This window comes from Choloepus didactylus, chromosome 15 (genome assembly GCF_015220235.1).
Source record: "Choloepus didactylus isolate mChoDid1 chromosome 15, mChoDid1.pri, whole genome shotgun sequence".
Taxonomy (NCBI): domain Eukaryota; kingdom Metazoa; phylum Chordata; class Mammalia; order Pilosa; family Megalonychidae; genus Choloepus; species Choloepus didactylus.
In genome coordinates this window covers 82,897,318-83,185,675 of record NC_051321.1, presented here as the reverse complement: position 1 = coordinate 83,185,675, position 288,358 = coordinate 82,897,318, and the positions used below count along the sequence as shown (strand labels likewise).

Sequence of the window (288,358 nt, the reverse complement as noted above, 5' to 3'; positions counted from 1 at the left end):
AACTGAAGATGGCAGCTAGGTGAGACGGGGCAAAAAAACACCTCTGTGAAAAATACTAGATAAAAACCAGAAAGTGACCCAGAACACCAGTTCCAGAGTAGCACCAGCCAGACAAGGTCTGCTAAATCTACAGGGACCATGCATTTGGTGAAACCAGGAGTCTGCATTCTGAAACGAGTGAGTGAGTCAGCTGAAAGTCCCACAGCCATGCTGCAGTGTGGGGAAATGGTGGACTGGCATTTGGAGATGAACTAATTCTTAACAACAACAACAACAAAAGCTCAGGAACAGCTGCAGATATGATGGGGAGAGCCACGCAGTAAAGCACGGCGGGAGTGGGCTGGGCTAATGCCTCAGTGTCTGGCATGGAGGATACCCCTTCCCACACTCGCTACTGACTGTCTCAGGCCCAGAGGAGCAAAGGGGAGCCAAAGGGAGAAAGGACCATACGACTTACAGCCATCTCCCCAGCAGGTGGGGGACACTCCTACCCAGGGCCAGGCCCACAGCCCAGACTCATGCCGGGAAGGCCAATATGATGGGGAGTCTTTCCCACAGCACCATGCACACGCCACAATATCAGCCGTGGACAGTGGCCTTTAATACACCTATGGCTGATTGTCCCAGAGCTGGGAGGGTGGTGCTGTGCGGAAAGGGGGAAGTTAACGCTTCCTATTCAACCATCTTTGAAGCGGGCTGGGAGCACCGGCTTCCCTGGCAGGCCGGTGCACACTTGTGACGGCATGGCCCTCCCTCAGCAGAGGTCCTGGAAGAGCACAGCAAGGAAGGGGGAACCGCTCGGAAATCCCAGGTAACCTATGCCAATACCAAGGACTTGTGGGTCAGCAGCAGAGAACAGCCTTAAATCTCTGGGAACACCTGGGAGTTTTGATTATTAAAGCTGCCCTTCCTCCCTAACCGCCCAGACACACGCCCCTCATTCAGGGTGGACAGCACTGACAACACACCCAAATTAAGCGCACTGAGTGGACCCCACAGGCGTCAGATCCCACATACCACAAAGACAAAGTGGGGGAGAACTGACTTGAGGGGAATAGGTGACTTACGGACATCATCTGCTGGTTAAATAGAGAAAGTGTACACCACCAAGCTGCAGTTCTGACATACTAGAGATCAAGTAAAGCAAATGCCAAGAGGCCAAAAACAACAGAAAATCTTAAAGCATATGATAAAACCAGACCATATGGAGAACCCAAACCAAAATAGAAGACACACAGTACTTGGCACAATTAATCAAAAAACTACAGACAGGCAACAAGAGCATGGCACAGGATATAAAGGACATGAAGAAGACCCTAGAAGGGCATAAAAAAGAAATTGCAAGAGTAAATAAAAAAACAGAAGATCTTATGGAAATTAAAGAAACTGTAGGCCAAATTAAAAAGACTCTGGATACTCATAATACAAGATTAGAGGAAGCTGAACAACAACTCAGCCTTCTCGAGGACCACAGAACAGAAAATGAAAGAACAAAAGAAAGAATGGGGAAAAAAATGAAAAAATCAAAATGGATCTCAGGGATATGATAGATAAAATAAAACATCCAAATTTAAGACTCATTGGTATCCCAGAAGGGGAAGAAAAGGGTAAAGGTCTAGAAAGAGTATTCAAAGAAATTGTTGGGAAAAACTTCCCAAACCTTCTACACAATATAAATACACAAAGCATAAATGCCCAGCAAACTACAAATAGAATAAATCCAAATAAACCCACTCCAAGACATATTCTGATCAGACTGTCAAATACTGAAGAGAAGGAGCAAGTTCTGAAAGCAGCAAGAGAAAAGCAATTCACCACATACAAAGGAAACAACATAAGACTAAGTAGTGACTACTCAGCGGCCACATTGGAGGTGAGAAGGCAGCGGCATGACATATTTAAAATTCTGAGAGAGAAAAATTTCCAACCAAGAATATTTTATCCAGCAAAACTCTCCTTCAAATTTGAGGGAGAGCTTAAATTTTTCACAAACAAACAAATGCTGAGAGATTTTACTAATAAAAGACCTGCCCTACTTCAGATACTAAAGGAGACCTACCGACAGAGAAACAAAGAAAGAAGAGAGAGATATAGAAAATTTTAACAGACATATATAGAATATTACATCCCAGATCACTGGGACACACAGTCTTTTCTAGTGATCACAGATCTTTCTCCAGAATGGACCGTATGCTGGGACATAAAAACAAGCCTCAATAAATTTTAAAAAAATGAATTTGTTCAAAGCACATTCTCTGACCACAAGGGAATACAAATAGAAGTCAATAACCATCAGAGACTTGGAGAATTCACAAACACCTGGAGGATAAAAATGAGGGGGAGATAAAAACACTCCCGGATAATCGAAAGCTGAGGGACTTCATCAATAGTAATCAGTCCTATAAGAAATGCTAAAGGGAGTTGAGCAGGCTGAAAGGAAGGGACACTAAACAATTGACTGAAACTACATGAAGAAATAAAGATTTCCAGTAAAGATCACATGGTAAATATAAATTCACATGTAAATATAAATACCAATACTACTGTATTTTCTATTTATAACTCCATTTTTTACTTCCTACAGGATCTAAAATACAGAAACTGTAATGATAAATCAGTGGTTTTTGGACTCAATGTAAAATATGTAACTTTTGACAAGAAATACATAAAGGTGGGGGAATATTGGAGTATAGGAACATAGTTTATGTGTCATATTGAAGTTAAGTTGGTATCAAAGAAAAACAAGATAGTTACAGATTTAAGATGTTAAACTTAAGCCCCACAGTAAACACAAAGAAAGTATCAGAGAATATGACCATAGAGATGAAAAGTAGAGTAGGGGTTCCGAGAAGTGGGGGAAGGGACAATGGGGAGTTAAGAAATGAGAGTAAGGTTTCTGTTTGGGGTGAAGGAAAACTTCTAGAAATGGATGGTGGGAAGGTGATAGCATTGCAACATTCTAAATGTGATTAATCCCACTAATGGAATGCTAGGGAGGGGGTGGAATGGGAAGATTTAGGCTGTATATGTTTCCACAATTGAAAAAAAAAAAAAAAAAAAGACATTCTAAACAGATGACAATTAAATGCCAAGGATGATCCTGGATGGGATCTGAGGATGGAGGAGAGGAGGCTCAAAGGGACACAGATGGGACACACACACACACAAAAAGGAAATGTAGAATATAAGCTTTGTATCAATGCTGAATTTCTTGAACTTCTTAGCTGCACTTAATGAGATTGCATAAAAGAATGTTCTTGTCCATGGGAAAGGTATATGTGAATTATATTGTTTGTTCAAAGATATGTGCAGCTTGCTTTCATATGTTCAGAGGACAGAGCAATAGATGATGGATGATAGATAGGGAGGGAGGGAGAGAGGGAGGGAAAGAAAGAAATGGTGGTGTGACAGGATGTTAAAGGTGGTGGACTGGGGTATCGGGGAGGGGGTCAGGGTATGATGGCTTTCTATGTATGGGTTTGTACTGTTTTTGCAACTCTTCCTGTAAGATTGAATTTATTTCAAAATAAAATTTATTAAATTAAAAAAAAAAGAAAAAAAAGTTAATCTTTCTGCAGAGATGTTGGACTTCCTCACCTGGATTTTTGCTGATGTTCTCACAAATTTTGGGGACTGACGGCTTGATGTGCTGAGCCCTCTTTCTTGGGGTTGGCCCCTATGAAGCTTGTTGCTGCAAGGAGAGGCTAAACCTGCTTATAAGTGTGCCTAAGAATCTCCCATTGAGTACCTCTTTGTTGCTCAGATGTGGCCCTCTCTTTCTCTAAATAACCTTGCTGCCCTCCCCTCTACATGGGACCTGACTCCTGGGGGTGTAAATCCCCCTGGCAATGCAGGATATAACTCTTGGGGATGAATCTGGACCCAGCATTGTGAGATTGAGAACATCTTTTTGACCAAAAGGGGGATACAAAATGAAACGAAATAAAGCTTCAGTGGCTGAGAGATTTCAAATGGAGTCGAGAGATCACTCTGGTGGACATTCTTACACACTATATTGCTAACACATTTTAGGTTTTAATATATTGAAATAGCTAGAAGTAAATACCTGAAACTACCAAACTCCAACCCAGTAGCCTTGACTCTTGAAGACGATTGTATAACAATGTAGCTTACAATGGGTGACAGTGTGATTGTGAAAACCCTGTAGATGGCACTCCCTTTATTCAGTGTATGGATGGATGAGTAGAATAGTGGGGACAAAACCTAAATAAAAAATAGGGTGGGATGGGGGAGGGGATCCTTTTTTTCTTTTTTAATTTTTATTTTTGATTCTGATTCTGATTCTTTCTGGTGTAAGGAAAATGTTCAAAAATACATTGGGGTGATGAATGCACCACTATAAGATGGTACTGTGAACAGCTGATTGTACACCATGGATGATTATATGCTATGTGAATATTTCTCAATAAAACTGAATTAAAGAAAAAAAAAGTTAATCTTTCATCACTGTTTCACATTGGTCTTGGGGATTAGTTTCCTATTGAACAGAGAGAATTCAAGTTTTAGACATTGACATAATCTTTCCTGAATTTTAGGAATAAAATGTACACAGGCAGCTGATAATTACATCAACACCCAGGACTTTCTTCTGCCAAATATTACTTTATCTCAAAACTTAAATTAACTGCATATCTACTGATATTTCAAAAGGAAAAATATGAAATATCTTGAGATGAACAAAAAGAAAAACATAACATAGCAAAAGTTTTGGGATGTAATGAAGGCAGTTCTGAGAGGGAAATTTAAAACTCTAAATATGTACTAAAGTAATTTCACAGCTAAAGAATCTAGAACAAGTACAGCCAACTAAACCAATTGTTTGTAGAAAAAAAGAAATAGTAAAGATTAGAGCAGAGATAAATGAAATAGAGAATAGAAAAACAATAGAGAGAATCAGCAAAACCAATTGTTGTTTTTTTGAAAGATCAATAAAATTGACAAACCTTTACCCAGACTGACAAAGAATAAGTAAGAAAGGACACAACTAACTAAAATCAGGAATGAAAGTGGGGACATTACTGCTGACCTTACAGAAATATAAACAATAATAAAACAGTACATAAATAATTATATGCCAACAAATTAGAAAACCTAGATGAAATGAACAAATTCCTAGAAATATACATTACCTAATCTGGCACAAGAAGAAACAGAAATTCTCAAAAGACCTATAAAAAGTAAAGTGATTGAATCAGTGTTTCAGGTTGCTAAGGCTGCAAGAATGCAATATACCAGAAATGGGTTGGCTTTTAACAATGAGGATTTACTAAGTTACAAGTTACAATTCTAAGGCCATGAAAATGTCCAAATTAAGGCAACAAGAAGAGGATACCTTCTTGGAGGAAGAGCTGCTGGCATCTGGGGTTTCTCTCTCACACTGGAAGGCATATGGCATGGCCTGCTTGTCCTTGTCTCCTGCATTTTGGTTTCAAAATGGCTCTCTCTGTGCAAATGTCTCTGGGCATTTCTCTCTTAGCTTCTCTGAGCTCTCTCAAAAATATCTCTGCCTTTCATCTTCTCATGGAGGACTCCAGCAAGGCAAGTAAGACCCACCTTGAATGGGTGGGGTCACATCTCCATGGAAACAACCTAATCAAAAGGTCCCACCCACAATGAGTCTGCCCCACAAGACTGGATGAAAATAACATAGGCTTTTCTGGGGTACATAACAGCTTCCAACCAGCACAATAAGTAATCAAAAACCTCCCAACAAAGAAAAGTCCAGGACCAGATGGTTTCAATGCTGAACTCTACCATTTAAAGAAGATTTAACAATAATCCTTCTCAAACTTTTCCAAAAAATACCAAAGGAGGAATTACTTTCTAACTCATTCTATGACGCCAGAATTACCCTAATATCAAAGCCAGATAAAGACTAGCACAAGAAAAGAAAATTTCAGACCAACATCCCTTATGAATATAGATGCACAAATCTTAATAAAATCCTGGCAAGCTGAATCCATATTCATATTTTAAAAGAATTATACAGATTCCCCACCCTCAAGGGCGGCAGCTTCTGGTCAGCCCAGTTCTCACCCAGCTGTCTGCTGCAGACTGGGAGAGTCAGAGAGGCCTTCCCCCAAGGAACAGAGGGGACATGGCACAGTTTTGAGCCAACTGTTGGCCAGTGAAATTGGTCCTCTGAGTCCCGCAACCTTTTTGGCCCTTTCCAAACAGGCACGTGCAGCACCTGTGGTGCCATTGTTTCCATCATCAGAAGCAGAGGGACAGAAGGCCCAAAGATAACTTACCTTTGTAGGGCCATGGGGGACAGACAGGCTGCCAAAGACTGCCATATTCTGGGCAGGCTGGGAAAGTGCAGTCCTGAGAAGCTACTTTCCTGAAACTCTCCCCAGGGCCCTTTGGAATGGGTCTGCACCCCCTGCATGGGACCCTGATCCTGTTTTTACTGGGAAATACTGACAAACCCAAGTGCCAAAGAAGAGCCCAAACAACAACAAAATCTTAGACAAGAGAGGGAAACTGACCTTCAGAATAATCTTATCAACATAATCAGATGCCTAGACACAAGCAAAAAAATTGCAACACAAATTACAAAAGAAGACAATATGGACAAGCCAAAGGAAAAAATTAAAAAGTCAGAGGAGATACAGAATTTGGAACAACATATCAAAGATGTTCAAATAAATCTCCTAAATCAATTCAAGGAGATGGCTACAGAGATAAAGTATATTAAAAAGACACCAGGAGAGGTATGTTTTAGTTACTCCTCCAGGAAAGTAGGTAAAAAGCCAGGAACTGCGTGGACTGGACACCACAGAGCAATCTGTCTTTGGGCATACTTCATACAACACTCATGAAAACGTGGAACTGCTGAGATCAGCGAAATCTGTAAGTTTTTGCGGCCAGGGGACCCGCGCCCCTCCCTGCCAGGCTCAGTCCCGGGGGAGGAGGGGCTGTCAGCTCCAGGAAGGAGAAGGGAGAATTGCAGTGGCTGCTCTCATCGGAAACTCATTCTACTGATTCAAACTCCAACCATAGATAGACTGAGGCCAGACACCAGAGACTCTGAGAGCAGCCAGCCCAGCAGAGAGGAGACGGGCATAGAAGGAAAACAACACGAGAAGCTCCAAAGTAAAAGCAGAGGATTTTTGGAGTTCTGGTGAACACAGAAAGGGGAAGGGCGGAGATCAGGCCTTGAGGCGCATATGCAAATCCCGAAGCAAGGCTGATCTCTCTGCCCAGGGCACCTTTCCTTAATGGCCCTGGTTGCTTTGTCTATTAGCATTTCAATAACCCATTAGATCTCTGAGGAGGGCCGTTTTTTTTTTTTTTTTTTTTTTTTTTTTTTTTTTTTTTAAATCCTTTTTGCTTTTTCTAAAACAATTACTCTAAGAAGCTCAATACAGAAAGCTTCAAAGAATTGAAATTTGGGCACGTCAAGTCAAGAGCAGAAATAAGAGAGCTCTGAGACAAAAGGCAATAATCCAGTGGCTGAGAAAATTCACTAAACAACACAACTTCCCAAGAAAAGGGGGGTGTCCGCTCACAGCCACCATCCTGGTGGACAGGAAACACTCCTGCCCATCGCCAGCCCCATAGCCCAGAGCTGCCCCAGACAACCCAGTGTGACGGAAGTGCTTCAAATAACAGGCACACACCACAAAACTGGGCGTGGACATTAGCCTTCCCTGCAACCTCAGCTGAATGTCCCAGAGCTGGGAAGGGGGAGCAGTGTGAATTAACAGAGCCCCATTCAGCCATCATTTGAGCAGACTGGGAGCCTCCCAACACAGCCCAGCAGCCCAGAACTGCCCTGGGGGGACGGCACTCACCTGTGACATAGCACAGTCATCCCTCAACAGAGGACCCGGGGTGCACAGCCTGGAAGAGGGGCCCACTTGCAAGTCTCAGGAGCCATACGCCAATACCAAAGACTTGTGGGTCAGTGGCAGAGACAAACTGTGGCAGGACTGAACTGAAGGATTAGACTATTGCAGTAGCTTTAAAACTCTAGGATCATCAGGGAGATTTGATTGTTAGGGCCACCCCCCCTCCCCGACTGCACAGAAACACGCCCCACATACAGGGCAGGCAACACCAACTACACACGCAAGCTTGGGACACCAATTGGGCCCCACAAGACTCACTCCCCCACTCACCAAAAAGGCTAAGCAGGGGAGATCTGGCTTGTGGAGAACAGGTGGCTCGTGGACGCCACCTGCTGGTTAGTTAGAGAAAGTGTACTCCACGAAGCTGTAGATCTGATAAATTAGAGATAAGGACTTCAACTGGTCTACAAACCCTAAAAGAACCCTATCAAGGACAGCAAATGCCACGAGGCCAAAAACAACAGAAAATTATAAAGCATATGAAAAAACCAGACGATATGGATAACCCAAGCCCAAGCACCCAAATCAAAAGACCAGAAGAGACACACCTAGAGCAGCTACTCAAAGAACTAAAGATGAACAATGAGACCCTAGTACGGGATATGAAGGAAATCAAGAAGACCCTAGAAGAGCATAAAGAAGACATTGCAAGACTAAATAAAAAAATGGATGATCTTATGGAAATTAAAGAAACTGTTGACCAAATTAAAAAGATTCTGGACACTCATAGTACAAGACTAGAGGAAGTTGAACAACGAATCAGTGACCTGGAAGATGACAGAATGGAAAATGAAAGCATAAAAGAAAGAATGGGGAAAAAAATTGAAAAACTCGAAATGGACCTCAGGGATATGATAGATAATATGAAGCGTCCGAATATAAGACTCATTGGTGTCCCAGAAGGGGAAGAAAAGGGTAAAGGTCTAGGAAGAGTATTCAAAGAAATTGTTGGGGAAAACTTCCCAAATCTTCTAAACAACATAAATACACAAATCATAAATGCTCAGCGAACTCCAAATAGAATAAATCCAAAAAAACCCACTCCGAGACATATACTGATCACACTGTCAAACATAGAAGAGAAGGAGCAAGTTCTGAAAGCAGCAAGAGAAAAGCAATTCACCACATACAAAGGAAACAGCATAAGACTAAGTAGTGACTACTCAGCAGCCACCATGGAGGCGAGAAGGCAATGGCACGATATATTTAAAATTCTGAGAGAGAGGAATTTCCAGCCAAGAATACTTTATCCAGCAAAGCTCTCCTTCAAATTTGAGGGAGAGCTTAAATTTTTCACAGACAAAGAAATGCTGAGAGAATTTGCTAACAAGAGACCTGCCCTACTGGAGATACTAAAGGGAGCCCTACAGACAGAGAAACAAAGACAGGACAGAGAGACTTGGAGAAAGGTTCAGTACTAAAGAGATTCGGTATGGGTACAATAAAGGATATTAATAGAGAGAGGGAAAAATATGGCAAACATAATCCAAAGGATAAGATGGCCGATTCAAGAAATGCCTTCACGGTTTTAACGTTGAATGTAAATGGATTAAACTCCCCAATTAAAAGATATAGATTCGCAGAATGGATCAAAAAAATGAACCATCAATATGTTGCATACAAGAGACTCATCTTAGACACAGGGACACAAAGAAATTGAAAGTGAAAGGATGGAAAAAAATATTTCATGCAAGCTACAGCCAAAAGAAAGCAGGTGTAGCAATATTAATCTCAGATAAAATAGACTTCAAATGCAGGGATGTTTTGAGAGACAAAGAAGGCCACTACATACTAATAAAAGGGGCAATTCAGCAAGAAGAAATAACAATCGTAAATGTCTATGCACCCAATCAAGGTGCCACAAAATACATGAGAGAAACATTGGCAAAACTAAAGGAAGCAATTGATCTTTCCACAATAATTGTGGGAGACTTCAACACATCACTCTCTCCTATAGATAGATCAACCAGACAGAAGACCAATAAGGAAACTGAAAACCTAAACAATCTGATAAATGAATTAGATTTAACAGACATCTACAGGACATTACATCCCAAATCACCAGGATACACATACTTTTCTAGTGCTCACGGAACTTTCTCCAGAATAGATCATATGCTGGGACATAAAACAAGCCTCAATAAATTTAAAAAGATTGAAATTATTCAAAGCACATTCTCTGACCACAATGGAATACAATTAGAAGTCAATAACCATCAGAGACTTAGAAAATTCACAAATACCTGGAGGTTAAACAACACACTCCTAAACAATCAGTGGGTTAAAGAAGAAATAGCAAGAGAAATTGCTAAATATATAGAGACGAATGAAAATGAGAACACAACATACCAAAACCTATGGGATGCAGCAAAAGCAGTGCTAAGGGGGAAATTTATAGCACTAAACGCATATATTAAAAAGGAAGAAAGAGCCAAAATCAAAGAACTAATGGATCAACTGAAGAAGCTAGAAAATGAACAGCAAACCAATCCTAAACCAAGTAGAAGAAAAGAAATAACAAGGATTAAAGCAGAAATAAATGACATAGAGAACAAAAAAACAATAGAAAGGATAAATATCACCAAAAGTTGGTTCTTTGAGAAGATCAACAAGATTGACAAGCCCCTAGCTAGACTGACAAAATCAAAAAGAGAGAAGACCCATATAAACAAAATAATGAATGAAAAAGGTGACATAACTGCAGATCCTGAAGAAATTAAAAAAATTATAAGAGGATATTATGAACAACTGTATGGCAACAAACTGGATAATGTAGAAGAAATGGACAATTTCCTGGAAACATATGAACAACCTAGACTGACCAGAGAAGAAATAGAAGACCTCAACCAACCCATCACAAGCAAAGAGATCCAATCAGTCATCAAAAATCTTCCCACAAATAAATGCCCAGGGCCAGATGGCTTCACAGGGGAATTCTACCAAACTTTCCAGAAAGAACTGACACCAATCTTACTCAAACTCTTTCAAAACATTGAAAAAAATGGAACACTACCTAACTCATTTTATGAAGCTAACATCAATCTAATACCAAAACCAGGCAAAGATGCTACAAAAAAGGAAAACTACCGGCCAATCTCCCTAATGAATATAGATGCAAAAATCCTCAACAAAATACTTGCAAATCGAATCCAAAGACACATTAAAAAAATCACACACCATGACCAAGTGGGGTTCATTCCAGGCATGCAAGGATGGTTCAACATCAGAAAAACAATCAATGTATTACAACACATTAAAAACTCGAAAGGGAAAAATCAATTGATCATCTCAATAGATGCTGAAAAAGCATTTGACAAAATCCAACATCCCTTTTTGATAAAAACACTTCAAAAGGTAGGAATTGAAGGAAACTTCCTCAACATGATAAAGAGCATATATGAAAAACCCACAGCCAGCATAGTACTCAATGGTGAGAGACTGAAAGCCTTCCCTCTAAGATCAGGAACAAGACAAGGATGCCCGCTGTCACCACTGTTATTCAACATTGTGCTGGAAGTGCTAGCCAGGGCAATCCGGCAAGACAAAGAAATAAAAGGCATCCAAATTGGAAAAGAAGAAGTAAAACTGTCATTGTTTGCAGATGATATGATCTTATATCTAGAAAACCCTGAGAAATCAACGATACACCTACTAGAGCTAATAAACAAATTTAGCAAAGTAGCGGGATACAAGATTAATGCACATAAGTCAGTAATGTTTCTATATGCTAGAAATGAACAAACTGAAGAGACACTCAAGAAAAAGATACCATTTTCAATAGCAACTAAAAAAATCAAGTACCTAGGAATCAACTTAACCAAAGATGTAAAAGACCTATACAAAGAAAACTACATAACTCTACTAAAAGAAATAGAAGGGGACCTTAAAAGATGGAAAAATATTCCATGTTCATGGATAGGAAGGCTAAATGTCATTAAGATGTCAATTCTACCCAAACTCATCTACAGATTCAATGCAATCCCAATCAAAATTCCAACAACCTACTTTGCAGACTTGGAAAAGCTAGTTATCAAATTTATTTGGAAAGGGAAGATGCCTCGAATTGCTAAAGACACTCTAAAAAAGAAAAACGAAGTGGGAGGACTTACACTCCCTGACTTTGAAGCTTATTATAAAGCCACAGTTGCCAAGACAGCATGGTACTGGCACAAAGACAGACATATAGATCAATGGAATCGAATTGAGAATTCAGAGATAGACCCTCAGATCTATGGCCGACTGATCTTTGATAAGGCCCCCAAAGTCACCGAACTGAGCCATAATGGTCTTTTCAACAAATGGGGCTGGGAGAGTTGGATATCCATATCCAAAAGAATGAAAGAGGACCCCTACCTCACCCCCTACACAAAAATTAACTCAAAATGGACCAAAGATCTCAATATAAAAGAAAGTACCATAAAACTCCTAGAAGATAATGTAGGAAAACATCTTCAAGACCTTGTATTAGGAGGCCACTTCCTAGACTTTACACCCAAAGCACAAGCAACAAAAGAGAAAATAGATAAATGGGAACTCCTCAAGCTTAGAAGTTTCTGCACCTCAAAGGAATTTCTCAAAAAGGTAAAGAGGCAGCCAACTCAATGGGAAAAAATTTTTGGAAACCATGTATCTGATAAAAGACTGATATCTTGCATATACAAAGAAATCCTACAACTCAATGACAATAGTACAGACAGCCCAATTATAAAATGGGCAAAAGATATGAAAAGACAGTTCTCTGAAGAGGAAATACAAATGACCAAGAAACACATGAAAAAATGTTCAGCTTCACTAGCTATTAGAGAGATGCAAATTAAGACCACAATGAGATACCATCTAACACCGGTTAGAATGGCTGCCATTAAACAAACAGGAAACTACAAATGCTGGAGGGGATGTGGAGAAATTGGAACTCTTATTCATTGTTGGTGGGACTGTATAATGGTTCAGCCACTCTGGAAGTCAGTCTGGCAGTTCCTTAGAAAACTAGATATAGAGCTACCATTCGATCCAGCGATTGCACTCCTCGGTATATACCCGGAAGATCGGAAAGCAGTGACACGAACAGATATCTGCACGCCAATGTTCATAGCAGCATTATTCACAATTGCCAAGAGATGGAAACAACCCAAATGTCCTTCAACAGATGAGTGGATAAATAAAATGTGGTATATACACACGATGGAATACTACGCGGCAGTAAGAAGGAACGATCTGGTGAAACATATGACAACATGGATGAACCTTGAAGACATAATGCTGAGCGAAATAAGCCAGGCACAAAAAGAGAAATATTATATGCTACCACTAATGTGAACTTTGAAAAATGTAAAACAAATGGTTTATAATGTAGAATGTAGGGGAACTAGCAGTAGAGAGCAATTAAGGAAGGGGGAACAATAATCCAGGAAGAACAGATAAGCTATTTAACGTTCTGGGGATGCCCAGAAATGACTATGGTCTGTTAATTTCTGATGGTTGTAGTAGGAACAAGTTCACTGAAATGTTGCTATATTATGTAACTTTCTTGGGGTAAAGTAGGAACATGTTGGAAGTTAAGCAGTTATCTTAGGTTAGTTGTCTTTTTCTTACTCCCTTGCTATGGTCTCTTTGAAATGCTCTTTTATTGTATGTTTGTTTTCTTTTTAACTTTTTTTTTCATACAGGTGATTTGAAAAAAGAAGGGAAAGTTAAAAAAAAAAAAAAAAAAAAAAAAAAAAAGAAAAAAGACAAACAAGGGAAAAAAAAAAAAAAAAAAAGATGTAGTGCCCCCTTGAGGAGCCTGTGGAGAATGCAGGGGTATTCGCCTACCCCACCTCCATGGTTGCTAACATGACCACAGACATAGGGGACTGGTGGTTTGATGGGTTGAGCCCTCTACCATAAGTTTTACCCTTGGGAAGACGGTTGCTGCAAAGGAGAGGCTAGGCCTCCCTGTATTTGTGCCTAAGAGTCTCCTCCTGAATGCCTCTTTGTTGCTCAGATGTGGCCCTCTCTCTCTGGCTAAGCCAACTTGAAAGGTGAAATCACTGCCCTCCCCCCTACGTGGGATCAGACACCCAGGGAAGTGAATCTCCCTGGCAACGTGGAATATGACTCCCAGGGAGGAATGTAGACCTGGCACCGTGGGACGGAGAACATCTTCTTGACCAAAAGGGGGATGTGAAAGGAAATGAAATAAGCTTCAGTGGCAGAGAGATTCCAAAAGGAGCCGAGAGGTCACTCTGGTGGGCACTCTTATGCACACTTTAGACAACCCTTTTTAGGTTCTAAAGAATTGGGGTAGCTGGTGGTGGATACCTGAAACTATCAAACTACAACCCAGAACCCATGAATCTCGAAGACAGTTGTATAAAAATGTACCTTATGAGGGGTGACAATGGGATTGGGAAAGCCATAAGGACCAAACACCACTTTGTCTAGTTTATGGATGGATGTGTAGAAAAGTAGGGGAAGGAAACAAACAGACAAAGGTACCCAGTGTTCTTTTTTACTTCAATTGCTCTTTTTCACTCTAATTATTATTCTTGTTATTTTTGTGTGTGTGCTAATGAAGGTGTCAGGGATTGATTTAGGTGATGAATGTACAACTATGTAATGGTACTGTAAACAATCGAAAGTACAATTTGTTTTGTATGAAAAAAAAAAAAAAAAAAACTAATGAATAAATTACAGTGGAAAAATAAATGAAAAAAAAAAAAAAAAAAAAAAAAAAAGACACCAGGAGAGCATAAAGAAGAATTTGAAAACATACAGAGATAAATGACAGATCTTATGGGAATGAAAGACACAATAGATGAAATTTAAAATGCACTAGAGATGCACAACAGCAGGTTTGAAGAGGCAGAAGAAAGCACCTGTGAGCTAGAAGACAGAGCATCCAAATTCAAACAGATAGAATATCTGAGGAAATAATGGCTGAAAATTTCCCAACCTTTATAAAAGACATGAATATGCAAATCCAAGAAGCCCAATGTAATCCTAATCAAATAAACCCTAATACACACACTCCAGGAAACATACTAATTAGAATATCTCTGCCAAAGATAGAAAATTCCAAAAGCAGCAAGAGAAAAGTGATTAATCATCTACAAGGGAACCTCAATAAGATTAAGTGTGGATTTCTCATCAGAAACCATGGAGGCAAGAAGGCAATGCTATGATATATTTAAGATATTGAAAGATGAAAACTGCCAGTCAGGAATTCTTTATCTGGTAAAACTGTCCTTCAAAATTGAAGGAGGGTTTAAAATATTCACAGATAAACAGAAGCTAAGAGAGTTCATTAACAAGAGTCCTGCCCTTCAAGAAATACAAAGGGGGTTCTGCAGGCTGAAAAGGCAAGACAGGGGAGAGAGGCTTGGAGGAGAGTGTAGAAATTAAGATTATCAGCAAGGGTAAATGAAAGGATAAGAAGAGAGACATAAATAAGATATGACATATAAAAGTCAAAGGATAAAATGATTGAAGTAAGTACTTCAAGAGATAACGTATATTAAGAAGACACCAGGAGAGCATAAAGAAGAATTTTGAAAACATACAGAGATAAATGACAGATAATTGCACGATAATGGACTAAATTCTCCAAAGACATGGATTGGATCACAGCACTGGTGGCACTCAGGCTGGGTGGCATGGGTCCACTCAGGTCTGCTGGACCCAAGGCCAGCAAAGCAGCAGCTATCATGTCAATCGTCCCCACCAACCAGATCCTCCTAACCAATGTGGCCATGGTTCAGAAAAAGCATGCTGGAAAGCACTTCAAAATCACCTGCTACAAAAACAAGGTAATAGGCTGGTGAAGTGGTGTGGAACAAGACCTTGATGAAGTTCTGCAGCCCCACTCAGTGTTTGTAAATGCTTCTAAAGGTCAAGTTGCAAAGTAGGAAGATCTCATCTGTGCATTTGGAACAGATGACCAAACTGAAATCTGTAAGCAGGTTTTGTCTAAAGGAGAGGTTCCAGTCTCAGATAAAGAGTGGCACACATAGCTGGAGCAGATGTTTAGAGACATTGCAAGAATCATAGGAGACAAATGTGTGAATCCTGAAACAAAGAGACTGTACATTGTTATCCTTATCAAGAGAGTCATGAAGGACATTAGTATTCAGTCAAAACCAAGAGAAGTATAAAACAGCAGGCTTTGGAAGTGATAAAATAGTTGAAATAGAAAATGAAGATATGTGGAAGAAGCTGAAAAAAAAAAAAAAAAAAGCTCAAGCCATTGATCAAGGTTATAGAAAGTGAAACCCACAGTCAACAGTTAGAAATTGTGTGCCTGATTGACCCAGGCTGTTTCAGAGAAATTGATGAGCTAATGAAAAAAGAGACAAAAAGCAAATGTTCATTGATAGCACTCAATCAGAAAGATGTGGAAGAAGTAGATGAGAAATTTGAATGACATTCATCAGTCTCTTCAGCTATAAAACTTAAAAGTGTTTTCATTTCCCATGGTACAGTTTTCTTTGGGTGGCCTGCCAAATACTTGTTCAAACTATTTGACATTTCCCATCTCTGGGTTAAACATGTACACAAGAAGAATTTCCTATGTGAGTATAATAATGTGTGATTCATTTTGTTTTAATTATAAATTGGAGTTTTAGGCTAAAATGAAAAATCCAAGATATGTAATCCAGACTGGCATTCTACTACTGTCTCATGCCTTTATTTGAGGCAACTCTTGTGTATACATAAAGTCAACAAGGTTTGCACATTACAATAAGTAATATTTGGGGGATGAGTCTGTGTCACAAGAAAGGAGCATTTGCTGGAAATAATGCATTATGTATTATTTATGCTTAATGAAATTTGTATAGAGTTAACTGTATCATGGCTAATATAAAGTTTGAGTGAAGATTTCCTGATTACCTGAAAACTAGGTATGTGGTGACTGTCCAGGACTTAAATAACTTTCATTGAATATGCTGCCATGGCTTAGATTATTCTTGGTAAAAATAAGGTCATTAATTCTAATTGTTATAATGTATAATATACATTAAAATAGCTAAAATTACATGTAAACAATAAAACCACTCATTTTTGTTCAACTATGGCTTGTGTTTCTAGACAGCTTCCTAATAACTCCCTTTCTTTTCTCTCTCTCTCTTTTTTTTTTTTTTTTTGTTTGTTTGTTTGTTTGTAGTAGGGTTTAGGAGTTGTTAGGAGGATTAAATAAATCAACAGGATGGAGGCTGCTTAGAATAGGGCCTGTACTGTGAAAAACACCTAATAAATCTTAGCTAATATTATTTGGGATGTAATTGAATATAACTATTTCTAGCATTTGAACACTCAAATGAACAAGATGCAAGTTTTTAAAAATCTACTTGGAGGACACCCAGGACTGCAGTTTGATGGTGTGAGCAACCATAGAGGGACTCCTGTGGTGCCTGGTGGGGATGTGGATGGAGAAGCAGAAATGTTGTGCCTCGAGGGACAGGGAGAGATTCTTCTGCAGGGACCACTTCCAGGGGCTGGCAGCAGTGAGATGGCCAACGGGCAAGGGAGTGAGAAGCATCTCTCTACTCCTGGGTACCCATCTTAATTAACTGGGGACATAATCCTCCATAGCCACACAGCTGGGAGCTCCCATGAGGGAACCCAGGAGGCAGAAGATAAGTATTGACTACATTTACTCTCCCCCCTTGGAAGTCCAGGGGGTGCATGAGCAAGAAGAGGGGAAAGGAGAGGGCACTGCATGGAAACATCAGGAGACTCCCATACCCCAGAGGCTTGTGGGCACACAGCAGGCAGGGAGCAGGGCACATTTGAGGTGGAGGGTGCCCTTGAGCAGATTCCCCACAGAACTGTAAAGGGCTCACACCACACCCCAGGGCAGACAGTCCCCAATGCACACAGAGAACTAGTGCACTGATTGGATCTCCACCCAGTTTGGACCCCACCCAGGGCACAGGTAAAGTTGGGGGAAGCTGAATTGAGAGTAGGAGGCTGCTCAAGAGCACCACTTGCTGGCAGGGCAAGGAAAGTGCACACCAGCAAGCTGTAGCTCTGCCAAATTAGACACATATACTCAAATAACCCTGCATTTCCCAAAATAATCTTACCAAGATAAGCAAGTGCCCCAAAGCCAATAGAAAATCATAAAGCATCTGAAGAAGCAAGAAGATATGGACAAGCCAAATGTACAAATTAAAAAGCCGGAAGAGACATAAAATGTGGAGAAATTAATTAAAGTACATGCAAATCTCCAAAACAATTTTAACAAAATGGCTAAAGACATAAAGGACATCAAGAAAACCCTAGAAGAGCATAAAGAAGAATTTGAAACACTAAATTTTAAAATAGCAGATCTATGGAAATAAAAAATACTGTTGATCAAATTAAAAATATACTAGAGACACACAACAGCAGCTTTGAAGAGTCAGAAGAAAGGCTAAGTGAACTAGAGGACAGACAACTAAATGCAAACACACAAAAGAACAAATGGTGAAAAATTTGAAATAGATCTCAGGGAAATGATAAACAGCATGAAGCACATGAATAAAAGAATCATCAGTGTCCCAGAAGGAGGTGAGAAGAGTCAAGGGCTAGGAAGAGTGTTTCAAGCTATAGGTGGGGAAAACGTCCCAAACCTTCTAAATGACATAAATATGCAAATCAAAGATGCTGAATGAACTCCAAATAGAATAAATCCAAATAAACCCAATCCAAGACATAGTCTGATCAGACTGCCAAATGCTGAAGAGAAGCAGAAAGTTCTGAAAACAGCAAGTGAGAAGCGATTCACCACATGCAAGGGAAACCACTTAAGACTAAGTTCTGACTACTCAGTGGGCATCATGGAGGTGAGAAGGCAGTGGTATGACATATTTAAGATTCTAAAAGAAAAATTGCCAGCCAAGAATACTTTATCCAGCAAAGCTCTCCTTCAAAATTGAGGGAGATGGGGATGAATCTGGACCCAGCATCATGGGACTGAGAACTTCTTGACCAAAAGGGGAATGTAAAATGAAAAGAAATAAAGCTCCAGTAGCTGCGAGATTTCAAATGAAGTCGAGAGGTCACTCTGGTGGACATTCTTACACACTATATTGATAACACTTTTTAGGTTTTAATGAATTGGAATAGCTAGAAGTAAATACCTGAAACTATCAAACTGCAACCCAGTAGCCTTGACTCTTGAAGATGATTGTATAACAATGTAGCTTAAAATGGGTCACAGTGTGATTGTGAAAATCCTGTGGATCACACTCCCTTTATCCAGTGTATGGATGGATGAGTAGAAAAATGGGGACAAAACCTAAATGAAAAACGGGGGGATGGGGGGGTGATTTGGGTGATCTTTTTTTATTTTTATTTTTTATTCTTATTCTTATTTTTTCTGGTGTAAGGAAAATGTTCAAAAATAGATTGGGATGATGAATGCACAACTATAAGATGGTACTGTGAACAGTTGATTGTACACCATGGATGACAGTATGGTACGTAAATATATCTCAATAAAACTGTACTTTAAAAAATTGAGGGAGAGTTTAAAATTTTTGCAGACAAACTAATGCTGACAGAATTTGTTAATAAGAGATCTGCTCCACTAGAAATAATATAGGGAGCTCTACCAGCTGATAAAAATAAAAGGAGAGAGAGGTCTGGAGAAGGGCACAGAATTGAAGAGTATTAGTAATGGTAACTTAAAGGTAAAAAAGAGAGAAAAGGGGGAATTGATCCAATAATTAAAAACCAAAGGATAAGATGGCTTGTTCAAGAACTCCCTTTACAGTAATAACTTTGAATGTGAATGGATTAAACTCCCCAATTAAAAGATAAAAACAGGTAGAATGGATTAAAAAGTATTACCCATTGATATGCTGTTTACAAGAGACTTATCTTAGATTGTGGGACACAAAGAGACTGAAACTGAAAGGATGGAAAAAAATATTCTATGCAAGCTGCAACCAAAAGAAAGCAGGGGTAGCTATACTAATATCAGACAAAATAGACTTTAAATGCAAAGATGTCATAAGAGACAAAGAAGGTTTCTACATATTAATAAAAGGGTTAATTCACCAAGAAGAAATAACAATCATAAATGTTTATGCACCCAATCAAGAAGCTCCAAAGTAGACATTTGTACATTGATGTTCATAGCAGCATTCTGCACAATTTCCAAGAGATGGAAACAATCCAAGTGCCCTTCAACAGGTAAGTGGATAAACAAAATGTGGTATATACATGTGATGGAATACTATGCAGCAGTAAGAAGGAATAAGGTCCTGAAACATATGGCAACATGGATGAACCTTGAAGACATAATGTTGAGTGAAATGAGCCAGACACAGAAGGAGAGATATTGTATGTTACCACTACTATGAACTCCCTGAACAATGTAAAATCAATGTCTTATTATGTAGAATACGGGGGACCTAGGGATAGGCAGAGGCTAGTGAAGGGGGAATGATAATCTATTATGATCACAATATGTTACTGAGGGTGAATTTAAAGGTATGGGAATGGATAAGGGTGATTATTGTTTTTAATGGGATTATAAGTATCAGAGGTCCCTTGAGTGTGAACAGGATTGAAAGGGATTGTTTAAAGGCATGTATCCCACAAATCACCACTACAAATACAGATAGGTGTTTGCATGATACACTTTTAAGGTATGACACTGGTACAGAGAGCTGACAACAGAGTGGTTTATAGGGAAAATCTACCTACTGCATCTAGGGACTATAATTAATAGAAATACCTTACGAGCACCTACACAAATACTAGGGACAAATAATTTACGGCTGAAAAGAGCTATGGGGTGTTTTGCGTCAAGAGAATTGTGTAAAATAGAGAGTGATAAGGATTGTTCAACGAAGTGATGAAAATGTAAGCTATTGATTGACTATTGATTGATTATCATGGGCAGAACATATGCCATGTGAAATTAGGAACCCCCTACTTTATAAGTCAAGACACCAATCTTGAGGCATGCTCTTATGAAACTTATGGTTGTAATAGGGAGGATAAGCCCACTGATAATTATGCCTAGGAGTCACCTCCAGAGAATATCTTTTGTTGCTCAAATGTGGACTCTCTCTCTAAGACCAATTCTGCAAATAAATTCATCGCCCGCCCCCCAATGTGAGACATGAACCACCCCCCCCAGGGTCAGAGAGTCTCCCTGGTGACATGGGACATGGATTCTGGAAATGAGCCTGACCCTGGCATTGAGGGGTTGAAAATGCCTTTTTGAACAAAAGGGGGGAAAGAAAGGCAACAAATTAAGGCTTCAGTGCCTAACAGATTTCAAATAGAGTCAAGAAGCTGTCCTGGAGGTTACTCCTATGCAAGCTTCAGTTAGATATCCCAAAATGGCCACAGTATGATAAGCCCAAGTCAACAGCAGTCCCCAACAGTAACCCTAAAGAATACCCAGGTTCCTATCTGAGACTCTATAAAAGGTTCACTCACTAAATTTATTCTTCAGAAATTTAAATCCTCCAGAGAGCTCCTTTGCCAGCTAAGTCCCCAAACCCAGAGGCATCAGCCTCTTCAGGAACATCAACCAATTATGTCCCCTTTTCCTGTAATGTTGACACCTCTTTTTAATATGAACAGGTTAGGCTGGTCACTGCTTAGACATCCCCAAAGATCAGGAAAGTGATTAAATTAGAGGAAGGGGTAGCAACAGACAAGATGGAATTTAACAAAGGATTATGAATACTGAATCACTATATGACTTTTTTTCTTAGTTGCTAGGGATTTAGAATAACTAGAAGGAAAGAACTGAAATGGTGGAATTATAACCCATAACATTCTTTGCAATTTGCTATATAGCTACTTGCTAAATTGTAATTTGAAAGTTATCACATTTTGTAAATATGTTATATTTCACAATAATGAAAGAACTGAAACCATGGTATTATAACACATAACATTCTTGGAAATTTCCTATACAACTTGTGTATTTATACTTTGAAAGTTATTACCTTTTTGCATATATGTTATTGTGCCGGTTCGAATGTATTGTGTCCCCCAAATGCCATTATCTTTGTGGTCTTGTGGGACAGACGTTTTGGTGCTGGTTAGATTTGCTTGGAATGTGCCCCACCCAGCTGTGGGTGGTGACTTTGGTGGGATACTCCCATGGAGGCGTGACCCCACCCATTCAGGGTGGGCCTTGATCAGCGGAGCCATATAAAACACGCTGACTCAAAGAGACTGAACAGAGTGCAGCTGTGAGTGACGTTCTGAAGAGGAGCGAGCTTGCTGGAGAGGAATGTCCTGGGAGAAAGCCATTTTGAAACCAGAACTTTGGAGCAGATGCCAGCCACATGCCTTCCCAGCTAACAGAGGTTTTCCGGACGCCATTTGCCATCCTCCAGTGAAGGTACCTGATTACTGATGTGTTACCTTGGACACTTTATGGCCTTAAGACTGTAACTGTATAGCCAAATAAACCCCCTTTTTATAAAAGCCAATCCATCTCTGGTGTTTTGCATTCTGCAGCATTAGCAAACTAGAACAGTTATATTTCACAATAAGGAAGTAACTGAAACTGTGGAACTATAACACATAGCATTCTTTGAAATTTGCTCTCTAACTACCTGTCAAATTGCACTTGGAAAGTTATCACTTCTATGTAAATATGTTATATTCCACAATAAAAAATAAATGAGTAAATTTCAAAATGAGGGGGAAAATCTACTTATCCTTGAAAGAGATATATTCTAGAAGATTAATTAAGGTTTCACTCAAAATAAACATACAGATATATTTTTTAAAAGATACAGATTGGCAGAGAGGATAACAAGTATGATCCATCTATATTCTTCTACAAGAGACTCACCTTAGACCTAAGGATACAAATAGGTTGAAAGTGAAAAGTTGGAAAAAGTTACCCTACATAAACAGTAACTAAAAAGGAGCTGGGATAGCTATGCTAATATTGGATAAAATAGACTTTAGATACAAAAATTTTGAGACAAGGAAGGACATTATACATTAATAAAAAGGGATCCACCAAGAAGCAAAAGGTGTCATAAATATTTATACACTGAAGCAGGATGCCCCAAAATACAAGAGGAAAACACTGGCAAAACTGAAGGGAGAAATAGATAGCTCTACAATAATAGTAGGAAACCAGTGCACCACTCTCATCAACAGAGAGAATATCTAGACAGAGGATCAATAAGGAAACAAAGAACTTGAATAAAATGATAAACGAACTAGGCCTAGAAGACATTTACTAAATGTTACACCCCAAAAGAGAAGGATACACATTCTTCTCAAGTGCTCATGGATCATGATCCAGGATAGACCACATATTGGGCCAAAAAATAAGTCTTAATAAATTTAAATATTGAAATTATAAAAGCACTTTCTCTGATCATAATGGAATGAAGATGGAAATCAATAACAGGTGGAGAACTGGGAATTCACAAAAATATGGAGGTTAAACAACATGCTCTTAAACAATCAGTGGGTCAAAGAACAAACCACAGGAGAAATTAGTAAATATCTTGAGATGAATGAAAATAAGAACACAGCATATTAAAACTTACAGAATACAGTGAAGACAGTGCTGAGATGGAAATTTACAGTCCTAAAAACCTATATTGAAAAGGAAGAAAGAGCTAAACTCAAAGATTCAACTACAAACCTGGAGGAACTTGAAAAAGAACAGCAAAAAAATCCCAAAGCAAGCAGAAAGAAAGAAATAAAGATTAGAGCAGAAAAAAATGAAACAGAGAAGAAAAAACAATAGAGCGAATCAATGAAACAAAAAGTTGGTTCTTTGAGAAGATCAATGAAATTGACAAACCCTTACCTAGACTAACAAAGAAAAAAAAGAGAGAAAATATAAATCAGAAATGAGAGGGGGGACATTACTACTGAACCACAGAAATAAAAAAGGTAATAAGAGGATATAATGAACATCTGTACACCAACAAATTAGAAAACTGAGATGAAATGGACAACTTCCTAGAAACACATGAACAACCTATACTGTCTATAGAAGAAATATAAGACCTCAATAAGCCAATCTCAAGTAAAGATATTGAATTAGTCATCAAAAGTCTGCCAACAAAGAAAAGTCCAGGACAAGATGGCTTCACAGGTGAATTCTACCAACCATTCCAGGAAGAATTAATACCAATCCTGTCCAAACTCTTCCAAAAAACTGAATAAGAGGGAACACTACCTAAATCATTCTAAGAAGCTAACATCACCCTAATACCAAAGCCAGATTAAGGTACTACAAGAATAACACATCACCGACTAATCTCTCAAATGAACACAGATGCAAAAAATTAACAAAAACACTTGCAAATTAAATCCAATAGCACATTAAAAGAATCATACACCTTGATCAAGTGGGTTTTATTCTAGGTATGCAAGGATGACTCAACACAAGCAAATCAATCACTTTAATAAATCAAAGAGGAAAAACCACACGATCATCTTGATTCTCAGCATTCTTTCTTGATAAAATCACTTCAAAAAATAGGGATAGAAGGAAACCTCTTTAACATGAGAAAGGACATATACGAGAAATCCACAGCCAACATCATGCTCAATGGTCAAAGACTGACAGCTTTCCCTCCAAGATCTGGAACAAGATGAGGATGTCCATTGTCACCACTGTTATTTAACATTGTACTGGAGGTTCTAGCTAGAGCAATTAGGCAAGGAAAAGAAATAAAATGCATCCAAATAGGAAAGGAGGAAGTAAAATTTCCACTATTTGCAGATGACATGATCCTATATTTAGAAAGTCCTGAAAAATCTATGACAAAGCTACCAGAGCTAATAAATGAGTTCAGCACAGTGGCAGTTTACATGATAAACATGCAAAAATCAGTAGTGTTTCTATACACTACTAAGAAATCAAGAAAAAAATTCCATTTACAATAGCAACTAAAAGAATCAAATATCTAGGAATAAATTTAATCAAGAAAGCAGGGCAAGATGGCTGCATAGGGAGGTGTGGAATTTAATTAGTCCTCTGGAACAACTAGCATATAGCCAGGAACAACTAGCAAATAGTCTGAAACAACTGTTGGGAGACACCTGTGACCAGACAAACATCATACACCAGCCTGGAATGGATGGACCAGCTGAGATCGCAGCATAAGAACTTAAGTAAAGTTCCCCAAACTGCAGAGCTGGTGCCCCTCCCCCAACAGCATGGAGGCTTAGCTGAAACACCTCCCTGTGGGCAAAAGAAGCAGTCTACTAGGAGGAAGGAAAGGTAGCTCAAGCTCCAACTGTGGTTTTAATTAATGAATCTGGACTACTGCATACAAGCTACAAGCATAGATAAACACAGAGCAATCAGGAAAGGAGCCCAGAGGTTTCTCCTGGCAGAGAGGAAGTAGGGCTTATGGAAAAAAAAAAATACATAAACAAATGAAAACAGAGGCTTTTGGAATCAGCTGAGCTCAGAACAGTGGAAAAGGGCTGTGTCCCAAGAAAAGGCGCACACAGAACTGGGCACCAACTCTGGTTCTTGACTGGTAACTGGGGGACTGGGGACTGGCTCTAAAAAAGGGGATTTCTTTCTTTTTTTCCTTTTTTTCCTCTCATTCCAAGTAGCTCATTAGAGAAAGCCTCAGGCATTTTTCAATTGTCAGTGCTGATGCAAGTAAGGGTGGAGTTAAGATAGCCAGAGAGTCAAAGGAAGAAATCAAGTGTAGGAGATAAATCCCTAAAGGGCTTATCTTCCCTAAGAAAAGGGGGAGGTGGGGACCAGTTCAAGCAGTTGCCTTACCTCAGAGAATTCAGACCCTATGGCCTCAGGGAAAAAAAAAAACAAACAGCTTAAGTTTGGCCTCTGACACTCTCGGCCTCTGGCTGGGACAGGTTCTACTGAGAATTAAAGGCAACACACCTCTTTACACTGGTGGGGAGCTGTGGGCTGACAAGTGCCACCTGCTGGGCAGGATAGGAAAATCACAGCTTCTAGAGGCCTCACAGGAAAGTCTGTCAACTTGCTGGGACTCATCCTCAGGGAAACCTGAGACTGATTACAACCTCTTCCTGACACCTGGGCCCCTCTGGTCTGGGAAAATCTGATTGGGGCAATCAAGGAAACAGGATACTTTGACAACAAAAAAATTAGGAATCACACTAGAAAAAAAAAAGAAGATATGGTGCAAAAGAACAAACTTACATTTCAAATGAGATACAGGAATTGAAACAACTAATTAAACATCTTCAAACAAATATGCTAAATCAATTCAAAATTCAAATCAACAAGTTGAGGGAAGATATAGCAACAGTGATAAAGGATATAAAGAAGACACTGGGTAAACATAAGGAAGAACTTTTCCTCTTTCTTGGCAGAAGAAATGAAAATGTCCTCATGTAGATAGATTGTGGTGGTGAATGCATCATTATGTGATTATACTGGGAATCACTGATTGTTTACTTAGAATGGATTGTATGGTGTGTGAATAAAACTTTAAAAAATAAACAGAGGGTTACAAGTGCTGGGAAAAAATGTGGAGAGAGGGATGTACCTATTTACCATTGGTGGGGAAGTAGAATGGGGTAGCCCATCTGGAGGGCAGTGTGGTGGTTCCACAGGAAGCTAAATATGGGGTTGCCAGACAGTCCTGCAACCATTATTGGGTATATTCTCAGAAGAACTGAGAGCAGAGACATGAATGGACATTGCACACTGGTGTTTATGGTGTCAGTATTCACGATTCACAATGGATGGAAGTGACTTAGGGGTACATCGACTGATAAACGGAATGGTGAACTGTGATGTATATATACAATGTAATATTGAATGGTGGCAAGAAGAAATGAAGTTGTGAGGTATGCATCTAGGTGAATGGACCTTAAGGACAGTATGTTGAGCGAAATAAGCCAGAATTGAAAAGACAAACATTATAACACCTGTGCCAGTTTGGATGTATTATGTCCTCCAAAACACCAGGCTCTATGATGCAATCTTGTGGGGACAGAAGTATTAGTGTTGATTAGGTTGGAATCCTTTGAGTGTTTTTATGGAGATGTGACTCAATCAACGTGAGTGAAACATTTGATTGTATTATTTCCATGGAGATATGGACCCTGCTCATTCAGGGTGGGTCTTGATTTAATCACTGGAGTCTTATAAAAGAATTCACAAACAGAAGGACCTTAGATCAGCTGAGAGTGACATTTTGGCTGCAGCTTAGAGAAACATTTTGAAGACGGCCATTGAAAGCTGACGCTGACATTCTGGAAAACACCACTTTGAAATGCAACCCAGGAGCAAGCAGACGCCAGCCACATGCCTTCCCAGCTAAGAGGTTTTCCAGATGCCAATGTCCTTTTTCCAGTGAAGGTATCCTATTGTTGATGACTTACCTTGGACACTTTATGGCCTTAAGACTGTAACTGTGTAACAGAATAAACCCCCTTTATAAAAATCAATCCATTGCTGATATTTTGCAAAATGGCAGCATTAGCAAACCAGAACAATGCCACACTAATATGGACTAACTATAATGTGCAAACTCTGATATAATTGATTCTGAGAGCATAGGTTATCAGGGGTAGGCTTCTGGTAAAGGTTCCTAGATAGTAAGCTCTTACAGCAGTCACATCTATTCATAAGTTGTAATGGTTATTTCTAAATTCTGAGATAATGAGCTCTTAGTGTATAATCTGGTCATCCCTGGAACTTTGGGTATATGTGTGACACCTGAGACTCAGGACCAAGTTTGGCAGCTATGAATGTCAGCATTACCCCATACAGCACATGTTAAAGAAGCTGTAAAAGAGATCAGACTTTAACTAGAGATATGAACAAAATGGACTTGATAAGGACTAAGGTAAACCAGCCTAAAGGGGAAAGGATGATACTGACTGTGTTTTAAAACTTCAACTTCTGTGTGAGAACAAAGGAAGAGAGGTTTATTTGGTGGAAAATCAATATTTTCCATAGCGTGCCATATAATGTAACTCGTATGGTCAGTTTACTCAAACACCATAATTACATGGAAACTTGAATGGGGGTGAGATCTGGTTGGTTTGTACAGGTTAGCATGAAACCCTGATACATCCCAGATAATTTGGACAGAGAATAAAAAGTATTTGCAAAGCCCCATTGAGAGACTGGGGAAAAAAATGGAAATACTAAACTTCCCCACCTGGGAAATTCCTGATATTCTTGCAAGCATTGGGGACTACCACTGTAGTAGATCAATCCCTTGATCCTGGGGCTTGCCCTTATGAAGCTTGTTACTGCAAAGAACAGGCTAAACCTACTTATAATTGTGCATAAGAGTACCCCCAGAAAACCTCTTTTGTTGTTCAGATGTGGCCTCTCTCTCTAAGCCACCACTGCAGGTAAACTCACTGCCCTCCCCCCTACATGGGACATGACTCCCTGGGATGAGTCTAGACCTGATCATGGAATTGAGAAAGCCTTCTTGACCAAAAGGGAGAAAAGAAATGAAATAAAGTTTCTGTGGCTGAGAGATTTCAAATGGAGTTGAGAGGTCATTCTGGAGGTTATTCTTATGCATTATCTAGATATCCCTTTTTAGTTTCTAGTGTATTAGAATAGCTAGAAGGAAATACCTGAAACTGTTGAACTGCAATCCAGTATCCTTGATTCCTGAAGATGATTGTATAGCTACATAGCTTATATGGTGTGACTGTGTGATTGTGAAAACCTTGTGGCCCACACTCCCTTTATCCAGTATATGGACAGAAGAGTAGAAAAAAGGGGGAAAGAAAGTAAATGAATAATAGGGGGTAAAAGAATATGAGATGTTTTGGGTGTTCTCTTTTACTTTTATTTTTATTCTTATTTTTATTTCTTGGAGTAATGAAAATGTTAAAAAAAAAATTGATTGTAGTGATGAATGCACAACTCTATCATCATACCAGAACAACTGATTGTACACTTTGGATGACTGTGTGGTATGTGAATATATCTCAATAAAATTGCATTAAAAAAAAAAACAAAAAAAATTAACCAAGGATATAAAGGACCTGTATTCAGAAAAGTACAAAGCATTGCCAAAAGAAATCAAAGAAGACCTAAATAAATGGGAGTACATTTCATGTTCATGGGTTAAAAGAGTAAATGTACTTAAGACATTTATTTTACCCAAACTAATTCACAGATTCAATGCAATACCAATCAAAATTGTAACAACTTACTTTGCAAAATTGGAAAAGCCAATCATCAAATTTATTTGGAAGGGCAGGGACACTGAATAGCCAAAAACATCTTGAGAAAGAAAAACAAAGTTATAGGACTCACACTTCCTGACGTTAAAGCATATTACAAAGCTACAGTGGCCAAAACAGCATGGTGGTGGTATCAGAAAAGATTTGCTGAGAGTTCAGAGATAGACCCTCACATCCATGGTCAATTCATGTTTGACAAGGTAGCCAAGTCACTCAACTGGGACAGAATGGTCTCTTCAACAAATGGTGCTAGGAGAATTGGTTATCCATATCCAAAAGAATGAAAGAGGACCTCTATCTCACACCTTATACACAAATTAACTCAAAATGGATCTAAGACTTAACTATAAGACACAGGACCATAAAATTCCTAGAAGAAAATGTAGGGAAGCATCTTCAAGACCTTGTCTCAGCAGGTGAACTCACTACCCTCCCCCCTACATGGGACATAACTTTCAGGGGTGTGAATTCCCCTGGCAATACAGGATATGACTCCTGGAGATGAGCCTGGACTCAGCACTGTGGGATTGAGAGGATTTTCTTGACCAAAATGGGGAAGAGAGATGAAAAAAAATAAAGTTCCAGTGGCTGAGAGATTTCAAATGGAGTCCAGAGGTCACGCTGGAAGGTATTCCTACGTGCTATACAGATATCACCTTTTAGTCTTTAGTGTATTGGAATAGCTAGAGGGAAATACCTGAAGCTGTCAATCTGCAACCCAGTAACCCTGATTCTTGTAGATTACATGGTGTGACTGTATGACTATGAAAACCTTGTGGCTCGCACTCCCTTTATGCAGTGTACAGTGAGTGGGAAAATGGGGATTAAAATTAGATGAAGAATAGGGTGGGATGGAGGGAATGGAAAGATTCAGTTGTTCTTTTTTGCTTTTATTTTTATTTTGGAGTAAGGAAAAGTTTCAAAAATTGACTCTGGAGATGAACACACAACTGCATGGTGCTGTGAATAATTGATTGTACACTGTGGATGACTGTAGGGTGTGTGAATATATCTCAAACTGTATTCAAAAATAAGTAAATGAACAATGGGGTGAGGAAGGGAATGGGATGTTTTGGATGTTCTTTTTTATTTTAATTTTTATTTTATTTTTTGGAGTAATGAAAATGTTCCAAGTTTGATTGTGGTGATAAAAGCACAACTATATGACGATACTATGAATAACTGATTGTACACCTTGAATGGCTGTATGTTATGTGATTATATCTCAATAAAATTGCATTAAAAAAAGATCTTGTGGTAGGTGGAGGCTTCTTAGACTTGACACCCAAAGTATAAGCAAGAAAATAAAAATAGATGAATGGGACACTCTCATAAAATTGAAGACTTCTGTACATCAAAGGACTTTGTTGAAAAGATGAAAAAGCAGCCTACACAATGGGAGAAAATATATAGAAACCACATACCTGATAAGATTTAATATCCAGAATAGATAAAGAAATCCTACAACTCAACATTAAAAGGTAAACAAGCCAATTAAAAATGGGCAAAAGATTTGAACAGACATTTCTTCAAAGAAGATAAACAAATGGCTAATACAATGAGGAACAGAATCACTGATTTTATGTAACCCTGAAGTTCAGAGTTTGAAGGCCATTTAAGAAGGCTACCCAATAATCTACCCTTCCATTTTCTCAGGAAGGAAGTTTCTAGGCTTTCCTCTGAGATAAATAGATAAATCAGAAAAACATCTGAAAAGACCTTCAACATCATTAGCCATTAAGGAAATACAAACAAAAAACACAGCAGGGTACCATTTCACACCCACTAGAATGGCTACCATTAAGAAAACAGAAAATAAGAAGTGTTGATGAGGATGTGGAGAAATAGGAACCCTCACAGATTGCTGGTGGAATGTAAAATGCTGAAGCCACTGTGGAAAACAGTTTGGCAATTGTTCAGAAAGTTACATATAGAATTACCATATGACTTGTCACTCCCACTTCTGGGTATATACCCAAAAGAATGAAAAGCAGGGACTCAAACGTATTTGCACACTGATATTCATATTCACAACTGTCAAAAGATGGAAGTAACCCAAGTGTCCATGAGCAAATGAATGGATTATAAAATGTGATATATATATATAATGGAATATTATTCAACCATAAAAAGAACGAAGTTCTGACACACGTGACAATATGGATGAAACTTGAAAATACATTGCTGACACAAAGGACAAATATTATATGATCTCACTGATAGGAAATAATATAATATGCAAATTCATAGTCAAAAATTAAAATACAGGTTTATCAGCGGTTGGGGTAAGGGTAGGAAATACAGAATTAATGCCTAATTGGTACAGAGTTTCTATAAATTTTTGTGTGTTTTTAAGTGAAAATTATTTAATCATTTTAGAGGAGTCAAAGTACAATATATGAATTGGTGTCCTGGTGTCTGAAAGCAATCATTTTACCATCTGGATTTTAATCTTAATATCGTTCATTGTAGGTTGATGGTTAATTTAAAATCTGAGTTTTAATCAAAGTTGTTTTCAAACACTGTCATAATATCACTTTGAAGAGTCAATTATACCAGGCTTCGCTTCTCTCCTCCTTGGCTCTTGTTCTCTCTCCCTTGCTAAATTACATTCTTTGAGAAGCCAGAATTTGCTTTTATCTTGAGCTTCAAAGACTGTTGATGTTCTTTCTGCTCTTTTTCACTTGAAAAAGATTCTCTCGAGCAAAGCCATTATCCAGGTCCCTCTGATTTTCTTGGGATACTTTCAGTTCCTTTGTATTTTGTTCCAGACGTTTTCAAATTAGCTCCTGTGTTCAAGCTTTTACTTCTTTTTCAATTGCTGCTTTTCTGAAGTGGTTGAAGAGCTCCCCTGTGGATTTCAGGATACCTGATGTTTTGACTGTTTTGCCTGAACCTTTCCAAGAGTGCATTCTTGATCTTTACATCCTTCTGCACAGACTTTGACCTTCAGATTCTAACACATTTGTGTCAGTATCACCAGACTGATGCATCACAGTCAGGCCATTCAGGTGTTGTCCAGAATCACCTGAGGGAGGCAGAATTTGTAAAGGTGAAATGTTTTTCATGCTCTGTCAATGTTCTAATTCTTGATGATTAAATGTCAGCTGGATTTGGTGTTCAACATGAATGTGTGGTTTGATGAATGAGTAGTTTTCATAGACATATACCTTGCACAGAAGATTGTATCTTTTCTTACTTTCTCTTTAGAAGGAGAATCATTCTGTTTTACTCTGGTAAATTTAGTAAACATTTCTGATTTAGAATCACTGCTGTCTGAAGAACTTGAATCACTGCTACTTTCAAACTCCAATGAGCTACTGCTTCTGCTGCTGCTACTGCTTTCAGTTAATCAGGAACCACCTCCAACTGCTTCAGTGGCTTCTGCTTTCTCAGATTTTGTTTGACATTTTCTAGAGTTTAACTGATTATTAACATCCAGTAACTACTTCTCCAATGGTTGTCTTTTCTGTGAGTGAAGCTCTTCTTTGAGACTTCATTATTTTCTTAGCATGAAGTTTTAGTGGTGCAACATATTTTTCTAGTTCTCTTGGTGTAGATGCTTTCAGTGTTTCAGTCTATCTGTATCTCATCAGAATTGGAATTTCTCAGTGAAGACTCTCTCGACCATGCTATATGAACAACTCACCCAAGTTTATCTCCAGGGAGTTTGTTTACATCCAAAATCAACTGCCTTTTCTTGTTATAGTTCATAGGTTTAGCATTATCTTCATCTTCAGATTTAAGAGCAAAGATCTGTTGTTTCCACTTCTTTGGTTGATTGTTCTTGGACATTTCCTTTAAGTTCATTTGTTAAAACTTTTTCCTTGGATTTTCATCTCTGTTATTAAACTTTTCATTTTTCTTTTGCCTTTTTAGACTTCTCATTCTTTTTCTTTAGCTTATGGAAAGGTACTTGGAACAGAACCTGTAGGCTGTTGATGAACAGCTTTAAGCTGCTCCTGAAGTTTTGCAAGATGCTGAACTTGCTCATCTTCAGAATCATCAGAAGAGCTATCTTCAGAAGCTTCACTACCACTTTCTCCATTACCAGTTTTTCACTTTTTTTTTTCTGTAAGTGTTGTGGAAGATTCACTACTTGTTTTAACTACTGAAGCTGTAGGAGTAGTTGTATCTGTTTGCCTCTTAATACCCCTTGTAACTTGGCCATTGTTTGTGAGGTAGAGATGAGTGGAGCGCTTTTTTTTTTAAACAGGTATTTTAATTTATTGGATGCATATTAGGTACACAGTTTAACAGGATTAAAATTCCTACTCTCCAGAACAAAAGACAATTTATGAAACAAAGCTAAGCTGCTATTATGCAATGGAATGAATGAACATAAATAAGATGAAATATGTGACCTATCACATTCCTTTGTTTTAAAACTAATCTTTTACAATGAAAAATCACTTATTTGAAACTGTGTAGAGTTGACTGATTATGTATGTCATTTAAGTATTCCTTCAGGGCTTTACAAAACAATTTTATTGGTGGCATTTATGTGTGAGGAGAAAAGAAATATTTACTGTATATAATGGCCATGTTTCGGGGGACATGATTTAACAGTAAAGTTTTTATATAGCAGAAGTAAAAAGTTTAACTGTTAGTTATTTTAGAAATGCCACCTAAACTAGAATGACGTTTATTAAATATTATATATATTCCATCCCTAACTCCATCCTAATAGTCTAGAAACTACATCAACTGAAGCTATGGAAGTTGAAATTTTAACTAAGAAAGGAATTCCATCTAGCTTTAAAGTTTCTAATATCCACTAAGTTTAGCACCTTTTCCTTCATACTGCAAAGAAACTTCTTTTATATAAATATAAATTTTACCTAAAAAATCTCATTTTCTGACGATGCAGCATTACTGTATTTATATTAAAACCCCATTCCTTATCAGAGCTTTATTTCTCTTCTGCTGTCTCAGCCTCTGAGTACATCTGAGTGCATCTGGCAGAGCACTGCATTAAGACAGCAGACAAAACATCAGTTTTGCTTCCCAATTCTGCTAACTGTTCCAATGAAGACACAAAAGGATAACGGTCTTGTAACATATCTGGCAATTTGGAATTGTTCTCTTGAAGATGTTGAGAATGTCTCACTGGTGTTAGAAACTTCAATTCTTTAAATGTAGAATTTGTTTCATCAAACTGCATCTTCTTTTTTAAACTTTGCAAGTATGGCACAGTAGAAACATTGTATTTAATTAAGGAACTTGCTCTAGTTTCTATATTGGGGGTTTCAGCACCACTGATGGGCTCTTTTGTTTTGTTGTCTTGTTCTTTTTCACAATCTTGAAATACCACATTTCAAGTTTATTTATTTTCCATTTCCAGTTTTCCTGGCTCTAGGTTAACATATATATTTTCAGTGTTGACTTCTTGGATTTGTTCCATGGCTGCACAAGCCTCAGTATTTTCTCCAAAATTAACTTCTTCTTGACTGCTCAGTGTTAGAATGTCTATAATTGTATGTTGCATTTCTTCATTAGGCTGAACTCCTGCCAGAATGGCTTTCTCATAGATTGTGATAATATTTTCTACAGGACTTGTAATTGGTTCAATATGTGCAAGGCATATCCAATATTTAACAAGTATTTTGGGCATTTATATATATATCAAACATTTTTACCATGTTGTCCCTACTTTTACTCAATCCTTCTCAATTTTACATTTTCTTTGCCCTAAAGATACCAATATAATCTTTCCTTTTATTCCACCACCACTACTCCAGTTCAGAGTAGATCACAGCCTGCCAGAGGATCCCTCCCCTCATCCTATAGAGGCAGGACAGAATAGGGCATCAGGGCTGTGGTCCCTAGTTTTCTATTCACCTTCAAAAGAGTTAACACAGACCTGCAAAACTTCAGCTGCAGACTTCATGGAGCCAAAATTTCCCCTGAAGCTCTGAAGCCTCCCTAAACCATAAACACTTGTATAATCATGGGCCCAAAGCAAATTCTCAGTTAATGACAAAAAGCATGGGGTCATAAAGGTTGTTAAACATCTGCCTGCAGACAAATTTTAGATATGCAAGGGCAGGTCACAAGTTCTGATCACCTGTGATAACCGTCTCCTCCTAGAACAAAGAAGTCCCCAGGTATTCAAAGGCAGAGATAAGAAGATCAAAGTAAAGCTTTCCTGTATAACAAGGCAACCCACTCAGCACATACTTCTCCCTAAACATGCCCACACTTTCTCTTTAATGTGTCTTCTTTCTCTTTTTCTTTAATAAACTTTACTACTTATTTCTACTGGCCCCTCTCAACTCTGAATTCTTTCTGCAGTGAGAGTCCTGAACCTGGAACAGGGTTCTGTCTGGCACTGCTGCCAGTGGGCATGTATATACTACTGAAGTCTTTTTTCATCATCCCATATTAATGTGACATAGGGGAGCCAATTAAATAGAAATCAATATATGTACACACACACATGCGTGCGCACCCCTATACATACCTTTATATGGTCCCCAAATCTTAAAGAACAACATTTGGATTGAAAAATATTTAATTGACACATCCCTCTTCTAAAGATAAACCAGCTGATGTATTTTAATCTGTTCCTGTTCCAGCTTGTGATTATTTTTTTTTTTTTTTTTTTTTTTTGCTTAAACAATGGGAATTTACTAGCTTACGATTTGAGGCCAAGAAAACGTCCAAATCAAGACATCATCAAAGTGATGCTTTCTTCCCAAAGACTGGCTGCTGGCGACCCTGGGCTCCTCTGTCACATGGGCAGGCACATGGTGGCATCTGCTGGTCTCTCCCTTCTCTTCAGGGTTTGTTTTGTGTTTTTTGTTTGTTTGTTTGTTTTGTTTTGTTTTTTGTTTTTTTTTTGCTGTCAACTTCTTGTTTCTGTGGCTTCCTCTCTTTGTGTGAATTTCATTTGCTTATAAAGGACTCTAGTAAGAGGATTAAAACCCATTCTAATTGAGGTAGGCTACTTAACTGAAGTAGCCTCATCAAATTTCCTACTTAAAATGGGCTTACAACCAAAGAGATAGATTAGATTTAGGAACATGTTTTTCTGGGGCACATACAGCTTCAAACCACCACACTCTACCCCCTAGACCCCCAAAAGACAGGTTCTTTCTATATGCAAAATACATCACAATATTCCAAAAGCCTTAAGTTATTTCAGTAATAAAATACTAAGTACAAAGTCTCATTAAAATTGATTACAGGTGTAGTCTCTCTTGGGGTACAATTTCCCTCCATCTGTAGATCTGTGAAAACTAGACAAGTCATCTGCTGCTAATATACAAAGGAGGGACAGGCAGAGGAAAAACATTCTCATTCCCATAGGAAGAAACTGGAAGGAAAACAGGAGTCATGGGCCTTAAACAATGCCAAATTGTTGGGCATACTCCATTAGATTTCAAGGTCTGAGAATCAACTATGGAAAGATGCTTTGTTTCGTCTGCCAGGCATGATGGAGTGGCAGTCCCATCCTTTCCAAGTGCTTGCATGGTGGCCATGCTCTCCTCAAACACTGAGGTGAAGGGTCTACCCTCTCAGAACAGTGGGGTGGCACCCAGACTTGCTGCAATCCCAGGGAATATGCTCCATGCTCTCTGAAGACTGGAGCTGAGCACTCTTCCTGAACAACCAGGTGGAAGGCCTACACTCTCCAAGTGCTGGGGCATACACACCCTTTCCACAAACGTGGGTGGGTCCACTCTCTTGGCCAGTGAAGATGTCTTTGGTCCAGACCTAGCTTCCATGGTCCTCCCCTTGAAGTGATTTTCCCTTCAATCTGTCCCTTTTCTGTCCCTTTGGGTCCAGATTGGCAGTAGTTCCATTCATACAGATCTCACAAAAAAAAGTCTGTTGGTTTTGCATGTAGTACACAGGAGTCCAAACCATCAGACAGTAGGACATTCCACAAATCCTCTCTGGATATCTCCATTTCCAATCCTGACTTGCACTGAAATTGCTCATTTGTTCCATATTCAGTTAAACCCTCACATGGAACACTATTCTGTGGGGATTTGCTTTCCAGAAATTCAGAATTTTCCAAACCATCAATTTCTAGTTTCTCTGTGCCCAGGAGTTCACTTCTCAGCTTATCCCTTTCTCTTGCATTTTATTATAAGCTGCAAGAAGAAACCAGGCTGCACTTTCCACACATAGCTTGGAAATTTCCTTAAACATCAAAGCTCATCACTCTCAAGTTCTGCCTTCCATTCAGAATCAGAACTTAATTTCACCAAGTTCTCTGTCACTTTAAACAAGGATCACCTTTTCTCCAGTTTCTAACAACTCTTTCATCATTTTCTTCTAAGGCCTCATTAGAAGTACCTTTAGCATCCGCATTTCTACCAACAATCTCCTTAACCTTTTCTATCAAACAGCTCACAATTCTTCCAGGTTCTAACCATTATCCAATTCCAATGCTGTTTATACACTTTTTTTTTTTGTATTTGCATTAGCAGTACCCCACTCTCCTGGTACCAAAATCTGTTTTAGTTTCCAAGGCTGTTTAAAGCAGGTACCATAAAATGGGTTGGCTTGAACAACAGTAACTTATTAGCTTAGTTTGAGGCCAAGAAAATGTCCAAATCAAGGCATGATCAAGGCGATGCTTTCTTCCCAAAGACCGGCTGCTGGCGATCCTTGGCTCTTCTGTCACATGGCAAGGCACACAGCAGCACCTGCTGGTCTCTCCCTTCTCTTCCAGGTCTCATTGCTTTCAGTTTCTTGCTTCTGTGGCTTTCTCTCTCTTTGTGTGAATTTCATTTTCTTATAAGGATGCCAGTATGAGGATTAAGACCCATTCTGATTGATGTGGGCCACACCTTGACTGAAGTAACCAAATCAGAAGGTCCTACTTACAATAGGTTTTTACCCACAGGAATGGATTAGATTTAAAAACATGTTTTTCTGGGGTACATACAACTTCAAATCACCACATCAAGGTACTGTATGACACAAATAATAAAACCTAAGGTAAACTGTGGACTAATTAAAAGTATAATTATAAGGAGGAGCTAAGATGGCGGCATAGAGAGGAGTGGAAGACTGTTAGCCCCTCCCTGGAACAATCCATAAGTGACCAAAAAACTAGTAAACAACCTGGAATAACTGCGGGGAGACAAAAATGACTGTCCACTCATCATCCACCAACCTGAATTGGGAGGAATGCCCAAGATGGCAGCATAAAATCTGTAAGTAAAACTGCGGACCCAAGCTGAGAGCTAAGAGCCGAGAGCCCCTCCCTCATGGAAGCCTCGCGTGCTAGAGAGCAGCACTCTCTCAGCCCAGCTCCAACTGGGGTTTTAATGTTAACTGTTCAATACAGACAGTGAATCCTCAACAAGCAGACAGAGGCTTTTGGTGACAACCGACCTTGGAAGAGTCGGGGGACATATCTGTCTCAGGATGGGGAGCCCAGAGGATCAGGTGCTCTCTCTGGCTGACGGGTGAACCTGGGAGCTTTTCTGTCCCTTTCTCTCTCTGTGGAGAAAACCTCAGCCATTTTCAGCCTGCCGCGCTTAGCAGTAAAGACAGCCTCAGCCATTTTAAAATCAAAACACTTTGATCAGCAGGGTCAGAGAAACAAAGAACTTACTGATATGCAGATGACCTATCTGGAGGGGGGACAGCTTCCCAAGAGGAAAGGGAGGGGCCCAGATCTACTGCCTGCCTTTCCAGAACCAGACCCCAAAGCCTGGAGGAGGAGAGCCACAGGCCACACCCTCTTACACAGGCAGTGACAGGCTGACAGGTGCATCTGCCAGGCAGAAAAGCACAGGGGTATCAATCCTGTAAGAAAAACCATCAGGGAAACCAGATACTGAATATTTCCTCCTTCTGTGACCTGAGCCTGTTCTCGTCTGGGAAAACCTGATTGGGGTGGCCTAGGAGGTCAGATGCCTAGACAACAGAAAACTACAACCTACACTAAGAAAAATGAAGCTATGGCCCAGTCAAAGGGAAAAATGTACACTTCAACTGAGATACAGGAATTTAAACAACTAATGCTAAATCAATTCACAAAGTTTAGAGAATATTTCTCAAAAGAGATACAGGCTGTAAAGAAAACACTGGGCATACATAAGGCAGAAATTGAAAGTTCAAAAAAAACAACTAGTAGAATCTATGGAAATGAAAGGCAAAATACAAGAGATGAAAGACACAATGGAAACATACAACAGCAGATCTCAAGAGGCAGAAGAAAACACTCAAGAACTGGAGAACAAAACACCTGAAAGCCTACACGCAAAGGAGCAGATGGAGAAAAGAATGAAAAAATATGAGCAATGTCTCCGGGAACTCAAAGATGAAACAAAGTACAAGAATGTATGTATCATTGGTGTCCCAGAAGGAGAAGAGAAGGGAAAAGGGGCAGAAGCAATAATAGAGGAAATAATTAATGAAAATTTCCCATCTCTTATGAAAGACATAAAATTATAGATCCAAGAAGCGCAGCGTACTCCAAACAGAATAGATCTGAATAGGCCTATGCCAAGACACTTAATAATCAGATTATCAAATGTCAAAGACAAAGAGAGAATCCTGAAAGCAGCAAGAGAAAAGCAATCCATCACATATAAAGGAAGCTTAGTAAAACTATGTGCGGATCTCTCAGCAGAAACCATGGAGGCAAGAAGGAAGTCGTGTAATATATTTAAGATACTGAAAGAGAAAAACTGCCAACCAAGAATCCTATATCCAGCAAAGCTGTCCTTCAAATATGAGGGAGAGCTCAAAATATTTTCTGACAAACAGACAATGAGAGACTTTGTGAACAAGACACCTGCCCTACAGGAAATACTAAAGGGAACACTAAAGAGTGATAGGAGAAGACAGGAGTGCGTGGTTTGGAACACAATTTTGGGAGATGGTAACACAGCAATGTAAGTACACGGAACAAAGATAACTCTGAATACGGTTGGGAAAGGAGGGTTGGGAGCATGTGAGACACCAGAAGAAAGGAGGAAAGATAAAGAATGGGACTGTGTAACTTGGTGAAATCTAGAGTGTTCAACAATTGTGATAAAATGTACAAATGTGTTCTTTTACGAGGGAGAATAAGCAAACGTCAACCTTGCAAGGAACTGAAAATGGGGATGCATTGGGGGAGGGATGCAATCAACATAAACTAGAGACTGTAACTAACAGAATCTTTGTATTATGCTTCCTTTAATGTAGCAAAGGCGATATACCAAGGTAAATGCAGGTAAGAGGGGGTGATAGGGGAGGCATGTTAGACACTTGACATTGGTGTGTTGTCTGACTCTTTACTCCACTTTGATATAAGGTTACTTTTCCTTTTGCTACTTCCTAGCTGTCATTTTTTTTTCCTCTTTCTTTTGCCTCTCTACCTTCTCTGACTCTCCTTCCTGCCTTGTGGAAGAAATGTAGATGACCTTATATAGATAGTGGTGAAGGTGGTGAACACATAAATATGTGACCATACAGAGAACCATTGATTGTTTACTTAGGATGGAATGTATGGTGTATGAACAAAACCATCTTAAAAAAAAAATGGATTGATGACAAAACCTCGAGGGCAATATACTGAGTGAAATAAGCCAGATACATAAGGACAAATATTGCAGGGTCTCACTGATAAGAACTAATTATAATATGTAAACTCATAGACATGAAATATAAGGTACCAAGGTACAGGACGAGGCTTAAGAATGGGGAGTGGTTGCTTAGTGTGAGCAGAATGTTCAACTAGGAGAACTTAAATGTTTGGAAATGAACAGAGGTGTCGGTAGCAAGATGTGAGAATAACTAACAGCGCCGAATGGTGTGTGAATGAGGTGGAAAGGGGAAGCTCAGAGTCATATATGTCACCAGAAGGAAAGTTGGAGGTCAAAAGATGGGAATGTATAAAACTGAATCCTATGGTGAGCAACACCCATGATTAACTGTACAAATACTAGAAATCGCTTCCATGAACCAGAACAAATGTATGACAATACAACTAGAAGTTAATAATAGAGGGGCATATAGGAAAGAAATATATACCTATTGCAAACTATAAACTACAGTTAGTAATATTTCAACATTCTTTCATAAACAGTAACAAATGTACTATACCAACACTACAAGTCAACAATTGAGGGGGATTGGTTAGGGATATGGGAGGATTTGAGTTTCTTTTTTTTTTCTTTTTACATCTTTCACTTTATTTCTTGTCTGGAGTAATGAAAAGGTTCTAAAAATTGAACAGAAATTAAGTGTGGTGATGGATGCACAGGGGCAACTGATTGTACACTTTGGATCTTTGGATAATTGTATGATATCTGAACAATCCCAATAAAAATTAAAAAAAAAAGTATAATTATAAAAATGTGTTTTCATCAATTGTTAGAAAAGGGACAGGGAATAGGGAGTCAAGGCTTAAAATGCAGGAAGTTCCTATTTGTAGCAATGGAAAAGTATTGGTAATGGATGGTGGTGATGGTAGCCCAACATTGTGAATATAATTAGCAGCATCTTGTAATTAATTTGATGGATTCTACTTGTTTTACTATAAATACAGGGTATGCATCATGTTTAAGAAAATCAGAACTCTTAATTGGCTGATGCCCCCAGCTGTAAACCAAGAAGTCCTTATTCTTGTCCCTACCTTTATCTCCTTTGTTTCTGTCTGTGCTGGTTTGTATATACTATATCCCCCAGAAAAAGCCATGTTCTCTGATGCAATCTTGTGGGGGAAGATTGATTAATCTTTTTGATTAGGGTGTGACCTTTTGATTGCATGTTTCCGTGGAGATACGACCCACTTAACTTTGGTGACAGCTCTGATTGAATGATTCCATGGAGGTGTGGCCCTGCCCATTCAGCAGGGACCTTGATTAGTTCACTGGAATCTGATAAAGGGGCTCACAAACAGAAGGACCTGGGAAGAGCAGAAGCTAAGACAGACATTTTGGAAGTTGGCTGTTGAAAGTTGACATTTTAGAGAATGCAATTTTGAAATGCAAGCAGACAGCAGCCATGTGCCTTCCCAGATAACAAGAGGTTTTTGGGACGCCAATGGCCTTTTTCCAGTGAAGGTAGCCTATTGTTGATGCCTTACCTTGGAAACTTTATGGCCTTAAGACTGCAGCTTTGTACCCAAATAAACCCCCTTTATAAAAGCCAATTCTTTTCTGGTGTTTTGCATTCCAGCAGCATTAGCAAACTGGAACACCATCCATCTCAGTGGAAACAGCATATGGTTAAGCCTTTTCTTCCCTGCTACAACTACAGTGTACTTGAGCCCATCCTCTCAAGAGCATGCAAGATTACCCAGCATGATCTTAACTTAGAGCTTGCTTCTGTAAAGTAGCTGTTTGCACATTCACCGTGTCTTCCTGAGACTACTTCAGTAAGCCATGCTTTTACTTCTCTCTTCCTCCTTTTCATTTGGTGTCATAGGTAGAAAGTTCCAAATGTAACCATGGAAACCAAATTTGGCCTGTTTTGCTCCCCCTTTCCTCCATACCATAAGCAGAATTGTTTGTTGTCCTTGCTACTCTGTCTCTCCCAAGCCCCATTCCCAGGTAGCCAGGGCCTGGGTTTGAACCCTAGCAGGGACAGCCCACCACGATCCTTTTTGTTTACCCCTCTGCCATTCACTAATAAGCCAAGATAAGGGGTTTTGATCCCTGGTGATCACAGCCTCAAAAAAATTAAATCTGAATTAATTTTACGTGACCATCCTGATTTACCTTCTGTTGTTCTCACCTTTTGGAATGTAGTGGGGAGGACAGGTTATGATATTTGAAGAGAATAAACATTTTGCACATACATGTATCGTACAACAGTAAAATCCTCCACCATAACCAGTGGTCTTTGCTTTCCATTCTCTCTCCATCTCCATTTCTTCCCACTCTATAGCCCCAGGCTCCACCAGCCTCCCCAGGGACATTACCACATAGCTTCCCTCTACCACTACCTAGTGCCTGTTTCCACTCTGCAGCTTTCCTAACTTCCCTTCACAACTAATCATGTGCATACTTGATTATTATTTCTTCCTTTCTGTGCTGTATGCTTTTTGGTTTGCTTCTAATTAATGAAAATAAAAATGTCTAAACTTACATTTTTATAGGGTATTGTAAATAAAAACAAATTGTATACTTTAAAAAAAGAAAGTTTCTGATTGGGGTGATGAAAAAGTTTTGATGGTAGTGATGGTAGCACAACACTGTCAATGTAATAACACCACTGAATTCTACATCAGAAATTGATTAAATGGAAAATTTTAGGTTGTACCTATGTTGCCAAAATAAAATTTAAAGAAAAACTTTTAAAAAAGTAGAAAGCAGAAAAATGAGAGTGCATAGGTTATGTGTAAAGATTATGTATACATGATGGCACAAAGACTATTTCTCTTAAATGCAATAAATATAATGATAACAACCACAAAAGATGAACAACCCAACTTAAAAATGGGCAAAAGACTCGAATTTTCCAAAGAGGAAATACAAATGGCTAAAAAGCACATGAAAAGATGCTCAACCTCACTAGCTATCAGGGAAATGCGATTCAAAATCACAATGAGATATTTCACACCTACTAGAATAGCCATTGTAGAAAAAAAAAAAAAAAAAATGAGATGGAGAAAGCCATGGAAGCAAGAAGCTGAAATCAACAAAAGCGAGAAGAGAAGGGAGAGAGCAGCAGATGCCACCATGTGCCTTGCCATGTTGTAGAGGAGCCAACAATTGCCAGCCACCGGTCTTCAGGAAGAAAGCATCATCTTAATGATGCCTTGATTTGGACATTTTCCCAACCATGATACCATTACCAGCCAGTCTTACCCGGTCAACAGGGATTCCAAGGCCTAAGGGGTCTGCAACAGCTGCTCAGAGTCAGATCGTAATGAGCAACCAACAAGGAACTCCAGGGCAAAGGTGATGGCCTCCTGCCTGACAGTGTCTTCTTATCAGATGCCAATGACCCAGGGCTCTCAAGGGCTGCCAGGCAGTCAGACCAACAGCCAATCATGCTACCTAACCACACAGGTCAAGGGCCTCTCCCAGCCACTGGAATGCCTGGTTACTGTAAGGTCACACCGCAGACCCCTCAGAGCAACCTTAGGCTGACTGGCCCACCCTGCCCCTCCAGCACTGTCTCTGTGGTGTCAGCCAGCTGCAGGACAAACTGTGCAAGTGTGATCAATGCCAGGTGGCAAGTCAAATTCTGAGAGCTCTGTCTGTGGTACATTTCTTCACATATTACTCATGGCCTCCAAGGGAAGAGGAACGAGGTGGGAAAATTGGCTGAGAATTTAAGTATTCACTCAACACTCAAATGGATGCTGCTGGGAATCTGTAAAAAACAAAGACTACTATACATTAGCTGGTTAATCGTACATATTTCTGTCATGTCTGCTAGGTAGACCTTTATAGCATAGCTAGAGATGTGAATTCATCAAGGTAAGATTTTTTCCTACCACTGAATACCACTGTGTAGATTATATTATCCCTAATTTAGATTAGTTTTGTACTTTGTGTTGAGTTTGTGATGCTAAAAAGTATTTAAAAATTATATACTGAGGAAGCAGGGCAAGATGGTGGCATAGAGAGTTGTAGAATTTAGTTAGTCCTCTATAGCAACTAGTAAGTGGCCAGAAACAACTAGAAAATAGTCTGGAACAACTGTTGGGGGACATCCGTGACTGTCCACACATCGTACATCAGCCTGGAATGGTTGGAATGGCTGAAATTGTAACATAAAAGCTGTAAGTAAAAACTGCGGAACCTCCCCATGGCAGGTTGAGCTGCAAAACCTTGCTGTGGAAAAAGCAGCAGTCCCTGCTGGGAGCAAGCAAATATAGCTCACCACGCTCCAGCTGGGGTTTTTTTTTTTTTTTTAATTACATTTTTTTTTTTAATTTTTATTGGGATTGTTCAGATACCATACAATTATCCAAAGATCCAAAGTGTACAATCAGTTGCCCCCAGTACCCTCATACAGCTGTGCATCCATAACCACACTTAATTTTTGTTCAATTTTTAGAAGCTTTTCATTACTCTAGACAAGAAATAAAGTAAAAGATGAAAAAAGAAAAAAAGAAAAGGAAACTTGAATCCTCCCATATCCCTAACCAACCCCCCGCAATTGTTGACTTGTAGTGTTGGTATAGCACATTTGTTACTGTTTATGAAAAAATGTGGAAATACTACTAACTGTACTATATAGTTTGCAATAGGTATATATTTCTTCCCTATATGCTCCTCTATTATTAACTTCTAGTTGTATTGTCATACATTTGTTCTGGTTCATGGAAGAGATTTCTAATATTTGTACAGTTAGTCATGGACATTGCCCACCATAGGATTCAGTTTTATACATTCCCATCTTTTGACCTCCAACTTTCCTTCTGGTGACATATATGACTCTGAGCTTCCCCTTTCCACCTCATTCATGCACCACTGGGCACTGTTAGTTATTCTCACATCTTGCTACCGACACCTCTGTTCATTTCCAAACATTTAAGTTCATCCTAGTTGAACATTCTGCTCATACTAAGCAATTGCTCCCCATTCTTAAGCCTCGTCCTGTATCTGATACCTTATATTTCATGTCTATGAGTTTACATATTATAATTAGTTCTTATCAGTGAGACCCTGCAATATTTGTCCTTATGTGTCTGGCTTATTTCACTCAGTATATTGCCCTCAAGGTTTTGTCATCAACCCATTCTTTTTAACATGGTTTTGTTCACACACCGTACATTCCATCCTAAGTAAATAATCGATGGTTCTCTGTATGGTCATATATTTATGTGTTCACCACCTTCATCACTATCTATATAAGGGCATCTACATTTCTTCTACAAGGCAGGAGGGAGAGTCAAAGAAGGTAGAGAGGCAAAAGAAAGATGAAGAAAAATGACAGCTAGGAAGAAGCAAAAGGAAAAATAACCTTAAATCAAAGCAGAGTAAAGAGTCAGACAACACCACCAATGTCAAGTGTCTAACATGCCTCCCCATCCCCCCCTCTTATCTGCATTTACCTTGGTATATCGCCTTTGTTACATTAAAGGAAGCATAATACAATGATTCTGTTAGTTACAGTCTCTAGTTTATGTTGATTGCATCCCTCCCCCAATGCCTCCCCATTTCTAACACCTTGAAAGGTTGAGATTTGCTTGTTCTCCCTCTTAGAAGAACATATTTGTACATTTTATCACAATTGTTGAACACTCTAGATTTCACCAAGTTACACAGTCCCATTCTTTATCTTTCCTCCTTTCTTGTGGTGTCTCACATGCTCCCCACCTTCCTCTCTCAACCATATTTATAGTTATTTTTGTTCCGTGTACTTACATTGCTGTGTTACCATCTCCCAAAATTGTGTTCCAAACCACGTACTTCTGTCTTCTCCTATCACTCTGTAGTGTTCCCTTTAGTATTTCCTGTAGGGCAGGTGTCTTGTTCACAAAGTCTCTCATTGTCTGTTTGTCGGAAAATATTTTGAGCTCTCCCTCATATTTGAAGGACAGCTTTGCTGGATATAGGATTCTTGGTTGGCGGTTTTCCTCCTTCAGTATCTTAAATATATCACACAACTTCTTTCTTGCCTCCATGGTTTCTGCTGAGAGATCCGCAAATAGTCTTATTAAGCTTCCTTTGTATGTGATGGATTGCTTTTCTCTTGCTGCTTTCAGGATTCTCTCTTTGTCTTTGACATTTGATAATCTGATTATTAAGTGTCTTGGCATAGGCCTCTTCATATCTCTTCTGTTTGGAGTACGTTGCGCTTCTTGGATCTGTAGTTTTATGTCTTTCATAAGAGATGGGAAATTTTCATTCATTATTTCCTCTGTTATTGCTTCTGCCCCCTTTCCCTTCTCTTCTTCTGGGACACCAATGATACGTACATTCATGTACTTTGTTTCATCTTTAAGTTCCCGGAGACGTTGCTCATATTTTTTCATTCTTTTCTCCAACTGCTCCTTTGCATGTAGGCTTTCAGGTGTTTTGTTCTCCAGTTCTTGAGTGTTTTCTTCTGCCTCTTGAGATCTGCTGTTGTATGTTTCCATTGTGTCTTTCATCTCTTGTGTTGTGCCTTTCATTTCCATCAATTCTACTAGTTGTGTTTTTGAACTTTCAATTTCTGCCTTATGTATGCCGTGTTTTCTTTACAGCCTCTATCTCTTTTGCGATATCTTCTCTAAACTTTGTGAATTGATTTAGCATTAGTTGTTTAAATTCCTGTATCTCAGTTGAAGTGTATGTTTGTTTCTTTGACTGGGCCATAACTTTGTTTTTCTTAGTGTAGATTGTAATTTTCTGTTGTCTAGGCATCTGGTTTCCTTGGTTACCCCAATCAGGTCTTCCCAGACCAGAACAGGCTCAGGTCCCAGAGGGAAGAAATACTCAGTATCTGGTTTCCCTGCAGGTGTCTCTTAGAAAATTGGTTCCTGTGGTGCCTCAGGTCACTGTGCTTTTCTGCCCAGCAAGTGATGCCTGTTAGGCTATAATTCTTGACTGGTGTGAGGAGGTATGGCCGTGTTCCCCCAGGCTCTAGGGTCTGGTTCTGAATGGAAAAGTCCCCACCCCTTTCCTCTTAGAGAAGATAGACCCCCTAGGGGAAGGTCATTAGCATTTCAATGGTCTCTCTCTCTGCTTGTGCTGTCTCCACCCTTCTTTGAGTCACAGCACTGGAAACTGTAATGGCTGGGGCTTTCTTCACTGAGCCAAAAAAAGAAACAGATAGTCCCCTTCAGACCCAGTCCAAGGTGACCCTCCAGCTCTCCAAGGTCAGTCATCACCCAAAGCCTCTGTCTGTTTTTTGGGGATTGGTACCTGTAGTGAGCAGTTCACACTCGCTACTTAAAACCCCAGTTGGAGCTCAGCTGAGCTATATTTGCTTGCTGGGAGAGAGCTTTTCTCTGGCACCACGAGGCTTTGCAGCTCGGGCTATGAGGGATGGGGCCTCATGACTTGGATCCGCAGGTTTTACTTACAGATTTTTATGCTGTGTTCTCAGGCATTCCTCCCAATTCAGGTTGGAGTATGATGTGTGGACGGTCTCGTTTGTCCCCCCGCAGTTATTCTGGATTATTTACTAGTTGTTTCTGGTTTTTTTAGTTGTTCTAGGGGGACTACTTAGCTTCCACTCCTCTCTATGCCACCTTCTTCCCCATCTTCCTCCAGCTGGGATTTTAAGTAACAAATGTGGACTGCTGAATACGAGCTACAAATGCAGACAAACCCCTAACAAGCAGCTAAGTACCCTGAGGTAACTCTCAGTGGAGAGGAGGTGGGGCTGACAGGGAAAAAAATACAAAGGCTTTTGGGAGATGGCTGAGCTTAGAATACTGGAAAAAAGCTGTGTCTCAAGAAATCAGCACAGAAGAATGGGTACTATCTCTGCTGACAGGCGAAACTAGGGGACCAGGGACTGGCTCTGAAAAGGGGCTTTCTCTCACTCTCCTTTTTTTCCCCTCTCAATCTGAGTGGCTCAGTGGAGAAAACCCCAGGCATTCTCAGTTCTCAGCACACTGACCCAGGCAGTGGTGGAGTTAACAGAGTCAGAGAGACAAAGGAGTTATTCAAATGCAGAAGATAACTCCCAAGGGGGTATATCTTCCCTTAGAGGAGGGGTGGGTCCCAGCTCCAGGGGCTGCCTGCCCTTCAGAACTCAGACCCCAGGGCCTGGGGGTAAACAATCAAACCAGAAATAATTTAAATTTAAATAATTTAAATTGGCTCCACTGTGAATTAAAGGGACCACACCTCTTTAAACCAGTAGGTAGCAATGCGCTGACAGGCACCAGCTGCTAGGCAAGTTAGGAAAAGCACAGCATCTAGAGGCCTCACAGGAAAGTCTGTTGATCTTCTAGGACACACCCTCAGGGAAACCTGATACTGAATATAGCCCCCCATCCTGAGACCTGAGCCCTTTCTGGTCTGGGAAAATCTGATTGGGGTAATCAAGGAAACCAGATGCCTAGACAACAGAAAACTACAAATCACACTAGAAAAAAATGAAGATATGGCCCAGTCAAAGGAACAAACTTACACTTCAACTGAGATACAGGAATTGAAACAACTAATTAAAGATTTTCAAATAAATATGCTAAATCAATTTAAAAACCAAATCAATGAGTTGAGGGAAGACATGGCAACAGAGATGAAGGCTATAAAGAAGATATTGGATGAACATAAGGAAGAACTCAAAAGTTTGAAAAAACAACTGGCAGAACCTATGGAAATGAAAGGCATAACACAAGATATGAAAAACACAATGGAGACATACAACAGCAGATTTCAAGAGGAAGAAGAAAACATTCAGGAACTGGAGAACAAGACACCTGAAATCCTACCCACAAAAGAACAGATAGGGAAAAGAATGGGAAAATATGAGCAATAATGTCTCAGGGAATTGAATGACAACATGAAGCAAATGAATGTACATATCATGGGTGTCCCAGAAGGAGAAGAGAAGGGAAAAGGGGCAGAAGGAATAATAGTGGAAATAATCAATGAAAATTTCCCATCTCTTATGAAAGACATAAAATTACAGATCCAAGAAGCATAGCATACAGAACAGAATAGATCTGAAATAGACCTATGCCAAAACACTTAATAATCAGGATATCAAATGTCAAAGACAAAGATAATCCTGAAAGCAGCAAGAGAAAAATGATCCATCACATACAAAGGAAGCTTGGTAAGACTATGGGCGGATTTCTCAGTAGAAACCATGGAGGCAAGAAGGCAGTGGGGTGATATATTTAAGATACTGAAAGAGAAAAACCACCAACCAAGAATTTTGTATCTGGCAAAACTGTCCTTTAAATATGAGAGAGAGTTTGAAATATTCTCTGACAAACAATGAGTGAATTTGTGAACAAGATGCCTGCTCTACAGGAAATACTAAAGGGAGTGCTACAGACAGATAGGAAAAAACAGGTGTGAAAGGTATAGAGCAGAATTTTAGGTGGTGGTAGTACAATAATGTAAATACACTGAACAAAGATGACTGTGAGTATGGTTGAAAGAGGAAGGTTAAGGGCATGTGGGACACCAGAAGGAAAGAGGGAAGATAAAGCTGGGACTGTATAACTTAATGAAACCTAGAGTGCTCAATAATTGTGATAAAAGGTATAAATATGTTTTTATATGAGGGAGAATAAATGAATGTCAACCTTGCAAGGTGTTAAAAATGGGGTGATATTGGGGAAAAAATACAATCAATGCAAACTAGAGTCTATAGTTAGCAGAAACATTGTATTATGCTTCCTTTAATGTAACAAAGGCAATAGTCCAAAGTTAAATGCCTATAAGAGAGGGATATAAGGGAGGGGTATAGGATTCTTGACATTGGTGATGTTGTCTGACTTTTTCATTGTACTTTATTTTAATTTTATCTTTTCTCTTGTTGCTTTTTAGCTGTCATTTTTTCTTTCTTTTTCTTTTTCTTTTGTCTACCTTTTTATTTTTGACTCCTCCTCTTTCTTAGTGGAAGAAATGGAAATGTCCTTATATAGATAGTGGTGGTGGTGGTGAATGCATAACTACATGATTATACAGGGAACCATTGACTGTTTACTTAGGATGGAATGTATGGTGTGTGAACAAAACCATCTTAAAAAAAACTGGTTGATGGATAAACCTTGAGGACATTATATTTAGTGAAATAAGTCAGATGCAAAAGGACAAATATTGTATGATTTCACTGATATGAATTATAATATGTAAACTCATAGACATGAAATATAGGTTACCAGGATATAGAATAAGGCTAAAGAATGGGGAGAGGTTGCTTAATATGTGCAGAATGTTTAACTAGGTTGAATTTAAGTGTTTGGAAATGGACAGAGGTGATGGTAGCACGTTATTGTGAGAATAACTAACAGTGCTGAATGGTGTGTGAATGTGGTGGAAAGGGGAAGTTTAGAGTTATGTACATCACCAGAAGGAAAGTTGGAAGTTAAATCATATGAATGTATAAAACTGTGAATCTTGTGGTGGACAATGCCCATGATTAACTGTACAAATATTAGAAATTTCTTTCATGAACTAGAACAAATGTATGACATTATAATGAGAAGTTAATAATAGAGGGGGATACAGGGAAAAACATACCTATTGTAAACTATGTACTACAGTAATATTTTAATATTCTTTTATTAACAGCAGTAAAAAATGTACTATACCAATACTATGAGTCAATAATGGAGGGGGGGTTTAGGAGTATACGAGGATTTGAGTTTTCATTTTTATTTCTTTTCTGGAGTAATGAAAATGCTCTAACATTGAAAAAAATTAATTGTGGTGATGAATGAACAACTATACAATGGCACTGTGAACAACTGATTGTACACTTTGGATGATTGTATGGTATGTGAATAATCTCAATAAAATTGAATTTTTAAAAAAATACATACTGAAAGCACATTGTACCAAAGCCGAAATGGGAAAAGAAAAGAAGAATTGATGAATGGAAGGAATAATTTATATACATTACGGAGTTTTCTTTTTTAATGGATATATATTGTATTGTAATGTTTAATCAAAATAAAACTGTTTTACCTTATGGAGGAAGGCCATGTTTTCTGTTTTTTTTTAAAAAAAGAAAAACAGAAACTACAAGTGTTAGAGAGGATGCAGAGAAATAGGCACACTTATTCACTGCTGGTGGGAATGTGGAATTGTGCATCTGCCCTGGAAGGCAGTTTAGCAGTTCCTCAGGAAGCTAAGTGTAGATCTGCCATATGATCTGACAATCCCTTTACTAGGTATATACTCAAAAGATCTGAAAGCAGGGATGCCGACAGATGTTGACACCCCAGTGTTCATGGTGCCATTGTTCACTACTGCCAGAAGGTGAAATAACCCAAGTGTCCATCAACCAATGAACAGATAAACAAAATGTGGTGTATACATACAATGGAATATTATTCAGCAGTAAGAAGGAATGAAGTCCTGAAGCATGCAACAATATGAATGCATCTTTAGGACTGTTCCGGTTTGCTAATGCTGCCATTATTCAAAATACCAGAAATGGATTGGCTTTTATAAAGGTGATTTCTTAGGTTACAAAGTTACAGTTCTAACGCCATAGAAATGTCCACACTAAGGCATCAACAAGATGATACCTTCACTGAAGAAGGGCCACTGGCATCTGGAACACCTCTGTCAGCTTGAAAGGTGAATGGTTGGCATCTGCTGGTCCTTTGGTCCTGGGTTACATTGCTTTCAGCTTCTGATTCCAGTGGCTTTCTCTCTGAGCTCCTGGGGGTCCTGTCTTAGCTTCTCCAGGGCAAACTCTGGGCTTCATCTCTTAGCTTTGCATCTCCAAGTATCTCTAAGCATTAGCTTTTAACGGCCTTCTCCAAAATGTCTTTCTCAGCTTCTCTTGGGTCATTTTGTCTGCTCTACTCTCTGTGTGATCTCCCTTTAAAGAACTCCAGTGATCTAATCAGGACCCACTTTGAATGGGTAGGGTACACACCTCCATGGAAATAATTTAATCAAAGTTTTTGCCCACAGTTATGTATGAGTCATATCTCCATCAAAACACTCAATTGAAAGCTTCCACTCAACAAGATTGGATTAAATGATCATAGCTTTTGTGGGGGACATAATATATCCAAACTGGCACAAGGATATATGTTGAGTGAAATAAGTCAGAAGCAAAAGGAGAAATATTGTATGATCCCACTAATATAAGCCAATTATAATAAGTAAACTCATAGAGTTAAAATATAGAATATAGGTTATCTGGAAATAGAATGAGGGTAGAGAATGGAGAGCAGATGCTTATTGTGTGCAGAATTTCTAACTAGGTTGACCTTAAATGTTTGGAAATGGATGGAAGTGATGGTAGCACAATATTGTGAGAATAATTAACAGTACTGAATGGTGTGTGAATGTGGTGGAAAGGGGAAGATTAGTCATGGATGTCACCAGAAGGAAAGTTGGAGGTTAAAACATGGGAATGCATAACCCAGCAAATCTTGTGATAGACAATGTCTGTGATTAATAGTACAAATACTAAAAAGTTCTTTCATGAACTAGAACAAATGTATGACACCATTACCAGGAATTAATAATAGAGGTGCATATGGGGAAAAAATGTACCTATTGCAAACTATGGACTATAGTGAACAGTAATATTTTAATATTCTTTCATCAACAGTAACAAATGTACCACACCTATATTATGGGTCAATAATGGGTGTGGGGGTAATGGGAGGCTTTGGGTTTGCTTTTTTATTTCCTTTCTGTGGCAATTAAAGTGTTCTGAAAATGGATCATGTGGATATATGCAAAACTATGTGATGATACTGTGAGCCAGTGTTTACTTCAGATGGTTTGTATGGTGTGTGAACGTATCTCCAAAAATTGCATTAAAAAGAAAGAATTTAAATGTTTGGAAATGGATAGAGGTGATGGTACACAAAATGGTGAGGTTAAATTATGTATGTGATTGTGGTTGAAAGGGTTAGAGTTGAGTATGTCACTAGAAGGAAAGCTGGAGGATAAAACATGGGACTGTATAACACAGTGAACCCTGTGGTAGATGATGATGGTGATTAATAGTACAAATATAAAAATGATCTTTCATGAACAGGAAAAAAAATACTACTACAAGGAGTTAGTAATAGAGTGGTATATGGGAAAAATTGCACCTATTGTACACTATGGACTATAGTTAACAGTAATATTTTAATTTTTTCATCAACAGTAACAAATGTACCACACCAAGGCTAAGGGGCACAATAGTGGGGAATAAAGGAATAAGGAGATATGGGGTATGAGATGTTTTGGTTTGTTTGTTTGTTTGTTTGTTTTGTATTTTTTGAGTAATGAGAATGGTCCAAATTGACTGTGGTGGTGAATGCATAACTATGTGATGATACTGTGAACCATTAACTGTACACTTTGGATGACTTGTATGATATGTGAATATATCTCAATAAAACTGCTTTTTAAAAAAGATTATGGGAGATCTAAGATGGTGGCATAGAGAGGAGTGGAAGCTAATTAGTCCTGCTGGAACAACTAATAAACAACCAGGAACAACTAGTAAATAATCCAGAATAACTGCGGGGGGACAAATGTGACTGTCCACTCATCATACACCAACCTGGATTTGGAGGAATGTCTGAGATCACAACATAAAATCTGTAAGTAAAAACTGCGAATCCAAACCAGGAGCCCCCTCCCCCCACAGCCTGAGGTGCAAAGCCTCATGGTGCTAGAGAGCAGCACTCACAGAGCAAGCGGATATAGCTAAGCTGAGCTCCAAATGGGGTTTTAATTAACGAGCATGGACTGCTCGCTATGAGCTACAAATCCCAACAAGCAGACAGAGGCTTTGGGTGATGACTGACCTTGGAGAGCCGGAGCATAGCCATGGACTGGCCCTGAAGGGGGCTTTCTGTCCCTTTTTTGGCTCAGTGGAGAAAGCCTCAGCCATTGTCAGTTCCCAGCACTCTGACCCTGACAAGGGTGGAGATAGCACAGGCAGAGTCTATTCAAATGCTAATGGCCTCTCCCTAGGGGTGTATCTTCCCTAAGAGGAAAGGGGTGGGCCAAGCCCTACTACCTGACTTCCATTCAGAACCAGACCCCAGAGCCTGGGGGAAAACAGCCATGGGCCACACCTCCTTACAGCGGAGTTACAGGCTGACAGGCACCACCTACTGGGCAGAAAAGCAGTGACCTGAGGCATCACAGGGTGTACCAATTTTCTAAGACACACCCTCAGGGAAACCGGATATTGAATATTTCTTCCTTCTAGGACCTGAGCCCATTCTGGTTGGGAAAACCTGATTGGGGTAAACAAGGAAACCATGCCTAGACAACAGAAAACTACAACCTACACTAAGAGAAATGAAGTTATGGCCCAGTCAAAGGAACAAACTTACACTTCAACTGAGATACAGGAATTGAAACAACTAATAATAACTGAATTCAAAAACTTTAGGGGAGACATGATGAAAGAGATGAACCATATAATGAAAACACTGAGTGTACATAAGGTAGAAATTGAAAGTTCAAAAAACCAACTGGCAGAATCTATGGAAATGAAAGGCACAACACAAGAGATGAAAGACACAATGGAAACATGAAACAGCAGATCTCAAAAGGCAGAAGAAAACACTCAGGAACTGGAGAACAAGACACCTGAAAGCCTACACACAAAGGAACAGATAGAGAAAAGAATGGAAAAATACGAGCAACAGCTCCAGGAACTTAAGGACAAAACGAAAAGCAAGAATGTACGTGTCATTGGTGTCCCTGAAGGAGAAGAGAAGGGAAAAGGGGCAGAAGCAATAATAGAGGAAATAATCAATGAAAATTTCCCATCTCTTTTGAAAGACATAAAATTACAGATCCAAGAAATGCAGCGTACCCCAAACAGAATAGATCTGAATAGGACTATGCCAAGACACTTAATAATCAGATTATCAAACATCAAAGATAAAGAGAGAATCCTGAAAGCAGCAAGAGAAAAGTGATCCATCACATACAAAGGAAGCTTGATAAGACTATGTGCGGATATCTCAACAGAAACCATGGAGGCAAGAAGGAAGTGGTGTGATATATTTAAGATACTGAAAGAGAAAAACCACCAACCAAGAATCCTATATCCAGCAAAACTATATTTCAAATATGAAGGAGACCTTAAAATATTCTCTGACAAACAGACAATGACAGAGTTTGTAAACAAGATACCTGCTCTACAGGAAACACTAAAGGAAGCACTGCAGTCAGAAAGGAAAAGACAGGAGTGAGAAGTTTGCAAAACAATTTTGGGAGACAGTAGCACAGCAATATAATTACACTGAACAAAGATGACTGTGAGTATGGTTGAAAGAGGAAGGTTGGGACCATGTGAGACACCAGAACAAAATACAAAGGATAAAGACTGGGACTGTGTAACTCAGGGGAACCTAGGATGCTCAACGATTGTTAATAAAAGGTACAAATACGTTTTTACATGAGGTAGAACAAATGAATGTCAACAATGCAAGGTGTTAAAAATAGGGTGGGATTGGGGGGAAATACAATCAATGCAAACTAGAGACTATAATTAACAGAAACATAGTATTATGCTTCCTTTAATATAACAAAGGCAATATACCAAAGCTAAATGCATCTGGAGGGGTGGGGAATAGGGGAAGGGTATGGGATTCCTGGCATTGGTCATGTTGTCTGACTCTTTATTCTACTTTAGGTTAATGCTTTCTTTCCTTTTGTTACTTTCTTGCTATCAAGTTTTGTTTTGTTTTTTTGTTGTTGTTTTCTCTCTCTCTTTTCTTTTTCTTCTGTCTTTCTGCCTTCTTTGACTCTTCCTTCTTCTTTGTGGAAGAAATGGAGATGTCCTTATAAAGATAGTGGCAATAGTGCTGAATACATAAATATGTGACTATACAGGGAACCAATGATCGTTTACTTAGGACAGAATGTATGGTGTGTGAACAAAACCATCTTAATAAAAACGGGTTGATGAAGAAACCTTGAGGGCACTATATTGAGTGAAATAAGACAGACACATAAAGGCAAATATTGCAGGGTCTCACTGATATGAACTAATTATAATATGTAAACTCATAGACATGAAATAAAAGTTACCAGATACAGAATGAGGCTAAAGAATGGGGAGCGGTTGCTTATTATGAGCAGAATGTTCAACTAGGGTGAACTTAAACATTTGGAAATAGACAGGGGTGATAGTAGCATGTTGAGAGAATAACTAACAGTGCTGAAAGGTGTGTGAAGGTGGTGGAAAGGGTCACCAGAAGGAAAGCTGGAGGTTAAAAGATGGGAATGTATAAAACAGTGAATCTTGTGCTGGACAATGTCTGTGATTAACTGTATAAATATTAGAAATCTTTTTCACGAACTAGAACAAACATATGACACTATAACTAGAAGTTAATAATAGAGAGGCATATAGGAAAAAAAATATACCTATTGCAAATTATATACTACAGTTAGTAGTATTTTAACATTCTTTCATCAACAGTAACAAATGTACTATACCAAAACGATGAATCAATAATGGATGGGGGTGTGGTTAGGGGTATGGGAAGATTTGAGTTTCCTTTTTTTGTCTTTATTTCTTTTCTGAAGTAATGAAAATATTCTAAAAATTGAAAAAAAAATTAATTGTGTTGATGGATGCACAGCTGTATGATGGTACCATGGGCAATTGATTATACACTTTGGATCTTTGGATAGTTGTATGCTATGTGAACAATCTCAATAAAATATATATATATATAATATATGAATAATACATACACACACATTTTATATATATATATATAAATAATATATACACACACATACATATATATAAAGAAAGAAAAAGATTATATACCATGACCAAGTGGGATTTATTCCAGGCATGCAAGGATGGTGTTCAACACAAGAAAATCAATCAGTGCAAAACACCACAATAATAGACTGAGGGGAAAAAATCTATGTGATCATCTCAGTTGATACAGAAAAGGCATTTGACAAAATCCAACATTTTTTTCATAATAAAAACACTCAAAAAACTAGGAATAGAACGGAGTGCTTTCAACATAATAAGTGGAATTTATGAAAAACCCACAGCAAATATCATACTCATTTGTGAAAGACTGAAAGCTTTTCCCCTAAGATCAAGAATAATTCCCCCTAGGATGAGGAAGAAGACAACGATGCCTGCTATCACCTCTGTTATTCCACACTGTACTTGAAATTCTAGCCAGAGCTATCAGGCAAGAGAAAGAATAAAAGGCATCCAAACTAGAAAGGAAGAATTCAAATTCTCCCTATTCAGAAATGACATGATCCTATACACAGAAAATCCCAAAGAATCCACAAGAAAGCTACTAGAACTAACAAATGAATTCAGCTAAATTACAGGACACAAGATAAAGACACCGAAGTCAGATGGGTTCCTATACACCAAGAATGAACAATCTGAAATGGAAATCAAGAAAACAATTCCATTTACAGTAGCATGTAAAAGAATAAGATAAATTTAACCAAGGAGGTGAAAGACATATAGTGAAAACTACAAAACATTGTTAAAGAAATTAAAGACCTAAATAAATGGAAAGCCATCTCGTGTTCATGGATTGGAAGACATTGTTACTAAGACGTCATTTCTACCTAAAGTAATCTACAAATTCAATGCAATCCCTATCAAAATTTCAGCAGCTTTTTTTGCAGAAATGGAAAAGCTGGTCATTAAATGTATATGGAATTGCAAGAGGTCTCAAATAGCCAAAACAATTATCAAAAGAACAAAGTTGGAGCATCATGCATCCTGATTTCAAAACTTTTTACAAAGCTATAGTAATGAAAACAGTGTGATGCTGGAGTAAGGACAGATATATAGACGGATGGAATAGAACTGAGAGTCCAGGGTTAAATCCACACATCCACACATCAATGCCAGGTGATTTTCAACCAAGTCCATTCATTGGGGAAAAAGCATCTCTTCAACAAATGATTTTAGAACAACTGGAAATTCCCATGCGAAAGAGTGAATGTGCACACACACACACACAAAGGTAAAAATTAATTAATTAATAAAAAAGAATGAATGTGGACCTCTATCTCTCATCATATACAAAACTGAATTAAAAAATGAATCAGAGACCTACATGTAAGAGCTAACTCTATAAAACTCTTACAGGAAAACCTAGGCAAATATCTTTAGGACCTTGTAGAAGGCAATGGATTTTTAGATTTTACACCAAAATCATTAGCAAGAAAAAATAGATAAATCGGACTTCATCAAAATTAAAAACGTTTGTGCACCAAAGAAATTAGGAAGAATTCAAATAGCCAAGAAGTATATGAAAAAGATGCTCAACTTCATTAATCATTGAAAAAACGCAAATTAAAAGTACAATGAGCTACAGCTTCACACCCACTAGGATGGCTATTATTTAAAAACCTGAAAATAACAAGGATGTGGAAAAATAGGGACCCTCATACTTTGTTCCTGGGGATGTAAAATGGTGCAGCCACCGTGGAAAACCGCTTGGCAGTTCCTCAGGAAATTAAACAGAGAATTACCATATGACCTGGCAATTCCACCCCTAGGGATATACACAAAAGAATTGAAAACAAGGTCTCAAACAGACATCTGTACACCAATATTCATCGCAGCATTATTCACAATAGTCAAAAGGTGGAAGCAACCCGAGTGTCCATCAACAGATGAATGGCTAAACAAAATGTGGTGTGTCCACATAATGAAAGATTATTGAAGTTCTGATACATGTTACGAAGTGGATGAACCTTGAAGACCATGTTGCGTGAAACAAGCCAGACACCAAAGGACAAATATTGTATAATTTCTCTTATATGACATACTTAGAAAAAGCAAAATTTGCAGAGTCAGAAAGCAGAATAATGGTTACAAGGGGTGCGGGGAACAGAAATGGGGAGTTATTGCTAATTGAGTTTCAGTTTTAGTTTAGGATGATGAAAGTAGTCTGGAAATGGTTACGGTTACACGGTATTGTCAATGTATTTAACCTCAAAGAACTGTCCACTTAAAATGGTTAAAATGAAAAAATAAATTAAAAGAAAAGGGCAATCCAGGGGCCAGGCTGCCAGTGGCTCTCCCTGCTCACTTCCTGCCTGCTGAAGGCCCAGCGGGTACCCTTCCTTGCTCCTGGCCCCTCTCCAACCCGGAACGTTCTGGACAAGATGTTTTACAAGATTCAGGAGCGTTTCCATCACCTCCCCTGGGCAGACTGGCTTGGCCAGACTGCAATGCTGCTTAGAATCCTTCCAGGCCCGAGCTCTCCTGGTGCAGCCTGGGGCCTGGGGCCTGAGATCGGGGACCTGGGACCGTGCGTCCCGGTACCTGCAAAGCAGAGCCCATAGGATAAACTCAGAAACTGGCACGCGGGGGATTTGGCCCTGGAAAGTCTGGGACGGGACATACATTAAACGGGACTAGATTTAATCTCATCCGCAGTGTGATTCGGCATAGAATCTGGTCGTTAGGTGTATCCCGAATGGTGTAACTTAGACGCCCTGAAAGTCCCCGCACACAACCCCTGGTGCGCTCACCAACTCCGAGGGCGTTCGGCGCGGGTCAGCGCCGGGGTTCAAGCCTCCCCCCCACCCCACATTCGCGTCCTCATCAGTGGTTCTCTTGCCTGCAGGCCAAACACCAAGGGAGAAAGTTAAGAAAGAAAATCAAATCTAAACTCAGAATAATCTAAAATAAGAGCTGGAGCGAGTGGCGGAGGCGGTTTCCGGCGGCGGGGGTCGGTGGGGCGGGGCGTCCATCGAGGCGCCGCCGCCACCGGTCGTTCCCCACCAGACGGAGCCAGAGTCTCCAAGTCGGGGAATCCCGCCCCCCCGCCGGCCGCCCCCGCCCCCACCGTGCTCCGGGTCGCCTCCTCCTGCCCCCTCCCGCCCACTTGCGCCCCGCGTCCCGTCGGCGTCCCCCTCTTCCCCTCCTCCGCCGGCCGCCGGGAGCCCTGTGGTCTGCGTCCCCGCGGGCAGCCGTGGACCCTGGGGAGTAGTCCTGGGTGTGGGTTCGCAGGGCAGGACAGCGGCCCTAGACCCTTTCTCCCTCAGAGCCTGTCCTCAGGCCTGGGCGAGGCAGGGCTGGCAGGTGGGCCTCACCTGTGCTAGGTGTCCTGGGGGTGGGAACACACACACAGACATGCCTGTGGGGTGCCCACATTCCCCGAGGCATTAGCCGGGGTCCTCCAGCCTGCCCTGAGGACTCAGCCATCCCATTCCCCCACCGGAACAGATTGACCTGCTGGGCCTGATAAAAGCGTTAACTGCCTTCTTTGAGGAAACCCCTGTTCCACCTGGTGAAACTGTAAGGGAAGGCCCTGAGGTAGTTGGTTTGCAACACAGGGCTGATTCCTCTCCTGTCCCACCCCCTCCCCTGTTTTCTCCAGACCTATAAATAGGCTGAAGTCCCAACAGGCCTCAAAAGGTGGGGTACAAAGTGTGACCCATGAGGAGGTGCACTACACTCCAAAACAACTGCATGAGTTTTCCAATTAATACAGGCAGAAATCAGGGTAGTGTCTGTGGGAATGGATATTAAGGGTGTGGGATAATGGTGGCAGGAACATGAAGTTGGATCAGGCTGAATTTATTGACAAGGGCTCACTGAGCAGAGATTCTGGATTCAGTGCTGTAGCTAGAGGAGTTAGAAAGGGCTCTAACAGTTTGGGTGGTTGGCTGTAGAATGGACCAAAAAGTGGCTGGCATTACCTGAGGTTGAAATGCCAGAACTGCTGTGATGTATTATAGAGGAGGGGATCCAAAGGCTTAGAGAGATTGGAATGTTAGAGTGGATTTATCATGGAAGACCTACTCACCCACCCCAGGAATGTCCACAGGACACATATTTCACCAGGACTGTGAGGAATAAATTTGTGAGACTAGCTCTATCATCCCTAAGAACTCTGTATTCGCCCTTCTCAGCAGGTCAGATATGACTGTGGGAACTCTGTCTCTGAGCTGGAATCCTTAATCAAATGGGGCTGATGGGATCCCGGGTTGGCAGAAGTCAAGTGGCAGCAGTTAATCACCAAAGACAAGGTGGGCATGGCTACCATGGTGGACAGCAGAGTCAAAGCAGAATAGTCCTACTCGTGGAGACCTATGGCATTGGCTGGTAGGTCATGGGGTACCCAGAAGTAAAATAGATGGGCAGTCTACTAAATTCTTACTTGAACATAAGCAGAAGAGTTCTAGGTCAAATGAACACAAATCTAACTTGAATCACAAAAACAGAGTCACGGCCCCTCAATCAATTCCCAGACTTGAGACAGTTTACAGACCAAGAGACCCTTGAAAGAGGGGAAGCCTGGGTACCCTTGGAGAAGGAACTTGTTACACCACCAAAAATTTATACTGTTAATTTTCCTCCCAGCCCTCCCCAAAGAGAACTATGGCTTTTTAACAGGGTGACTGTCACTGGGGAAAAGGAAATGACCAGACATTTTGGGGATTATTAGACACTGGCGCAGAATTGACTTTAATTCCTGGAGTTCCCAATTTGTAGTCTGCCCTGTGGAATTTGGACTTGCCAATCCTCGCAGTCACATGAACCAATTCCTATAACAAATCTCATATTTACATACATCTTGTCGGTTCTGTTTTTCTGGAGTGCCTTGACTAATAACAGAGTAATACTGGCCTCAGGGTGAGTTAGAGAGTGTTCCTTCCTTTACTATTTTTTTTGGAAGAGAGTTTGGGAAGCTATCTGGGACTGGCTTTTCTTTGTGGGAAGGATTTTATTGCTAATCCAATTTCCTTACATGTTACAGGACTATCCAGATTTTCTGTTTCTTCTTCACCAGTTTCGCTAATCAGTGTCTTTCTAGGAATTTTCCCATTTCATCTTGGCGATCTAATTTGTTGCCATGCAATTGTTCATTTATAATCCTTTTCACTTCTGGAAGGTCAGTAATAATGTCCCCTCTTTCATTCCTGGTTTAGTAATTTGAGTCATCTCTCTTTTTTCTTGGTCAGGCTAGCTAAAGGTGTGTCAATTTGTTGATATTTTCTAGTTAAGGGGTGACAAACTGAACCAGGGTGGGCCTTAATCTGTTTTACTGGGGGCCTTATAAAGAGAAGAAACAAGAAGTCAGAAGTTGTGGAGGGCTACACAGAAGAAGCCAGAAGTCAGCAGAAACCACAAGAGCTTGCTATGTTAGCTTGCCTTGTGATGGCAGAGATCCAAGCCAAGGAACCCCAAGGACTGCTGGCAGGCAGCCCTAGAATGCCACAGATGCCAGGAAAGAGCAGGCCTTACCTATATATTGATTTTGAACTTCCTTTAACCTCAAAATCTGTCAGCCAATAAATTCCTGTTGTTAAACCAAAAACCAGTTTGTGTTATGGTAGCAGTTCTGGCAAACTAAGACATCATCTTTGCTGAGGAGTACTGGGTGCTTATTGGGGCTCACACTTCCACATCAGCCAGGCAGTTTATAGCTCTGCCTTAGCCCTCCCTTCCTACTTGAGCCTCAAGGTCAGTCGGAGGTGAGAGCGTAGGGAGGGCCTGGTCAGAACTTTCCTGAGCATGTGGACAACCTTCACATATGTGTGGTTCCTAGATTCCCAGGAATACATCCAAGTGTTCAGAGCCCCTTTGGACATCTCATTTTCCAGGTTTCCCTTTTCAAGTTTTTGGTTAGCCTATTGTTTGCCCTCAGATTGCCATGAAGTTAAACAATTGCCTTTAAATTTTTCAATAGGAGATTGCCATGTGATGGGATGACCCCAGGGAAAAGGCTTTTTGCCCTAGGCTAGCTCCTAGTCATGTCAAATAAAGACAGCCAGCCTTATCAGTGGCTTCCAGGGAACCACCGGACAAGTCGAATAATGACAGGTCTCTGGGAATGAGACTTTGAAGGAGCTCAACCCCATTCTTCTCTCTCCAAGGGCTGTCAGTCTGTTGACTGTCGAGGCTGTGGTGGAGCTGGAGAGCAAGGCATGGGAATAGGGCAAGTTAAAGCACCACGAAGCTCACAGTTCTTACCAAGATTCAGCCTTGTTTTGGTTATTTGTTTTGAATAGCACCTGATTGCTACAAGCCTTTGATTAAGTTCCAGAGTTCTGAAAAAGTCGATTCTGACTATTTTTGCCAGTTTTCTCATAGTTTTTATGAGAAGAGAATTTTTGGAGTACCTTATTCTTCCATTTTCGCTGACATCTCTCTCCTGTTTTTCATAACATATTTGGAGTTTGAGGTTGATTTCACACTTATTGCACAACACATGCAGAAAAAAAAAGAGAAATGGAAGTACTTACTCTGGAACAGCAGACTGCAAGTTTAATTTAAGGGAGCTTGAGCAGTGCTTGTCTAACTCTCTGGGGTGAAGGGCCAGTTGTGGTTTTTTTTGTTGTTGTTTTTGTTTGTTCAATATTATCCATCATGGCATGTGGTCCTACTGTACAAAACTAGTTTACATGAAACCTGCCATGCAAGTTCAACAACCCAAGCAGGTCTATACCCTGTTCAACGAGAATTATCCACTGATCACATTGTTGGAGATCCAGGCAATGTCAAATTCCTACAAGAGTTTTTAAAATCTCTCTTTTTTACTTATCTGGTCTTTTACTTATAACATATTTTGGAGAAGAGCAGACTTTAAGTAGCACTTACCTAGGAAACAATCTTGAATAGGCTAGTATGTGGCCCCCAACACAACATTTTTTAAAAAGGTCTGTATTGGTTTTCTCTAAAATTCAAACATTATGGAAATATGTAATGTCAAAAACGAGAACTTCCCATATCCCAACATACACAGAGATGACCCGTTATTAATATGTTTGCTAGAAATGCTTCCAGGTTTTTTCTAGAACTGTACAACTATGTGTTTTCTTTATAAAAATGAACTTATTCTACATATATATTTTTTTCCAACTGACTAACTTATTTGGACACACTCCCCTGTGACATGAATACATTTGCCTCATTCTTCTTGACTACCACAGAATATTCCATTTTGCATATATGCAATATTTGTTACCAGTCCCTATTTGTGGCCATCTCGGCACAGATCCCCTCTTGCAAGATGAGGTATTTATTCAATGCTAGAAGTAATAGATGTCAACTCTTTATGTATTATGTGTCAAACCTAATAACCAGAACAAAACTTGCCATCCAGGTGATTTCTGGTGAACATCATAGGGTGTTGCCAGTCTCTTACTGTTACTAATGTGCTACAATGAATATATGTGTTTGTCCTTGGAGCATATGCGGGTATACCTGGGCACATCTAAAGAATAAAGTCCTGTAAGATAACTGCCTTCCAAAGAAGCTGTTCCGGTTTACACTGCCACCCACCACAATCGCACAATTGAGCTCGGGTTTGAATTTGGGAAATTCAAAAGTCATCAAGAACCAAACCAAAATATAAGGTTCAGATCTAACTGCACTGTGGAAGACAGGCCAAAGCCAGGATATTTGATATTTCCGGGCTCTAGAGAAACCTAGGAAGGCAACTCTAAAAGCAAGCTAGAAAAAATGGTAAGCAAAAATGGTTTCTTCTACCACATCCCACCAGCTTATTCCTTAATCAAAACACCTTTTCTTCTAATGTCAGCTGAGAACAAGTCACTTCTAGCTAGATACATAGGGGGTGACATATCTTTACAACTCATTTTTTAAATCCCCAAATTTTAAGCCAAAGGCTACTGAAATCTATGGTTAACCTGTATCATATCAACTTGGTCATGGCAGGAAGGAGAGAAAGCCAGCCCTTCTTGCCCTCTACCCACTACCAATGACTAGGCCCAATGCCAGGCTCCAAGTTGGGGTATGAGGGTGGCTTCACTGGCCAAGAAGCAGTGGACTCCATTCCTCCATGACCCAGTTCTGTAACTGATCTTGACCCAATTCTGAAGCTCATCTGAAGCCTCTTCCAGAGCGTGAAGCAACTCAAATGGTCTCAGCCTCCCCAGCAAAACCGTCAGGTTGATCTGTTATCTTGCCTGGCTTCTGCAAGAAGTTTCAAGGAAAACCCAAAGAATACAGAGGCCAACATGTGTCCTCCCTTGGGATGATCTTAAAGCATGGAGACATCTGAGCACTACATGGAGGACCTAGGGAAATGCTCTTTTAAGAAATGGAGCACAGATTTTCCCACAAGCGTTGAGGACTGCCAATTTAGTGGGCTGAGCTGTAAGGCTAGTTGCTGCAAGGGAGAGGCTAAGCTCACTTATAATTGTGCCTAGGAGTGTCCCCTCCACCCCACCCCCCACCTGAGAGCCTCTTTGTTGCTCAGATGTGGCCTTCTCTCTCTCTAAACCCACTGGGTGGGTGAACTCACTGCCCTCCCCACTATGTGGGACATGACTTCCAAGGGTGTGAATCCCCCTGGCAACGTGGGAAATGACTCCTGGAGATTAGCCTGGACCCAGTACTGTGGGTTTGAGAGAATCTTCTTGTCCAAAAGGGAAAGAGAGAGGGAGCAAAGTAAGGTTCCAGTGGCCGAGAGATTTCAAACGGAGTTGAGAAGTCACTCTGGAGGGTATTCCTATGTGCTAGATAGATAGCACCTTTTAATCTTTAGTGTGTGGGAATGGCTAGAGGGAAATACCTGAAGCTGTCAAACTGCAACCCAGTGACCTTGTTCTTGAAGATGACTGTATAACTATGTCGATTGCACAGTGTGACCATGAAAACCTTTGTTCAGTTTATGGACAGATGAGTGGAAAAATGGAGACAAAAATTAGATGAAGAATAGGGTGGGATGGAGGGGATAGAAAGATTTAGGTGTTCTTTTTGGCTTTTATTTTTATTTTAGAGTAAGGAAAAGGTTAAAAAATTGACTCTGGTGATGAAAGCACAACTGTAGGATGGTGCTATGAATAATTAATTGTACACTGTGGATGACTTTAGGGTGTGTGAATATATCTCAATTAAACTGTATTTTAAAAAAGTAAATGAACAATGGGGGGAGGAGGGGGATGGGATGTTTTGGTTGTTCTTTCTTAATTTTCATTTTATTTTTGGAAGTAATGAAAATGTTCAAAGTCTGAGTGTGGTGATGAAAGCACAACTATACAACAATACTGTGAACAACTGTACACTTTGGATGATTGTATGTTATGTGATTATATCTCAATAACACTGCATTAAAAAAAAAAGAAATGGAGCAGAGACACTAACAATTCCTCAGCAGCTCCTTGCTGCCATGGGAAACCTCAGTGTGACACAGCAGCAGCTGCTATGAGCTGGGAACCCTGCTGAGCTCACCCGCCAAGCCCGACACACTGGCCTCCAGGTTGTGCAATGGAGACATGTGGTACACGCACATTGATTCACCTGAAAAATACTTTGCCCAGTGTTTCCCTTCAAATAAGAATAAAGCCAGGACTTGTGCACACATTTCACAGATTTTTATGGGGGGTGGGCCGGGGCGGTGGGCGTGCTCACTGGCCCAGGTTGCCTAGGCTCTCCGCTGCGTGTGTGACCGTGTTTGTGATCGTGCTGGTCACCTTCTCGGTGACTTCCTTTGCCACTCTGCTCCCTGCCTCTTCGGCTTTCTGTAAGGCATCGGCAATGGCTGTCAAGAAGACAGAGGAAGAATGTGAGCATGGAGCAAAGTAAACATTCCAAGCCCCTTATTGGGCAGGTCTCTGCTGGAGGGGCCCGTGGGATGGGCAGCCCAATGGGACTGCAGCCAAGCTCCCCACAGAATGGTTCAAATTTGGTTTCCTTCCCCCAAGGACGTGCATTTCTTCAGTCATGAGTGGAGCTGAGCATCTGCTGGTGGGCAGACTGCCGGCTTCCACTTTGTATTCCTGTGGACTGCTTGTTCATATCTGCTGATTGTTTTTTATACTGGGTTGCTATATTTAAGTTAGCAATTTGTAAATTAAGCAATTAGCCCTTTGTCATTTCTACTACAAAATTTTTTTTTCTCAGTATGGTTTTTCTTTTGGCTTGGCTGATGGTTTGTTTTCTTACTACAGAAAATTTTGAAGTTTTATTCTGTTACATTGACCTGATACTCCTTTTATGGCTGCTGTGTTTTTCAACACAGTTAAAAAGGCCCTCCCTTCTCCAAGATTATGCTGAATTATTATCTTCTAACAATTTATTAATTTCATGTATTTATACTTAATCCATTTTTTAATCTATTTTGCTGTAAGGAATGAGGTATACATATGCTTTCTACATAGTTATATCCCAGTATATGTGTGTGTGTGTGAATATATATATGTTTATAAATTTGTATCTTAAATTTTTGTTCTAGCATGTTGTCACATAGCTTTCGTCAATTTCTTCCTCAACATTCCAAGAGAGGACTGCTTGGATGGATTCCTAAAGTCAAGTGTAGCCTGTGGCCTCAGAGGAAGGAAGATAATTGCATACCAACTGGAAATACGCAACACCCAAGTCAGAGTTTGAGCCAGCTGGGCGAAGAACAGGTTGTACCCAGTGCCCAGCGTCTGCCATCCTCCCCTCCACGCCCAGCTCCGACCCCAGTCCCAGGTCCCACCTTTCTCTCCAGCCTCCTTGGCGTGGCCCACCACCTCCTTCACCACCTCCTCCACCACATGAACTGCAAAGATGAGACAAGTCCAAAGTGAGAGCATAACCTGAGCCCAGGCCTCCTTGCAGCTGGGCCCGGATGGTTCTGGAAACCCAGCCTCCAGCTCATGAGAGAGCCCCCAGCTGACTCCCTTCCGAGGCTGAAGTGGGGCCTGGGCTGCTGGGGGGCAAGCTGAGGGAGCCCGAGGAGGGCACAGGTGCTCCCAGCTGGGCCTGGAACACCAGAAGGTATGTGCTCCCGCCAGCAGGTCGTGCAGCCACGCCTGGGCCTGCTTCCCAGCTCCCAGCACCTCCCAGGATGTACAGGCCACCATGGCTCAGGCTGGAGGGGTGCCGCCACGGGCCTGAAGCCTCCTCCAGCCAAACCAGTTCCCCCAAAGCCACTCCTCCAACACATGACAATTCTCTGCCCACTCTCTGAGCCATTGCAAGTTCAGATGGTAGCGAGCTAGAACTGGAAGATTCTGGAGTTGGAAGACGTGGTTCTAATTCTAACTCTACCCTTCACTGCTTGGTTCCCTCTTCTGTAAAATGGGAACTCGGAGGGTTCATGAAGGATTAAATAGGGAGGTTAACACCAGCTGCAGAGTTTACAAATGAGGACAAGAACATATTTGCAGCCGTTTATAAACAGAATAGCAAACTCGGGCATAAGGTCCTTTTTACGATAATTTCCAACAGGTGAGACTGCCTCAGCCTTTCCACATACAGCTGCTGCCTCCTGCATGCACAACAGGTATTTGGAATTTGGAATCAATTGAAAATGTCTTTGTATGCACCCAGGTGACTGACAACACAATTGGACCTGCTGATTTCTTAATGAAGAGATATACGGTAAAATTACAAGAAAAATAAAAATCCATCTTCATTTCTCTGTATGAGATACTCATAATCTAAGCAGCCAGCTCCTCACCTAGCAGCCTGGGCTCCCGTCTGCCTCAAAAGTCCTCCTCTGGGCTCACCCACTGGCCCTGAGACGGAAAGGCCTGCGGTGTCCTTACCGGCCTCCTCGGTGGCCTTCTCGGTGCGGTGTGCCAGGCCCTCGGCAGCGAGCTTCCCCAGGCCTCCCAGCATCGTAGCGCAGCAGGTGGCAGCCAGACAGTGTGCCAGGGCCTGGACCAATGGGTTTTTATAGATGCTCCTGTTCCTGGAGGCTGGGCAGGTGAGTCACCAAGCGGCAGTGGACAGGCTGGGCGGGGCCACCCCATGCTTTGGTGTCACCCTGCCCCTCTGGCACCACGGGACCCCACCCCCACCCCCACCAAGCCTGTGAGGCACAGGGCTGGGAGCAGAGCTGAGCTGGACCCCAGAGGGAAAGGGTCAGCCCAGGACACAGCCATCCCCCGAGTCAGGGCCCTGAGTGCTCTGGAGGATGACAGGCAGCCCCGTCCGTCCCCAGGTCCAAGCTCCCCACAGCTATGGGCACTGGTGGGTACCTGGTGACAAGGCTCAGGGAGGGCCCCCAGCCTGCTGCCCCTGGGGCCCCAATGCAGCCTAGTCAGGGCCTTGGTGGTTCAGTGGTCCAGGGGGCCCTGGATGACCCCTCAGGTCAGGAACCCAAGTGGAGCAGGTGCTGGCGAGCACTTGCTGGGCCGAAACCACCCGGACACCCCCATTCCTGAGAACCTTGGCTCTGCAGAGCGGCCTTGCGGCCTCCATGGCCCAGGTGGGGAGCTGAGGCCCGGGCGGGCCTTGCCCTGGGCGGAGGAGAACTCAACACTGACCAGAAGCAGAGTCACCCCTGGCTGCCAGTCAGCTGCCTCTCACTCACTGGAACACCTGAGTGCACCTGGGGCAGCCATCACCTGAGGGAACCCCAGCCCTCCCCACACCCCAGAGAGCAGCCTCTGGGGGAGGCCCAGCAAGGCCAGCAGCGTCTTTCCCGCAGGGGGTCCCAGGATTGGACAGGGGACCCCAGATCCCTCCCAGAGAGCAGCTCTACCTGCCCCTGGCACATCACCCGCTGAGGGGCAGCCAGGCTGCTCCCCAATTACTCAGGAGGGAGAGGCCTGCCTCAAGCCACATGCAGAGGCTGGTGCCCTTAGTCACCAACCTTGCCAGAACCTCAGTTTCCTCACCTATAAAACGGGGACAGCCGTGCCTTCCTGGCATGTCACCCCTAGTCAGAGCCCATGGCTCTCTTGATAAACAGCAGCTTCCTCCCCGCCTCACTGATGTGCTGGGTGGGGGGGGCCCTTGGCACTGAGCCCCCAGTCACCAGGGTGGGCAGGTGCCTTGGAGCCAGAGGGCTGGGGGATGCGGAGCTGTGGGGACATAACACCGCTGGCCTGGAGTCATAGAAGGAAGGTCCCTGTGTCCCTGTGTCCCAGGCAGGGGGCAGGCATCTAAGGCCACCTCCCCCCATCCCCATGCAGGTTTCCTCATCCTTCAGAGTTGCCCTCCCGGGTGCGTGGGGCCTAATTAGTGTTTACCTGACAACAGGCCCTCATGGTGAGGCCTTCTCTCCTTCCTGGGCCATGCCCAGGACGCCCTAGGGCTGTAGACAGCCCACCCCATGGGGCTGTGGGTGCGAGGGCAGCAGGACCTCCCCTGGCAGGGGTGGGTTGGGTATTGAACAATTTGGGAGGGGGCCCTTTAAGGACTAGAACACAGTAACCCTTCTCTTGCCGGGTTACCAAATGTCCTGCGTGACCCTGTATACCCTTTGCCAGGATCCCCGGAGGGCCTGGGGCTGCCACAGGTCCCAATGTCATCACCTTCCCCTTGTTATAGATTCCAGCTCACTCTGCTCAGGCTTCAGGCAATGCTGCAGAGGATAGGGGGGATCCTGGGACACGGCTGGTGGGAATTGGGCTGAAGGACCCACGGGGATGCTCCCAGGACCCCTCGAAGCCCCTTCCCTATTTGCTCAGTTATGTGTGTTCCCCTCCCCATCCCCCCTCACCAGCTCTGGGATGGCTCCTAGGCCCCAGGGACACCCTCCCCACCTGCTTCCACCCCAGAGCACCCCTCACCTCAGGAGTCCAGCAGCCACTGGAAAGGTTCTTGCAAGAGCTCACCCACAAAGCAGGACTTTGGCCTGAGTGCCCAGCCCAGAGCCTGCCCACCCCAGAGTCTGGGGACAGTTGCACTTCCCCATCCCCTCTACCCCCCTACCCCCTGTGAGACCTGCCACTGTGTGAACGCCCTGACCAGTGACATCCTCCCATGGCCCCAGATCTCCCCGGCAAGGCTGGGCCTAGACATGTATCCCAAATGCCACTGGAGGGGCCAAGCTGCCCAGGAGTAGACCATGCTCCCTGCCCTTGGCTCTCTGGCCAGGTCCAGCCTCTCTTGGGCTTCCAGCTCCAGCTGTGACCAGCAGCTGGTTCTCCAGGCCCAGCCCTGTGACCCCACAAAAGGGCTGGACCCCAACACCCTTCTAACCAGAGCTGGATTCCAGCCTGAGGGGCTGGGCCTGAGTGATGCCCAGGTGACTTTACCAGACTGAAGCATGATGCAGGCGGGAGGCGGCCCCCACCGCCCTGTCTTGGAAGAGGCCCGGCCACGCTGCCTGCCTCATTAGGTCCTAATCACAAGGGCAAATCCAGCCTCCCCTCCACCAGGGAGATCGGGGCCTCGCCAGGAGCAGACCAACCCACCCAGTGGAATTTGCTGAGCAACCCAGTTTGGCAAAGGACCAAAAGGCTGAATCATCACGTCAAGGAGAGCCAATTATTTGAATCTCAATTTGCTAACTTAGCAATAATTAATTCAGAGGGGATAAAAAGCTTAAGTAGCAAAATAGAGCTGTCTCGAGTTTGAAGAAGGACGAAGTCTTGTGTGCTATGACCTGCAGATGTCCTTCCTGAGTGTTGAGTTTGGTGACCGTGCCTCCTGTGTGCCCTGCTTCTCCTGCTCGAGGATTTGATCTTGAATGGTGTCCTGCACACGCCGACCCTCCCAGCCCCAGGAGCCAAGTCCAGACTCCCAGAGACTTGGTTTGTCAGCTGCAGGGCGAAGACTGGCCCAGCATGTCCACATGCTCGCTTCCACAGGGACCCATCAGGGTCCTGGGGGGCAACAGAGGTGAAGGGGTAACCGAGGACAGCGCAGGATGGGGCTACTCCCAAATTCATGGACAGAGTCAAGGGAACCAAGAGGGACGGTGGCAAGGTGTCCAGGGCCCAGTAGTGATAAAGCTGGTAGCACCCTGGGCTGGAGGGGCAGGCAGGTACAGGCACAGGACAGACGAGAGTGTGGCTGGAGAAGAGAGCCATCAGCCGGAGCTGCTGGCAGCCGTGCCCAGCAAGGGGGGAGCCCGGGGAAGGGTCTCCTCTCCTCTCCCTCTCCAGTCTCCTACCCTATCCCCCAGTGGCTGAGCCCACGGAGACCAGAGGGTAGGCGAGCCCGGGGGAAGCCTCCCAGAGGTCGGGTTCCCAGGGCGCGGGGCAAGGAGCAGCAGGGTGGAGAGTGGATGGGGAGAGATAAACCGAGTACCAGCTCACCCCGTCCCACTTCTGGATCTGGGAAGAACACAAGCAGCAGCTTAATTCTCAATCTCCCTGCTCTTCCTTCTTGAAAACTTAGGGAGTGACAAGGAGCACAAGAAGAAAAGCCCATCACCAACACACACATTAGACTTAACTTTAGAGAAACCAGGAGCGTGGGGAAACCTGCACGTCCATAAGGAAGTGAGACCAGCAGAACCAATGTGGGCAGCCAGGGCAGGGCAGAAGCAGCAGGAAAGGGGAGGAACCCCGTGGTGGCAGGTCTCAGATGCTGCCAGCAATACTTGCTGCCAGGAGGAGCAGGCCCAGTTTGAGTGAGAACTCCTTGGGACAGAACCAAGTTCTGGGGAGGTGGAGAAAGCAGCAGCAGAACTTCTGCCCAGGGAGGTCCAGAGGAGATGGCTCTCAGAAGGCACCGCCTTCCAAGAAGCAAGGCAGGGGCCAAGTGCCCTGGGGGACGCGTCTGGGGAAGGTGCCAAGACACAAAGGAGACTGGGAAGCTCCCCCTGGCTTCTATTTTCTTTTCTTTTTTTTTCTTTTTTGAGCACTTCCTTCCTTTACGACACTATGAGATGTCCCAGGGTCATCTCACATTTTCCCTGTCCCAGCCCTGCCATCAACCACTTTTCCTAGGAGCCCTGGTTCCTTTTATTGGAGAATGGTCTAATAGACACCAAGATCTGGGTGCTGGGTGTGTTCAATGAATTAGAGAGGATCTCTCACCAGACAGAGCTAGGAAATATATGTATATATTCACTAACCACTTGCAGACATACATAAGTATTTCTACATCTATCAGTATATAAATTAAAAACCATGAGTTTATACGGATACCTCAGATTTCAATACAACATTCCAGGGTTCATTTTAGCATCCCTCGTGCCTATCTGTAATTTCTTTCTCCAATGGTGAGAGACCCAGTTCTTATTTTCTACAACCTATTACTTATGTGTTTGATTCTAGTAGATACATAAAGCTGTTTCAGAATTTCTAACCCACAAGCCCATGAGAAACACATTTGCTTACTAAATTACAGCGTTAAAGTCATTAGCCTTATAGAATTCAGTCAGTTACTCGGGTTTGCTCTTTTCTCCCTCCTCCCCTTCAGTGTGGTTATTTTATTCATTAGTAATGGAGCTAGGTTCATTTGTTTGGGTTTCTATTCCATTTTGAGCCCCTCCCCCCCAATATTGGTTTTACTTGTAGATTTTTGGAGTCTGGGGAGGGCATGTGGAATGTATTAATGGTTCTAAGATATACTCAGGGAAGTGTCACTCTCTCTTATCTCTGCTACTCTGTTCCCACCCCCCTTCTTCCCAGCCCTTTTCCACCTGCCTCCCATAGGTAACTGTGGTGGTTTGGAGCTACCACCCAGGACAACATGTTCTCAAACTTAATCCATTCCTGTGGGTGTGAACCCTTATAAACAGGACCTTTTGAGGTTACTTCAGATAAGGTGTGGCCCAGGATGAGTCTTGATTCTATTACTGCAGGACTTATAGGGAAGGTCATAGACAGAAAAAAAAGTCACAGAGGGAGCAACCAGAAGCTGAAAGACAACAGAATCCAGAATAGAAGGGAGAGGCCAGGAGAGGCCACCATGTGCATTGTCATGTGACAGAGGAGCCCAGGACCAAGGGTCCCAGCCGCCAGCCCCGGAACGTGTCTTTGGGAAGAAAGCATCGCCTTGATGATGCCTTCATTTGAACTTATCCTACCCTCAAAACCAGGAGCCCATTATTTAAACCAACCCACTGCATGACATTTGCTTTAGCAATGAAGAAACTAAAACAATAACCAATCTCTTTAGTTCCTGACTTATCCTTCTTGTGTTTTCTTTCTGCAAACAAGCAGATGTATTTCCTTACATCTCTCTTCTTTCTCATAAAAAAGGTAGATGAACACAAGGTAGCATACCAAAGATAAAATTTTTAAAAATATTATTATGGCGGTAACATAAATGCAAAACAACATTTCCCATTTTAACCCCTCCCAAGCATACAATTCAGTGGTGTTAATCACATTCACAATGTTGTCCCAGCATCACCACCTTCCACTACCCAAACTTTTCCATCACTCCAAAAAGAAACCCTACACCCATTAAGCATTAGCTCCCATTCCCACTTCCCCCCACCTCTGGTAACCTGTACTCTACTTTCTGTCTCTATGAATTTGGAATCCAACTATTTTGTGTAAGCAGGATCATACAATATCTGTCCTTTTCTGTCTGGCTTATTTCACTAAACAGGGTCTTCAAGGCTTATTCATGTTGTAGCACATATCAGAACTTTATTTCTCTTCATGGCTGAATAATATTCCAATCAAGTGTATATACCACATCTTGTTCATCCATTCATCTGCTGATGGACATGTAGGTTGCTTCCATCTTCTGGCTCTTGTGAATAATGCTGCTATGAACATCGGTGTACACGTAACTGTTTGAGTCCCTGCTTTCAGGTCTTCCGGGTGTACAGACAGAAGTGGGATTGTTGGGTCATATGGCACTCATATGTTTAACTTTGAGGAACCACCAAACTTTTCCACATCCATGGCACCATTTTACATTCCTACCAACACGGGACAAGGGTTTCTACATAGACTCTTTTTATCACTTCAATTTTCTTACTTCACAGTAAAACATACTATTTTTTAAAAGATGGAAAAAGAACCCCCGAACTACTTGCATATTAAGAAATTACACCAAAAAATGTTACCTCAAATAAAGCACACGAAAAGTATTACTCAACATTCCACCATCAATTTTAAAAGAAAAAAAAAAAAAGGAAACTTAATAAAGCAATAGCAATTATGAAAGAAAACCATAAAACAGAAACATCAGAAATCTGGGATGAGACGGACAGGCAGGAGGAGGAGGCAAAACAGGGATGTATATAACTCAGGAGTGAAATAGAAGAAACAAGGTAAAACCATTGCGGAAATGAAGATGAACCTGTACGGAGCCCAAAGGAAATGGATGTCACAGTCAGTATCTAAGGAGTGGAGAAAAACAATCAAAAGAAGACTCTCATACGCAGAGTTGGAATTCCCAAAGCAATGGAACAGAGTAAATATTTAACAATACAATTAGGAAAATGTTCCTGGAATAGAAAAGTCTACACTCAATACTGAAAGGACAAACTGTATACCAGGGAAAGCCAGTCAAAAAGGCCAAGTAAGTACTAGAATTTCCAGTGGGTGTCCCTAGCATTGTTCAAACATCCATGTCAGATGGCAAGTGCAACAACCCCTAGAAGACAAGCGAAGGAAAAAAGTGTGGACCACAAATTTCAAACCCAACCCAGTATAAAGTGTAAAGGCTATAGACCAAAAAGACTGAATATTTAAGAACTCAGGATGCTGATCACATAAGCTCTTCTTTTATATTTTTAGCTTTTTCAAAAACCAGAAAATGTCATAGGATATAATGAAGGCTCCGGAACCCACTACCCAGCTATGCCAATTATCTACTCGGATCCCGGATGTCATCTCATCTCATCTGTACATCTCTCATTCTTGAGGAAACTTCTAGAGGACTAACTCCAACCAACCAAGAGACAGCAGAAAATATTTCCCAGAAGGGATGGCAGAGAGCTTTTAACACCTTTAATTGCAAATCTAAGACAAAACAAAGGTTTGGCTAAGGGTGGAAGAATGGCATGTAAATACTGTGTGTGTTTTCACAAAGTAGAAGTGAGACAACAACAAAAGGCGAAGGGAGAAGGGAAGAGAAGACGGAAAGTAGAAAAAGCTTCTCCTTGCCTCACCCCTGATTTGATGGGAGCCAAAGCTGAGAATTAAACAGTAGATGACCTGGCAGATTAAAGAGCACAAGACAGATACAAAGAAGGCTCATGCTACTGAGTAAAAATGGGGGGTGAAGAGCCAGAGAGGAGGAAGGAAGGGACACACATTAGTGAAATTTATTTAAGAGAAAAGCCCACCATCTGCAAATATAGTCCTTTGTAAGGGGAACTTAAACGCAATGCTGGTGACTTTGTATTTTGCTCAGCTGGTCGGGGAAACTGGGAATTGGAGGATTAGTCATTATTTGGCAACTTGCAATTAGAAGATTTGATTTTTGGAGACTTGCCTGAGACCCCTTCCTCCCCTGCAAGCCCGGCTCAACTTGCTCATGAGCATCAGTGGAGACTAACGTGGGCAGGAATGGGCTCAGCTGGTGCCAGTGTCCACCACGTGCCTGACCTACCTCTGCCTCCAGGGCTCCTAGTGCGCGTCGGCAAGGTGGGGTGGAGGAGATGCATAGAAATAGGCATTTGCAGGGTATCAGGATAACTCCAGCTCCGCAGGGGTGGGGGAGTGGGGAAGGGGCTGCACCTAAGCGGTAGCACCACGGTGACCCTGAAAACGTGAAGACTCGTTATCCGGAGGGACAACAAAAGGAGAGTGCATCCTTCATGCACTCATCTAGCAGATGTTTCTTGAACGGCATGCACCTATTAGTAAAACAGACTTGGCTGCAGTCGTGAACCCACCATCACAGATAAGCACCCAGGGAAGCCTTAAGGAAATGTAACTGGAAAACCCAAGTACCATGTGCACGCCTTGTGTGTCTGCGCGTGCTACAGGCGATTAGTGGTCAGGGCAGCAGAGCCGCAAGGAGGAAGAGCAGGAGGCTGCCAGGAGAGGGTGCTTTCGGCAGGAGAAGGGAGAGGATTTCAAGCTAGCAGGAGCGTGGTCAGTACTGGAAAGGAAAGAAGGCCCCCATGGCTGAGCGGAGCGGGAAGGGCCGTGTCAGTGGGAGGAGGCTGGGGAGGTGGGTGAACCGGACAGGCAGGACCTTGACATCCAGGTCATATCGGAAGGATTTAAGCTTTCATCTGCAACAGAAAAACTAACCCTCAGCAGCTCAAACGAGAAAACGCATCCTTTCACAGGGCAGGGTGGCGGCGGCAGGACTGGTTAATTTAGGGGCTCACAGTTGAATAAAGGACTGGGGTCTTTCTGTATTTCCGCCCTGCCCTCCTCGGCAAGTTGGCTTTGTCCTTAGGCTCGACCTCCCTGTGAGCGCAAGGGGTTGCCACGGTTCTAGGCATCGTTTCCACAGAAATGTGCAGCGGAAGACGACGGACTGCATCTTCCTTTCCTTTCTTTAAGCGTGAGAAGTCTCTTCTAGAAGTTCCCTCTCCCGCCCAGACCCGGCCTCTCGCCCCGCACCCACCCCTCAAGCATCAGTCCCCAGGAGCACGGGACGGACCGCCCCGAGTCACGAGGGGGATGGCTGCTCACCAGACGCCGTCAGGGCTCCGTCCGGGTTCCGCCAGGGCGGCCCCGCCCGCCTGTCCGAGGGGCGTCCGGGGACCCCCTCCCGCCCTGGCCCCCGCGCCGTGGATGGGGCAGCGCTCCCAGGCACCCCGGGGAGGCTGGAGGGGGCAGCCCTGGCTGGTTTGGCAGCCGCAGGGCGGGGGTGGGGACTTGCTTCTTTCGGGGACAGACCAACAGGGAACCGAGCTTGGACCTGTTCGTGCTCAGAAGATCCCTCGGGGACGGGAGGGTCACCATGGCTGCAGGAACAGAGGGCGCCAAGGGGTGGAGATCAGGACTGGGAAGGGATCACCAGCCGGAGGTGCGGCGAAGGGGACACGTGCAGGGGGTGGGCGGGACTTAGGTTTGCCGGAACCCAAGCCCACCCACCCGGGTCCGCCCGACGGAAATGCCGGGTTTTGTCCCGGGCCAGCGATGATTGGTGCGCCCGGCCTGTGGGTGGGGTCGCGCGCACGCGCACACACCGCCCAGCCCACGTGCGCCGTGGCCCCTCCTTTCCCGGGCGGGCCTCCGCCTGGCGGCCGCGCCCAACTCTCCTAACCCAGCGGATGGGACTGGCTCCCCCGGGGCGCGCTCCCGCCCTTCCCGCCCGCCCGCCCGGTGACTCATTGCCGCGTGGGGCCGCGCACGGGCACTCCGCGGGCGGGGCGGGGACACTGGGAGACCGAAGCCCGGGCCCTGCACCCCGGCACTTGCTCCCAGCACCTCCCGGCGCAGCTCACAGGGGAGATGTTTCCGAGGCCCCGGCCTTCCGAGCCCCCCCAGCCCCCCGCCCAGAGCTGACCCCGTTGAGAATCGGGGGACCGAGCGCCTCCTCCTAGGAAGGGCCGAGTACCTGGAACAGGAGAAGCGGCTTGGGAATGGGGCGGGGGAGGGGGCATATACCCAAATAGGGGGTAACTTCGGATAAAGAAGCTTCTGGATACGCTCTTGGGAGGACAGGAAAGGAGTACCTGAACCGTCAGTCTGGGTTTCCGAATTTGGGAGGCCAGGACCTTGGGTATGGGGGCTCTGCCCCTGGCGGTAGAAGGCTGGGACCAGCTTGGGGTGGGGGGGCGGTGGGATGGGGTAGGGGAGAGACATGAAGTGGGCCCAGGGTGGCAACATGTGCTTTAATGAGGGGGGGCAGGGCAGGCACCCCGTTCTGCTGGACAGACCCGGAGGGGGTCACCCCATGTCTTTCTTCCATCATTTCATGAGCCCGAGTTTTTTGGCGAAGTCGGAGACAGTCTCAGGGGCCTGGTTAGCAGTCTTGTCGATGGTTTCCTGGGTCCTCTTGACTACCTGGTCGATGGCTGGGGAGGGGAAGGGAAGGTGAGGGCAGATGAGGTGGGGGGAGAGGCTAGGGAACCAGCACAGTCAGTGTTTGCACCAGTGGCCTGGTCAGGGTCTCCCTCCCCAGGAAGTCTCTTCAGGCAGGGAGGGGGGACTGCAGAGAAGAGGGTGTGCAGGGAGACGGAGAGGGAAGGGGGTATGTGTGTGGTGACACCAGCAGACATGACAGAGTGTGCTGGGGCTGCCTGCCCACCCTCCCCTCCAGCACCCCCCAGACCCTCCGAACCTTTCTGCCCAGCCTCTGTGGCCTGATCCACCGCATCCTGAACAGCCGCTCCAGCCGCTGTCACTGGAACAGACAGTTGTGGCCTTTAGCCCCTCTTAGGGAACCACCCACCAGAGGGGCCCCGCCGTGGCCGTCCCGCATCTGTTCTCTGGAGTAGTCCATCCTACAGGCCCATGGGGCAGGTGCCCTAGAGGTGAGGCCCCTTGGCCAAGGCCACCCAGCCCTTTCTGTACCTCTGGTCAGCCTCGTTTATTTATAACTCTGGGCTTCTCCCCTCTGGCTCTCTGCCCTTCCCCTCTCCAGGGATGCTGAGAAAATATCCGCCAGAGGAAGGAAGACAGGGCAGGGGCAGGGCCAGACCAGAGCTGGCTTGTGGGGGCTGCGGCTGCAGCTGGACCTGGCTCAGGAAGACCCCTGCCCTCTTGAAGAACCTGCCCTGCTCACAAGCCTGGCCCAGACGCCTGAATTCCCACCGTTAGTGCCCTTGGCCCTGGGGGCCTCCTTCCTTCTATGGCAAGCCCCAGAGGGTACACATGCAATGATGCCCACACCCCAGTGGGCAGGCCTCTTAGGCATCAGGAGACAAAGTGTGGAAAGGGGGTGAGACTTCCCAAGGTCAGGGGCAGGTCCCAGGTGCTCAGTGGGTCTCGCCTGCTGGGTGGGCAGACTTGACTCATGAACAGGAAAAGGTCTACCTTAGCAAGACCCTGCCTTTGGGGAGTGGGGGTTGGGGTGGGGGCACAAGTGGGTCCTGGATCTGCTCACAGAGACCCCACAGAGGAAGCCACAGGGAAGGAGCCTTTGCAACCAGCTTGAGAGACAAGAGGCCCGGAAGGAAAGAGTCTGAAGACAAGGACCTTTTAGTCTCAGGGAGCCCACTGTGGTCTTTCCCTGAGGGCACTGGTGAAGGAGGGGGTCCACTGGGGTGTTGTCCCCTGACTGGAACATAGGCAGGAGACCTGGGGTGCTGGAGCCCCAGGGCAGCCTGGGTTGGAAGCTGGAGGGAGCAGGAGGTGGAAAGCTAAGGCCAGGGATCTGAAGTGTCTCTGCTCCAGCCCCTGGATGAGGACTTAAAAGGAAAAGGATTATTTGGGTTGAGGCATGGTCTAGAAACAAAGCCCAGTGGGGACTGGAACTGCCTCCCCCACCCCTGCCCCATCCAGTGCAGGGAGACCCAGGTGGACAGTCGCTAGTGGGGGAGCAAACTTTCACCCGCGTACAAAGACAGGGGTGTGGTGGCACCCCGCCGGCGACGCCTCCCCGGATTGGCTCTGACTCCCGCTAGAGCACGGCCCCGGGCTCCTTGAACTTCGCTGTGCCCCCACCTCCGTCGGAGCACCATCCCCCTCGCAGGACGGGGTGCGCGTCTCCCGGCAGAGCCCGTCCAAGCCTGAGCCGCCAGCGGACTCGCGAACTGCGCATATACGCGGCCTCGGCCCGCGCACGTTCAGTCGGGTGCCCCTGTGCGCCCCGAGGGGCGCGCTGTGCTCACCCGCCTCCTGGGCCGTCCCCTCCACCTGCTGCTTCAGGTTCTGCAAGCCCTTGTTGGCCATGGCGAGGTCGTCAAAGGCAGTCGCAGAGACGTTGGATGATGTTCGCAGCGGTGGCGACGACAGTGCCAGCTCGGGGTTTTTAAGGCGCCCCAGGGTCGGCCCTCCCCGCGGGGGACGGGAGGGAGGGGGCGCGGGGCGGTTCCCGGCTGGGGGAGTGACCGGGCCCTGCTCCAGGCTGCGCTGGCTCCCAGAGCACATCCTAGACGTGGGCGGGTCGCGGGGGATAGGGGGCGCCCCGAGGGAGGGTCCGGAAAGGGGCGAGGGTAGGGCTGCAGTGGGGCGGGATCTGCGCTTTGGAGAAGAGTTGGGATCAGGGGCCAAGAGAGGGGCTTGGGCAGGAAAGGGACACACACCCCGCCCAAGGCTTCTGCTTTGCACCTGTCGGCCAGACCCCACCCTTCCGAATCCTGAGAACTCCGCGGGGTCGGCGCCAGGTCAGGAGCTCAAGGCTAGAGTTGCAATTAATAATAGCAGCTGCCTTTTATTTAGCATTTACCATGCACCTGGCGCTGCCTTACCACGCGTTACAGCTTCTTGTTTAATCTTCACAACCACCTCAGGAAATAGCATCAGTTTATAGGGGAGGAAACTGAGGCACAGAAAAGGCGACTTAGTTCTCAGCCAAGCTCACATGGCCAGGACTTGTATCTGCATCTCTGGGTTGTAAACCCTGAAGTCCTGGCAACCAGCGAGGTGGAATTGTCCCCACACACCCGGCCAGGGCAGTGAAGACTGGACTTCTGCCCCATTGTCGCTGGGACAGGGGGGGCCTAAGGTGGGGGGTTGGTTAAATCAAGGCCAAGGTGCAGGTGTGCGCCCGCGGGGGAGACGCAGCCCCAGGGGAAGGGTAGCATGGAGGGGGGTCCACGTGTGCCCCACGAGGTTAGGCCTCGTTGTTGATCTTCACAGGCGGGTGAGGATGAGTTAGACAGGAAGCGTAAGGTCTCCACTTTGGCCACACAGCGAAATAGTGAGCATCCCAGGCGCAGCCACCGCCCAGGTCACCTTTCTTGGTGGTGACCCGGGGGCGCTGGGCCCGAGGTTGGGGAGTGGAGGGGCAGAATCCTCTCGGCACTGAGGGGCGCGGGTCAGTCCCCCACCCCGTGCTCTCCCACTCGGCGGTCCAGCTTCGGAGCCTGGAGGCCATCGCGGCTCGTCCCCTCTGCTCTCTGGGTCCAGCGAGGCTACCCTCTCTCCCGCCTCCTCTCTGGGGTGCTTTTATGCCTCAGCTGGAGTCTCCCCTATTCTGGAGCTCTGGGTAGCCTCCCTGCCGCCGCCATCAGCTCCACTTCCGCTTGCCCATGCCCAGCCCTTCCTGGCAGAAGGAGGGGCCTGGGGCAGAAGCCGTGGAGGGTCAGTGCCTGGGCTGGGGCGGCTGGGAGGGCACAGGTGTGCTGGGTAGGGATAAATGGAGTCAGGGTCAACCCTGAGCAAGAAAAGGGGCAGGCTGTGAGCTCAGGCGCGGGGAGGGGACACCCACACAGACAGAGCAGCCATCAGTGCCCACCTGGCCTCACCCCTCGGGCCCAGCTAGCCCTGCCCGGGAACCAAGGCCCTGCAGGAGCCACCTGACTGTTGCCACAGGGACTCTGGTGAGCCCCAGGCCTGCCGGCCCTCCTGATGTCCTACCAGTGGCAAGTCCCTTTAGCCAGAAGACCTTTGACCCTGGCTAGTTCACGGCACTGCTGCTGGTGCTCTTTGGCTCCAGGTCCCTGGGCAGGGAGCAGGACAGGGAGGTAGCATCTCTGCCCCCAGGGCCACCCGGGCCTGGATGGTAGACCCCGCTCAGAGGGGCTCTAGAGTAGCAGGTGCTGGACTCGGACCTCTTGGGGTGCAATATCCTGCAGGACAAGTCCCATCACCTCTCTGAGCCTCAACGTCCCCATCCTTGATGTGGGGATAATAACAGAATCTCCCAGTGCCGAGTGCTCAGCTGAGGGCCCTGCCCTGTGAGGGTGGGGGTGCTGGGGGGCCAGAGTGGGGGTCTCTGAAAAGGAGAGGCTGTGGTACTTCTCCAGGGAGTCAGGGGCAGCCTCACACAGCCCCGGAGAGGGGGGTGAAGGCAAAGAGCACTGCAGTGCCCATGGGGTTGGGGTGGACAGGCCCTGAGTGTGGGAGTCGGGGCCAGGCAGCAGCTGCCCTCCCAGGCTCTGTGGAGCCGCCCTGCTCCTCTCTCTCTCTCTGTCTCTCTGTCTGTCTCTCTGTCTCTCTCTCTCTGTCTCTCAGGCGTGCCTACTTCTGGGGCATGCACAGGCCTGCTGACCTGCACTTGGTGGAGCCATGCACAGGAACACCCAGCCTGCCCTGGGCCTCACCCAAACCCCCTCGCTGCTGCCCATGGTGGGCTTGGGGGGGCGGGAGCCGGGAGCCAGCAGCCCCCTGCTCCTTTCTGCCTCCGGGGCAGTGGGAGGCCTGTGGCCAGCAGCAACCCCAGCCCCCCTGACCCGGGAAGTCTCTGGGGTCAGGTGTGATCTCAGACACCCAAGTCACTTAGATGCTCTGAGCCCAAACTGGGTATCAGGGGGAAAGTTGGGGTCCCCAGTGAGCCCTGTTTCCTGCTCAGCCATCTCTGAATAAGACCCTGGGACATTATGCACACAGCTCCTTTGTGCAGGACACTCTCACCAGCCCGGGCCACCTTGGGGTGGGGCATTCTGCCATCGGTGGGCATGCTGCCAGCCCTGGAGCCAGGAGCCCGGGCCTGGTGCCCACTCCTCATTTCTGTGCTGTCCCTCTGTCCCCAGTTACCTTCTTGGAGACACTAGGACAGTGCCGTTTCCTACCTCTTAGGCTTGTTAAAAGGATTAAATGAGGTAACAGGCTGAGAACAGGGCTGGGCCCCTGGCTGGAACACAGTCCCTGCTACTTTTCCCCATTTCTCTCTGAAGATGGAGCCTTACTCTCCCCTGCAGGCACCTGCATCTCAGTGGTTGTTTTTCAGTGACACCCAGCGGGCTTGCTGATGAAGGAGGGGAAAAACCCGGCTCCAACTCTGGGTGGGCGCTCAAGGGCAGAGGTGCTGGGTGCCTGCCCCTGCCAACGAGGCTGCTTCTAGTCTTCTCTGTGGGTTTAGTCTTCACCATCTTTGCAACTTACTCAGTGTCCCTGGGTACTGCCGGGCTCTGGAGCCAAGGATGCAGAGGGGGAAAGGCCCAGGAGTCCTGTCTTCACCTCCTGCAGTTGGGGGGCTCCTTCGCCACGGGGGCCCCTTCCCGGAGGCTGAGCTAAAGCTCCCAGCATGGGGGGTTTGGGTCTCACTTCTGCACGTCGTCTGTGGGGAGCGGAAGGCAGGCCCAGGGCCTCCTCCATGTAAAAGGGCAGTGTTGGGTGGGTTTGGGCTTTGCCAGCTCTCAGCAGGTTCCAGAAACACCCTGTGTCCCTGTAGGCTACTTGGCCCCAAAACTGCTTCCCTGACCCAGTCAACAGGCTGGACCTGTTCCTGAGGAGGACGCAGGGGGCTTCTTTGTGAATGAGTCAGTGAGAGAGCGGGAGCACAGGCTGGAGAGGCCGGGGGTGTGGACTAGAGTTTTATTTGGAATCTTGAAAGCAAACAAACAAAAAATTCACAGCAGCATCTGTGGGGTCAGAAGGAGCAGGAGTGGGAGGGAGGAGGGGAGAGGTGAAGGCGGCGGCCACCGGGCAGAGGCGGGGAGCCCATGCAGCCCCCCGGGGTCACGCCCCTGAGTGGGTGCTCCTTGCGCCAGGAGGGGATGGGGTCCAAGGCAGAGAGGTGGTCCTCGGGCCTCCGCAGCGGACTTCCAGCTGTCTAGTGTCCCCCACTCTGGGCCTGGGAGAGGGTGTGAGCCTCAGACACAGCCCTAGGACCATCCTAGACCCCCCGCCCCAAGTGGGGCAGGGCAGGGAGTCATCTAGGCCCCCCTGCCCCGAGGGTCATCTATGAGGTGACCTCACCCTTGGGCTCAGGGTTGGCCCTGCCCACAGTCTCTGTTGGGGAGCTGCAGGTCAGGGGGTCCCCTGAGGGCTCTGGGAGGGAAGCTGCAAATCTGTGGGGGAGAGGGGTCCCTGCCTGTAAACCTCTGGAGGGAGGCTTGCTGAGGGACACCCACTCTGTGGGAGGGGGGTGTATCCCCAGGGGTGCAGCTCCTACCTCTACAGCCCCTTCCTCTTCCTCTTTGGCTGCCTCATCCTCCTTTTGGGGGGCTGGTTGCACCAGGTCCTCCTGTTGGGAGAGCAAAGGGAGGTGGGACCACATGGAGACCAGAGACCGCCCAGCTGTCTGCTCCCCAAAGAGGAGCAGAGACCCCTTATCCCTCCTTCTGTGCATGGTGGGGAGAGGGGGGGGAGGGAGGTACGAGGAGCAGACAAACCAGGAGGGTGGACAGAGCTTCATTTAAGGGTCTACAGCTGGGGTAGGTCTCTGGTGATGCCTTCTGTCTGATGATGCCTTCTGGGGGTACCCACTAACCTGGAGCCCAGCTTTACCCCCAAGCTGATCCCCAAGTTCCTGGGCAGGCCCTGGTCCAGCATACTTGATAAGGAAGCCCCATCCTGGGCAGGTGGTGGTAGGCAGAGGCCCCTGAAGCCTGACCCCACCCCCAGGGTCCCTAAACCATATGATCACATGCCTTTGCCCCACCGAGCCCCTAAACAGCCCTAGGAGGAGGGGTGTGTCATTACTGTTCACATTTGGGGACCCTGATACCAGGGAGGTTAGGTGTCCAACTCAAGGTCTCTGAGCTCAAAAGCAGAGAGGCAAATGGGGATCAGGTCTGGCTTGCTCCAGGCCCTCCCCAGATGCATGAACTTCTCTGCGTCCTGAGTTCAGACTGGTCAGGGCCAGCCTCAGGTTACCCAATGCTCTCCCTTGCCCCATCTCTCTCTACAACCTACACTCCAGTCCAAATGGATGCTCGCCTAAATTGGGGGCCTGCCTGGGGTGTGGGCGTGAGGCAACTGGGGTGGGCAGGGCCAGGTTGGGTGATCTGCCTGCAGCCCAGTCTTAGCACCTAAGTCTGGAGGGTCCTTTCACCTCTGGGCAACCATCACACTGCCCCATGGCGGTGTGGGACATAAAAGCCAGAGTTGGGGCTGACTCTCTGGAGAAGGGCAGGTGTGGGAGCAGATGGGGCTAGTGGCACTGAGGGGTCAATAGGCAGGTGTTGTTGCATCCTTCTACGGTTCACTGGGGGGATAAGTAGGGACTGGTTTCTGGGCGTCACCAGGAAATGAGTCTCCTTTGGGGTGCCACTCCTACCCCAGGGCCTGGGGTGGCTCTGAGAGCTCCCCAGGCCTCTCCCAGGGTCAGAGAAGAAATTCCAGGCACCCTTTCAGGGCCCCAGGGGCAGCCTGACCCCCAAACCAGGGCCTCCTTTGAAGGGGTGGGGCGAGGTGGGTGAGCAGGGGGTCTGGTGTGAGCTCCGGCTTTCCCAGCCCAGCTGTCTTCTGGGGCACATAGGAGTCCTGCTCAGGGGGGCACTGACGATGGTGGGGTGATGTGCTATAATCACCATTGTTTCTTGGGTGCCCCCCAAGAGCCAGGCATAACCTCTTTCTGGGTTATTTCCCTGCATCATCACAGCCCAGTGATGCAGACACTGTCACACCCATTTTGCCAATGAGAGGGTGAACACCCGGAGAGGTTAAGTAACTTTGCAAGATCCTACAGCTAGGAAGGGGCAGATCTGGGAGAGGGGAGCAGCTGCCTGCCCCAAGGACATGGACAGCCTATGCCGCCGACCCTTAGGGTCCCCTAGAAGCTCATGCCTAGGCCTGGCCCCAAGCCAGGAGCAGGAAGGCCCCCACTCTCCTGCCCCCCTCCCCCCTAGAGCAGAAGTTCCCGGGGCAGGGCTGCACTGGGTGCCTCCGACTCCACGGGCCCTGGGGGCCCTTCCGGGTGGGCAGCTCTGGCAGGGCTGGAGGTCATGAGTCCCTGGAATCAGACAGCCCCAGCCCCCCACCCCTCGTTGGAAATCCGCTCCCTGCACTAGCTGGCACACTCACACAGTCTTAGGAGCCAGATGCCCGATGGGAATTCCAAACTCATGTGGACTAGCTGTGTGGCCTTGAGCCCCTTTCTTAATCTCTCTGGGGGTGGAGAGTGAGGGAGGTGTGAGATGGGATTTTGACACGATTTAATGAGTTACTATGTGCGAGATGCTTAAGGTGAGCGCTGGTGCAGCGGGGACAGCCAGCTGGCATCTGCCTCCTGGGAGCGCCCCGCTGCTCCTGTGCTCTCTGCTGCCGGAACACACGCACACGCACCCACCCACACACACACACACACACACACACACACACACACACACACACTCCCTCACACTCGCACACTCCCCATACACCCCCCACCAGCGGGAGAGGGGAGGGCGGGGCTCAGAGCGCGCGCTGCTTTCCACCAGCAGGGGGCGCTGCTCCCCCGCGCCCCCGCGGCCACCCGCCCCGGTTCTCTCTTGTGAAATATGGTGTCCGCAGTGCCGAGCGGCAGGGGGAGGCGGCGGTTTTGAGGCTCACTTTCCTCCTCTATAAAATGGGTCCCAAGCTCCCGCCCTCAGGGGAGGCCTGGGGCGTGGGCGGGTGCGAGCCCCGAGGCCGTCGCGCTTCCCCGGGCGCTTCCCGGGGGCGGCTCTCACCTTGCGCACCACCCCCGCCGTGAGCGCGAGGTTCTCCGCCTCCTCCACGGTCTTGGCGGCCACGGTGTTGACGCTGGTGACCACGGCTTCGCTCACGGCGTTGGCCTGCTCCTTGGTCTTCTCAGCGACTGCGGGGAGGGCTCTGCTGGCCTCTGGCCTGACCCCTGCCCACCGGGGCCCACGCCAGGCGGGGGAGCCGTTTCCCAGGGGACTCCACACGCTGCCCCCCAACATCCGCCCCCACCCCCGCTTTCTGACTCGATGGACTCAGGGGAGCGCTGATGCTGATGGGGGAGGCGTGGTCCCCCTGAGGGTCCAGACTCAGGGTCTGGGTTCAGGAAGAACTCGGGGCCCCAGTTGGGGGGTAAGGGAGGCCCCTGGGGTGGGCCGTCAGTACTAGGGGACAGGAGTCCCAGGGGTCCCAGTCCCCAGGGCCTCTCCTAGGGACCCCTCACCTGAGGTCACACTCTGCACAACGCCCTCCTTGGTCTTGGCTCCTGGGGAGAGAAAGGAGGCATCAGCCCACGCCCAGCCCCCTGGTGTGGGGGAGCAGGGTAGGGGTCACCGCACACATCTCACAGAACAGCCAGACAAGCTGTGGGGTCTGGGGGGAGTGAGGGCTGGTGCCTGGGGGCCAGCAGCCCCTTCAAAAGGCCACTTCCTGCTGTGTCTGGAGGAAGGGGACAAGACAGGATGGGAAGGGGACAAGACAGGACTGGCAGATGAAAGAGACGGGGCCTGACGTGGTGGCTGAGCTGGCTGCACCTGGGGTCCCAGCCCCTGCCCAGGTGTGGCAGCCGCAGGACAGAGCAGACAAAGCTGAGTCATCCCAGCCTCCTCTTCCAAGGGGAGCCACGTGGGGGGAGGGGAGAGATGGGACGCTGTGCCTGGGTCTTGCACCCTTCCCTGGGTAGGGTGGGGACCGGGGCAGCAGCTCCATGTGGGGTGGGCAGGAGAGCCCCCCAGCACCTGCCTGCTCGTGGGCATGTCCAGGGTCCGGGTGTGTGTGGGGAGCTGTGTCTACAGCGGTCAAGGGGGTTTGAGTGGGGCTCCAGCCTCAGTGGGCCTCCCTGTCTGAGTCCTGGGGTCTGTGGGTGATGCTGGGGCTGGGGGTAGGGGCGTGGGGTGGGGGAGTTTGGGGGTGTGCATTTGTGTGTGCATTTGTGCATGCATTCGTGCGTGCACAAACAAGCTGTCAGTTGTGTCTGAGATCTGAGGGTCCTCCTTGTCCTGTCCCCAGGACCCCTGGGGGACCCTGAGGACACCACAGGAAACAGAAGCCGGTGTGCAAAGGGGAGTGGGGGGGCGATCTGGGCTCTGGAGATCAAGACTCAAAAGCCGGGTCCTCACCACCCCCCACCTCCATGTCTCCCTGGGGCTGGGGGGAAGGTCACCCCAAGGTGACTCAGTCCCCCGCCAGTGGCCGTGGCGCTCCGCCCGCCCGCCCCCCTGCGGCCCCCACTCACCCACATACATGACACCCTCCTTGGTCTTCTCGGCGGCTTCCGTCACCCCCTGCTTGGTCTTCTCGACGGCGCCCACCACGCCCTCCTTGGCGATGGAGAAGCCCTTCTTAAAGACGTCCATGGTGGCGGGCAGGGGCGGCGCTCGGCCTGCGGGCGGCAGGGACAGGGACCCGACTCTCGTGCGTGCTGTGCTGCCCGGGAGCTGCGGCAGCCGCTGTCTCGCCGCCTCTTATGGACGCGGATGAAATATTGATGCGGCGGCGGCCGCCTGGCGCCCGGCCAGCGGGGGCGGGAGGGAGCGCGGCTCCCGGGGCGCTGCCTCTGCACCCCCTCCTGCCCCCTCCCCTCCCCGGCGGGGATGCAGGGGGCCTGGCACCCCCTTATCCATCACCACCCAACATTCCGCCGCCCTGCCCACCGCGGGTGTTTGCAGTCCGTCTGGGGGAACAGGGAGGATGCCAGCGCCCCCTGTACCCCCAGTGCAGGGCAGGGGTCACAGCCACACAGGCCTCTCGGGCAAGGATGGCAACCTCCCCGACCCGCCTGGGCTGCCCGGGGTTGGGGGAGCGTACAGGCGCCCTGGGCACTTCTAGCCCAGGGCCTGCAAGGTCAAGTTGGGGCGGGGGGGACAACAAAAGGCGTCCCCTCCGCCCGGCCTCTGGGGCTTTGGGGCAGCTCCTTCCCCTCCCTCAGCTTCCACCCACGTGCTGGCTCCCACGGCCCAGCGTTGGAAGTTGGGAAGTCGCTGCGGCTGCGGTGCCCCCACCTCAGGGCCTGAGGCCCGGGTGGGCAGCGGGTCTCCTGAGACTGGCCTGAGCGCTTCCTGCAGCACCCGCCCCCCCCACGAGGCCTGTGGCGTCCTCCTGCCTCCCAGGAGCAGGCTCCCATGGGGACACGTTTAGTGGGGCCAGCTCCCTGTGCCTCGCCACACCCCAGAGGCCACTGGACCCAGTCCTTTGGGGGCCCAGGGACCTGCCACGTCATTGGCCACCTTGGGCAGGGCCAGGCGGGGGGTGGGGAGGTGTGTGTGTGTGGGGGCCGGACGAGACCCACCGGGGGGGCCGGCCCAGGCCACTTCCTCTCTTTGTTGTCCCTGTGTTGTCTTTTCCTTCTGAGACTTAGCTTGGAGACCGCGTCACTGGCAGTTCCTGGAGGCACTTGTCCGAGCCTGAGCCCCAGTGTGCCCGGGTGGCCGAGATGATCCTGACGCTGCTGCTTGGCCTCGGGGGGCCCCTGGGGTGGGGGCTGCTGGGGGTCTGGGCCCAGAGCCCGGGAGCCAGGCTCCCTGACCCACACATCCCCGGGGGGCCTGAGGAATGGAGGGCAGAAACCGAGGACCCCGGCAGGAACCCTGCCGGACGGTAAGGAGGGCCTGGGCCTGGGGGGCAGGCCACTGCAAGGGTGTCTCTGGACCTGAGTCAGGTATGCATCTGAGCAATGGGCTAACATCCTCCATCCACTGGGGCAGCCGTGAGGCGGAACGAGCCACTCGGTGCCGGCTCCCCCGGGAAGGACAGGGAGTTTCCTGGTTGACCCATGGTAGGGGACGAGACTTGGGGCCTGGACAGGGTGGGGGCAGCTCCTTGCCATCAAGTCCCAGCACGGGGTGCCAAGGGGCTGGGGTTCCTGACATCTCCAGCTGGTCGGGCAGTGGCTCCGGTTCTTCGAATGAAATCAATTCTGAAAGCTGAGCCCCAGTGCTGATGTGTGGGTTGGTCCAGACTCCCCTGGGGATGGGGATCTTGACTCGAGCACCCAGGGGGACTGGCGGGGATGGGGGGGAGGGCATCAGCATGGCCTTGAGAGCTGAGCAGTGAGCACAGAAGGGGACCTGCTCTCTAGATGCAAAAAGGAGGCAGAGGCTCCCAGGGAACTCCGTGGGCCTCCGTGCCTCTCTGGAAATGGATGGGATGGCCTTGATCCTGGACCCAGGACACAACCGACCAACCCTCTAGTTGTCCAAGGTCAGGGACCCTCCTGTTGACAAGTGCTGGGCCTGTGGGTCCCTCCCCGGGACCCAAGGGAGAGCCCTGAGCCCTCATCTGCAACCACCCCACAGTGGCAGGTGCCATTTCCTGGTCAATCTCTGGGCCAGGTGTCTTGCCAAGTATTATCTCAGCAGCCCATTTCCAGAGCAGGAGCCCGAGGCTCAGAGAGCTCAAGCAGCTTGCCCAAAGTCACACAGCTCAGGAGGGCTGGAACCAGGAGCTAAGTCTCTGACTCAAGTTCGTGCTGCCCCCTGGGGCACTCGGAGGCAGCTCTGCCCCCAGACGTTCCTGCTCCCTCCCCCCATTCCCATGCTCCGGACTTGTTTGAGGGCATCTGTATGGATTTGGAGGGTGTGGGATGGAGGGCAATTTACATTCTCCCAGAGTCTCCCCTATTGATGTCTGAAATTCATCACTACTCTGGCTTACAGGGAGAACCTGTGTGTGTGTGTGTGTGTGTGTGTGTGTGTGTGTGTGCGCGTGCGCGCGCGTGTGTGTGAGAGATTTAGTTTCTGTTCTCTTGAGGTGGATTTGCTTGTTGGACACTTTCCCAAAAGCAGATTTAGCCAAGGAGAAGGAGGAGGGCGAGGCTAGCAAGTACACACGGACCCTTAGAGAGAGGGGCTGGTGGTGTGGTTTGTGTGGCCTGGGGGTGGACACAGAGACCCCATCCCACCCCAATCCCGGTTCTGCTCAGGGCTGGGTGCAGCATGACTGGGAGGGGGGAGTCCAGCCACCCAACTCTGATTTCAGGATCAAAGACCAAGCCGATGGGAGGAAGGGGGACCAGAGGGTCCCAGAAGGATGCAGGGGAGGGACTGTGGGGGGGGGGCAACATTCCCTTAGCCCCAGGGAGAGGGCATCTCTGCACAGCCAGGCCTCCCTTGAAGGGTCACACAGCCATTCACCAGGGGTCCCAGTGTGTCTGCAAGTGTGCACAAGTGCACCCCGCTCCAGGCACGCCCAGACTCCCCAAGACCCTGGTCCCAGGGGGTCTCCTTCCCATACCCCAGACCCTGTGGGTCCCCACAGGCCAAGCCCGAGCTGCTACGGGGCTCTGAGGGGGCTGCTGAGAAAGGAAGGAAACGCTGTGGCTTCCTCCTGCCGATTGCTTCCTGAGCTCCCGTAAAGGGCGAAGCAGAAACGCTGCTCCCACCTCCCTCTGGCAGGCACTGGGGGTCGTGCCTGCTGGGTGGGGCAGCCTCTACTGTCCCACCAGGCCCCCAGCGCGGCCCGTGCCTCTCGCACCCGATTCCTGAGCCCTGGGAAGGGAAGACGGAACAGAACCAGTGCGGTGCATGATGCCCTGAGCCCCGGGGTGGGGCAGGCAATGTTCAGCCGTTTCCCGGGTCCCAGGACCCCGTGGGGGGCCTGGGGCAGGGCACAGTTGCCCAGGGGTGAGGCAGCAACATGGGCATTTGGACCCTATGGGGAGGGGGCTCTTTCTATTTAGAATTTGGGCTCCTCGCTGGCCCAGGGGTCCTGTGTCCGCGGTGGAGAACTTGTGACCTTGGGCAAGGTCAAGGTGTCTCATTTTTGTGGTTGCGGCAGCCCCACACAGTTGACTCTGCCTTCCCCACCAACGTGTGATCAGGGGCTCAGGGGAGCGACCACCCCCATCCCCAAGTCACAGAGGCCTCCATCCTGCTCCCCCCCAAGGAACATGAGTGGCCCCGGCCTCACCCAGCAGCTCCTGGGGCTCATGCAGTTGGAGCGTGGCACCCAGAGGAGCTGAGCACATGGCCTGAGGCCACCAGGGGTGGGCACGGGGCCTGGGCTGCTGTTGCCAGACCCACCAGGAGGAGCCCACGGGTGGAGCTGGGGATGCTGGCCCTGGGCTGGATGCCATGTGGGCCTCAGGCCGCTCTGCCCTGCTGGCTTCTCCTCTGGGGCACTCCTGTTCCTATTGGATTCTGGGCCCTAGAAAACCAGGATGCTGGGAACATGCCCTGCATCTCCAGGGAGCCTTGAGGCGGGTGTGGGGTGGGCTCACTGGCCGTTAAGAGGCACTTAAGCAGCACATCCATAATGCAGGAGGCTTGGGCAATCTCTGCCTCCCCCACGCCCACCTCTCTGGGCCCCCAGGGAGAGGACAGGGAGTGGGAAACTTCTCCAAGTTTCCAGGACTGGGGGTTGGCAGAAGTGGGAATGGCCTTGCTCAAGGTCACCCTGGGTCCAGGGAAGGCAGAGGGGAGGGGAGCCCGAGCCTCCCAGCTCCCACTTCAGAGGCTCTGAAGGGTCAGCAAGCCCTCCACCTGGGGCTGGGGGCTCAAGTCGGGACGCGGCGGAGCCAAGAGCAGGCCCCGACCCAGCCGGGCCTCCCCTTGTGCTCGCGCCAGGCTGGCTCTGTCCTTCTGAGTGACCCCTGGATTGGAGGCCACTGGGAGATGAGGGCACCCAGCGCTGTCCCCCAAGGGAGGGCACGGAGAGGGAACAGGCCAGAGACAGGCAGGGCCGTGAGAACAATGGGGTGCTGTGGCACACTGGGCTGGGGGCATGGGGCGGGGGCAGAGGGCTGCACAAAGCTGCCAAGAGCTGAAGGAAACCGAAGCAAAGGTCAGGAATGTTCCCAGGGACGCTGGGCCAGCAGGCTGTACTGTGCCAAGGGCGGGGAGCATGGGCACGGAGGATAGCCGCTCCGGGCAAGCGCCGGGCAGGTCAGGGGAGAAAGTCCCTGGGCAGGAAGGGTGGGCGGCACAGCGTCTGGTTCCAGGAGCTCGAGGCGGAAAGTCCCCATCGCTCTGCTGGCAGCCTGGTGTGGCCGGGCCCAGGCCCTCCGGGTCCTCCGCGGCCAGGGCCGAGGGCGCCGTCTTCTAGGCAGAGCAGGCCAGAGGGTGTTCGAGGAATGGAACTTTTAGAGCAGTGTCTCTCCCTTGGCGCTGTTGACATTGTGGACCGGACAATTCTTTATTGTGGGGGGCTGTCCTGTTTGGCAGCACCCCTGGCCTCCACCCACTCTGTGCCAGGAGCACCCTCTGGTTGTATAAATGTCTCCAGACGTTGCCAACTAGCCTCCAGGGGCAGGATCCTTTCTTGTCCCAGCTGAGAACCACTGGTTTAGGGAAATATTTTTCCTGGGGGCTGAGTGCACGTTCCAGGGCCAGGGTGGCATGCGGGGGAGCTGCAGCTTCTGGCACCCGTAGCTGGCTGTGCCTGCAAGCGTCCCCCTCACTGTTCCTGTGCTCTGTGCCCAGCATCGAGCCAGTCCTCCTCCTTCCCTCCCGATTTTGCTATGCGTCCTTTACCACACATTCATCCTTCCAGGGGACACGCAGGTCCTGCCTGGTCTCTGTTCCCTCTGGTTTGTCAAATCCTGGGCCCCACTGTTTTCATTTCTCGAGAAACTCCTCATGCATTATTCTCTTCCAAAATTTTCTTGGCTCTTCACCTGCATTTTATCTTCTGGATGGGAATTATTTATTTTTTGTTTCATTTTTATTACTTACACACACTCACAGCCAGGGGTCAGCAAACTACGGCCCTTCAGCCAAACCTGGCCCACCACCAGTTCTTGTAAATAAAGTTTTACTGGAACACAGCCATACTTCTTCATTTATGTATTGTTAGTGGCTGCTTTTGCACTACCCTGACTGAGTTGAGTAGTCGTGACAAAGTCCTTATGGCCGACAAAGCCTAAAACCTCTGCAGTCAAAAGGGCCCCATGCTTGGTTTAATGCTATGCTGCTGCCATCTTGAAATTCCTAAAAATCTTTGAACAAGGGCCCTGCATTTTCATTTTGCATTGGACCCCTCAAATTATTTATCTGTTCCTGGGTGAAAATATTTATTATCTGGCCGTTTACAGAAAAAGTTTGCTACCAGTTGTGTTGGACTCAACTAGTTCTACAAAGTTTGTTGAAACAGTGACTTTCAAGTCTTTAATTGATTCTTGGAATTTACCTCTGTATCTCTAAATAGCATGGTTATATTGCTACCTCTTGAGAAAGCATCGTATCAGTAGACATAGCATTATGTACTGATGGTGGATAATGGGTTGCTTCCATATCCCATCCTGGAAGATGATGACTTGGCTCTCATTCCTACCCCCATCCCAACCCCAGTGTGTTTGGGTGTACACACATGCCTCCCATCCTATCATCCTCCCAAAATTGTCATTCTGAGTATTTATATTTATATGCCTATGCATGCTACTTAGAGTTGAGCCTCGAAATAGACTATAGACCCTTGTTTGCCCTGCACACTTTTGGTTTTTCCTGAAATAAACATTCGGTTTGTGTGTGTGTGTGTGTGTGTGTGTGTGTGTGTGTGTGTGTGTGTGTGTTTGGGTGTTGGCGGGGGGGTCTTCTTTGATTTTACTTTTGCTTATTTTTCTGTCACGTTTTCACCAACTTGATTCCAAATTTTTAGCCAGTTGTCTAAATCTCCTGCCAGGGCTCTCATCACATCAGGTGTTTGACCACCTTTATCTTCTTGGCGAAGCCTCTCCTGTAGCCTCCGGATGTGCTGCCCTCTGGACTGGCTGCCCACTCCAAACCCAGTGTACACCGGTGCCCCTGGATCTCCCAGCACCATCCTCCTGGGGATTCCCTTCACTTTTGTCTCCTGGTCCTATGGCTTATTCTCTTGCTCTGGTGGAGCACTTCTCGGGCACAGTGGTACCCAACCCTGGGCTGTACCTTTGAATGACCCAGGGAGCTTTAAAAATGCTGATGCCCAGGCCCCAACCCCAAAGAATTTCACTTAACTGGTCTGTGCTGGGACCCAGAGAATCTTTTTTTATTTAAAGTGCCAGATGATGGTTTTAATGTGCAGGCAGGCTTGAGAGCCACTGCTCTAGTAGCTCCCAGATGAGGGGTACATGGGAGGTAAATGTTTTGAAACCTTGAAAATGCTTTTATTTTGCTCTCACATTGGTTGATATTTGAACTTGGTGTTGCAGTTTGCTAAAGCTGCCAAAATGCAATACACCAGAAATATACTAGCTTTTAACAATGGGGATTTGGTAGGTTGCAAATTTACAGTTCTAAGGCCATGAAAATGTCCAAATTAAGGCATCAAGAGGTAGATACCTTCTCTGAGGAAAGGCTGATGGCATCCGGGGATCCTCTGTCACATGGGAAGGCATGTGGCAATGTCAGCTTGTCCTTCTTCTCGTGGGTTCTGGTTTCAAAATGGCTTTCCCCAAAATGTCTCTGGACTTTTGTCTCAGCTCCTCTCAGCTCCTGTAGGTCCTCCCTGCTTCTCCTAGTGGCAAACTCTGGATTAACTATCTCAGCTTCTTTGAGCTCTCTCCAAAATGTCTCTGCCTTTTATTCTCTCATAAAGGACTACAGCAGGGGATTAAGACCCACCTTGAATGGATGGGGTCACACCTCCCTGGAAACAACCTAATCAAAAGATCCCACCCACAATAGGCCCCCACAAGAATGGCTTAAAAGAGCATGGCTTTTCTGGGGTATATAATAGAGCCAAACCAGCACACTTGGGAAAGGATTCTGGGTTGGAAACAATTTTCCTTCAATATTTTGAAGGCAATTCTGCACTGTGTTCTAGTTTTCAGTATTGCTGATGAGAGGTTCAATGCCATTCTAATTACCAATTTGTGTGTGCAGTGGAGGTGGGGGGGGAGGCTTGTTTTGTCTGTCTGGAAGCTTTGTTCCCAGAGTTCTGGAATTTCATAACAATGTGCCTTGATATGGGTTTATTTTCATCATATTGTGGTTTATTGGTAGTCCCTTTGAGTCCTTTACTTCTGGGATTTTTAATTTTTTATTTTTTCATCAACGATTTCCTCCTTCTGTTCTCTCTTTTCTGGAACTTCTATTGGACATTAGATTAGATCTCCAGTACTGGCACTCTTTTTTTTTTTTTTTTAGTCTTCTCATTCCTAGTTCCCATCTCCGCGTTTGCTCCTCTTTTAGAGAATTTTCTTTAATTTTACCTTCTACTATCTCTATTAATTTTTTTAAATTTCTACAATTATGTTTTTAATTTCCAAGGGTTCTTTTTTGTTCTCTGAATGTTTTTCCCTTTATTTTTTTTTAAAATAGCTTCCTTGTTCTTGTTTCTTGAATGCAGTAATTTCTCTTATAAATCTGGTAATAGTAATGCAAAATTTTTGGAAGTTCTTTTCTCCTTGCACAGCATTGGTTTTCTCCAAGTTGATATTTTCCTGATTGCTAGTTTTTTTATTTGTTTGTTTTTTTTCCAAACCAAAAGAGTTATTTCATTTATTATATGTGTTTATATAATTACATATTCCACCACACTACTTATGACAGAGGTAAATTTACATTGACTTGTATGATTATTTGATTAATGTCTGCCTCTCCCACTAGGTAGTAAGCTCTATGAAGACAGGAAATGTGTTTATCTTCTTTATCTCTATACCCGCAGTTCCTGATCTAATTCTTGGGAAATGGTAGATGCACAAAAATTGTCATCTGAATGAATGCAAGGTCATTTTCTCACTTCCTTTTAAAAAATCAGTTGTATTCTCATTATTATAAATGAAATACCTTGTGTAAAAATTAGAAAATACAGGAAAATAGGTATAAAAATAATTCACTATCCCTCTAACCAAAGACAACCCCTGATGAGGGGTACAACTTTGATGAAATATGTACGGGTGTATTGCTGGCTGGGTTTGACCTCCCTCTTTTGTAATAGAGATTTTCCTCCCAGGTAATCCTTAGTTGTCCACTCAAGAGTAGAGGGACTGAAAAGCTTATCAGGAGCTGTGAGTGTGTGGAGGGAGCTTTCCCATCCGTGTTGCCCCAGGATGCTCCACCTGTGCTATTTCATTGGGGAACTCCTGGTGTCAGCATCTCTAGGTCTTTCCTCTGGGGCTGGATCATTCTCCTGAGACATCTTTCCACCCTGCAGCCCTGAGGGTGAAGGATGGCTGTGGGCTCCTGGGAGCCACATGGGAACGCAGGCTGGGGGGTCCTCCTCCATCCCTTATCCCTGCTCTCTCTGGCACTGCCACACTGTGACTGCACCTGATAGCCCCAACACAGAGACCCACTCTGTAACCAAAGCCCATGGCTTTAGCCTTCTGCTATCTCCATATTCTCCGCCGTCACCTCTGCCCTAGACCCCTGCAACAGCTGTCCCCTCCCACCCCTTCTGCACCCAGGAGCCAGGATAACGCATGTTACTTCTCTGCTTTTTAAAACTTTCTGTGATGGTCCATGCCCTCAGGGCACCGTCCAAGCTCCTCAGCCGGCACTCAGCCCTCCACTGTCTGGGTTCTTTCCTGCACAGCTTCTCCTCTGCTGCCCCTTTCCCACCCCACCCTCTGCCCCTCAGCTCCCCCCCACCACCACCTCTGAGCCACAGCTCCTGTTGCTTCCTCTGGCTTTCTCCATTTTAGAATCAGCTCCTCCTACAAGCCCAGGTCCCTGAGCTTCTCTTGGTTGGTCCTAGCACTCATCACACCATTCTGAGAGGGTCTCCTCTCCCTGGGGAACCCTGAAAGAAGGCCCGTGTTTCCGTATCTGCATTCTGAGTCCTGAGCTTGCACTTGGCACTCAAGTGGTGCTGAGCTGAATTGAGCCAGGGAGGTCTTTACCACTTGGGACCCTGGGGAGCTTTGCTCTGGGAGCTGCCGTCTGGCTCCTTCTATGACCCCAACAAGCCTGCCATGTCAGTGACCTGCCGTGGCACACACCTACCACCTGGGAGATGGAGAGGGGCAGAGATGGAGGACCTGTGACCTGGGTTAAGGATGCCCAGTATGCTCTCCAAACCAGCCCGGCAGGGCCTCAGTGCAGGTTGCCCTTCCCAGAGAGGGGACCGTGCCACCCAGCTACCTTTCCCACCACAGTGTGGCACCATCGGGAGGTCCATTTCCATAACGGCACTCATGGGGCATGGCCAGGGAGCAGGTGAGTGTCCTCCCTGCAGCGGGGGCTCTGGTGAGCAAGGATGTGAGTGGGAATGGGGGGCAGGTCACCAGGGAAGCCAGAGTGGGGCAGTGGAGCAGCCCTCACCAAACACTTCTCAGCAGCCATCCACCAAGAGGAGGGCACTGCCAGCTGCACTGCACAGATGAGGAAACCGAGGCTCAGGGTCACACTGCTGTAAAGTAAAGTAGTTCCGTTAGGATGGACCTCCCCTCCCCGCCCCGCTCCAGGACCCTCCAGCTCTAGCACCGGGAGAGACACTGAGAGCTTCCAGGCTCCGCTGGGAGCCTTGCTGTGTGACTATGAGGAGGGGTGTTTCTCAGCCTCTCTGTGCCAGCCCAGGGTGACTTGCGGGAGTGGGTGGAGCAGGAGCTCCTCCAGGCACTGGCTGGGGTAGGCAGTCCTGGGGTGGGGCGCCCCACCCAGCACCCCAGCACCTCCAGGTAGGAGGCTTGGTGGGGGGTCTGGGCAGCAGCTCAGCAGCCTTCTCCTCTTGCTCATTTTCTGATTTCTTTCTAGTAACTGGTGCCCCTACCAGAAGTCCAGGTTGGTCACCTTCATAGCCACTTGCAAAACAGAGAGATTCCTGGTCCACTCACAGCAGCTGTGTCCGCAGGGGACCCTGGACTGCCAGAAGGTCAAAGTCCTGTGAGTGGGGGAGCAGCAGGCCTGGGGTCGGGGCTCCCGCCTGGTGTACCCCACATCGCTGAGCCAGCCCTCCCCTCCCAGGTACCGCCTGGCCCACCAGCCGCTGTACCAGGTCAAGCAGAAGGTGCTGGTCTCCGTGGCCTGGAGGTGCTGCCCCGGCTACACAGGCCCCAACTGCCAGCACTACGGTAGGGCTCCCCGCAGCCCACCCCCATCCCTCCCACCGTGACCTCTGACCCCAGATTCAGAGGGCATGCCTGCTCTTCTGACCCCTGGGGTCAACATCCTACAGACATCTCTCTCCCACCTCCTCTCTGCAGACCCCACGGTGACCCCCGAGCCTGCAGGTCCAGGGACCAGCCATGAGGAGCCTGGGGAAGGCCTGGCAGGCTTTGAATCAGGTGAGGTGCTTTCCCAGGGAGGCGGGCAGTTCTGTGTGGGTTCCTGGGCCTGCCCCCCTCTCCTCCAACAGGGCATTGCCATTTCAGGAAACTCTCTCCCTCGGGATCAGCAGAGGCGTCCTGCCCCCACCCGACCCCAGAGGGGGCCAGGCTCCCAGCTGAGAACAGACACCCTTTCCTTGCCCCAATTCCTGGGAGGACAGCTTCATCCAGCATCTTCCTTGCCTCCCGAACCACACAAGCTCCCAGAGCCTGGAAGAAGCCAGGCTTGTCCCTGGCCTTGGAGTCAGAGGAGCCCACAAGCAGACACCATCTGGTGGGAGGGTTTCAAGGCTGGGCCCAAAGTTGGGATGACAAATGAGTTTCATCATTTTGGCTAACTCCTACCTGGTGACCAGGGCTGCTGAGGACCTTGTTTTGTGACCACATCCCCGTGGCTGAGGAGAAGGGAGTGCCAGGATTGATTAGTCATGTCTGTTCTGGGCGTGGAAGGTAGGGTGAGGGTGCACCTGCCAGGCATGTGGCCTTCCTGGCCTCGAGGATTCTAAGTTCCTGCTCAGAGGATTTGGCATGCACCTGCCTTGCTCCCCACCCCCAAATCTCCTTCTCTGGATCTCAGGATCTGAGCAGGCCTGGGGAGTTCTCTCTGGCACTTAGCTCTGATGTGTGTTCAGGACCCCTGGCTGTGGAGATGAGCAGGGCCAAGGTGCAGCAAGAAGGACAGGTTAGAGACCTCCAGAACGACATCCACCAGGCAGCCGACAGCCTCCCTGGCCTGTGGAAGGCCCTGGCGAGTAACCTGACAGCTGCAGCAGCCGAGGCAAATCACACAGAACTGGGTGAGGGCTGGCTCTCAGGGCTGCGGAAGGGATGGGGGTGGGGGGTGGGGGGTGGGGGGTAGGTTCCAAACCTCAGCGGGCCACTCCAGCGGGCTGCCTGGGGAGGGGTGTCTGTTGTGCATGAAAACGTGGGTCTGTTGCCTGCAGGGCTTCCTGGCACCTCCCTGGAGCAGGTGCTGCTGCCCCACCTGGATGCCTTCCTGCAGGTGCATTTCAGCCCCATCTGGAGGAGCTTCAATGAGAGCCTGCACAGCCTTTCCCAGGCCGTAAGGAACCTGTCTCTGGACATGGAGGCCAATCGCCAGGCTGTCGAGAAGGTCCAGGAGAGCACGGTGGCCAGGGCTGACTTCCAGGAGCTTGGCGCCAAATTTGAAGGCAAGGCCCAGGAGAATGCACAGAGAGTGGGGCAGCTGCGGCAGGACATGGACGAGCGCCTGCACGCCCAGCACCTTTTGCTGCAGAGCTCCCTCTCTGAGATCCAGACCCACGTGGACACTAAGCTGAAGCGGCTGCACAAGGCCCTGGAGCTCCCTGGAGCCAATGACAGCCTGTTGGTGGCGGTGGCGGCGGCAGGGGCGGCGGCCAGGCCGGAGCCGGAGAGCCTGCAGGCCCGGCTGGGGCAGCTGCAGAGGAACCTCTCGGCGCTGCACGTGGCGGCGGGCCACAGGGAGGAGGAGCTGCAGGGCGCCCTCCAGGACATACGGGCCACCCTGGCGCAGCACGGGGAGGAGATCAAGGAGCTGTATTCGGAATCCGACGAGACCTTCGAACAGATCAGCAAGGTGGAGCGGCTGGTGGAGGAGCTGCAGGTGAACCACACGGCGCTGCGCGAGCTCCGGGTGATCCTGATGGAGAAGTCGCTGATCATGGAGGAGAACAAGGAGGAGGTGGAGCGGCAGCTCCTGGAGCTCAACGTCACCCTCCAGCACCTGCAGGCCGCGCACGCCGACCTCATCAAGTACGTCAAGGACTGCAACTGCCAGAAACTCTACTTTGACCTGGACGTCATCCGGGCGGGCCAGAAGAACACGACCCGCGTCCTGGAGGAGACCCAGGTGACTCTGGACGAGCGGCGGCAGCTGGACGGGCCCTCCTTGCAGGCCCTCCGGAGCGCCCTGGAGACCCTGGCCGAGAGCATGGAGGCGCTCAGGGCGGAGGGCGTGGAGGCGCGGGCCGACCTGTCCCGGCTCCGGAGCCAGCTCCAGGCGCTGCTGCGCGAGGTGACGGCGCTGAAGGCGGCCGAGGGGCTGGTGCGCCGCGACGTGGGCCAGCTCCACAGCTCCTTCTCGGCCCTGCTGGAGGACGCGCTGCGCCACGAGGCCGTGCTGGCCGCCCTCTTCGGGGAGGAGGCGCTGGAGGAGATGGCCGAGGAGGCGCCGGGTCCGCTGCCCCTGCGCTACGAGCAGATCCGGGAGGCCCTGCGCGACGCCGCCAGCGGGCTGCAGGAGCAGGCGCTCGCCTGGGACGCACTGGCGGCCCGGGTGGGCGCCCTGGAGCAGGCGGCGGGCAAGCCCGCGCGCAGCCCGGAGCACTGGGAGCCGGGCCGCGAGGCGCCGGGAAAGGAGGGCCACGCTCCCGACCTCGGCCTCCCGGACCTGGAGGGGCTCAAGGCCGAGCTGCAGCGCCTCGACGCCGAGGTCCAGAGGGTCGGGCCGTGCTGCGAGGTCCCCTGGGCAGCCGCCCTCAACAACTCGCTCCAAGGCCTCCGCGGCGCCGCCTCCACCACCGAGCGCGCCTTGGAGCGGCACGAGCGGCTCTTCCACAGCCTCTTTGGGAACTTCCAGGGCCTTGTGGCCGCCAACGTCAGCCTGGACCTGGGGAAGCTGCAGGCCATGCTGAGCAGGAGAGGGAAAAAGCAGCAGAACGCCCCGGAAACCACCCAGAAGAGGGACAGGAAGCAGATGGAGCCTTGGACAGACAGTGGGATCAAAGGTGAGTGAATACCTGGGCACTGGGGGACTGGGAGAGTGGGGGGTGATCAGTGCTTTCGAGGGGCTCTGGGATGAAAGAGAACAGGGTGGTCATCAGTCACTGTTGCTCAGGCTCCCACTGTCCCCTTGGCTGACCTTCCATTTGGGGCTGAGGTACTGGGAAGTGGGAGATGTCCCTTTGTCCTAGAACTACCTGTGGGTGCTAGAGCCCAGGAGCTGGCAGAGCCACTGGGCATGTCTACACCACTGGCCTCTGCCAGTCAAGCTCTTTTCTTTCCATGCCACACCCTCAAATCCCAGCGTCTTGGCGCTTCTCCCCACCCCCTCAGCTCCTGTGACTCTTCAACCAGCTCTCCCGTGTAGACAAGGGAGTGCAAGACGAGGGGCTGGGGTAACCTGCCATGGGCAGTGCCCCTCAGGAGGCAAGTACAGGCGAGGACCTCAGACCCTAAAAGGAGCTCATCAGGGAACCGTTGTTGCCACCCTCCACCAGATCTCATGCGGTGCCCTTTCTGGGCTTTGCCACATTGAGTCATCACAACCACTCAACAGCACATTGATTATTGCCACCGTGTTGCCTGAAACCAAGGCTCAAACGGGCAGCATCTTGCTTGCACAGCTAGCCAGCGGCACTGAGGAGACCATATCCAGCCTAGCTGTCTTCAGTGCTGGTTCTTCCCCCACATCCCGCTGCCCTTGGAAAGGCCCTCAGTGGGCCGGTCCCCACAGGGCTCTGAGGACCAGGCCCAAGGAGCTGGCTACCAGGAAGAAGTGATGTGCAGCCAACCTTCTCCCCGTCCCTTAGGGGGCCCCCGAGAAGGGGACCACTTAGGCCCTGACTTGGTGGGCTCTCCTGTGCCAGCCAGGGCCGGGCCACCACCCGGGCCATCCTTACGCTGGCCTGGCCTGGGATGTGGGCAGCCCAGGACCTCCCTGACGGCCCCTGCCCAGGGCCGCTGACCCTCCAAGTGGCATAGGGCACCTTGTCTCCCCCGGGGCAGTGTGGAGGTGGTGGAAAGTGCACAGGCCTGTGTCACTTACTTGTCTCAGTTTCTTCCTCTGTGAAATGGGAGAACCACCGCCTACATCTGAGGGTTGTTAGGAAGATGGACATTTAACACTTACCAAGTGCCCAGACCCCAAGCGTGGCGTGCGGTTCTCGCCTGCTTCCCAGCATTTTCAGGCTGAGGCTGCATCTGCCTAATGAGCTCTTCCACCTTTTCCCTCTCGGGAGTGGTGCAAGGCCTCCATAGGCCCACAGCTTCCAGGACCTGCCCAATGGTTTGGGTACCCGCAGTATTTCGTGATTTCAAAACTACTTTTTCCCTTTCAAAATTAAAAACAATTCCCCTTTATTTGTCTTGTGGGAAGGTCGAAGGAATTCGGATGTGCTCTTGCCCGTAGGGAAGCCCCTGCTCGGTTTGTCTGCTGCCTTCTGTGGGGCAGGTCCCGCTGCCTGGGTGGGGGCCTCCTACGAGGTGGGACTCCAAGGCGCGGAGGGGTGTCAGGTCTGGCCTGCCATCTGCTGGGCTGGAGCTCTGCCTCCAGGCTGCTGGGGGAAGCAAGGTGCCCTTTGGCTTGCCGCCCTCTTTCACAAATGGGAATGCTACTCCGAGCTCTCCAATTCCCAGAAAATCTTCCACAGCTAGAGCAGAACAAAGGTTTTTTTCTTGTTTTTCCTCACAAGGCAGTAGTTGGTCAGAAGTTTAAGGGCTGGGGCTCTCTCTAGTTCTGGGACCTGAGTCACTCACTGCTGGGCAAGTTGCTCCTCCCCCAGGGCTTGGGTTCACCCCTAGATGCGGGAGCTTAGGCTCAATAGTCCCTGGCGAGGAACATGACCGTGTTAGTGCCAAGGCCAATGCCGTCGCTGAGACCCAGGTGGGACTTTCACTGTCCCGTCGCCCTGCCCGGCAGTCCTCACCGAGCACCTGGCCCACACAGTGCACTATCTCTGCCTCCATGTGGGCCTGTGTCCCCCAGGCTGGGGGAGCAGGAAGAGAACCAGAAACCAGATCTCAGGACTGCTCCCAGCTTGGCAATTTACTGCAAGCAGCTTTCCTTCTCTGGGCCTCAAAGCTTCCCCATCCGTAAACCCAGGACTGCACATGTTTTGCAAACTTCAGAAGATGCAGCTTGGAAACCTGGGTCTCCATAAGGCTTTCTTCCATGGCCCCATCTGCGCTTTCCTTTCTGTCAATTCCTGTGCCGAACGTTCTGTAGGAACCATCCTTCATGGTTCCTTAATTATCTTATCGTTGTTGCCGTTACCTGGGGGAGAGCAGAATTTTCTTTTTCCCACCCACTGGATTCCTAGCAAGTAGCAGAAGTCTGGAGCCAGGGACCTGGGTTGCTGTCCCAGTCTACCATGGACACGCCAGGTGGCCTTGGGCATCCCCTGCAGCACTCTGAGCCTTGGTTTCCTCAGTCTGCAAAACAGGGATACTTGGCTCCCGAGGATGTTGGAAGGGACAGGGATCAAATGAGAAAGTGCTTTGTTAAAATGCACATCAGCCTAGACAGCAGACTGGTATTTTCCCTTCTATCAATTGATGCGATACAGATAATTGGCCATTTAGTTCCCCCCATACCATTGCTATTGGGAATATTGAAGTTACCCAGTCAGTGACCCATTTCCAATGCTAATAAGCTGGGGCTGGCAGGTCTCAGGGTTTAATTTCCCATCCTAGGGAGTGAGGGCCCAAGACTGAGTAATTTCCTCCTGTGTTCCAGGCTCCCCCGTGGCCTTCTATGCCAGCTTTGCAGCGGGGACGGCTGCCCTGCAGATGGTGAAGTTCAACACTACTTACACCAACGTTGGCAGCAGCTACTTCCCCCAGCACGGCTACTTCCGAGCCCCTGAGCGTGGGGTCTACTTTTTTGCAGTGAGCATTGAATTTGGCCCTGGGCCAGGCACCGGGCAGCTGGTGTTTGGAGGTCACCACCGGACCCCAGTCCATGCCTCCGAGGAGCAGAGGGGAGGGGGCACGGCCACGACATTTGCTGTGGTTGAGCTGCAGAAGGGTGAGAGGGTGTGGTTTGAGCTGACCCAGGGGTCAGTAAGAAAGAGAAGCACGCTGGGCACTGCCTTTGGGGGCTTCTTGATATTCAAGACCTGAACTCCGGGGCACAGCTCTGATCAGATAGCGTGACTCGCCTGGCTCTCCTTGGCCTGGGATGGTTGGAAACCATCCAGTTAGTCTTGGTCTTCTCTGGAAACTGCACAGGCAGTGTGGGACGTGTGTCCCTCCTCCAGATACATGGGCCTTCGATGTTTCTTAGGAAGAGGACTCATACGCTTCTCTTGGGACGGGGCCTGGTGTGAGAGGAGTGTGAACCTTGGGCTGACACGCCTCTCGAAACATGGAGGCTTGGAATGCAGTTTTGGCCACACCCTTGTATCAAACAGCTTCTTTGGTATTTTGCTCCTCCTGTGGTTGGAAACTTCTGTACAACACTTAAAACTTTTCTCCTGCTTCGTTTTTTCCTAATCTTATGCTAGAAAATCATTCTTTCCCAGAAGAAGTATGTTTAAGACTTAAATGGAGGTGACATTTGGGGCACTTTGTTCACGTTAACCCTGCGGGAGTGTCTCCAGCCCCCATGGAGCAGTAGTAGGACCAACCCATTGGGCCCCTATCAGCAATGGAGACAGAGGCCTGGCTGACTTAATTAAGGGGAGTGAAATCGGCATCTTTTTCTTAGTTTCAGGTCATTCTTTGAATTTATTTGTAATTTGAATTTCACTTCTTTTTCTCCTTGTATGACATATAAAAGGCCTTTAGGACAAGACAAGCGAAATCAGTAAAGTAAGTGTAGCCTCCTCCTTGATTTCCTCCAGTAGTTATGACCACCCTGATTATTCTCAGCACCTCTAACCAGGAAGGGAGCAGGGGGAAGTAGCGAATGAAGATTGTACAAATCTCCCTCAATACTTACCAACTTTGGAATAAAGTGATGCCCTTCAAATCTCTGCCTGGTTTACTTCTAGAGAGCAGAAATATTTGGTCAAGTAGTTAGAACTCTGTGATAAAATGAAACTATTTGGGGTAAATATGGCTTTCATTGTGACAGGCCGTACCTGCCCCCACCACCTCAGGAGATTCTACAGAAAACACCCTGAGGCCTTCACATGAGGCCTCAACAGGGGCAGCTCAGAGGGCAGTTCCTCCTGCAACCTCTGTACGGCTGCTGACAGATTACAGATCCCACAGCAAACAGGCTTGAAAAAGGAGCCAGTCACCTAGTCATCAGAAAATAAAGGTTTTTGTGGTAGTTATTCAATATTTGTTGAATATACTCTTTTCCACAAGAAAACCTGACGGCTGGGGAATGAAAAAGAGGTTCCCAGCCTTGCAGGAGATCAGATTTCTCATGTACAGTTGGTTTTATAACGGAATCCTCTTAAAAGAATCCCATCGGGCAGAGGGCCTGGGAGGAAGGGCGAGTCCAGTGTCTCCCCACCGGCGATGCCATGCATTCGAATGGTTTATTTTTTGTGGGTCAAGACCACCAAGGTAAACACATTGTTTTTCTAGGCTGTCATTAATTCAAGTAATTGTCCCTCAGAATTTATTTACCATTAAGCTGTGTGTGCTCAATGTACTAAAACAGCAGAATTAAAAGGAACAGTATGTCAGGCCACTTTGGCACCTGTGCTCTGACCTTGGGTAAATCTCAGGCTCCCCTGAACTTGTTCACCTGCAGCATGAAGAGCACGAGCCCACCTAATGGCTCTCGGACGTATTCTAGTTTACCGCATTGGCACCAAGGCTCATCCTGTGCTTTTCTTCCTTCCTGCGAGGGCCACCAGCTCTCAGGTGCCAAGACCAATCCTACCCAAGGCAGGACATATTTGGGCCATTCCAGCCCTTGCTGCCAACCAGACTGCCCAGTGACTTTTGTGCTCAATCGTCCTAGTACTGGACAGGCTTTGCTGATGACCAGGTTGCAACATGAGGATAATGCAGTCTAATCATTTGGGGTTTTCACGTGGAATTTTTTGCACAGAGTAAACAGAGTGAATTGATTCCTCCGTAATGTGTCCACGTACGCCACCCCTCTGGCCCTCGCTCATGTGGTCAGTGCTCTTCCATAGGACGGTTGTAAATAAAAGTAAATCTCAGCCAGGAGTTTCACAAGTCATTCCAGAAAAGTTTCTGGGATGATGCTAGAGAAATAGTGTGTTTTCCATGCAACAAAACATACATGAATAAGTTACACAAAACTGCACATCAAGTTTAAGTTTGAATTTTATGTTTAAGCAGTTCTATAATTAGGACTCCAGATCAGCAAAAATTCTGAAGTGCATTTGATAGATTTGTCTTCACTAAAGTTACCCAATAACTCTTGATGGAAACCCTTTTATAATGTCCTTCAAGTAACACTCCCCGCCAACCTCCCTGCCCTGAATCCAGCTTATCCAAGCCAATGTTAAAACACCCTCCATGTATAGCATCCAGAACTAGACAGTGGACTGAGCACACAGTGGTACTGTCCCCAAATCTGATTTTAAAAATACTGTAAAATTTCATTGGGAAACCAATGAATAGCATGAACAGATCAGAAAATTTTAGTAATTTCTGAAAAAATTGAAAGAAGGGCACAAGTATAAAATGAAATAGCAACAGGACATCACAACCCAGAATTCTGAGACCACTGAAGAGACGGGAGTGCTGCCAGTGGAGCTGTGGAGGAGCAGCAGTTAAAGCCGCTGCCCAGAGCTAGAGGGTGTGTTGATCTGGAGCCCCTGACCCTCTGGAGAGACAGGAAGCACCCTCACCCAGAAGACAAGTGTTCATCTTACTGGAGCCACAACCTGTGTAAGTGGAGTCATTCTGGAGCTGTGTCTCCATAAACTGTAACATATCAAAGGCTGAGATTACTTCCTATTTTTGCCCTAACAGCTATCATCCCATCATTCCTTGAGAAAGACAGGAATCAGAACTGAACAGAACAGACAGGTGAACGGGAATTCACTAACAGAAAGATGGGCGAATAATTTACTAACACAAAGATGGCTGCCCGCCCCCCCCCCCCGATTGCCAGATACTTGTGGAAAACTAGCATCATGAACAAGAAGATCCAAAGCTCAACATATGGGAGATTTTGGAATATGAACCTCTCTAGAAGCAATACCAGAAACTGGAAATTTAAACTGATCACTGCCACCCAGATCCTAGTTTCTAAATACTATCACTCCCTAAAAGGTACCAGAATGCCTCTGGGAAATGGCTGATCCCATGGCTTGGGAAAAAAGTGAGTGCCAAAAAGTAAAGAAATATTAAGAAATGATGATGACCTGTCTAAAGGACTCAGAGGCCAGCTTGATGAATGTCCATAAGCCAAATCTGGGTCAATATGAATATTAAAACAAACAATGACCTAAAAGATTATAACCTGCTAAAGAGAATAAGCACCTGGCTCCATACTGATAATAAAATAAGTGCTTGAGAGAAGGGAAATGCTCTTCCCTACAATAGAATGCCAATTAATAACTGCAGATGTAAAAATGGAATTTGAAAATCACTACTCTGTAACCATCGCAATAACTGATTCACTAAGAAACATCAATGAATACTAAAACATAGTCTCAAAGTATCTCCTCATAACTCAATTACAAAAGGAAAATGGTAACTTTACAGAAGAGAAAATAGGTACGTATCACCATAAACAAGTGATTGATGCTGACATCATCAATGGGACAACACGGCCGTCCCATCACGGCCTCCTGACCAGAAAGGACATAAAAATCACGCCCACAAAATAACTGGCCTGTGCTCTACAAAAATATCAGTACCACAAAAGACAAAAGCTGGGAAATGTCCTAGATTAAAGGAGAATAGAGACATGACACCAAATGCAATGCAAGATCCTAGACCAGATTCTGGACCAGGAAAAATGTCAAGGACATTAGAGCAATCAGTGACAACGAAATAATGTCTCTAGATTAAGGTATTCTTAATTATTATGGCATCAATGTTAAATTTACTGATTTCTGTGTATGTGTGTATAGATACATGTGAGTTCCTGTACATGCATACGATGACAAAGCAATTTGGCAACATGTAAATTTATGAAGGGTAAATCAGAGTTCTTTCTACTATTTTTGCAACTTTTCTAGAAGTTTGAAATTATATCAAAATGAAATAAAAAGTCAGAATAAAATTTGGTAGTCGAAATAGTAGATGGACTGAAAAGCCAGGGATGGAGGTCTACTCTCAGGATAGTACAAAAAGACAAAAGGATGTGTGCTGGTTTGAATGTATTATGTCCCCCAAAACGCCATTAACTTTGATGTAATCTTGTGTGGGCAGGCATATTAGTGTTGATTAGATTGTAATTCTTTGAGTGTTTCCATGGAGATGCGACCCACCCAACTGTGGGTGATGACTCTGACTGGATGGTTTCCATGGAGGTGTGGCCCTGCCCATTCAGCATGGGCCTTCATTAGTTTACAGGAGCACCATATAAGCTCAGACAGAAGGAGCGAGCTTGCTACAGCCAAGAGGGACACTTGGAAGAATGCACAGGAGCTGAAAGAAGAACTGCAGTTTACAGACACATTTTGGAGATGGCCTTTGAAAGCAGACTTTTGCTCCAGAGAAGCTAAAAGAGTAAAAATGCCCCAAGAGCAACTGAAAGTGACATTTTGGAGAGAAGCTGAAGCCTAGAGAGGAACGTCCTGGAAGAAAGCCATTTTGAAACCAGAACTTTGGAGCCACGTGTCCTCCCAGCCACGTGTCCTCCCAGCTAACAGAGGTTTTCTGGACACCATTAGCCATCCTCCAGTGAAGGTACCCGATTGCTGATGACTTACCTTGGACACTTTATGGCCTTAAGACTGTAACTGTGTAATCAAATTAACACACACCCCCAATCCATTTCTGGTGTTTTGCTTTCTGGCAACATTAGCAAACTGGGACAGGATGGAACACATGAGAAACAAGCTAAGAAATACAGAACATCCAGAAGATCTAATATTGGCTAATAGTAGTTCAAGAAAGAGAAAGGAAAGGAAAGAAAACAAAGAAGTAGCAGAAGAAACAAAATAATGGAAGACCTGAGGAAAGATGAAAATGTCCTGTGCGGTCGCAGTTGATTCGTCTGGGGGGGGGGGTGGCGGCCGGTAGCTAAATCCTAGGCTCCCAGGCTTGCTCTGAAGGTACCGGCGGCGGGGGCTCTTTCCCGGAGGCGAAGGCGAGGCGGGGGATTTGGCCAGGTCCCCGGCGGGGGGGCGTGCAAGGTGTGGAGGGCGGCGAGAAGGAACAGGCAGGACACGGTACTTTGAGGGATGATGAAACCAAGAGAGCTTTATTAGGCGAGAGCACAAGCTTATATTGGGCGATTAGAGGGCGGGGTAGCTGTAGAGGTCGAAGGCTTGGATTGGTTCAGAGAGGGCGCGGAGGTTGAATGACAAGGGGCGGGAGTAGTTTTGGTAACTGCGCATGCGCACTGACGGTGGGGGAGTTGCTCTGGCAATGGGGAGTGTCAGGGGCAAGATAAGGGGGTGGGGAAAAGGCGGTTCCCTCCGGCAAGCCTCCCCTACGGTGGTATTTTGGGTGAGGAAATGGGGCCTGCCTCCGGCTCCACTTTCCCAGGCCTGGGGGGCAGTGGAGGGCGCTGTCGCCCGTGCCCACCACCCTCCCCAGGGGCTGATCAGGTCCCCCAGCCCAGGCCCGCCAAGTCGAAGCACGTGATCAGTATCCCGCATTTCCCCCTTTTTTCTAATTAAAGGAAGAAGCTTACCGGAGAGGTCCGCCAAAGGATGAGGGAAGGGGAAGGTTGGGGAGGGGAAAAAGGGTTGACGGTAGCTCAGCAAGGCTGGAGCTCAGCGTTGGTGTGGCACCCGGGTGCTCGACAGGAGCCTTGTTGCTTGCGGGATGGACGAGGATGGGAGGTTTAAAGTTGGAGGTTCAGATAAACTGGAGCTCGAGGTTGGTGTGATGTCCAGGCGATCGAGAAGGGCCTCGCGGTCGGCGGGTTGACCGGTGGCGGTGAGGTTGCGGAGGGTTGGTTGTTATCTCGGAATAGGGAGCGTTAGAGGTGGTGAGTCGCGGGTACTGGATTTGCACGAACGAGGAAAAAATAGCATCTGTTTGTTTCCTTACAAGTTGAACAATTCTACGGATAATACAGGGTCCTAAAGTGAGAGCTAGAATGATCATTAGTAAGGGGCCGAGGAGAGGGAGGAGGTAAGGGAGGAGGGGGGTAAAGATGTGGGACCAATAACTGGTGGCTTCACGGTCTCTTCTACGTTGTTCCAGTCCCTCTCGGACCTTCTTTAGGCTGTCCTCGGCGAGACCTGTGGAATTGGCATATACATAGCACTCTTCTCCTAGGGCGGCGCAGAGGCCGCCTTCTTTGAGGAGGAGAAGGTCGAGACCTCGGCGGTTTTGGAGCACTACCTCAGAGAGGGAGTTGACAGAACTTTTAAGATGGGAAATAGCGTCTTGTAGGTGACGAATGTCCTCGTCAACAGCCGCCCGGAGGTGAGTTAGAGCGGAGCCTTGACTGGCTAATGCAGCGATTCCGGTGCCAGCGCCTGCAAGACCTAGGAGGGAGGCAATCGTGAGGACGGTGATGGGCTCTCGCTTTTGCAGTGGGGCAGGAGCTGCAGTTGTTTCCAGGCGGAGGAAGAAGTCTTCCTCGCTGTGGTATAGGACCCTAGGGATGAGGACAATCAAGAGGCAAGTTTCATGAGTTGTATTGAGGGTTAGTACGTTAAGGCAGGGGGTAAGTCCTGTAGAGGAGCACAGCCACTGTGAGGAGTTGTGGGGAATAAGAAACTTGGCAGAGCTGCTGGGAGAGGAGTAGTTGGCACAAGCTGTGAGGCTGAGAGAGTTACTTGAGCGAGGACGGATGCACTTTCCTGTAAAGGAGACTGAATGAAAGGTTAGGGGGACGGCAGAGGTATTCCAATTGCATTTCGAGGGGCTGTCCTCTGTGTTTTCTGAAAAGGAGAGGTTGGAGGCAACTGGCTCATACAGGGGGGAAGAAGTGGAGAGGCAAAGCCAACAAGAGGAGGTAAGATAGGGGTGGGAGGAATTCACTGAGGTGAAGGCTGCTTGGATAAGGTCGAGGAGGGGAGAGGAGTAACGAGAGGAGTAGCGAGAGGGGGGTAGAGGAGGTCGGGGTGGTGGGGTTGGCGATGCATTGTTTGCAGCTGAGGTGCGGCTGGTTGGAGCTGAGGTGCGGCTGGAGGGCTGTGGAAAAAGGGGGTTCACTCGGACTGGGGTCCAGGCCCAGGTGTACTGTTGTCATCTGGCGCACTAGGTTGCGGAGACGACGGCATTCTCGTCTCGTTAGACGCGTGGTCGCTGGTGGCGGGCCGGATTGCCCTTCCTGGGATCCAGATTGGTTGTGCTGCATCATCTGGGAAAACACAAGCAAACCCGCGCCCCTGGGCGAGGAGTGGGGAGGGACCCTTCCAGGCATTACTCTCTGGGTCCTTCCAGTAAACCATCGGGGCCTGAGTAGGCCTGTATGAGGGCCCCCAATGTTTATGTAAGGGCGAAAGCCCTTCCTTATTGAATGTGAGTAGATTAAGGTGAATAAGGGCTGCTATGATAAGGTCCCCTGGAGTTGCCTGGGGGAGCATTGCCCTTTCTTTTTCAATTTGTGTTTTTAAGCGGCGATGGACTGCTTCCACAATGGCTTGCCCCTGAGGATTATAGGGGATACCGAAGTGATGGGTGATGTTATATAACTGAAGAAAGGCTGCAAAGGAGGCACTGCGATAGGCAGGCCCATTGTCCGTTTTTAGGTCCCAGGGAACTCCCATGAACAGAATTCCTTGTCTTAGGGCCTTGATACAGTGTTTGGCCGTTTCCCCGGCAAGGGGGACTGCATAACACATGGCCGAGAAGGTGTTAATTATTATATTTGAGGCGTAAGACACAAGATGGCGGACTAGCTCCGCCCTGTGAGAGGGCGGGGTCTAAGGCATAAGATGGCGGACTAACTCCGCCCTGTGAAAGGGAGGGGCCTAAGGCATAAGATGGCGGACTAGCTCCGCCCTGTGAAAGGGCGGGGTAAAGCGCATGCGGTTTCCGGCCCGGCTTAGGGCTGACATCATCACTAGAGCACTTCCTCCCCTCAGTAGAAGAAGAAGGAGGAAGTTCGCCATTTTGGAGCAGTCTGGGGGGGGCAGTTGCAAAGAGGTACACGGCGCCAAACAAAGAAAGAAACATACAAAGGACTACAGCAAGGTAATGGAGGGGAAGAGGGAGAGCGTTAGGAGGAATGGGGGTTATAGAAGAAAAGGACGAGAGGCAGACGGAAGAATGGGTAGTGGGGAAGGGAGGAGCGGCTCCGGAGCGGCGAGGGAGAGGCGGCCCCTGACGCGGAGCGGCGAGGGAGAGGCGGCCCCTGACGCGGAGCGGCGAGGGAGAGGCGGCCCCTGACGCGGAGCGGCGAGGGAGAGGCGGCTCCGGGAGCGGCGAGGGAGAGGCGGCCCTTACCTTGCAGGCGAGGAGAAGGAGAGCTGGAGAGGCGTCCGGGCGAGCGAGTGGCGTCACTGGACCGCTGCGTGGAGAGGACGTCTAATTGCAGGGGCCCCACGTTGGGCGCCAGTTGCGGTCGCAGTTGATTCGTCTGGGGGGGGGGGTGGCGGCCGGTAGCTAAATCCTAGGCTCCCAGGCTTGCTCTGAAGGTACCGGCGGCGGGGGCTCTTTCCCGGAGGCGAAGGCGAGGCGGGGGATTTGGCCAGGTCCCCGGCGGGGGGGCGTGCAAGGTGTGGAGGGCGGCGAGAAGGAACAGGCAGGACACGGTACTTTGAGGGATGATGAAACCAAGAGAGCTTTATTAGGCGAGAGCACAAGCTTATATTGGGCGATTAGAGGGCGGGGTAGCTGTAGAGGTCGAAGGCTTGGATTGGTTCAGAGAGGGCGCGGAGGTTGAATGACAAGGGGCGGGAGTAGTTTTGGTAACTGCGCATGCGCACTGACGGTGGGGGAGTTGCTCTGGCAATGGGGAGTGTCAGGGGCAAGATAAGGGGGTGGGGAAAAGGCGGTTCCCTCCGGCAAGCCTCCCCTACGGTGGTATTTTGGGTGAGGAAATGGGGCCTGCCTCCGGCTCCACTTTCCCAGGCCTGGGGGGCAGTGGAGGGCACTGTCGCCCGTGCCCACCACCCTCCCCAGGGGCTGATCAGGTCCCCCAGCCCAGGCCCGCCAAGTCGAAGCACGTGATCAGTATCCCGCAGTCCTGATTAGTACTAAGCAATAAAATGAATATATCTAGACACAGCCTGTTTAAACTTCAAAACATCAACGATAGTAAGAAAATCCTACCTTTCTTGAATGAAAAAATGTTGAACTACAAAGGACTATGGCTCAAACTAATGTCAAACTTCTCCCTGGCAACATGGGATACTGTACTTTCATGGAGGAATATCTTCAGAGTTAGTCTATCTTTGGCCACACTACTAGCCAAGGACAAGGAAACAATCAAACAAAAAAATTGCTTTTTAAAATGTTTGAGTGAAATACCTCCCACATGGGTAAAGGTCTCTTTTGCAGTAATCTTTCAATTCTTTCTTTAAACATTTTCCCAACATTTACCTGTTTTTCAGTTGGGCAACTGATGTGCTTCATTGCCTTGGGTCATCTTGACTCTACATTTGCTTTGAAAAATGGCCCTACAAGCAGACAGCTAGGGCTTGAATTATTTGCCATATGAGCATTCCATTTTGACTTTTTAAAATACCAGTACTATTTCAGGTTCCTGAATAAAACTGAGGTTAAGAGTACTGGGGGGGGGGGGGTCCTGTAGGAGCTCTGCAACATCTGGAATCTCTTTGGATTTCATTATCTGAGCATTAAGGGGACACTCAGAGTGAAGGTGAGTGGACAAAAACCAGGAAGATGTTAAAATTCAGAGTAATAGGCAGAGCAGACATATTCCATCTATAAATGAAGTTAATTCCTACCTCCAAGGGTAATTATGGATTCGCCCTTCAGCCCTGGTTTCTGCTTCTGCCTGAAATTTTTTTTTGTTACGTTAGCTTGGCACTGGAACCAAGACTCCTCCTCAGCTTCAGGGGGACTTGCCCATTTCTGCTCTTAACCTTGAATTCCCCTGACAAGAGGCATGCTGCTGACATCAGGTGGCCTCTGTCCACACTACTAGCTGGCCACCTACAGTGGGCCATGCCCACCTAGTCAAGACTGCACTGCTCCAAGAGCTGAAGCAAGGCTTTTTAGAAATATGCATCTAACTCAATAACATATATAGTGCCAGAAATGGTCAATGCACAAAAAATAGGCAGATAAATATTTTCTCAAGTGAATGAAGACTTAATGACTGAATTAGCATCTGCTTGAAGTTACCTACTTCAAGTTAACTATGAGGACTAGATGATTTCAGAACAGTGTTCTTGTTTCTTAATGTCTGCTCTACTAATAATACTATTGTAAGATTAAAGAAACTTTGGAAGTAGTCACTCTTCCAGCTGACCAGTGAGAGTAACAGATTATGCTGGGGAAGGAAAAGTGAATAGATTTGGGTCAGTCTTTTAATAAGGGAAGCAAAGGAAAGTAAGCATTTGGTAGGTTCCAGAAATCTCCGATTCTCCTTCACTAGATCTGCATTAGAGCGCACACCATTATTTACAAGAAACTGTCTTACAATGAGACGAAATGGGAGCTCTATAAGCAATCTGTAACAGGCTATTGCCAAACATGCATTTCTTTGGGGAGATCTCAACCAATTCCAAATCTTTTATGAAGATTTAACATTTCAACTGCCAAAAAAAAAAGGAATCAAAAGGCACACTGATTGAATGAAAATCACTATTCATACCAATTTGCACACAACTGAAAGCAGCCCCGAAGGACGAGAGACTAAGCGCAGGAGAGAAAATGATGATACTGTTGACGAACAGAACAAAAGCAATCCTAAGGATTTATTTCCCTAAAGACTTCTCTTTTAAAAAAGCACTTGCTGCAGCAGAAACACCATAGGCCAGATAAGGCATTATATTAACCTAAGTAAGAGAAGCCAGTGAAGGACGAAGAAACCAAGCACTGAAATATACTAGCAGAAACAGGAAAAATTTGGAAGAAATGACCTGATGAGGTATGAGATGAGCACTGCTAGCATGAGGGTAAATGAAATAAAAACCTTTTGGACTGCAATATGGCAATATTTATGAAGAGTGCCATAGATTTTATTTTACCTTTAAATAAAGAGCCTTTTAAAAGTTCTTTTTTAACCATTGGTTCCATTTCTAAGAATGTAGTCTAAGAAAATAAATATACAAAGATTTATGCACAACAATGTTTAATACATTAGTTATATTTTTCAAAGCAATGGAAATAACTCAAATATTCAACAGGGAATGGTAGAAATAAATTATTCTATCTATTCAGTGGAATATTATGCAGACAGTTTCTGGAAGGAAAAAAAGCACACAGAAAAAAAGATTGAAAAGAAACATTCACATGTAAATAGTGGTTAATGTCTGGGTGATAGAATTGAGTGATTTTTATTTGCTTCTTTATTCTTTCCTATGTTTTCCAAAATTTCTGTGATGACTAGACATTTTTTTATGATTAACAAAATTTTTTTAAGGAAAATAAATCTCCACTATAATAGGTTTGTAACTTCTTTATCTACAACAAAAGAGTTTATGGTGACTTACCTGCCCTGTGACTCCATATTGGTTTCCTGGTAGCGGAATGGCACATCTCAGGAACACAAGTATGTACAGTAACTTATTTGTTATAAAAGCTCACCAGACATGGGACTTCTTATGTACAATACACAACCAGTGCAGTATCACAAAACACATCACTAAAGTATACTAAAATAAGGTTATTTACTTAAAAATGATACATTGGATATACTCTATATAGAAAAAGCAATTAATGGTAAACTTAATAAGGCACCTTTTAAACCAAGTGCCTTATAAAATACATTTAGTGTGTTACATATCAAACATGAATCTATATTTTGGGGGTTTTACAATTGCATAACAAAACTGCTTGTTTTTACCTTTCTTTCAATGTCTATGTACAGGTTTCCTAATTAAGCTAAAACGATATTTTCATTTTATACAATATACACTACATTTCAGTTTTTAAATTGGCAAGGACAAAGGTCACCAAAGGGGCTTAAGTAATTCCATTTAAAGCATATAGAGCACAAGCAAAAATTATAATATATTTAGTCCTTTACAGAAGCAGTTTTCACCATACTCTTCTTAGGAGGGGGTGTCATTACATGTGGCTCCATATTATGCTGGCCTAGATTTAATTCGGTTTTATGAACACATCACCTCTCTGTTGAGTCTCCACTGAGACTCTCAAAACAGCATTGAGGCAAGCAGATAAAACTACGACACTGTTATTTTAACATCTGACCCAAGTAAATAATAAAAATGACCGTTTTTAAACAGTACAAGGACTACAACAATCTCTTAAAAAAAACATCTGACAAATTCTAAGAAAACACGATTTTCAAAAAATATAGGTCACTTTTTTAGAAACACTTTTGGACACTGGAAAGGCAACATAAAATGTTGATTAAAATATCTTGTGAACATATTTCCAGAAGTCAGCTTCAAATTCTCAACGTAAGAAACTTGTTTATTAAGAAAGCAGAGTAAAAACTTAGAATAAACAAATTGAAGACAATCCTAATGTGCCTTTAATTCTGGAGATATTTGCCAGTATGAGGAGAATTTTCATTTGAGGATTTTGTTATTTACATTCAGCCAGTTTTGCTTTTCATGTTTTTATGCTTTAATTATTTAAAGGATGACTGACAGAGGACACACATTTAAAAAATGCTAATCTATAAGTGGCTCCAAATAATGGCTTTCAGGCTTTTAAAACTATTAACTATGGTAATACGTAAGTATATACTCCCCCTTCCTGGTCTCGCATATTCTTTAAATATTTCGCCTACTGGATGAACTTAAAATTATTATTCATATCACTTTTACTAGACCAAGTTAATTAGAAAAATTTTTATAGTGGTCTTTAGTTACATATTTATCTGTAATCTGTTGCTTTTACATGCCATTTAAAAATTTCTAAGAGGAAAGTTTACCTTTCCTTACATATCTGCTCTTTTATTAAAATACATGATTTTCAAGATTATAGCTTATCAAGTAAAAAATAAATCAAGGTCAACTTAGACTAAGTAAGAACTCATAGTATTCACAAATCACATGGGAATTTAGGTTATAATAACTGTATTTCTCAGTAGAGAGATGGGGTAAAATAGTCTGAAAGAGCAAGTTATTGGATACTACCAATATGCAAATTTAATTCTCCTGATGAATACTTCAAGCTTTAATGATGTTAAATGAAACTTATCAAACTTAGTCAAAACTGTTAAATCCTTCCAAGTCAGTCACAAATCTGATGTACACACAATATAAATGATCTGATATCCCCTCCTTTAACATAATGCTTTTTGACTATGTTGTGATATAATCACATTTATTTTGTATTCAGAGAAAATTGTCAACCTCAATGCACCCATAAGTTGTTTGTTAGAATAGGGCACTGACACTTAAAAGGCACTGCAGAAGTGTAATAGCTTTAAGTAAACCAGAAATATTCCTTGGGATAACAAGGCATCTATAAAATATGTTAGCATTTTATTGAATAACATCTATACAGTGTAGATACGATAATGAATAGATAACTGAATTTTGTTTTGCCTGACACTTCATTTTCTTTATAAGTTATGGAACAGAAATAAAACCAAAAATCTCAAATGATTTAGATGTCTAAAGCATATTTAACAATTGACAAATTTATATAAGCTCTGAAAGATGAATTTCCAATTAGAGGTTACTTTCATGAAGGAAAACTGAGATGATATCTTAATGAAAGTTTTGCCTTGAGTATATTTTAACAAAACAAAGTTCTGGATTCGATATACTACTTTGAATGCATTCATTCTGAAAATTCATGTATCATTCTACTTTATAATATTTTTTTCTGATGATCTTTTAATTTTCTTCCCTTAAGGATGGGATGTGAAGTGCTGAATAATATGAATGTTTGTCTATATACAAAATATGATTGTAAAGGACAGGAGTTTTGCAAATAAAGCACATTACACACAAAATATAAATAACTTCCCTTTTAAAAGTTACTGAAAATGAAGAATACAGAACATGGTTATAGGCACTTACATTGCTATCAAATGCAGGAATTCACTTCAATAAGAAGTGTCTGCTTCAGAAGGTTCATGGCATTGGTGTTCCAACTTTGGACAGGATGCTTTCCATGAGATAAAAATAATAATTACCACCCTCCACCCCTGCAAAAAAGATGGTGGAGGGAGGAAAACAAAGTCCAAATTTATGGACATTTTAAACTTCTTTTGGCCTTTCTTTCTATCAACTTTTATGTTAAAAAATAAGGTTGGTGGGGAAGCTGATCTCACCTGCAAGGTAAATGGCTTTTACATGATTGGCAAATCTTAGTCAGATATTGCATTTTTAAAGCACAAAACCACCAGCCACCACTATCTTCCTGTGCATTCATAAATTTTCTTCTAATTCAAATGGCAGCAGAGGAATTCTGCTGTGCACCTGTGTTTGTGCACACACACACCCACACCATTATCAAGGCATGACAAACTATCATAAACTAAGCAGTATCCCAAACAGATCATAATCTACAAGTTGTTTTACAAAGGTAGAATACAGATAGATTACATTTTCTCAGGTAGAAGGCAAAGTATATAATTCCTCCGTCTCTGCTGAACTCATTTATCTTCTTAAGGCTTTCACAGAAAGCACCATTTTATGAACAGGCAATTCAGTACCCAGAGTTTGAATGGAGACTTACTAATCAGGATGGAAGTCTTGATGCAGTTCATAAAAATCCAAATAAAAAAAAAAGGCATCGAAAACCACATTTAAAATAAAACCGTCCATATATAAAGAATGAAGCGTTCATAAGTTCCCAGCTTGTAGTCTACAGGGTATTGAAAGGTTTAGTATTAGCAGCCTGTGAAGGTGTAGTGAGGAAAGAGTCTGAGAACCAAGTTAACATCCTTATTCCACTTTAATTCCACCTGTTCCTTGGGTGAAACAGTTCTTGCAGTCTAGAATTTCTCCTCGTGATTTACTGTCAAATCTTTACATCTTGGGATTCAACCATCTTAGCAAGTGTCTTCTTGATTCTCAATGCTGTAAGTCTGGAGGCTGGATTGTGGGCCCAGCATTCTGACATTAGCCTCAAAACTGCTCGTAGACACTGAAGAGTAAAGAGAATTTAGTGAGCAGGTAAACATCTGTGGAGAGACTTAACCAATCAATCCCTCAGGTGATTGAGTTCCACTTACTTCATCACTGTTCCATCGGTTAGACACAATTGGCCGCAAACGTTTGACACACACAACCTCACGCATATCTTCATATGAAGGATCGCTGGGTACCATGTTGTAATATGGCAACTGGTACTCTTCCACTATCCCTGCAGGGAGTGAGAACAAATAATGGGTACAAAGATGGTAGCTGGACAAAATTCAATCTATTCAACATCTTTCCAGGAACTATGGAACTAAAACGGGTTCCTATACATATTAAAAACAAAACAAAACAATTATAGAATGATAGAATTCACTTTCAATAGTAATTGTTATGTTCTTCTCTTACTTATGCCCAATTATTTCCTCTACCTCCATCAGAGTTGCCATTACAGCTCTGAGATATTTCATCCACAAAAGGCATATCACCAATATCTTTTTAAAAGGTAAGGTATATTGCTTACTTTCCCAAAAGTTTTTTTTGGTTTTTTTTTTTTTAGCTAAAAGACATTTTTATTTAAAGTCTTCATCCTTCATTCTAGTTTCAGATCAACAAGAGGAAATCCATCTTTCTGGCTGCCACAGAAGCTATGGATTCACAAGTGTCCCCAGAATTCAGAGTTAAAGAATTTAAATTTGCAAATGCTTTTACGTAGGGGTTAGGAGGCAATTATAATACATACCGACACAGAAGACGTCTGTATGTTGCTAAATCTAAAGGTCAATTCTCAGATCTCATCTTGATCTTCCAACAGCATTTGACATGGTTGATTACTCTTTCCTTCTTGAATCACTTTGCTTCATTTAGCACCCACTCCCTTGTTTGTGCCTCCTACCTCTATAGCCACTCCTCACTCTCCTTTGGTAGTTCTTTTGTTTTTTAATTTTTTTTTTTATTGAGATTGTTCAGATACCATACAACTATCCAAAGATCCAAAGTGTACAATCAGTTGCCCACGGCACCACCATACAGCTGTGCATCCATCAATACAATTATTTTTTTCCCAATTTTTAGAACATTTTCACTACTCCAGAAAAGAAACAAAGCCAAAACATGGAAACTCACATCCTCCCATACTCCTAACCACACCCCACACCCCATTATTGATTCAGTTTTGGTACAGTACATTTGTTACTGTTGATGAAAGAATGTTAAAATACTAACTGTAGTATATAGTTTGCAATAGGTATATATTTTTTCCCTATATGCTCCTCTATTATTAACCTCTAGTTATAGTGACATACGTTTGTTCTAGTTCATGAGAGAGATTTCTAATATTTGTAGTTAATCACGGACACTGTCCACCACAAGATTTGCTGTTTTATACATTCCCATCTTTTAACCTCCAACTTTCCTCCTGGTGACATGTGTGACTCTGAGCTTTTGCTTTCCACCACCTTCACGCACCTTTTAGCACTGTTAAGTTATTCTCATTACATGCTACCATCACCCTTGTCCATTTCCAAATATTTAAGTTCACCCTGCTTGAACATTCTGCTCATAAGCAACCGCTCCCCATTCTTTAGCCTCATTCTATATCCTGATAGCTTATATTTCATGTCTATGAGTTTACATATTATAATTAGTTAATATCAGTGAGACCCCGCAATATTTGCCTTTATGTGTCTGTCTTATTTCACTCAATATAGTGCCCTCAAGGTTTCTTCATCAACCCATTTCTTTTAAGATGGTTTTGTTCAAACACTATACATTCCGTCCTAAGTAAACAATCGTTGGTTCCCCGTATAGTCACGTATCTATGTATTGAGCACCATCACCATTCTCTATATAAGGACATTTCTTCCACAAAGACAGAGGAAGAGTCAAAGAAGGCAGAGAGGCAAAAGAAAAAGGCAAGAGAGAAAAACAAACAAACAAACAAAAAAACTTGGTAGCTAGAAGGTGATAAAAGGACAGACAGCATTAACCTGAAGTAGAATAAAGAGTCAGAAAACATCACCAATGCCTGGAGTCCCATACCCTTCCCCTATTCCCCATCCCTCCATAAGCATTTAGCTTTGGTATATTGCTTTTGTTACATTAAAGGAAGCATAATACAATGTTTCTGTTAATTCTAGCCTCTAGTTTGCATTGATTGTATTTTCCCCCCAATCCCACCCTATTTTTAACACCTTGCAATGTTGACATTCATTTGTTCTACCTCATGTAAAAACATATTTGTACCTTTTATTACAATCGTTGAGCATCCTAGGTTTCCCTGAGTTACACAGTCCCAGTCTTTATCCTTCGCCTTTTGTTCTGGTGCCCGCATGGTCCTAGCCTTCCTCTTTCAACCATATTCACAGTCATCTTTGTTCAGTGTACTTACATTGCTGTGCTACTATCTCCCAAAATTGTTTTCCAAACCTCTCACTCCTGTCTTTTCCTTTCTGTCTGCAGTGCTTCCTTTAGTGTTTCCTGTAGAGCAGGTTTCTTGTTCACAAACTCGGGTCACTGTCTGTCAGAGAATATTTTAAGCTTTCCCTGATACTGAAGGATAGTTTTGCCGGATATAGGATTCTTGGTTGGTGGTTTTTCTCTTTCAGTATCTTAAATGTATCACCCCACTTCCTTCTTGCCTCCATGGTTTCTGTTGAGAAATCCACACATAGTCTTATCAAGCTTCCTTTGTATGTGATAGATCGTTTCTCTCTTGCTGCTTTCAGGATTCTCTCTTTATCTTTGATGTTTGATAATCTGATTATTAAGTGTCTTGGTGTAGGCCTATTCAGATCTATTCTGTTTGGGGTATGCTGTGCTTCTTGGATCCATAATTTTATGTCTTTCACAAGAGACGGGAAATTTTCATTGATTATTTCCTCTATTATTGCTTCTGCCCCTTTTCCCTTCTCTTCTCCTTCTGGGACACCAATGACACGTAAATTCTTGCTTTTTGTTGTCTTTAAGTTCCCGGAGACGATGCTTGTATTTTTCCATTCTTTTCTCTATCTGTTCTTTTGTGTGTAGGCTTTCAGGTGCCTTGTTCTCCAGTTCCTGAGTGTTTCCTTTTGCCTCTTGAGATCTGCTGTTGTATATTTCCAGTGTGTCTTTCATCTCTTGTGTTGTGCCTTTCATTTCCATAGATTCTGCCAGTTGGTTTTTTGAACTTTCAATTTCTACCTTATGTACGTCCTGTGGTTTCATTATACGGTTCATCTCTTTTGCCATATCTTCCCTCAACTTTTTGAATTCACTTATTATTAGTTGTTGCAATTACTGCATCACAGTTGAAATGCAAGTTTGTTCCGCTGACTGGGCCATAACCTCATTTTTCTTGGTGTAGGTTGTAGTTTTCTGTTGTCTAGGCATGGTTTCCTTGGTTACCCAATCAGGGCTCGCCAGACCAAAAGGGGCTAAGGTCCCAGAAGGAAGAAATATTTAGTATCCGGTTTCCCTGAGAGTGTGTCTTAGAAAATTGGTACACCCTGTGAGGCCTCAGGTCACTGTGCTTTTCTGCCCAGCAGGTGGCGCCTGTTAGCCTATAATTCTTGACTGGGGTAAGTTCTAAATGAAAGGCAGATAGTAGAGCTGGGCCCCACCCCTTTCCTCTTAGAGAAGATAGATGCCCTAGGGGGGAGGTCATTAGCATTTCAATGGTCTCTCTCTGCCTGTGCTATATACCCTTGTCTGGGTCACAGAACTGGGAACTGAAAATGGCTGAGGCTTTCTCCACTGAGTCAAAAAAGGAACAGAGCTAGTCCGAGGAGACCCTCTGGCTCTCCAAGGTCAGTCGTCACCCAAAGCCTCTTTCTACTTGTTGGAGATTTGTACCTCATAGTGAGCAGTTCACACTCACTAATTAAAACCCCAGTTGGAGTTCAGCTGAGCTATATTTGCTTGCTGGGAGAAAGCGTCTCTCTGGCACCACTAGGCTTTGTAGCTCGGGCTGTGGGGGAGGGGTCTCCTGATTCAGATCCGCAGGTTTTACTTACAGATTTTATGCTGTGATCTCGGGCATTCCTCCCAATTCAGGTTGGTGTATGATGAGTGGACGGTCACGTTTGTCCCCCTGCAGTTATTCCGGATTATTTACTAGTTGTTTCTGTTTTTTTTTTTTCAGTTGTTCTAGGGGGCTACTTAGCTTCTACTCCTCTCTATGCCACCATCTTAGATCCCTCCCTTCCCTAAAGTTTTAATCTGATTATCTCCTTACATAACTGTTCCTACTAATGAATCTGGTTTTATTTTCTTATTCTGTTTTGCAGTAAAGACTTAACATGATGTGCAGAAAAGAGTTAATGTAGCAGGCCTGAGAGTGCTATCCTTAGAAAGCCCTGCTAACAAAGTTGGCCCTTGGCTGGTAAACAGTTCCCTACGCTGATATAAAACTCCCAAAATGATAAGAGTGGCTCACTGTGCCTCGACTGCGCAAATGATATGCTCAACAATTGCTTTCTTGCTGGGAGTCTGGAATATAGGCATGTGCTAGGCAGAGGGTGCCAACATGACAAGCTTCAAATGACCACCTTGGAATGCTGAGTCTCTCAGGAGTTTCCCTGGATGACAGCATTTTATACATGCTGTCACAATTCATTTTGTTAGAGAGGACTCTTGGACACTTGCCCTGATTTCCTCTGGCCTTTGCCCCATGTGCCTTTTTCCTTTGCTGATTTTGCTTTGTATCCTTTCACTATAATCAATCTTAGCTGTGAGTACAACTATATGCTAAGTCCTGTGACTCCTTCTGGAGAATTACTGAACCTGGGAGTGGTCTTGGGGACTTCTGACTTGTATGACACTTAAATTATATAACTGGAGATGCTATTTTAAAAATGATGGGCATATAAACATAACCAGAAACATATTACTCCAAATTCCTACCTCCTGTGATACAACGACGGGCCATTTCCCAAATGATCAAGCCAAAGCTATAGATGTCAGCCATTATGTAGGGCTGGAAATGGTTTTTATTCAGGCTTTCATCTAGCACTTCTGGAGCCATGTAGCGTTTGGTACCAACCCTTGTATTCAAGGGTACATCAACTTCATTTGTATCACTGAAACAAAAGAAAGACAACATCTGTGTTGACGGCCAAGAACAAAAAGGTTTATCTTGTATTTTGTCACACTTTGTAAAAGCTATTCTCTCTCTCCAGCCATGTATATAATGGCTAACTGGTAAACTTCATGTTCTATTTGAGCTCTGCTATTAGTTGCAAATAATGGATATAAATTGCTTTGGTTGGCTAGCACCTTTTCCTTCTTTTGTTTTTGAGTCACCTATGCAGAGGCAGAAGAGATGCCATGGCACAGACAGTGTCGCCAAAAGAGATATTATGAGTTCTTCAGGAACTCCTGTATTTAGCTGCCAACTGAAGGAGGATGACCCTGTAAATGGAGAAGCACCTGAAGAACTACAAAGAAAAGAGGAAGCTAAAAGAAGTGATTATTTCAAGAAGGAGAAAGAATAAACACTATTGAATGCTGCTGAGGTTAAATAAAATAAGAACTAAAAATAGTCTTTACATTTATCAACATGAAGGTTGGTCACTGATGATCTTAGTAAGAGGTGTGTCAGTGGAATGACAGTGGAAGCCAGACTGGGGTGGGCTGAGGGGCAAATAAAAATTAGGGCAACATAGGAAGATTACCATCTGTTTACATGAAAAAAATGACTTGAAGAAAAAGGAAAGAGAAATCTAAGAAAGAGGACAACAGTCAATATAAGAAATAGTTGCAGTCCTGGGAAGAGTAAATGAGAAAATAAATTAAAAGTGGGTCATTTACTTTTACCACTACATGTGACAAGCTTGGCCTTCGGGACATAGGATTATATTTTCTTCTTTGTGAATCTATCACACTACTTAGCTGTATTGTAACATTTACATATTCATATCGACAATTAGTAATAAATGAATTTTATTGGTTTTTCAATTTTTGGACTAAATTTTAGAGTTGCAAGATAAGAATACCTTGTTACTTAGGCCCTTAGTTCTGGCAGATTCTGGAACTGTATTTTGAAGTAGAGATTAGTAACACATTATATTTTCTTATAAAGCATCTGATGAACATCTGAACCAACAAACACTACATAGATGAAAAACAACAGGTTTAGCACACAGTAACAACCAAGGGGAAGATTTAAATGTCTCGTTTTTATTTTACACTCTGGTACTTTTATTTCATGAATTGAAATGAATCCTTAAGTGTGAAATGGCTGCTGCATTCTCGAGTTACAGTACAGTAAAACAGTTTCAATGGTTTCCTAAAAGTTTTATAATTCTAATTGTTTAAAAATATTGACAATATCAAGTAGTGTTAGAGAAATGGCATATTTATACCCTGTTGGTGAGAATGTAAATTGATACCAGCTTTCTGAAGGGATGATTTGTAATATACCATAATTTAATATGCACATATCCTTTGTCTAAGTAACCTTTCCTAGGTTACCTGTATAAGTTTATATATAAATAGTTGTACATATATGTATATAATACAACAATATTCATTAAAGCATTTTTAAATAGAAATAAACAAGACGTAACCAAATGTCTATCGATTGGTTAACAGTTGGGATAAAGTACAGTACATCTACATTACAAAAAACTATGCATCTGTTAAAAAAGAATGACGGAATCTATAGACATTTAAGGAGAAGGATGTCTAAGACAATAAGCACAGTAGGATTATGAGAATTATGCACAGTAGGATGCAATTTTTGTAAAAAACAAACAAAAAACCCAACTCAATATTTATATAACTATAAAAGCACTGGCACAAATTTTAGGATGCCACTATTCTGAATACAAATATGCAAACATCTTTTAGAAATTAAAATAATTTCAAAACGATCTGGCAAAGAACCACTTACCTGTTGAATTTAACAGCAAGGCCCAGGTCAGCAATACAACAACTACCATTTTTCTTGATGAGGATGTTTTTGCTTTTTAGGTCTCGATGAGCAATTGCAGGCTTTCCTTGGGTGCCATAAATTTCTGTGTGGAGATGGCACAGACCGCAGGCAGCTGAATAAGCCAATTTGAGCAGGGCTCTGGTGTCTAGTGTAGCACATTTCAGGAAGTCATAGAGAGATCCATTTTCATGGTAATCAGTAATCAAATAGAGCTGAGTCCAGGAACCTGTGCCTTTAATGTCTGCTGCTATAAAACCTGTCCAACGAATGAGTTCAAGAGGTCAGCTATCACAGAGGTGGACAGGAAGAATAATGGAGCTCACTTAGGAGACTGAGAACCACTCAGGCAGTCACCTACAGATAATAAAAATCTAATCTTCCTGACAAAATCTGCATGTGTTACTTAAAAGTTGTGTTTTCACCACTTACACTCCTGCATTAAATTTAAAATAATCTTAACAATAATCATGAAAATGATGGTATGACTAAGAAAAAGAGTGAGACCACATAAATAACCTGGGAAATGTTACCTATCTACACGTTTCCCTAAGCATGGGAAATGAGAAAGAATGTGGAAAAGACTCACAATTTCAAAGTGAAAAATGGATACTTAAGAATAATAAAGTTAAACATGTTCAATTAACAATTAGCTCCTAATTAAATCAACTCCCATTTGCTCATCAATACCTCATCATTTCTGCCTTTTCAGTCTGGCTCGTTGACTAGCAGGTCAACAATAAAGTGCCCCCCTTTCTCTTCTCTTCTCTCCCATTGGAAAAAGGCCACGGAGTGCCTACGGTATGTTTGGCATTGTGCTCCATACATTCTCTAAATTAAAGGTTAGGGAAACAGTAGCTGAAAAGTCAAGAAAACTACATAAATTTATGTACTTACTGATCAGATCGTACCTAAGTTATAAGCTGTGTAAATGTGGGAGAAAAACCTACTAAGCACAGAACACACAATGAAATTGCACCTTACGGGGAGTGGGGTGGGGTGGGGAACGTAGCTTACGATAGGTAAAAGGCACATATGGTTAAAATTACCCTAGAAAATTGCTTGAATTATCTAGAAAGCATTGGGTTTTCCTTACTATATCAATAAGTCCAATAAACTAGCAGTTCTTCCAATGGTGAAACTCACTACTGTTTTTTTGTAGTAAATAATGTGGTTAGTTGGCATTCAGGACTGTGTTGAATTGAAACAGTGCAACCGAGTTTCCTTTAGCCAAATGCACCTAGATGAATTCACATACATTTTCCAAGCCCCAATGCCAGGCTTCCACCTGCATCCCTCTAACCTTATCAGGATATGTAACTGACTGAAATCAAACCTGTACTCACCAAGAATATTCTCATGACGCATAAGCACAGTTTGGTAGATTTCAGTTTCTCGAAACCAACTAGCTTCTTCCGTGGTGAAAAACACTTTGACAGCCACTTTTTCACCACGCCATTTACCCATCCACACTTCTCCATATCGGCCTTTACCAACTTGCCGAACCATCTGAATCTGTTTGGCAATAGTTCGCTGAACCTTCATAGAAAAAAGTAAAAGGTTTTGAGTTCTTGATGAAAAGAACTAATTAAGACTAAGAAATTGGTCTGACAGCTCAACTCATCAAAAAGCATGGTATATACAACCAACTATCTCTGATGTTATAATTTACAACATTTCAAAAGAAGAAACAATGTATAATATATTCTGAAATAATAAGCTAACAGGTTAGTTAATGTGGCAGAATGTTTGCCAAAATGGCCATACCTCCTTGTCGACACACCCCACTGACTCTCAGCTTGGTCACATGATTTGCATTGGCCAAAAAAGCAATAGCAAATGTGATGTAAGCAAAGACTTTGTCTTCGTGCACTGGGGCTTGTCCATTCTTGGGAACCCTGTGGCCAGTGAACAATACCATGTCACTTGTCAGCCATGCGCATGGACTAGGCCATCCAGCTCAAGATGAGCACGCCCAGAAGAACAACTGCCCAGTAGACAACAGAATCATGAGAAATAATAAATATTTGTTGCTTCAATTAACAAACTTTTGGGGTGGTTTGTTAATGCAGCAAGATCTAACAACAGCTAAAAAATGTTCAACTCATCCTATAAGACCTTACGTGATCTGGCCCCTGCCTAGCTCTTCGGCCTCATCATTCCCTGTAATCGCTGGCCCCATCCCCTTGATTCACCTTATTTCAATTCTTAGAATTCACTCAAGCTCATTCCTGCCTTCAAGTCTTTTGGCATATACAGTTCCCTTTACTTAGAAAACTGAGTTCCTGTATTTATCATAGTTATAATTTCATAATTACTTAGACACAACTGTTTGAATTCAATCTCCTCTCCTCACAGATAACAGGTATTTATTTAGAAAATTACCTAAAATACAAGTGCTATAATAAATATTTGTTGAACGGATGAAAGATATACATTAATTGCTTCCTTTCATTTTCCAACGCATTAGTTGTTGTTCTAATTAAAAAGAACACTATGTTCTGGGTTGGAAATGCAACTCAAATTGGCTAGATTTTGTGCATACCTAAACTGACTGACTTCAAAGATAATTTATAACAGAACCGTTTGTAATTTTTTGTTAGGATTATTAAGGTGTAATTTACATACAAGAAGTTACCCTTTTTGAGTAGAGTTCAATGAGTTTTACACTTACAAATGCATGCAGTCATATAGCCAACGACATCACAATTAAGACAGAATATTTCCATCACCTGAAAAGGTTCCCTTTTGCCTCTGCAGTTAATCTCCTCCTAACCCACTTCTACATCATGGCATCACTGATCTGTTTTCTCTCCTATAGTTTTGCCTTTTCTGGAAATGTAAAATATGTAGTCTTTTGTGCCTAGGTTCTTTCCCTTAACACAAAATGCTTCGGAAACTCATTCATATTGTTGGATCTATCAGTAGTTTGTTCCTTTTTTTTGCTGAGTAGTTTTTCACTATATGAATGTACCACAATATTTTTATCCATGTACCAATTGTTGGACTTTTGGGTTGTTTTAAATTTATCCCTATTATGAATAAAGCTGCTTGAACATTCACATTCAGGTCTTTGTGTGGACATGCTTTCATTTCTCTTATGTAAATACAGAGTAGAAGGATTATTTCTTTGTATGGAAAGCATTGCTTAACTTTTTAATAAGCAAGCTGTTTTCCAAAGTGGCTGTACCATTTTACATTCCCATCAGCAATGAATGATATTTCCAGTTGTTCTATATCCTTTTCTGTACTTGATATCATCAATCTTAGCCTTACCAGTGGGTGTGCACTGGTATCTCAATGTGTTTAATTTGCATGTCCATGACGACTAATGAAGTTGAGCATTTTTTCACGTTTATTTGCCAATTGTATATTTTCTTTGTGGAAGTGTCTGTTCAAATATTTTGTCCATTAAAAAAATTAAGTTGTCTTATTATTGAGTTACACTCTACACATAAATCCTTTATCAGAGATACGTTTTGCAAATATTTTCTCCAAGTCTATGATGTCTTTTTATTTCTCAACAGGGTCTTCTCAAGAGCAGAAGTTTTAAATTTTGACCAAGCCTAGTTTATCATTGAAAAAAAAAAAAATTTTCATGTTTTTTGTGTCATAAGAAATCTTCATTCAACCCAAGGTCATAATGATTTTCTCCAACACTTTCTTCTAGAGGTTTGATGGTTCCACATTGTGTTGATTACAATTACAGCTTTATAATAAGTCCAGAAATTAGACAGTGAGTCCTCCAATTTTGTTCTTTTTCAAAATAGTTTTGGCTCTTCTAGGTCCTTTGCATTTCCATATAAATGTCAGAATCAGCTCAACAATTTCTACCAGAGTTCTCCTCTGGTTTGGATTGAATTTAAACCATGTATCAATTTGAGGGTAACTAAACTCTTAATAGTCTGAGTCCTCTGATTCATAAACAGGATATGTATCTCCATTAATTTAGGTCTTTAATTTCTTTCAGCAATGTTTCATAGTTTTCAGTGTGCAGATCTTTTGTTAAATTTATTCCTAAGAATTTCATGTTTTTGATGCTATTTTAAATATTTTTAAAATTTCACTTCCCAAGTTGACTGACAGTGTATTTAAATTTGATGGATTTTGTACACTGGTCACGTAGTCCATAAGCATGATTGATCGTAGAAGGTTTTTTGTACCTTCCTTGGGCTTTTCTACATAGGCAATCATGTTGCCCACATATAAAGACAGTTTTACTTTAAAATTAGAAATTAGTGTATTTACTTTAACCATAAGCAAGTAAACAATTAAAAACCTATCTGGATACAAAGTGTTTATTATAAGGGCTCTCTCCATCCCTAAATCTGAGTATTTCCATATTTGTAATCCCCTTTAAAATTATTTTGATTAAACTGTGTTTTGGCAAGATAGTATTTCATTAAGCAAAGTGTCCTCTCTATGATGATCAGTGGGAGAAACTTCTCTTTGACTTCAGAAACTAAAACAGTTATACTTCTCCAAACAATTAGTTTAACCTAATAGATGCAAGGAATCTTACATCTGATTCCTCTAGTTGGCTACTAAAATGCTTAGAGCAAAATCTGTGCTCTCTCTCTGGCACTTTTGTAGGAGATCATGACCACATTTTCTTTACTATCCTCATTCTACCTTTCTTGCCTATTATGTTTTTCTCCTTTCCATTTTTCTTATTTTTAACTATTTTGTCTTGCATTATTATATGCATCTTTTTAAATAAGGAGAAAAATTAAAAACGTGTCGAGTAATATTTCCTAGTCTGCATTAACTATGCTGTCCATTATAATAGGAGGCCATGTTCTGTATCAGGATAGCCTGGATGTTTATATGAAATTTCATCTTACCAATAAAGGTAGTCCAGATCCACTACCAGAACTTTGTGACTGATCAATAAGGTCTTTTAACGATTCTCCAACTGGAATAAATGCTTCATCCTGTTCCAAATCACGATTGTAACGACGTCTACTTGAGATGCTCTTACAATAATGCCTTTCAAAAAAGCAGAAAACAATCTATATTAAAATCCTAAAACTATAAATTCTGAGATAAGAAAAAACTGTAATTTCGGTCATCTAAACCATCACTCTTCCTTTGACAGATTCATATGCAAATCGGTCTTATAGGATAATATATCACGTTATAAAATACATCTGGAAATGTAGTTTATGAGGTAGCATTCTATGCACCATGTTGAAATGGAAACATGTCCATAGTGGATTGGCAAGGGGAGAAAAAAGCACCCTTTAAGTGGCATGTAAAGTGTGATCTTACACATAAAAATTTTTAAAAATATGTATTAATAAATGTCTTAAGAGTTGAAAGGATATATAACAAACTGCAAATAATAGTTATTTCTGGAGGGTAGGAATATTTACTTTCTATTTTATATTTCCTGTATTTATACACACGTATTTTTATATCAAAACAAAATAATAGTTAACAACAAAGCTCTTAGAGCTAATAAGTGAATTTAGCAAAGTGGTGAGGCAGTAAGAGCAATACCACAAAATCTTTAGTGATTCTATACACAAGCAGTAAACAACCTGAAGAATAAATCAAGAAAAAAAATTCTACTTGCAATAGTGACTAAAAGAATTAAATATCTAGGAATCAATCTAACCATGGATGTAATGGACTTATACACAAAAACTACAAGACACTACTAAAAGAAATCAAAGAAGACCTAAATGGAAGGACATTCCGTGTTCATGGATTGGAAGACTAAATATCATTAAGCTGTCAATCCTACCCAAAGCAATTTATAATTCAATGTAGTTTCAATAAAAACTCCAACAACCTTCTTTGGAGACAGAATTTATCTGGAAGGGTAACGGGTCCTGAATAGCCTAAGCCATGTTGAAAAAGAATGAAGTTGGAGGACTCACACTTCACCACCTTAAAACTTATTACAAAGCCACAGTAATCAAAACAACATGGCACTGGGAACAAGACAGATATAAAGACCAATGGAATCAAACTGAAAGCTCAGAAACTGACCCTCACATTATAGCCAATTGATTTTGTTGTTGTTGTTGTTGCTGTTGAATTCAGTTTTATTGAAATACATTCACACACCATACAATCATCCATGATATACAATCCACTGTCCACAGTATGATAACATAGTTATGCGTTCATCACCACAATCTATCTCTGAACATTTTCCTCACATCAGAAAGAACCAGAACAATAAAAAATAAAAGTGAAAAAAAAAACACCCAAATCATCCCCCCATCCCACCCCATTTGTCCTTTAGTTTTTATCCCCATTCCTCCACTCATCCATACACTAGATAAAGGGGGTGTGATCCACAAAGTCTGCACAATCACACTGTCACCCCTTGTAATCTACATTATTATATAATTGTCTTCAGGAGTCCAGACTGCTGGGTTGGAGTTTGGTAGTTTCAGGTATTTACTTCTAGCTATTCCAGTACATTAAAGCCTAAGAGGTGTTATCTATATAGTGCATAAGAATGTCCACCAGAGTGACCTCTCGACTCCATTTGGAATCTCTCAGCCACTGAAACCATTTCATCTCATTTTGCATCCCCCTTTTGGTCAAGAAGATACTCTCAGTCGCACGACGCCGGGTCCACATTCATCCCTGGGAGATTCACAACCCTGGGAGTTGGGTCCCACGTAGGGGGGAGTAGCCAATTGATTTTTGACAAGGGGGCAAAGACCACTCAATACTGAAAGACTAGTATCTTCAACAAATGGTGCTGGGAAAATTAGGTCTCCATTTGCCAAAATAAGGAGGAGGACCTTTACCTCACACCATATTAAAAAATCAACTCAAAATGGATCAAAGCCCTCAATGTAAGAGCCAGAACTATCAAACTGCTATTACAAAATGTAGGTAAACATCTTCAGAACCTTGTGGTAGGCAAAGTTTTTTAGACTTTACACCCAAATCACAAGGAACAAAATGAAAAAATAGATAAATGGGACCTCATCAAAATTAAAACTTTTGTGCATCAAAGGACTTTATTATGAAAGTTAAATGACAAGCTACACAATGGGAGAAAGTATTTGTAAACCACATATCTGATAAAGGATTAATACACAGATTATATAAAGAAATCCTTCAACTTAACACCAAAAAGACTAACAATCCAATTAAAAGGAGCAAAACACCTGAATAGACATTTCTCCAAAGAAGATACACAAATGGCCAGAAAGCACGTGAAAGATGTTCAGCATCATTTGCCGTCAGGGAAATGCAAATCAAAACCACAATTGGTATACTATTTTACACTCATTAGAATGACCTCTATTTAAAAAACCAGAAAATTACAAGTGTTGAAGAGGATGCAGAGAAATAGGAACACCTGCTCATTGCTGGTGACAATGTAGAATGCTAACAGTTCGGCGGTTCCTCACCTCAGAAAGTTATATATAGAATTACTGTATGACTTGGCAATCCCACTAATAGGTATATAGTCAAAAGATTTGAAAGCAGGGACTCAAACAGATATTTGCACACCGATGTTCATAATGGCATTATTCACAACTGCCAAAAGATGGAAGCAACCCAAGCGCCCATCAACCAATGAATGGTATACATATAATGGGATATATTCAGCCGTAAAAAGGAATGAAGTTTTGATAAATGTGACAACATGGATGAACCTTGAAGACATCATGTTGAGTAAAATAAGCCAAACAGGACACATATTGCGTATCTCACTGACATGAAATAATTCAAATAAGCAAGCTCATACAGTCAGAATCTAGAATATAGACTACCAGGGGATGGGTGGGGATAGGGAATGGGAAGCTGGGCTTAAAATGTAAAGGTCCCTATTTGGAACGATGGAAATGTTTTGGTAATGGATGGTGGTGATGGTAGTACAACATTGTTAACATAATTAACAGCACTGAGATATATATCTGAATGGGGTTAAAAGGGGAAATATCAGGTTTTATATATGACAATACAATAAAAAATTGAAAAGAAAATCTATGGAACTGCACTACACAAAGAGTGAACCCTAAGTGAAACCATGTAATACAGTTAATAGTACAACCATAAACCTGTGCTATCAATTGCAAAAAATGTTCACACTGATACAATGTGTTAATAATAAGGTGGTATGTGGGAATCCTCCATTTTATCCATGGTTTGTTCTGTAAAACCGCAACTTCTCTAAAAAAAGGTAAAACAAAAAACAAACAAAAAAACTACCCACCACCAAAACAAAACAGAACAGAAAAGGTATTTCCAATTTGAAAAAAAGAGAAAAGGAGTTTATGAAAAAGAAATCAAATAGGGTCTCAGTAATTCATTGTATTTCTGAAGACCTCTCATTTTAAAACTTCAAATTATGAACTATTTCAAACATACATGAATTCGATTAATTCAATTTGTACCCATGTGGACATCATGTAAATTTAACAAATATAAAGATTATACTATATTTACTTTAAATATATTTTAAATGAATAAATGTCATAGAAATATTTGAAGCTCCAACCATTTCCCTCCTTAGAGACAATCACTGTCCTGAAGGTGGGTTTATTTATACTTTTATTATACATATGGTACTGGTTTTGATGTAGTATGCCCCTCAAAATGCCATTATCTTTGATGCAGCCTTGTGTGGGCAGGAAACGTATTGGTGTTGATTGGGTTGGAGACTTTTGATTGGATGTTTCCGTGGAGATATGATCACTCAACTGTGGGTGACATCTTTCACTGGATAATTTCTATGGATGTGTAGTCCTGCTCATTCAGCATGGGCCTTGATTAGTTTACCGGAGCACTATATAAACTTGGAGAGAAGGAGTGAGCTTGCTACAGCTAAGAGGGACATTTGAAGAACGCACAGGAGCTGAGAGAGGAAGTGCAGTTTACAGAGACATTTTGGAGACAGCCTTTGAAAGCAGACTTTTGCTCTGGAGAAGCTAAGAGAGGACAAACGCCCCAAGAGCAACTGAAAGTGACATTTTGGAGAGAAGCTGAAGCCTAGAGAGGAACGTCCTGGGAGAAAGCCATTTTGAAACTAGAGCTCCGGAGCAGACGCCAGCCATGTGCCTTCCCAGCTAAGAGACGTTTTCCGGATACCACTGGCCATCCTCTAGTGAAGGTGGATGCCTTACCAATTGCTGATGCCTTACCTTGGACACGTTATGGCCTTAAGACTGTTAACTGTGTAACCAAATAAACCCTCTTTATAAAAGCCAATCCATTTCTGGTGTTTTGCATTCTGGCAGCATTAGCAAACTAGAACACATACATATATTCATAACAACACAGTTTTTCTGTATAAACATTTACATAAATGGTATCTATTGTGTATTAATAACTTGCAACTTGCTTTTAAAAAACTCCTTATGTTTTACATAGTTATCTATGTTGATACATGTAAAAAAAACCCAAGAGCTCATTTTTAAGGATGCTGAGCATGCCAGGCAATGTTCATGCATTGACTTATTGCATCTTTACAAAATCTCTAAGAGATAAGGAGTATTGGTCCCATTTTACAAACATGGAAACGATGGTGAAGAGGTTTATCACTAGCCCTGGGTCACACAACTAGCCTACTGGTAAAACGGGAGGCCAAACCCAGAGGCCTGGATCTGGAGTTCTTGGTCTTGGCTGGCACCATTGTGTCAGGGGAACAACTGAAATGGTATCTAATGTTCCTGCTATGAATTTACCACAACTTGCCTAAGGACAACCAAGTTTTCAGTTATTTCCAAATGTCTGCCATATGTACAAGGCTGCAACAAACATTCGTGTGCCTGTCTCCTTGTGAAATGCATGAGAATGTCTTCAAGGAAATCACCAAATTGTTCTCCAAAGTGGAATGATTTATACACCTACCAAAAGCATAATATCAGAACGTTCATTTCTCCACATTCCAACCAAAACCTAGACTTGTCATATTTTTAGACTTTGGCAAACCTAAAGGGTATAAAATAGTACTTTGTTTCAATTTGCCTTCCCCTGACTACTAGTAAGGTTGAATGTATTTCTCAAATACTTACTGTCATTCAGTTGTTTCTCTTTTCTGTGAACTGCCTGTTCATATTCTTTGCACATTATGCTACTGGAGTATTTTATTCTTTTCTTATTATTGATTTGTAAGAGTTCTTTATATACTTTGGATACTAAATCTTTGATGGTAATCTCTCAGTCTGTGATTGCCAGTCACTCTGTTTATGGTGTCTTTCATGTCAGCTTCTAACTTTCATGTAGGCAAGTTTATCAGTCTTCTACTTTTTGATATGTGCTTCTGGGTCTTTAAGAAACCCTTCCCAACCCTAACGTCATGAACATATTCTCAAGGTTCTAAAGTTTTGATTTTCTCCTCTAGTCCTTTAATCAGTTTAGAACTTATAGACTAGGATCTAATTTGACTTGTTTTTCATATATACTTGACCATTTTATGATTACAATTTTAAATTTTTATATGGGAACTTGACTCATATGGCTTAAAATTCAAAAGGCACAAAAGGATATACATTAGAAAAATACTCCTCCCACTCCTATACACAAATCATCCACTTTTCTTCCCTAGAAGGAACTTGGAACCGGGTAATCTGCTGGATTCAAACAAAAACATAAATGCTCGTGTTCATCTCCCCCACTAGGTTTTATTTCCAGAAATGGTACATCCCATAGGTACTGTTCTTCATCCTGCTTTTTCACTTAGCAATACATCTGGGGAATCATTCCACAGCAGTACATAAAGAGCTTCCTTTTTCTTTCATAGCTAAATGATATTCCACTGTATGGCTGTACCATTATAAAGTTAACCATTCCTCTAACAATAACACTTAGATTGATTTTTTTTAATTTTATTGAGACATATTTACACACCACACAAACCAACCAAAGTATACTATTACTGGCTCACAGTATCATCACATAGTTGTGCATACATCCCCACGATCAATTGTAGAATGTTTTCATTACTCCAGAACAGAATAAGAATAAAAAATAAAACTCAAATCCTCTCATATCCCTTATCCCTGTTCCAGGTTTGCTAGAGCTGCTCTTATGCAAAAATATCAGCAATAGATTGGCTTTTATAAAAGGGATTTATTAGGTTACAAATTTAGAGTTCTAAGGCCATGAAAGTATCCAAACTAAGGCATCAACAAGAGGATACCTTCACTGACGAATGGCTGATGGCTTCCAGAACACCTCTCTCAGCTGGGAAGGCACATGGCTGGCAGCGTCTGCTGGTCCTTCGCTCCTGGGTGTATTTCAAAATGGCTTTCTCCAAAATATCTCTGGGCTTCTGTCTTCGCTCCTCTCTCTCATCTCCTGTGTGTCCTTGCTTCTTTCTCCCAGGGCGTTTCTCTCTAAGCATCTGGCGGTTCTCTATTAGCTCTGGGGCAAACTCTGGGCTTCATCTTTTAGCTCAGCATCTCCAAACGTCTTTCTGTCTGCATCTCCAAGCATCTCCAAGCAGCAGTAAGCATGTGGGTCGGCTTTTAAGTTCTCTTAAGTAATCCAGTGAACCAATCAAGACCCACCCATTCCATACCTCTCCAGAAATAATTCAAAGTTTTCACCCACAATTGAGTGGGTCACATCGCATGGAAACAACCTAATCCAAATAGCCCATAAAACTGGATTAAAAGAACATGTCTTTTGTGGGGGACATAATATATCCAAACTGGCACACTCCTCCTATTATTGTCCCATAGTATCGGTGTAGTACATTTGTTACTGTTGATGAAAGAATATTAAAATATTACTATTAACTATAGTCCACAGTTTGCAATAGCTATGTTTTTTCTCATATACCCCTCATTTACTTTTTTTTACATTTGTAAAATGTAAAAGTTTGTAATAGTTCATGCAAGAATTTTATTTACATTTTTAGTGTTAATCAGTGATATACATGACTTTAAACAACTATTTTCAATCAAATTCACCTAGAATACGGCACTATTACTTGTAATCCCAATAACAAACTACCATTACCATTATCGATTTCCAGTTAAGTTCAATCTTGTTAACAATTCTGAACGTAGTAGCTTACCATTCCCCCTTCTCTAGCTTGTCTATCTCTAGGTATCTTATAGTATACATTTTAAGACTCTGAATTTACATGTTCTAGGTAGTTCATATTAATGAAATCATACATGTCCTTTTGTGTCTGGCTTATTTCATTCAGTATTATGTCCTCAAGGTTCACCCATGTTGTCACATGCTTTAGGACCTCATTCCCTCTTACTGCTGCATAATATTACATCATATGTATACACTACATTTTATTTATCTTTTGATAATCTTTTGATTATCTTCTGATGGACCCTTGGATTGTTTCCATCTTTTGGCAATTGTGAATAATGCCGCTATGAACACTGTCTGGTCATGTCCCTACTTTTAGATCTTCTGGGTATAAACCAAGTAGCAGAATTGCTGGGTGGTAGGGCAACTACACATTTAGGTTTCTGAGGAACTGCCAAATGTCTTCCACGGTGGCTGTACCATTTTACACTTCCACCAGCAATGAATAAGTGTCCCTATTTCTCCACATCCTCTCCAACATTTGTAGTTTCCTGTTTGTTTAATAGCAGCCATTCTTATATGTATGAGATATCTCATTGTGATTTTGATTTGCATTACCCTAATAATTAACGAAGAACATTTTTTCGTCTGCTTTTTAGCCATTTGTATTATTTCCTCTTTGTAAAAATCTCTATTCATATCTTTTGCCCATTTTATAATTGGGTTGTTGTCCTTTCATTGTTGCGTTGTAGGATTTCTCTACATATACTGGATATCAAACCCTTACATTTATAGATTGAGAGCCATACTATCATGAATGTAAATCAGATTTCAGAGGAACCAATTTGCATATACATCTAAACTGGAGGATCAGAAAAAGTCATCAGAAAAAAGTGAAACAAAGTATTACTGAGGTTAGTAAAAGAGACTGAGCTTACTATTTTGAAAGATATACCCTTCTTTAACTTTATTCCTATCAGTTCATGGTTTGTTATGGACAGCAACTTGTGACTTGTTGAAGCTGAGCTAAATGTGAATGAAAAACTCAAATCACTAATTCTGAAAATCTGATCAATAATGGATCTTCATGTGGGCAAAGATAGCACATAAAATCCAAAAGCTAAATAAACAAGGCAGTCATGAAGATCCCTGTGATACTGGTTTAAAACTGTGAAAGAAGCCTAAAAGACCCATTCTTGGGTCTGTGTACGTAAATACATAATGGCTGTAGGTCAGTCACTGAAAGAACCTAAATTTCCATCAATAGAGTACTAAAATTAGAAAGTAAACCTAAAACAGAATCCTATGTAGTTAAATACTGCTATGGATAATTTCTAAGATAGTTTGGAGAGGGTGAGAGAAAAAAAGCAAGCTATAGAATAAAAGTCATGGAATTATCTCATTTTAAAAACAAATGTAATGCACTTTTATAGGTACATTTACAGATAGACATAAAAACATTGTAAAACTTAAAAATAAATTATACAAATGTAAAATACTTACATACAGACAAATTAAAATAGGAACCATTCCCAACAACTTTTCAGTCCCCTGTGGACATGATATTCAGGAGGGGTGAACCTCTCATGTTTACTGTTGTAACCTACTGGATTGCTGAACCTTTTCCACAATAGAACGCATTACTATTGTAATCTTAAAATCCAATACAAATCATTTAGAAACATTTAAAATGACAATGGTTGAGGGGAAGACAAAAATTAAGAAAATAGTTTTGAGATTCAATTGAAAAACAAAGAAACAAAAATATTAGAGTAGTAAGCTATACTAAAATTTTTACAACAAAGCAAAACTTAAAAACCAAATGGTGGTCAAACTTAGCAACTGTCTTCTAAAATTATGCTTAAATACAAATAACTATGAAGACTCAAATAACTGAAGAGCTATATTTTTGGTTTCTTGGGACAAGTTTTGAAAATTCAGATATAAGAAAATTCAATATTCCATAAATAAAAAAATCATAAGCACTCAGGAACATACAATAAGTAGAAACTGTGTTCAGTTAATTGCTTGGTAGTGATTTCCTCTTTTCCCTAATGAAAACTCTCATCTAGTCAAATAGAGGAGAAATAATCATAGAATACAAGTTAATAGCTTTTGAACTGCATACAGAGATCAGTGGTTTCTGTCCACTGGATTTAAGACGAACTGTCAGTATTCTAATATTCAACAAAATATTTTAAATATCTTTCATCTTTCAAGGATATTCTTAGGTATTTCCACTGAATTCCTAATACCTAATAATAGTTGTTAAATAAATAAACTGAATATTCAAATTCCCCACCAAAAATAAGTATCTTCTTACTTGTAACAAAAGCAGCTAGAGAAGATGATCATAGCAATTATGCAGACTGCCATAGAAATGAGCACAACCAGCCATCGAATGCTGCCATCAAAAAATGGACCTGAAAATGGAAATAAACATGTTATCTTTCTATTGCATCCTATTAAAGGGGAGGGAGGCTGCAGCGTTAAATTCTAGATAGTTTGCTTATTGTTAAAATCAGAGAAAACACTTTATTGAGAATCATTCTCAGACTTTTCTCTACTAACCTACCTATAACAACAGGGGGCAGTGTAGGTTGTAGATACTGGTTACATAAATTGGTCCGACAACATTCTATCGTCCTTCGTAGCTGAGCTTTTGGTGAATCCTAGAGAAGAGCAATGACAAAATTAGAGATGGCTTACTATATTTAATTAATGGCATAATAAATTAAATTGATGAATTTTTAAAATATTCATAATATACAATTTCTAATTCAGTGAGTGAAAAGGACCTGCAAATTTTGTATGTAAGTATCATTGAAAATTTACCATAATTTCTGCTGAGATATTGTTATAAAGACTGGAAAATACTTTTTCTAAAGGAAAACATTTATGTAGGTGGTGTGGTAGAATTACAGACAAAAGTTTGTTTTCCATCCCAAAATTTGGTATACCTTAATAAATTATTATTTAGTTGTTTTTAGTATGAAAATAATTGAAGTCATGAGATGTTTTCCTAAACAACACGGATTAGTAATAAAGTAATTTTATTACAATCATAAACTAGTATAAGTATGATCTCACAATAATACTGAGTTTTAGGACAGACGAGACTTATGAGTAGACTAAGGTGGTCCTGTAGGGTAGAACATAATTTAGATTCTACATAACAATGTGGAAATTAATGAACTTGAAGCAGAAGCAAGATGAAGCACATTTAGGTGAGGTAAAAAGCAAAATATGGAAACAGTATTCCTGAGAGTAAAATGACCACCAACTAGATGAGTGACGTGTCCCTGGCAGACAAGAAAACTGGCACACAGAAATCAACAACTATGTAGAAAGTTTTATTTGATTTAATCTGAAGGCTGACATTTCAGCACTACCTGGGAGAAATGCCATTCTGAACCAAAATATTAATGGAAAATAATTGTTACTGTCAAAGTGGCAAGAATATAAGCTGAAATTGACCATGTTAACCTTAAATATGAGATGGCCAGAAAGGAAAAGCCTTGGTATAATTTTAAAAAGGTGAATATGAGTGTATGATTTGAGATTCTGTCAGGGGAGATGGATCACGCACTTGGAAACCTTCAAAAGCATAGTTTTTCTTTTTTAACTGAATTTTATTAATTTTTAATAATTTAATTTTAAATGATCAGGAGGAGAAAAATAAAAATACATTAGGAGTTACACTGGCAACTCTGAAATAATCCCAGATCTAGAGACAATTTACATGGAGAATGGGATGAAGGGCACATGACTAAAGATGGATAAGACATGCAAGCATCCAAGAATAGTGTCAGGAAGGCTAAAGTTCAGAGCTTAGACTTCCAGAAAGGGCAAAGAAAGGGTTTTTTTTTTGGCAGTGCTTAGAGAACGACTACCACACAATGGATCTATTGCTTACATATTAGTGCTAATGGAGAACAAGGAGAACGTACAATTCTTCAACTCCTGTTTTGTTTCTGTGTTCTCTTTCAAAGATGATTATAGGAATGAAGACAACAGAACATTAGCCAGTGAGAATTAATGCCTCATATGTACGATGAGATCCAATGTTTGTGGCATTCTGTATGAGTTCATATATTCTAGCTTAAGTGAATCATCTATATATCCCAGGAAGATAAGGACATTTGTAAAGGCGATGGCTAAAAAACAGGTGTGATTCAGGGATTATAGAAACAAGGAGTGCTGGAAACTAGATAGCGGAATGTCATATTCCTTTTCTTTAAAGGGAAACGAAAGTAAACTTGGCCAGCAACAGATTGGAGGCAGCATGGCATGCTGAAAAACACAAGGGCTTTGGAATCAAATAGCTTAAATCCCAGCTCTGCCACTTATTAATTTTGTAACCTTGAACAACTAACTTACTTCTCTCTGGGGTTTTGTTTCCTCTGCTAAGAAATGAAAAATAAAATATCTGCCTTACAGAGTGACTGGAAGGAAACTGAGGCAGAAATATACCAAGTATCTAGCATATTACATATAAATAATTCATTACATTAATAACTCTTCCTCTGGTAAGCCTGACACTGATGTCAGAGAAGATTCTAGAATAAACCAATAAAGTTTGTAAATACCTAGAAGACTCAATGTGGCTTCACTAAGAATAAACAGTATTGGACTCCCCTCTCAGCTTTCTTTCACAGATAATTCTGTATCTGGCAAAAGTCAGGTTTGATTAGATTATGGAGCTTGGTGATACACACTTTCCCTTTTCTGCACTCCCCTCCACCTCCATGCCCCACCCAAGTCAATATTTATCTCCAGATTTATATGGGGAAAAAAATCCTTATAGGGGAAAAATTCACAAAATAGGAGATTCTGACTTAAACATATTTAGTGAGCTTGGGGGGAAAGAGGTGGTACACGAAATAGGAAAAAGGAAGGTCAAATCACAGGGAATGGATCTGAGGCATCTGAGAAATAATTTATCCTACTGGAAGAAACAGAGTAAACTGGATTTACCAATAGAGATTGGGAGTTGGGGAAAAAATCAAGGTTTGGGCAAAGCATGGTGATTATCACTGAATCTGTTCTGATCCAAACATGGAGGAAAATAGCTTAGGATAAAACCAAAATTGATTAGTGATAAAATCACTTAGGTAATGATCTCGAAATTTCTTTGCTTGTATAATCCCTAAAAGAACTCTGAAAAGCAGTGTACTCCCTCATATACTTTTAAGCTGACATCTAAAACTTTTCATCACAAATTTAAATACCTACAAATGACATACTAATAATTTTTGGCCAATTAATAAATAATGACTTTTTAAATTGGAACTGTTACATCGTTTTTAAATCTTTAAAGTAGGATCTAAATAACATAGCATACCCATTATCTTCCATTAAAAAAAATAAATGATTAGAGATTTCACACTGTTCCTTTCTCCTTGAACTCTTATTTTATTTCCTTTCTACATCTTCCACAATAATCATGTCCTGATGTAATATATTTTAATAATTATCCACATCAAAAATAAGTATATATAAAAATAAGTTAACTTATTTTATCCCCCATGACTATATGGACTTAAGTCTTCAAAAAATTATTTTGGTTTAATTTTTCATTCACAATTATTAACAGTATAGAATTGATCAAAGCAATATAAATATATTATAATTTTTATTAAAATACTAACATAAAAACTTATTGGAAATGTATGTCTTAGAATTTTTAAAAAATTAATTCATGAGCCCATAGATAAGTATTACTTATTGCCAGAATGAGAAGATGAGAAGGCTCAGCATTACTTTTATTCCTATTTTCCTTTTTTTTTTAATTCTAACTGCTAAGAAACTCTGCTCACATTAACAAAAAGATGATAATGGTGGATTTCAATAATGAGAGAATTTAAAGATCTAGCAATTTGATTGAAGCAAAAAACTGAAAACCACCTGACATGCAAACATATTTAATATCCACTTTTCCCTAAACTCATACTTTTATTTCAAATTACAACATTGTTTGTAAACTTGAGGTCTTATATCCCAGCCCCTTGTCTTATAAACTGGGAGAAGGGGGATAATGAAAAGAGAGGAAGAAAAAGAGAAACTGCTTGAGGAGTTCTGTTCTCAGGCAGCTTAATATTAAACAATAGGACCTATGGAAATTTAGGACCTGTTAATGTATTCCCCTAAAACTCTCCATGAGTCTATGTTACCCTTAGATAGAGTCTGTGTGTACCGAGAGATATAAGTAACCTAGTTTAAAGACTGCTCAGTTAGATAATCAACACGGTAAAAGTTAACATTTATCAAAAACCCTTACTATTTGCCAGCCGTGTTAAGCTTTTCACTTCTGTTATCTCATTTGATCCTTACGGCTATTCCCTTATGGATGAGAAAATTTAAGAACTCCTTGCCCAAAGTTTCACAGCTAGCAAAATGAAGCACATGGATTTGAACACAGACTCTCAAGCTTAACAACTAACCTTTACTGGTGAATTTGGTTTGGGATGCACCTCGTTTACGGGGCTGCAGGACACTGGTTACTGTTGTTGAGCTCAGAGCTCAAACCAGAGCTATTTCTTCAATGTTTTTATAAGTGATAAAATTCAACACAGACAAGTACGTAGCAATTATATAACAAAATTCCTTCCATTCCCCTCTACATATTTGTCTCAAGAAACCAACACACTGGAGATGTGGCTCAGTAGTAGAATGAGTCAAAGACATGGGGATTTTAGCTGACAGAAAGCTCAATGTGTTTTAAGAATATGATGTAACCACTGAATATCTAACATGAGATATGGTTGTATTTTACAAAGGGAAAGGGATTTTTTTTTTTTTTTTTCAGGTCGGACCACACTGAGAAACCAGAGTAAACAGAATGATGTAAAGAACTCTAAAGCTGATCTTAAAAGGAACAGGTGAAGTCATTATGAACTAGTATTTTCATAGGGCAAAGACTAAAGGATATAGGGAGGAAGGCAGGACAAAGAAAAACTTTCCTCACATAGTCAAGGGCTGTCATATTGAAGAGGGATTAGATTTGTCTTCTGCGGTCCACAGAGTTAGGTTTGAAATTCAGAACCATGAGGATGTTCATCAACTCTTATTACTGATGTTATGCTTCCTTTAATGTTGCCTTAAAATAACTCCACTGATACCCCTTTACAAGAATTAAAATTTCTCCCCACGTGGGACACTTCTCCCAGGGATGAGCCTCCCTGACACTGAGGGATTATTACCAAGTGTTAATCAGCGATGCATTTGGAGAAAGACCTGTATCAAAAGGGGGAAAATTAAATCAAATAGAGTTTCTATGTCTAAGAGAGTTCAAGCACAGTCAACTCATCCTGGAGACGACTCTTAACGCAGGTCTCAGCCAGATTTCACAAACTGCCATGTTATGCAAAGCCTCAAACAAACGTGCTCCTGAAGGTCCCAGGGACGTCCAGACAACGCAGGCAAAGCCACACGGCTACATGGAATCAACTCCCCCCTTAGTAGGCTCCATCTGTCTGGGAATTATAAAAAGCTATTTCTCCAGTATTAACACAGTTATATTCACTTATAAATACCATAATTCATGATTTTTCTACTTCTTTTCCCTGAATCTGTAATTTTCAATTTACTTGTTAAGCTTATTTCTCAGAGACTTAAAGCCTCTGGATTGTGTCTAGCTGGTTAAGCCCTAAAACCCAGGAGGTAGGCGGTCAATTCCCACTCTCCAGACCTCCTGGCCTGCCCTGGACAACTAACAGAAAGATAAATATGGATCAGCCCCATCCCAAAAGCAAGGAGTATCTTCAATGGCAAGCAAAATAATTCCATTCCTCTGTCCCATAATATATATGGCCCTCCTCAGCTTGAAGCGGCCAGTGGTCATTGTCCCAAATCCCTCAAGATTGAGGAATGAACAAAAATAAGGTGGGGGGAAGACGGGGCCCTGCAACCACTGACTACAGTGGAATTACTGTTATTATAATTGTCTTATGTTAACGGACTAATATGTAACACTGCAATTAAAAAAAGAAAAAAATGTGTTATCAATTGTAACAAACGTTCTACATCAATGCAAGCTGTAGTTGGTGGGGTGGGGTATGGGAGTTGGGTCTTTTATGCATGATTGTTCTGTAAACCCACGACTTCTCTAATAAAAAAAAAAAAAAAACTTCTAAGTTGTCTCAGAGAGATACAAGGATTATTTCCCACTTTCTTAAAGCTGTTTCAGCAAATTTTATCAATTGACAAACAAGTGAGATGGTATCATTTTCTGCAGTCATGACAACTTAGAAACAGGATAATTCAAAATTTCCTTCAAAGTAAAATAATCTGGAACTTCAATTTCTACAATCATATTACTTGAAGTAACAAGCAAACTTCCTCCAATACATTTCTCAAAGGAACATACCCCAGGTGTAGATCAGGCACATTTCTCCAAGGGGAAACTGATGCTTTTGGTGTTGAGCCTCCCTTCTTTATCTCATGGATTCCAAAATTAGATCTTACCTTGCACTGGAAGTCAGATCCTTCATATTTCATACACCCTGAAGCCAATGTGGTTTCTCCCTGGTCATCTTCTTCTATGATGGCAAAGCAATGCCCATTAGTTCTAAAAGAAAAACAACAACACTTTAACTTCACACCAGAAAGTACTACCTGGTTCAATTCCAGTCTGAAAGTGACCAGGAACTGATGGCCTTTAGTACTTTATGAATCAAAATTGCATTCACACGTGATTTGGCAAAACCAAGTAGGATTTAAGACAAATGAAACCTGTTCTGAGTTAAGACCTAAACGGCTAATAAGAACCCTATGTCAAATGCAAAAGGATCTTTAATAAAAAGGCTTCCAAATAGGAATTACCATATAACTTCTGTTAATCAGTCATGGGATCTAGAAAACTAAATTGTAAAATTTTATAAAGTAAATAATCTTAATGTTTTAAAAAGTATACTTAAAATTTTGTCTCTCACCCAAAGGATTTTCAGATTTATATACTGTACATAATAATAAATAAAAACAAACTTTTCTTTGAAACAGACAAACAAGATTAATCACAAAGAAAAGTGTATTTGGGAAAGACAGATGAACTGAGATCCTGAGAAGTGCTTTTTACTGAATGTGATAGGAAATAAAAGGGGAACTTTTGGATAAGGTAGTTTTCAAAAATTTGCATAAATATACTTATCCATTCATTAAGATTTTAATGCTTATAGAAGAAACTTCTAAAAGCATTTTTCTGGGTGTTCTGATTCATTGTTCATATCAGTAAGCATATTGCTTCTTCTTAAAAGAATTTTGCAGAATTATTCATTTTCTGTTAAGAGAAAATATTAAATGTAGGGTAAAATTTTGTTAAAATTGATGAGCCAGTTCTTCTCTGGGTTACTAAGCCAGTAACAAATACTCTATATTATTAGGCAGGATCTATGGATAAGAATTGTGCAAAAAATTACTTGTACCATAAGAGAGAGCATGCCCTTACAGAAAAAACCCCCAAGAAGGCAAAAATTGAAAACTGGCCCAGTTTTTCAAGGTGAAGTCAACCACCAACAGGGATGAAAGACAAATCTAAGACACGATTAATAATCAAACAATTTCAAGATTTTTACATGCAGAATTTTATGCCTTATACTGTCAAAGCCAACGAGCATACAATTATTAGGAAAGTACAAAACATGACAATAATTTTTATTACCTTTATAACAGTGGGACAATTAATGACAAGATTGAGTTGTTCACAAAATTTTTTTGGCTAGTAAGCCAGTTCTTCAAATGTTCTGAAACAGTGTGGAATAGAATTACACGATCACATATAAAAGTGTTGAAGAATTAATAGAAAATTTAGTAGGAAAACAAAAATGGTTTATATAAACCAGATTTGAATTGTAGATGCGCGGGAGTTTAATTATATATTGTAAGAAAATGGCATAAAATTACAAAATTAAATTATCACAATATCATTCTTATGTATCTGTATAATATTTGAACCAATTTTCAGTAGTTAGGAGGTTGTATGTTAAGTTTTATTTTTTGGTAATTTCTACAATAACTTATCATTTATGATAAGTTTATTAAATAAACTCAAAATGTTAGACAAATACTAGATTCTTTTATCACCTCTAAAAAGCTACAACCTTACTGCAAGACAGTACGTATCAATCACTTAATGGCAATATATATTACTATATACAAAATAAGAAGCTTTGGGGCTCTTTGGAAAGATACCATATAAAGCTAAAGGAAAAATAAAAACTTAAAAAATGCAAATAATTCCTAAAAAACACTAAATGAAACCCTATTCTTATAAATCACAGGAATGACTATTATAAAATACTTACATGCATGTGTTATTAACAGCATCATCTGGGCAATGTCCTGAGCAGTAGCACTTTAGAAAAGGCAAGGTATCCTCTGGTGCTAGGGTAACTCCATTTTCTGACTTTTTCTGATCGGAGTCTGACTTCATCCCCGTCCCATGAAGCATACCATCTAGATTCTGCCCTGTATTCAAATATGAAACATGTTAACAAACCATTTCTGAAAAGATAATTTTTTTTAATTCAGTTTTATTGAAATATATTCACATACCATACAATCATCCATGGTATACAGTCAACTGTTCACAGTATGATCATATAGTTATGCGTTCATCACCACAATCTATTTCTGAACATTTTCCTTACATCAGAAAGAATCAGAATAAGAATAAAAAATAAAAGTGAAAAAAGAACACCCAAACATCCCCCCATCCCACCTTATCTGTCATTTAGTTTTTATCCCCATTTGAAAAGACAATTTTTTATTTCAATTTTCAATAAGGAAAACTTTCTAAGCTTTCTTATTATATTAATTGAGGCTAATGTTTCTCGTATTTTAAAAAAATGAACTCCATTTATCCAGTCATCAGGCATTTATTAATAACCTATTAAGCACAGAATTACTGTACTGGGCATTATGGAGTTTATGGAGATGACTGCATCACAATTTTTGCATAAACAAAAGAGATGTATGATAAACAAGAAAGGCACAAGGTAGAATATGGTCATGGCAACTTATAACGAAAGTACAAAGTGAGGAGAGATTTCAGGGAAGGCTGAGTTGTTTTCAACCATTAAAAAAAGCAGACAAATTTTCTTAAACTCTGGTCCAAAACTTGTCCCTAGCTCTTAACAAAAAAAGAAAAAAAAAAGAAAAGAAAAGAAGAAAATAAAATAAAATAAAACAATAAAAAAATAAAATGAGAAAAGAAAAGAAGTCTTTTTTTGTGCCTCTACGTAGAAAAGGAGTTATAAGCATGTTGTTTTGGACATTAATTGCTTAAGTAAGGGAACTGTGAGAGCATGGAGGGTACTAATCATATTATCTGGTGCCTTTTATTTTCAAGGTCATTAGCTCAAATCCAGACCATGCTACCAGAAGGTACTGTAGGGCAGTAGTTAACTTGTGGAAATAGAACTGTGCTCCTGCATCAAATTACAGAAACCATCATATTTGGTACTGAATCTTTCCGATTGGAAGCAGAATAGAACTCAAATGACTGTTTAGTAATTCCTTCCTCCCTCTGACTCAGCTGAAATGTGCTAGTTCATTCTTTGTATAGTTGATCTCAAGGGAATGAAAATGGGAGCCAAACAGATATGAAATATTAAAAGAGCTGCTGTGTATATTTCATTATAAATATTAAACAAGCAATTCAAAGTATAATGGGGACTTGACTTTAAATTTAGCCATACTGCTGAGATGAATTATTGAAAAGAGAAAAAATAACACATTGATGACTAAAGAATGTGATGTTATATTAAGCGTTTGGTGATTCCATGCCTTGAATTTTAATAATCTTCACTTTCTTAGGCTGAATATTTAGTAAATGAATGAATATTTTAATAGGAACAAACAAACACCAAAAGACAAAATACTGAAACAAAGAGTTGGAGGTTTGTGTATGTATGTACATCACTCATCTTTATCACACCCCTTTCAGGAATGAATACTGTAATATAATGGCAAAACTATTAATTCTCTAAATTGCTACAAAACTTAAAGACCTCATTTAGGTTAAGAATCAGTAACTAGAAAATGTCAAACATAGTAAACAGGGGGTAAAAGTCAGGAGAAGAAATCCATGGCACTGGAAATGCGGAGACCTGGGTGTGATCTATTCTGGTTCTACCCCCAGTTTAGCTAGCTGGGTGATCTTAGGCAAGCGTGCAACCTTTCCAGATCTCATTTACTCAGTCAGACTGAGCTATATCTAAAGTTGTAAGATTTCACTAAGCAAAGGGGTGAATGCAAGGAAAAATAGCAACCCCACAGACAACAGCATCCATTCCCATGGCTTTAAATACCATCTCTCTGTTGTAAGTTCCTAGTTTTATCCTTCTAGCTTTGACTTGTTAGGGATCTCAAAATTACCTAAAATGGACTTTTCTCCTCAAAGCTGGTCCTCACCAAGTCTTCTCCAAACTAGTCAACAGTACTGCTTGAGTGCTGTCTGGGCTCAATCTATACCTCAACTTTTTCCATTTCTCTCCAACTCCAATGCTATTACTTGAGCCCATCATTTCATGCCTCCACCAAGGCAATAATCTGCTAACTGGTCTCAACTTCTGCTCTGGGCCCCTCCAATCCATTTCCCACACAGCAACCAGAGTTATCTCACAGACACAAATTTGATCCTGTTGCTCTCATGCTTAAAACCACTTAATGGCTTCACAGTGCACTCAGCAAAACCCACTCTCCTTTACCACGTCCTACCAAGGCCCTATACGATCTGGACCCCGTATATCTCTCCAACATCATTTCACAGCACCTCCCCTCCACTATGCTCAGGCATGATGGCCTACTCCTACTGTCAGTTCCTAGAACATGCCAATCTCTTCTACCACAAGTCCTGTGTGCTAATAAAGAGTAAGATTATGAGGAATGGACTGATCCAGATGGTGGAGTGAGACACTTCTGGGCTCCAACCCTGCAGAGAAGCTTTGAACAACCAGCAAGAACAGGCAGAAAACACCTTTCTTAAAGTTCCAAAAATGTTGAAGGACTACAGTTAACAGGGCCAGTGTTGAATCAAGAAAAAGGCCGCAGTAGGACCTCCAGCTGTGTGCCCTGGATGGCTCCTCCCCATTCCTCACAAACTCTGTGCCTATTCTAGTTTGCTAATGCTGCCGGAATGCAAAACACGAGAAATGGATAGGCTTTTATAAAACGGGGTTTATTTGGTTACACAGTTACGGTCTCAAGGCCATAAAGTGTCCAAGGTAACACATCAACAATTGGGTACCTTCACTGGAGGATGGCCAATGGCATCTGGAAAACCCATTAGCTGGGAAGGCATGCGGCTGGCATCCGCTCTGGAGCTCTGCTTTCAAAATGGCTTTCTGCCAGGACGTTCCTCCCTAGGCTTCAGCTCCTCAAAAATGTCACTCTTAATTGCTCTTGGGGTGTTTGTCCTCTCTTAACTTCTTTGGAGCAAAAGTCTGCTTTCAAAGGCCAACTCCAAACTGAATCTCAGCTCCTGTGCATTCTTCAAAGTGTCGCTCTTAGCTGTAGCAAGCCTGCTCCTTCTGTCTGAGATTATATAGTGCTCTAGTGAACAAATCAAGGCCCATGCTGAATGGGTGGGGCTACACCTCCATGGAAATTATCTAATAAGAGTCATCATCTACAGTTGGGTGGGTCGCATCTCCATGGAAACGCTCAACAAAGACTTACAATCTAATCAACACTAATAACGTCTGCCCCCACAAAATTACATCAAAGATAATGGTATTTTGGGGGGCATAATAACTTCAAACTGGCACGACTTTGGAGATTTCCTATATAACTACTTGTTAAATCATACTTTGAAAGATACTACCCTTTTGTAAATATGTTATATTTCACATTAAGAAAATAACTGAAATTGTTATTTTATATATATATATTATATAACCTATAATATTCCTTGAAATTTGGTCTCCAACTACTTGTTAAATTGCACTTGGAAAGTTATCACTTCTATGAATATATGTTATATTCTACAACAGTATTTTTTTAAATTAAGTGTGGATTTTTCATCATGAACTATGAAGTCAAAAAGGCAGTGGGATGACATATTTAAACTGATGAAATAAAAAAATTGCCAACCAAGAATTCTATATCTGGCAAAACTGCCTTTCAAAAATGAGGGAGCTATTAAGACATTCCCAGACAGAAAAAAGCTGAGGGCGTTTGTCATCACTAGACTGGCCCTACAAGAAATGCTAAAGCGAGTCCTGCAGATTGAAAGGAAAGGGCAATAAATCAAAGCTCCATGAAGAAATAAACATCTCCTGTGAGGGTAATAACATGGGTAAATATAAATGCCAGTACTATTATATTTTTGTTTTGTAACTCTACTTGTTATTTCCCACAAGATCTGAAAGGCGAACATATAACATGTAATGATACATCTGTGGTTTTGGACTTATAATGTATAAACGTGACTTGTGACAAGAACTACATAGAGGTGGAGGAATGGAGGAGTATAGGAACATAATTTGTGTATATTATTGAAGTTAAGTTGGTATCAAAGCAAACAAGATTGCTATAGGTGTATGATGTTAAATTTAAGTCCCATGGTAACTACAAAGTATCAGACAATATGCAAGTTCACGGAGACAGAAATCAGAGCGGGAGCAGGGCAGGGGGAATGGGAAGTTAATGCATAACGGGTAAAATGTTTCTGTTTCGGGAGATGGGAAAGTTATAGTAGTGGAAGGTGGTGAGACTACTGCAATATTGTGAATGTGATAAATCTCACTGAATGGTATGCTGGGGAGGGACTGAGATGGGAAGGCTTATGTTGCATATACATACCCACAATTAAAAAAAAAAAAAAGAGGAAAGAGTAAGCAACTAAATAGACAATGAAAATTAAATACACTACAGGATCCTGCATGGCATCTAGCAAGGGAGGAGAAAGGCAAAAGGGACATTATTGGGATATACGAAAAACTGGAATATAAATTGTAAGCTTTATATAAATGTTGAACTTCCTGAATTTGATAACTGTACTTAAGATGTTCACATAAGTGAATATTCTTAAGAAATGTACATGAAGTATTATGTACTCAGGAGGATAATGTATACAACTACACTCAAGTTTTCAGAAAACAGACAGATAGGTAAATGGATGCATAGATAGAGCAATACAGCAAGTGTAGAAAAATGTTAAAATTGGTGGATCTAAATATCTGGGGGAGGGGAGTAGAGCTATATAGGAGTTCTCTGCAGTGGATGTACATTATTTTTGTAACTGTTTTGTAAGAGTGGGCATTTAGGTTATATTTCCAAAATAAAACATACAAAAATGCTATTTGTTTAATAGCTTACACAATCAAGGGTAACATCTCAGGAAAACAAATATATACATACAGAGAGACAAATAAATGAAAGACACATGAATATATAAAGGCACACCTATAGCATGTCATATGGTCTCTCTCACAACTACTCAACTCTGCAGTTATACAGTAAAATCAGCCACAGACAATATATAAAAAAATGAGGCTGTGTGCCGGTTTGAATGTATTATGTCCCCAAAAAAAGCCATGTTCTTTGATGCAATCTTGTGGGGCAGACATATTAGTGGGGATTAAGTTGGAACGTTTGGACTAGGTTGTTTGCATGGACATGTGACCCACCCAATTGTAGGTGATAACTGATAAGATATTTCCATGGAGGTCTGGCCCCACCCATTTAGGGTGGGCCTTGATCAGTGGAGCCATATAAATGAGCTGACGGGCAGAGGGAACTCAGTGCGGCTGAGAGTGACATTTTGAAGAGGCACTACAGCCAAAACGGAAATGTTGAAGAAAGCACAGGAGCTGCAGATGAGAGACAGTTTGAAGACAGCATTGGAAGTGGACTCTTGCTCCAGAGAAGCTAAGAGAGGACAAATACCCCAAGTGCAACTAATAGTGACATTTTTGAGGAACTGCAGCCTAGAGAGGAACGTCCTGTGAGAAAGCCATTTAGGAACCAGAACTTTGGAGTAGACTCGCCACATGCCTTCTCAGCTAACACAGGTTTTCCGGACACCATTGACCATCCTCCAATGAAGGTACCCGATTGCTGATGTGTTACCTTGAGACACTTCATGGCGTTAAGACTGTAACTGTGTAACCAAATAAACCCCCTTTTATAAATGCCAATCCATCTTTGGTGTTTTGCATTCCGGCAGCCTTAGCAAACCAGAACAGGCTGTATTCTAATAAAACTTTATTTATTGACATTGAAATTTGAATTTCATTTAATTTCACATCATGAACATTCTTCTCTTGATTGTCTACAATCATTTAAAAATGTAAAAACCGTTCTGTGCTCACAGGCCAAATTTAGCCAGTGGCTGTAGTTTGCCAATCACTGACGCAGAACATTTCCATTACTGAAGAAAAGTTCTACTGAACAGTGCTGCAAAGAAACTATATTACATCAGGAAAAACATGAAAGGAACAAAAAGAGGGTTTTGTGGAGAAAGCACAACAATAGCTTTCAGTATCCAAAGGGACAGAAGATGAATGACCAGGCTTGGGCTATGCTGCTCTGGGAAGGCAGGGTGATGGCCACTAGAAGACGTGGTACGGAGATGTATTTCTTACGGTGATGTACATTTCAGTTGACTATAAGGCACACATTTAATAAATTAGCACTAATCAAATCTGAATAATTTTGAACTGGTTAACGAGAATGAAGTGGTTCTACATGTTCTGACATGGAATGTTATCTATAATATGTCAGAGTGATAAAACAGCTGCAGAAAACATGACTAGGGTTATCAGATTAAAACCTAAATACTTAAAAAAAAAAACTTTTATGTTGTTGAATTCCTGTTTTAATGCATTGCGACCAGAGAATATGGGCGATGAGGTAACATTTTTTTAAAATTTAATTTTATTGAAATTGTTCACATACCATAAAATCAATTGCCCACGGTACCATCATATAGCTGTGCATCCATCACCACAATTAATATTTTTTTTCAATTTTTAGAATATTTTCATTACTCCAGAAAAGAAATAAAGACAAAAAAAGGAAACTCAAATCCTCCCATACTCCTAACCATCCACCCTCGACTGACTCATAGTATTGGTATAGCACATTTGTTACTGCTGATGAAAGAATGTTGAAATACTAACTGCAGTATATAGTTGGCAATAGATATATTTTTTTCTATATGCCCCTCTATTATTAACTTCTAGTTATAGTGTCATACATTTGTTCTAGTTCATGAAAGAGTTTCTAATATTTGTACAGTTAATCACAGACATCGCCCACCACAAGGTTCACTGTTTTCACATTCCCATCTGTTAACCTCCAACTTTCCTTCTGGTGACATATGTGACTCTGAACTTCCCCTTTCTACCACATTCACACACCATTCAGCACTGTTAATTATTCTCATAACGTGCTACCATCACCTCTCTCCATTTCCAAACACTAAAGTTCAACCTAGTTGAACATTCTGCTCATAATAAGCAACTGCTCCCCATTCTTTAGCCTTGTTCTATATCCTGGTAACTTATATTTCATGTCTGTGAGTTTGCATATTATAATTAGTTACTATCAGTTAGACCCTGCAATATTTGTCCTTAAGTTTCTGACTTATTTCAGTGCCCTCAAGGTTCCTTTACCAACCTGTTTTTTTTTAAGATGGTTTTGTTCACACACCATTCATTCCGTCCTAAGTAAACAATTGTTGGTTCCCTGTACAGTCACGTATTTATGTATTTAGCACCATTGCCAATATCTAGAAAAGGACATCTCCATTTCTTCCAAAAAGAAGGAATAAGAGTCAAAGAAGGTAGAGAGACAAAAGAAAAAGAAAAAAGAGAGAGAGAGAGAAAAAACACGTGACAAGACAGCTAGGAAGCAACAAAAGGAAATACAGAATTAAACTGAAGTAGAATAAAGAATTAGAGAACATCACCAATGCCAAGAGTCCCATACCCCTCCCTTATATTCTCCTCTTATACGCATTTACCTTTAGTATATTGCTTTTGCTACATTAAAGGAAGCACAATACAATGTTTCTGTTAACTATACTGTCTAGTTTGCACCGATGGTATTTTTTCCCCAATACCACCCTATTTTTAACACCTTACAAGGTTGACATTCATTTGTTCTCCCTCATGTAAAAACATATTTGTACATTTTATCACAATTGTTGAGCACTCTAGGTTTCACTGTTATACAGTCCCAGTCTTTTCCTTCCCTCTTTCCTTCTGGTATCCCACATGCTCCTAAACTTTCTCTTTCAACCATACTCAGTCATCTTTGTTCAGTGTACTTACATTGTGGTGCTACCATCACCCAAAATAGTGTTTCAAACCTCTCATTCCTATCTTTCCCTATTTGTCTGTAGTGCTCCTTTAGTATTTCCTGTAGCGCAGGTATCTTGTTCACAAACTCTCTCATTGTCTGTTTGTCAGAGAATATTTTAAACTCTCCCTCATATTTGATGGACAGTTTTGCTGGATATAGGATTCTTGGTTGGCAGTTTTTCTCTTTCAGTACCTTAAATATATTACCCCATTTCCTTCTTGCCTCCATGGTTTCTATTGAGAAATCCACACCAAGTATAATCAAGCTTCCTTTGTATGTGATGGATCGCTTTTCTCTTGCAGCTTTCAGGACTCTCTCTTTGTCTTTTACGTTTGATAATCTGATTATTAAGTGTCTTGGTGTAGGCCTATTCATATCTATTCTGTTTGGGGTAGGCTGCGCTTCTTGGATCTGTAATTTTATGTCTTTCATAAGAAATGGGAAATTTTCATTGATTATTTCCTCTATTATTGCTTCTGCCCCCTTTCCCTTCTGGGATTCCCATGACACGTACATTCATGTGTTTCATGTTATCATTCAATTCCCTGAGACATTGCTCATATTTTTCCATTCTTTTCCCTATCTCTTCTTTTGTGTGTAGGATTTCTGGTGTCTCGTTCTTCAGTTCCTGAGTGTATTCTTCTGCTTCTTGAGATCTGCTGTTGTATGTTTCCACTGTGTCTTTCTTCTCTTGTGTTGTGCCGTTCATTTCCATAGATTGTGCCAGTTGTTTCTTCAAGCTTTCGATTTCTACCTTATGTTTGCCCAGTATTTTCATTATACTCTTCATCTCTTTTGCCATATCTTCCCTAAACTTGTAGAACTGATTTAGCCTTAGTTGCTTCACTTCCTGTATCCCAGTTAAGTGTAAGTATGTTCCTTTGACTTGGCCATATCTTCATTTATCTTAGTGTAGGTTGTAGTTCTCTGTTGTCTAGGTGTTCTAGTTTGCTAGTGCTGCTGGATGCAAAACACCAGAAATGGATTGGCTTTTATAAAAGGGGGTTTATTTGGTTACACAGTTAGTCTTAAGGCCATAAAGTGTCCAAGGTAACACATCAGCAATCGGGTACCTTCACTGGAGGATGGCCAATGGCATCCCAAAAACCTCTCTTAGCTCGGAAGGCACATGGCTGGCCTCTGCTACAAAGTTCTGGTTTCACAATGGCTTTCTCCCAGGACGTTCCTCTCTAGGCTGCAGTTCTTCAAAAATGTCACTCTCAGTTGCACTTGGGGTATTTGTCCTCTCTTAGCTTCTCCGGAGCAAGAGTCTGCTTTCAACAGCCATCTTCAAACTGTCTCTGTAAGCTGAAGCTCCTCTCTCAGTTCCAGTGCATTCTTCAAAGTGTCCCTCTTGGCTATAGCTCCTCTTCAAAATGTCACTCTCAGCTGCACCGAGTTCCTACTGTTTGTCAGCTCATTTATATGGCTCCAGTGATTTAATTTAGACCCACCCTGAATGGGCAGGCCAACAACTCCATGGAAATTATCCAATCAGAGTCATCACCCACAGTTGGGTGGGGCACATCTCCATGGAAACACTCAGAGAATTACCATCTAATTAACACTGATAGGTCTGCCCACACAAGATTACATCAAAGATAATGGCATTTGGGGGAACATAATACATTCAAACTGGCATATTCCACTACTTGGACCCCAAAATGGCATTATCTTTCCATATACAAAACACATTCATCCCATCACAATATCACAAAAACTTAAATCATTTCAGTAAGAAAAGGTAAGTACAAGATCCCATCAAAATCAGTCACAGGTGTGCTCTGTCCAAAAGCAAAATTCCCCTCTGACTGTGGACCTGTAAACTTAGAATATGTTATGTGCTTCCAATATACAAAGGAGGGACATTCATAGGATAAACATTCCCGATGCCATAAGGAGAAACAGTAAGGAAAACAGGGTTCACAGGACCAAAACAGTTTCTAAAATCTGCATGACAAACTCCATTAGATTTCAAAGTCTGAGAGTCATTTACAGAGCAATGTTGCATCCTTGGGGCTTGAGAGAGCAGGAGTCTATCCCTTCTGAAGGGCCTTTGTGGCAGCCATTTCCTCTCCAAATGCTGAGGTGAGTTCTCCAACATATCCAAACATTGGGGAGACCACCTTCTCGGCTCCACCCTCCTCAAACATCAGGGCAGCACCCAGGTTCCTTTCCATCTCTGGGGCACACACCCAACCCCTTCAGAACAGTGTGGTGGCAGCCAGGTTCTCCCCAGTTCCCTGGGAATGTGCTCCACTCTCTTTGAGGCTTGAAGTGGCAGAACATTCCCTGAGCATCAAGGCAAAACTCACTGTTTCCATGCGTGTGGGCCACTCCTCTCTCCCAGCCCGAGGCTTCTTGACTCCAGACCTCCACCTCCATGGCTCTGTCTTTGAAGAAATTTTTCCTTCAATTTGTTCCTTGTGTTTCTCCATCAGTCCCAACCGGCAATGACTCTGTCTATAAAGATCTTGCAAAAATTCTGTTGGCTTTGCATGAAGCACACAGGGGTCAAAGCCATCAGACAATAGGACTTTCCACAAATCCTTTCTGCTTAACTCCTTTTCCAATCTTGGCTTGTACTGAAATGGCACCTGGGTTCCATGATTGGTTACATCCTCATGTTGGGCTGTAGCTTCTGGGATTCTACCTCCTGGAAGCCCATAATTTTCCAAGCCATCAGCTTCTGGTTTTTTTTGAACCCAAGAGTTCAGCTCTAAGTTTATCTCTCTCTGCTTGCATTTTACCATAAGCTGCAAGGAGAAGCCAGGGTACATCCTCCACACATATTCTGAAGATCTCCTCAGCCAAGTATTCCAGGTTGTCGCTTTCAAATTCTTCCTTCCATCTGACACCGGTACTCAATTTTGCCAAATTCTCTGCCACCTTAAAACAAGGATAGCCTTTCTTCCAGTTTGCAACAACACATTCATCATTTCTGTTCAAGGCCTCGTCAGAAGTATCTTTAGAGTCCATATTTCCACAAACAGTCTCTTCAAAGCAGTTTAGGCCTTTTCTATCAAGCCCCTCACAATTCTTCCAGAATCTTCCCCTTATCCATTTAAAAAGCCATTCAACATGTTTCGTATTTGCAAACTCAGCAGCAAAAGCACCCCACTTCCCTGGTACCAAAATCTGTTCTAGTTTGCTAATGCTGCCAAAGGCAAAACACCAGAAATGGATTGGCTTTTATAAAAGGGGGGTTATTTGGTTACAAAGTTACAGTCTTAAGGCCATAAAGTGTCCAAGGTAACACATCAGCAATCAGGTACCTTCACTGGAGGATGGCCAATGGTGTCTGGAAAACCTCTATTAGCTGGGAAGGCACGTGGCTAGCGTCTGCTCCTAATTTCTGGTTTCAAAATGGCTTTCTCCCAGGATGTTCCTCTCCAGGCTGCAGTTACTCAAAAATGTCACTGTTAGTTGCTCTTGGGGTGTTTGACCTCTCTTAGCTTCTCTGGAGCAAGAGTCTACTTTCAATGGCTGTCTTCAAAATGTCTCTATATGCTGAAGCTCCTCTCTCAGTTCCAGGGCATTCTTCAAAGTGTCCCTCGTGGCTGTAGCTCCTCTTCAAAATGCTGCTCTCAGCTGCACTGAGTTCCTTCTGTTTGTCAGCTCATTTATATGGCTCCAGTGATTTAATTTAGACCCACCCTGAATGGGCGGGCCAACACCTCCATGGAAATTATCCAATCAGAGTCAACACCCATAGTTGGGTGGGGTGCATCTCCATGGAAACACTCAGAAAATTACAATTTAACACTGATAGGTCTGCCCACACAAGATTGCATCAAAGATAATGGCATTTGGGGGGACAAAATACATTCAAATTGGCACACTAAATATCTGGTTTCCTTGGTTACCCCAATCAGGTTTTCCCAGACCAGAACTGGCTCAGGTGTCAGAAGGGAGGAATATTCAGTATCAGGTTTCCCTGAGGGTGTCTTAGAAGATTGATACACCCTGTGAGGTCTCTAGCCACTGTGCTTTTCCTAACTTGTCCAGCAGGTGGCGCCTTTCAGCCTGTGTCTCTTGACTGGTATAAGGAGGTGTGGCCCCCTTAGTTTCTGCTTTGGTTGTTTTCCATCAGGACTCTGGGGTCTTGTTCTAAATAGAAGGCAGGTAGTAGAGCTGGGCACCACCTCTTTCCTCTTAGGGAAGATACACCCACCAGAGAATTATCATCTCCATTTAAATAGGTTGTTTGTCTCTCTGACTCTGCTGTCTCCACCCTTGTCTGGGTAAAAGTGCTGCGAAGTGAAAATGGCTGAGATTTTCTCCACTGAGCTACTCAGGTTGAGAAAGAGAAAAAAGGACAGAAAGCACTCTTTCAGAGCCAGTCCATGGACTTCCAATTTCACTCATTGGTCAGAGGTAACACCTGGACTTCTGGGCTCCCCTTCCGGGACAGTGGCATCTTCTGTTTCTTTAAGGTCAGTCGTCACTAAAAGCCTCTGTCTGCTTGTTGGGGATTTGTAGCTTGTACTGAGCATTCCACATTTGTTAATTAAAACCCCATTTGGAGCTGGAAGGAGGTATATTCGCTTGTTCAAAGAGTGCTGCTTTCTACCACAGTGAGGTTTTGCCATTTGGCCTGGCATGGGGGGAGAGGCCTCCCAGTGTGGTTCTGCAGCTTTTACTTTTACTGAGCTTTTACTTTTACTGAGATCACCAATTTTATGCTGCAAGCTCAGGCATTCCTCCCAATCCAGATTGGTGTATGATGTGTGGACAGTCACAGTTGTCCCCCAGCAGTTATTCCAGATTATTTACTAGTTACTCCTGTTTATTAGTTGTTCCAAGGGATTAACTAACTTCCACTTGTCTCTATGCCACCATCTTGCCACTCCCCTAATTAAAATTTTATTTCAAAATTACCCAAGACAGTCCAAAGTGGAGTGTGTACACACGGAGTATAAATGAAACAAGTCTGGTCATTGGTTGATAACGTTAAAGCCAATTGATGAACTCATGGAATTCCAGAATAGTATTCTCTCTACTTAGGTATATGTTTGAAGTAAGTATTTTTCCCATAATAAGTGGTATTTTAAGTACCCAAGTAAAACAAGAATATATGTTCACAGTTAAAAAAAAATTCTGATAATACAAATAAAGCCAAAGTCCCTTTTGGCCCATCTATACCCTCCCTATCCCTTTAAAGGCAACCACTATTACCTGTTTGGTATGTAACCTTCTAGCTCTACACTTACATTTATATTACACAACTTAAGTAGATTTTCAAAAAAATATATCAATTTATGGCCTATCCTGTTTCATTCTCTTCCCCTTTCATATATTTAGGAAGATAATACCAGATATGCTATTTCAGCTGCAAATATTTCAATATGCATCTAAAAGGTAAGGACTCCTTTTTAATATAACTATATTACCATTATCACATCTAAAAAATTAATAATTCCAAATATCATCAGATACCCAGGCAGTGTTCAAATTTCCAATTCTACCATAAATGTTATAAATTGTTTTAACAATTTGCTTGAATCAAAATCCAAACAGGATTCACAAATCACAAATTGTTGATTTTCTTCAAGCTCTTTTAATCTATATGTTTCTTCTTTCTCTTTCTCTCTTTCCTTCCAATTTACTTGTTCAAGAAACTGGTTAATTCGGCCTATAGTATTCACCACTGTTTGTATTTTCTGACTGCGTCTTCCTGGTATAATTTAACATGTTCCCCTATCTACTATAGTTTCTGTAAATTTCTACAGTTAGATTTAGAGCTGTGCTGTACAACATGGTAGCCTCATAACATCTATATGTGGCTACTGAGCACTTGAAATGTGGCTAGTCCAAACTGAGATGTGCTCTAAACATAATATACACATAAGATATTGAATATTTAATACCAAAAAGAATGTAAAATATCTCAATAATTTTTATATTGATTGTATGTTGATATAATGTCTTGGATATACTGGGTTAAATAAAATCTTACTAAAATTAGTATCACAGTTTCCTTTATTTTTTAAAAATGTGGCTACTAGTAAATTTACAATTACATATGTAGCTTGCATTGTATTTTTATTATACAGCACTGATACAGAGGCTCTGTCAGATTTGGGTTCGATTTTCTTGGAGACTACTCTAAAAGTTGTATTGAAGAGGTACATAAATGTCTGGTTATTTCACTTTCTGAAGGCTAGATTCATTAGTTTAATAGTAGTAGTATAAAATGGTACATTCTAATTCCACCATTTCTTCTTCTTTATTATTTGGATGACCTCTATAAATAGATACTTTCTCTCATCTACTAATTGGGTACTGTGGTATAGGTCATATAAGAAAGGCACGATGAATGCTTGATTTCCCCCTTTATTAGTAGTTTCAATATAAATAAGTTCATTAGTGTCCTTCAGTGGTGACCATTAGTTTTTTTTGTGTCATTATAAATCCTCTTAAGATTTCTTCATTGATGTCTGATAACTAATTACCAATTCATTCAATCTAATGAAAAGTCTAGTACAGAACAACTTGAATTTGGGTGGGGAATGAGAATTTTGTATCATATTGCCTCTGCTTGATTTATATAGATTAAAAAAAAATCATACCAAAATGGAGATTACCTGGGAGTAAAGTAACAAAGATAAATGTTTCTACTAATTTAATTCCTCATCTTCAAAACTATAACAGCTTTGGTTTATGCTAACCAACGAGGCATATTACAGCAGATGTTAAAATAAAGCTATTCTTTCTATTAAATGATCTGGTGTTTCGCAAACAAAAGTGGCTTTTGCAAGAGGACTCTGGATTCTGACAAAATTATGCTGTTAATCATCTTTTTTCTTGTGGGTGGATATTAATCCCTATCACAGTGGAAAAAAACATTATGAAAGAGCAACCTGTGAAGTCAGAAATTTAAGACAGAAACTTAAGAGAATGAAGATGTCCAATAAGCTCTATCTATAATCCTTATACAAACAGTACCATCTTTTCAATGTAAAACATTATTCTAATTAAACCATATAGGAAACAGCTCATGTGCAAATATAATTCATCTGATCGTAAGAGTCATTAAAGCAACTTCTTGTCTGGGAGTTCCGAGCTTTAAATGCACAATAATAAAATTACAATATTGACTATAAATAAAAATGTATTTATGAAGAAATTTTAGTATTCAGAATGCAGAAGTGCCATTTACCTTAATACAAATATTTTTATTATAATTTATACTTATTCTTTATTGTATTTTAAAGGAATTTAAAAACTCAGCATTACTGAGTACTTCAGGTACTTTGTATCTTTATTTCATTTTGATGTTGCATATCAAAATGCCTATGCTATGGATGAGAAAATAGGCTCAGAGAAGCTGAGATTTTTACCAATACCTGAAAATGTTTCTAATTACAGTCAAATTAAAAAAATATTTGGCATGTGTTTGCATTTTGCCTCTATACTTAAAAGCTATGCTGTATGCTGGGGCTAACTGTTCAAAGAGGGACATGAGCTGAAAGAGCAGTTAGAAGAGTGTGTTTTCTATATATCAAAATACATTATGAACAAAGACGATTAGATTACTTAAACAAACATTGATTTACCTTCAACGTGAGACATGATAAACAGATAGGCTCCCAATAATCTGGTGTAAATATATAGCTGAGTCATTGTTCAATTTTTAATGTTTCCTGTACACTGTAACTCTGATAACTGGTCTTGTTATTCCAGAAATTTAAGTGACTTTCATTCAATAAGATTTTCTTGGAAAAGGCCTCAATCACTTGACAAGGACTCCAAATTCTACTGCTTTCTCCTGACTCCTGAAAGATAAAAATATAGAAAAGGTAATGAACATAACTGAATTTTAGGAAGTTTTCAAAAATGAAGAAAACAAATGCCCAAACATACTTATATAAAATACTCTTTTAAAGCTATCCTTGTTTAAGGGGGGGAAAAAAAGAAACTATAATTCAAAAGCTGTTATAAAGTAGGCTATATTAGATTTTAAAGCACTGATAGACTATAAATAATTTAGTAATAGGTTGCAAACTCTTGCTCTCAGATGGTTATATAAAGCAAGAGAAGTCAACTGAATAATCTCAACTGGCTGTTCTGGCTGCTCTGAAGTAATTAAGTTATTTTATTTTTATCAAGAGAGCTTTTAAAAATACTAACAATGAAACAGGAAAAGTTGAGTTTAAAATACTACACTATTCATCACAAGTCTTTCATATCTTAGTAAATGTGATGAAAACACCTTGAATCTTTCCAGTAAATAGTCTCCTATAGATAGAAAAGAAAGCCTATCTAGAAAATTATACATATTTAAACACACAGGACACTTCATCCTTAAAGCAAAAACAAACAGAAATACACCCTAAATAAATGAAAATTAAATGGCCTAAATTATTTTCCTAAAACACTACAAATCTGACTTCATTAAAATAAGACTGAGCTTTTAATATAAGGATTATGTGAAATGTAACCTTTCAGATTAAGGTTTTGGCAATCAATTTAGACAATTAACACTTAAAGACCTCAAAGCAAAATAATTAAATTGGTAACTGAAAAAAAAAAAAGACTAGTGTGTTTTCAAGATGAATATAATTCTGATTTTCCCTCCATCCTATTAGTTCAAGCAGTTTGATTTTGTTGAATTCAGCCTGAACTATTTTTAAATGAAAAATATTTTGTTGACTTAGGACACAATTACTCCTGGTGTGATTCCTACCATAAATAACCTAAACTTCTATTTTATCTTCCTAAGAATTTTTCACTTTAATTAGTTTTCTAAAGGTATTTATTGGATTGAGGCATATAAACTCATAGTGAGGTATCATTTAAGTACATTATATATGGTTTAGTTCTAAAATCCCTGCAATTTTTTAATTGTAAATGAAATTGCTTCCTACCACATAATGCTGAGAGAGTAAGATGTAAAGTTTACAACAATTACAGAATAATGTTCATAATGTGACAATAGCATTTCTTGGGAAAACTTACTTCTTGAAATTATACAATTGTGATCCTAGGGACACTTGTTTTAGGTTTCACATTCAAGAGAAGTTTCCAATACATTTCCAACCCTGATCTCTCTCCTTACTTCTACCAACCTATTAAATATTTCTGCTAGGATTACACTCAATCTGTCTAAATCAAGCTCATTATCTTTTCTTAATTGTTTTGCTATCAATTAAATGTGGCATCCTCTCTCCAGTCACCCATGCCAAAAACCTAGCATCATTTCTGACTTACTAGCTCTCATCCCTCTCCATACTTTCATTTACTATTTATTCACTCATTTATTCATCAGTGACATACACATACATTAAGTACCTATTACACACCAGTGCCAGCTGCTAAAAATAAAAATATAAGTGAAACAGTTTCTACTTTAAGGAGCTCATAGCCTTAAGCAGGAAACTGATTGTTATGATTGCTTCCATCTTTCAGTGTCACTGTTTCTTCATCAATTCATCTGAAGCTAATACGCGGCCTTGTCTCATTAGAGCTTCAACCAAGGCCTTCTGGAGAGCAGTCAATGAGACTGTTAGCAGCTACCAAACCCACAGTCCGTTTCAGAGAAAAATGACCATAGGTGATTCCTTCCATATAAACACCCATGACCCTGCTACCCTTGGTACAAGTAAGTTCAAATTCTGGATCCACCTTAAATAACTAACCTAACCTCTCTGGGTTATAGTTTCCACATCTGTAAAAATCATTATTATATTATTAATCCACAATTATACTGAGGCCTAAATGAGATAACAGCTAACACAGTCATGTCTAACTACGTGCCAGCATCGTTATAAGTGCTTTGCGTATATTAACTTATTTAATCATCACTACCACCTTATAAAATAGGTAAAATTATTTTAATTTTACAGATGAGGAAACTGAGGCAAGTAGAGGTTAAGGGATTTATCAATGGTCATAGCCATGGCAGGGCCGTAATTTAAATCAAAGAGGTCTGACTCCAGAGGTCATGTTGTTAACTACCACCCTATACTCCCCTGCTGGATATTTATGTATGCATAACATTTGACGTACAAAGTACATATAAAGTATTTAGAAGTGGGGCCTAGTACAGAAGTTTCCCTCCTCATATGTTTATAACATATTTGCCAACCCGGCATAGGAAGCAACAGGTACTATCCATGACAGGCCCATCTGCAAGAAATTTTTACAGACTAAAAAAACCTGTGATGCAAAGCTAAGTAGGTTGGTGCCATAAGGTCCTGCAACCTCATGATGGACCATTTACTTGGAGGATCTGAGAGCAGGGACATGAATAGACATTTGCACACTGGTGTTTATGGAGAGTATGCATGATTTGCAATGGGTGGAGATCGCCTAAGATTACATCAACTGAAGAACAGAATGGCGAACTGTTGGAGAAGGAGCGAAGCTGTGAGACACAAAACAGAGGTGAATGAAACCTGTAGGCAGCATTTTGAGTGAACTATGCCAGAAACAATGGCAAACACTATAATGTCTCACCAATATGGCTAACTACAATGTGTAAACTCAGAACTGAACCTTCCAGCACAGCTTATCAGGGGAATGCTTATTGTAACGGTTCCTAGATTGTAAGCTCTGACATTCCTGAACTGTAATGGCTATCTCCAGATTTAGAGGCGTATAACCTCTAAATCCCTTTGTGTATAACCAGATCAATCCCTGGAACTTTGGGTATCAGTGTGACACCTGAAACTCAGAGCTAGAACTCGGCAGATATGAATGTCAGTATTAGCACACATAGCAACTGTTAAAAAAGCCGAAAAAGAGTCCAGACTTCAATTAGAGATATGGACGAAGCAGATGAGGTTAGGACTAGGGCAAATCGGGCCAAAGGGTAAAAAATGATACTAACTGCCTTTTAAAACTTCAAATTCCATGTGAGACCAAGGGAAGAAATGTTTAGTTGGTGCAAGATCTATATTTCCTAAACAATTTAACTCGTACACAGTTTGTTCAAGTACCATAATTACATGGAACTTTTAATAGGAAGTGAGACTTGGTAGGTTTGCATAGGTTAGTGTGAAACAGTGACACATCCCAAAGTAATCTGGACAGAGAATAAAAATATATATGCAGGGCCCCCCCTGAGGAGCTGGGGGAAAATGCAGAGGTGTTGGGCTTCCTCACCTTGATTGCTGCTGATGTTCTCACGAACATTGAGGACTGACGGTTTGATGTGCCCAGCCGTCTATTTTGGGGCTTGCCCTTAGGAAGAGCGTTACTGCAAAGGAGAAGCTAAACCTGCTTACAATTGTGCCTAAGAGGCTACCCCTGAGTACCTCTTTATTGCTCAGATGTGACCCTCTCTCTCTCTCTAGCTAAGCCAACTTGGCATGTGAACTCACTGCCTTCCCCACTACATGGGATCTAACTCCCAGGGGTGTAAATCTCCTTGGCAATGCAGAATATGACTCCTGGGGATGAATCTGGACCCGGCATCATGGGATTGAGAACATCTTCTTGTCCAAAAGGGGGATGCAAAATGAAATGAAATAAAGTTTCAGTGGCTGAAAGAATTCAAATGGAGTCGAGAGGTCACTCTCGTGGGCATTCTTATGCACTATACAGATAACCCTTTTTAGGTTTTAATGCATTGGAATAGCTAGGAGTAAATACCTGAAAGTATCAAACTGCAACCCAGTAGCCCTGACTCTTGAAGACGACTGCATAGCAATGTAGCTTACAAGGGGTGACAATGTGATTTTGTGAAAGCCTTGTGGATCACATTCCCTTTATCCAGTGTATGGATGGATGAGTAGAAAAAGGGGGACAAAAAACTAGGTGAAAAATAGGGTGGGTGGGGAGCGGCTTGGGTGGTTTTTTTTATTTTTATTTTCACTTTTTTCTGGTGCAAGGAAAATGTTCAAGAAATGGGTTAGGGAGATGAATGCACAACTATTATGATGGTACTGTGAACAACTGATTGTACACTTTGGATGACTGTATGGTATGTGAATATATCTCAATAAAATTGAATTAAAAAACAAACGAACAACAAAAACACCTGTGATGATTTGTATAGAGAATTGCCACCAGCCAAGGGAAGTCTAAAGATAAAAAGGCTTCAAATGCACATTTGTAATCTAATGATGGGAATCCCTACAGTATGGAATCTTTAAAATAAAAATTTGGTTTTAGCTTCTACAAAGCCCAATACACATCAGCACTTATGACAATTGCTAAGCCATTTACAGTCTTATCAAACATTAACAGAAACACACTGCTCTAATCAAAGAGGATAACCACCTTATTTTATTCTATCTGGCCAAGACTCTCAAACTCTTCAGAGAAGAATGTCAGGAATGCAAAGGACACAGAAACTACTACCAGGGGTCTTTACTCAGAGGGTTCAAGGAACAAAGTTTTAATTTGCCTCTGTGACATGACAGACATGACAGGGAGATGAAACTGATTAGACAATTTCTAAGATTACTTCCAACTCTAAAATCCTGTGTGAACAGTATACTTGCCATTGACTATTCATTCCCTAAATATTGCTAAGTGACTATTATGTGCCTGATTCTGTAATAGATACTAAGAATACAGTGATGAGAGCAAAACTGACCCAAGCCTTCATGGAGTTCAGTCATTAAATAAGATTTAAGATGTTCAGACATTGACAAAACAATCATAAATTGCGGTAAGTACAAAGAAGGAAAAGTCCCAGATCCTGGAGGGTGGTGATCTAATCTAAATTCATATGGAGGGAGGGAAAGCAATGCTGAGAAGTGAATTTGAGAGCTGAAGAAAAAGGAGTTAGCCAGGCAAAGAAAGGAGGAGAAAGTTCTAGACAGAGGGAACAGCATGTACAAAGACCTTGAGCAGAGGAAAAACAAGGAAGACCAGTGTTCTGAAATGCTGAGAATCAGGGATGGTGTGGTAGGAGATGAGGCTGAAGAGAAAAAGACAAGGACTAGGTCCAGCATGATCATATTAAGGATTTGGGCTTCAAACATAAGTGGGTTGGGAAGGAATCTGGTTGGTGTGTGATTGAACTGGAGGGGACAAAAGCAGAAGCAAACAGACCAGCAGATATTGTGGAAGTTTAGGAGGAATGATGGTGGTTAAGATTAGAGTGGTAGAGGAACAGTGGACGGATTAAGGATATACTCCAAAAGCAGACTCAACAGAAGTTGGCAATGGATTAGATGTGGGGACAAGGGAGAATGAAGGGTCAAACACGATTATGATTCTCCCATTTCTGACATAAGCAATTAATGAAATGGAGATAAACAGATTCTGAAAAGAATGAGGGGAAGAGATAAAGGGTTCAGATTTAAACATTTGAGATTCCCTAACGGGAATGTCTAATGGGCACTGGTTCTGAACCTTAAAAAATCTTTTAAGGGGCTGAAGATATAAATCTATTTTGTCAACCAAAAAGAGTTATTTAAAGCTCTCGCTCAGGATGAGACAGTGAAAAGAAATGGGTGCTACAGACACAAACATTAATTTTTAAATTGGTTGAATAAAAGCATTAATACCACATGCATTTATTCGGCATTCACCGATAAAATCAGTTCATATTCCAGGATCCACTGTGTACAAAATTAATGTAGTACGTGTTACAACAGGTGGAATATAAATTACTCCTCACAAATGATATTTTTTCATTGTTAAAAATCAGTCTACTTCAAGAACATCAACTAGATGTGTCCCCTTTGCACATAAAGTTGACACACGTTTCCAACATGAACAGGTTAGGGTGGTCACTGCCCAGACATCTCTGAAGATCAGTGATTAAACTAGAGGAAGGAGTAGCAACAGAAAAGATGGAATTTAACAAAGGATTATGAATGCTGAATATTTACATAATTTTCTTTTTTTTTAGTTGCTAGGGAACTAGAATAGCTAGAAGAACTGAAATGGTGGAACTATAACACAGCCTTTGAAATTTGTTCTATAGCTACTTGTTCAATTGTAATTCGAAAGCTTTACACCTTTTTGGACATGTTATGTTTCATGATAAGGAAATCACTGAAACTATGGTACTATAACTTGTAACAACTTTGGAAATTTCCTATATTATCTACTTGCTAAATTATACTTTGAAAGATATTACCTTTGTGTATATTTGTTATATTTCATAAAAAGGAAATAACTGAAACTGTGGAACTGTAACCTACAATTTTTTTGAAAGTTGCTAACTACTTGTTAAATTGCACTTGGAAAGTTATCACTTCTATGTATATATGTTATATTTGACAATAAAAAAAAATGATTAAAAAAATCAATCTACCAAAAGACCACTGTGATGATTTACAATATGCCCATAGATTCTCTGATGCTCTTTTAAAAAGGTGAACTAATTTCTCACTTGAATGTGGACTGGACTTAGTGACTCGCTTCTAACAAATAAAATAAGGTGGAAACAACAGTGTGTAACATCTGAGACTAGTCATAAAAGGCTTTTCAGCTTGTTTCTTGCTCTCTCTTGAATCACTCATTCTGGGGGAACCAGATGCCATGTCATGTTGTAAGGACACTCAAGCAGCCAAATAAGTGGGCCTCCTAGGAAGTGGTTCCTTCAGCCCCAGGGAAGCTTCAGGTGACTGCAGCCTCGCAGACATCTCAACTACAATTCATGAGAGACTGCTAAGCTGCTGGCAGATTCCTGACCTTCAGAAAATCAGAGCAATAATAAATGTTGATTGTTTTACAGCAATTTGTTGGGCAGCAAAAGATAACTAATACAATCATTATGAGAAATTTGCCCAAATAATAAAAGCCTAATCACCATAAAATTATTTCAGAGTCAACCAAAATATAGAAGTCTGAAAAAGCCAGAATACAATAAAAGATAAATAATCAAAATGCCAAAAGAATTGACTGGCTAATGTAACTGACATCTTTCTTTCAAAGGTAACAAAAAGTATGCTCTTTGTTTTTAAATTATCTCAACAAGTAAGGCTCACTTTAAGAAAAACAAAACAAAACAAAAACTGTGCCTACGTCTATACTATATATTGGCTACATCTGCCCTTTTAAACTATGGAGTCCATAAAGGTTACTTCAGTTTTGTGTTCAAGGTAAAAGTATTTTTCATATAATATCCTAGGCAGCAAATTTAAGGGAATGAACTCTGATGTCAGACTGTTTGATTTCAAATTTCAGCACCAGTATTTATTTGCTGTATAACCTTAGGCAAGTTATTTGAACAAGCCAGGTCTCAGTTTTCTTAGCCACAAAATGGGGATGATATTATTAACCCAACTGAATTAGACCCTTGCACCTTGGCACCAAACAGCCAATAAACAATGTCAGTTTCTATTGTGGTGACTGCTGTTAATAATACAAATACTGAGGCATTCCCCTTTATTTGGCCCATTATACCAACTGTTTCTATAATCATGATATGGTAAAATAGTAACCTTAGTTTGTAAACATTCTTGAAACTGAGTATTTTATAATTTTAAGGGCTGATAATAAAATATATATCTTAAAATTTCCAAGAATAGTTCATCGGAATTTACAATTCAAATTTAAAAAAATCTAATCCTGCAATGTCAAGAATATAAGGAAACAGATAATTAAAATGCTACATGGTCAAAATTTTAAAATGATGCGGGCATTTAAAAGCTACTAAATAGTTAAACCAATTAGGCATGTAAATAAATTTACTTTCCTTTGCTATATACACAGGTTGGTGCAGTTTATTTTTCTTTAGGAAAAGAACATTAAGGCAAAATTACTCAATAAAATATAATTTCTTTTTAAATAAAAATTCTCAAGTTTCACAAATAGCAGTAAGTATGAACCAATAGTTCAATCAGAATAAAAAACAGGAAAAGACTGAAGTCAGCTAAAAAAAAAAACAGACTAAAGTCATTCCTTTGCTCTTCCCGTTAAGCCCCCCGCCCTTAATTTTTACTTTCTAGTAGTGAGGTTTGGGAATTTTCAACAAGCTGGCCAGCTGCCAATTTCATAAAGCAGTGAGGAGAAAACTCCCCTTTCCCAGGGTCCCTCCCCCTAGCCAGCTCCAGGCGCCAGGTCTGACAAGCTTTCTGAGAAGGACTAGACTCTGCAGACTTTCTGGCTCCACAGTCATTGTTTGCATGGCTGCTTTGCTCTTTATCCAGAACCCGGATTAGCATAAGAATATTGTCTTTTCCGTTAGCAAGCAACTCATCCACTCCTTCCCAGATTTCTAACCACCCTTGTCAACCCTAAGGTAACATATACACACACAACTGGAGCAACACTATTCAAGGTTATTTTTACTCAGTGTAAAAAATAATCTCACCCAAATCTAAACATAAGCCCTTCAAAATAAAATGCTTAAATAAATAGTTGTATGAGTGTATCTGTGGTGATACACAGGAATCTCACCCAAAAAAAGCTGCCTTGGAATTCGTGCTTTAAGCACTTGCTACGGGTGCAGTATTCATAGTGAGGTCTAACACCCATCAGCCAGGAGAATTCTGACCCATGGGGATGGAGAAGTTCCACTTGATAACTTCACTTTTAACGGCTGTATTTGCATATCTTCATCACCTTGAGGTTACTAATTTCATTATCACCCCTGAAATTACTTTCTGAGTAGTTTCTACCCTTCCCTGATGCTCAAATATTTATTCAAAGCAAATCACAAATAGCTCTAACCTTTGTGTTTCTGCGATCGCCCCCTCCCCATTCACTTTCTTTTTGTGCCATGACACTACTCTCCCCAATACAGGTATAAATTCTTCCAGGAACAACTAGATAAGCATAAACTATATAGTTGATGCATTTGTGTGTTTCATGTCCTTCATTAGGGAACTCAATGTTAGATGCACAAAAAATACTTCTTGGTTTACGAAGTCTTTTAAAACACAGGAGATAATCTATTTTCAAAATATCATTCAACCTTGTACAGCAAATTCCCTAATCTAGTTTCTCCAAAACTTTTTCGTTTGCTTAACTGTAAAACAATTAAACAAAAAAAAAAACCTCACAAATAATTACAACCAGATTATGTCATACACCAATCTTTGGCACATTCTGTGCTCAGGAGGGATTGGTAATGCCAGCTACTAATGGAGGAGTCTGGGTGTTAAGTCTTCTGCCTCCTTTGGCATAAGCACAAATAACCAAAAAACAGGCGCTTGGAAGGAAACAGTTTGGTCGTCCCTGTAGTTGTATTATGGGGAATGGTACACAATACCATCTATTTTTCTGCACAATACTTTAATAGAGAGAAAGTCAAGATATGTTGTGGTAAAGAAGTCAGGCTCTGGCATAAGGCAGATCTAGGTCTTTTGTGCAGATTAAATGAGAGACAGATATATTCTGTTTAATGAAAACTGCTTAATTATGTTAGCACATTATCATTTTTGTCATCTCTATAATTAGCAAATTAGTTTTACATATATTATCCCATCTAATTATATTACCTTATCTTACATTTAGAAATAGATGAGAGGGTCAGGGAGATAAGTAACTTGCTGAATTTCATACAACTAGAGGGACAAACTAAAACCCAGGTCTTCTAACCCCCAAAGTGTGGCATTTTATCCACTATACCATAAGTAAATACATCAAATGGAAAGAGGAAATTATTTTTTGTTGAGCCATGTAAGATTTTATTTTAACCCTCACAGCTCTAAAAGGAAAAAGTGAAGCTCAGCAAAGCTAAGAAACTTGTCCAAGGTCACACAACCAATAAGTGACAAGTTGGCTGCTGACAAAGCTCAAACTCTACTCATGTCCACACAGTAAGGCAAAAGGGACTGATGGGAAAGAAAAGAGGGAAAAAAATAAGAAGGAAAGTGCCGTGCCCATTATGCGATTGCTTTTCAGCAAAAAAAGCTCACCTTCTATCTATGTTTCTACCTTGTAGTGCTAAAGCTGGGATACACTAACAACAGTGTCTTTTACCAGATGGTTTGCTAACAGGTTTTGCCAAGGGGGAACCAGATAAAGCTGAAGGAGGAGAGAAGGGTCTTCTTTCTTCCTGATTTTGTTTGCCATTCTTGAGTCACCTGAAAAACACCCCTCACTTTGCCCAGAGCAACTGGTTCCAGATTCCAGCTTCCTTTCACACTCCCACAGACAGTCTCATGGTACTCACCAAAAGATAACCCCAGCAGGCAGTGGTACCTACTCCTCAGGCTGTGGCCCTGGGTCCTCAAGACCCTTCCTCTGAGCTCCTGTCATCCCAATGGGAGCTGGGCTGCATGCTCCCTCCAGAGGTCTGGGCCACAGCTGAACCATCTCCAAGTTTCCAGTTTTTGAAACCTCAACTTCTTAAGTGGTAGCTGCTTCCCACAATTATTATCTCTGTTTAATCCCAGAGTTCCTTTAACTTTTGCAATCCTGTAATACCTTTATAACCAATTCCCTATATCAAATTCTCTCTGTTAAAATAACCAGTGTAGTTTCAGCTTTCTTAACTGAATGCTGACTGATACAAGTATTTTGAGGCAACAGATCTCAGAAAATGATACGCTGACAATACACTCCAACAAAAAGAAACCAGCAAATGTCTATTTCCTAAGTGTTTATAAAATGTTTTAATGAATATTCAAAGTGTATTCTAATATATTTTGATTTAAGGAATTCTTCTAGACTCAGTATATAATGTTAACTTTTCCTCAACAATTTTAACTTACCAAGTTTAAAAAGTTAGGTTGGCTGGACTTTATATTCTAATCTATGCGATCTAACTCCCATAGAAAGAGCACCCAAATTTGGTTATCAAAACAGATTTCTCTTTTCCTTAAGTAATAATACATTTAATTGAAGACTTTTCGGGGTAATTTAGTAAATCCCGATGGCTAAAAAACTAATTCAAATGTAAATCAATTGTTAAGGTGAATACAGCTAATTTCTAGAACTAGAAAAAGAAATCAAAGTAGAACTTCATAAATCATAGCATAAAAACACACATTTCACTAAAGAAACCAAATCAAAATATAATCGTATTTATGTACCCAGTATGAAAGAATGCCCTTTCAAAAACAGTCGTAAGTTCACGCAAGTTGTTACCAACCAAACTTCCACTCCAAGAGTATCTGTAAATATGTGGGTGACTTCTTGGTTGGAACAATAACTGGAATATGACAGGACATATAGTGCCCAGGGACCATAGATGGAAAATGCAGTGCAATGTTCAGGGACAATCCCTCAAATCAAAGAACTCTCTTCCAACCTAAGTACCAACAGTCCTCTCCTATTTAGAAATACTGGTTCGTGTCTACAATGACTTGACTATCATATTATATTATTATCTGGAGCTTCCTTTGTAGTTCCAGCTGTTGAAAAGGCAACAGAATTAGGCTTCTACGAATAAAAATTATCTCGATCAAACTAATTTCTTTTTTTGTCTTAACTGACCACTTTTAAAAGGAATCATATTCTTGTTACTCTCATTGCAAAAGCAATTTAAAAACCAGCCATTTCTTTCCACTTTTATTTAGATTTACAATTAAAAACAAAAACAAAGACTACAATACACGACTTTCCCTGAAGCTCAAGACCCTGTCCCAGGCTAAGCTAATCAACACATTCTATCCTCTATGCCACAATGAAAGGTTCAGAGTGAGCTAGTCTATAATATAATACAGTCTCAGGACTTCTGCTGGGCTCCCCAAAACAGTCACTTTTTTCAGACTGAATATGAATAAGGGAACAGCCCCAGAAGCTGCTGGCAGCTATGCTGGTACTAGGAGGGAAGCCAGAAGAATGAAGGAGGCCAGATTCTTGGAGACATCAATGCGCTGCTCTAGCAACCTTGCCTGAAGTCTGAACTCCTTACGGACTTTTCAGTTAAGAGCCAATAAATTTCCTTTATTTTTAGGCCAAAGAAATTCAGTTTTTCTGTTATAACCAAAACATTCTAACGGATACAAGTATTCTGGCTTAGATTACTAAGAAATTAATAATTTTGAAATAAAGGCAAATGTCTCATTAGCAACAATACTTGATAAAGCATGCAATAAAAACACTATAGGCTGCTACAAGAAAGAGCTTCTCATTTTGAAGACAGCTCAAATAGTTTAAAAATTAACTTAACAGTATTACCAGCAACTACGTAATTTATTGGTCCTGATCTTTCTTCTCTCACCCCTTAAATTTGCTCCACCCTCAGTCTTTCCTACTTCGGGTAACAGCCTCTCTATTCTAGTTTCCTGGGCCTAAAATCTTGGAATCATTCTTGACCACTGTCTCCCCCACCCTTGCTCTTTCCCTCTCCTCCCTCCCTCCATCTCATAATCCACATCCTATCTGTCAGCAAATCGTGGTGGTTCTACTTCCAAAATACATCCAGAATCCATGCACTTCTCACTACCTCCACTTCTATTTCTCTGGCCCAAGACATTACTGTCTTTTGTGGGGATTACTGAAATAGCCTCCTAACTGGCATTAAATAAAATAAAATGGTCATCTGCATCAGGTATTGCTGAGAGGGCCTTCTATTTGAAAAAGAATTATCCAGAAGACAGAAACAACTGACCTGCAGGGGCTTTCCAAGAAAATGGAACAGTGGGAATGCACCCTACAGAACTGCAGATAAGTCACACCTGGTGACAAACCAATTTCAGTCCAGTAAAAATAGCTTATCAGAATGGGCAAGCAGATCATATCAATCAATGTATATCTGCTCCCCACTTTGTAAGCACTCCCCATTTAAAATAGAAATTTAACGTCAGAGAATCAGAATATTTCCTTGCTTGTTTCCATGTTTGCTCTATAAAGCTCCCCTCACCCTCGCCACTGAAGCTCCTTTCCACGTGCAATTTGGATACTGTCCGATTCATGAATGATAAACTGCTCAAATATATTCCTATCATTAATATCTTGTCTTAATACAAATATATTTTAACACTGGTCTCCCTGCTTCTACCCTTGCCTACCTACAATATATTATCAACATAGCAGCCAGAGTGATCCTATTAAAAAAGCATGTTAGAGCCTATCACTCCTTTGTTCAAAACCATCCTATGGCTCTCTCACTCACTCAGGGTAAAAGCTAAAGTCTACGATGGCCCATAAGACCCTATCTGGTCCAATCCAGCCACACTGGTCTCCTTGTTGTTCCTTAAACACACGAGGCATGGTCCTACTGTGGGGCCTTTGTACTAGCAGGCTCCTTCACCTGTAACACTCCTCCCTAGGACACCGGTATGCCTTGTTCCTTACCTCTACCTTCACTCCAACAAATATTACCTTTGAATCTTTATTAAAACATCCCTTTCTTGCTTAAAGCATTTTCTGCCCACCCTATTTAAAAATTGTAATCCCATCCCCCATCTCTGGCACTCTTCTTCTTTCCCTATTTTTTTCTCTTTAGCACTTATCATTCTCTAATTTGATATATAATTTACTTTTAAATTAAATTAATAAAATCTGCCAATCTGCTCCAGAGTGTATGCTCAATAAGGGCAGGAGTTTTAGGCTGTTTTACTGACTTTGTAGTTCCAGCACCTAGAACAGTACTTTGGCACATAGTGCTAAATAAATCTTTGCTGAGGGAATGAACAAATATAACAGAAGCAATTAAAACGTTATGCCAATTCCTTTTACTTTTCTATACAAACCAGACTTTCCCAAAAAGAAAGCTGTGCTACGGATAAACTATTCTATTTCCTTATCTCAACCCAACTGAAATGATACAAAAAACACACCACTTCCTCTTACTTTGACTTGTGTTTAGATTCAGTGAGGGAAATTTTCCACTGTTTTCACTGCATATACTCATGGTTGAGATAGAAATTAAAAGGCCTTAAGAAAGGCTTGTCAATCAAGATAAATCTTATCAAGGTATGCCCCTTTTTACAAAATATTTACTACTTATTATGTGAATCATGTAAATGCAATAAAGGAAAACATGGTTATGTCGTTAAAAAAAAAGGGGGGGCTTGTATATATATGTATGCATATCACTTCCCAAGATAAAATATGGCTTAAGGTGAACAATGACTTAGATTAAACTCTTACAGTACCACGTAACTACACCCAGTGAAATAACCATGGAAATAATCACAGGCAAAAAGAAAATACAATCGTTCCTTTGGTACAAACACTGTGGTCTGACAGAGAACTTCAAAGCACTACCTAAACTCAACCGCAATCTTTCAATAAGCAGACACAAGTAAAGGTTCAAAGGTGATATTTACATGTATGGTGAAAGTCTCTTAATTGCCTTAAATAAAACCAGAAAGTGTTAAAATAAGGTTGTTAAAAATTCTTCCCTGACAAGCATGAGCCATAAACTATACGAAACTAAAACCTTAAAAACATACAGGCATAAAAAGAATAGCTTCAAGATTATAAATTCTTGCTGTTAATGTTAAGCTCAAGACCTGGAAACCCAGGGAAATTTTCCTTTTGTGGATGAAACACCAACATCTACATTTCATTTCTTTGCTCTGTGTCAGAACATCTCTTCAGGTTAAAATGGTTGGTTCATGATATTAAGAAACTCTGTGGCATGGAATGGATGTGACATTACTTCTTTATTTCCTCTTAGGATCTTTATTTAAGCTCAGACAAGTTTCTGATTTTTTTCTGAGGTAGCTAGTTTAAATACTTATCGACTCATCTTTTTATTTTAAATAAAGAATTTTAATTAAAAGGGTCTGAGAGTCTGGAGACACAGGATTTTGTTTAAATTCTGCTTAATTAGCCGGATGACACGGGCCAACTCACTTCCCTCTAAGGGCCTCAGTTTCCTCATCAGTAAAATAAATATCATGATACCTTCCACCTCTTACATTTTATAGGTCTATGAATTACATTCACTGAAAACAGTGCTCCAAAGACTTCATTTAAGCATTTGTGTTGTGCTGAATAAAGCAAGGCAAATACCATGAGGCTTCCTGTGCTCTCTTCCTTAATTACACTCCCCACCCCATCACATAACCACTACTCTGAATGTGGCAGGCAAAATCCATGTTTTCATATGCTTTTATTATATGTAGTATATATCCTCAAATGATATATAGCACTGCTTTGCATATTGTTAAACTTTCTACAGCTGTATAAAAATCGTGTCATTCTATATATGTATTTCTATAATTTTCTTTTTTTCACTCAATATTGTTTGTGAGATATATCCATGATGGATATATGTAGATCTTGTTCATTCATTTTTGCTGCTATATACTATTCCACCATTGGAACACTCTACAGCTGTATTTATCCATTTAACTACTGATGGACATTTTAGGTCTTTTCCAATATCTTAGAATCACAAGCAAAGCTGCAATTAATAAATTTAAATGCTTTGCTGTTGTTGGGCAGATAAATTTGTAGGATAGTGTCACAGAAGTTGAAATGCAGGTCTAATGATAGCTTTGATAGACATCTTGCTCACCTTCATATGAGTTTACCATTTTGCATTTCCACATGCATTAACAATGATGTAAGGAAAATTTAAAAACACTCCTTTAGGACACCAGCATAAACTGTAACAGACAGAAAAATACATCACACTTTCTATAGAAAGACTTAACATCATAAATGTCAACTCTTTCCAAGTTAATTCTAAATTTAATAACACTCTTTATTTGATTAAGGAAGTTCCCTTCTCTTGTTAGTTTGCCAAGAGTCTTCACAAATAGGGTTGAATTTTATGAAATTGATACGATCACAGGATTTTTCTCCTTTAATCTGATAATCAGTGAATTAATTAATTAACAATTAACAATTCATATTAATAGGGAAGCATCTTCCTGAAGCACCTTCAGGACCTTGTGCTATGGTTTCTTAGACTTTACACCCAAAGCACAAGCAACAAAAGAAAAAGGATAAATGGGATCTCATTAATATTAAAAACTTTTGTGCATCTAAGAACTTCATCACAGAAGTGAAAAGACAACCTATGGAATAGGAGAAAATATTTGGAAACCACATACCCAGTAAGGGTTTAATATCCAGAACTTATTTAAAAAGCCCACAACTCAGTAACAAAAAGACAAAGAACACAAATTAAAAATGGGCAAAAGAATAAACATTTCTCCAAAGAAGGTAAAAATGCCCAAAGAGCACATGAAAAGATGCTCAAAATCACAAGGATATCAAACCACAATGAGATACCATTTCATACCCGCGAGAATGGCTACTACTGAAAAAAAAAAGGAAGGCAACAAATGTTGGAGAGGATATGAAAAAATAGGAAGACTTGTTCTCTGTTTATGGTGCAGCCGCTGTGGAAATAGCCTGGCGGTTTCTCAGAAAGTTAACTGTAGAATTACCGTATGACACGGCAATCCCACTTCTAGGTATATACCCCAAATAACTGAAAGAACATGAGAACAAGGTCTGGAGGATGTTTCTGAGGTAACAAGTTCTAGACTTCTCTATGGGAGAGAGTAGACACGGATATAAATTTTCAAAGGGGTGCAAGGAGAGGCCAATAGTTAAAAGATACAGCTGATCTTTTTTCTAAGCCTGAGGCTGTGACTGCTATGACGCAAGGAGGCCCTCCTAAGGCCCCTAGATCCAACCGATTCTGCTGAAGGATCTTGCAGTTTGCAGTGGCCTGGAAGGCACAGAGGTTTCACCTCAGAGCTTCCAGAAATGGGTAATGGTTTGTTGGTTCCTTTATTTTCAGTTTACAAGGTTAAAAACAACCTTGCCTTCCAGGACCTACTGGTTTGCTGCTGAACAACAGATGCCTACAGCCAGAACTAAATGAGTGCTTACTGAAACCAAAACTCTCGGAAGAGTAAAAAATACAACTCATTTAAAGGGAACTCGGTAACCAGAGGAAGACTAAGCTTAAAACCAGAACAGCCGGCTTCCATTTAAGCAGAATTAAGAGAAGAGATTGGGTGACTCAAAAGGCTGCCAGTTTTGATTAGGACCTAGAGAAAAAGAGGGTTCTCAACAGCTAAGAATTCAGTAAAAGCTGTCCTGATGCTCAGGCAACAAGACCCAACAGACTCACAAGTACTCAAGGTATCTGTAGTAGACAGAGATGCTGTGTGGTTTCTCTGATAAGCCCCAACAGATGAGTTGTAGCAAAGATCCCTAGATTTTCACAAGCAAGGACAAGGACACAGCTTCTGTATTACTGATTGAAAAGTAAGTCCTGGCATCATATTGGGTCCAAGTAGAGAACACAACAGTGGAACATCAAGGATTATATGACCAATCTACCCATCATGATCCATCTAGTCCCATGGTCAGGCACAGCAGCAATACCCAATTAACAATGAAAATCAGTGGATAAATGTCCCAGGCTCCCTGTCCTGTGGTGAGACAATACTCAGGTACATTCAGGGGGTCTCCAAAGTGATCAAACCCCAGTCACCCACAGATGTAGCTAGCTCAGTAATACCTCCTTTATTAACCTACACCCTCCCTGCCTCACTTTTCTCATTCTCTCACTTCTGCTTCTTTGCATCATCTCCCAAATAAACTACCAGCCGTAAGTCCTTTTCTCAGGCTCTACTTTCAAGGGAACTCAAACTAAGAAGCTGCGAAGTCAAGATTCAAACGGAAACATTCTGGCTTCACTATCTGTGCTCTTAAACAGAGTATGATGCCTCTTTAAAGTAGTAATACGTGGTGACGTGTATTACAGGATGCTAAACACAAGTTAAAAGCAACAAACAAGTATATATACAGCACAATGGACAGATCTTAAAACTCCACTGTACAGAGAAACTAGTTAAAAAACCAGCAAAATATTTGTAGCAAACCTAATTATGTCAATTAAACAAACATACACACAAACACCAACACAATGTTTTAGAAAGATACATACATTCAGAGACATTTACAAACAAATTAGAGCTGTTTCCTTTGGCAAGAACGGAGGAAAATAAGAGTGAGGCTCAAGAAAAAAGGGGATAAAATAAATCAAGAAGCCTTATACAGAACAAAGACAGTAATTTTAGTGCTAGAAACTGACAGTATGGTTAACTCAACTTTCTGAACCATAGTCCAAAAAAGGGAGAAAATAAAGGCAAAAGCATTGCCACTACCTAAAATGTAAAAGTCAGTATCTTGTTACAGATAAGATGTTATGAAAACAAATAACTATTTTTTAAAAATCCATTTGTGTACCACCTAAAATCACTCTGAATACCACCAGTGGTTTCACCTTGGGAGACACTGTAGTGACTATTCTGAGATAAGAATGACAGAGGTGAAGATGGCGGAATAGGTGAGGCGAAGCAAACTTCTCCGTGAAAGAAACTAAAGAAATTAGAGAAGGGCTGGAGGAAATCCAGGACAGCAGTTTCGGAGTGCCAGTGGCCAGAGAGGGACTTCTACAATACATGGTGGGAACTTGGAAAGCAGAGAAACTGAGTCTTAAAGTATGGGGCGAGTTTATTCAGCCCCAATCGCCACCAGGGGCTGGCAATGACAACTGGCAGTGAGACAGTTGCTGGGAGGGGGAGTGAGCAGCTCTCCATTCTTATGCATCCATCTCAGCAATTAGCTGGGGAGATAATCCTCCACAGCCACAGGCCAGGAGGTTCCATGAGGGAAGGCAGCGGACCAGGGCTGACCACATTTACTCTCCCTCTATGGAAGTCCCTGATATGCATGGGCAAGACGTGGGGATAGGAAAGGGTGCCACATGGAAGCACCAGGAGTCCCTCCCACACCCCAGAGGCTCACGGGTACATGGTGGGCAGGGAGCAGGGCATGTTTGAGCTGGAGAGGGAGGAAAGCAGCCCCACAGCCCGAGAGTGATCCACTCAGAGGTCTGGGAGACACCAGACACAAGGTGCCCTTAAGTGGACTCCCTGCTGAACTGCACAGGGCCCACATCACATCCCCGGGGATGGCAGTCCCCAGTGCACACAGAGAACTGGTGCACTGATTGGATCTTCACCCCGTTGTGCACAGGCGAAGTTGGGGGAGTGCTGGCTTGAGGGTGAGAGGTGGCTCAAGGGTGCCATCTCTAGGAAGAAAGGGAAATTGCACTCCACAAGTCACGGCTCAATAGATACAAATATAAAAGTTCAAATAATCCTGCATTTCCCAAAATAACCTTATCGAGATAACTAAATGTCCTGAGACTAACAGAAAATTATAAAGCACATGAAAAAACAAGAAAATATGGACAATCCAAATGACCAAATTAAAAAGCTGGAGGAGACACAGAACTTGGAGCAATTAATCAAAGAAGTACACACATATCTCCAGAACAACTTCAGTGAGTTGGCAAAGGACATAAAGGACATCAAGAAGACTCTAGAAGAGTCTTGAGGCTTGCTCCAGTGAAATTTTTGGCTGTAAAGGGGAGGCTAAGCTTACCTATAATTACGCCTAAGACTCACCTCCAGAGAACCTCTTTTGTTGCTCAGATGCGGCCTTTCTCTCTAAGCCCACTTGGCAAATAAATTCATTACCCTCCCCCCCCACGTTGAACATGACTCACAAGGGAATGAATCTCCTGGCGACATGGGACATGACTCCCAGGAATGAGCCTGGCCCAGGCAACTGGAGGACTGAGAATGCCTTTTTTACCAAAATGGGGAAAAGAAAGGTAACAAAATAAGGTTTCAGTGGCTAATTGATTTCAAATAAGAGATGAGAGACTATCTTGGCGGTTACTTTTATGCTAGCTCCACCTAGATATTCCAAATGTCCACAGTATGCCAAGCGCTAACCAAGAGTAGTCCCCAAGATACTAAAGAATACCTAGGTCCCTATCTGAGACTCCATGAAAGTTTCACTAAGTTTACTTATCAGAAACTTATATTCCTCAGAGTGTTTCTATGCCAGGAAAGTCCCCCAAAACCTGAGGCAACAGCCTCTCCAAGAACATCAACCACATGCAGCCCCCTTCCTTATAGTGTCGACACCCTTTTTCAATATGAACAAGTTAGGCTGGTCACTGCCCAGATATCCCTGAAGTGACCAAATGAGAGCGAGGGGTAGCAAGTGACAAGATAGTATTTAACAAAGGATTACGAATACTGACTTTTTACATAGTTTTTTTTTAAGTCTCTAAGGTACTAGAATACCTAGAAGGAAATAACTGACATGGTGGAACTGTAACATACAACATGCTTCAAAATTTGCTCTATAGCTCCTTATTAAATTATACTTTGAAAGCTTTCTGTATTTCTGTATATATTTCACAATAAGGAAATAAGTGAAATGGCAGAACTGTAAACCATAACATTCTTTGAAACTTGCTCTATAACTACTTGTTAAATCGTACTTTGAAAGTTATCACCTTTTGGTATATATGTTACACTTCACAATCAGGAAATAACTGAAATGGTGGAACTGTAATCCATAACATTCTTTGAAATCTGTTAACTACTTGTTAAATTTACTTTGAATGTTAACATTTTTCTGTGTATATGTTATATTTTGCAATAAAAAAATGAAAAAAAAAAAATTCTATTGCCAGAACTTTCTAGCTTTAAACTACAAAAAACAAACAAACAAACAAAAAAACACAGAGGTGATTTTAAAAAAATATACAAAAACCTTGCAAATACTGATTAATTTGAGAGTGCAACTGGATTTATGCTAAAGAGAAAATAACTTGATAATAGTCCCATCACAAAACCTGAGTTTTTAAAATGTGAATGCTTTCCTTTCTAACATGTTTTACACAATTACTATTTTAATTATGAAACAATATTGACTACTTCATTTTCAATCTATAATTAGAGTATTTCTAAATACTACAAAGTCTTTCTAAATTGGTAATCAATTAAGAATTGAAAAGAATTTTATTAAATGCACTACAAGAAACAAGTTTTATATAGTAAGGTATTTCTCAAATGAACTTACAATACTAATACTTTTTTGTTAAGGTAGGAACAAACCAAATTCTGCTTAATGAACATATTTCTTCATAGGTGCCTGTCCATTTAGCAATAATTCTATTAAAACAAAATACCATCCTTCAGTGAGTGTCAGAATTATAGCTATAGAAAAACTTAAAACATTCTTAAATTTTACAAAATTTTATATAGCAATTAAAATTATAGCAAGAGAAATAAATATAAACAGAATAGTATTTACTTCCTTAAAATCTGCTCTTCTAAGCCCCAGTCATTTTCAGTTTCCAGGGCTGTGACTCTGGGAAGGGTGGAGATACCACAAGCAGAGAGAGAGACCATTGAAATGCTCATGACATCCACCTGGGGGGTCTGTCTTCTCTAGGAGGAAAGGGGTGGGGCCCTTTCCATTCAGAACCAGACCCCAGAGCCTGGGGGAACATGGCCACACCTCCTCACACCAGTCAAGAATTATAGGCTAACAGGCGTCACCTGCTGGGCAGAAAAGCACAGTGACCTGAGGCATCAAAGGGTGGAGCAATTTTCTAAGACACACCCGCAGGGAAACCAGATACTGAATATTTCTTCCCTCTGGGACCTGAGCCTGTTCTGGTCTGGGAAAACCTGATTTGGATAACCAAGAAAACCATGCCTAGACAACAGAAAATTACAACCTACTCTAAGAAAAACAAAGTTATGGCCCAGTCAAAGGAACAAACGTACACTTCAACTGAGATACAGGAATTTAAACAACTAATGCTAAATCAGTTCAAAAAGTTTAGAGAAGATATTGCAAAAGAGATAGAGGCTGTAAAGGAAACACTGGGCATATATACGGCAGAAATCAAAACTTCAAAAAAACAACTAGTAGAATCTATGGAAATGAAGGGCACAACACAGGAGATGAAAGACACAATGGAAACATACAACAGCAGATCTCAAGAGGCAGAAGAAAACACTCAAGAACTGGAGAACAAAACACCTGAAAGCCTACATGCAAAGGAGGAGATGGAGAAAAGAAAAAATATCAGCAATGTCTCCGGGAACTCAAGGATGAAACAAAGTACAATAATGTACGTATCACTGGTGTCCCAGAAGGAGAAGAGAAGGGAAAGGGGGCAGAAGCAATAATAGAGGAAATAATTAATGAAAATTTCCCATCTTTTATGAAAGACATAAAATTACAGATCCAAGAAGCACAGCATACTCCAAGCAGAAGAGATATGAATAGGCCTATGCCAAGACACTTAATAATCAGATTATCAAATGTCAAAGACAAAGAGAGAATCCTGAAAGCAGCAAGAGAAAAGCGATCCATTACATACAAAGGAAGCTTAATAAGACTATGTGCGGATCTCTCAGCAGAAACCATGGAGGCAAGAAGGAAGTGGTGTGATATATTTAAGATACTGAAAAAGAAAAACCGCCAACCAAGAATCCTATATCCAGCAAAGCTGTCCTTCAAATATGAGGAGAGCTCAAAATATTTTCTGACAAACAGACAATGAGAGACTTTGTGAACAAGACACCTGTCCTACAGGAAATACTAAAGGGAGCACTACAGGGTGATAGAAGACAGGAGTGTGTGGTTTGGAACACAATTTTGGGAGATGGTAGCACAACAATGTAAGTACACTGAACAAAGGTAACTATGAATACAGTTGAGAGAGGAAGGTGGGGAGCATGTGAGACACCACAAAAAAGGAGGAAAGATAAAGACTGGGACTGTGTAACTTGGTGAAATCTAGAGTATTCAACAATTGTGATAAAATGTACAAATATGTTCTTTTACGAGGGAGCACAAGCAAATGTCAACCTTGCAAGATGTTAAAAATGGGGAGGCATTGGGGAAGGGATGCAATCAGCATAAACTAGAGACTGTAACTAACAGAATCATTGTATTATGCTTCCTTTAATGTAACAAAGGTGATATACCAAGGTGAATGCAGATAAGAGGGGGGGATAGGGGAGGCATGTTAGACACTTGACATTGGTGACATTGTCTGATTCTTTATTCTACTTTGATTTAAGGTTATTTTTCCTTTTGCTGCTTCCTAGCTGTCATTTTTTTTTCCTCTTTCTTTTGCCTCTCTACCTTCTTTGACTCTCCCTCCTGCCTTGTGGAAGAAATGTATATGCCCTTATATAGATGGTGAAGGTGGTGAACACATAAATGTATGAGCATGCAGAGAACCATCGATTATTTACTTGGGATGGAATGTATGGTGAGTGAACAAAACCATATTAAAAAAAAAAATGGGTTGATGACAAAACCTCGAGGGCAATATACTGAGTGAAATAAGCCAGACACATTAGGACAATTATTGCAGGGTCTCACTGATAGGAACTAATTATAATATGTAAACTCATAGACATGAAATATAAGGTACCAAGGTACAGGACGAGGCTTAAGAATGGGGAGTGGTTGCTTAGTATGAGCAGAATGTTCAATTAGGATGAACTTAAATGTTTGGAAATGAACAGAGGTGTTGGTAGCAAGATGTGAGAATAACTAACAGCGCCGAATGGTGTGTGAATGAGGTGGAAAGGGGAAGCTCAGAGTCATATATGTCACCAGAAGGAAAGTTGGAGGTCAAAACATGAGAATGTATAAAACTGAATCCTATGGTGGGCAATGTCCATGATCAACTGTACAAATACTAGAAATCACTTCCATGAACCAGAACAAATGTATGACAATACAATTAGAAGTTAATAATAGAGAGGCATATAGGGAAGAACTATATACCTATTACAAACTATATACTACAGTTAGTAGTATTTCACCATTTTTTCATAAACAGTAACAAATGTACTATATCAATACTACGAGTCACCAATTGAGGGGGGTTGGTTAGGGATAGGGGAGGATTAGAGTTTCCTTTTCTTTTTTTCTTTTTTCATCTTTCACTTTATTTCTTGTCTGGAGTAATGAAAAGTTTCTAAAAATTGAACAAAAATTAAGTGTGATGGATGCACAGCTGTATGAGGGTACCCAGGGGCAAGTGATTGTACACTTTGGATCTTTGGATAATTGTATGTTATCTGAACAATCTCAATAAAAATGAAAAAAAAACCTGTTCTTCTAAAAGAGGTAGTACTTTGCTGTTTTCATAATAGCTCCCTTTCAATATGCTATGTCTGAAAAAATAATGTACAAAATTATTTGTTTGTAAACAAATTAAGAGACCAGCAATACAGCAGAACATTCATTTTAGTGTTTCTCTAAATTTAGAGAACTAGGATTCAACTGGACTTGAAGAATTATGTATGTTTGCTGTTAATGATGTCAACACTATCCCTACTATCAAGGTTCAGTCTGGGCTCTGTCCTCTCCTCAATATCTAGTTACAAATCAGTGTCCTTCCGCCCTCACAATTCAATTTAACCTTTCTTTTCTATTTCTACTTTTACCTCTCTAATCAAATTCTGATCACCTCATGTCTAACTACTGTTACAATCTGCCTCCTCATTCCATTTCTCTAATGACTATGCATCAACACTAGAATAATTTTCCTAAAATATAATTTTCTTCATGCCACACCTCTACTTTCTCCAAGTTCTCCATCATACTCCTACAAAAAAAGTCTTTCTCTCTCAATCAGTTTTTCTGGAAATATCCTTCAATTCTTTGTCTTTGTACCCAAATTCTACTCATTGTTCAAAGTCCAGCTCAAATAACCCCTTCCATGTTCCTGCTATCCTTTTCAGAATTATAGAACCCTAACCATAAGTAATAAGTTACTCCTTTGGCATTCAGCACTTTTACTTGGCAATGTTTGCTAACACTCCTTAAAATACACACACACATACATATAAATATATTATTAAAAAAACTAGGCTAGACTATAAACTGGATGGTGGGGACCACGTTCTTCATTTTCTGATCTCCTCTATGACTTGCTGTCAGAGTTTAACAGGGATAAAAAAATAATAATAGCATCCTGTAAGCATTCAGGCCTTAAACAAGGTAGAAAGATATTCTTAAAGTCAAAGGAATATAGATCAGGAAGGACTTTAGGGATGAACTGGCACTTGAGATGGATTCTGAAAAGTTGACAGGCCTTCCACAAGAGAGAAAATGGGGGAAAAGCTTACCAGGAGAAGAGTACCATGAACAGAGAGGTGAGAATATACAGGACAATTTCAAATGACGTTGGCTAAAGAGTATATTACATTTAGAGAAATAGAAAAGAAAATGAATCATCTGCTAAATAACCATGCTTAAAGGTTTTCATAATTCCAGGTAAACTGATTCCACCTTAATTGAGAACCCCATTTTTTCTTGTTTGAAATCACCATGAGGATCCTAACCTGGCTCTCTTCTTTTACTATTTCTCCCTTCTAAAATATCAATCATATTACTGCCAGAATAATCTTAACAAAACACAATTATATACAAAACACCTCTGCTAAATTTCTTCAATGACTGCTTACTACTCACAAAATAAAATCTAAACTCCTTACCATGACATTCAAAGTTCTTCACAATCAAGACCTTTTCCAGCCTTGTCCCTGCCCCACCCCTCAAGCCCTCTCTCATCCAAATTCAACAAACATAAAATTATTTATTTTGTCTTCTGTACATTCTACACATTTTCAAGCTTCCCTTGCTCATTCTGGGCTCTTGTGCAAGGAATTCCCTTACCTCCCAATTTCCACTCAGCAATCTTCCACTCATCCTTCAAGACTGCTCAAATATCACTTCTTATGTGACGCCTCCCTGACAAGTCTCTCCTCTGACAATGTTGGTAGAGCCTTCCTAGGTGATGCCAAGACATTTTTTCAATTATATGTAGCACTTTCCAAATTGCACTTGAATTGTTTGCATGTTCATCTGTCAACAGACTATTCTTCAAAAGCAAAGCCAAGGACCCCGTTTTATGGAACCCTTTGTATTCTGAGCATCTAACACAGTCCCTGGCATAGAGCAGGTGTTTATTAAATATTTACAGAAAGGAAGAAATGGATGGATGGAGGCAAAATTGTCACTCAATGAGATATTGTTGAGAGGCTTTAATATTAGAGGAGCTTGTCCTTACTTTGTTTGGCAGACTAACAAAGAGTCACTGCCCAATACATGCAGACTTATCCTTTAGGAAATGTGAGCTGTTAGTAGTATGTAGAGTAAAGTAGAGTAAGGAAAAGCACAAAATTATACAAGTCCTGCAATATTTCATGTGAAACATAACAAGCACCTCAACGTGGGTGGTTGCAGGGGGATCAGAAAGGAGTGATGAAAACATTCATAACTGATAGAACCTGGTCTCTGACTGAGTGGAGGAACAAAAGATGAGGAATCAAATATAGTACTGAGACTTTTAACCTAGGGAGGTATGTGGGAACACTGGATATGAAGTAGATGATAAATTAAGTGATAGATAATGTGAGGTCTAAGATGCTAATAAGAAGAACCTGCAAGCAGTTCAATATATGGGTCTGAGGCTTAGAGAAAATGTCACAACTAGATATAAAAGAGATCACTTTAGAGGTAATTGTCAAAATCATGAGATTAGAAAAGATATAAAGAAAAAAAATAGAAGAATTACAAAAATAAAAACCTTGAGGAAGGTATTATTTAAAAGTTGGAGAGTAATTAAAGAAGTAGAACTAAAAGAGCACAGGATCATAGAAAGCAGGAGAAATTCAAGAAAGGAAAAATAGCAAACACAGAGACTGCAGAATCTGAAACTCAATAAACGACAATTAGAAAGTCACAGGCAGGAAGAGGATGAGTGAACGGCACAAGCAAGAACCATGAACATTTCAAAAGGTAAAATACAGATGACTACATAAAACAGTATGTCTGTTCTCCTATCTTTTTTTTTTCTAATGCAGATTTCTGGAGAATTTAAGTCTTTCATCTGACAGTTTAAGCCTCAAAATGGATTTGAAAGTAATGAACTTGATTTCTCCATACATACTGTCTTAGAATTCCTTGTTTCTCTCTATTCCAGTATTACCGCAGCTATTTTTTTAAATAAATGGTACCTCCAAAGATCTGTTTTCTCCTAAGAAATAAAGAATTTTATCCTGAATTCTAAAACATGAGAAAATTTCAGAATATAAACATTTATTTTTAATATAATTTCAATTCTGAACTCTGTTCTGTAATCTTTAGAGGGAAGAAAGAACTACTGTATATAAAACATTTAAAGCTTATTTTCTACAGTTAAGATTAAAGAAAGGGGTAGTAATAAGAAACAAGAACTTTTTACTACTAAAGAGGTTCAATGTTTATAAGGAGAGGAAAATACTAGAATTGCTTATGAAATATTAAGGAATGTAATTAAAGAAACTAAAGAAGCTAAAATAAAGTTGCAGTTTTATAACATTTTATAATCAATGTATTCTGCAATTCTATTTCAACTGTTAAAAAATATGAAAATTTGCACATTTTTCTAAAAAGTCTTTTTCTTACCTCAGAGCTAGATAAAATTGTGTTTCCAAATTTCTCCAAACAGCTTTGACCTATGCTTCCACCTCATGAATTCCAAGACAGTATTAAACTGATGCATATTTTCATAAATCTGTTAAGGAAAAAAAAAATTTGTTTAAGACACAAACCATTTTTGTCAGAATATCACATGCAGAAGAAATACTAAAAATATATCATGTGCACAACTATACATTTTCAAAGTAAAGTCAATGAAAACTTCTACAATATTTTGGAAACCTACCACTCTACCAATTTCCCAACCTCTGACTGCGGAAATTTCCCATTTTGGACATTTTCAACTTTGTGCCGACCGGATGTATTACGTCCCCCAAAACAGCACGTTCTTTAATGCAATCTTGTGGGGGCAGAAGTATTAGTGTTCACTAGGTTGGAATCTTTGGATTAGGTTGTTTCCATGGAGATGTGACCCACCCAACTTTGGGTAATACTTTTGATTAGATTATTTCCATGGAGGTATGGCCCCGCACATTCAGCATTGTTCTTGATTAGTTTACTGAGCCCTGTAAGAGCTCAGACAGAAGGAGCTCTCAACTGCAGCTAAGAAAGACATTTTGAAGATGGCCTTGAAAGTAGACTTTTGCTACTCCAGAGTTTGCCTGGGAGACACTAAGAGAATACCCCCAGCTGCCTACAGAGAAACGTTCTGGGAAACGTTTGCTCCCATGTTGTGTTTTGAAACACAACATGGGAGCAAAGGAAGAAGACACCAGCTACATGCCTTCCCAAACAACAGAGGCGTTCCAGATGCCACTGGCTGTTCTTCTGTGAAGGTACCCTGTTGCTGGCTTAGCTTGGACACTTTTATGGACTTAAGACTGTGACCATGTAACCAAATAAACCCCCTTTACAAAGCCAATACATTTCTGGTATTTTGCATAACGGAAGCATTAGCAAACCAGAACAAACTTTATAAAGGTAACAGTAGTTTGGTGGGAAAAGCATTTACATGTAAAATTTCTATATTAGCTTAAACATTTTTTTCCACTTTTAATGATTTTTCTCTTGAATTTTGTCTTGATCAATATTTTCTACATTTGGTTTTTTTAAAATGCAGTTTTACTGAGATATATTCACAAACCCTACAATCATCTGCAGTGTACAACCAACTATTCACAGTACCATCATATAGTTGTGCATTCATCACCAGAGTTGACTTTTCAACATTTTCCTTACTCCAAAAAAAAGAATAAAAATACAAGTAAAAAGAACATTTCAAAAACATTCTATCCCCCAATCCCACCATAATTTTCATTTAGTTTTTGTCCCCATTTTCCTACTCATCTGTCCACACATTGGACAAAGGGAGTGTGAGCCCCGAGGTTTTCACAATCACACAGTCACACCACGTAAGCTACATAGTTATGCAATCATCTTCAAGAATCAAGGCTACTGGGTTGCAGTTTGACAATTTCAGGTATTTCCTTCTAGCGATCCAATATACTAAAAACTAAAAAGGGATATCCATATAGTGTATAAGAATGCCCTCCAGAGTACCTCTCGACTCCATTGGAAATCTCAGCCACTGAAGCTTTATTTTGTTTCATTTTGCTTCCCCCTTTTGGTCAAGAAGATTTTCTCAATCCCATGATGCTGGGTTCAGGCTCATCCCAGGGAGTCACATACCACTTTGCAAGGGAGATTTATACCATGGGGAGTCATGCCCCATGTGTGGGGGGGGGCGGGAGTGAGTTCACCTGCCAGGTGGCCTTAGAGAGAGAGAGAAGACCACATCTGAGCAACAAAGGGGATCTCTAGGAGAGACTCTTAGGCACAATTATAAGTAGGCTCAGCCTCTCCTTTGCAGCAACAAGCTTCACAAGGGCATGTTCCAAGATTAAGGGCTCATCCTACCAAACTGTCAGTCTTCAACGTTTGCGAAAACACCAGAAACAACCAAGGTAAGAAGTCCAACATTTCCTCATTTTCCCCCAGTTCCCTGGGGGCCCTGCAAATACATCTTCATTCTCTGCCCAAATTAGTTTGGGATATATTAGAATTTCACAATAACCTATACAAACCTACCAGATCTCACTTCCTAGTCAAAGTTCCATGTAATCATGGTATTTGAATAAACTGACCGTATGAGTTAAATTATTTAGTATGCTATAGAAAATATAGATCCTGGACCAAATAAATATCTCTTCCCTTGGTCTCACACAGATGTTGAAGTTTTAAAACACAGTCAATATCGTCCTTTACCCTTTGGCCTGATTTGCTTTAGTCCTAACCAGATCTGCTTCACTCATATCTCTAACTGAGGTCTGAACTCTTTTTCAGCTTTTTTAACAGTTGCTGTACGAGGTAAACTGACATTCATAGCTGCAGAGCTCTAGCTCTGAGTTTCAGGTGTCACACAAATACCCAAAGTTCCAGGGATCAATCAGATTATACACAAAGGGATCAGCATCTCGGAATATGGAGACGGCCATTACAATTCAGGAACAGATGTGACTGCTGTAGGAGCTTACAATCTAGGGAACATTACAATAGGCATTCCCCTGATAAGCTATGCTCTAAGATTCAATTCTCAGAGTTTATACAGTATAGTTAGTCCATACTAGTGAGGCATTATATTGTTTGTCTTTTTGTTTCCGGAGTACTTCACTCAAAATGCTGTCCTCAAGATCCATTCACCTAGTTGCGTGTCTCACAACTTCATTCCTTCTTGCAGCTGCTCAATATTCTATTGTATGCATACACCACAGTTCACCATTCTGTTCAAGGGTCGATGTACCCTTAGGTCACCTCCATCCACTGTAAATCATAAATACTACCGCCATGAACACCAGTGTGCTAATGTCCACTCATATCCCTGTTCTGAGATCTTCCAAGTATATACCCCATAATGAGGTTGCAGGACCTTATGTTACCCACATACGTAGCTTCTTGTGGAACCACCACACTGTCCTCCAGATAGGCTACACCATTCTACTTCCCCACCAACAGTAAATAGGTACATCCCTCTCTCCATGTTTTCTCCAGCACTTGTATCCGTTTATATTGTTTCCTGCAATTTTATGGAGATATATTCACATACTATATAATCATCCACAGTGTACAATCAAGTGTTCACAGTATCATCATACAGTTGTACATTCATCACCAATATCAGCACTTGAACATATTCATTACTTCAAAAAAAATTTTTTAAGAATAAAAAAGATAAAAAATTTAAATACCATACAATACAATAATAAGGTCAGACAATACCACCACTACCAAGAAATCCTATACCCCTCCCTTATATGCCCCTCTCATATACATTTAGCTTTGGTACATTGCCTTTGTTACATTTAATGGAAGCATATTACAGTGTTACTGTTAACCATAGACTCCAGTTTGTTTTAATTACATTTTCCCCCAATACCATCCCTTTTCCAACAAAGCTGACATGTATTTGTTCTCCTACATGTAACAAAATTTTTATATTTGTACATTTAGTCACCATAATTGACCACTCTAGGTTTCACTAAGTTATACAGTCCCCATCGTTATCGTCTATCTTTCCTTCTGGTGTCACACTTGCCCCTAGCACTCCTCTTTCAGCTTTACTCACAGATATCTTTGTTCACTGTACTTACAATATTGTGCTACCCAAGCTTAAACTTTTGAAAAGAAAATCTCATCCCAATTTTAAAAAGCAGGAACAGGTAGAAGAAGAAGCACTGAAATCCATAATTCGACTATATTCCGATTCCTACTTAGGAAAAATATGTTTCCCAACGGAGCTAGTATCCCTTTTTTTCACTTTTTTAATCACAAAGTCCCAGTAGTTCGTTTTAATTTCAAACTTCCTCCTAGAATATTAGGAATTTTGAGGGTCAAGAATCAACTGCCCTGGTCTAAGTCCACAGGACAGATTTCAACTATGTCAATACTGCCATTAGTACCCTACTGCTTTGAGGGGCAGATAGTCTTAAATTGGAAAAAAGAAAACTATTAAAATATTTTAATTTATTTAAAGATAGGTGTGCTGTCTCCTTAGAGATCCTGAAAATAATTTCACTGAGAGTATCTACTAACTGACGCTTCAAATAGCAAAATATTCTATTTTGTATTTAGAAAGGGAAATTTAAAAAGCTATATGAACATTAACCTATGTCCCATTGCAAGGTCAAAATGCCTTTGTCTTCAAATCCATTTAGAAGTCCATCATTTGTGTCATACTGAGGTTTAGTAGTCTTGGCAATGATGACTGAATTCATATAAACTGGGGCAACGTGAAACGGACTAGCATATCAGATAGCAGCCTTTCTTAAGACAAGAGTCTCCAACTCAACAGACAGGCTGCCACAGGACCATACTAAATCTTTCACAGTCCAAATAAAGACAGATTGACCCCGAAAGCAATGAGGAGCGCTTTGTCTGTTTTAGGAACCTTTAACAGTCTTAATGCACTTAACCAGGTCCCTAACATTTTTCAGAGTACTCAGATGACTATAACACTCTTAGACCATCACCCTGAGAAATTAGGGAGGGTAGGATTGGACACTTGGTATTTAGCTTTCTTTCTGCAACGTTCAGTCTTTTAAAATCTCCCTTATACTAATAAAAAATAAATGCATTGTTTCTGCTTTAGGAATGGCATAAAAATTCCTCCAAAGCCATCCTTCACCAACTATTTCATTCATCCTTAAGGGTGTACGGAAGGAGAGAGGGGAGGCTATCACTGAATTAAACAAAGCTCAGATTTACCTATTCCCATAAAAGTAAAATCAATCCATCAAAGTGTTTCAGTTTAAAGCTATGGCCAAGTATTTCCAATGGATCAAATAATAAATAAAATTAACATGTCAACTATTTACCAACCACTGCATATTATAGCACTAATTATTACAACATTGTTTCCTTGATCATTAAAACATTTTTCAAAGCTGTAGGCTAAATCTATAGGTAATAAAAATGGAAAATACAAAATCAAAAGAACCTTAAAATATACCATCTTCAAACTTCAAGACCCCAAATTGTTACTCTTCCCTCCATTCTTGCATATGTAAAAGCACTGGACAAAACATAAAATTTAGAAAAACTTTTCTAAAGATTGAGTAAGCTATGAAAGGAAAACCAATTAAGATCTGACTTCATTACTAAGAAGTAAACAAATGAGAAAGGATAAGATATATTTCACAGTACAGGGATACAAATATCTTTTATGTACTAGAATTGTGTGAAAAAAGTAGAGCTTTTCCTAACCTTTAAAATAGAGCGGTATAACACTATAAGCAGAGATCTATAAATATATACCTGCATAGACAGGATTTACATAGGCAATATGTTTCAAACAACTCTGATCACTTAACTTACAAGACAATTTACCAAAGGCTTTTAGCACTGTGAACTTGTATTTGATAACTACAAGGGATGCTGGTAGAAACTGAATACTAAATAAGTGTATTAATTTTCTTCACCAAAGATTTTGTTTCTGAAATTTTCTATAAAGGTAATAATCACTTGCATACAAATGTGAAAAATTCATTTTAATTTCACATTTCCTTTATAAAATCTCTTTGCCATCAAAATGTGTACATCCCTCTTGATTTTTAATTAATTAAACTACTTAACAATTCTTAAAGCACCAGGGTACTTTAAAGATTGCTACTCACATAGAAACCTTCAGTGACAAATATCAATTTCGGATGTTCTGGTTATTTTTGGCTCTGCAGAGTTCGAAAGCCACACATTAGCTCTTATATTAGTAAGACTTGCTTTATAGAAAATAGAATAATATGCTTTCGATGAATATATTTAGTCCAAGCTGAAATTTCAGATCAGTTTTTAATTTGTACCAGATGTCAAAAAGTAGTGAATTTCTCATTGCTCAGGAAATTCTCTTCTATATTCCCCTACTTCTCTCCATCCATAAAAGCAGGCTTCCAAAAGCAGATATGTACTTCAAAACCCTGCCCTGAAGCACAACGGAACCAGGGCTGGACTAATCAGATTCTACCCCCCAGGAATTTGGAATTGAAATTAAGATAGCAAATTGGTATCTCTGTGGCTGAGAATAAGATGGACTGATAGTGAGGTGAATAAATGGATAATTTGAAATAAAGCAAATACTGTAAGATGTTAATTGTAGAATTTAGGCTGTGATCATTGTAGAATATACAGGTAGTCACTGTACAATTCTTTCAAGTTTTCTCATGTTTAACTTTTCCAATATAAAATGTTTGGAGAAAAATGAGGGCGGAAAAAAAAGACTGGATTTCTTAGTATTCACAAAAATCCGCAATTGTACATTTTTTCTTCCATCATTCCAAATCCCCTTTTCCCTAACTTCATTTTTCCTCCCTTCTCAGCATCCATACAAAAAATTCCACATACTGTACAGACACTACTGTAAACATAGTTGCATTCATTTAAAATCAGAACCAAATTACAAAATAATCTATATTTTACAAGACATTTCAGCTGGGATCTTAAACTAAAGCCATTATTTTAAAAACCTTTGGTACTTTAACCGGAAAAATCAAACATGGTGGTCCAGGAAAACCAAAAGTCTTAGCTCTAAGTAACTCAAATGAACAGTATAATATAGGGCAGTTACCATGCTCTTCGATAATAAAGCATGCAACCACATAACACTAAAAGGGTGGGTGACCAGGGAGATAAATCACTCTGTCAATTTACGAATGGGTGGTGTTCCAAATGTTCATTTATAAATTGAATTTAAGCTTGATTCTCAAATTTGAAAAGCCTTTTTTCATCAAAGATATAATTAGTGGTATAAACCCATAATACAAATGAACTTCAGTGTACACTTCTATCACAGCACTCTTCTATTTAAGCCTATTTCCACAGCACATTGTAGATTTCTCATTCAGTTTTGTATCCTAGACTAGCCCAGTTAATGACACAGGGTAGGAGTTCAATGAATGTTAGATCATCTGAAGTAATGAACAGTAACAACTCAATGAACTGACTTTCAGTTTTGTAGAAAACCTTACCCATCTGAACTACAGCAGAAGTTCAGATAGGTAAAAGGCAAAAGGAAAGAGGGAAAGGCATCTTCCAGAAGTATCAAAAAATGATGCGTGACACATCTGGGTTAGAAAGTTCTGGTCTAAGCCAATCGTGGTAATTTCCATTTCCCTTTCCAGTGATTAGTTTAGAAACAAGCATCTGATGCAATTCCGGCCAATAAGACAAGAGAGTTAAGTTTGCTGGGGAGCTTCTGGGAAAGTTTTCCCAGGCTGATGAAGAAAGACACTGTGATGGTTAGGTTCCTGTGTCAACTTGGCCAGGTAATGGTGCCCAGTTGTCTGGTCAAACAAGCACTAACCTGGCTGCTACCGTGAGGACATTTTGTGGACTTAGATCATCAGCATAAGCTTATTGCGTCTATGGCTGATTACATCTACAGAGAGACATTTAATACAATCAGTTGGAAGCTTTAAGGAGAGAAGTGACGACTTCAGCAGTCAGAAGAGAGAATTTTCATCTCTACTTCAGCCAGTCAGCCTCTCCTGGGGAATTCATCAAAAACCTTCACTGGAGTGCCAGCATGCAGCCTGCCCTTCGGAATTCAGACTCATGCATCCTCACAGTTGCACGAAACACTTTTACAAAATCTCATCTTTACAGATCTCTCCTGTTGGTTCTATTACCCTAGAGAACTCTGACTAATACAGACACTTAAGCAAAAAACCCCAGTTTTATGCATGCAACTCTGGGTTTGATTATGTCAACCAGAGCTGTAGCAGCCATCTTAGGACCACGAGGGAGGAGACAGCCTAAGAGGATAATGCAATAAATAAAAGAATGGCAGTATATTAAAGGTGGAAAGAATCCGAGTCTTTGGTGATATTGTTATGTCTGAATAAATTAATTCTAGAACCATCTTTAACTGGGATCTTTTTATTTTATTAGAGTAAATCCTCTTATGGTTTAAGTAATTTCTGTTGCCAAAAAGTAACCCAAAAGATACAGTGATTCTGGAACAGAAACACCATTTCTATGAATTCAACTGTTATTTAAACAATGATATTCCCCTAAATATCACTATTCCCATATCCCTCTTTTGCTTATTATATTTTTAGGCAGTTATTAAATGCTGCCCATTCTAACTCGGATATAACTCTAACATCTGTCTTTCCCATCCCATCTCTACACCGTCCAGTACAGGCCTGCATGTAGCTTGCCTCCATTTTTTCCTCTATTCACTGTACCCGTTTTCCTAAATTACAACTGTGCTTCATAAAAAAGTTACAAATGTCATGTGTGATTAGGAAAATGCAAATTAAAACTAAAATGAGCTACCATATCACACCCACTAGAATTGCCATAGTGAAAAAACAGTACCAAATATTGGCAAGGAAGTGGAGAAACTAGATACCTCACACATTGCTGGTAGGAATGTAAAATGCTACAATCACTTTGGAGAATAGTTTTGACAGTTTCTTAAAAAGTTAAACATAAAAATAAACCTACCATAGCATCTAAAATGGTACAAGAATCTAACTAAGAGAAATGAAAACATGTGTCCACACAAAAACTTATATATCAGTGTTCCTTAGCAGCATTATTCATAATAGCCAAAAATTGGAAACAGCCGTCAACTGGTGAACAGATAAACAAAATGTAGTATAAGCGTACAGTGAAATATTATCAGGCAACAGAAAGGAACAAAATACTGGATGAATCTCAAAACTATGCTCAGAGAAGCTAGATGCAAAAGACAGCATGTTGTATTATTCCATGCTTAGGAAATGTTCAGAAAAGGCATATTTACAGAAAGGAAGCAAAGCAGGGGTTGCTCTGGTTAAAAGTGGAAAATTCTGGAAGATAATGGAAATGTAGTGATAAATACCAATGATATTTGCACAACTCTATAAATTTACTAAAAATAAAAAAAATACAACTTTGCTTAAAATAATTCCAAGGATTCTCAATTATGTACAAAATAAAATCCCTTTTTGATTTTGTCAGTCTAGCTAGGGGCTTGTCAATCTTGTTGATCTTCTCAAAGAACCAACTTTTGGTGATATTTATCCTCTCTATTGTTCTCTTGTTCTCTGTGTCATTTATTTCTGCTTTAATCCTTGTTATTTCTTTTCTTCTACTTGGTTTAGGATTGGTTTGCTGTTCATTTTCTAGCTGCTTCAGTTGATCCATTAGTTCTTTGATTTTGGCTCTTTCTTCCTTTTTAATATATGCGTTTAGTGCTATAAATTTCCCCCTCAGCGCTGCTTTTGCTGCATCCCATAGGTTTTGGTATGTTGTGCTCTCATTTTCATTCGTCTCTATATATTTAGCAATTTCTCTTGCTATTTCTTCTTTAACCCACTGATTGTTCAGGAGTGTGTTGTTTAACCTCCAGGTATTTGTGAATTTTCTAAGTCTCTGATGGTTATTTGACTTCTAATTGTATTCCATTGTGCTCAGAGAATGTGCTTTGAATAATTTCAATCTTTTTAAATTTATTGAGGCTTGTTTTATGTCCCAGCATATGATCTATTCTGGAGAAAGTTGCGTGAGCACTAGAAAAGTATGTGTATCCTGGTGATTTGGGATGTAACGTTCTGTATATGTCTGTTAAATCTAATTCATTAATCAGATTGTTTAGGTTTTCAATTTCCTTATTGGTCTTCTGTCTGGTTGATCTATCTATAGGAGAGAGTGATGTGTTGAAGTCTCCCACAATTATTGTGGAAACATCAATTGCTTCCTTTAGTTTTGCCAGTGTTTCTCTCATGTATTTTGTGGCACCTTGATTGGGTGCATGATTGTTATTTCTTCTTGTTGAATTGCCCCTTTTATTAGTATGTAGTGGCCTTCTTTGTCTCTCAAAACATCCCTGCATTTAAAGTCTATTTTATCTGAGATTAACATTGCTACACCTGCTTTCTTTTGGCTGTAGCTTGTACGAAATATTTTTTTCCATCCTTCCACTTTCAATTTCTTTGTGTCCCTGTGTCTAAGATGAGTCTCTTGTATGCAACATATTGATGGTTCATTTCTTTTTATCCATTCTGCGAATCTATATCTTTTAATTGGGGAGTTTAATCCATTTACATTCAACGTTATAACCGTGAAGGCATTTCTTGAATCAGCCATCTTATCCTTTGGTTTATGTTTGTTGTATATATTTTTCCCCTCTCTCTATTAATATCCTTTATTGTACCCATACTGAATCTCTTTAGTACTGAACTTTTCTCCAAGTCTCTCTGTCCTTTCTTTGTTTCTCTGTTTGTAGGGCTCCCTTTAGTATCTCCAGTAGGGCAGGTCTCTTGTTAGCAAATTCTCTCAGCATTTGTTTGTCTGTGAAAAATTTAAGCTCTCCCTCAAATTTGAAGGAGAGCTTTGCTGGATAAAGTATTCTTGGTTGGAAATACTTCTCACTCAGAATTTTAAATATATCATGCCACTGCCTTCTCGCCTCAATCCTAAACCAAGTAGAAGAAAAGAAATAACAAGGATTAAAGCAGAAATAAATGACATAGAGAACAAAAAAACAATAGAGAGGATAAATATCATCAAAAGTTGGTTCTTTGAGAAGATCAACAAGATTGACAAGCCCCTAGCTAGACTGACAAAATCAAAAAGAAAGAAGACCCATATAAACAAAATAATGAATGAAAAAGGTGACATAACTGCAGATCCTGAAGAAATTAAAAAAATTATAAGAGGATACTATGAACAACTGTATGGCAACAAACTGGATAATGTAGAGGAAATGGACAATTTCCTGGAAACATATGAACAACCTAGACTGACCAGAGAAGAAATAGAAGACCTCAATCAACTCATCACAAGCAAAGAGATCCAATTAGTCATCAAAAATCTTCCCACAAATAAATGCCCAGGGCCAGATGGCTTCACAGGGGAATTCTACCAAACTTTCCAGAAAGAACTGACACCAATCTTACTCAAACTCTTTCAAAACATTGAAGAAAATGGAACACTACCTAACTCATTTTATGAAGCTAACATCAATCTAATACCAAAACCAGGCAAAGATGCTACAAAAAAGGAAAACTACCGGCCAATCCCCCTAATGAATATAGATGCAAAAATCCTCAACAAAATACTTGCAAATCGAATCCAAAGACACATTAAAAAAATCATACACCATGACCAAGTGGGTTTCATTCCAGGCATGCAAGGATGGTTCAACATAAGAAAAACAATCAATGTATTACAACACATTAAAAACTCGAAAGGGAAAAATCAATTGATCATCTCAATAGATGCTGAAAAAGCATTTGACAAAATCCAACATCCGTTTTTGATAAAAACACTTCAAAAGGCAGGAATTGAAGAAAACTTCCTCAATATGATAAAGAGCATATATGAAAAACCCACAGCCAGCATAGCACTCAATGGTGAGAGACTGAAAGCCTTCCCTCTAAGATCAGGAACAAGACAAGGATGCCTGCTGTCACCACTGTTATTCAATATTGTGTTGGAAGTGCTAGCCAGGGCAATCCGGCAAGACAAAGAAATAAAAGGCATCCAAATTGGAAAAGAAGAAGTAAACCTGTCATTGTTTGCAGATGATATGATCTTATATCTGGAAAACTCTGAGAAATCAACGATACAGCTACTAGAGCAAATAAATTTAGCAAAGTAGCGGGATACACGATCAATGCACATAAGTCAGTAATGTTTCTATATGCTAGAAACGAACAAACTGAAGAGACACTCAAGAAAAAGATACCATTTTCAATAGCAACTGAAAAAATCAAGTACCTAGGAATAAACTTAACCAAAGATGTAAAAGACCTATACAAAGAAAACTACGTAACTCTACTAAAAGAAATAGAAGGGGACCTCAAAAGATGCAAAAATATTCCATCATCATGGATAGGAAGGCTAAATGTCATTAAGATGTCAGTTCTACCCAAACTCATCTACAGATTCAATGCAATCCCAATCAAAATTCCAACAACCTACTTTGCAGACTTGGAAAAGCTAGTTATCAAGTTTATTTGGAAAGGGAAGATGCCTCGAATTGCCAGACACTCTAAAAAAGAAAAACGAAGTGGGAGGACTTACACTCTCTGACTTTGAAGCTTATCATAAAGCCACAGTTGTCAAAACAGCATGGTACTGGCACAAAGACAGACATATAGATCAATGGAATCGAATTGAGAATTCAGAGATAGACCCTCAGATCTATGGCCGACTGATCTTTGATAAGGCCCCCAAAGTCACCGAACTGAGTCATAATGGTCTATTCAACAAATGGGGCTGGGAGAGTTGGATATCCATATCCAAAAGAATGAAAGAGGACCCCTACCTCACACCCTACACAAAAATTAACTCAAAATGGACCAAAGATCTCAATATAAAAGAAAGTACCATAAAACTCCTAGAAGATAATGTAGGAAAACATCTTCAAGACCTTGTATTAGGTGGCCACTTCCTAGACTTTACACCCAAAGCACAAGCAACAAAAGAAAAAATAGATAAATGGGAACTCCTCAAGCTTAGAAGTTTCTGCACCTCAAAGGAATTTCTCAAAAAGGTAAAAAGGCAGCCAACTCAATGGGAAAAAAATTTTGGAAACCATGTATCTGACAAAAGACTGATATCTTGCATATATAAAGAAATCCTACAACTCAATGACAATAGTACAGACAGCCCAATTATAAAATGGGCAAAAGATATGAAAAGACAGTTCTCTGAAGAGGAAATACAAATGGCCAAGAAACACAGGAAAAAATGTTCAGCTTCACTAGCTATTAGAGAGATGCAAATTAAGACCACAATGAAACACCATCTCACACCAATTAGAGTGGCTGCCATTAAACAAACGGGAAACTACAAATGCTGGAGGGGATGTGGAGAAATTGGAACTCTTATTCATTGTTGGTGGGACTGTATAATGGTTCAGCCACTCTGGAAGTCAGTCTGGCAGTTGCTTAGGAAACTAGATATAGAGTTACCGTTCGATCCAGCGACTGCACTTCTCGGTATATACCCGGAAGATCGGAAAGCAGTGACACGTACAGATATCTGCACGCCAATGTTCATAGCAGGATTATTCACAATTGCCAAGAGATGGAAACAACCCAAATGTCCTTCAACAGACGAGTGGATAAATAAAATGTGGTATATACACACGATGAAATACTACACGGCAGTAAGAAGGAACGATCTGGTGAAACATATGACAACATGGATGAACCTTGAAGACATAATGCTGAGCGAAATAAGCCAGGCACAAAAAGAGAAATATTATATGCTACCACTAATGTGAACTCTGAAAAATGTAAAACAAATGGTTTATAATGTAGAATGTAGGGGAACTAGCAATAGAGAGCAATTAAGAAAGGGGGAACAATAATCCAAGAAGAACAGATAAGCTATTTAACGTTCTGGGGATGCCCAGGAATGACTATGGTCTGTTAATTTCTGATGGCTATAGTAGGAACAAGTTTACAGAAATGTTGCTATATTAGGTAACTTTCTTGGGGTAAAGTAGGAACAGGTTGGAAGTTAAGCAGTTATTTTAGGTTAGTTGTCTTTTTCTTACTCCCTTGTTATGGTCTCTTTGAAATGTTCTTTTATTGTATTTTTTTTTTTTAATACAGTTGATTTAAAAAAGAAAAAAAAAGTTAAAAAAAAAAAAGGAAAAAAATATGTAGTGCCCCCTTGAGGAGCCTGTGGAGAATGCAGGGGTATTGGCCTACCCCACCTCGATGGTTGCTAACATGACCACAGACAAAGGGGACTGGTGGTTTGATGGGTTGAGCCCTCTACCACAGGATTTACCCTTGGGAAGACTGTTGCTGCAAAGGAGAGGCTAGGCCTCCCTACAATTGTGCCTAAGAGCCTCCTCCTGAATGCCTCTTTGTTGCTCAGATGTGGCCCTCTCTCTCTAGCTAAGCCAACTTGAAAGATGAAATCACTGCCCTCCCCCACTACGTGGGATCAGACACTCAGGGGAGTGAATCTCCCTGGCAACGTGGAACATGACTCCAGGGGAGGAATGTAGACCTGGCATCGTGGGATGGAGAACATCTTCTTGACCAAAAGGGGGATGTGAAAGGAAATGAAATAAGCTTCAGTGGCAGAGAGATTCCAAAAGGAGCCGAGAGGTCACTCTGGTGGGCACTCTTATGCACACTTTAGACAACCCTTTTTAGGTTCTAAAGAATTGGGGTAGCTGGTGGTGGATACCTGAAACTATCAAACTACAACCCAGAACCCATGAATCTCGAAGACAGTTGTATAAAAATGTAGCTTATGAGTGGTGACAATGGGATTGGGAAAGCCATGAGGACCACACTCCTAGTCTAGTTTATGGATGGATGAGTAGAAAAATAGGGGAAGGAAACAAACAAACAAACAGACAAAGGTACCCAGTGTTCTTTTTTACTTCAATTGCTCTTTTTCACTTTAATTATTATTCTTGTTATTTTTGTGTGTGTGCTAATGAAGGTGTCAGGGATTGATTTAGGTGATGAATGTACAACTACGTAATGGTACTGTGAACAATCGAATGTACGATTTGTTTTGTATGACTGCGTGGTATGTGAATATATCTCAATAAAATGAAGATTAAAAAAGGATGAAAAAAGATATTATACAAACATAAAACACCAAAAATCTATTAGTTCTAATGATTTGGCTGATGCTTTTATTGGGTGTCTCTACAGGTTATATAGTCTGAAAATAATTGTCTTATCAGTTCCCTTCCATTTCTTACAGCATTAGACAGGACCTCCAGGACTATTTTAATTGGAAGCAGTAAGGATGGATTGTATGGCCTTGTTCCTGATATTAAATGAAATGTGGATACATTTCTCCAATATACATATTTGCTAGAGGTTTTTAATATACAGACCCTACCAATTTAGTGAGTTTTTATTTCTGCTTTGCTAATATTTTCAGCATAAACAGACACTGAATAATATTAAGTCTTAAGGATCTATCGAGGTAAACATTTGATCGTTACTTTCAGACAATTCGTATGGTGAAGTACATTGACATGTTTTGTAATGTTCACACTTTTGTTCCTAGAGTAATATTTTCTTGATAATTTTGATGGATATAATAAGTTGGCCCTGCATATCAGTCCAAAAAAGAAAAAAAAATTGGATAAGGGGGTGGGATGGGGTAGAAAAGAGCTTCACAGAAACTGTTAGTTTTTTCTTTTTACTTGTACCCTCATTGTCTGTATTACCTTAATATGTAAATAGACTTACTGCTACCATTAGTATTCTCTTTGCTTAAGGAGTTTCTTTCCTGTTATAAGTTTTCAGCAAACATTTGGTGATCCTTTAGGTGCTGTTCATATTTAAGAGTGAAGCACTTAAAACCTGACTGGAAACTCTATGGACACAGGTGGGTGGTCACTGGGCTGTTACCACATGAAGGACAGTCAAATGGGCTCTACTGCTCTTTTCCCTAGAGCCATTCAGTTTCTCAGAAGAGTCTACAGTGGAAGGGTATACCAAGTGGAAGAGTATACCTGTAACTGCCAATGCTCTGCAAACAAATGGAAAAAAAGATCTGGGGCAAAAAAATAGGGATCAAACAAAAAAATGTTGTGATACAGTAAGCAGACTTCTATTTAATTCCCATTTACAATGTATCCCTCTTTTGAACTCTCTACAAATCTGGAGTCGCGCTGGTTGTTTCCCTAGATAATCAACCTCCTGTCTTCTACCAGGGTGGAGGAGGAGTCCTAAATTAGCCCAGGTTGGGGTCAGAGCTGTTCAAGAGAAATATAATGCTACAAATGTGAACCATATGGACTTTTAAATTTTCTAGTAGACTCATGAAAAAAAGTAAAAAGAAAAAGGTGAAATCAGTTTAAATACATTTTGAAACAGTACATCAAAAATGTTATCTCAATGTAATCAATATAAAAATTATTAATATTAATAACCCTTTTTTCCCATACTTTCAGACTTCTAAATTTGATGTGTACTTGAAACTTACAGCACATCTCAATTTGGATTAGCCACATTTCAAGTGCTCAGTGGGCACAACTGACCAGTGGCTACTATATTGGATTGCACAGAGTTATGTTATGTTAACAAATAACTCCCCAAATCTCAGTTAGCTTAACTCAGCAAAAGTTTCATGTCCAACATGGGCCAGAAAGGGTAGAATCTTTTTCAAAAAGTCATTCAGAGACCCAGGCAGGCCATCTGTTCCCTGTATCAAATCAAACACGTGGTTAGATACTTTGCAGGCAAAGAAAAAGATCAGAGAATCTTCACGGGCAATTTTCAGTATGTTAACTCAAAAGCAACATACCTTCCCTTTAGCCCACTGGCCGGAATCAGTCACATGATACCATTTAACTTCAAGGGGGCAAAGGAATTAAATGATCATGTAAGCCTGGAAGGAAAGTGCGGGACACTGATTACGTGCTTCAACTTGGCGGGCCTGGGCTGGGGGACCTGATCAGCCCCTGGGGAGGGTGGTGGGCACGGGCGACAGCGCCCTCCGCAGCCCCCCGGGCCTGGGAAAGTGAGGCCGGAGGCAGGCCCCATTTCCTCACCCAAAATACCACTGTTAGGGGAAGCTTGCTGGAGGGAACTGCCTTTTCCCCACCCCCTTATCTTGCCCGGACACTCCCCGTTGCCAGTGCAACTCCCATCACCACCAGTGCGCATACATTGTTGCCAGACACCGTTACCGGAGCAACTCTCGCCCCTTTTCAATCAACCTCCGCGCCCTCTCAGAACCAATCCAAGCCTTTAACCTCTACAGCTACCCCGCCCTCTAAACGCCCGATATAAGCTTGTACTCTCCCCTAATAAACTCTCTCTCTTGGTTTCTTCACCCTAAAAAGAAACGTGTCCCGCCTGTTCCTTTCTCGCCGCCCTCCATACTTTGCACGCCACCCCGCCGGGGACCTGGCCAAGTCCCCCGCCTCGCCCTCGCCTCCGGGAAAGAGCCCCCGCCGCCGGTACCCTCCAAGCAATCCTGAGAGCCTAGGATTTGGCAACCGGCCGCCACCCCCCCCCCCAGACGAATCAACTGCGACCGCAGGAAAGGAGAACTGAATGCGAACAAGCACTGTGTGTGAAGAAGCACTAAGAAGCTATCACCACAGGCAAGCACTTGCCTATATAGACTGGGGTGTGAGGTTAAGGATCAAAAGTCTGAGATTCTAGAGTATGCTGGTTTCTTATATTAGCTTTTAAACCAATTCTACAATTTTTTGCCTGAACTCTTTTATCTCTACTTTTAGACACAACTGCTTCCTGCAATTCTCAGGCCTTGACACAGGTAAAAACTAGTATGTTTCTTGTTGGCAGGGCCCTCTATAAGCCAAATAGCAAACAAGTATTCACTGGAAAGAACAGTGAGCAAATGTGAAAACATGGGTGAGAGTTGACTAATCCCCAATTGCAGATGAGGGCTAAGGGCCTACAGAGCCTAAAGCCTGCAATGGAAGCAACAGTCAAGCTCCCCTGACTTCAAAAGTGACCAACCAGGCCTCCCTTCCAGGACAGGACCTCATATTGAAACTGCTGGGAGTGAAAACAAAACTGAGTAGGAAAGGTACAAGAATGACAAACAAAAGGGAAAGTCCACAAGAAAGTGAAAGACAGTAACAAACAGACCAGGAGATCTCAAAAGATAATCAGCAATTCCAACAACTCTGTGGAATAAGAAATGCCATCCTGAATCTCCATGTTTCCTTCTAAAAATTGAGGAAAACTAATTTTAAATAAACACGAGCTACAGAAAAGTAGCCATATCCAAATCTCATACAAGTTATTATTGGGGGGGGGGGTTAGGAGCAAAATGACATCCCTATAGACAATTAAATTAAAGCACAACAGAAGGGCAGAAATAAAAAACAGATCAACTATAACCTACTATTCAAAACAAGCTGAAACATTAAGAAAATAACATAAGATGTAAAAATAAACAGAATTAGAGAAATGTGAGAATATGACTCAGAAAGAATCAAAATTAAAGAAAAAATATATTTTAGAAATGAAGACTAGTAACAGAGGAACACAGAATAAATACTCGAGATAATATCTTAAGTGAAATAGAAAGTAAAAAGGAGAACAATTTTAACAATCAAAAAGAAATGAAGAAATAAAAGGATTTGAGAGTGACAAAAATTGTTCCAACTTTTTATATAACAGGAATCTCTGCAGAAAATAAAGAGAATAGCCAAGACTAAAAACTGTAATTAAAGAAAATTTTCCTGAAATAAAAAGATTGGAAACTACATACTTAAGAAGTACATAGCATATATCTATTTGTTAAATCATACTTTGAAAGATATTACCTTTTTGTAAATATATTTCATAAGGAAATAACTGAAACTGTGAAATTGTAACCTACAGTATTCTTTGAAGTTTGTGCTCTATTTGTTAAACTGCACTTGGAAAGCTACCACTTTTATGTATACATGTTATAATCCACAATTTTAAAAATATGATAAAAAAGAAGTACAAAGCATACTTGAGAATATTAAACTAAAATGATCACAAAGACATATTTTAGTAAAATTTCATGATTTTTAAAGAAAAAAATATTATTCAGACATCTAGGGAAAAACATCAAGTAACTTATAAGGAAAAGAAAATTAGACCATCAACAGACTTTCCCAAAACGACACTTCATGCAAGAGAAAAACTAAGGTACTCACGGAAAGAATATGAGAGCCAAGAATTTTATGACCAGTACAACTAGTCTTCAGGTATAAAGGATCTAAATATTAACATCATGCAAAGACTCAGGCAATACTGTCTGCATGGGCCCTTCCAGAGAAATCTACTCGAGAATGGACTTCAGACAATCAACACGATTAGAGGGATACTGACATGAGGGCTGGAGGTAAGCTTTAAATAGTTACCTGTATGATGAATGCACAACTATAGAATGGTACTGTAAACAACTGAATGTACGCTTTGTTTTGTATGACTGCATGGTATGTGAATATATCTCAATAAAATGAATTTTAAAAAAAATAGTTACCTGTAGCTGCATGTAGATGAAAAGGCAGAGTGTATAGTACATAATGGCTACAGATCTAATGGCTTATATGACCTGATAATATAAAATAGAATCATAAAAACTATAATTGGGGGAAAATGGAAAGCATATTGCAAAAAAAAAAAAAAACCAAACATTTTTACCTGTTAATATTGGTGGTGGCTGTATAAGTATTATTATTCTGAAACTGTCAGATATGTAATGTGGAATGAAGAAATGAGTAATTATGGATTACCTTATCACCCCTATGTCCTTGAGAACCAGGATTCCCTATTTATATTTCCTAGCACTATCCCCTGAAAAGGTCTAGAAACAAAGACCAACTCAGTAGCAGAGTCCTGATTGTGGTTTTGAAACAGCATTTCCCACTAAAAGAAACCAAGAGTTAGTGGACATATTCCAGGTTTGAGGCAGAAATTGTACAAGATGTTCCTGGAATACCTTGTTTTATGATAATGAGGGAGCTATCAAATACTGAGTCATGTCAAAAGGACTCTGGGGCCAACTGAGGCTCCCACTGGCCAAAAATGGGATAGTCTAAGCTTCAATGAGAATTGCACTGGACTGAATTCCATCAAATGTGTTTAAAAACACACAAAAAAGGAAAAGAAAAGAAAATCAATTACCTATGGAGACAATAGGGAGCCAATTAATGATTTTACAAACTGTAAGTAAAGGGAAAGAATCGAGTGCTTATCCTACCTATCCTAATTTATGAAAAACCATATAACAGATTAAATGTCCAAAATAATAGGGAAAACTTCTCTCTGTAAAAGTATACCAGCAATCCTATTCCTAAATACTCCAGGTGAAATGAAAACTTATGTTCACACAAAAACTTGTAAAAAGTGTACATAGCGACTATATTCATAATAGCCCAAAACCAGAAAAAATCCAAGAGTCCTTCAACACACAGGTGAGTGGATAAACAAAGTGTGGCACAGCCACATAATGTGACACTACTCAGCCACAGAAAGGAATACAGTGGTACCTTGGTACTTGCCTACTTTGGCACTCGTGGAATTTGGTACTCAATGCATTTTGATGTGAAAATGTTGTCCTAGTTCTCGTCATTTGTTTGACACTCAAAGTGCAAGCAACGGCTGCCTCGAGACTCGCTACCCTTTCCAGCTGAAACAAAGGGTCATGCATTAGTCATGCAATAGCTCTTGCCCTGTGCACATCCCCCTGCGGTCTTATCTTAGCTTCTGTGGTCATTTTGTGCATTTTTGTGCCTTTTTTTCTCATCATGGGTCCTGAAAAAATGAGTAGTGGTAGTCCTGAACATAAAAGAAAATTACTTCACACCACATTGAGCAAAAAAAAGAAATAATAGACAAATATAAAAGCGGTGTTCGCATTACCGATCTTGCTAGAGAATACGGTATGCTTGAACAACAGTTTCCACCATCATTAAGAATAAAGAAGCGATAAAAAAGGCTGATGTTGAGGAGTTAGTCGAGGAACACTGTGAAGAGCTCAGCACTGAGGAGCTGCAGGGACTACAAGAAGGAGCAGCAAAAAGAGGTGGCTGAAGAATTCTGAAAAAAAAAGACAGTCTGTACTTAGTGAAGGTGACAAAGAGTGTGTCACAGCCTGTGGCGCAAGTTGAAAAAAGGCAGAAAAGAGAAAGAACACCTAAAGTGCAAGTGCCTGATGGTCTATTAGAGGGGACTCTCCTGCCAAGCAACACTCCATGTCCCCTCTCCTCCTCACCACTCTCCTCCCACCATCCCATTAGGCCATGGACTCTTCTCAATACAGGAAAAGTGAAGCTTTTATTTTATTTAATCCAAGTATTTATTAATTTTTAGGTTTATTTCTCATGTAAAGTAATGATATACAACAATATCTTTTTATATATTGCCGTAAAAATGTGCACTGTCTTTGGTTTGGGAATGCATTAAATTCATTTACATTATTCCTATGGGAAAAATTTGTTTGGTACTTGTCGTTTTTGATACTCATTGTGCCTCCCAGAACCAATTAACGACAAATTAAGGACGAGTACAGCAGTACCACTGTATTGATATGTAAAACAACTTAGATGAATCTGAAAAAAGTATGCTAAGTAAAAGAAGCCAGTTTCAAAATGTTACATGCCAAATGATTTCATTTATACAACAGTCTAGGAAAGACAAAACTAGAGTAACAAAGAACAAACAGTAGTTGCCAGGGCTTATGGTGGGGAGAGGGTGAGGGTAAAAAAGCAATGATAGGAGAGTTTTTTGGGGTGACAAAACCGTTCTGTATCGTGACTGTGATAGTGGCCACATGAATCTACAGATGTGTTAAAATTCAAGAATTAAACCCTCCCCAAACAGTTTTAACTGTGTGTTAGTCTTTGAATTAAATTAAATTTTAAAGTATACCAGCTAACAAATGAAAAAGAAGTAATAGAATTAGAATACCACAAGTTTGCAAGCCCCAATGAATTAAGTAATCTGGAAGTATCAATATCTGCTAATATCACACAAAAAACAGACAACCATACATTGTGTGTGCCTCCTGATAAAAGAACACCTCACGACCAATACAGGCTTGACAAAGCAAATGAATACAGTCTAATCAAGCATCATGATCAGCTGCCAATTTGCAGGAAATACAGAAAACAGAGAGACAAGTTGAACTGCACCATGAGAATGCAATCAGAAAAATTCAAACATAGGAAATTCTACAGGTCAAATGAGCCCAGTGCTTCAACAGACAAATTGTCAAAAAAGAGAAAGGGAAGGAGGGGGAACCAGTAGATTAAAAGACATATTAAATTAAGACATCAAAAGCATAAGCAACAAAATAAAAAACAGAGAAACTGGACGTGAAAATTAAAAACTGTTGTGCTTCAAAACGTACAACCAAGAAAGGGAAAGACAAGCCACAGATGGGAGAAAAATTTTGCAAATCATACATATCTAATAAGGGACTGGTATTTAGAATGTATAAAGAATCATTAGGAGAACCTAAGATGGCGGCTTGGTGAGACAGGGCAAAAAAACACCTCAGTGAAAAATACCAGATAAAAACCAGAAAGTGACCCAGAACACCACTGCCAGCAATGCACCAGCCGGACAAGGTCTGCTAAATCCACGGGGAACCTGCATTTGATGAAACCAGGAGCCTGCATTCTGAAACAAGTGAGTGAGTCGGCTGAAGTCCCACAGCCATGCTGCGGTGTGGGGTAACGGTGGACTGGCATTTGGAGACGGACTAGTTCTTTGAAAAAAAAAAAGCCCAGGAGTGGCTGCAGATACAACGGGGAGAGCCGCGCAGTGAAGCACGGCGGGAGCGGGCCTGGGCTAACGCCTCGGTGTCTGGCGTGGAGGATACCCCTTCCCACACCCGCTGCTGATTGTCTCGAGACCAGAAGAGCAGAGGGGAGCCAAAAGAAGAAACAAAAAAACGCATTCCTTGCAGCCATCTCCCCAGCAGGCGGGGGACGCTCCTGCCTGGGGCCAGACCCACAGCCCAGAACCACGCCAAGAAACCCAGTGTGACGGGGAATCCTTCCCGCAGCACTACACACAAGCCACAATATCGGCCGTGGACAGTGGCCTTTAATACACCCACAGCTGATTGTCCTGGAGCTGGGAGGGCGGAGCTGTGCGAAAAGGGGGAAGTTAACGCTTCCTATTCAACCATCTTTGAAGCAGGCTGGGAGCACCCCTGCACGGCCCAGTGACCCAGGGCTTCCCTGGTGGGCCAGCGTGCACTAGTGACATGGCACGGCCCTCCCTCAGCAGAGGTCCTGGAAGAGCACAGCTGGGAAGGGGGAACCGCTCGGAAATCCCAGGGAACCTACACCAATACCAAGGACTTGTGGGTCAGCAGCAGAGAACAGCCTTAAATCTCCAGGAACACCTGGGAGGTTTGATTATTAAAGCTGCCCTGCTTGCATAACCACCCAGACACATGCCCCACATTCAGGGCGGACAGCACCAGCAATACACCCAAACTTGGACCCCACAAGAATCAGACCCACATACACCACAAAGACAAAGGGGGGGAGAACTGACTTGAGGGGAATAGGTGACTCACGGACACCATCTGCTGGTTAGTTAAAGAAAGTGTACGCCACCAAGCTGCAGTTCTGTCAAATTAGGGATCAAATAAAGCAAATGCCAAGAGGCCAAAAACCACAGAAAATCTTAAAGCATATGATAAAACCAGACATTATGGAGAACCCAAACCAAAACACCCAAATCAAAAGATCAGAAGACACACAGTACTTGGCACAATTAATCAAAGAATTACAGACAGGCAACAAGAGTGTGACTCAGGATATAAAGGACATGAAGAAGACCCTAGAAGAGCATAAAGAAGAAATTGCAAGAGTAAATAAAAAATAGAAGATCTTATGGAAATTAAAGAAACTGTAGGCCAAATTAAAAAGACTCTGGATACTCATAATGACTCGGCCTCCTCAAGGACCACAGAACAGAAAATGAAAGAACAAAAGAAAGAATGGAGAAAAAAATCAAAAAAATCAAAAAGGATCTCAGGGATATGACAGATAAAATAAAACGTCCAAATTTAAGACTCATTGGTGTCCCAGAAGGGGAAGAGAAGGGTAAAGGTCTAGAAAGAGTATTCAAAGAAATTGTTGGGAAAAACTTCCCAAACCTTCTACACAATATAAATACACAAAGCATAAATGCCCAGCGAACTCCAAATAGAATAAATCCAAATAAACCCACTCCGAAACATATTCTGATCAGACTGTCAAATATGGAAGGGAAGGAACAAGTTCTGAAAGCAGCAAGAGAAAAGCAATTCACCACATACAAATGAAACAATGTAAGACTAAGTAGTGACTACTCAGCGGCCACCATGGAGGCGAGAAGGCAGTGGCATGACATACTTAAAATTCTGAGAGAGAAAAATTTCCAACCAAGAATACTTTATCCAGCAAAACTCTCCTTCAAATTTGAGGGAAACCTTACATTTTTCACACACAAACAAATGCTGAAAGATTTTGCTAATAAAAGACCTGCCCTACTTCAGATACTAAAGAAAGCCCTACCAACAGAGAAACAAAGAAAGGAGAGAGATAAAGAAAATTTTAACAGACATGTATAGAACATTACATCCCAGGTCACCGGGACACACAGTCTTCTCTAGTGATCACAGATCTTTCTCCAGAATGGACCGTATGCTGGGGGATAAAAACAAGCCTCAATAAATTAAAAAAAAAAAAAAAAAAAAAGCATTTGTTCAAAGCACATTCTCTGACCACAATGGAATACAAATAGAAGTCAATAACCATCAGAGACTTGGAGAATTCACAAACACCTGGAGGATAAAAATGAGGGGGAGATGAAAACATTCCCAGATAATCAAAAGCTGAGGGACTTCATCACCACTAATCAGTCCTATAAGAAATGCTAAAGGGAGCTGAGCAGGCTGAAAGGAAGGGACACTAAACAACTGACTGAAACTACATGAAGAAATAAAGATTTCCAGTAAACATAACATGGTAAATATAAATACCAATACTACTGCATTTTTGATTTATAACTCCACTATTTACTTCCTACAGGATCTAAAATACATAAACTGCAATGACAAATCAGTGGTTTTGGACTCAATGTAAAATACATAATTTTTGACAAGAACTACATAAAGGTGGGGGAATAATGGAGTATAGGAACATAGTTTATGTGTCATACTGAAGTTAATTTGGCATCAAAGAAAAACAAGATTGTTATAGATTTAAGATATTAAATTTAAGCCCCATGGTAAACACAAAGAAAGTATCAGAGAATATGACCATAGAGATGAAAAGTAGAGTATGGGTTACGAGAAGTGCGGAAAGGGGCAATTGGGAGTTAGGAAATGAGTGTAGGCTTTCTGTGTCGGGTGAAGGGAAACTTCTAGAAATGGATGGTGGGAAGGTGATAGCATTGCAACATTCTAAATGTAATTAATCCCACTAATGGAATGCTAGGGAGGGGGTGGAATGGGAAGATTTAGCCTATATATATGCTTCCATAATTAAAAAAAAAAAAAAAAGTCTGAATAGATGACAATTAATTGCCAAGGATGATTCTGGATGGGATCTGAGGATGGAGGAGAGGAGGCTCAAAGGGACACAGATGGGACACACACACATACACAAAAAAGGAAATACAGAATGTAAACTTTGTATCAACGTTGAGTTTCTTGAACTTCTTAGCTGCGCTTAATGAGATTGCATAAAAGAATGTTCTTGTGCATGGGAAAGGTATATGTGAATTATATTGTTTGTTCAAAGATATGGGCAGCTTGCTCTCATATGTTCAGACGACAGAACAATAGATGATGGATGATAGACAGGAAAGGAGGGAGGGCAGGAGAGAGGGAGGGAAAGAAAGAAATGGTGGTGTGACAGGATCTCAAAGGTGATGGATCGGGGTATTGGGGGAGGTGGGTCGGGGTATGCTGGAGTTCTATGTATGGGGTTTGTACTGTTTCTGCAACTCTTCCTGTAAGATTGAATTTATTTCAAACTAAAATCTATTAAATTAAAAAAAAAAAGAAAAAAGAAACCAGTGCAGAATAAAGGTTATGCCTGTAACAATGTCACTCTCAACCAGCTGTACACCAATATGCTTTCTTGAGTGAAGGAGAAAAGGCTACTCTGGGAGTGATGGCCGTGGGAGAGAGTCATTCATGTGAGCATCAAGTCAAGGGTCATGGCAGAAAAATGTTGGAAACAAATAATCTACAAGAGTAATTATTTACTTAATAGCAGCTCTCTATATTGGAGTATAGTGCACAGAAAGTTGGTTCTCAAGTTTTTGGATTTCAGAAGAAAATTTGCAAACTGGCATCAGGTTGCCACTTTTTAATTTTTTCAGGTATGGTCATTAGAAGCACAAGTTCTATCTGCTATCCCCACCATTTTAAAAAAAAAGAAGAGATCATCTACATCAAAAAGAGACTGATTTTAGTTTTAGGGAAAGCACACTTGCTTTTTCTGTTTTTTACATTTTGCCACAAATTGGGGGAGAAATATTAAGGTCTGGCTCAGGTCCATGGGTCCAGTGGTCCAAGAAATACTAATCAGCCCTTATCAGGCTAATAATTGCTATCAAGTCTTAAGCACTTACTTATCCTAAGCATTATTTCAAGAGGTTTATGCACATTATTTCTGATCTGTTAGGTATGAGTATTTTCATTTTATGAATGAGGAAACCAACACTCAAAGAGATTAGGTAACTTTCAAACCTAAACTTTCAGAATAATGGCAAAGTCTTACAACCTATAGAATTTTAAAAATTATGTAATTGATAAAATGGATAAAGGATTCAAAAGTAATTTCCAAAGTCTAGATTTTAAAGTGTTTTTAGGCTGCAGTTTGTGTGATAAGCCATCTCTATGAGACTTTACAGGGTTTCAAATAAAATGTTAGGAGTTGCCCCAGTCATGAATGGAGCCTTGGAGGAAGAATTTTATCTTAGGTTGAGTCCCTCAAGAAGTAGATTCTGTGACGAGGATTTGTGTACAAATGAACTTTTCAGGAAATGTGCCCAGAAGAAGTCAGTAAAGAAGTGGAGGAAGTAGGATAGTGAAGAAGAAGAAGCCAAATGAGGGTGCATTCTGAGGCCAAGTCCCATGGAGGGTAGCTTCAGCCTGATCCTGCAGGGGAGCTTTGGAGGGTAACTTACATCTCAGAGTTGTCCCAACTCTGGACAAGAGAGCTGGGCTTTCATACTCCCATACCTGTCAGTCATTGGCTAATGACTGGCCAGGCAACGGGTGGGTGTGGGAGGCATATAAACTTCCAGGCACTTCCAGCTGTCTACATGCTTGAGGAAAAAAAAAAAGAATCATTACAACTCACAAAAAAAGACAAACAACCCACTTAAAAATGGACAACGGACCTGATGAGAAATTTCTCCAAAGATATTACAAAAGGCCATTAAGCTCATGAAAAGATGTTCAACATCATTCCTTATCAGAGAAATGCAAATCAAACCCACAGTGGGATACCATTCACACCTACTAGGATGGCTATAATAAAAAAGACATATAATAACAAGTGTTGATGAGGATATGGAGAAACTGGAAACCTCATATATTGTTGGTAGGAATATAAAAGGAAAACTGACCAGCAGTTCCTTGAATAGTAAAACGTAGAGTTGCCATACGATCCACCAATTCCACTCCATGAGAAATGAAAACAAATGTCGACGTAAAAAATTATACATGAATGTTCACAGCAGCATTATCCATAAAGCCAAAAAGTGGAAACAACCCAAATGTCCATTAACTGAAGAATGAATAAATTAAATATGGTATAATCATACAATGGAATAATATTAAGCAATAAAAAGAAATTAAGTACTGATACACACTTCAACATAATGGAACCTGGAAAACATTATGCTAAGTGAAAGAAGCCAGTTACAAAGTTCAAATGTGGTATCATTCCATTCATAGGAAATGACCAGAATAGGCCAATCTATAGAGACAGGAAGTAGATTAGCGGTTGCCTAGGGTTGGGGGAATAGAGGAATTACAGGGGATGATAACTAAGGGGAGTGGGATACTTTTTTACAATGAAGAAAATACTCTAAAATGGACTGTGGTGATAGAGGCACAACTCTGAACACACTGGAAGTCACCGAACTGTACACTTTAAATGGGTGGTTTGTACTGTATTTGAATTACATCTCAATACAGCTGTTTAAAGAATGGGTAAGACTTTTACAGTGTCTAGGTACACATGCTTTGGTGCTAAAACTATAAAGAAATGCAGGAAAATTATTATTCAAAAATCAAGAGAGAGTGATTTTTTTGCTTTCCTGTCACTGAGAAGACATTTTCACAACGTATGAACTATTCATAATAAAAGAAAGTCAGACTCAAAATAAGATAGGAGAGCACTGACTCACTGTATATGAGCTCCAATTTTGCTGTTCCAAGAGGGAATTACAATTCAAGTATTGAGAAAACTTTCAGGGCAGATCACTGGAACCACTATGAGTAATCTGATGAATAAGAGAATCAAGAGAGGTTATAGAAAATGGACATATAATATTCTGTGAAGAGGTGGGTGCAGAGCAGGAAATTCTGGAAACTGAAAAACAGAAGCCTTGGCCATAACCTCAGACAAAACTCCAGTGGTGATTATAAATGAATGATTTGTGTATACCTAAGGAAAGTGATAATATAATATCATAACTGTAGTACTTCAAAGTTTGAAACAAGGTTTCCATACATATTCTAACTGAATTTTACAACAATTCCATGAGTTGAGTGTTATTATTCTTCCCATTTTACATGAAATGAAGTTCAGATGGGACAACTGGTTTGCCTAAGAGTAGCAGAGCTGGGATTCAGACTCAGGGCCATGGCTTCAAATCCCTAAGCACTTTCAATTATGTTCCAATGTGTCCTTTGATTTGTCCAAGTTTTTGCATACCAAGAATTCATTCCTGTTTGTTTGTTTATTTTTATTTATTAATTTATAATTCATTCCTTTTTATTGCTAAGTAGTATTCCATGGTACGGATGTACCACAGTTTGTTTAACCATTCACCTGTTTGAGGACTTCTGTGTAGTTTCCAGTTTTTGGCTAGTATGAATAAAAATGCTATATATATTCAGGTACAGGTTTTTGTGTGACCGTAAGTTTTCATTTCACTAGGGTAAATATAGCAAGGAATGGGATTGCTCATATACTTTTATAAAGAGATTTCCCCATTACTTGGACATTTTATCTATCGTTTGGATTTTCAGGGAGTAGGAGAGGCAGAATTATAAAATTATAAAATAGGAGCATTACAAGTTAAAAACTACCAATTTTAACATATGCAGAGCCCCCCTGAGGAGCTAGTGGAGAATGCAAGGGTGTCGGGCTTCCCCATCTCTATGGTTGCTGATGTGCTCACAGACATAGGGGACTGGTGGTTTGAAGGGCTGAGCTCTCTACCATGGGACTTGCCCTTGGGAAGACTGTTGCTGCGAAGGAGAGGCTAGGCCTGCCTGTAATTGTTCCTGGAGCCTCCTCCCGAATGCCCCTTTGTTGCTCAGATGTGGCCCTCTCTCTCTAGCTAAGCCAACTTGGCAGGTGAAATCACTGCCCTCCCCACTACGTGGGATCTGACACCCAGGGGAGTAAATCCCCCTGGCAATGTGCAATATGACTCCCGGGGAGGAATCTAGACCTGGCATCGTGGGATGGAGAACATCTTCTTTACCAAAAGGGGGATGTGAAAGGAAATGAAATAAGCTTCAGTGGCAGAGAGATTCCAAAAGGAGCTGAGAGGTCACTCTGGTGGACATTCTTACGCACAATAGAGACAACCCTTTAGGTTCTAATGAATTGGAATAGCTAGCAGTAAATACCTGAAATTATCAAACTACAATCCAGAACCCTTGAATCTTGAAGACGATTGTATAAAAATCTAGCTTATGAAGGGATGACAATGTGGTTGGGAAAGCCATATGGACCACACTCCCCTTTGTCTAGTGTATGAATGGATGAGTAGAAGAATGGGGGGAAAAAAAAGGCACCCAGTGTTCTTTTTTACTTTACTTGTTCTTTTCCATTTTAGTTTTTATTCTTATTATTTTTGTGTACGTGATAATGAAAATGTTCAAAAATTAATTTTGGTGATGAACACACTACTATATAATGGTACTGTGAACAACTGAATGTACACTTTGTATGACTGCATAGTATACGAATATTTCTCAATAAAATTGAATTAAAAAAAAAACTAGCAAGATGGTACACTTAAATCAAAATGTACCAGTATTTACAATAAATTTAAGTTCAGTTACAAAAAAAAAAAACCTACCAATTTTTAAAACACCTATTTTACAATTCAAAAAGAAAATATTGATGATGCATATTTTTCTTACATTTTATTGATTAATATAATGTAATTCATCAATTCAAAGGCACACATATTAACAACTATAAAATCAGAATGTATCTTACAATCAACATGATAGTTTTTTGGTACCATTTCTTTTTTTGATGGTATAAAGAATAATAGTATATCTATACCTGTGGATTACACATGTGTATTGAGTATTAGGGTTGATGAAATACAGTATTCCAGGGCACATTTATAGCTTATGTCTTTCTTCAGAAAGGGTCAGGCTAAGTTTGCCAGTGCTAACAAATGAATGTTTTTTGTGTATGAACCTGGTATATGTAATGAATGTGAGTTTTCACTAGCAGATTAATGTCTAACCAAGCCATCAGTTCATTAATGTTTTCGAGATTCTGCTCAATTTTAACAGTTTTACTTTATATGATTTATCATCTCTATCCTGTGTATCACTCATTTTGCCAGGCATTTTTTCTTCCTAATCTACACAAAAAAGTTCTTCACTCAAATACTAAGTCACTCAAATGACAGAACCCTGGCATTTGTCTCAAGTCAAAGAAATCATCTGAACAACCCTTGAGTACATTAGGAGTTACCCTAATTTCTTGTGCCAAAACCATTAGTGAACTCATCAATTCTAATACCTTCTAGCAGATATGGATAGCTATAAGGTAACTTTTCTTAGTACTTGACTAAATGCATAGTTCATTTTGGAATCCTACAGAAGAAAGGCTGGTTTTTTATTCATTACTCTTCCATCCTATCATAATTTTAAATTTTCTGCCATTTTTTTCTTTGGATCATTTCTCCAGTCTTGTGAGAACCTACAGATAAAACTTAGCTGTAAAATCTAACTAGACATCACCCACTCAAGGAAATACATACTAGGCTTTCTATACCATGACAATCTGAAGTTAGAAAAATGTAGTGATACAATCCTTGAAGAAACGTTAACATTTTTCTAGCCCAATTCCAACAAAAGAAAATGCAAAAGACTGGTGAGAAATAATCATAACCGCATTAAGCCACAGAATATAAAAGACCTTATTTTTAAAAGTTTCATTGGTGGAATATCAGTAAAATTACCTTCCATTATTCCTGTTCAACTGAAGTGCAAATGGATTTGTGAATGACAGCATTCAAGGATTAAATATCTAAAACTTAACAAGTCTATACCACCCACTATGGGAAACAGTCTTTAAAAATCTATGGAACGATTTAGTGGGCCAAGCCTCCATCTGGGGGCTTTCCCCTGTGAGGCTAGTTGCTATTAGGGAGAGGCTAAGCTCACTTATAATTGTGCCTAGGAGTCCTCCCCAGAGAGCCTCTTTGTTGCTCAGATGTGGCCCCCATCTCTCTCTAAGCCCACTAGGTGGGTGAACTCACTGCCCTCCCCCCTATGTGGGACGTGACTCCCAGGGGTGTGAATTCCCCCGACAATGCGGGAAATGACTGCTGGAGATGATCCTGGACCCAGCACTGTGGGATTGAGAGAATCTTCTTGACCAAAAGGGGGAAGAGAGATGAAAGAAAATAAGGTTCCAGTGGCTGACAGATTTCAAATGGAGTCCAGAGGTCACTCTGGAGGGTATTTTTATGCGCTATATAGATATCACTTTTTAGTTCTTAGTGTGTTGGAATGGCTAGAGGGAAATACCTGAAGCTGTCAAACTGCAACCCGGTGACCTTGTTCTTGAAGATGACTGTATAACTATGTAGCTTGCACAGTGTGACTGTGAAAACCTTGTGGCTTGCACTCCCTTTGTTCAGCGTATGGACAAATGAGTGGGAAAATGGGGACAAAAATTAGATGAAGAATTGGGTGGGACGGAGGGGATGGAAAGATTTAAGTGTTCTTTTTTGCTTTTGGAGTAAGAAAGAAGTTCTAAAATTGATTCTGGTGATGAAGGCACAACTGTATGATGGTGCTGTAAATAACTGTACACTGTGGGTGACTGTAGGGTGTATGACTATATATCAATTAAACTGTATTTTAAGAAGTAAATGAACAATGGGAGGAGGAAGGGAGTGGGATGTTTGGGATGTTCTTTTTTAATTTTTATTTTATTTTTTGGAGTAATGAAAATGTTCAAAGTTTGTGGTGATAAAAGCACAACTATATGACGATACTGTGGACAACTGATTGTAGACTTTGAATAATTGTATGTTATGTGATTATATCTCAATAAAATTGCATTAAAAAAACCTATGGAACAATATCTTGAAATGGGTGTTGGTTACAAAGGTATATGCATTTGGGAAACCTGATCAAATTGCACACTTAATAGCTGTGCATTTCACTTTATATATATCTGCGTGTGTGTGTATGTGTGTGTGTGTGTGTGTGTAACCTCAACTTAAAAAGACTAAAAAATAAATTAGGGTAGCCTATATACCTGTCAATCTAAGGAACGAAGAACTGCAAATAAATCAAACTTGTTTTAGTAGATTTCTTTTTCATAATAGTATGGACTTAGCAATTCTAAGCTATTTTATCTGTACTGTAGGATTGGGCAAATGAATAAGTATGCTCTTACATATACAGTTCTCACTGTAGAAAAGGAAGGCACAAGCATGCAATGGGAGAAGGCAAGGGAAAATCTTGTGTTAGGTTGGAATTGGAGGTATCAGCAAAAACTAAAAATTCTTTAAAATAATATATTTCCTAGATCTGTTTGCAGAAAGGGACTAGATGCAATGACACCCCAGTGCCAATAAGAACACTGAAAGCTCAGACATTTGTTTCTATATATTTTTTCCACTAATAGAAACCAGGGCTTGGGCAAAGAAGGTCCAAGATGAGCCTGGAACATTATTGTGTCAGAAAGTACAGAAATATATATAACTTTTAAATGATAAGAACCCATACAAAGGACAACAGACCAGGGTGAAGGGCATCTCATTATCAAAATCTAGGCCAACCTGAACATCAAAATAAGCAAGGGCTCTAATACTCTGTATATAAACCACTGAATAAAATAGGACTCCATTAGTCTATAGTGATAGGTAGGTAGGTAGGTACGTAGGTAGGTAGATGGGAAGTAATAAGGGCTTTTACAGTAGAATATAGAATGACAAAGAATGCAATTGGAAAATCACCATTTACAACCATATACAGTAAAGACTGGTCTGGGTAGTAATTAGCAACAGTTGTTAAATCCAGCAAGAAAGAGAGATTTTACAAGGAGCAAGACAAACACTTGGTTTTGAAGTGTTCCACACACATTGCTTATTAGTTGCAAGGGGAAATACAGTAACTATAAGGTGGAGAAACTGGACACCACCATGACCAGGTGATCAAAATTAACATCACCAATGTCAAACAAGGCAAACATGGTATGTCTCCAAATGTATACATGAGTAGAATTTTGGCCTTAGATGCAAAATCTAAAATCTAACCATGAAGAAATGTCAGACAACTGCAAATTGGGAAATATTCTGTAAAATATCAGGCCTGATTCTTAAAAAAAAAAAAAAGAAAAAGGGGCTAAAGAACTGCTCCAGATTAAATGAGATTAAAAAGACATGACAACTAAATGAAATATGTGATCCCAGACTGAATCCTCTACTGGAGGTGGGAGGAAAATGTTATAAAGGACTCAGTTGAGACAACTGACAAAACCAGAATGTAGTTGTATATCAGAGTAAAGCATCATTGTTAAATTTCCTAATTTTGATAAAGTGTGATTACATGAGAATCTCCTTGTTTTTTCAGATACAGAAATTGAAATAGTAAGGATAAAGGGGCATAATACATGCAACCTAACTCCCCCAAAATCAAAATAAGTTAAGGATATGTGTCTGTGAATGTGTATACGTATGTACAGAGAATGATAATGCAAATGTGGGAAAATGTTAAAAATTGGTAAATCTGGGTAAAGAAAATATGGTAGTTATCTACATTAATCTTGCAAATTTTCTGTAAGTTTGAAATAGTTTCCAAATAAAAAGAAAAAATAAGAAATAAATGAATGAGAATAGTAAAAAAACATTAGAGAAAATTATGCTAGAGTAAGTTAAATACTTTATCTTTTACAGATATCTGAGATCTACTTTCACCCAATAAAGATGTTTTAAAAACACAAATACTGAAAAAAATTAAAACACTTGGATTTTTCAGTTGTTTACAAAATAAATATTGAAGAAACCATTAAGCACTGTCCTTGAACTATAAAGAACATCACGTTGTACAAAAAAACTAACCAAACTCAATGCATACCGAAATAAGTACTTTAATATAAACTAAATTCTAATTGAAAAGAAATATATTAAAATTGGCTTGGCAAAGTTACCATTATTTCAAGATCATATAATATATATTTTTAAAATCTCCCATTAGAATCAATTGAAAATTTTAGAACCAAAACAGTAAATATGTTAAATAGATTAAATAGATAACAATTAATAATTTCTCTGTATACTAACAAAACAGGCTGGAAAATATAATGGGAAAATGATCTCATTCACAATAGCACCCAAAAATAACATATACAGATGAGAAACTACAAAATTTTACTAAAAATAAAAAATGACTAATAAAAGGAGGCATGTTATTTTATGAATTGGAAAACTGTAACTGTAAAGATGTCAGTTCTCTGCAAATCAACTGACAGATGTTAATGGGTTATTGAAAGGAACTAGACAAAAGGACTCCAAGACTTATGAAAAACTTTAGAATATCCTATACTTTTGAAAGAGTAACAAAGGAGGATTTGCCTTACCATGTATTAAGATATATTAAAAGCAACATTAATATAAATATGATTCAACTGTCAAGAGACACATCACCAGAAAAGGAGATCAAAAGTCAATCCAAATATATTTGAATATAATAAAAGCAGCATCTCAAATCAATAAAAGGTGTTGAGAGAATGTGCTAACCATTTGGGAAAAAACTAAGTTGGATTCTTACCTCTTACAACAAAATAATTCCAGATAAACAAAGGTTCAAATGAAGAATGTAAAACTTTATATAGCAAATTAATACTATTCCAGTGGGAAAGGAACACCTAAGTTTGACATCAAAAATGGAAACCAGAAGGAAAAAGGCTGATGTAAAAATGTTAAAAACAACAATGAATACAAATAAATTTTTGTTTTATGTAGCAATAAGTCTGTGACATTACTACAATTATGTCATGTTTTAGAGTAGTAATAGAGCAGTAAGATCAGAATATTTCATTCTATCCATTTGACTTTATTTTATAAAGAATCATTTTCCACTTTGATTTGACAATTGGCATTTCCCATAACGGTTAGATTACTGAGTAATACGAAGCACTTAATTCTTTTTTTTTCTTCACATGTCTCTGATTACTATTATAATTGTAATGAAAGAAACTATCTAAAACCCTGAGAATAAGTCACTTCTCACAAGTCGATACTGAGTTATTAAAATGCATACAAATTTTTTAGTTGATGAAAGTCAATATTCTAGATGAAGGAATGATAAATACCTATAAGGGTTTTTTTCCCCCCCTCTCATTCTTATACTTGGGATCTGAGTGCTACTAAATCACCTATTTTGTAAGCAAATGTTTGCTCTGCCCCATAATGTCAATACCCCTTTTCAGCATGAAGTTAGACAAGATTGAGAGAATGATCAAACAAGAGAGGAGTTGTAACTGAGAAGTTAGGATTTAACAAATGATTATGATTACTGAATTATTATATAGATATTTATTTTTAATTTCTAGTGTATTAGAATAGCCAGAAGGAAATACCTGAAATTGATGAACTATAATCAAGTTGCCTTGATTTTTGATAATGATTACATAACTATACAGCCTTTATCTTGTGATTCAAAAAACTTTAACCAACCCTCACTTGTACTCCCTTATCCTATTTTTCAACTTCAGAATCTTGTGATCACTAAAGACAGCACCTAATGTTTATTAATGAAGGACCTTGAGTCAGCCCAGAACTAACCCACCCCAATTCCAAAGCTATCTTGATAGATGGAGCTGAATCTAACCAAAATTGGCCTGCCTGACATGTAAAGTAGCTTAAACTTTATAAGTGCCTATACCTCATTATTGTACTAAAAATCACACCCACTGTCATATTAAGGCCACCATTTTCTTATATATGTTCTGTGACTAAGCATGTAACCAATCTGTGCATGCTGAATAATTAGATCATCTCTAACTTTGTCATCTCGAGCCATTGGGCTCACTATCCTAAAACCTGCCTGGTGTCTCAGGAACTGGTCATTTGAGTGCATCGGGCAGAGAACCCACCACTTTTGATCAATATCATTATGAGCACTGTCACAACCCCCTTAATTTCCCTACAGTGCACATGGCAACTGAAGGTTATCTAATAGTTGGGGAGAAAAGAGGAAGTGCTGGAGATGACCAAGTAACCTCCATTTAGATCCACTGATCCTTGCAACTGGATAATAGAGCACCACCTGTCTTCCAGTTTTTCAAGATGAGCCAGGAATCTGTATTTTCTTTTTGTGATATCTCCCAATTTTAAACTGTTGGCAACTAATTCAAATTAAAAAAAAAAAAACAAAAAGAAACAGTGGTAGGCCAAACATAACATGCCTGTGGACCATACCCAGTTCACAAGTCACTCAGGACATTGCATCCTCTAAGTTAAAGAATCATGGATATGCTCATGCTCATCCTCTTTCACACTTTTTATTGTTTTTAGGTAATTCTTCCCTCCAAGCTGGGATAGCACATCTTTCTATAAAATACACACTCCAAGATTAGATTCAGAGTGAGGTTAGACATTTTCTGCAACTGCCATTAGACAACCCCCCCCCACCTTTTTTTTTTTTTTAACAGAAACATAGATATTTGCATTTGATACTGGTTTGGGATGGGACAGAAATTCATCTTTAAATTTATAATCACGCCTGAGAAGGGGAGTTTTCTTGAATCTAGAAGGATGATAATTAACATTTATAGAGCACTCACCGTTATGCCAGGCACATTTCTTAAGCATCTTTATACTCTGGATATTTCATTAAAGCCTAAATTACCTTGTGAAGGAGATTTTATTACTCATTTTACAGACAACTTGCAATAGTTAAGTAAGATCTCAGTCTTAATTTCTCAGCACTCAGAACCCAGCAGAAATGTTGGTTAGGCTTGCCTTTTTTTTTTTTTTTTTTTTTTTTAAATAATAATTGCTTTATTTTTTATATTTTTTGTGTTCTTTGTCACTGTTAAACATTTGTTTTTTTTTATCTTCATTTTATTGAGATATATTCACATACCATGCAGTCATACAAAACAAATCGTACATTCGATTGTTCACAGTACCATTACATAGTTGTACATTCATCACCTAAATCAATCCCTGACACCTTCATTAGCACACACACAAAAATAACAAGAATAATCATTAGAGTGAAAAAGAGCAATTGAAGTAAAAAAGAACACTGGGTACCTTTATCTGTTTGTTTCCTTCCCCTATTTTTCTACTCATCCATCCATAAACTAGACCAAGTGGAGTGTGGTCCTTATGGCTTTCCCAATCCCATTGTCACCCCTCATAAGCTACATTTTTATACAACTGTCTTCGAGATTCATGGGTTCTGGGTTGTAGTTTGATAGTTTCAGGTATCCACCACCAGCTACCCCAATTCTTTAGAACCTAAAAAGGGTTGTCTAAAGTGTGCGTAAGAGTGCCCACCAGAGTGACCTCTCGGCTCCTTTTGGAATCTCTCTGCCACTGAAGCTTATTTCATTTCCTTTCACATCCCCCTTTTGGTCAAGAAGATGTTCTCCATCCCACGATGCCAGGTCTACATTCCTCCCCGGGAGTCATATTCCACATTGCCAGGGAGATTCACTGCCCTGGGTGTCTGATCCCACGGTGGGGGGAGGGCAGTGATTTCACCTTTCAAGTTGGCTTAGCTAGAGAGAGAGGGCCACATCTGAGCAACAAAGAGGCATTCGGGAGGAGGCTCTTAGGCACAATTATAGGGAGGCCTAGCCTCTCCTTTGCAGCAACAGTCTTCCCAAGGGTAAAACCTATGGTAGAGGGCTCAACCCATCAAACCACCAGTCCCCTTTGTCTGTGGTCATGTTAGCAACCATTGAGGTGGGGTAGGCCAATACCCCTGCATTCTCCACAGGCTCCTCAAGGGGGCACTACATATTTTTTTCCTTGTTTTTCTTTTTTTTTTTAACTTTCCCTTCTTTTTTTAAATCAACTGTATGAAAAAAAAGTTAAAAAAAAAAACATACAATAAAAGAACATTTCAAAGAGACCATAACAAGGGAGTAAGAAAAAGACAACTAACCTAAGATAACTGCTTAACTTCCAACCTGTTCCTACTTTACCCCAAGAAAGTTACCTAATATAGCAACATTTCTGTGAACTTGTTCCTACTATAGCCATCAGAAATTAACAGACCATAGTCATTCCTGGGCATCCCCAGAACGTTAAATAGCTTATCTGTTCTTCTTGGATTATTGTTCCCCCTTCCTTAATTGCTCTCTATTGCTAGTTCCCCTACATTCTACATTATAAACCATTTGTTTTACATTTTTCAAAGTTCACATTAGTGGTATAGGCTTGCTTTTTTACAGATATCCTCAACCATCTTAAATCACAACCACAAAAATGCAAGTAAAGGTACTAAAGGACATCTTTCGAAAAAACGAGCTAAACCTTAACTTTAACTCCTTAAATTCTGCAGTTCGATTGATCTTCCCTGATCCATTAGATCACTGAAATAGTCATAATTATTTTCAAGACAAGTAAATCTGAACTCTTCTTTTCTTTTTGGTTAATAAGCTTTTCTCCAAGGCCTTTAAAACACTGAAGTTTTGCAAAAACCAAGTTTTATTTTATTACTAACAAGAGAACTAAAAAAAGGGCATTGCTTCTGTCACAAATAAGTTATTGAGCACATGTGCTGGGCCTGGTAACATAATGAACCAAGAAAAACTCCCCACTCCTAGTTTACAGTTTCTAATTTAATCACAATTATCCTAAGTGTTACAAAGGAAATTACAAAACAGGGTGCTATGATAGCTTTGACAGGGATCTAACTTAATCAAAGGTGTGTAGGTTTAAACAAAAACACATTTCTGGGCAAAATCTCAATATAATTGGGGAGGTAAAAGGACAAGCTGCCCTGTTACAATGAAGTAGTTCCTTTAAAATTGTTACAAATTCTGAAGGCTTGCAATAAAACATATAAATACTACACAATGGAATTGAAAGCAGGGACTCGAACAGATATTTGCACACCGATGTTCATAGTGGCCTTATTCACAATAGCCAAAAGATTGAAACAACCCAAGTGTTCATCAACAGATGAATGGATAAACAAAATGTAATATATACACAGAATGGAGTATTATTCAGCATAAAAAAGGAATGAAACATGTGACAACATGGATGAACCTTCAAAACACCACAGTGAATGAAATAAGCCACACACAAAAGGACAAATACTATACAATCTCACTGATATGAAATAATTAGAATAAGCAAATTCAATAATTCAGATATTAAAATTTAAGTTGCCAGGGGCCGGAGTGGAGCTAGGGAACAGGGAATCAATGCATAATTGGTACACAATTCTTGTTGGAGTGATCAAAGTTTTAGTACTGGATGGCTGTGATGGGAGCACAAACATTGTGAATTTAACTAACACCACTTTATTATATATTTGGATGTAGTTAAAAGGAGAAATTTTAGATTGTACATATGTCACTAGAATAAAATGTTTTAAAAAACCAACAACATAGGACTATAAACACAAACAAGGAATCCTAATATAAATTATGGACTGTAGCTAACAGTGTAATTATAATATTGTTTCATCAATTGTTACAAAGGTACCATACTAATAATAGTGAAACTGTATGTGGAGGTATAAATGGGAACTCTGTATTTTCTGCATGATTTTTCTGTAAACCTATAATTTTTTAATAAAATTTATTTTTTAAAAAACACTACTATAAATACATAGTCTCTGCATATTTTATATGTCCTAGAGTAAGTTTCTAGGTTTATGTTTTCAATTTTAAGGTTTTTTTTAAAGGTTTTAGTTAGCTGTGCATTTATTATTTGTGGCTTAAACCAAGTCAAATTAGTTCCAAAATTTTCCAGACTTATAAAACTCAAAGTCTTATTTATTATCTCAAAATTCTCTAGGTACACTAATTTCCTTCTTAGGTACTCCTTGTAGAGTAGGTTTGGGTTTACACGTGTAAAGTTTTTCAAAAAGGAAATCTTGTACCAATTTTGTTACATTTTCACAATTACATACAAAAAGAAAATCATTTATTAGAGTCGTTTTAGTTGATAATGATAAAAAAAACCTTGAAAAACAAATAATTACATTAAAATCTATAATAATTAAGTTACATAGGAAAGCACAATTGTTAATTTAGAATTATTTTGTGTTTTTTTATATGATAATAGTATTTTTTTAATTAAAAATTTTTATACAGGATTCCAATACCTCACCCCACCAATACCACCTTGTACCAGTGTGGAACCATGTTACAATTGTCAATAGCACTTTTTTTTTAACAGTAGTTACATTTGTTACAATTAAAAGATTATTAAAATAGTATTATTAACTATTGTCCACAGTTTAATTAGGTTTATGTTTTCCTCATATCCCTATTATTAACACCTTGAATTAGTGTTTCATATTTGTTACAATTCATGAAAGAGCATTCTCTTATAATATTAACTATAGTCCTCTGTCTATAATAGGGTTCACTGTGTTATAGTCTTGATATATATAGTTTTGATGCTAGTAACATATACATCCTTTTAACCACATTTACCTATACAGTTCAGTGCTGTTAAACCACACTCACTATAATGTGCTACCATTACCACCATCCATTTCCAAACCTTTACCATCAGCCTATATAGAAAATCTGTACAAGTATCAACTCCCAATTCCCTAACTCCAATCTATCTCCTGATAATCTGTATTCTAGACTAACTCTGTGAGTGTGTCAATTTTAATTAGTTTATAATAGTGAAATCAAATAATATTTGTCCTTTGGAGTCTGGCTTATTTCACTCAACCTTATGTCCTCAAGGTTCATCCATACTGTCACATGCATCAGGACTTCATTCCTTTTCACAGCTGAATAATGCTCCATCGTATGTATGTATCAAATTTTGTTTATCCATTCATCAGGTGATGGACACTTGGGCTGCTTCCATCTTTTGGCAATTGTGAATTATGCCACTATGAACGTCGGTGTGCAAATATCTGTTCAAGTCCCTGCCTTCAGTTCTTCTGGGTATATACCTGGTAATGGGATTGATGGATCATATGGTAATTCTATACTTAACTTCTTGAGGAACTGCCAAACTGTATTCCACAGCACCTGAAACATTTTATATTCCCACCAGCAATGAATGAGTTCCTATTTCTCCATATGCTCTCCAACACTTGTAGTTTTCTGTGCTTCTAATAGAGGCCATTCTAGTAGGTGTGAAATATCTCACTGCAGTTTTGATTTGCATTTCCCTAACAGCTAGTGACATTGAGCATCTTTTCAGTGCTTTTTAGCCATTTGTACTTCTTCTTTAGAAAAACGTCTATTGAAGTCTTTTGCCCACTTTTTAGTTGCGTTGTAAGATTCCTTTATATATTCTGGATATTAAACCCTTATTGGAGTGGTTTCTGAACATTTTCTCCCATTGAGGCGGTTGTCTTTTCACTTTCTTGACAAACTCCTTTGATGCACAAAAGTTTTTAATTTGGGGGAGGTACTGTTTATCTGCGTTTTCTTTCATTGCTTGTGCTTTGGGTGTAACGTCTAAGAACTTACTGCCTACCACAAGATCTTGAAGACGCTTCCCTACATTTTCTCCTAGGAGTTTTATAGTCCTGGTTCTTATATTTAGGTCTTTGACCCATTTTGAGTTAAGTTTTGTATATGGTGTGAGATAGGGGCCCTCTTTCATTCTTTTGCATATGGATATCCAGTTCTCCCAGCAACATTTATTGAAGAGACTATTCTTTCCCAATTGGTAGCCTTATCAAATATTAATTGGCCATAGATGTGAGGCAATTTTAATGTTTTTAAAGCCATTCATTTCCCTGTGACACACACACAGACACAAACACACACAAACCTCAGATTTTAAAACATAAAATCCTTATCAGGATTTAAGTCCAAGGCTCAATGAGCATTTAAATAATTAAAACACAGTATAAAAAAAAAAAAAAAACACAGTATATACTTATAAAAATTAAAAAAAGAAAAAACAATATTTATCAAATGTTGAGAGACTAATTGCACAAAACGTAAATATTAATTGTGGAAATTGTGACGAATGAAGCAATTACTCAGTTTCTGCAAAGATATAAATTTGCCAAAGGTTAAAGAACTTCTAGTGAAAAATTAACAAAGGAATGAATCTAAAAGCTTAAAAATGCTTATACAACAATGTAAAACATTAATGATCATAAAAGAAAAAGATGTGTCAACATGTGTCTTGAGGCTAACGATTTTTTATATCAAAATAAACAGTACTTACACAAAGTATCAAAATATAACCTAATTAAATAAAAGATTCAAAAGTCAGAAATCTCTCCTGAGACTTAACTCCATTTCCCCATTTATCTCTGAGGTTTGCCTATATAATTTAAAAATATATAAATGTGCTCACCTCATTATTTTAATAGTAACATCCTGCAGCAGCATACCCTATTCTGACTAGTTACTTTTAACATTTTCCCTGTTGCCTGCAGTAAAAGATTCCTTAACATTATATAATCACATTAAGGAATCATACTTCAATCTTTTTTTGTACAGAGTCCACATGGAAGCTTAGAAAAGCCCATGAAAATGCTCGACAATCCCATGTAACTTGAAGAATGAAAAATTAATAAATTTTAACAGACTCAGGTTCTCTTGCCCATTCCAAAACTATTCTTCAAAGGAAGAGTGAACCAAAATATGAGTCATCTAATCATCCCATATTTATTAAGCACCTAATATGTTTTAGGTACCCAATAAGTATGATAGGAATAGGGGTCAAAGACAGAAAGACATGTGACTAAACTTACAGCACAAGCGTAGTTGGTTTTTCACTGTCCTTATCTGTAGGCTAATACCGAGCTTAGCAGGATATTTTAAAAATTCACAATGGCAGAGTACTTGGCATACAGCAGGTACACAACAAAATGGCAGTACCATTTATAATCAAATTAGGGACAAAGAACAAAAACTTAAAAAGAAAAATAACTGTATACAACACTGTAATTAGAAGCTCTATAGAAGAGCAGAAAAGGAAGAAACCATCAAGAGCCTGGATGAAATTAAGACTTCATGGAGGTGGTAGGACAGGATGAGCCTACAAAGAAAGCTTGGATTTATTATACAAAGCGGGAGAGGGAAGAGCAAGAGCATAAGGGAGACGCCAAGATAAGGCTAGAGAACTGGAGCCAGAACTTACCAAGTTCTTTCTGGCATCAAATTACTGGGCAAAACTATGTAATTAAATTATAACTAAGTCATGAGCTAGAGAGAATAAAAACTATGAACAGGAGAAAACAACATTAAATCCCAATGCCCAACCACAAATTTTTATTGTACCTTTTCTCTTTTGGAAAGGACAGCACATGTAAGTGAGTTGGCACAATAATTAAAAGGTCTGTTAAGAGATATTTGTATACTGATGTTCATAGCAGCATTATTCACAATTGCCAAAAGATGGAAGCAACCCAAATGTCCATCAGCAGAATGGATAAACAAAATGTGGTATATACATACAATGGAACATTATTCAGCAGAAGAAAGGAATGAAGTGCTGATACATGTTACCACATGGATGAACCGTGAAGACATCATGTTGAGTGAAATAAGCCAGATCAAAGGGATAAATGTTGCATGATTCCACTCAAATGAAATAGCTATAATATGCAAATTCATAGACAGAAAGTAATTTTTGGGTTATCAGGGGTGGGGGAAGGGGAAATGAGGAGTTATCACTTAACGGGTTCAGACTTTCTGTCTGGGATGATGAAAAAGTTTTAGTAATGGATGGTACTGATGCTAACACAATATTGTGAATGTATTTTAATACTACTGATTGTACACTTGAAAGTAGTTAAAATTGGAAATTGTGTCACCACAATAAAGATCTAAAAATAAAAAGTAAAATTTTAAAAACTCTGTTGAGATAACGTAACTTTCTATCTATATCATAAACTGACACAGGGAACTCCTACTCATAAAATACTAAAAGAGTTGAGACTATATTCCTGATATAATTCTGAATACTAACTATAGCAACTTTCTTCAGTAGGAAATTAATGAACATTATTAATACTTAAAATCACCTAGACACGAGAAAAAATGCAATACTTCTTAATGGACAGTTCATGTTTAATAGTTTACAAAATAATGCTTAAGCTCCTTAACCCCTCAGAAATGTGACCAGTAACATATAAACATATAAATTTTTATGAAATACAAATTTTAACAATCAAAATTGTTTTAAATAAATCCTTAAAGATTAAAAAAAAAGGCTGTATATTCTAATTAAAACTGAACTGAAAAAGTTACAACATTAAAAAGTCAAATTAACACTCAGGATATGTTACAGGGATTTTTGTGACTGTTCTTATGTGAAAAAATGTTGCAAAATTCTTCACTGATCTAACAGCAGCAAGGAAACAGAACAAAAGAAATACTGTAACTGCTTTGGGGACTTTTTATTACCACTCTTATGAAATATACCAACGGTCCAATTCATGCCATTGTATGCCAAGAGAAGTTTTTTCCTCAAAATACAATTTAAAATACTCTCTAAATTTAACTCCAATTGCAATATTAAAATACAACTTTCTATGCCTCTCAAAGAAAATATCTTTTAAAAAAAATTCCCTTCAACATATAATCTTTATATCTGCTTAGAATGTCAAACTACGTAAATATAAAACCTTTAAAATAAAGAAAAAGTAGCAACTTTTAAAAATATTTAAGATAAAATGTTCTTTGGGGGGCCCTGTCAGGGATGTTAAATTTGTAGCTCCCTAAGTGGGGGGCAGGGTTAAAGATATTGTAGCAAATGCATACTCTAACCTAGCCAGAGTGTCTCCAAACTTGAAGTGCAGCGGTAGGCTCTGGAACAAAGAATGTGTAACTTGATCTCCCTTCCTTCTCTCCTCCTTCAGGTCAACATTTAGAAAGTAATTTAACCTCTTAAAATGGCATCTTTGTGCTGCTTAGGGGAAAGAGATATATTCACTATTACAGCTTAAGGGAAAAATATATGAAATCAAATCACTTTTTAAAAATTATTTTTGCTTAACATATAGTGAGGTTTCAAAGGGAAAACTGAGTACATAAACAAGCCAATTATAAATGAAGACTTTATTTTTGCTACTTAATAAAACTGTCTGCTACCCAAGATTAAAAATACAGCTCAGGTTTTAAGAACAATTAGTGTTACTAATACAAGGTGGACTTAGTATTTATTTTGCATCTACTGTAAAGATAGTAATTATCTCCTAAGAAGTTTTTAGAAGAGGATATAATTAAGAATTAATAAAATAGTCCAGGTAAATTTTTTAAATCCTAGTGACTAAAAGAATCATGCAAGTTATGTACTTTTAATTTTCCTATTATCTTTTCATTTACCCTAATTTAATAAAAGAGATGAGTTTGAAAATCTGGAAAAGAACAACAGAAACTTGAAAAATAGTTTTGCTAGCCAGGTATCAAAGGATGTTCTAACATTCTCACCAATGACAAGAATTTTAAGAAATTCTAATATTAATAGGACCAAAATTTTATATTATTTTATACATTTGAAAGCACTTCTACATCATGATTTAATTTGATCCTCACAACAACCTCGTGACTTAGGTGCTGCTGCTAGATCAATGAAGAATTTTGAAACATTTTTTCACATAAGAACACTTACAAAAATCCCTGTAACATATCCTGAGTGTTAATTCGACTTTTTTATGTTATAATTTTTTCAGTTCAGTTTTAATTAAAACATAGAGCCTTTTTTTAAAAATCTTTAAGGATTTACTTAAACAATTTTGATTGTTAAAATAATTTTAGCCTGGTGAGAACTGTGTCAGGTGTCTGACCCACAGAACTATGACATGGTAATAACATGAAAAATTTATGTTAATTCACTAAGTTTATGACAACTTGTGACAGCAATAGAAAACCTATACATTACCTGTACTACTTACTTAAATATTTTGTATTTTAAACTGAATACTGCCTTACAATGTTAAATGCTAAACTAGAGAGTAAACATTACTATTCCCATTTTACCAAAGAGAAAACAGGTTCAAAAAAGTAAATAATTTGCCTAAGGTCTCACTGCTGATACACAGCAGAACTAAGATTTGATCCACATCCAACTTCAAAGTCTTATCACTTAATCACTACTGTAGTCCTTACTTTTATCAAAATAGATAAGGTTAATGGTTTAACATTATGAAACTGACTAAAAACCAACTTTGTTAACAGAATAATGGCCCCTGCAAAGATGTCCTCCTCCTAATCCCAGGAATGTGTGAATATGTGACTTTACATGGCAAAAGAGACTTTACCGAAGTGATTAAAGGGAGATGTGAGATGGAGGAGGGTTATCCTGGATTACCCTAGTGGGCCCAATCTAATCATGTGAGTGTTTAAAAGCAGAGAGAACCTTGTGTGTGTGTGTGTGTGAGAGAGAGAGAGAGAGGGAGGGAGAGAAGGAGGGGGGAAGGGGGGAGGGAGAGGGAGGGGGGGAGAGAGAGAGAGAGAGGGAGGGAGGGAGGGAGGGAGGGAGAAGAAGAGAAGAGAGAATGTCAAAGAAGGGTCAGAGAGATGAGAACTTGCTGGCTCTGAAGATGGGGAGGAAGGAGGAAGAAGCCAAAGAATGTGGTCAGCCACTAGAAGCAAGAAAAGGCAAAGAACCAGATTCTCCCCTAAAGCCTCCAAAAAGGAAAGCAGCCCTGCAGACTTCTTAATTTTAGCCTGGCGAAAACTGTGACAGGTATCTGACCCACTTAACTATAACATGATAATAACATGAAAAATTTATGTTAATTCACTAAGTTTATGACAACTTGTTACGACAGCAATAGAAAATCTATACACCACCTGTGTATATTTTAACTATTTTGTATTTAAACTGAATACTGCCTTACAATGTTAAAAAAAAATCTGACGATCAGAAAACGTAAAAACAGAAAATCAGAAATCCTGCACCCCTTACATAATTGAAATCAAACTACAAGTACCCTTCATTATGCAACTAGAATGTGATTTTGTTATTTAAGGTGGCCAGCCCCAATGCTATACCTTTTAACTCTTCTTTCTGTTGTCGTAGCACATCAACTGAAAATACAAAATCCTGAAATCACAAAACATAGAACCAACTAATTTTCTTTTGTCCTGTTCCACCACCGTATGTGTGTGTGTGTGTGTGTGTGTATAAAACTTGGGAAGACAGAGAGATAAGGGTCATCAAATGACATAATACAGTGATAGGCCAATTAAAAATAGTCGTTGGGGAAAAGACTGCAGTGATGACCAAAAAAGAATAAAATCAGTAAGTACAGGTAGCAGAAGAGTTTTAAGAAGGGAACAGGGCGGTAGACTATTGTATGGCGTACTGAAGGTGGTTCAAAGAATATTACCAAAGAACTATGCAAGACAGAGTAATGAGGAAGTTGGTCCTTGCCTTAGATACTATTATTGTCCCATTTTTCCAGATGGGAAAACGAAGCACAGAACAATTTATATAACTTAGTAAAAGGTCACACTGCTAATAAGTGGCAAAGCCAAGATTCAAAGTCAGGTATTTGGGCTCCAGAGTGGGTACTCTTAATGACTGAATTATGTTGCCCTCCTGTTGTTTTACCCCTCTATGCAAACAGGAATAATAATTCCTCCCTCAAAGATTTTGGGAAGATTAAAGCAGTGCCTGGTATGTCGTAATTGTTGAATAAATGTTAGTGGTTAGTACTAATGCCAGCAAGGTGCTCTGCTAAACATTTTCCTTACCTGATCTTATCTAATCCTCACAACAGCCCAGTGAGCTGTATCTGTTTTCAGAGATGGGAAACTGTCTTAGAGTGCTTAAGGTTGCACAACCAATACACAGCAGAGACAACCTGAACCCTTAATACGTGACATCTAAAGCCTAAGCACTTGACCAGTAGCCTTCAACTTTCTTTGGTTTGTGTATCCCCAAATATAAGTGTGAAAATCTAAATAATCCTTCACACAATCCTAAAGTGACATCTAAAATCTTGCATCACAAATCAGAGATGTGCAAAAAATCTGATTTCTGGCATAATGAAAATACTGACATTTTAAATAAATCTGTAACATAGCTCTTTAATCTGTTAGACAAAATACTACTGTAATCCGACATCCACCATGATCCATTTTAAAATGAAAAATTCAGATCATTCTTTTTCTCTTGAACTCATATTTCTATTACATGTGCCCCAAATGTAATAATCTTCATGCTTGAAATTTTATTAATCAGCCATACATTTGTAAAATTTAAATGGAAAAAAATTTTTATTTCTTTTGATCATAAATAAGCCTGTTTATTTGAATTCACTTATCATTACAATTACTAGCTGTGCACAACTGATTAAAATGAGATACTACAGATTTAATAATTAACATTAAAAGGAAAAATTTTATTCAAACTACGTCAATGAGATGGATGGGACTTTTTCTTTCAATTAGTTTCATGTACCTAATTATTCAAAAATGTATCTTTGAATAATTATTGCTAAAATGAGACATGATTCAGTGCATTTATTCCTACTTTTTTTCATTTTTTTCTTCTTTTTCAAGAAAGCACTAAGAAATCATGTTCATATAATTAGGTGAATGGGAACGCAAGGAATTTTGTCATACATGGTTAGGTCACACAACTTTCAAAATCACTTTCTTATCTGTTGAAAAATCCCATAGTAATTTACCATCAAAAGTATTTTTAGTGATTCAGCAGTTAAAAAGTCAATCAATTTTGAATACTGAACCTGAAGATCCTTCAATTTTGTTGAAAACAAAAATCTGGAAACCACTGAAGGTGGTTACTTTCTCAACACTAACACCAATATTTTAAAACTGACATTTTGGGGAGGTTCCTGAGATTTATACCCTTTTAAGGTGTACATATAATTCAGTGGTTTTCAGAATATTCACAAGTTGTGCCATCATCACCACTATGTAATTCAAAAACATTTCATCATTTTAAAATGAAACCTCATAAACATTAGCAGTCATACCCCATTCCCCCGGACCTCTACTCCACTAATCAATTTTCTTTGTCTATGGACTTGCCTGATCTGGACATTTCATATAAATAGAGTCATGCATGTGGCTTTTTGTATCTAGTTTCTTTCACCTTAGCATAATGTTTTCAAAGTTCAATCATGTTGCAGCATATATCAGTACTTCATCTCTTTTATGGCTGAGTAATACTCCATCGTATGGATACACCACAGTTTATATATCCATTCATCAGTTCATGGACATTTGGGTTGTTTGCACTTTTTGGCTATTATGAATAATACTGCTGTAAACATCTGTGTACAGGTTTTTGTGTAGATGTATGTATCAATTCTCTGGGGTATATACCTAGGAGAATTGCTGGGTCACACGGTAACTTGGTTTAACCACTGAGGAGCCACCAGACTTTTCCCAAGTGGCTGCATCATTTTACATTCCCACTAGCAGCATATGAGGGTTCAGATTTCTCTATATCCTCTCCAACACTATTTGTCTTTTTAATAATAGCCACCCCTATAAGTGTGAAGTGGTATCTCACTGTGGCTTCAATGTGCATTTCTGTAATAACTAACAACACTGACCATCTTTTCATTGGCTTATTGGCCATTTATACATCTTCTTTGGAGAAATGTCTATTCAAATTCTTTGCCCGTTTTTTAATTGGGCTATTTGATTCTTCATAATGAATTGTAAGAGGTCTTTACATACTCTGGGGACAAATCCCTGACCACATATATGATTTGCAAATATTTTTTCCCATTCTGTGGGTTGTCTTTTTCAAGTTCTTGATAGGTGTTCTTTGAAGCATAAACGTTTTTAATTTTGATGAAGTCCACTAACTATTATTTATTTGGTTGCTTGTGCTTTTGATGTCATATCTAATCCAAAGATTTATACCTATATTTTCCTCCAAGAGGTTTCTGGCTTTTAGCTCTTTAATCCATTCTGAATTAACTTTTGTATATGGTATGAAGTAGGGATCTAACTTTATTCTTTTGCAATTAGATACCCAGTTGTCCCAACACCATTTGTTGAAAAAGACTATTCTTTCCCCCACTGAATTATCTTGATACCCCTGTTACCCCCCTGAGGTCTTTCCACCACAGGGAAAATGTAAACGCAAGCACAGGGAGAAAGTTATGCCATTCTTTTGTAAAGTGGAAAAGGGCGTAAAATGGAAAATGGTGGAACTGGGATGTGGGAAAGGAGAAACTGCTTGAGAGAATGGGTCACAAGAAGATCAGCTGTAATAAAGAGTTTAGGGTCTTGAAATGGACTCACTTGAAACTATCCATATGCTTGCATACCTCTAGGAGTTTGTCTCTCCATTGTAGTCCCAAGAAAAATGCTTGAATACTGCCCTATATTGCCTCCTGAGGCCCTGGGGGGAGGGGAAATATCATTTGTAAACAATTTTTTATATTTCAATTGTGTGAATAATAAAATAATAAAATGGGACAGGGGCTTAGGATGAAGTTTGGGAACAGAGTAAGCCCTCAGAGGCTTTTTACCCTAAACCACCCAGCCTAACAGAAAATGTTCATTCCTATCTACCATTTTATATGAAACAATATTTAGTTCATCATATGCTTTAATGGAATTCTCTTCTAAAAAAATAGACTTCATATTATGGAGTTTTAGGTACAGAAAAGTTGTCCAGAAATTACAGAGAATTTCCATTTACATCCTTCCCCACCACATACTTTCTCCCATCATTAACATTTGTATTAGTGTGGTATACTTGTTACCAGTGATAAAACAATGTTGATACATTATTATCAACTAAAGCCCATAGTTTACATTAGGGTTCACTCCTGTTGTACAGCCATATGGATTCTGACAAATGCATTTTGTCCTGTCTACCATATCCACAGGTAATAGTTTCAAAGCCCTAAAAATGCCCTGTGCTTACCTATTCATCCTTTCCCCTCTCCTGAACTCCTGTCAACCACTGATCTTTTTACTGTCTGTAGAGTTCTGCCCTTCCCAGAATGACATTTAGGTAGAATTATGCAATATGTAGGCTTTTCAAACTCGCTTCTTTCACTTAGCAATATACATTTAATGTCTTTTCATGGCAAGGTAGCTCATTCTTTGTATCACTAAACAATATTCCATTCTATGGATGTATCAGATTGTTTATCCACTCATCTACTGGAGGACATCTTGGTTGCTTCCAAGTTTTTGCAGTTAGGAATAAAGCTCCTATAAACATTTGTGTGCAGGTTTTTGTATGGATATAAATTTTCAGTTTATATGGATAAATACCCAGGAGTGCAAAGCTGGATCATATGGTAAGCCTGTATTTTTAGCTTTGGAGGAAACTGTCAAGACTGTTTTCCAAAATGACTATATCACTTTGCCTTCCCACCAGCAATGAGAGTTCCTGTTGCCCCACATCCTTGCTAGCATTTGGTGATGTCAGCGTTTTGGATTTTAGCTTTCTAACAGGTGTACAATGGTATTTTACTGCTGTTTTAATTTGCAATTCCCTAATTATGCTGAACATCTTTTCAAATTTTTCTTTGCCAACTGTATATCTTCTTTGGTGAGGTTCAGATCTTTTGCTCATTTTGTAAACGTGTTCTTTGTTTTCTTATTGTTGAGTTTTAAGAGTTGTTGGGGATTGAATCATGTCCCCCACAAAAGGCATGCTCAGATTCTAACCCCTGGTCTTACAGGTGTGAACCCATTTATAAATAGGACTTTTGAAGCTGCTTCTGGTTAAGGTGTGCCCAAACTGAGGGTGGGCCTTAATCCAACATGGCTAAAGTCCTTATAAGCAAAGGAAACTGGACATAGAGAAGCCATATGATTAGCAAGAAGCTGGAAGTTAATGAAACCTGGATGACAGAAGTCAACAGAACCTGGAAGAGAAAGGAGAAGATGCTGCCATGTGCACTGTTGTGTGAGGGAAACACCAAAAAAAAAAAAAAAAAAAAAAAAAATTTGCTGGCCAGAGAGAAGACAGTAACCCCAGGAGGAAGCAGACCCTCTAGCTTCTGATACCATGAGCCTGAGCCAATAAATTCCCATTGTTAAGCCAACCCACTGTATAGTATTTATTTTGGCAGCTGGGAAACTAAAACAAGAGCTTTTGTAAATTCTGGATATAAGTCCTTTATCAGATATGTGTTCTGCAAATATTTTCTTCAGTCTGTGGCTCGTATTTTCATTCTCTTAATAAGCTCATTTTTCATGCTACTGTTTAACACTTAACTAGAGGCCCCAGCCCATGGAATAAGGGAAGCTTAAAAAAAAGAAGTACAAATATTTGAAAGGAAAAGTCAAAATCTGTACTCTTTGCAGAACATACTATCTATCTAGAAAAGCCAAGAGAACCAAGTGTCAAACTTGGAAAAACTAACAAACAGGTTCAGTATGGTGACTATATTCACGTTAAATGAAAAAAGCAGTGGATTTCCCTATATACCAGCAATAGTCATTCAACTTGGGCAGTACTGTCAACTTTTACTACATCTGACAAGTGCTTATTAACCCTTGGATGACTTAGCAGTTCCCTGTCCCAAACATGGTGTGACTCATAAGGAGAGTTCCTGGAGATAAGGCTTCCAATTTTCTGCCTACTTCATCACAAAAGCCAAATGTTTTAATGGGCTAACACAAGGCTGACAGCTTCACGACAGCTCCCCAAAGCTAAAACTATTCTCCAAGGTGCCTATCTCATCCTGCTGTAAAAACATTTCATTTTTGGTCAACATTCCTTAAAAGAATTCATTATTGAGCAACCTGGAGAGCAGGGAGGCCTAACCCTGAGTATCCTGCAGGAATACTAAAGAATACACTCAAGAAAATAAAAAAAGGATTCCCTTAAATGTAACTAGCTGTTTTTTATATGTATACATGCCTGTTCTGGTTTGCTAATGCTGCCACTATGCAAAATACCGGAAATGGATTGGCTTTTATAAAGGGGGTTTATCTGGTTACAAAGTTACAGTTCTAAGGCCACAAAAGTATCCAAACTAAGGCATCAAGAAGAGAATACCTTCACTAAAGAAAATGGCCGATGGCGTCTGTAACACCTCTGTCAGCTGGGAAGGCATGTGGCTGGCGTCTGCTGGTGCTTTGCTCCCATGTTGTGTTTCAAAGGGACTTTCTTCACAATGTGTCTGGGCATCTGCCTTCGTTCCTCTCTTAGCTTCTCCGGGCAAAATATGGGCTTAATCTCTTAGCTTAGCATCTCCAAACATCCTTCTGTTTGCATCTCCAAGCATCTGTAAGCATCTCAAGTATCAGCAAGCATTATGGATCTTGGCTTAGCATATCCCAGGGCGTCTTCATCTCTCTGCTTTCTGTGTGAGCTCCCTTTAAAGGACTTCAGTAAACTAATCACGACCTAACCTGAGTGGGTGGGGTCAAATCTCCACGGAAACATTCAATCAAGAGGTCACACCCTAATCAAAAAGATTAATAAATCTGCCCCCACAAGACTGCATTAAAGAATATGGCTTTTGGGGGGACATAATATATCCAAACCGGCACAATGCTCATAGCAAATAATTAAAATAATTCAGAAGGAAAAAGTGAACTTTCCTCTGTATGTAAAGTGATGAGAGTATCTAATTCCTTTTGCTTACATCGTCATAGGTACTGCTGATACTACTGCAGGTTTTTGCTTACTTTCATAATTAAAGAACATGTTAAATTTCAGTTAGAGATTAGTGAAAATAAAGATGCAATTTTCTCCCACCTAAATCCATGGATTCCGTGAATTTTGTGAGGCCACTGCACCCGATTAAGAACCCCTACAACTGAAACTTGATTTGTACTTAACAACTCTGATTCTCTTGCAATCCACTCAACTGGTGAAATTTTCTCTCCCAGACGCCTCATCCTTTGGGCCTGGCTGTAAGTTATCTGCTTTGGCCTTCTTTCCTACTTCCAGATAGTTCTCTCTCCCACCTTCCTTAACACCAAACAAACATGATTTTGAATCTCACGTCATCAGACAGCACCACCTATTACTACTGTTCCTTGCAGTTTTCCATGGAACCTTGACATATTCCCCCTCTATTCCCTAAAGATTTTATCTTGTATGACTCACTATCTCCAACACTATTTTATTTTAATTCTTGATGGTCTCAACATCCAGGTAGGTAATTCTTCCACCACCTTCCTGGCCTCTTAGTTTCTTGATCATCATTCTACCTCAACTACCCATGGTCATGTCCCAGACCAGTAATATAACATTATTATTATTATCAATTACTATAACTACCTCCATAATTTCAGTATCAACCATCCTTCTCTCTGATCACTTATCTTTACAGATCACTCCTTCTAATACCAACAATCCTTTGACATCATTGGCACTTATAATCCACTGATCCTATTATCTTTTTTGTTTTGGAAATAATTTCAAATTATCCTATTATCTTTTCACTGTTCCTCACCACATTCCCCTCACCTCCATGTTTCTCACTGCTCTTATTTAGTTTAAATTCTATGGTCCATCATAGTTGTTCAGTTGCAAATATTCTCACTTGCTTCATTACTTAGTTGAACAACCCCAACCTTGGTTAAATCCAACTGTGTCCACTCTACATCTGCAGTTTTGCAGCTGTAAATGGCTGGAGAAATAAATAACCTTGCTGATTGGTCTCACTTAATAATTAATGACCACTAAGCTTGGGTGCGCACTTAATGTTGCCCAACAATATTTCCTGGTCCATTTACGTTCCAGTCTGACCTAGGTGATCATTTTACACCTTCTCCTCTCTCCCCAAACATCCAACATTTTTATTCTCAGCTCATGATTTTGCTTTTCATCTCACTAAGAAAATACATGCTGTATGAGGAAAACATCCATAAGCTCCTGCTGCATCTGTGGATAAACTTCTGTAGATTTGAATTCTCTTTCTCATTACGGAATCAAAAGATCATGCTTCCATCAAGGGCCAAAACTCCACTATGCCCTAGTTCCATCCCTTCTCTCCTATATCACACAAGACCATTCTCCTTAGCGTATCAACTGACTGCTGTTTCTCCCGTCTTAAACAACAACAAAACCTCTCTTGGCTCCATTTTCCCCTCCAGTTGATACTTTTTCCCCCTTTTTTCAAGGGAAGTATCTATACTTTGTCTACAGTTTTTTTTCCTCCCACTATCTCATGTGTCTACTATTATCAGGCTTTCACACCCAGCATCCCATCTACACTATTCCTGTGGAGGTCCCAATGACTTTTCTCAGTCCTTGAATTATCTGACCTATCAACTGTAATTAACACAAATGATCACTTATTGCCACCTACTTAAATCACTTTCCTCAATTGGCTTCCAGGATAGCATACTGCTTTCAGTCTCCATCTCAGTCTCTGTTGTCATGGAGTGCCTCCAGGGATGTGTCCATATACTGCTTTTTCAGTTACACTCATTCCCTTGTTGTTGACCATCTACGTGAACTCTAATATAAACTATGGACTTTAGTTAATAATATATCACTATTGGTTCATCATTTGTAACAAACATATCACAATAAAACAAGATGCTGATAACAGGAGAAAGTATGTGGTGGGAAGGAGGAGTATATGGGAACTCTGTAATTTCTGGGCAACTTTTCTGTAAATCTAACACTGCATATATTTTCTAAAAATTAAAAAATTAATGAGTATTTAGTATTGTTCTTTATTTCATGGGAAATATTTTACTAAGTGGGTTTGCTATGTGCTTATGTAGTTTTACCCTTTATCAAACTGAAAAAGTTTCCTTCTTTTCCTAAAGCTAGTCTATCAGAAATGGTTACTGAATTTTATCTAATAATTTCTGGTCATCAATTGAGATGAACATATTGCTTTCCTCCTTTGACATACTAGTATGATATAAACGACACTAAAAAAATCTCTAAGGTTCAAATGCTTGAGTTCCTGGACTAGGTTTATCCTACAGTTATAATATACTGTTGAATTCAATTTGCTAGTATTTCATTTTGGATTTTACAACTAGGTTTATAAATTAGAATAGCCTATAGTTTTCTTTATGTGCCATCTTTGATTTTGCTAGCAGGATTATGCTGGCCTCAAAGAGAATCTTTTCTTTTACATCTTTTTCTTTCCGCTGGAAATATGCGTAACAAAAGTCATCAATTACTTTAAAGGCATGTAAAAAGGGGTAAGTCTTTGACAACCTTTCTATTTCTTCACCAGTACTCGATTATTATTAAGTCTTTCTATTCCTTCTAACAATTTCAGTAATTAACATTTTCCTAGGAAACAATCTATTTCATCCAATCTTTAGAATGTGTGGCATAAAGTCATGCAATATTCTCTTATAAAGTTTTCAACTCCTCTCTTTTTAGAATTAATTTCTAATGTTAACTTGCATCTTGTTTTCTTCTTAACACTTACCTAGAGTCTGCCAGCTTTTCATTTTACTGACCAAGGTTTTGTCTTCCCTTTTCATTAATTTATAATTTTATATTTATTAATCTTTCATTTTATGTTGTTTTTAATCAGTTTTTAATCAGTTTGAGTGGAATATTCTCTTCATTTATTTTTCATCTTTGTTTACTAATTAGCATTTAATTGCTATCATTTCCCTCAAGGTTTCATTCTGGCAACACTGATATTAACTGACTGACTATAATTAATTTCTAAATCATGTGTGACTTCAGGTTTTTTTAAATTCAATTTTACTGAGATTATTCACATACCATACAATCATCCAAAGTGTACAATCAGTTTTTCATGGTACCATTATACAGTTGTGCATTCATCACAATTTTTTTTCAATTTCAGAACATATTCATTACTCCAGAAAAGAAATAAAAACATAAAAGAAAACTCAAATCCTCCCATACCCCTAAACCGTCCCCCCTCCATTACTGAATCATAGTATTGGTATAGTACATTTGTTGAAGAAATAATGTTAAAATATTACTAACTGTAGTACATAGTATATGTAGTACATAGCATATGGGGGAAAATGTACAATAGGTACATTTTCCCCCATATACCCCTCTATTATTAACTTATAGTTATAGTGTCATACATTTGTTCTAGTTCATGAAAGAAATTTCTAATACTTGTACAGTTAATCACAGACATTGTCCACCACAAGATTCACTGTGTTATATATTCCCATGTTTTAACCTCCAACTTTCCTTCGGGTGACATGTGTGACTCTAAACTTCCCCTTTCCGCCACCTTCACACACCATTCAGCACTTCAGTTATTCTTACAATAACGTGATACCATCATCTCTGTCCATTTCCAAACACATAAGTTCAACCTAGTTAAACATTCTGCTCATAATAAGCAACCACTCCCCATTCTTGAGCCTCATTCTTTACCCTGGTAACCTGTATTTCATGTCTATGAGTTTACATATTATAATTAGTTCATATCAGTGAGATCGTACTATATTTGCCCTTTTGTGTCTGACCCATTTCACTCAATATAACGTCCTCAAGGTTTATCCATCAACCTTTTTTTTTTAAGATGGTTTTGTTCAAGCACTGTACATTCCACCCTAAGTAAACAATCAATGGTTCCCTGTAAAATCATGTAGTTATGCATTCACCACCACCACCACTATCTATATAAGGACATTTCCATTTCTTCCACAAACAAATTTCTTTTTAAGCCATAAATTATTTAAAAGTTATGTCTCCTCCAAGACACAAGTAGACAGGCGATTTTGTTTTGGATTTATGTTTCTGCTTGTTCCCTTTCAAGGAGGTAAGGCACCCTACTGCTGTTAATTTCTATTGCACTGTGGCCAGAAAATAGAAACACAGCCATTTGACTTTTGCTTTCTGGAAATCTACTGATTTTATTTGTGGCATAAAACATACTTTTTGTGAATACTCCATTTGCTGAAACATCTCAAGCATTCTCAAGAAATCCAGATGCAGGAAGTATAGTCAGGCCTCATTTGAAACTAGGTCTGAGAAACGGAAAGCCACCGAGCACCAACAGAGCTATTCTTCCTCCCTAAAGTTACACAATCTGATTCATTCTTCTCTCTGTAGATCAGCTTCTGATTACTCATCTACTTGAACACCAGCACCACTACACGACTAGGAGTCCCAGCGTCTGCATCTAACGACAGGAGCACCCCAAGGCTAAATTTAGTCTTCAGTGTCCCAAGAGCAAATTCCTAGGCAAAGCAATCCAACTGGCCCCACATGGATCAGGGATCCATCCTCAATCTAATCAACTATACCCAGAAAAGCCAGGTCATTGTGATAAAGACTTCTAAAACTTACCCACCATCCAAGTCTCCTCTCCTCCAAGAAGACAGAAGAACTTCACTCCTCAATCACCTTGCTGTTAGGTAAGACCTAATGACTAGTTCTGACTAATGGCCGTTGAAGTTACATACATCGCTACCCAGTCTGAAGATATAATTGCTGGTACAAGACCCTCCAATGTTCCATTCCCTATCAACTGAGAAGATCATGCGCTCCAGAAGGAACAACCACAAGATTGTGGGGCCTCTGGGAAGCCTCTGAGGCTTTATTTAAACCACCTATTTGATGCAAGTTAGACACGGAAACTGAGAACAAAGCTTTTGCTCGGTTAAGCCACTGGAATTTGAGGGTTATTCATTAATGAAGCATGACTTAGCCTACCCTGATTAATTCCGTCATTTGTAGTTGACCAACACCTCTCAGAACTATAAGGCCAAAGAAAATACAGTCCCTATTTATAATAAAACTGACAGTCCTACTACAGAGGAAATTTTAATTGAGAAAGAGAGGCCTTTCTTTCCCATAGTCTCCCGTTTTTCTAAAACTGATATATATTGTTTTCACAATCAAAGGAAAAATTCTCTTTAAGAACTAATAATAGTTTCAACTGAATTATCAATTTGGAACTAGAAACTTAGCCATTAAGCAGGCCTAACCAGCTTCATTCTCTAGATGAGAGAACTGAGACCTAAAGCATGTCCTGATAAGGTCACCCAACTAGTTAGCATTGGACTAAGGATAATTACCTTTCAAGCCTCTGGATTCCTTAATTTAAGTCTAATTTAAGTTTAATTTTAAGATTTATTCCCTAATCTTTCAAAAAGATTCTCTATTATTCTCTATGGGTCTTTTCCCCTACTTTATTCAATCAGTTTTTCACATATTGCCTCACATTCTCTCTCTAGATAACTTCATCCATTCTCACAGATTCAAGACCATCTTTACATTTACATTTACCAAATTTATTCCTTCATCCTACACAGCTCCCCTAAGCTCCTGAACCCATATATATACCCACAGCCTACTTAATATTTCAACATGGATAGCTTATAGGAACCTCAAAGTATGTCCAAAACTGAATTCATTATCTCCCCCCACCCCTACCAACCACCCAACCTAAACAAGGTCCTCTTCCTCCAATAACACCTGTCTCAATTAATGGTGACATCACCCTTCCAGCTCATCAAGCCTAAAACCTTGCACTTCTCTTTTCCTCAGCCCTCATACATCCAATCCACCACCAGGTGCTGAGAGTTTTACCTCTTAAACATATCTCTTGAATCTGTCCCCTTCTCTGACCTGCCACACTAGATTAGGTGCCCTATTATCTGTTCTCATAGTCCTCATAGTCCCATTCCTCTCCCCCAACCCAGCCCCTGGTAAATGGTATTCTAGTTTCTGACCCTACAAATGTGCATATTTGAAATGCTATCTCATTGTGGTTTTGATTTGCCTTTCTCTGATGGCTAATGACATCTTTTAATGTCTTTATTAGTTATTTAAATATCTTCTTTGGATTATTATCTTTTTTGTTATTGATTTCTAGCTTAATTACTCCATGGTCACAGGATATTCTGAATGATTTCAATCCTTTCATATTTATTGAGACTTGCTTTATAGCCCATAAAATGGGTCATATTTGACCTTTATTGGGTGTGGTTGTCTATGCTTATCAATTAGGTCAAGGTTTTAACTGTACTATTCAGATTTTCTATTTCCTTACTAATTGTCTGTCTGCTGGTTCTCTCAGCAGTCAGCATGGAGTGATTATGACCCTTGACTTTTTAGGTCCCTTACACAATGCTTACTATGGGTCAGATACTGTCCTGAATGCTTTATATAAAAAAAACCTCTTCTTGAGGTAGGCACCATTATCCCCATTTTACAGATGAAGACACAGACACAAAGAGGTTAATCAATTTGCCCAAACTGCTAGTCACAAAGTTAGTGAGAAGCAGAGCTGGTATTGAAATCCATAAGTCCATGCTCTTAATCACTAGTTTAATTTAAGGATATTACATTATTTCTATGAATAATCCTAGGTTTTCATAAACCTAGTAAGTTTTCCCTCCTCAACTGTGAAAAGTTCTGCCAAAAACTGTTATAAAAAATAATGGTTAAGAACTATTTTATCAGAAATACTTAAGATACGAATTTTAAAAAGACATGAAATATCATCTTCAGTACCAGGGCAAACTATGCAACAGAGGAACAGAAAAAAGAAGACTAAAGAGAATAGTGTTAGGAGATGCTGGGAATATTTCTCCTTTTTCTTTCCACTTTTCCATGTTTTCTGAATCCTAGTATGCCTAAGTATGCCTCCCCTTTATAGTGAGAAAAAAAAAAAAAAAATAAAAAATTTTCTGTAATCATTGAATTGTCAATGCTTTGTCTTAATTTTACGTTAAGAGATCAAGAAGATGAAAATCATTATCAAGACAATGAAAATCACAGGAGAGTGAAGAATAAAAGTGCTTTGCAAACTGTTAGTAATTACTAAGGCCTCCTGGAACTAAATAAAAGAATAAAAGCTTTTTCATGCCTTTCACTTTTTAAATTTCGACTGTTTTGTATGTCTTATTTTTAAAATATATTTTAAATATTTTGTTTAAACAAACTCAGAAGAGTTGATTTTTGAAGGGTAAAACATTAAAGTGCCACACAGCCTTGAATACTGTGCTAAGGGGAAAGAAAGCAATAACAAATTTACAATAGCAATTACACTCTTTTAGTCTCATTACTGAAGATTTCTTGATCTGTAATTTAATAAAAAGTTGATTCAGTGCTGAAGATATAAATAGGATGCCTAAAATTAACCAAAAAAAGTGTAATTTTTGGAAAATAATTTTTGAAACTCCTAAGAAAGGGAAATAATTCATTTAAAGAATTAATTACATACAACTAAAAATGTACATATCATAATTAGTGACAAGAATATATGCTCAGTCTATTTAGGATATGTTTTCCTTTCAAAGTTTCTTTTGCTATTTCTGCAGCAGAACCTATGAATAAAGAATGCACAGCTGCCTAGCAGATGTACAATTTCAATGGTTAGATTCCATTCTTTCTAAAGCTTCATTCTACAAGGAGGTTTCAGATTTTCTTTTTCCATAAGGTTTTTAACCTCTCTTAGTAAAGGTTCTCCCTCCCCACATCTTATTTTATTTTAGTCTATTATTAGCAAAAACACATCAAATTTGAAGCATCAACTTTTTTTTAAGCTTGAAAGTTGCAAACCTCAGAAGGGAAGAGAGAATATACAGGGAAAAAAGGCAGTCAGATGACTGGAATAAGACAACTAAATTTCAAAAACTTTCCATTTCTATTCAGGTGTTCCCCCACCCCACCCCCACCCCCAGTCCCCATTAATTTCAAGTTCCTTGAATTCTAAGTTCAGACATCCAGGTCTAATGCATCCAGGTCTAATGCATCATCAGCTTTACTCAGCTGGTTTCCTCAAATTCTTAAATTATGGCAGGAACATTAGCAGGATTTTTTTTTTTAAACTTATAGCACAGTGTTTACAAATGTTATCTTTGGATGGTAAGAAATTAGTTACTTTTACATTTTTCTTCAGGCTTCTCTGTTTTCAAATTTGATCAGTATTACTTTCATAATCAGAAGGGGAAAAAACATTTTTGCATTTTTTTTGCGGGGGGGGGATTATTTTTAAATGTCCACATGCCATAAGGAATTATGTTTAAACAATTTTTAATGGAACAAACAACAAAAGCAATTTAATATTTCAGAGGCTATTCTCAGCACCATTGCTGAAAATCAGGCTTCATTTCATTTTTTTTTACTCCAAAAACTGTCCCAGAGATGGGCTTGTTCATTTTCAATTAATGTGGTAGTATATCTTTTTTTTTCTTGTTGTTCTCACACAGGGTAGATTTCAAATGTATTCTAGGAAACAATATCAATAATATAATTGACATCACTTTCCCTGCCATTTGAATGCTGGAAAAAATGCAAACATCTACCTAGTTTCAACTATTTTAAGAAGAATAGCCATGGTAAAGATGGGAGGAAGAGTCTGTCTATGTGATCATCATCAGCAAATAAACATGTACGTATCTCAGAAATGAGAAAAAACAGAGAGCACTAATTTAAAAAATACATGGGAGAAGTTCTGGATAAATGTTTAAAAAGCAACTCTTTTCTAATGACCTTCTTTTAATATTCTTTTCTCTATCATGCAAAGGAAAAATCAAGCAAGACAAAGACTATCAACCAAAAGTTACCCATGAAAAATTTCTAAACAATTTTAAGAATTAAAAAGTAGGAGCCATTTGTTAAAAGTCAATCATATTTAACCTATCAAAGATAAATATTTAGACCTTGAGTTGAGATAATATTTCAGCGGGTTCCTGTGGTAATACCAGCAAAATCATCTACTCTGTGTGGAATAAAGCAGGCAAAATTAAAGAAAGATGTGTGTGTGCGTGTGTATGTGTGTGTAGTACTCAACCTCATCTTAAAATTATCCTATTCCAGATGTGTGTGTGTGTGTGTGTGTGTGTGTGTGTGTAGTACTCAAACTCATCTTAAAATTATCCTATTCCAGTTGAGAACTATGTAATTCTGTGGTTAAGAGCATGGACTCTAAAGTCAGAGTGCCTGAGTCTGAACCCCAACTCTGTAACTGTGCAACCCCTGACAAATTATTTAACCTACCTAGCCTCAGTTTTCCTCACGTGTAAAAGGGAATTAATAGCAGGGAATTAATAGCAGGATCTGTATCATAGAATACTTGAGAGGATTAAATGAATGCATATACGTATTTTAAATAGGGCCTGCCACATAGTAAGGAAAATGTGTTAGATATCATTTAATTCATCATAATCTTAATTTTTATTGTCCTACACTGCTTAAGCTAAAATTCACTTATCTTTCACATGTGGATAATAGCTCAAAATTAACTTAGAACTTCATAAAATTCAATCTCCTATGCTAAGTGAAAATAAAATATTAAACTAATGCTTTTTATTGAGATTTCAATGTTTCCAAGTTTTGATCAACTCCAGAAAAATGGAGAAATAAGATATTTTAGTTCATGTTCCAATTAAGTGTTATTATTTAATAGAATTTATAAATTTGAAATACTTAGAATTAAATAAGATATACTTCATACTAAAATTATATTGAGCAAAACTGCACTGCACTTAGAAATAGAACCATTAAGAAGATAAAACAATCATATATCAAATACTGTGATAGCTTTATAGAGGAAAGACAGTGAACCAGATATGGTGTCAGAAAAGTTTTAGTATGAATTTAAACTGATACTTCTGTAACCTTTGTAAAGGGTCTGAAATCAAAAGGTACAAACACAAGAAACAGTTTTTATTCTTCCCAACTATTAGTCAAATCTCCTTTTCCTACCTCTTAACATCTTAAATAATTCCTATAGCTTTCCAGTAGTTTTCTGTTATTAAAATACACAACACAGTCCAATTTACTCCAATTTCAAGTTTTAATCTTCTACCTTAACAACCATCATGTTTCCCTCCAAAGTCAGGCATCACCCATGATCCAAGAAAGTTCAATAGAGGAAGAGGTGTGGTCTTATCCATGGAGGGGAAGCAATGAAGACGAACAGATAAACTCTCTCAATATCTGAGCATCCCTGGCTAATACTGACTGGTTGTGAATGCTTTATCATAGGCAAATTATCAAATGACGGCTTTTCTCCTGGGGACAAACGGGAGCCCTCTGGTGACAGAGGGGGTGAGGGGCTGTCACCCACTGCACAGTTCCCTACCTAAAGATCTGCTTCAGCCCAACTTCTTCTAACTAGCTGTTGCACCCCTCTCCAGCAGCGCCAGCCCTGGCGAGGAGGAAGCCTGGTTACCTTCCGCACTGCCAGCCTCAACTAAGAGAAACCCAAAACAAGCAACAGGCTGTATTACTGCCACCACCTCTAGACACACTGAGATTTCTCTCCAATTATCTTTACACTGTGCTCAAATAGGCAGAGATAAATCAGCTGCACAATGAATACCCACACAGTTAACACTGAGACGTTCTGCTCCATTTTTTGCCAGTATTCTGAATTTCCAAGACTGGCTTTCTTAGACTTGCCCTCGCTAAGCTTCTAAGGGAAGGGCAGTGCTCCCCTCTAGGCAAATCAGCCACTGTTTACAACCTCCTTCCCCCACCTTCTGACGTGATTCTGTCACATCTTACTTAAAAAGCCCTGGAAAGGACTCTGGCCCCTGAATGCTTGGGGCTTTCTTTAGAATATAAGGTCCTTGACTTCACTTCACACTTAACTTTGAGGTCCTAGTCACCCATTCTGGGAGAACTAGGAAAAGCCCAATTTGACTTACCTTTTTTTTTTTTTTTTTTTTTTTTGAAATAAATTCAAAGTTTTAGGTACAGTTGCAAAAACAATACTAACCCCATACACAGAATTCCATCATACCCTGACCCCCCTCCCCCGATAGCCCAATCCACCAACTTTAACATGCTTTGACTTATAGTTTCAAATTCTTGAAGTACAAAACAAGAAAAGTAATGGAATCTCCTATGTCAATTTCATGGTACTGGTGATAAACAGAAGTACTTTGCAAATTCAAACATGAATGTTAATAATGTGAACAATAATAATGAATACTTTCAGAAGGTACAAGATTTACTTTTCAAGGACCCTGGATGTGCAGCAATTCCAATCTGCTTTTTAAGATAAAAATACTGTTCGCAACTTATTTCTCTCACAAACATTAATCTTCACTAACATTTATTAAGCTATTACCATGTGGCAACTACAATGTTAAGTATACTTAAATTCACTCATTCATTTAGTCCTCCCTCACAGCAACCCTGTGAAAGAGTTCTATTATACTCATTTTATGTATGAGGAAATAAGGCTTATATAGATTAACTATGTGGCTCAAGGTCACAAATCTAGTAAATAGAGAACAGTAGAATACAGAATACAATAAATGTATAGTGGGATAACTAACCATAAATAAGCCAAGGTTTATTTAACCTTTTTAGGTATTTAAAATCCACACAATTGGAAAGTGACTGTAACCATATCAAGACTCCTTTGTTCTTTCAAGAAATTAATACCTCCTACTAACCGAGTGACTTTTTGTTTGTTTCTTCTCAGTGACGTGACTAGTGGAACCTGTTACAAATCATTGACCCTTCTATGCAAATTGGTAAGAAGCAAAGAAAAACCAGGAAAAACTGAATACCTTTAGGAATAAAAAAGGCTTAGTCAACACAATTAGAGTAATTATGTCACTCCATTAATAAAATGCATTATTACATGTAGGTGGAGGGAGATCACCAATAATTCATTCCACTTCATTTAACATTTTTCAAACGCTTTTTAAATAAACTTGATGTATGTTCTGTTAAGGACTGAATCATATCCACCTTGTTCAGGTCCCGTTCAGGTCCTAATCCCAGGTCCTGTGGATGTGAACAGGATCTTTGACGATATTAGCTAAGGTGAGGCCAAACTGAATCAGTGTGGACCCTAATCCAATATGACTGTAGTCCTTATAAAGAGAGGAAATTTGCATACAATAGTAGGAGAAAGCAAAAGACAAAAGGAGGTGGCCAAGTGATGGGGGTGGAGTCTGAGTCATGGATTGCCGGCAGCAAACACCAGAATGCTACAGACTTCAAAGAAAACACCGTGTGGCTGACATCTTGGACTTGGAGCCTCCAAAGCTGTTGAGACAATGAATTCCTGTTGTTAGCTAACTAGTCTGTGGTACTTTGTAGTAGCAGCCCTGGTAAACTTTATATTTTAAATATATAACTTTGTCTTTAGACAAAGAAAAAACTTCGCTTTGCTTATTTTCCCTTGCCCTAAAGAATCAGTAACTATCAGTCAGGCCATCAACAGATACAAATATCTGAACAACTTCTTTATGCAAAGAACTGCATTAGGTACTGTTGGCAATGCAAAATATTTTAGGACAAAATTCAGCCACCAAAGAGCTTATAATAAGTAATTATAACACGTATAAGACAACTTAAACTTTTTTCTTCTCAGTACTCCTACAACAACAAAGGAATTTTTATATATCAAGAATAAAAATAAAAAACAAATGACAAACTGGGGAAAATGTATACAACATGCCACAGAAATTGTTAATATCCATAATCCACAAAAGAGCTCCTATAAGTGAGTAAGAAAAAAATAAACAACCCATTAGAAACATGGGCAAAGAACAAAAGAAATGCAAGAAGCCAACAAACATATAAAACCCTGCTCAACCTAACTCATAATCAAAGATAGATTAAAACCAAGTAACATCTTTCAGCTGGAAGACTAGCAAACATTGAAACAGACTGATGTTATATGTTGGTGAGGATATGGGGAAAAAGACAGTCAAACACTATTGGTTATAAATTGGTACAAAGATTTTGCAGGGGAGTTTGGCACTATCTATCAAATCTGCATGACTTCTCTTACAGTAAATCCATTTCTAAGAATTCATCCTATAATATAAAAGCTGTCTCAACTCATGTTACACCCAAGTTTATTAGCATTGTTATCTATAATGTCAATGATTCCTAGGCAATGGAAAGTTTTACAAAGCTTTGATTCTGGTGAACTGAAATAAATATACCAGTTTTTATTCAAGTATTAGCAACTTAATGTAAATTTTTATGGAAAAGTATTTAGATCATGCACTGGGTTCCTCTGCCTTAGCATCCCAAGGACATTAGGATGATAGTATATTTTTTGGATCTCAGTCTTTATAACGAGTTTTAAGAACTGAGAATTACTGAATAGTGTTTTTTCCCCAAACATGGATTGTGAAGACATGAACTCAGTAAAAGCTAAACTCTCATGTTAAACGGGGTAATTTTGGATTGTATGTATGTTACTAGAATAAAACTTTCAAAAAGAAAAACACAAACCAAAGGACTATACAACACAGTGAACCCTAATGTAAACCACGGACTAGAGTTAATAGAACAATTACAGTAAAATTCTTTCATCAACTGTAACAAATGTACACTAATGCAAGGTGTTAATAACAGAGGGGTAAATGAGACTCTGTACTTGCTGCATGATTTTCTGTAAACTTAAAACTTCTCTAATATAAAAAAAGCTAGCTGTCAGAGAATAAAAAAAATAAAAATAAATAAAAATAGACTCACAAGATATGTACAAGCACCACATCTTTGTCTGTAATGGCAAAAAAAAATGGGAACATTCTAAATATTCATCAAAAGGGGAGTGGTAAATAAAATTAAGGTACTTTCACAAAACGCAATACTCAGCTACTGAAGAGTATGGAAAATTGACATGTACTGACTTCAAAAGTAATGTCCCCCAATATATTCAGTAGAAACAGAAAGTTAAAGAAAAGGATGCCTAGTATGACCCCATTTTGGGAGAAGGAAATAGGAGTAAGAAATGAAGGCAAAGGAAAAAAAGATTATTTTATAAGCATCTCCATATTTTAGCAGTGGCTATCTGAAGAAAGGAGGGGGGGTAGGATTTCAGAAGACTTTCACTTCCTGCTTCTTTTCTGAATTGTTTAAGGTTTCGACCACAAATAAGTGCAACTTCTGTAAACAGAAAAAAAAAACAAAGGGTTCTATAGTAATAGGGAAATAGGGAAACTACACTGGAGGTCTGCAATGCACATTAGCATATTCAAAGTTCTGAGAAGGCTTATGAAAAGAAACCTAACTTTGTAGTAAAAATATCTAATATATCAATAGATGGTACAAGAAATATCAAAATACTACCTTCAAACAACAATGTAGGAGAAGAGCTAACTTTTAGGCTAGTTATCAATAAAGAAGGCGTCACAGAAGAGATAGGATTTAGGCTGAACTTTGAAGCATTTTGATAGACAAAGAATAGGAGGAAGGAGAGTTGAAGGCAGCACTGTTCAATACAATGCATTTTAAATGTTCTAATAGGCACATTTAAAAGGTAAAAGGAACCAGGTGAAATTAATTCTTAAAATATATTTTATTTATGTAGATTACAAGGGGTGACAGTGTGATTGTGAAGACCTTGTGGATCACACCCCCTTTATCTACTGTATGGATGAGTAGAAAAATGGGGATAAAAACTAAAGGACAAATGGGGTGGGATGGGGGGATGATTTGGGTGTTCTTTTTTCACTTTTATTTTTTATTCTTGTTCTGGTTCTTTCTGATGTAAGGAAAATGTTCAGAGATAGATTGTGGTGATGAACGAATAACTATGTTATCATACTGTGGACAGTGGATTGTATACCATGGATGATTGTATGGTGTGTGAATGTATTTCAATAAAACTGAATTTAATTAAAAAAAATGATTATAGCCATCCTAAAAAAAAAAAAAAATATATATATATATACATATATATATTATTTAACCCACTATATCCAAAAGAGTATCATTTCAATATATAATCAATATTTTCAAAGCAAACTGATACTATCTTTTATATTATTTATATTATTACTGTCTTCCAAAATCTGTAATTAACAACTGACAACACAACTGAATTCAGACTAGTCACTGTTTCAAGTGTTCAACAAAGTATCCATCTAAAGATTCTGAAACAAAACCCAGAATGGAATATTTAGGTGACTTAGGCTAATAAAAGAGTAACAGAGGAAATGAATGAGGCAGAAAAGGCAGACTAGGCCAGCACAGCAGGCCAGTCTGAGAAAATTTAGATTTTATATTGTAAGCAAATAAGAAACCAAAGAAAAATATTTAACAAGTAGGGATGACTAAAGCATTATTTCAGGAAGATTAACTTGTTTTTCTTCACTCAGATACACAAATTCAACATGTATTTTTTTTCCCCAATACTTTTATCACATGAAAAATTACTGAAATGGAAATAGAGAAAATAATCTGTCATCAAGCAATTACATTTCAATGATTTGTTATATAATGAAAATATTTCTAGATATATTTTGAAATATTTTTATTTTATGACATTTTAATTGGTTTTTCGTGAAAAGTACAGAAGACATTTTAAGAAAACATTCATCAAAATTTAAGTCTTAACTTACTGGGTACCTTTGTCTGTTTGTTTCCTTCCCCTACTTTTCTACACATCCATCCATAAACTAGACAAAGTGGTGTTTGGTCCTTATGGCTTTCCCAATCCCATTGTCACCCCTCATAAGCTACATTTTTATACAACTGTCTTCGAGATTCATGGGTTCTGGGTTGTAGTTTGATAGTTTCAGGTATCCACCACCAGCTACCCCAATTCTTTAGAACCTAAAAAGGGTTGTCTAAAGTGTGCATAAGAGTGCCCACCAGAGTGACCTCTCGGCTCCTTTTGGAATCTCTCTGCCACTGAAGCTTATTTCATTTCCTTTCACATCCCCCTTTTGGTCAAGAAGATGTTCTCCGTCCCACGGTGCCAGGTCTACATTCCTCCCTGGGAGTCATATTCCACGTTGCCAGGGAGATTCACTTCCCTGGGTGTCTGATCCCACGTAGGGGGGAGGGCAGTGATTTCACCTTTCAAGTTGGCTTAGCCAGAGAGAGAGGGCCACATCTGAGCAACAAAGAGGCATTCAGGAGGAGTTAAGTCTTAACTTTAACACTTCCTATCAAGAGCTTCTTTTAGCCAAGGATCTAAAACATTCTTAATCAAATACAAGTTTCAGACACTCAAGACCATACTCCTGAAATATATTACAAAGAATTTTGATTGCTAATAAGAAGACTACCTACAAATTTTATTATCTATAAAACAGTATCACAACAAGGTGAGTCTCCTACAGTAAATTTCTTAACTTCAAAATCGAGTCTATACATATAACATTTCAGATACTTTACCTAAAGCCTAAAAAAAAAAGTTAATACTCAAAAAAGGAAATAAGAAGCAGGGCACAGAAGAACACCACTGTCACAAACCATTCCCTTCATTACTTACAATGACTGCCAAGGCAGACAGAGTGACTTTCCAGTGAAAAGTCAGAAATCCAGTGAGGTCATCAGGATATTGAAAAGCATGCTACGACCTGCAATTTCAGCAACTAACTGCTCTACATTAACGTTACGGCATTTTCTTTTTTAATATTTTTTAAGGCAGAAAATGATCTTAAAGTTCACCAAGGTCCTTTCATTTTTTAAGATAATGAAACAGAGATCCAGATAGGTTTATTATGGTGTCCAAGATTGTACAGCTACTTAGTGACAGAACCAGTACCAGATGTTAGCTTGTAAGAAGTCCAAACTCAAAACCAATCCTTCTGCCTCTGCTTTACACTTTTTTAAATTTCCCAATTATCCACAATAGATATACAGCTTTTATAATTCTAAAAGAGGTTAAAAAAAAAAGTTTGCTTTAAAACCTACTGAATATTTCTTCAAACATTTTCCCTCTCCTAAGGAGAATTAAGGTCTCACCCTATAGGTCAGTTTCTCAGAAAAGACTTCCAAAGCACCTGTACCCTGGACAGGCCAGGTTCCCTAATTACAAATTTCCTTTACTTCCCTTTTGTAAATGTTTAATAATTTTACAAATAATTATTTAATTATTCTCTACCCAGGCCTTAAATCCTTACATTGGTGTTTCTCATGGGTTCTGTGTTCTAGAGTCTTTGCTGTATATAACAGGTGCTCCTAACATGAGATTCACAGCCATGAAATTGTATACAAAATTGTTTTATTTCTCTTCAGATTCTGAAAGAATTATCTCAAAAAAAAGTTAAGAACCAAAGCATAGTAGATTTATGTTGTTCCCCTGCCCAGAGATATCCTTTCTTTGAAGAAACACCTATTTCCCCATCCCACATGGTTCCAGGAAGGCCATCAGTCACATTGTGGAACCTGTTCTCTGACTGCTCCCATGGGCACTCCCAGACTTGGCCAATTACAGTAACCCAAACTTCTCGTGGACCCAGTAAGAATCTCTCCCTGACAGAATACACAGGCCTGGGAAAGAGGTTCCCTCTTGATTCCATAGCTCTAAAGGCCCTTATGGTTGTTCATGGTCCTCTGGGGCACATTACCTGTCTGAAAATGAGGCCAAAGCAGTGGAAAGCAAAGAGAAGACAAACCTCGATTACATCCTTTGAGCATCTAGATCCAGACATACTTATTTCTGGTATTCTCAAAAATGTGAAGGGGGGAAAAGTGTCCAACTTAAGCTAACTGAAGTTGGGTTTCTATTACTTACAGTCATGAGTCATTAAAAAGAGCCACTCAATTTGCATTGTTGGAATTACAACCTATATGGTGATCACTCCCAAAGGTCCACCCCTAGCCCAGACATCTGTCAAACTGTAGATCCAAATATACAAGTGGAAATCTCTACTTGGTTGTCTCAAAGGCACCTCAAACTCCAAATAATCAAAACTGAACTGGCTCTCCTTCTACAATTCTCAAGTCAGTAAACAATAAGCTAGAAACCTGGGAGTCATTCTTGCCAATCCATTACTTCTCTCCACCAGAGCTAATTACCAAGTCTTGTCAATTCTAGGCCTTAATTATCTCTCATCATCCTAGCCTGGACTTCATTGCAAGTTTCAGCGTCATCAGTCTTCTTTCCTTTAAACCAATTGTCTACAATGCAACTAAAGTAATTTCCCTAAACTACAAATCTGATTATTTTATCCCCACACCTGACATACCCCTACCCTCCTTCATAAAATACACATGCAATGGCAAACTCAATTGTTTCAGACATGATTAGGGACATAACAAATCTATACCAAGACAAAACAAAGGTAATGAGAAGCATAAAAGTAAAAATAACAAAATCCGTATCGGAATAGCTCAGTTTCATCTGTTTTTAATAAAAGATACTAAAATATAATGTTCTTATCTATTCAATATCTATTCATTAGTTCTATATTTAACTGCCCAACTTGATTCAGGGCCCACTGGGCCCACTGTGAGATGTATTCTATTGATCAACTGATCTCCTGAAGGCCCTACTCTAACTAGTGCTCTCTTGAAAAAACACTGCTGGGACCTTTAAGCACATCATTTGCTTTTATTTTTAAAGAATAATTAGCCTTTAAAATATTAGCTGTAAAAACTGATGCCCATTAAAACTATAATTTAGTAAAATATCCAGACACATTTTTTTTCACTTTTTTTTTTAATTCAGTTTTATTGAAATACATTCACATACCTTACAATCATACATGGTATACAATCAACTGTTCACAGTATGATCATACAGTTATGCCTTCATCACCACAATCTATTTCTGAACATTTTCCTTACATCAGAAAGAATAAGAATCAGAATAAAAAATAAAAGTAGAAAAAGAACACTCAAAACATCCCCCCCATCCCAACCTATTTGTCATTTAGTTTATATCTCCATTTTTCTACTCATCCATCCATACACTAGATAAAGGGAGTGTGATCCACAAGGTTTTCACAATCACACTGTCACCCCTTGTAATCTACATTATTATATAATCATCTTCAGGAGTCCAGACCACTGGGTTGGAGTCTGGTAGTTTCAGCTATTTACTTCTAGCTATTCCAATACATTAAAACCTAAGAGGTGTTATCTATATAGTGCATAAGAATGTCCACCAGAGTGACCTCTCGACTCCATTTGCAATCTCTCAGCCACTGAAACTATTTCGTCTCATTTTGCATCCCCCTTTTGGTCAAGAAGATATTCTCAATCCCACGATGCCGATGCCGGGTCCAGATTCATCTCCGGGAGTCATATCCTGCGTTGCCAGGGAGATTTATACCCCTGGGAGCCGGGTCCCACGTAGGGGGGAGGGTAGTGAGTTCACCTACCAAGGTGGCTCAGTTAGAGGGAGAGAGAGAGAGAGAGAGAGGGCCACATCTGAGCAACATATGCAAGTTTAGACTCTCCTTTGCAGTAACAAGCTTCACAAGGGCAAATCCCATGATCGAGGGCTCCGCATATCAAACCGCCAGTCCCAATGTTTGTGACAACATCAACACCAGTACAGGTGAGGAAGTACAGCACTTCTGCACCTTCCCCCAGCTCCTCGGGGTTGGGGGGGAGGGCAGGAGGCTGTAAATATATTTTTTATTCTCTGCCCAAATTACTTTGGGATGTGTCACTACTTCACTCTAACCTGTACTAACCTACCGTATCTCACTACCTATTCAAAGTTCCATGTAATTGTGGGGTTTGAACAAACCGACTGTAAAGTTATACTGTTTAGAAAATATAGATCCTGTACCAAATAGACATCTCTTCCCTTGGTCTCACATGGAAGTTGAAGTTTCACAACACAGTCAGTTTTGACCTTTACCCTTTGGCCCGGTTTGCCCTAGTCTTAACCAGATCTGCTTCATTCATATCACTAATTGAAGTCTGGTCTCTTTTTCAGCTTTTTTTTAACAGTTGCTGTATGCACTAATACTGACATTCATATCTGCCGAGCTCTAGCTCTGAGTTTCAGGTGTCTCAGAGATACGCATTCAGACACATTTATTTTTGTATTTACTTTTTTAAAATGTAGGATATCATGATTGTCAATGGCACACATAAATACTGGCTATTACCTTGAAAATGACCACTACAATTGGCTATCAAAACCCTTCCACAATTCCCCCCTTATATGATCTCTACAAGTTTGTGAAAATTATCAGCTTTTAGACAATCTGTGAGTTAAGATTCAAAAGAACAAATTACAAAAAAGAACAAAAACTGGGGGATCAGCATGAACAACAAAAGAAAATAAATTGGACTTCATCAAAATTAAAAACTTCTGTGCAAAGGACACCAAGAAAGTGAAAAGACAACCTACAGAATGGGAGAAAATATTTAGAAACCATATTTCTGATAAAGGTTTAATATCCAGAATATACAAAGAACATCTACAAATCAACAACAAAAAGACAAAAAAAAATCCCAATTAAAAAATTGGGCCAAGGACTTGAATAGACATTTTCCAAGGAAGATATAAAAATGGCCAATAAGCACATGAAAAGATGCTCAACATCATTAGCCATTAGGGAAATGCAAATCAAAACTACCACGAGATACCATTTCATCCCCACTAGCATGGTTACTATTTTAAAAAATAAACAGAAAATAACAAGTGTTGGAGAGGATGTGGAGAAACAGGAACACTTATTCATTGTTAGTAGAAATGTAAAACGGTGCAGCTGCTGTAGAAAAAGAGTTTGGTGGTTCCTCAAATAATTAAACTTGGAATTATGAACAGGCGATCCCACTTCTAGGCATACACCCAAAAGAACTGAAAGCAGGAACTTCGACAGATACTTGCACACCAATATTCACAGAGGCAGTATTCCACAACAGCCAAAAGGTAGAAGCAATCCAGATGTCCATTAAAAGGTGAATGGATAAACAAAATGTTGTACATACGATGGAATATTATTCAGCCATAAAAAGGAATGAAGTTCTGATACATGATACAAGACAGATGAACCTTGAAGACATGTTCAGTAAAATAAGCCAGTCGCAAAAGAACAGATATCATGATTTCACTTATATGAATTAACTAGATATATAAATTTACAGAGACAGAAAGTAGACAACCAGATTCCCAGGGGAAGGCAGGGGTGTATATACAGAGTTAATGCTTAATGGGTATAGGGTTTCTTTTTGGGGTGATGAAAAAATTGGGGGTTAAGATTGGTGGTGATGATAGTGCAACACAGTGAATGTGATCAGTACCACTGAATTACACCCTGAAAGTGTTTGAAATGGGGGAAATGTATATCTGTTACCACAATAAAAAAACTTTTTAATTAAAAATTGAAAAAAAAATTTTTTTAAGCTGGGGGAGGGAGGGTGTCAAGGTGACTCAACCTTACTGGCCTACCTACTTGTTCAGGACTCCCATCCAAAAATACATACATTGCCTGAAACTTTTTACTTGTTAAAGAGGTTCAACAAACATCCTCTTTTAAAAATAACTTTTCATAGTGACATTAAAGCTATAAGTCATTCACATGCAATTGTGGTTTAAATTCTTCCTTCCCAACACTGATTCATTGCTGGTGGGACCGTACAGACACTCTGGAGGACAATCTGGAGGATCCTTAGAAAGTTAGACTCTTAAGTTCTTAGAGTTACCCTACAATCCAGCAATTTCACTTCTTGGTATACACCCAGATCTGAAAGCAGTGACACAGTTATTTGCACAGTGATGTTCATAGTGGCATTATTCACAATTGCCAAGAAATGGAAACAATCCGAAAGTCCTTCAACAGATGAGTGGATAAACAAAATGTGGTATATACATACGATGGAATACTGGTCATGAAACATATGACAACATGGATGAACCTTGAGGACATAATGCTGACTGAAATAAGCCAGGCACAAAAAGAGATATTGTATGTTATCACTAATATGAACTTTGTGAAAAATGTAAAATAAATGTTTTATATTGTAGACTGTAGGGGACCTAGAGATAGACAGCAACTAGTGAAGGGGGAAAGATAATCTAGTAAGAACAGATAAGAATACTGAAAGTAATCTTAATGATATAGGCATGCTCAGGAATGACTACGGTTTGTTAATTTTCTTGGGATATAGTAGGAACATGTTGGAAGCAATGTAGTTATTTTAGGTTATTTGTTTTTCTTATTTCGTTTTGTTTTGTTTGAATTGGTGGTTTTTATTTATTTATTTGATAAATAAAGTACAAAAACAATTCTTCCCTCCCAACAGCTACACTGAAGTGAGAGTTCTGACTAAGGAGAGGTACCCTATTCATCAATTCTAAGAAGCACTTTTTAAAAAATGTTTTAGCATCTCTGAAACTGGAGTACATCTTACAATCAGTTGCTAACAATTAATTGGAAGCATATTTTCTTTTAAGTGGTCTATAAAATTATGGTGCATCTTACAACTTACGTAATTCAATGTGGCCCAACATTTAATCTTATAAATACTAGAGTTGGACTGACTTGATCAATGTGGACCTTAAGGTATTAAGACGGCATTCTAAAACAGAGTAAAAACTGGTGAAAGGGGAAAGAGGGAAGAAAAGAAAGGGTCCTTACTCCAAAATTCAACGTAAGAGGAAACCCATGCTCCCAAAATCCAAAAACAGATCAGCACAGTAGTTCAATAGCCACTACTAGGCTAAACAGGGGCTTTCCCCCATCTATTCAATTCCATATGCAACAAAGTCAGATACAGACTGGGTCTGCAATCTAATACTAGAACTAATATTTATATAAAAATAGCTATAAAAGACCAAATGACTCATGGAACTGCACAATTAACACATGCATATTATTGTATATAAACGATACATCAATAAAACTTGATTTTCAAAAGATGAATAAATATGGGCAATATGAAAAGATGAGATTAAAACTGTATGCCTTAAAAAAATACTGTGGGATTTTAGAAGGAAGAAGAAAACGGGGAAGAACTGCAGAGCAGAAGTGAAATTTGAAACGGGGCTGAATGAGCAAGAGCAGGTAGGACTTGGACACATGGCACCTGGTCACATATGTGCAGTTCAGGTAAAAGGAATGTTTTAAGCAACAGCAGGAATTGGGAAAAAAAAGAGCATGTGTAGGGAGCAAAAATAGTGGGGGATTATAAATAAAGCAAATCTGGGGGAAATTATGGGCTTCAAACTCCATGGGAAGTACTTCATGTAACTGAAGCCACCAGAAACTTGTGAGCAAAGTGTAAGAACTGGATTTCAAGATTAATTTAGGCAGAAATGCATAAGATGAACTGGATAAAGGAGAAAGCGAAGTCAAGATTTTCATAACATTAGTACATGTGGGATAACAAGTTAGCCCAAAAAAAAGGACTGAAAAAGGGGAACTAAATACAACAGAAATTTAAAGAAAAAAAGAACTGTGTGAAAACCAACCACCACCAGATCTGGTAAATTGAAATGGTAATCAAAGTCCTCTCCAGAAAAAAACGACCTAGGTCTGAATGGCCTTATAGGTGACATGTGCCAAACTTTCAAGGAACAGAAAATCCCAACCTAAACTCCTGAAAAGAGAAAAAGAAGTTACCAACTCATTTTATGAGTCTATTATAACTTTGACTCCAACACTTATTAAGGATTATACCAGAATCAGCAGGAAGAGAAAGGAGAAGAGTTCTAATATCATGAAAACAGATTTAACAAATGTTGGCTACTGAGAAGATTTTAATGGAATAGGGAAAGGTTTGGTTCAACAGAAATAAGGAACCTCAGAGAAGCAAGTTTGGTATGGACAGGAGTTCAGTTTGAACCAGAACAGCCAGCAGAGATATACCTAAAGCAGACAGAAAAGAGGATTCAAGTGCAGAAGAGAAATAAAGGATAAAAACTGGAGAATCACTCCTCTAGAAGAATCTGAACAATGTCAAGGGACTAGAGGTATATAGAAAGTGGTCTGAAAACTGAAACTTGGAGAGCATTTAAATTAAGCAGCAAGGAGGAAGAACAGAATGCAGAAAAGGGGCAGAGAAGGACAAAGTCAGAACCCCCTTTTCATCTAGTTAATTGTTACTTATCCTTCACAATTGTCCTGGGTTCCAAGGTAACATTTTCAGGGAGGCCTTCCTAGATTCTCCCAACAACACCAGTACCAAGGCAGGTTCCCCATGTAAAGCTTTTATATAACACTCTGCACTTTAATTATAATCACAATGATAGTTAATTATATAATCCATTCTTCAATATCCTTCTCCTCCACTAGACTATAAACTCCATAAGGGCAAAGACCATTCCTGTTGATGTTGATGCATCCTGTTTATTACCTTGCATGTTGTGTTGGAAGACAGCAAGCATTCATTGAATGAAATGAATAGATGAATAAAAGTCAACCAAAAACATTTCAAGGATGTGAGGTCAATGCTAAATTATCAAAGAGACAGATTGGAAGAGGTGCTCTGAATGTGCTGGTTAGGTTATACATGACCCACAAAGTAACCGTTTCAGTTGATTTGTGAAGGTGAAATCCAGATAACAAGGGGTTAAGAAGTGAATGAGTGGCCAGGAAGAAAACACAGGAAAAGTAGACTATTCCTTCAAGTGTGGTTAACAGTGGCAATCTCGGTAGAGATGGGACTATGAATGACTGAATTTTAATTTTACCTCAGTTTTGCTCCATTCTGCAATTCTGCTTTAATGAGCCATGTATTGCTTTTACAAGGAAAAACTTTTTTTTTAACGTGATTTGAAAAGGAAAAGCAGCCAACAAGACAGCTTGAGGGAAGAGGGGCTCAAAGAAGGCTCTTTGTAAACTGAGGGACTCTTAAGCACATTTGTACTTTTAAGGACCCAAAGACAAAAGAGGGGATAACTTCTGCTCAATTAAGTAGAAAACAAGGGAACAAAGAAACAAGTAAAGTAACCCAGTAAGAAGGACAAAAAATATTCTTCCTCTGAAAAGGAAGAGAAGCAGCAGATGATAGGAGGAATCCAGTAAATTCTGGAAGGAGCTTCCACTAGATGCCTCTATCTTTTCAGTAACGGTGGAGATAAGTGAAGAAAATAAAAGAGGTCTCAAACGGACCCCATGGAGAATGTGGAGGAGGGAAAAAAACAGGAATAGAACATTGTTTCTATTTAAAATGTCTCCTAAATTTCAGCCAGCCTTTCATAAACTCAGCCCATCCCTAGATCAGAGAACAGCCTGTGTTTTGGCTGTGAGTTTAAATATTTAAATAATTTTGGTTCACAAACTCTTAATTTCAACAATTGAAAACAATGATAAACATTATTAAGTTAACATTCACCGCAATTCAAAGTTTAACTCTTCTTACAAGTAAATGTAGTAAAGGAGTTATTTTCAACTCAAGCAACAAAACAGTGATCATTTCAAATGTGAGTAACTAAAAAATGTTCCACATGAAAGTGCAGAAAGGAGCTTTTTTTTTTTTTTCCTTCGGAACTCACACTTCACCTTAACAGTACCTCAACAGGAAGAAAAATCCTAGGTTCAAGATCCCAGCTGGCTTAAACAAGTCATTTCACCACTTTTGAGTCTTCGGTTTCCTCTTCCAAAAAGTTTGGAATACAATAACCAGGCTGTATCGTAAGGATTAAATGACGTAACACAGGTGACTGTGCCAAGTTCATACTATGTACTCGGGAACAGTTCGTTAACCGTTTAAAAGAGGAAAAACTGTAGCACTTAGACCAAATTAAAACAACTGCGAGCATGCAAGAGGAGTACAAGTCACAAAAAGCCAGACCCTAACACAGAGCACATTATTTTTCTTCCCTGACGCAAACTCCATTTTTTTTTCCTTGCCAAACCTTTCCACTAGGAGTCTGGAAAAAGAAAACGCGTGCATTCAATTCAGCAAAAAAAGTTTTCGGAAACTGAAGTGCAGCATCACAACAGACACGGCCACGAAGGCAGCGAAGGACAACAGGTGAACGGACACAGGGACCTCCTAGAAACCTGGCACCTTCGCGGGGAAAAGGTTTCAGAGAGGCCTGAGAACTCCCCCCCGTTCTACGCCCACAGAAAACACAACCCCTCCCCGCTTTTATTTATTTATTTTTTTTTTTGGCAGAAGCGTCCAGAAACAAATCACGAATATCAACCTCTCAGTTACTGGGCGCGGGAAGTGAGCGCCTTTCCCATTTAAGGATTCGAGCCGCGTACTCCAGGCGGCTTTCGCCAACACCGCCTCCCCAAAGTCGGCCTGAACCCCGGGGGTGGGAAACAAAGGAGGGGCCGGGCGGTGGGGCGCCGCGGGAGGCAGAAAGGACCCGAGATTGGGGGGGCTCCGGGGATGGGAGCGAGGGAGCCCGGGCGAGAGCCGGAGGCGACAGTCCGGGGTGGGAGGTCGGGGGCGGCGGGGCCCGACCCGCGCCGCGGCCTGAAGGACAGCGCGAGGCGCAGGCAGACAACGCTCGAGGCCGCCGGGGCCTTGCGGGTCGCCGGGCCAGGCCGCTCGGTTCCCGAGCCCTCCGGCCCCTTCCCGGGACCGCCGTCCCCTCCCTCAGCCCGCCGTCGCCCCCCGGGCCTCCCCGCGCGCGGCCCGGCTCCTCTGAAACTTCGCCCCGAGACCCGCGCCGGCCTCCCCGCCGCGGCCCAGCTCTCCTGGCGCTCACACGTACTTACGGACGAGCCAACTCACCCGGACCCCGGGGAACTCATCCTCCAGCCCCTCTGCGCGGAGCGGGGTGCGCGCAGCGAGCCGCCTGGGAGCGCCGCGGGGCCCGGCTCGGCCTCCGCCCTCGGCGTGCAGCGGCCCCGGCCCGTCGCCTCTCGCGCGGCCGTGCGATCCTTGTCTCGCGCCGACGGCCCCGCCGGAGCCCGAGCCTTCCTGCCCGCCCTCCCCGCCCTCCTCCTTCGGCCCGGGCCAGCAGGCGGATTCCAATCTCGGCAGCCGCCGCCACAGCGGCCGACACTTGCGTGGGGGGGGGGGCGGGGGGCCGGCGGGGGAGGGGCGGGCCTGCGCGAGCCCCGGGCGCCGCGCGCACGCACTGAGAGGGCGCCCTGCCTGCGCCGCGCGCACCCAAGGCCAGGCGCCGGCCCCGCCCCGGACTCGAAGGGACCCGAGCGCGCGGCGGAAGTGCCCGAAGGGGCCCCAGAGCCCGGCGCCCCGCTGCCGCGGGGGACTGCGGGTCGCCGGCAAGGGGGCGCCGGGCTGCTGGGACGGGGGAGGAGGGGGGCTTCGCCTCCGCGCGGCCCCGCCGTCGCCGCCCCCTCTCTCGGCCCGAGCCCAGTCGGCCCTTGGTCTCCGGAAACCTCCAGCCTGGGCGCCGCGGCATGGGGGACCGCGGGGCGGACTCCGTGGAGGGCGCCGCGGACGCGACGGCCGCGGAGGGCAGGCGGCCGGTGTTTGCCATTCTCACGCATCCCTTCGCACACACCAGTAATGCACGCGGGCACCAGCCTGGCTGGGTCGAGATCTAACAAACCTAGTAGCTCAGAATTCACACACTGAGGAGGGCAGTCGCCAGGCCTGGAGAGTAGTGGTAGTTGCGACAAAGAAAAAACAAATGCAGTCACACTTCGTTTTTTACTGCCCCGGACGCTTCTTTTTGGGGGTTCTTAGCCAACGTGCCGGGGAACAATGAGGGAGGTGGAGGTGAACGGTCTGTGGGTGAGCCGAGGGAAAAGAGGCATTTCCTCATCGACCCGGGATCTCCAAGGCCCTGCCCGCGCTGTGATCTGCGAGCCCGCGGATTCCAAAGGCACTCACCCAACCGCTGAAGTCAGCGGACTATAAATATTACTGCCCGTCTCTACCTCTGGCTCACTTTTGTGACCTTGTATACCCTCCGGAGTCTCGCTCTCCATTTGGAAAATGTAAATAATTGTCGCTACCTCTTTCCTTTGATTTTCTCCTCGTCCTCTGTGGAAAATACACTTAAAGGTGATCGGTGTCCTGTATGTGAAGACGTCACTTTTAACAACTAAACGTGACCTTGCCCTCCTTAGTATTTCAACTCAACGAATAGATCGTGTTCAATTTAGTCTCTTTACAAAAGATAGCTCTTTTTTTTTTTTTTTTTTTTAAAGTCTGTTTATGAAATCACATTAAAACGGTGGGTAAAGAGAAGGAGGAAAGGAAAAAAAGAATGTGCCAGATCTTGGTGTGGTTTTTGTTTTGTTTTGTTTTGTTACACACATTGTCCTCTAAAGAATTATTTAGATTTCGGGGCATTCCTTGATATCCTTGTTTAAATTCTCTTATATTTTTGTTTAAATGTTTTTCTTCTCCATCTTTTATCCTGTCCCCCTTTTCCTTTTCCTACCTTTGCCCTTAATGTCTCAGAATACTTAGTAAATCCGAATTATTTTTTAGTGCTGTTTTCTTCTCTGACTTTGTTCTGGGCTCTAATTTAGCTGTCTCAGGTTTGAGAGTCATTGGGTTATAGTATCTAGCTATGCAGGAAGAATCTAAGATATGTGAGTTTCCTTAACATCAATTACAATTTGTCATTTTTCTTTTTCAAGTTTCCCATATACTACACTGCTTTAATTATAGGGGAAAGGGTGGGCCTTTTGCTCAAGGAGATTCAGATTGATCTGCAGAAGAATTCATTGCTGTACACTGTGCAGTGTGTCATGATAGAGAAAAGCAGGGTGAGTGAGTTATTATGTCTTCACTTGGCTAGTTTGATTTTTAGACATGTGTATCAGTCTATCAAATAGCCAGGAATTTCAGGTTGGAACTTTAGTACATCAAGTGTCTGAAACACATCAATGTTGCCTGGCTTGTATTATATGCCAACTTGGAAATGAGAGCAAAATTAAGACATCAAATTTTAAGTCATGACATCTCTGACTGCTTCTCTTCAAAAGGATCTACTTTTCAAGTCTTTGGGGATTTCACTTGACCTCCTTTTCCTCTCCTTAGAGATAAGTCCCACCTAGTGCCTATATTTAAATCCTGAGCATATGTCCCGGTGGGCAACCTTCTGACAACTGAGCGGACCATGGTGCTGTCTCTGGTTCCTGGCATGTGTATGCATGCCAGCCTGCTTCTCCGGTTTGCCTGCCCACTAAATGAGCAGAGCAGCCAGGAAACCCAAGGAGACATCTGGGCACGTATGGTCTGGCCCCCAAACTCAAAGGCAATGCCCCAAGGTTCAAATTCAACATTCTCTGATGTGGTGGTATTCCTGTAAGTAGGTTAATAGAATGGGCTAGAAATGGGCCTTTTTCCTCTGCACAGCTAGTTTGAGGTATAGTCTCAAGAGTAGTAGCTGTTGCGTGGCTAAATCACATGGCATTAGTTTGGAACGGAAATGGCCCAATTATTAGATCTTCCCATTACTGGCACCTTCTCATACTAGTCTCAAGTTCCCTGATCACCTATCTTAAATCAATACTCCATCACAACCAATTTCATTTTCTTTATACTACACTACTTTTTACTCTCTGAAATTACCTTATTCGTTTAGATATTTGGGTGCAATCTTTGAGTCCTTCTTCCTGCCCCACTGGAATGCAGACCCCATGAGAGCAAAGACCTTGTCATTTTCATTCTCAACCTTGTGCCTGGCACATCATAAGTCCTCCATATTTATTGCTGAATGAGATAAATAAGGATAGAATATCCCTCTGAGCATTTCTGAACTTTGTCACTGAGACCCTTCCAGTTTTAAGGGCTGTCATGGACTGTGTTGGAAAGGCTTAGGATTGGCCAGAAAAGGAAGCTGTGGATTTCATCATCTTCAGGAAAATGGGCCGTCTGCCTTCAGGGATCCAAGTTCATTGCCAGTTAATCCATCCAAAGCCATGTTCCTGTTGTAATGACTTTATGAGTCAAAAGGGAGCACCAAGTCTTTGTAAGTCTGGAGATACATTAGAGTACAGTAAGGAGAGACTAAGTGATAAGAGGCCCTTAGTACAGTGATAATTTAGGTTGGTTTCAGACTAATATTAAATGGACAAAAAAGGTTGAGGAGAGTAGAGGAAATAGCTGCATTTTTCAGTATGGACACTAATACATCATTTTATTGGTTCAAAATACCTTATCCTGGTTCAAAAGGACCAAACCACATCAACTTGTGTTTAAGAAAAAGATGCCTACATATAACTAATAATTAAGGACATGCAATATAGAAAAGTTTAAAAACGTGAATTTGTACTTTTTCTTTATAATGGTACAGTGTTTCACTTCCCCTTCTATTTTACTTCTATTCAACTTGCTCCTTCTCTCTACTCCACATCAAATTCTCTTTGCTTCAAAGCATTTGTTTACTAGGATTAAAAGATGGTTTATGGTTTACTAAGGATATCATTTAACATTTGTTTGGTCCTGTCAAGTTCCTGGCCTCTGTAGTTAGCTCTCCTCTCCCCATCATTAATACATCCTTTACCATAGACCACAATCCTTTCCAGGATGTAAGCCCCAAGGCAGGAGAAATTCTCAGGGCTCCAGTCCCAAGCTAAGGACTCAGACTCCTGCTGCCTTTGCAACTTCCTTGGGGAACCCTAACCTTAGCCCCTTTCTGCAAACTGACTCACAGCTCTTTTGTTGTGCCTTGAACCCCTGGAACTCCATTTTCTCTGCCTGTTGTCTGGACTCTGAGCCCCAGCCCTACAACCCAGTCTCTGCTGTGCACCCACAGATATTCCTCATGGCAACACTTCTCTGCCGCTAGCTCTTTGTTCCTAGGTTCTCTGCTTCTATCTACATCCCACCCATCTATCGGGCCTCCTTCCTCCATTACCTCAGGTTGGACACCTTGATGCCAGCTGCTCTCCTGGACTACCACCTGTTGTTTGTTCACTGCTTTCTGGCTATCAGGTACTGCCTGGAGGGCTGCAGGTCCACCCACCAGCTCCTGGAGCTGGAGCCTCCCCATCCCAGCTCCCACTCAGCTCGCAGTAAATCTTGTCCTTGCCCATCCCATGGCAGGTCACAGCCTGCCCTTTCCCTGTCCTGATAGAGCAGCTTTATCACCTGTTACACTTTGATTATTTTTTAATGAGAAAAAACAAACCATGTGTGTGTATACACATATACATATATGTATAATCTACATGTATACACATAATTTACATATAATGTACATATACGTTTATGTATATATTCTGAAATGAAAGCTGCCTATCTGATTCTACTGACTACTGCTAAACACTGATTGTCTTCACCAATTACTTTGGAACTTGTGGGCCAGAAATTCCAGCGTCTGGAGCTGAAGTAGGATTACCTTGTGAATGCCAAGTCAAAGATAAGGAGCCATGATAAAGATACAAGCTGGGATAACTGGGGAGTTATAAGCCTGAGTGTGCCAGTTTGGATGTATTATGTCCCCCAAAACTGCCGTGTTCTTTGGTGCAATCTTGTAGGAGCAGACATATTAGTGTTGATTGGGTTGGAATCTTTGAATTAGGTTGTTTCCGTGGAGATGTGACCCACCCAACTGTGGGTAATACCTTTGATTAGATTATTTCCATGGAGGTGTGGCCCCGCCCATTCAGCTGGGGTCTTGATTTGTTCACTGGAGTCTTATAAAAGAGCTCAGAAAGAGAAGGACCTCAGTGCTGCAATTTAGAGAGACATTTTGGAGACAGCCATTGAGAGCTGACATTTTGGAGAACGCCATTTTGAAACACAACCTGGGAGCAAGCAGTCACCAGCCACGTGCTTCTCAGCTAACAGAGGTTTTCAAGATGCCAACGGCCTTTCTCCAGTGAAGGTACCTATTGTTGATGCCTCACCTTGGACACTTTATGGCCTTAAGACTGTAAATTTGTAACCAAATAAACCCCCTTTATAAAACCAATCCATTTCTGGTATTTTGCTTTTGGGCGACATTAGCAAACCAGAACACTTGGTCAGGAATACCGGGTCACTAACAGGATACTGCCTCCCTTGTATGTGGTCTGCAGTCATCAGGAGGTGTTCATAGGTGAGTGCTGGTGTGGTGCCCCCAGGTAACCAGGCATACTAGTTTATCCACTACATACGTTGGGCATACCTACTCCTGTTGTAGACTTGAAGTTCCATGAAGACAGGAACTAATTATTGCTCCATCGTATCCCTAGAATCTAGTGTGCTGCGCAGCACACCAACAGGTAGTCAATAAATATCTATTAAATGAATAACATTTAATGAATGTACTGGGCATCATGGTGGGCTCCTGCTCTCTAAAACTTAAAAATCTATGAATGAAAATAAGACATGCATGTAATTCCTTCATTTGATGTTTGTTTCTGAATCAGGATTTATTGACTTTAAGATTGTTGATACATCATTTTGTTCCACATTGATAGTTTGCTGTCACTCTCATTCCTTTTTATTTGTATCAGCCAAGACAGATTTTTTTTTCAGTATTTTTGAGGATTAATGATAAAGCACATATCTTGATGGAATGAGAGTCTACCAACAAATGCTGTACATGATAATAAGCAGTTAGGACTATCATTGACTTGAAATTCTAATAACTCACTTTCAACAAATAATGCTTTCTGAGTTCTTCTTTAAGGCAACTTCCCCAGTTCTTTCATGGGGAAATATAGCCATTTTTTTTTAAAACCAGTAACCAGTATTTGTTGGTGTTTCTTTTAAAATATAGATTATTTTCCATGTAGTTTGCTGCCCACACTAAAAGCAGTCCTCACTATGTCTCTAAATTTTGCCAGCTATCCTCCTGATTGGTCCTCCCCTCTTTCAACTGCTCTTGCCCAGCTTTTCAAGATTTCTCTTAATGAAACACCACTCCCATCAAAGTCTGCATATGGCAGCACTCTGTCTGACTCCTCTCCCTACTGCCTCCAGAATGGGCCACATTCATTCTCCCACTGTGCGCCATTCTCCTGCCTGCGGTGCCTAAATCCCACTCTTCCAGAAAGTCATCCTTGACTGCTCCATCCCAAACTCCTTAGGCTCTTCTCTGTACAGTCCATGCCATTGACTTCTTTGTCCCTAGTGTCTTTCTCCCAACAAAGTTCCATAACCCTATGCACTTACATTTAAATACAGGCTTTCCAGGCTCCCAACTGGGCAAGGACAGTTTAGGGGGTGTGGGCAGCACAGACATCAAAACAGCAAACCCAGGCCCAGACCAGGGCCACTCTTCATCCATCTGATTCCATTTGTAAGGGGAGGGGGGCAGCAAGAAGGGGGTCACAAACTCCGTGATGCATCTGCTGTGCTGATCTGTCCCTCAAGGTCAAAGAGGGCACACGTGCTCCCCGTGTCCCATCCCCCTGCATTTCCCACCACCGCTGCAGTCACTGTGCTGAGTCCGGGGTTGCTACACTCCAAGGGTGTGCCCCTTTCATGTCATGCTCTGTGTGAACGGGGTTCCAGGAGTTGTGCACCTCTTCTTACTGAACCCCTTCACACTATCAATGCACCAAAGTGCCACTCCAGTTGCAGGCAGGAAGCCTCATCTTCTGTCTTGCTTAAAGAACCAGCTTTTGTGTGTTTAACATTATATACCTTTGAGGACATCTGGCAAGACATATTTAAGCATTTGTTAATTCTATGTTATGAAATTTGTACACCTACAGGTAGATTGAAAGGAAATAGAGACAAAATGTGAGCAGTGTGTTCTGAGAGGTGTTATAATAGATGGCCTATTATTTTCTTCAATAAGCTTTTCTATATATCTCTGCAGTAAGCAATATTACACATATAATCAGAAAAATATTATTTAGAAAGAACCGGTTGATTGTTTAAAAAAAATTGGGGAGGGGGGAGAAAATGAAAGAGGCAAGATGTATATTTGTCAGAATAAAGTTAAATAGAATCCCATGCAAGATGTGTAAAGTTTTAATTTATTTGATCGATCTGTTTTCTTAACGAAATTTAGGCTGTTGTTATACTTGCAATAATGCATCATAAAAATAAGATTTTAAACATATATACTCTATTTCATCAAATCTGAGACACCATTGATTATAATAGATGAATCATTTTTTGTACAACTAAGAGAGAAAATCACTGCCAATTAAACTCTGACACACCATACATTGTAAGACATCCCAATTACAGAGATGTTAAAATGTGAAAAAATATGCATCTAAGAATTGATGAAATACTTAATGTATTTTAATGCATCAAATAGGCAGAAGAATACCATATAGACAAATAGTTTGAAAAGTTGAGTTTCTAGGATTTTGCTATATAGTTTTATTTGTTAGGCACAATCCCCAAATAGTCCCTCTATAATCACAAAAAGCAGTGGTTGTACCATTCAACTGTATATGAACACATAAGACAAACAAAAGTGAATAACTTATGATTCCATCACAGAAAGTTTAGAAGAAATACTGGCATCAAGTCATGTGCTTGGATTATATTGCAAATAAAAATGAACGTTTTGACAGTTGCTTAAACTGAAAATGTGGGATGACACGAAGACTTGCATTTTAGATTTTACCCTACAAGTTTTTAATCTTTGGAAAAGTCACCTTACTAAAGAATCAGAAAACTCTCAGCAGCACAGTAGGATGAACAATAGTGGTTGTTGCTTATGGGGCCATCAGGAAAAGCCAACTGTGGGTTTCTTTCTAGTACAATTAATTGCTTCCGCTGTATATAAAATTGAAAGAATTGGGTGCTTTAGTGCGGAAAGAGGATATCCTGCTACACTGCTCCTATTTCCTCACAAAGGCTATTACTGAGCCTTTTGCCATTAATTCACTTGCATTGGATTATCCTGTGATGAAAGACCAAGAGGCTTTTCGTTTTTATAGTCTCTTATCTCCCATTTATTTGGCACCTCGCTGGAGATACCTGCTCTTCTCCCAGGACTGGATAATTGCTAGGATGTCAGAAGGTGGCTAATGGCTGACTTCCTGTTTACAGCCTAATTTTGAGCCCATTGCTGCATGTTTTGGGGTGGTCTTTCCCCTTGTTGAGAAATATTCTGAGTCCTGTCATTATTCAAAATGACAAATACTTCATGTTTTCAATGCTGACTTTCATTCCCTGCCACTGTACACTTTGATGGCACTCTTTTAATAAATCCGCTGTGTAGACCCACACCATCTAATAGTCACTAGCCATGTGTGGCTATGTAAATTTAAATTAATTAGAATTAAATATTCAGTTTCTCGATCTAGCCAATTTCAAGCACGCAATAGCCATACGTGGTCAGTAACTATTACGTTAGGACGGCACAGCGTAAAGCATTTCCATTGTCACAGATGGTTCTATTGGACAGTGCTGGGACAGTCTGTGACCTGCTCAGCTCTAAGACCCTGGATTGAACTGATGTTTCTATTTTCACCATTCAAAACAAAAGTAGAAAATCAGCCAAAATGCTAACAGTGGTTGGCTTTGAGTAATGAAACCATGGTCACTTTTTTTCTTCCTCTTGGCTTACATGTGTTTTCCACATTTTGTTCGATAACCACCTATTCCTTTTTTATTAGTAAAAATTAAATTTAAGATACTTAAACCCATTTATTTCTTTTCTCACCAGCTTCAAACGAAGGCTGTTTCATCTGGCCCACCTATCTCTGAGAGAGGAAGTAGCCGTTTTGAGATACCATTTCTTTAAAAGTTACTCTCAGGCAGCAGCTTTCATTTGAGAGATCCATATTCCCTTCTGTCCTTGCATAAACAGCACCACAGAGCCTACAATTTGGGTGTCCTAGAGCCCCTGCGACACAGAATCAGAGAGCAGCCTTCTAGACCAGCCCGTCCTCTCACCCAGGCATTTGCTGGCCATTTGCCAGGACCCACAGATTTCTGGACTGTAGTCCAGAGTCTCCGAGCCTGAGGAAGCCCGAAGAAGGCTCTGGTTTACCACTGAGAAGAGAACCGTAAAAAGAAGTCCTCATTTCCTAAAAGTTCAGGCATGATGGTACAGGTTTAATTAGGAACAGCGAGCTGTTGACAGTAAATTATAAACTGTGTAAAGCAGCCGTCAATGGACACTCCCAAAGGATGTCCCATGAACCCTTACTTCTCCAAGCCCAGATTCAGCAGATCTGGGCCGATGACGTTGGGTGCCGTCCCAGTCCCAGAAGTCCCTGTCCCGGAACGTTTTGTAACCAAAAGGAGATGGTCGAAGAGCTATTTTTCCTCCCTTTTCTCCTTGAAATTTGAAGCCAATACCAAATTTTTGTTTTCTGAACTGCCGCTGCCCTCACCCAGGAGAGATTCACTTCGGAAACAGGATAAGCAGCGTGATACGGTGGGAAGCACACAAACTTTAGATTCAGAATCCTGGCCGTACTCCCTAGCTGTTTTTACCTTGGGTAAAGTTTGTCAACCTCTCTGAATCCCAGTTTCTTCATCCATATAATGGGGATAAATAATAGCAATCTAATGGGACAGATGAGAGAATTAACTGAGATATAGTAGACTCAGTGTGCCTGGCATAGAATCAGAACTCAATTAATTTTAGTTCTCTTTCCTTCTCCTTCTAGAAAGTGATTGGTACATTAATGTTTATGTTGAAGGGGAAACAAAACAAACTAAAACTCTTAATGAGCCTTCCTTCAAATAGAGGCTAGTAGGGTTCAGGAATTAAGTATATGAGTTCTGCTTCAGCTTGGGCTGGGCTCCAACAATTTGTTCCAGTCTTAGCTCAGGAATTTCCTTCTCCAGAAAGCTTTTGCTGCCCACTCCCAGGCTGGGTTAGACAACCCCCCCCTGCCCCAGTGTGTAGTCCCATAGCACCCCAAGCTTATATCTTTCCTATCACTCACCTCATATTCTGCTTCTTAAACCATGGTGCCTAGCATTGGACATGGAGTTACATGATGTTAGATAGGGCATCTCCAGGGCATCGGTTTTATTTAATAAGTAACTTAAAAGAAAGAACATGATTTTTTTTTAAAGCTAAACCTTGTTATTTAAGCTAAAGATTTTAAGATTGTAAAGAAATTTCACAATGGCATGTGTTTACTGCCCTTTGCTTTTAAGTCTGCTTTGTAGAAAAGCTGAAGAAAGATTGATCATGGTCCATACTGGAATTATCTAGTAACATGTCTCATTTCTCCATCAGACTGTGAGCTCCACGAAGGTAGGGATTTTGTTCTTTTGCCTCTGAATTCACAGTATTTAGTGTGAGGCCTGGCTCAAAGCAGAGACTCATTGAATGTTTGTGGAAAGGAACTGAACTCTCTGTCTTCTCCCAGTACTTTTGGGAGAGTTTAGTCTTCCCATTAAGGAAAGGAACTTTGAAGCCAGTTTAACAGACAGAACTTCATATAGAATGCCTAACGGAGAGTACAATCCTAACTTTATTTTTTGGGAAAGGTATTTAACTTATGTGAACCTTGGTTTCCCTATCTGGGAGGGTTGTGAAGATTCAGTGAGAAAAGATACATAAAGAACCGAGTGCTATGCTTGCCATACAGAACGGGCACACCAAAAAGCTTGTTTCCCTTCCTCTAAGGTCACATTCTATTTAGTAGCCGTATTAGTCTGGATTCTTTAGGGAAACCGAACCAACAGGAGATATCTGTAAATATTACGAGATTTTTATAAGAATTGTCTCATGCGACTGCAGGGATGCACAAGTCAAACAAATTCCATAGGGTAGGTTGCAAGCTGGGAACTCCAATGAAAGTTTTCAATGAATTTCCCCATGAGAAGCTGGCTGGCTGAAGTAGAGATGGAAATTCTCCCTTGTGACTGCTGCAATCATCATTTCTCCTTTTAAAGACTTCAGCCCCCTGGATGAGACATCTCTCATTGTTGAAAGCAGTCTCCTCAGTTGATTGTAGATGTCATCAGCCATAGATGCAATCAACTTTCTGATGACTTAAGTCTGTGAAATGTCCTCACACTAACAATCAGGCCGATGCTTGCTTGACCAAACAACTGGACACCATACCCTGGCCAAGTTGACACACGAACTTAACCATCACAGTAGCCTAGAACCCAACAGAGGATTTGGTCATGTTAACCATTCCAAGCAACTCAAAAGGGACCTGGCCGCCATAGCACAAGTCTGAGCCATTGCCTGGGGTTTTGTCTGCAACGCCCTGGTCCTTCCTCCTAGACTATCAACCTAATATTACCGTACCATTCAACAGCATGCTTACCATCTGGGTTACCTTGACATTAAACTTCAGGCTTATAAGATAGAGATAGTTCAACTAGAAGGTGGAGAAAGATGACTAACTACTTGTTTGGAGGTGGGAGCTGCAGAGTCAGGTCCCATTTCAATACTTGTCTTGTTCAGTAATCTGATTTACCCTTCCAACTCCAGAACAAGTCTTGAACCTGGTTCCAGGGATAGCCCTGGATAGAGTTGGCCAATCTCTAAAGCAGAGCATGAACCAAAGAATCAGGATCCCAAAATGGCTGTGTCCTTCTTTTTGTTGGCCTGGGTCCAGAGTAGTTTTTATCAGGAAACTAAAGAAGCTTAAACTTCAGGACCCCTCACTTTCAAAGGCCCCTGTGAGTGCTGAGAGTTGCTGGGATGTTCTAGATTGGGAGGGAAAGCTAGGTTGCAATCAGGCGGCATGCCTATGTTAAGTTTTTCTGACAACTTGCCTAAATAGATTTCAGAAGAAAGAGACTTAGAGACCTATGATTCCAGTAATTTGTTGTGATTAATTTTCTCATTCTAAATGAATGCTCACATCCAGACTTAATTTTGTCTTTGTAATTTTATATTATTTTTCTTAAAGATGGCCCCACACGATCTGGAGCCCAGGCTGGGTCAAGCCCTCCTCCAATCTGTGTCTACTTTTCTCCCAATGCCTCCATACCCCGTAGTTCACCAGAAAATTGCAAGTACAATAGGAGGGAATTCTGCAGGGGTCTCTGTAATGATGGCTTTACATACAAGATAGACTCACCATCACTGCTTGTATTGTCTGCTACCCTGGGCACATGTTAGATGCCCTGCAGCCAATTCTTCTCCCAAATGCCAAGAACCTCTGGCATTCCCAAGTGCTTCATTTGAACTAAATAAATACTCTGTTAGCTGGTTACTCCCCTGAATCTGAAAGCTACTTTGAAAGAGTTTCTTCATACCCACTTCTAGGCATGAAATAGACTTTGGACTCGAGTTAGATAAAGAAATAGCTGATTTGCAAACAGAAAGGTAGTCTGTACCAATTTCCTCAGTAAAATGTTTTGGGTTTTGAATAGAATTTGTTTGTGAAGAAAGGAACTTAGTTCCCAGCTAAGTGCTAATGACAATGGCATCCTTTTGCCATTTCAGTTCTCCATCTCTCCAGTCCAAAGCCTAACTCAAGATGGAAAAAAATAATAATAAATAAACCATAGTCCAATGCATGCACTGCTCAGGAAGAGTGTTCAGAGCTTTGCACGGTTTGGCTAACACCCAAACCTGCTGCAGAGAGTCACTCTTCACAGCTGCTTCTTGTGTCAACAGGTGGGAAAGAATTTGGAATCAGGGAAAAGGCAAGGGTTATAGAAATGATGCTGAGGAGGGAACGCCGAGCCCCAGAGCGGCCAGGACAATACAGTGTCATGTCATTAGAAGGTGGGTTCATGGCAGGGTGAGATGTGAGACCTGGACTAGCCGTGGGAGTCTTGTATGCAGGTTGAATAGTTTAAGCCTTTTGGGGGGGATGGTAGAGAGCTATTTATGAATGTTAAGCAGGACCATTAGATGGTCAGATTAATTTCTGGAAAGATCTCTCTGGGTGGGGTAGGGGGCAAAATGGAAGCAGGGAGGCCAGATAGGAAGTCATTGAGATGGCCCAGGGCAGAAATGTTTGAAGGCAGGAGTCCTGAGGGTGGGGAGGAGAAAACAGATTCAAGACATGCAGGAAGTAAGTTTGACGGCATGTGCTAATTATTGCTTGTCAGAACGGCACAGTTGTGGGAGAAGAAAGACACTAAGCTGACTCCCAGATTTCTAGTTTCAGTGACTGGGTGGTGCTTGCAATTCACCGAAAGAAGACATGTAAGAGGAGAAGCAGGTTAGGGGTTGGGTGGCACGGCGATGAGTTCAGCCAGTGGCGGTTCCGGAATTCCTATTTGGGAGACTGTGGGATTTGTCTTGAAACGATATTTACAATAATTAGCATTCTGCTTTTATTTAGACTGTATGTTTAGATGGCATGGCATAGGTACAATGGGTGGCAGATGATGAGAGCTTAAAGTTCCCCTCCACCAGGCATCCTAAATTCAGCATTGCATTGGATGTTGTATTGGTGGAGTTGCTTTGGGTTGCAAGTGACAGAGACCCAATTTAAAGAAGCTCAAGGATAAAGAGGAAATGGCATGGAACCTCGGGAATGACTGGATACAGTCGCCATCATGGCAGAACACTCGCTCCCACTCATCTCTAGTCTTTGCTTCTCAGGGCCTGCTGGCCTTCTCTCTGATCACAAACTGATTTTCTCAGCGCAGGAGGGAACAGAGAGGGCTGCTGGCTGGGTTCTTACAGCCCAGCTGCCAGCGAGACGAGACGCTCTCTCTCTCCAAGCTCCAGTTCTAACAAAATCCCAGGGAAGGATCTAGCCTCGTTCACCACCCGTCACTGGGCCTGACGGGGCAGGTTCTGAACCAGAAGGAAGAGCCAGCAGGAGCCCAGGTTCGGCAGCCCCACACCGACCTGTGAAGCCGGCTGGGGGACATCCAGGTGAGGCAGGAGAACGAAGTCGGGATCCAGGAGGCTCAGAGGACAGCACTAAACAGAAGACGTAGACGTCTAATGGCTCAGAAACGGAGTTGGTTGCCTTGATAACATTCATGGCAGGATTTATTCCATAAGCTCAGTAGATTAACTCATGATCATTATTAGCCAGACAACCCAGAATATGTGTTTTATAGAGGTTTAACTAGGACCAGACAGTGAAGTTCACAATTAATAAATAAGTTGTTAAAAAAAAAAAAAAAAAAAAAAAAACTACCTGAGATTCTATAAGATTCACTCGCTAAGTTTTATCTCTCAGAAACTTATATCCACCAGAGTGTTCCTATGCCAGAGGCAACAGCCTCTTTAAGATAAACTATCAGATGCAGCCTCCTTCCCCATACTACAGACAACCCCTTTCAATATGAACAAGTTGGGGTGCTCACTGTCTAGACACCCCTGAAGATGGAGAAAGAGATTAAGTTAGAGGAAGGGGTAGCAACAAACAAGATAAGATTTAAAAAGGCCTATGAATACTGAAACTTTATATAAATATATATATTTTTTTAGATCCTGGGGCATTGGAATAATTAGAAGGCAGTAAATGACATGATAAAACTGTAGACAATACCATCCTTTGAAATTTTCTCTATAGCTGCTCATTGAATTGTGCTTTGAAAGTCTTCACCTTTCTGTATATACCTTATATTGCACAGTAAGGAAAGAACTGAAACTGTGGAACTGTAACCCATAACAATTTTTGAAATTACCCATATAACTACTTGTTGAGCGGTACATAGAAAGTTAACAACTTTCTGTATGCATGTTTTATTTTACAATAATGGAAACAGCTGAAGTTGTGGAATCGTGACCCATGATATTCTTCGCAATTTGCTAACTACTTGTTAAACTGTACTTTGAAAGCTGTCACTGTTATGTATACATGTTAAAGTTCACAATTTTAAAAAATGCACTAAAAAAATAGAAATAAAGCTAGGTAAAATCTACAAAAAAAAATAAAAAAGCAAATTTCAGAACAATATGTATGGTCTGATTCCAAGTAGGTAAAAAACAAATTGACTGTACACTTTGTTTTGTATGACTGCGTGGTATGTGAATATATCTCAATAAAATGAATTAAAAAAATTAACTAGAAAACAAAACAAACAAACAAAAAAAACACA

At 40.9% G+C, this 288,358-nt stretch overlaps 5 protein-coding genes and 3 pseudogenes across 13 annotated transcripts; 2 read left to right on the top strand and 6 right to left on the bottom strand.

The window, feature by feature from the left end:
- The first annotated feature begins 15,559 nt into the window (after nt 1-15,559).
- Nucleotides 15,560-16,275, top strand: LOC119510983 (annotated as a pseudogene).
- Nucleotides 16,276-31,945: 15,670 nt separating this feature from the next.
- LOC119509955 lies at nt 31,946-33,569 on the bottom strand (annotated as a pseudogene).
- A 367-nt stretch (nt 33,570-33,936) lies between these two features.
- Nucleotides 33,937-34,638, bottom strand: LOC119509953 (annotated as a pseudogene).
- A 31,978-nt stretch (nt 34,639-66,616) lies between these two features.
- Nucleotides 66,617-78,073, bottom strand: LOC119510787 (protein FAM25C-like). Of its 6 annotated transcripts, XM_037805145.1 has the most exons (5): nt 77,714-78,073; nt 76,674-77,574; nt 69,017-69,169; nt 67,963-68,025; nt 66,618-67,023 (listed from the first exon to the last, which is right to left on the bottom strand). In XM_037805145.1, the coding sequence occupies exons 2-5, from the start codon at nt 76,738-76,740 to the stop codon at nt 66,890-66,892; spliced, it is 417 nt and encodes a 138-aa protein (XP_037661073.1). In that variant the 5' UTR covers nt 76,741-77,574; nt 77,714-78,073; the 3' UTR covers nt 66,618-66,889. The 6 variants fall into 6 exon arrangements, with proteins under 6 accessions (XP_037661075.1, XP_037661072.1, XP_037661073.1 ...); XM_037805147.1 differs by lacking the exon at nt 76,674-77,574 and having other exon boundaries at nt 66,617-67,023; nt 69,017-69,128; XM_037805149.1 differs by lacking the exon at nt 76,674-77,574 and having other exon boundaries at nt 69,017-69,128; nt 77,943-78,069.
- A 774-nt stretch (nt 78,074-78,847) lies between these two features.
- On the bottom strand, nt 78,848-80,963 carry ADIRF (adipogenesis regulatory factor). Its single transcript, XM_037804829.1, has 3 exons — nt 80,803-80,963; nt 79,311-79,373; nt 78,848-79,044 (listed from the first exon to the last, which is right to left on the bottom strand). The coding sequence occupies exons 1-3, from the start codon at nt 80,861-80,863 to the stop codon at nt 78,938-78,940; spliced, it is 231 nt and encodes a 76-aa protein (XP_037660757.1). The 5' UTR covers nt 80,864-80,963; the 3' UTR covers nt 78,848-78,937.
- A 3,399-nt stretch (nt 80,964-84,362) lies between these two features.
- SNCG (synuclein gamma) lies at nt 84,363-89,779 on the bottom strand. Of its 2 annotated transcripts, XM_037804647.1 has the most exons (6): nt 89,683-89,779; nt 88,917-89,063; nt 87,906-87,947; nt 87,451-87,578; nt 84,972-85,043; nt 84,363-84,650 (listed from the first exon to the last, which is right to left on the bottom strand). In XM_037804647.1, exons 2-6 carry the CDS (start codon nt 89,035-89,037, stop codon nt 84,630-84,632), a joined length of 384 nt encoding a protein of 127 aa, XP_037660575.1. In that variant the 5' UTR covers nt 89,038-89,063; nt 89,683-89,779; the 3' UTR covers nt 84,363-84,629. The 2 variants fall into 2 exon arrangements, with proteins under 2 accessions (XP_037660575.1, XP_037660574.1); XM_037804646.1 differs by lacking the exon at nt 89,683-89,779 and having other exon boundaries at nt 88,917-89,334.
- Nucleotides 89,780-90,077: 298 nt separating this feature from the next.
- On the top strand, nt 90,078-106,557 carry MMRN2 (multimerin 2). Its single transcript, XM_037805059.1, has 7 exons — nt 90,078-90,277; nt 99,292-99,420; nt 99,502-99,608; nt 99,741-99,821; nt 100,496-100,660; nt 100,808-102,592; nt 105,322-106,557. The coding sequence occupies exons 1-7, from the start codon at nt 90,114-90,116 to the stop codon at nt 105,705-105,707; spliced, it is 2,817 nt and encodes a 938-aa protein (XP_037660987.1). The 5' UTR covers nt 90,078-90,113; the 3' UTR covers nt 105,708-106,557.
- Nucleotides 106,558-118,148: 11,591 nt separating this feature from the next.
- BMPR1A (bone morphogenetic protein receptor type 1A) lies at nt 118,149-273,574 on the bottom strand. 3 transcript variants are annotated; one of them, XM_037804100.1, is made up of 14 exons: nt 273,317-273,574; nt 193,089-193,197; nt 181,279-181,369; nt 165,560-165,778; nt 149,993-150,155; nt 148,158-148,260; nt 142,267-142,363; nt 142,015-142,114; nt 132,560-132,704; nt 129,062-129,254; nt 127,677-127,974; nt 125,687-125,862; nt 120,901-121,031; nt 118,149-120,812 (listed from the first exon to the last, which is right to left on the bottom strand). In XM_037804100.1, exons 4-14 carry the CDS (start codon nt 165,624-165,626, stop codon nt 120,687-120,689), a joined length of 1,599 nt encoding a protein of 532 aa, XP_037660028.1. In that variant the 5' UTR covers nt 165,627-165,778; nt 181,279-181,369; nt 193,089-193,197; nt 273,317-273,574; the 3' UTR covers nt 118,149-120,686. The 3 variants fall into 3 exon arrangements, with proteins under 3 accessions (XP_037660028.1, XP_037660026.1, XP_037660027.1); XM_037804098.1 differs by lacking the exon at nt 181,279-181,369; XM_037804099.1 differs by lacking the exons at nt 181,279-181,369; nt 273,317-273,574 and adding an exon at nt 251,336-251,507.
- Between the last annotated feature and the right edge of the window lie 14,784 nt (nt 273,575-288,358).

Bases quoted from the DNA above. Each gene is read 5' to 3' on its own strand.
- LOC119510787 (XM_037805144.1), bottom strand. From the start codon at position 68,329: ATGGTGGCCTGTACATCCTGGGAGGTGCTGGGAGCTGGGAAGCAGGCC. The intron at 67,024-67,962 runs GTGGGACCTGGG...TCTTCTTGACAG, and splicing joins CAAGGAGGCTGGAGAGAAAG to CCATTGCCGATGCCTTACAG.
- ADIRF (XM_037804829.1), bottom strand. From the start codon at position 80,863: ATGGCCAACAAGGGCTTGCAGAACCTGAAGCAGCAGGTGGAGGGGACG. The intron at 79,374-80,802 runs GTGAGCACAGCG...TGTCTGTTCCAG, and splicing joins GGGGACGGCCCAGGAGGCGG to TGACAGCGGCTGGAGCGGCT. The intron at 79,045-79,310 runs GTTCGGAGGGTC...TCCCCTCCCCAG, and splicing joins CACAGAGGCTGGGCAGAAAG to CCATCGACCAGGTAGTCAAG.
- SNCG (XM_037804647.1), bottom strand. From the start codon at position 89,037: ATGGACGTCTTTAAGAAGGGCTTCTCCATCGCCAAGGAGGGCGTGGTG. The intron at 87,579-87,905 runs GTGAGGGGTCCC...CCCTCCCCGCAG, and splicing joins TGTGCAGAGTGTGACCTCAG to TCGCTGAGAAGACCAAGGAG. The intron at 85,044-87,450 runs GTGAGAGCCGCC...CTCTCCCAACAG, and splicing joins CGGCGGGGGTGGTGCGCAAG to GAGGACCTGGTGCAACCAGC.
- MMRN2 (XM_037805059.1), top strand. From the start codon at position 90,114: ATGATCCTGACGCTGCTGCTTGGCCTCGGGGGGCCCCTGGGGTGGGGG. The intron at 99,609-99,740 runs GTAGGGCTCCCC...TCCTCTCTGCAG, and splicing joins CCCCAACTGCCAGCACTACG to ACCCCACGGTGACCCCCGAG. The intron at 99,822-100,495 runs GTGAGGTGCTTT...ATGTGTGTTCAG, and splicing joins CCTGGCAGGCTTTGAATCAG to GACCCCTGGCTGTGGAGATG.
- BMPR1A (XM_037804100.1), bottom strand. From the start codon at position 165,626: ATGACTCAGCTATATATTTACACCAGATTATTGGGAGCCTATCTGTTT. The intron at 127,975-129,061 runs GTGAGTACAGGT...TTCGTTGGACAG, and splicing joins GCGTCATGAGAATATTCTTG to GTTTTATAGCAGCAGACATT. The intron at 120,813-120,900 runs GTAAGTGGAACT...TTTACTCTTCAG, and splicing joins ACCGATGGAACAGTGATGAA to TGTCTACGAGCAGTTTTGAG.